The 203,793-nt window shown below is 43.3% G+C and overlaps 8 protein-coding genes and 1 long non-coding RNA gene across 15 annotated transcripts; 5 read left to right on the forward strand and 4 right to left on the reverse strand.

The window, feature by feature from the left end:
* Positions 1-5,949: 5,949 nt before the first annotated feature.
* On the forward strand, positions 5,950-20,042 carry chmp1a (charged multivesicular body protein 1A). The gene is made up of 7 exons (XM_034132674.1): positions 5,950-6,069; positions 6,974-6,993; positions 7,087-7,164; positions 9,407-9,553; positions 9,663-9,791; positions 9,987-10,180; positions 18,640-20,042. The coding sequence occupies exons 1-7, from the start codon at positions 6,063-6,065 to the stop codon at positions 18,659-18,661; spliced, it is 597 nt and encodes a 198-aa protein (XP_033988565.1). The 5' UTR covers positions 5,950-6,062; the 3' UTR covers positions 18,662-20,042.
* A 7,677-nt stretch (positions 20,043-27,719) lies between these two features.
* Positions 27,720-30,127, forward strand: slc10a3 (solute carrier family 10 member 3). The gene has a single exon (XM_034132676.1). The coding sequence runs from the start codon at positions 28,146-28,148 to the stop codon at positions 29,559-29,561; it is 1,416 nt and encodes a 471-aa protein (XP_033988567.1). The 5' UTR covers positions 27,720-28,145; the 3' UTR covers positions 29,562-30,127.
* A 5,088-nt stretch (positions 30,128-35,215) lies between these two features.
* On the forward strand, positions 35,216-107,288 carry LOC117484213 (Fanconi anemia group A protein). Its single transcript, XM_034132677.1, has 42 exons — positions 35,216-35,430; positions 36,441-36,553; positions 40,625-40,721; positions 41,106-41,260; positions 47,768-47,863; positions 48,561-48,634; positions 49,411-49,520; positions 54,402-54,506; positions 54,659-54,716; positions 55,728-55,840; positions 65,815-65,891; positions 66,539-66,680; positions 67,871-68,004; positions 68,696-68,806; positions 72,722-72,817; positions 73,259-73,321; positions 74,564-74,646; positions 74,777-74,837; positions 74,952-75,001; positions 75,221-75,291; positions 75,505-75,603; positions 76,864-76,997; positions 77,360-77,430; positions 88,221-88,320; positions 89,461-89,648; positions 89,752-89,848; positions 89,956-90,168; positions 98,015-98,088; positions 98,352-98,480; positions 100,879-100,957; positions 101,058-101,218; positions 101,477-101,582; positions 102,116-102,175; positions 102,287-102,391; positions 103,209-103,324; positions 103,951-104,101; positions 104,242-104,304; positions 104,820-104,913; positions 105,110-105,185; positions 106,215-106,353; positions 106,443-106,535; positions 107,155-107,288. The coding sequence occupies exons 1-42, from the start codon at positions 35,370-35,372 to the stop codon at positions 107,245-107,247; spliced, it is 4,311 nt and encodes a 1,436-aa protein (XP_033988568.1). The 5' UTR covers positions 35,216-35,369; the 3' UTR covers positions 107,248-107,288.
* A 180-nt stretch (positions 107,289-107,468) lies between these two features.
* Positions 107,469-120,368, reverse strand: znf276 (zinc finger protein 276). 3 transcript variants are annotated; one of them, XM_034132680.1, is made up of 12 exons: positions 120,244-120,368; positions 115,720-116,000; positions 114,475-114,778; positions 113,920-113,960; positions 113,430-113,825; positions 112,136-112,217; positions 111,781-111,855; positions 111,560-111,670; positions 110,825-110,900; positions 109,307-109,424; positions 108,847-108,946; positions 107,469-108,283 (listed from the first exon to the last, which is right to left on the reverse strand). In XM_034132680.1, exons 2-12 carry the CDS (start codon positions 115,943-115,945, stop codon positions 108,016-108,018), a joined length of 1,797 nt encoding a protein of 598 aa, XP_033988571.1. In that variant the 5' UTR covers positions 115,946-116,000; positions 120,244-120,368; the 3' UTR covers positions 107,469-108,015. The 3 variants fall into 3 exon arrangements, with proteins under 3 accessions (XP_033988571.1, XP_033988569.1, XP_033988570.1); XM_034132678.1 differs by having other exon boundaries at positions 111,781-111,858; XM_034132679.1 differs by lacking the exon at positions 120,244-120,368 and adding an exon at positions 117,986-118,017 and having other exon boundaries at positions 111,781-111,858.
* Positions 120,369-120,828: 460 nt separating this feature from the next.
* polr2c (polymerase (RNA) II (DNA directed) polypeptide C) lies at positions 120,829-128,747 on the reverse strand. The gene is made up of 9 exons (XM_034132685.1): positions 128,569-128,747; positions 128,183-128,232; positions 126,227-126,295; positions 126,055-126,107; positions 123,177-123,305; positions 123,041-123,092; positions 122,758-122,926; positions 122,585-122,659; positions 120,829-121,997 (listed from the first exon to the last, which is right to left on the reverse strand). The coding sequence occupies exons 1-9, from the start codon at positions 128,652-128,654 to the stop codon at positions 121,853-121,855; spliced, it is 828 nt and encodes a 275-aa protein (XP_033988576.1). The 5' UTR covers positions 128,655-128,747; the 3' UTR covers positions 120,829-121,852.
* Positions 128,748-145,376: 16,629 nt separating this feature from the next.
* coq9 (coenzyme Q9 homolog (S. cerevisiae)) lies at positions 145,377-160,293 on the reverse strand. Its single transcript, XM_034132670.1, has 9 exons — positions 160,178-160,293; positions 157,534-157,771; positions 155,903-156,038; positions 155,129-155,271; positions 154,954-155,038; positions 147,467-147,571; positions 146,598-146,753; positions 145,913-145,966; positions 145,377-145,716 (listed from the first exon to the last, which is right to left on the reverse strand). Exons 1-9 carry the CDS (start codon positions 160,233-160,235, stop codon positions 145,681-145,683), a joined length of 1,011 nt encoding a protein of 336 aa, XP_033988561.1. The 5' UTR covers positions 160,236-160,293; the 3' UTR covers positions 145,377-145,680.
* Positions 160,294-160,560: 267 nt separating this feature from the next.
* On the forward strand, positions 160,561-166,713 carry ciapin1 (cytokine induced apoptosis inhibitor 1). 3 transcript variants are annotated; one of them, XM_034132671.1, is made up of 9 exons: positions 160,561-160,605; positions 161,352-161,512; positions 163,484-163,627; positions 163,906-163,985; positions 164,282-164,441; positions 165,592-165,668; positions 165,785-165,900; positions 166,046-166,127; positions 166,251-166,713. In XM_034132671.1, the coding sequence occupies exons 2-9, from the start codon at positions 161,356-161,358 to the stop codon at positions 166,359-166,361; spliced, it is 927 nt and encodes a 308-aa protein (XP_033988562.1). In that variant the 5' UTR covers positions 160,561-160,605; positions 161,352-161,355; the 3' UTR covers positions 166,362-166,713. The 3 variants fall into 3 exon arrangements, with proteins under 3 accessions (XP_033988562.1, XP_033988564.1, XP_033988563.1); XM_034132673.1 differs by having other exon boundaries at positions 165,595-165,668; XM_034132672.1 differs by lacking the exon at positions 160,561-160,605 and adding an exon at positions 160,643-160,887.
* Positions 166,714-168,633: 1,920 nt separating this feature from the next.
* On the reverse strand, positions 168,634-183,262 carry prmt7 (protein arginine methyltransferase 7). Of its 3 annotated transcripts, XM_034132682.1 has the most exons (18): positions 183,031-183,262; positions 178,639-178,675; positions 178,368-178,517; positions 177,841-177,949; positions 177,566-177,678; positions 176,438-176,667; positions 176,168-176,348; positions 175,959-176,086; positions 175,130-175,268; positions 174,970-175,053; positions 174,817-174,864; positions 174,597-174,686; positions 171,941-172,102; positions 171,556-171,630; positions 170,951-171,111; positions 170,079-170,175; positions 169,240-169,439; positions 168,634-169,084 (listed from the first exon to the last, which is right to left on the reverse strand). In XM_034132682.1, the coding sequence occupies exons 1-17, from the start codon at positions 183,123-183,125 to the stop codon at positions 169,281-169,283; spliced, it is 2,058 nt and encodes a 685-aa protein (XP_033988573.1). In that variant the 5' UTR covers positions 183,126-183,262; the 3' UTR covers positions 168,634-169,084; positions 169,240-169,280. The 3 variants fall into 3 exon arrangements, with proteins under 3 accessions (XP_033988573.1, XP_033988572.1, XP_033988574.1); XM_034132681.1 differs by having other exon boundaries at positions 168,634-169,439; XM_034132683.1 differs by having other exon boundaries at positions 168,634-169,439; positions 178,368-178,539; positions 183,031-183,137.
* A 4,695-nt stretch (positions 183,263-187,957) lies between these two features.
* LOC117484205 lies at positions 187,958-189,544 on the forward strand. The gene is made up of 3 exons (XR_004556090.1): positions 187,958-188,088; positions 188,414-188,552; positions 189,482-189,544. It is a non-coding gene; the product is annotated as an uncharacterized LOC117484205 (long non-coding RNA).
* The last annotated feature ends 14,249 nt before the right edge of the window (positions 189,545-203,793 follow it).

Below are 203,793 nucleotides of genomic sequence, written 5' to 3' on the forward strand. Positions count from 1 at the left end.
CTGACAAAGTGTTTAATATATATATATATATATATATATATATATATATATATAATTATTTATTTATTTATATTCACATGATAAGAACTAATCATTTAAAAAAGAACAGAAGTATTATCAGCTACATTTACTGAAGTATGAAAAGTAAAAGTAGTCATTGTGCAGAATGCCTCTTGTATTAAAATGTTGTTCTCTTATAAAATAATATATTATTCTGTTTTTGTGATATATACATAAAATAGATTTGTAATGTTGTATTTCGTCAATTTGGAGCACATTTTGGAAGGTTTTGAGTACATTAGTAGATAATATATACCATTAAAAATGTATTTGTATAAAAAGTAAATCATTAAATAAAAATGAGTACAGCAAGGGTACAACATTTCCCTCTTTTCATTGTGAACTAGATAATGTAATATCTGAAATGTTGCAAACTGACACTCCAGTGACTGTGGCCGTTTCTCAATCGCGAGGACGCTGGCTTGGTAGCACAGCCGAGCCGAGCATCTTGCTTCAGAAGCAAGGCAAGAATACTTCCTGCTATTCGGAAAACGAAGAGTGGAACAGGCTAGCAAGTGTGCAGGTGTGCGTCATATGAGAGGCCCCGCCTTACATCTTCCGCCACAGATTTGGGGAAATTGGTCCATGCGCAAAGCATTGTGGGGATTTTAAGGACGCGAAGTCTACCCATGTGCAGCCTCGAAATTTCCCCCAAACCAAGGACGCGGCCTCGGTGGAATTCCAAGTTTGCTGGAGATTGGAACAGTCCTTCGGCGGCACTCGATGACGTAGCATCCTTGAAATATTGGCTTGGAAGCCAATATCCTCGCGATTGAGAAACGGCCAGTATGTGTCTTTTGACTCCCTATTGTTACGCCCCACCCTTAAAATGGCCCTATGGGGCTAACAAAATTCCACCACGGACCCAAATAGAACACAAAAGACACCTTTAAAATCATCAAATCCATAGGATTTATTCTTATCAACATTTCAAATGTTCAACTATGCATCCTAGGATGAGAGGCAGAAACCCAGCAGTCCCCACACCAGAGGCCTCCCTCTTCTGCTGCTGCAATGGAGCTTTTAAGCTCTTCTTTCTCCAGGTGCACCTCGTCTGAACCTCGTTGCAGCAATGCAGCACACCTGGGTAGAGGAACCAAAAGGAAAAAGAAACAGGGAATACATACAGCCGTAACACTATACAGAGGATAACCCTTGATCTGTGTAGGGACTCAGACTGTCCTCTAGCGCCACCCTCTGGACACACTGTTTCCTGCTTTATTGCATATGTTTGTGTGTGATGGAGGAGGAATGACATGAGTTGTGTGTGATTGAGGAGGAATGACATGTGTTGTGTGTGATTGAGGAGGGATGACATGTGTTGTGTGTGATTGAGGAGGGATGACATGTGTTGTGTGTGATTGAGGAGGGATGACATGTGTTGTGTGTGATGGAGGAGGGATGACATCTGTTGTGTGTGATTGAGGAGGGATGACATGTGTTGTGTGTGATGGAGGAGGGATGACATGTGTTGTGTGTGATGGAGGAGGGATGACATGTGTTGTGTGTGATGGAGGAGGGATGACATGTGTTGTGTGTGATGGAGGAGGGGTGACATGTGTTGTGTGTGATGGAGGAGGGGTGACATGTGTTGTGTGTGATTGAGGAGGGATGACATGTGTTGTGTGTGATGGAGGAGGGATGACATGTGTTGTGTGTGATGGAGGAGAGGTGACATGTGTTGTGTGTGATGGAGGAGGGATGACATGTGTTGTGTGTGATGGAGGAGGGGTGACATGTGTTGTGTGTGATGGAGGAGGGATGACATGTGTTGTGTGTGATGGAGGAGGAATGACATGTGTTGTGTGTGATGGAGGAGGAATGACATGTGGTGTTACAAATACTGCCAGTTGAAACATGTTCCTGGGGAAAACATTGTTTGGAAGTGGTTCAGCTTCAACACTTCACTGAGGGTAAAGTATGTCACAGAACACAGTGCTTTCATAATTTGTTCCCATCAAGTAGCCTGTTGTTTTCAGGTTGAAGATAAGGATAAAACATTTATATCACTAGATTGGTGCGCCTATATGTTTATGATGTACATATTGTGATTTGTCTCTAAGCTAGCAAACTGAACACTGCATGCAAAACATCTCCAGTTTAGTTATGTCTACAGATTCATATTGATATTAACTTTATCTCAGGCTGATAGCATAAACTTTATATGAGAGGTGAAACGTGACGGGGTTCACAAGATGGACGTAGAGGATTCCATGGTTGCTGTGGTTTTACGCAGGAGCAGCATTAATATGGGATCATCATTTAAACAGAAACAACCTGAGCACGGTCAAGAAAAGTATTTTGTCATCTTTCACTCTGCGATTCCTTCCAAATGATCGCTTCTACTCAAGTCATTTTACATCCTGACAAGAGCTAAAGAGTCCCAGAGAGTTATTAAAGCGAGAAAAGCGACTTAGGTCATGGAAAATGTAAGATTTCATGACTGTGAAAGGCCCTGTTGTTTCCAATGTAATGCACCGTGGACACTTTGAGAAACCTCATAGTTCACTGATGCTTACAGTATCAAATCATTCAGGCTCCTCTATCACCAGTCAACACTGTATGCATCAGATTAAGGTCAAGTTTGCTGCTGTAACGACTCAATAGATTAATCTAGGCATTAAAAAAATACCAAAAATACTCATGCATTGATTAAAACTACTGCTACTACGGCCACATGTGATAATATTAACAAATACTTGTTTTATATATCTAATGCAAATCATTTATATCCCTTGTAGGCTATTTCGCCTCGCTCCAAGCTGAAATACATTAATATTTTGAATTTGAATGTAGCTAATTAGAGACTTTGATTAACTTAGCGTTATTTCCAGAACATTTTATATTTTCATACAATAAACAGACATATGCAAAATGTATATAGTATATAGTAAATATGTGTCACTAAAGCACAATATTAACTGACATGAGGCGGGTCTGGCTTTGTTACCTAACCTGTCTCGTCTTGAGGAGGTTTCAGACTTTGATTACATGTTTCATATTCCTTCATTTATGTTTTTTATTTTATATTGTCAATACTAAATGTTTTGGGTCTATACAAGGTCACTCTACAGGACTAATGCACTGCTTACTTGAGTCACCTTTCAGTAACTTCTTATCAAGCTCCATCACATATTACTGATTTACTTTGCTTCACTCTGTGAATGTTTAATGTCCAGTCAAATGTAAATGGTCTTTCATTTTGACAAAGTGTTCCTCTGCAGTGCATCTGATGTAAATGTTTCCTCTTGTAAAATTATAAAGGTATGTTGTTAAGTAAGATGTTTCCTAGTCTGACATCCTCTCGTGTTTTTCTGACCTTCTCCACCTGCCCAATACAAAGCGCCGTCTCCCTGCTGCTTCTGCACACCTTCCCCAGAAAAGGAAGCAGACCTCCGTGGCTCGTCCTTCTAAAACTGCTGACCTGCCACCTGTCTCTAACGTGGCCCCCAGCCCCCAGACCTCCACTGCTCCCATGCACCTTGAGGATCCTCAAAGGATCCGCTCAGTAGAGGACTTCCAGCCCATCTACCATAGAGCTGTGGAGGCCATGCTGAGGTTCGTTATGGCACAAATTAGTCAGTTCATTTGCAGACTTTGCAATCTCTTAGAAATCTATCTCTCTATTTTCCTTCAACGTAAAGATGTATTTAGTGCTTCTTCGCTCCTCAAATGTTCCAGAACGGTCACCTGCTTCCATAAAGTTTGGTTCTAGGTCGTCCTATTAAGCAAAAGCTGTGGGAGCAACTGGACCGTCCGATGGACACAGAGACAGTTGATGAAGACGGTCTGTCTGTGTCCTGCGGGGCTGGAGTCCTCCGCTCTACAACATGGATGTTTCGGGTGAGCCAAAGCCCACATGCACCAGCAAAAAGAGCTAAGCACTAAGTCACGCTCTAATAAGCTACGCTTTAGGTTTGAGTGTTTTAAGTTTAATTTTAGGAGCTTTAAGTTTTAAGTATTGCAGTTAAATTTAAAGATCTCCTATCATGCTATTTTTAGGCATATATTATGGGTCTCAAAAATATATTAAAAAACATGTCTATGATGTGTTTTGCTCAAAATACCAAACAGATCATGCATTTTAGACATCCCTCATATCCCTCTGTTTCAGCCTGGTTAGAGAAGTGCTGATTCTGGGTCTGTAGCTGCTGGCCCCGCCCCCTTTTGAGCACGGCAAGGCAAGCAGTGAGGTCTCCTCTCTGCCTGCAGATTCCCAGCTAAATGCTGGCGTAATTAAACGTCATGTTCAAAACCACATCAAGGATTATTTCTGAAACAATAGGCGCGTTCACACAAAGTACTTTGCTGTATTTAGTGCCGGCACTTAGTGCCCCGGCACTTATTACCCCAGGGCATTTAGTACAGATCGCGTTCACACCGGAATAAATTCCCTCGTCTTCTTCTGCTTTGGGTTTACTGGCAGGCCGCAAACAACTTCACGGCGTATACTGCCACCCGGAGTCCCCGGCCGGAAGTCCCCGGAGTTGGGGACTGGCTTCAGTAGAAGCTGCTGGGACTCCCAGCAGCTTCTACTGAAGCCTTCCGAGTAAATCGCCAGAACGCCGACACCTCCTCATCTCCACCGCTCCCATGTTTTCTTTTGTGTTGCCATAAGTTAGTCTCTCTGCGTTTGTGCGCTGGGCGAATGCTAATGCTAATAATGCTAATGCGAGGATAATAAAATGGCGGCTCTACAAAACATTTCAGAGTTGTACGGGGCGTGGTTTGCAATTCGCCCAGCCAATCAGAACTGAGGCACTTTTTTCCCCCAGGAAAGTACCATCTCTCAGCAGGCACTAAAAATGGGGGTGAAAGTTCCCGAGATTAAGTGCTCTTTTTGGTGTGAACGCGACATAAGTGGTACTAACGGAACTAAACGCGAAAAGTACGGGGAAAAGTACTCCGGTGGGAATGCGGCTAATATGGAGCCCAAATGCTTTTTCTCTTGCGGGTTTACTACAAGGTTCTTTACACATACTCTCTCCAGTACAGGTTAGCTCTGAGTGTTAGCGATGCTTGCTAATGTAAACAAAGACCATATTACGTCCAAAACACGTTGCACATTGTTTCTGATAGGGCCGTTTCTGATAGGGCTGTGGGTGTAAAGCCATCCCACATTTCCGATATTACCTCATATCGGCAGCAAATCTGGATCAGCTCCGTTGTATCCCCGTTTTTAGAGATGTGGGATCAGAGGAAAAGAGAGAGGGTTTTATTTTCTGACACACTGTGAAACAAATATTTATGTTTAAAAGACATCAAAAAGTGCATTTTGCTTTTTTTAGGACACCTTTAAGAAGCTGGATCTGTGAAACCAAAAACTTCAAATACAATTTCTGTTAAACCACTCATGATTAGATTGACTTAAATATAATGTTGGATGGTTAAATCAATACGAATACTCATATTCTTTAAGTTTTTTCTAAGTATTGTGTGTCAAAATCAGAATTTATGAAGTAACTAGTTAACACATATGTAAAATAAATGATGTGGATTAAAAAGAACACAATTGGCTACCAAAATGTAGCAGAGTAGAAGTATAAAGTAGTGAAAGGGTTCAATTAAAATATTAAAATACTGGGGTTAAGTACAAGTACCTTAAATGTGAACTTGAGTGCAGTACTTTAGTAAAAGCACTTAGTAACTTTCCACCACTGATAGTAATAACCTTTATATATACAGTCTATGGTAACAACACGTTACTTTACATGTATTATATTCTCTGTATTACCTGTTCATTTGAACAAGTTAAACCTTTATTAACTAGCATATATTAATACAATAATATGAATTCACGTGACGATATACTCCAGTCCAGTATGTGGCAGTATGCACTTCATAACTAACGTTTGCAACCTGTAATTAAAAAAACAAGCGAAGAAGAATACCCGAACCAGGAAGTCCAGTATCAGATGTTTCAGATCCACCATCAAAACAAACCGAGACGAGACTGTTAAATATATTTTCCTGTGCTCAACTGGAATCAAATTCTTCTTGACATGGATGGTATGTCCTGATTTAACAGCCTAACGATCCGTCTTGATAGGTGTTTCCTGTTTTAAGCTATATATATAATCAACCTAATGTTGGCTTACATTAGCTGGTTAGCTTGGGTGGGTTGTTAGCTTTATTAGCTCAGCTGTCAGGCGTTTTGATTTCCAGTTGTTTCGTTTATCATATTATGTAACTATAGTTGCTACACTGACTATTCATTTATTTTTTCTGATTAATTTAACATCTTGTCTTAACGCTACCTTCGACAAACTATATAAGACACTAAGGTTTACAATTGCTCAAAACATGAGCACTTATGCGAAAGAAACACTAGCTTTTTACCAGAATGTCAAATAAAGTTGTTGTTTTTTCTTTAAGTTCTATTTATTGATTATATTATAGGGACATTTTAATTGAGCTAGGTTATAAAAAGTAAGATAACACATTTGATATAGTGAATCATGTTGTATTATTTCCTCATTACATGATAACTGAAACGCATTTATTTATTCTCTATATATTGTTTTTTGTTTATGTTTTGCTTTGAATTTGACAGCATTTTTGCCTTTTATGATTTTATGTTAGAATCATTTATATTGTCTCCAGTTGTGTATTTGTAGTTTTTTGACAATATTTGTAAAGTGTATTGGAAAAGAGGCACCAGAGGACCATACCAAATGTGAACCAAAATGATTATCAAGAAAAAGGTTTTCCTGATGCAAAGGGCGTCAGATGTTAAGAACTACTTCTGAAAACATTTAGAAGTAAAAGGTTCCTTTATATGTCTCCTTACTGTTTCTTTTTGAACAATTCTGTTAATTTTCTTAACAATTTATTATGATATAATTCGAAGTTAGTATATTGCTATATGTTACTGTTTATATAATACACACTCTGTCTCCCACTGTCTCCACAGAAACACTCTTCCAGCTAAAGGTATGTACCTGCAAAAAGGTTTCATCTATATTAGGTTGTTCTAACTTAAACATGTTTATTCATTTACTTTGAATGTTTCTCTGTGGATCACAGTTCACTTCCAAGCAGCTCGAAAGACTGGCCAAGAAGTCAGAGAAGGAGGCTGAGAAGGAGCAGGCCAAGGTCAAGAAGGTGAGCACACTGCCAGGCTGAAGCCGAGCCTCTGGGGCGGGGCTGAATGATGTCATCACAATGTGTCATCAGTTCCCTTTCCGTCTTAGTTGTTAGACTCCTTTCCCCCTCTGTAATTACTTTCTATCTTCATCTCTACTGTGAACACTACAAAAATATTTTTTTTTAAAAGGTCAAGCTTTGTGTTGGAGATATTCATTGTTAAGTATTATTTAATAGTTAAACATTTATTTTCTTTAGATTATTTTAACGTTTATTAAGTGTAATTATCATAGTTCATTTAAGTTGCTGTTTTTGCTCCTCTTTTTGGAGGGTGTTTAGGCACGAGGAAAGGTACATGTGTTTTACCAAATAGTTTGACCTCCTATTGTTCTTTGTTCTGTTTGATGGTGGACATCTCCGATTCTTGCACATTGGAATGGATCCTGCGTAAGATGTAACCCCTGGTACTTCAGCTGCACTTTGATTTAGAGTTTTTGATTTGTTTGTTTTTTGACAAATACACTTAGTTTGGTGATTAGTTTTCCGGTTGTATTCACTCACTAAGTGTGAATGGTGTTAATCATCCAGACGGATCCTATCTGCAGCCCAAAGTCTCTTTTCTTTCTTCTCTTTCCTTATATAAAGGTTGTAGAACGTGCTTTGTGGTCTTTCTATTTGGCAGCTGAAGGTGGTGACGGTGTTTGGGTGTGGCTGTCTTTGTGCCAGGAACTCTTGTCTCCAGATTTATGAAGTCATTTCTAAGTATAGCCTAGACAATGACAAATGACAATAAAGGCTTATTTGACGAGTCATAATTGAATATATTAGTCGATAATACAGTCAGTAATTAAGATGGAGTTTGAAACAAACGGGAAGCTTTTTTCTTTGCTTGACATCATCCTGTTTTATGTCTTTTCTCATATTTAAAATATTCTGAACTAAAACACTTTTGGTTTTCAAACTTTTTTACCATTAGCTAGATATTCGTTTTTTAACAACATTACAATTTATTCAATGTTCAATTGTATTTTCAAGATGTATAAAAAAAACATGAATTTAAGGCGTAATTATTGGAAATCTTTTTCTGTTATTGTTATATGCACTATAATTATTAATGTACATTATATAAATATGAATCCATACATTCATTTCAAATAGATATTCAGAAAATATAAATACATTTCACACATATATTCACAAAATGTAAATACTTTATTCCCAGATTAATAATAAATACAAATGGATTTCTCCTTGATCATTTGTAAATATGAATCAAATTCCACCAGATAATTGTTAAATCTAAATCAAGTTTGTTCAATTCATTTGTTAATAAAAACTCAATAGAATGACTAAATCCAACATGTTTTAACTGTAATATGTAATTATTATTATTATAGTTTTTATTTAAATAATGTATTCAGTAAATCCACGTGTATTGGTCCTACAGTATGACATCAGGAGTGTCACGCAGGGGGCAGTATATCTTTGGCATTGACTAGGAGGGCCCTTTGGTTGTTTGTTGTGTTAATATTCCTTTTGTAAAGTCATTGGACATCTCTGTTACTGTTTATATGCATGTTTGGGTATCAGATTACAGAGGAGATATCAACATGGTGATGGGGTCACAACATTTTTTACTGTTTAAAATGTGACTGTTAGTTTTTCTAATGTCAACTTGTCAGCTTCAAGGCAAGGCAAGGCAAGTTTATTTATATAGCACCTTTCAACACAAGGCAATTCAAAGTGCTTTACAAAAATGGAAGACATTAAGAAAATGGCATTTAAAATCAGTCATTGAAAAGAAAAGAAAATAAACATTAAAAGAAAAAATACATGGATAAAAGTTACAGTGCAGTTTAAGATGTGAATAGTTCAATTAAAAGCAGCGGCAAAAAGAAAAGTCTTCACCTTTCAATATGCAATTTAAACAAGGATATCCAGTGATATCTCATATACAATGAGAATACTAACAACAAATGTCATCTCTACAAACAAGAGGAGATGACATTTACAAACTTATTTTTATTTTGTATGTATCCTCCGTCCATCCTATGTTGTATTTCCTATATATCTTAGTAGAATATAGCACTTTGTTTTTAATGCTGTATAATGTGTGATTTTTTTAGGTCAAATGAAGTGTATTGCTGTGTGTTGGTCTTAACCGTTCAAACATGTGTACACATACATGGAAGATTAATTTAAATGAGGTACATTGCAGATGCATCTTCCAGTGTTAACAATATATTTGTCTCATCACCAGGCATTGCAGCAGAAAAATGTGGAATGTGCCAGAATTTATGCAGAGAACGCTATCCGAAAAAAAAACGAAGGCCTGAATTGGCTGCGCATGGCGTCTCGAGTGGACGCTGTGGCTTCTAAAGTCCAGACTGCTGTCACCATGAAGGGGGTGAGTAACTGTTTAACCTCTGTGGTGCTGTCTCCCGTACACTGTACACAGCTTAGAACCAGCTCATTTCATTTTCGGTATGCATTATAAAGGCTTTTATTACCATCAGGTTACCAAAAGCATGGGCCAGGTGACCAAAGCTCTGGACAAAGCTCTTGGCTCCATGGATCTCCAGAAGGTCTCCCTAGTCATGGATAAGTTTGAAACCCAAGTCCAGAACCTGGACGTCCACACCTCAGTGAGTGGTTCCACACTATGTTTATTTGTATTTTCTTTCCAGTGTTTTGAACAAAGCCTGCTTTGACAACTCAACATTTTTAGATAGTCCATATTCAGATAAAAAGGACATGTGTGACTTAAACTAATCCCAGTTGTTCACCTGTGGCTTTTTCTTTTGTCTTATTCTAAACCATACTACTCAATCCTACACCAGGTGATGGAGGACTCCATGAGCTCTGCGACGACGCTGACCACACCTCAGGACCAGGTGGATGACCTGATCCACCAGATAGCAGAGGAGAGCGGCCTGGAGGTGATGGACCAGCTCAGCCAGCTGCCTGCAGGGGCCACCTCGGTGGGCCCCGAGAGCTCGAGGAGCCAGGACAGGGAGGACCTGCTGTCCCGACGGTAAGGGCGTGTCATCATCGGAACCAGAAATCCCTTATATCATAAAGCTTTATTTATATATAGCACTTTTCATACAGCATGTGCAGCTCAAAGTGCTTTACAAAATGGCACACAGCAAGAAATTCCCCTCAGATCAGATGTTAAGACCTTTTCCTATAAATGCAGCATAGCAGCAAAATATAACATTTGAACAGGTTAAGAGACACATTTTGCTATAAGGTATGATAATAAGAATAAAATAAATAATGATTCCTCTCCGGGAAAAATAAGACACAAGACTAAGTGAATCGATGCAAAAATATAAAACCCTATAAAATAAATATTACAAGACTATAACATGACGAGTAAACAAATATTATATTTAACTATAGTGAGTGGGAGGAGGCGGAGCTGTGTACTGGTGCATTGATAGGGGGACAGACAGCAGAGTGGGGCAGTGATGATGTGTTTTCGTAGTCTGACCTGGAAGATCACAAGGACTCCCTCAACAAAAGCAATGGGATTTCCCTAATAGATTTTGGAATATTACAGAAAATAATTTTGTTGGCCAACACACATTTAGAATACTACATGTTCAGTTCAGCTGGATAATCTCCACATATTAACATCACTTTATGATTTTTGAAGCATAAATTCAATCTCCTGAACTGAGAAGCTAATGTTGCGCTATAAAGGAACTACATTAAGGTCACATGACTTCACGTCACCACCGCCAAGCTAAAGGCGGCTAATCCTCCGGCTGACACTTGTTAGCAACCAGCGTTTGTATGACACATAGAAGCTTTGGAAATTCACCAGTGGCCACTGACGTATTTAATGTCGTAGAACAAAACGTAAAAAACTCTTCAGCTTGTGTTAACCACATACCCTATTCAGGCTGCTAACCAAAAACACATTTAAAAAAACCATTGACTCCGAGATGAGGGAACCGGTAGTGGTAAAATGCTAACTCACTTCCAGGTTTTTAGGACTCGGTCCCGCACCACTCTAGGTTACAGAGTAAGTGGAGCACTCTCTGGGTTACAGATGAGCAGCAACATCTGTGTGTCTGGAAAGACTCTTCGCACTCTGTTCCCTTTCTGCCATCGGGATAACTAGATGCCCATGAGCAGGCAGGCCTGCAGTTAGAATAGAGCATGAGATCAGTCAAAAACAGATTTGATCAGTTAGATTTTTGACTGACATTTATTTTTGATTCCTAATCAGTTGGCCAACACAACAATTTCTCCAGCCTTTTAAATGTTAAGATTAGCTTCCGACTCTGTTTCATTTTAAATCTCATATGTAATAGTTTAAAGATGTCACTCTGGGCTCTGGGAAATTGTGATGGGATGTTTTTACTGTTTTCTTTTACATATATATTCAATTATTTACATTGAGGGTTCCATTTTTCATATTCTCTATAATTGAATGCCCCATTAGGTGCTTAAAATAGTTGTGTAAATGTGGATGTTCGTGAAGTGCTGCATTATATATCACAAGTCATTTGTATAAATCCTAATGAGGACACAGCTCTGGGATCAGCCTCTCAGTTCTCAGACTCATCAGCAGGTGTCCAGATATAGAAGGTTTCTAATTTCTCAAATTCCCCTCCTCGACTCCCCTCCTCGACTCCTATCCTCGTGTCTCAGTCCCGCCCACACGAGATGCGAGCGGAGGAGTCGAGGAGGGGAACCGAGGAGAAAGGAGGGGAAGCAGCAGACGGTTAGAGAAATGAGAAATCCTCTCCTCTGAGCGGTCATTTTAAAGAGACGTCCATTAATGATGACATATATACACACACACACACACACATATATTTATATAAATATATACAATTTCAGAATCAAGTATGAGAGCACTCTCATAATAACGTAACACTATCAGAGACTGGATATATCCCCCCCCCCCCCACCCCCCCCCCCCCCCCCTCTCTGGTCGCTACAATGAGGAAATGAAATTACGGGCCAAAAGTTTTATTTACAAGTATTAAAAGTAAGCATAGGACACCAAACCAACTGAGACCTGTCTGTCCGCCGCATCTACGCACACACGCACCTACACACTGTACAACACGCACCTACACACTGTACAACACGCACCTACACACTGTACCACACGCACCTACACACTGTACCACACGCACCTACACACTGTACCACACGCACCTACACACTGTACAACACGCACCTACACACTGTACAACACGCACCTACACACTGTACCACACGCACCTACACACTGTACAACACGCACCTACACACTGTACAACACGCACCTACACACTGTACCACACGCACCTACACACTGTACACACGCACCTACACACTGTACCACACGCACCTACACACTGTACCAACACGCACCTACACACTGTACCACACACGCACCTACACACTGTACCACACACGCACCTACACACTGTACCACACACGCACCTACACAGCTGTACCACACATGCACCTACACACTGTACCACACACGCACCTACACACTGTACCACACACGCACCTACACACTGTACCACACACACACCTACACACTGTACAACACGCACCTACACGCACCTACACACTGTACCACACGCACCTACACACTGTACCACACGCACCTACACACTGTACAACACGCACCTACACACTGTACAACACGCACCTACACACTGTACCACACACACACCTACACACTGTACCACACACACACCTACACACTGTACCACACACACACCTACACACTGTACCACACACACACCTACACACTGTACCACACACACACACCTACACACTGTACCACACGCACCTACACACTGTACAACACACACACACCTACACACTGTACCACACACGCACCTACACACTGTACCACACGCACCTACACACTGTACCACACGCACCTACACACTGTACCACACGCACCTACACACTGTACAACACGCACCTACACACTGTACAACACGCACCTACACACTGTACCACACGCACCTACACACTGTACCACACGCACCTACACACTGTACCACACCACCTACACACTGTACCACACGCACCTACACACTGTACAACACGCACCTACACACTGTACCACACGCACCTACACACTGTACCACACGCACCTACACACTGTACCACACGCACCTACACACTGTACCACACGCACCTACACACTGTACCACACGCACCTACACACTGTACAACACGCACCTACACACTGTACCACACACACACCTACACACTGTACCACACACACACCCTACACACTGTACCACACGCACCTACACACTGTACAACACGCACCTACACACTGCACCACACACACACCTAGACACTGTACCACACACACACACCTACACTGTACAACACACACCTACACACTGTACACACACATACCTACACACTGTACAACACACACCTACACACTGTACAACACGCACCTACACACTGTACCACACACACACCTACACACTGTACAACACACACCTACACACTGTACCGTACAACACACACCTACACACTGTACCACACACACACACCTACACACTGTACAACACGCACCTACACACTGTACCACACGCACCTACACACTGTACAACACACACCTACACACTGTACAACACACACACACCTAGACACTGTACAACACACACCTACACACTGTACAACACGCACCTACACACTGTACAACACACACATACCTAGACACTGTACAACACACACCTATACACTGTACAACACGCACCTACACACTGTACAACACACACATACCTACACACTGTACAACACGCACCTACACACTGTACAACACACACCTACACACTGTACCACACACACACCTACACACTGTACAACACGCACCTACACACTGTACCACACACACCTACACACTGTACAACACACACCTACACACTGTACACACACACACACCTAGACACTGTACAACACACACCTACACACTGTACAACACGCACCTACACACTGTACAACACACACATACCTAGACACTGTACAACACACACCTACACACTGTACAACACGCACCTACACACTGTACAACATGCACCTACACACTGTACAACACGCACCTACACACTGTACCACACACACATACCTACACACTGTACAACACACACATACCTAGACACTTACAACATACCCTACAACTGTACAACACGCACCTACACACTGTACAACACACACATACCTACACACTGTAACACACACCTACACACTACAACGCTAGACACACTGTACAACACACACATACCTAGACACTGTACAACACACTACCTACACACTGTACAACAGCACCATACACTAGACACTGTACAACACCACCTACACACTGTACAACACGCACCTACACACTGTACAACACACACCTACACACGCACCTACACACTGTACAACACACACCTACACACTGTACCACACACACCTACACACTGTACAACACACACCACCACACATACCTACACACTGTACCACACACACCTACACACACTGTACAACACACACCTACACACTGTACAACACACACACACCTAGACACTGTACAACACACACACCTACACACTGTACAACACGCACCTACACACTGTACAACACGCACCTACACACTGTACAACACGCACCTACACACTGTACAACACGCACCTACCACTGTACACCACGCACCTACCACTGTACCACACGCACCTACACACTGTACCACAACGCCCTACACACTGTACAACACGCACCTACACACTGTACACACCACACACCCCTACACACTGTACAACACGCACCTACACACTGTACAACACGCACCTACACACTGTACAACACGCACCTACACACTGTACAACACGCACCTACACACTGTACCACACGCACCTACACACTGTACAACACGCACCTACACACTGTACAACACGCACAACACGCACCTACACACTGTACAACATGCACCTACACACTGTACCACACACACACCTAGACACTGTACCACACACACACCTACACACTGTACAACACGCACCTACACACTGTACCACACACACACCTAGACACTGTACCACACACACACCTAGACACTGTACCACACACACCTACACACTGTACAACACGCACCTACACACTGCACCACACACACACCTAGACACTGTACCACACACACACACCTACACACTGTACCACACACACACACCTACACACTGTACACACACACACCTACACACTGTACACACACACACCTACACACTGTACAACACACACCTACACACTGTACAACACGCACCTACACACTGTACCACACACACACACCTACACACTGTACAACACACACCTACACACTGTACCGTACAACACACACCTACACACTGTACCACACACACACACCTACACACTGTACCACACGCACCTACACACTGTACAACACACACCTACACACTGTACAACACACACCTACACACTGTACAACACACACATACCTAGACACTGTACAACACACACCTACACACTGTACAACACACACATACCTAGACACTGTACAACACACACCTAAACACTGTACAACACACTCCTACACACTGTACAACACGCACCTACACACTGTACAACACACACATACCTAGACACTGTACAACACACACCTACACACTGTACAACACGCACCTACACACTGTACAACACACACATACCTAGACACTGTACAACACACACCTACACACTGTACAACACGCACCTACACACTGTACAACACACACACCTAGACACTGTACAACACGCACCTAGACACTGTACAACACGCACCTAGACACTGTACAACACACACCTACACACTGTACCACACACACACCTACACACTGTACAACACGCACCTACACACTATACCACACACACCTACACACTGTACAACACACACCTACACACTGTACAACACACACACACCTAGACACTGTACAACACACACCTACACACTGTACAACACGCACCTACACACTGTACAACACACACATACCTAGACACTGTACAACACACACCTACACACTGTACAACACGCACCTACACACTGTACAACACACACATACCTAGACACTGTACAACACACACCTACACACTGTACAACACGCACCTACACACTGTACAACACACACATACCTAGACACTGTACAACACACACCTACACACTGTACAACACGCACCTACACACTGTACAACACGCACCTACACACTGTACAACACGCACCTACACACTGTACAACACGCACCTACACACTGTACCACCACACCACACCTACACACTGTACAACACGCACCTACACACTGTACAACACGCACCTACACACTGTACAACACGCACCTACACACTGTACCACACACACACCTACACACTGTACAACACACACCTACACACTGTACAACACACACACACCTAGACACTGTACAACACACACCTACACACTGTACAACACGCACCTACACACTGTACAACACACACATACCTAGACACTGTACAACACACACCTACACACTGTACAACACGCACCTACACACTGTACAACACGCACCTACACACTGTACAACACGCACCTACACACTGTACAACACACACCTACACACTGTACAACACACACACCTACACACTGTACAACACGCACCTACACACTGTACAACACGCACCTACACACTGTACAACACACACACACCTACACACTGTACAACACACACCTACACACTGTACAACACGCACCTACACACTGTACAACACACACATACCTACACACTGTACAACACACACCTACACACTGTACAACACGCACCTACACACTGTACCACACACACACACCTACACACTGTACCACACGCACCTACACACTGTACCACACACACACACCTACACACTGTACCACACACACCTACACACTGAACCACACACACACACCTACACACTGTACCACACACACACCTACACACTGAACCACACACACACACCTACACACTGTACCACACACACACCTACACACTGAACCACACACACACACCTACACACTGTACAACACACACCTCGGTCCTCGATGTGCATTTAGAGAAATTAGATGTCCTTCAACATGGCGCGCTGAAATCCATTTCCGGGTCACTACCGGAGGACCGAGGAGTCGAGGAGGGGAAATGAGAAACCTCCATAGAGGTGTTGTTCCTCTCAGCACTGACAGCTCTCTGACAGGATGCTAGCTGCTGATCCTGCTTCAGGGTCAAGCTTTAGATTAATGCAAGTTAGTCAAGAATAGTTTGCTGTAGACTGTAATGGAAAGAACATTTCCTCAAGTATTTTACTTATGTACATTTTTAAGGTACTTGTACTATCCCGGAGTATTTACTTTTGATGCTACTTATACTTCTCTAAATCTCTGAAGGAAATATTGTACTTTGTACACCACAACATTTATTTAACAGCCTGAGTTACAGTTAACTTTTGAGATAAAGATTGAACAAAATGGATGATATTGCTATGTTTTGCTAACTGTACTTTTCATCCTTTTTGACTACCGACGTTTAACAAAAAGCAGTTCATTCAGGTACACATCTGTTGTCTCGAGTTTTTAAACTAAACTAAACTAAACTTTTGATATGATTACATCTCAATAATGATCAAATATATCACCAAATGTCAAAGATTAGAAAGAAAATGTCAGAGACTTTGATCTATTGATGTCTTATATACTGATACATCACTGACACAAGACTTTTCCTTGAATTTGAGTACTTTTACATTGCTGTATTTGTACTTTAACTTAAGTAAAGGTTCTGAATACTTCTTTCAATAGGAGCACTCATACTTTCAACATGTTGTTTCTTAATTAAATCTAATGATTATAATTTTCCCCTAAGATACAAAAAATGATACACATCCTTAAAGTTGTTTTAATGAATAATCGTGACGTAAATATTTGCTGACATTTAACCATTGCAAAAAAATGGTGTCAGCCACTCTAGTGGAGTATCTGATGGCACACTCTTTAAATAACTTATCAGTATATTATATTTTCAAAGTTAAGAAGGCCAGTGCTCATATTGTCAATAATATATTATAAAACATTTCATAGTGAACAACTTCATAAACTCTTTTCAGTCTGAAGTCTGCATCACAGCGCACCATACAAAGAATACAAATTGTATATGTATTTAGAATGTATTTAAATGTACATGCAAATCAATCACGAAATTGAATGTAAAGTTTCTTACAACATAAACAAATATCCACTCGCTAGCTTGTTCTGATCTAAGTTACTCACACACGACACACCTCATATTGATGAGAAGACAAATCCAATATGGCCATTCGTCTCTCCTGATGATGCATAGCTAGCTTAGCCCAGGAGGAGGAGTCACCCCCCCCCCCCCCACACACTGACGTTTGGAGGCTGTAATTGAGTGTACTGCACCTTTTCTACGTCTTGTATCTCATTTTGATTAACACTCCCCCCTTTTCACACGTTCCAGGTTGGCTGCTTTGAGAAACTGAGTGTCCTGCAGGAGTGAGACGGCTGCAGCGCTGTGCAGGCAGACGAGGAGCTGTGTGTGTTTCTATTGAACTGTTCCTACCAGGAGGGCTTAATGAGTCTATCGATTTCCATTGCCCTGCTCTATAAATACACACGCTGTCTATAAATACCACCTGAGAAGGCATGAGTCTCTGTGGTTCACCTTCCCGTTTCCATCCTTCTATATCTCCTCTGCTATTCTCCTTTGGATCTCAGTTTACCTTCAACATCTTCTTTTCTCCCTGCCCTTCCACATGCTCCTCCTGTGGCTACAGTCCCCTGCTCTCAAACCACACCATTTTGGTTTGCTTTGTACAAAAACACATTTTACAAACTGTATAATTGACAATGATGAAAAGGAAAAGGATTTGAATAAGCAGTTATAGTGATGATACGGGAGCTGGGCGACCCTGCAGGGTGGGTTAAAGATGTATATACACATTTAGTTATTTAGGGCTCTGTCAGTCAGAGAGGGGTTTGAATGGACCAGGGGACATTTCATAGGGAAGAAATGCCATTTTCTTGGTAACACTAACAATAATTGTCTCCCTCCGGATCCATCCAAGCAACAAACACTTCATTATAACACTGTATACAACCAAGACTGTCCTCCAACAGAGTCAAAATGATTTGTTTCCTTTTATTCTGATTTATTCTTTATTATTTCTCATGCCTGTCTTCAGATTTTTCGCTTTGAACGCCTTATTTGGAATGCAAGTGATTGCATGGGTGCTTCCCCGCCAGTGCCTGAAAGAATATAGTTTAAAAAGCAAAAAGAGAAACTTGACAGATGTCGGTCAGAGCGAGGGATATCCCTTCCTCTTCCTGTGTGTTTGTCCTGGTATGTGCTGACATCACCGTGATGCCATAGCTGTCATAGGGGACATTTATAATCTATTTAACTCTGTGAAGTTGTTGTAAAGCACACTGAAACCTCACTCTGATATTTTCGGAAGCGTCTCAAAATAAAGTAATATTCATCCGAGCCTGCCACGGTCCTATCCCAAACACGTTCAGGAGAACATCACATTTAGCAGGGATGAACATGCTGGATCTTTTTCTTTGACAATAATCAGTTGCTAATTTGTAAACGATGTAAAGAATGTCAACAGCTTGAGTTAACCTGTTCTTTTCTGCAGTTTTTTTATTTCAATTATAGCTCTTTATTGTTTTGTGTGCTCCTTCTCTGGGTGTTCAATGTAGATGTCAGTGAGGGGCGGGCAGATCAGAGCAGCTTCACCCTCTATACATGTATTCATCCATTTAACCGAGTGAGGGTCTATTTTTTTTCGAAGTTCAGAAAACTTTGCAGCACTTTTGTTTTCTATATTTATCTTGTGGAAATAAAGTCTTGCCCTCTGACGGAGTCCTTCATTTGACTCAGTGGGGTTGGTGGTACGAAATGGATGCGCTTTAGTTGTAGTGTCAGATCATATCCCAAGCAACAGTGTTGGAGATAAAATGCATGAGGCAGCATGTGTGAGAATCCTTGATATACACCGCTGCACTGTTTAACAATCAAATCAAAACTTTATTTATACAGCACTTTTCATACACAAAGACAAACAAAAAAACTATTAACCCCCCTTTCCTGGGTAATAAACAGTAACACATAACTATGTGAATAATAAGAACACTTAATACACACAGGACTGAATAAAGCAAGAACAAATAAATAAATGCAATTCCGTTAAAAGCTCAGGTCTTCTGGGAGGCTGGGCCGTAGTTATAAAAACCTGCCTCACAGCTGGTCTTTGTTTTCAGTTTAGCACTGACTTAAGGACAGTTAATAGCTAGGACATGACCAAATAGCTTTAAAAACTAGTAAATGTATTTTAAAATTAAACCATTTATATTGTTTTACTTGTGTGTGTGTGTGTGTGTGTGATCCATACGGGTTCGATCAGAATTTCTATTAAACACTCGGTCCGCCCAGCTGGACTTTGGTTGGATCCTGTGCTAAACTGTACAATTACACTGTTTTGGTTGGCCTATATTCCAATAGGTCAAAAAAAAAAATTATATGAAATTGTTAAATCAAACATAACTTAACACAATACCACCATTTTTATATTTGCCTCAGCGGTTTTCTTTACTGCCCTGAGTTGGTACATGAATGTTCACATGATGCAGTGATTTCACACGCAGACGCTGATGCTGCAGCTGGGTTCTCTAAACAGTTGCAGCAAATATTCCTGTGGATTCTCACTGAAGCCATCACTGGGGAAAGTGTCAAGTTGGGCTTTGGGAAATGTAACAAAGGGGATTTTTTTGCATTCCTCTTCATAAGTCATGAGGTAAATGATCATACCATGGGTAAATAATTAGAACGCCCTGGGAGGGGAGCAGCAAAATGCCAGGCAGGAAGTGTGCATGCCCGGCAGCCCCACAACTGGCTGTCGCTCCGTGAAATGTCAAAGAGGAGGCCAGAGAGATCACCACAGCAGGTTGTCTTGCTCTACGTCCTTCTTTTCTTTTTCTCGAAGCCTTGACTTAGCCGTGGTGACAGAAGGAGGGCGCACAACTCACGGCAACACAATAGACTGCACTATTCCACATCATCACTTTATTTTATAACTATTTTTCTTTTTGTATTGCTATTGTTATTATGTTATTATGTTGCATTGTTGGAGAAGCCTGTGACATAAGATTTTCAACTACATAATTACTCTGTAGCTATGTCAGATTGACAATAAAGAACCTTGAACCTTGAACCTTGAGATGAAGAACAAGCTGTCCCACGACTGGCTCCAACTCGCTGAGAGCTGACACGTTATATCCATGATAAGCCTAGAGGCCTGTACTACGAAGCTGGTTCAACTTAACCTGGATATGTTTGAGTTAGCCGGTTGGCCCAATCCAAAACATACGCGCTCTCGCTAAACTGTACTACGACGCTGGTTATCAAGTGGATCGCTCAAGCCAGCCGTGTCCTATCTAGTTAGGTGCGCGTTCACATGAAAGGGGTGGTATTTGGAGCATTCGACCAATCACAAACATGGACAAGCGTACTGACAGCGCAGCGTCATACTTCCTGAATGAAAAGTGAACTTTAATATTAGTCAAATATGAAGAAGTTAAACTTTAAACATCCATGACTTAAACACTTTATCCAGGATAAAAGCCACATAGCTGCACCTGCAAGGTGAATACAGCTGGTAAAAGAAAAAGCGTTTGAATGCGTACATTAACAGGTTTATGATATCACTGCCCCGTCCAAGACACGATCTGACTTTAATTGCATTTGACTCGAGTGTTTCGTCAACTTAATGTGTTGCTTAAAATAATACTTCTGCATACAGTATGTGACACTGTGAGTGTTGCACGGCCAGATACGGCTCAGCTGACTCAGATAAGGAAATATATGATACATTATGATGTGATATGATATGAATGATAATGGGACACATCGACGTCTGCACTCACAGTGCCGCGGACTGTACGTAATGTTACTCTGATCTGGTTACTTATGTTGTGGCAGATATTTAAGTAAGCTTTCTTAACGCTAATGTTATAATAGTCAGATTGCTCTGAAGATGGGAGGGGATATTCTATTAATTTTCACGTTCACACAGTCAGTTGATTTTGGCCGGCCGTCTTTCCTGCAACGGCAGTTTTTCTGTATTTCCTCTATCCTGTAATATGAATTGATCGCTTTAAACTCCGCACACGGAGCTCTGATTGGTCAGCAGGCGGTGCTTTCACTGAGTTGATCTCTTAGCCTGCCACCTAACCTGCTCCGGAGCAGGTTTGCCGCTCAGCATAAGTTACCATGGAAATCTAGCCCGCTAAAAAGAGAGCCAGCGTCGTAGGACCGGAAAGCCCGAGATTTCCCTGAAGTTAGCCGGCTAAGCGAAAATCCAGCTTCGTAGTACAGGCCTCAGGTGGTGCTCTCTCTGGAAAATACCGACCCAGTGACCTGGCTGACCCTGCAGGGAAGTGAAACTGGAGGTTATGAATTGAGAATGACTTTTAAATATGTGAGTGACTCCCAGCAGGAGCCAGTTTGTAAAAAAAAGGGATGCTCCCAGGGCCTTGCTGACAGAATGGAGGTCCCCTTTAAAGCCACTCTACAGGGCAGGGCAGGCGGTGTCAGGTTACCCAGTTGTGTCTGCTGTTTGTGTATGACAAATAAGCAATAGCTTATTGGCAGCAGGCCTGTAACTGGAAACTGCTCAGGGAGAGTGGCTGTTGATTTCCCACATGAGCATAATGGATCAGTTTCACAACATACTGCCTGAGAGGGAACAGGTATTCAGATCTTCATTTCAGAAGAAGATATACTAGTGCAAACATGTTAATAATAATATATAATAAGAATAAAACCTGGCCCCAGATCTGCTACGTGATATTTTGTCATTTGCGGACATAGTTCAGGTTGTATTGAATTGATAAAGCAGGACCTTTCTTGAAACCCTTATGTTAGTTGATGATAAACTGGAACAAACCAGTTTATACACAAGGACGTCAAGGGTCTCCAAGGGTCTCTCATTTATACAATATGAGTCTAGCGTAGGCCTAAATGGTTCATTTCTGATCATTTATCTTACTGTAATAAAATAGTCATACAAACTGCTGATTATAAGAAAAAGTGTTTCCTATTGGTTACATTTTACCGGACGGTGTGCCTGGAATGAAACATGTTTTTTTTGCTTAAATTACATTACACAAATTGACACTACTTACCAGGGTTAAATGTCAGGGAACAGAAACTGACAGTCAGGTCTTGATTAAGAGGAAAATAGAGAGGAGCAATATAAATACCATGTTTGTAAAAGACAATTAGAAAGACAATGCAATGTGAAAGAGAGGGGAGAGGTGGAGGCAGCTTCAATGACTACAGTCTATACTATTTACTTCAGGTAACAAAAAAACAGCATCGGTTGTTTTATATAATCCCCCCCTCTCATCATACATGGGCCCTTTCTCATTTCACTAATTACCCCTCCTCGACTCCTCGACTCCTCGGTCCTCCGGTGTGGGAGAAACTTCTGTGTAGCAATGCAGTGGGAGTCACCGAGAGCTGGAGCTTTGATGTCAAACACTGATGGTTTATTTCGAGCTTCGGCCGGAGAATTCACAAAACAAGTCCAAGAGTCAGAGGTTCTGACTTCACGGTAGAGTTGCCACGTCAATTCTGAAGAACTCTACCTCAGACCCATGTATTTAGCTAGTTCAGAGAGAATAATCAACATTGTGCATAACAAGATAGAATCATAACACCTCTATCAGCTGACGCCAACAGGCAGGAACAGGGAGACAAAACACTGAGAGCACAGCAGCCAAGGTTACAGGTGCGTGTGCTCAGTCAGGACAGTTTGAACTGATACACTGGGTCAAAGTTATGGACCTTGGAAAATATTTCCCCAACAGTTTAGTGACCCGGAAATGGATTTCAGCGCACCATGTTGAAGGACATCTCATTTCTCTAAATGCACTTCGAGGACCGAGGATCGAGCATCGAGGAGGCTCTCTGGAGGAGCTATAATCGAGGATACACTGATGGGTCCTCCGTGGATGTATTTCCGGCAACAGTGATGTTTAAAAGAGTCATACTGCTCTGCTTTCTGCACGGACCTCACAGCTGTTCTCACTGGAAACATCGCGTCGCCGTTCAAGCAGTTACTAAAATAATATCCAGGGGATGCATGCAGAGCTGTCATTGGCTGAGATAAGTGCGGCCGTGCGTCACGACTCTTTGAAACTTCACTGTTGCCGGAAATACATCCGCGGAGGATCCGCGGACTGGCGCGGAGGACCCATCAGTGTATCCTCGGTTATAGCTCCTCCAGAGAGCCTCCTCGATGCTTGATCCTCGGTCCTCGAAGTGCATTTAGAGAAATGAGATGTCCTTCAAAATGGCACGCTGAAATCCATTTCCGGGTCACTACCAGAGGACCGAGGATTCGAGGAGTCGAGGAGGGGAAATTAGTGAAATGAGAAAGGGCCCGGAAGTAGTGCCTCCTTTCCTTAAAAATAAACGTTTTGTTGCTCGGAAGTGAAGGTGATTTGTGTACCTATAGAGAGGCAAAGTCCCGCCCATCTACTTCCGACCCATGGGACCTTATTTCTGAAAAATAATGTATTGAAGTCAATGGGGAGAGAAAGATTATCTTTCGATCCCGTTTGAATTGTGCCACGAATTACACATATGATGTTTGTCAATCTTAAAAAATAATTTCCAGGTCAAAAAAGTCACAGTTTGTCGTAAAACTGTTGAAATATAAGACTATGAAAAATATGAAACTAGAAAGACTACAAATCCCAGAATCCCGGTCCCGCATGCTGGCTCTTACGGAACCGACTAACTCCCCTTATGTGTATGTACAGCTCTCAACATGCCCAGACTTGGAGTGATTTTCACCTCTTTTAATACTTTTCGCCTCATTCTGAAAGAAAGAAGTGAAATGTGCCAACGTGACGGCCGTCTTGGTGTGTGGTGCGAGACGGGAGATGTAGTTCATTGAGCGGTTTCACACACAAAAAAAGTGTTACTTCACAAAATTATTTTTTAAGATTGACAAACATCATATGTGTAATTCGTGGCACAATTCAAACGGGATCGAGAGATACGTTTTCTCTCTCCATTGACTTCAATACATACTTTTTCCGAAATAAGGTCCCATGGAGGTCCCCGGAAGGGGAGGGACTTCGCCTCTTAGGCTTAGAATATGAAAAACAATACTAGAGAACATAAATTATCCAAGTGTGGAAAATCGAGAGGAAAAAATTATAATATTAAAGGTGGGGTAGGTAATTTTGGAGAAACCGGCTCGAGATCGCCAGAATTAGAAAATACACAGCCGGAAAAAATCTGCCACTTCCTTACAGAGCCCCTCCTCCAACACACACGAACGCGGCACATGACCAATGAGGGCACGAGATAAATTTGTGCACAGATGGAAGGCTGACAGGCAGGTAGGCCATCCAGTCATTTTAGCCGGGCCGGCTAAAATGATTGGTCGTGCTTTTCACAGTACTACGGCTTCCACAGATTACATTTTTTAATGGATTTTTTGTCAAAGCACTTAAGATATTCATTGCTATCGGGATGTTAAGAGCATTCCATGGAATATAACAAAAAGGGTATCTCGAGCCGGTTTCTCAAACTTACCTACCCCACCTTTAATATAAAATATAAATATAGGGTTAGGTTAAAAAATAAAAATTCAAACACATTTTTTTAATCTGTCGTGAATCCAAAAGCAGTTTTTTTAAGTGAAAGAAGAAATTATTCAATTGAATATCACAAAAGTGTAAGAGGTGTGTGGCGCAGTGGTTTAGTGCGTTGGTGTTCGGATCAGGGGAGCACAGGTTCAAACCCCACTGCAGTCAGCATGTCGTTGTGTCCCTGAGACACTTCACCCCAAATTGCTCCTGTGTGGATTGTCCACAGTATAGAGTATGTAAGTCGCTTTGGATAAAAGCGTCTAACAAGTAACATGTAATGTAATGTAAGAATAACAGGCATAGGCCCATGCTTTAGCATCTGGCCCTGGGAAAAACAATGAATTCCTTGTTATTCTCCCCTGCTCACTTACTTTTAGAAAACGTTATTATGTATTAAGTAAACAGTAGGCTATATATAAATCACATTAATAAATCAGTTCCCTTACTCCTCTGTGTAATGTTACAATTTTTTAGCTAAAATAAAATCTGGCCCCAGATCTGCTATGTGGTACTTTGTCCTAGCAGACATAGATCAGGTTGTATAGAGTGGTGCAGTGAATCTATCGATCATAAATCTATCGATTAGATTTATGATTAGAAAATTAGAAAAGTAGGGTAGACATGTGGAGATTATCCGACTGAACAAAACGTGATCCGTCTCTTAAATGTGTGTCAACCACAGACCTTATTTCGAGCTATTTTCCAAAATCCTATGGAGAAATTGCATTGTTTTTTTGTCGAGGGAACCGGAAGAAGCTTACTTTTTTTTTAGGACGCGTGACTGCACCACTCTATTCAGTTAAACTGATAAAGCAGGACCCTCCTTAAAGGCCCTTATCATTTGATATTTGAGTATAACAAACCAGTTAATACACAATCGTTGAACTGGATATCCAGGATCTCCAAAGGGTTTCTCTGATTGATACAATATGAGTCTAGCGAAGGCCCAAATGGTTTATTTCTGCAAATGTATCTTTATAAAGTTGTCATACAAACTGCTGAAATTATAAGAAAGTGTTTCCTATTGTTCACATTTGACTGAAGGTTGTATATCCAAGGCTGGATTAACCTGCTACAGGGGCCTGGAGTTAATCATGTATTGGCTCATGGTGTGTGCTGTGCTCTGTGTACCTGTCAGTTTTTAAGTATATCGGACCTCACTGCCGTCTGTAACACCTATGCTGCCTCCAAATGTACATAATCTCCAGGGAAACCAGTGGGCCTATAATTCTAGGCTGTAATATCTCATAATTTGAGTTCATTGAGGGTATTTGATAGGCATTAAACAACATTGGATTTAGGAATGTTTAACCATGTGAGCACAATATAAAAACACACTCCAACATTTTGACTTGACACTCCCAGGTGGTAATTGCAAATGTATATATACATTTGCAATTAATTAAATTGCCAACGTATTTGACGTTCTCCCTTTATTCAGTTTAATATTCCACCAATGTTTTATTTTATTTTTCTTTCAACTTTATAGAATATTTCAGAAAAGGGCACATCACAACAGTGTTCATTAAATGAATTAAAACTGAGGGCATTATGAACAAACAACAGAAAGAAAAAATAAAATAAACAAAACACAAGTGGATGATAAGGAATTAAGGTGTGTAGAAATTGGTAAAATTGTTGGTAATTTTTACTTTTGCAGCATTTAATATTCTTTCACATTCAGAAAACCAATACATTTTAGAGAAATGTTGAGGTAGCAGCATTTGTGGATGATATATTTTGCTAAAATAGTCGAATTACTAATTCCAAATTCTGTACTTTTATATTCCACCAACGTTACTATGAGATAAAGCGGTTTAATTTGGCATGTCGTGACCGGAAGTTCCAATTTTACTCAGGCTAGCTTTAAATAAATCCGAGCAGCGGAGCTACGATGCTCTCAGCGTCCATCCAGCGGGGAGACAAACAGACCGACAGGAGAGGTTCTTGGCTTTATCCACAGAGACATCTTCACACCGAGTAGACAAAGAGAAGCCGTGAGAACCTGTGGGAGTGTGTTAGAGTGTTTCCTGTGTGCCGGGGGCTGCTGCTGTGGAGCTGGGCTCGAGCAGGACAGGGCGGGGTGATGTTTAGGTTCCGGTATAAAGGCAGCGAGAAAATGGGAACCAGACGAGATGTGGAGCTGGCTGCCGACGCGTTTGTTTTGTCCCGGAGACTAGAATGAGAAGTGTACCGTCCCGGTGTAACAGGGCGGCGGTGTAACCGTCTGGGGAGGCCGCTCGCGGGGAGAAGCGTGTCTCTGCGGCGCCCCTCCGCCCCCTGTCCGTCAGCAAGATGAGGACGCTATTTACATTCTGTTGTCTCTTCCTTATTACCGGCGGAGCAGACCGGGCGTGTGCCACCGGAAACCTGACTGTCGACAGCAGTAACGACACCGACCTCACGGCAGACGGCAGCAGCAGGTTTATCAGCATCGGGGACGGCTCGTCGCAGGAATTCGAGTTTCCTGAAAACACCAACGGCGTGATTGTAATCTGCAGCCAGTACCGGAGCGGGGCCGCGAGCGTTAAGGGCCGCCAGAGCTGGAAGCAGACGGTTACGGTCCGTTCCCTGGACCCGGAGGTCCTCTCCATACTGAATGTGACGGATAGCGGCCACCAAGGAAAAGCCAAGAGCTACATTATCAGCATCCGCTCCGGGTTCCCAGGCAAGGCTCAGCTGCAGATCCAGCTGCTGGAACTGGACCAGGATTCGGTGCCGGTTCTGATCGAGGAAAGGACGGATTACTCCATCAAAGTGGCGCCTGGGAATGATGACCCGGCCACCCGGCTCATCCAGTCGGGTGGCCTGTCCCATTTCTCTGAGAACCCGGTGCTGTTCGCCTTGCTGCCCCTCATCTTTGTCAACAAGTGTGCATTCGGGTGCAAGGTGGAGGTGGAGGTTCTGCGGGGGCTGCTGAAGAGCCCGGTACCTCTGCTCCTGGGGGTGCTTGGTCAGTTCCTGGTGATGCCATTGTATGCCTACTCTATATCCCGGCTGGCCAACCTGCCCAAAGCGCTGTCCCTGGGCCTGGTAATCACCTGCTCTGCCCCAGGAGGTGGGGGGGGTTACCTGTATAGCCTGCTGCTCGGGGGAGACGTGACCCTGGCCATCTCCATGACCCTGGTCTCCACGGTGGTGGCGGCAGCAGCCATGCCTCTGTCCTCAGCCCTGTATGGTCGGTTGCTGGGTGTGCACGCGGCCCTGCACGTGCCCTTTGTGAAGATCCTGGGCACCCTCCTCTTCATCGCCATCCCCATCTCGCTAGGCATGCTGGTCAAGCTGCGCCTGCCCGCCCTCACTCGCGTCCTGTTGGCACTCATACGACCCTTCAGCTTTGTGCTCATCGTCGGTGGCATTTTCATGGCCTACCAAATGGGAGCGTCCATCCTGGCCAATGTGCGGCCCCAGATCGTGGCAGTTGGGGTGACAGTGCCTTTGCTGGGGCTGGTGGTCGGGGCCATCCTGGCCAGGCTCGCGGGCCTGGCTCCCCCGCAGAAGAAGACGGTGAGCATCGAGGTGGGGGTGCAGAACAGCCTGCTGGCCCTGGCCGTCATGCAGCTGTCGTTCCGCCGGGCAGAGGCTGACTTCGCGTCCCAGGCGCCATTCATCGTGGCCCTCAGCAGCACCTCGGAGATGCTGCTCATAGTTTTGGGCTACTTTTTCCAGCGGAGATTGTGTGGGCCCGCCGTCCCCAGGAGTGACGCCTGATTGTAGCCACAGTTTTTTTGTTCTGAACTCTTTGAAACCTGTGGATATTTGGTGTCCCACATGATGGCTACAAGACGCACAACAATCACCAGTTCAGTCTTCACTGTTGTGGTACACAGGACAGTGAATGGACTTTTTGTGTTTTGTCATTGTTTTCGTATTTTTCATGAAAACCAAAGGCCTTTTACCCCTCTGAGACCTTTTTTGTGTTTATTTTACAGTATGTACTTTTTAAAATCAGATTATACTGTGAGGTACTTAATGTAAATATTCACAAGAAGAGACCTACCTATAAAAGAAAAGATATTTTTCTACCAGATTACTTTTTGTAATCAAAAAGCAAAGATTGATTTGCATCATGTTTACATGAGGTCCATGTGTCTTAGCCTGGGGGAGGATTTCAGGGGGGTTACGGGGAATTATTTGGAAATCAAACAGGAACATGATGATGATGATGGTATGAAAGTATTTGCTACTGATTGTGTCTCCTGGATCTGCGAATCCATGTACTTGAATATAAGTGAGGAGAAATTACGAAAAAGTTAATAAAACATTGTTAAAGCAGGCTTCAGTTTGTTATGAGTATTGTGTACCAGGAAGCACGTTCAATGGCTCCGTGAAGAGAGACAGTTTGTTGTTATGTAAAGAGTGTGTGTTTAAATAGGAAACTAACCTGATGGTGAAATGCTGGTCTGACGTTTTGCACATTTTAAGAGCAGCCTGATGGTATGTTTTAAGTTCCAAAGTAGATACTTTTGGATTATCACATTTCTGATATTATTCAATTAAAGTGATACCTGTCCTCATAAATAATGTATTTAAATCTCACAATTGTATGCCACAAAACGTCAGCCATTGGGATTCTTTGACTGTGGTCTAATCAGGGAGGTAAAACATTACCTACTGAACATTGTCAGCAGTTTTTCAGAGGCTTAGCAGTAAGTGGTATCAGTTTAGGGGTTAGAGGAGGTTATATGGGTTATTGAGAGTACTGATAACATTTCTGTTGCATTAACATTCTGTTATATTGCTGTACAGGATTCAAATCCAAAATGTCATAAATCTGAAATGCTGAGCAGGGTTTGTTTAAATAATATTAAAGGTCAGTGAGGAATGTGTGTACAGTGGTTTACATGAAGACAATGAATACAGGGATCCAGGCAAAAATAAAATAAATAAATAGAAGTGTGAGCAGAATAACAGTGATGCATGTCTTCACTTCAGTAACATATTGCATCAGAGGACATGGTCCAGTTTTGATCAGTTCTCTTGTTGAGGTGAACTATTGGCAGCAGGTTCAAAACTCAGTGTTCATTGTCAGAACCAACTTCCCCTTTCTGTCAAAGACACGTCTCACAGCTCCAGTGAATGAAGGGGAAGTTGTTTTATGTAAATACTTTTATTTGGTTTCGTTTACACACTCTTGGAGGCAGCTCTGTAATGGAAATCAAGAGGGTTCAGTCCTGCTGTTTTGCCCAGCAGATCTGACGGAGCTCTCAGGAATGTAGCACACATGTAAAGCCTCCCGGCTGAGCGGAGCGTTCTGGGTGTAAAACTCCCAGGAATGGTGTCTCAACTCCTGTGGCCGCCTCACAGAGGGGGGCACTCCGCTTTCTGTGCGCCGTCACAAGGGAGTGACAACTGTAGACAGAGATACATAATCTCTCTGGGTCAGAAACTCTTCCTCATACCTTACACACAAAGCTTTTTGTAGCATCTCTATTGATTTTGTCACAAGAGGCATGGATAAAAGATCTGACCTACATGAATGTAACTTGAACTAAATACATAAAGCAATCAGGGGAAGCTTAATATATTGTGCAGGCATAACACGGGGACATAATTGATTATTTTTTAATTTATTTTAACAAATGATTTCATTAAAGGGTTTAGAATCAGGCTTATTGCCAAGTAGGCTTTGCTTGTGTGTAATTAGTGCATACATTAACACAGTTAGAGGACTAAGTTGTAGAAAAGGTGCAACAAAAAACGTTTAAACTTTTAAAACAATCTAAATATGATTGGTCAATCTTTGAACTGCTGTTTTTCAAAAAAGTATTCACTTTTATAATAAAACATTATATTAACCTCTTATAATCTTGGGCCCCCCAACGTAATTTACAGTTTTTTACTATGTAAAATCTGAATTTTCTTTAAAATAAAAAACATCTATATTGATTCTGACTTTTCTACATCCAACTCACAGGTTTATCATTACTTTGAGAATAAAGATTATTATTTTAGAAGGGAAGATATGGTCATTTGTTCTGGGAATGTCATTTTCGAGCCTGAGACCTGAAAAACAGGCTCAGGGCTGTTAACACTGCCAACATTTTGTGAAAAGCACATTTGTTAAAGATATTGCACTGTATTTGCAGTACAATATGAGTTTTCAACTACGATTTACTCAATGTGTAATAATGTGTTTAGGTCATTGTTAACTTTGAGTCACAAAAATGTTCTAAAACAATGCTGAACAATGAATGAAATACTCTTTAATTGTTGTTCTTTTTTTACTTCAAAGGTGCAAGAAATCTGACATTTATTATAGCCCCACTGTACGAACTCATCTTTTGATAAATAGTTAACAGGTTGTGTGCGTGCGTGTGTGCGTGTGTGCGTGCGTGCGTGTGTATTCTAAGGTGTCACTGCGTGTTGTTCTCCATGCTGCTGACAGCGGATGAGGTTTGCAATCAGCACTCCTGTTTATATCACCACCCTGCACTTTAGTGGCACAATAGGAAGAGAGTCCTGTTAAAAATTCATGAGGACACATTGCATTAACTTTTCATGAGTTCCTTTCACCAACTCCCGTGAGACAGTTTTCCTGCTGCCCGCGCAATAGAGCTGGAATCTCCAGAAAACAAAGAGAAGCCGGCTGACGATGAGGAGTGATCGCCACTCCAACACACCAAGGGCAAGATGGAGCACGCTGCTGCACACTCATGGTCACACTGAGATTTGTATACGTGGCACTCACTATGGGAAATCTGAACTGAGTCACAATCCCATTTGTTCATAAAAATGTTAATCCTCAACAATTTCTTATTCTTGAACCTCCCAACTGTGAATTTGAGCAAGGAATTCGCCCACAATATAAATACACTTCCTCTTCAGGCCTTCAAACACAGGTCAGCTCTGTTATGAAGAGGGGGGGCACACTACAGCCACACCTGTCCTGACACGCCTCTCACTGTACCTGCTGTTTACACTGTAGGACTGTTTTAGGTACTAAAGCTTTTATGTGCGCTGCTCCTCTAGCTTGGAACACTATGCAAAAAACATTGAAACTGAGCATTTTGGTTCCCTTGCATCATTTTAAAGCACGGCTGGATGAAATGTTATTAGATACCTATCACTGTGAATAGGTTGCTAATTTATACCCCTGTAATTATGTTGTGATGTCCTTTTTGTTTTCTGTTGTTTTTATGTGTAACCAATGTACCGCAGGTCTCCCTTGAAAAAGAGATCGTTGATCTCAATGGGATTTTTCACCTGGTTAAATAAAGGCTACAAACAAACTGTGCACTAGTCTGTAGCCAGGGTTGGGAGGGTTACTTTAATATCCCAGCATATTTAGGATCAACAATGATTTTATTGATAGGAAAAGCTGCCTTTTATTCAGCATATTCAGGCAGCAGCCTATACACCAACACTGAAACACATGAGCACATGCTACAGTTTAAAAAAGCAGAAATAAAATCTGAGCTGACAGAAAATGCTCTGTTTTAGTTTAATACACACAGTTAAGCTCACATACATCATTTTACCTTCTGAATTAAAAACAGAACAAATGAAGCAAAGAAAGTGGAAACCATAAAGCAGATTCAGGCAGTAGGCGTATAGATTCACTCTTAAAGTATTAGCAGAACAGTACAGCTCTAAGAGAAGAGATAACATCTGATCCTTTAACAACAAACACTAGATGATCTTTTAGTTTTTAGTAATTTCGTAACTCTGCTATTAATTCCCAATTTTTTTAAATGTAACAGTAATCTGTTAACATCTTTTTTTATGTAACTGTAAGGGAATACAGTATCCTTTACCCTTATTACGCAATACATGTTATCTGTTACTCCCCAAGCCTGGTTATGTAAAACAAATTAATATTTGACATACAATCTGTTTCATCGTCTTATCAAATATGACGCATTATTTAATATTTACCAAGTGAACAGGAGTTACATCTGGTAACAAAATACATTAAATGCCAATAGTAATAATAATAATCCACTGACAGGACCCATCCTGTCTCGATAAGATTCAAGATTCAAGGCTTTATTGTCATGTGCACATTAAGTCACAGGCTCCTCCAACAGTGCCACATGAATATGTAAAACAAATGAAACAGATAAAACAAATAAAATAGTGCAAGAGAATGTAAAATAAAATAACAAAATAAAATAACAGTAATAACACTCATTAGAGGAAAACAAAATAACTAAATAACAAATTAAAGTAAGGAAGACAAAAATAATAATAATGAACACCGAATAGTTTTATTTATTTAAATACAGCAAACATGCTATTTTACAGCAACGCCCTGTTAACATTTACATTGAAGAAAAAATAATATCCTGACAGAAAGAGATGATACAAAGTGAAAAACAATTCAGAGATATGTGTTCAGCAAATGTACATGGAGCCCACTTTAATTATCAAAGCCATTACCTTCCAAAATAATTAATGAAACATCCCAAACTCTTGTAGGGACACACAAATTAAATGATTAACTATTGACTTCTAGCTTTAAATAAAACAAAGGAAATAGACAATTCTTGATTATGTGAGTTAAATTCAGTTTGTCATACTTGGACAAATTAGGCATATCACAAATGTAATCCCTTCCTGTTATCCAACACACAGAAGGAGACTGTTATACACTGTGGTGTGATCAATACTGTAGCAGCAGAGGCGAAGTCTCTCCCATTCCGGTTGAGCTCCATGGGACCTTATTTCGGAAAAGTTATGCATTGAAGTCAATGGAGAGAGAAAGATTATCTTTCGATCCCGTTTGAATTGTGCCACGAATTACACATATGATGTTTGTCAATTTAAAAGATAATTTTACAAGTCAAAAAAATACGAATGTGTCGTAAAACTGTGAAGTAACACTTTTTTTGTGTGAAACCGCTCAATGAACTACATCTCCCGTCTCGCACCACACACCAAGACGGCCGTCACGTTGGCACATTTCACTTCTTTCTTTCAGAATGAGGCGAAAAGTATTAAAAGAGGTGAAAATCACTACAAGTCTGGGCATGTTGAGAGCTGTACATACACAAAATGGGAGTTAGCCGGTTCCGTAAGAGCCAGCATGCAGGACCGGGATTCTGGGATTTGTAGTCTTTCTCGTTGCGTATTTTTCATAGTCTTATATTTCAACAGTTTTACGACAAACTGTGACTTTTTTGACATGGAAATGATTTTTTAAGATTGACAAACATCATATGTGTAATTCATGGCACAATTCAAACGGGATCGAAAGATAAGTTTTCTCTCCCCATTGACTTCAATGCATAACTTTTCCGGAATAAGGTCCCATACCCCGGAAGTAAGTGGGAGGAACTTCGCCACTCTATGTTCGCACCGCAGCCGAATGGTCTATCATGATTGGCTGTAGCTCGGACCAATGGGAGAGAAGAGCGCGAGGAGAAACATGGAGGAGTACGTGAACCGAAACAGTACCACAGCAGCATGAAGACTTTTACTCGGGAATAGTCCTCTAAAACTGTTGATGTACTGGTTACAAGGGACTTTAAAGTCGATTTTGCCTCGAAGAGTATATACACATTTTTTGTAGGTAAAATGTCACTGAGTGCCTCATGTGAATCGGTCTCTCAGAAGAGGACTCTGTCCAGCCTCCTCGGTGAGTTGACAGCTGAACTCAGTTATTATTCACGGTGCTCCATATTAAATAATACGTTTGTACAGACTTTAAAGATAATGGCCGCTCCACAGGACCCTTCAAGAGAACCACCCCTTTACATTACTAGTCAACAAGATTACCCTCTGAAGGTACAGGTTTGTGTATGTAAATATGATGTCATCTATTAACAAGTGGGCCAACAATCTGTGGTGTAAGAAGTACTCATATATTTTACTCAAGAAACATATTCAGATTCTTTACTTGTGTCAAAGTACTAATACCACACTGTAAAAATACTCAATTTCAAGTAAAAGTACTGCCTCCAGAATGGTACGTAAGTAAAAGTATTTAAGTACTATTAGGTAGATGTACTTAGACTAGTACTACTAGTATTAGGAGTAAAATATTAAAATATTTACACAAATATTTTAAGCAATAGCAGCAAATCTTCACATTTAAGAAGCTGGAACTGTGAAATTAAAAACTTAAAAATAGCTGCCAATTAGTTTTCTGTTTACCCACTCGTCGTTTTAGTCATTAAAATATAATGTTGGATGGTTTAATCTATACCGAATAATCCCATTTTAAAAGTTGTTCCTAAGTATTGTGTAAGTAACTAGTAAATACCTCTGTTAAATAATTGTTGTGAGTCAAAAGTACACAATCGGCTTCCAAAATGTAGTGGAGTAGAAGTATAAAGTAATGGTAAGTACCTCCAATGTGTAGTACCTCAGTACTTCAGTAACAATACTTAGTTACTTTTCACCACGGATTTTAAGTAAACATCCTGCATTTATAATCTTACTTATATAAAAGTACAAAATCCTACTTAAGTAAAACACTTGAGTAAACGTACTTCATTACACCGCTGCCAACATCTAACAACTTGCTTAGTTTTGCCATACTGTAACTTTAAACAATGTGGTAAACTGTTCTCAAATACTGAAACTGTGTCAATAAGAAGTTTTTTTACATTCTAAGTGTTGTTTCTTCTGCTGTTGAACTCCCAGCTGGTCGTGTGGTGAAGAGGCCGAGGCAGGCCGAGGCTGAGAGGCTGCAGGAGGAGACCCTGCAGCTGCTGGCGCAGCAGCAGAGCCTGGGCAGCCTGCTCAGGGAGGGGGGGGTGAGTGGACCTCAGAACCTGCTGGGCTGGATAGCCAATGAAGAACAATGAGCCATTAAAATAATAACTTTTAATACTAACCTCAGGAATGAGGAAGAAGTGTGTAACAATTGACATGTCCTTACAGTCAGGGATTCTGGGATTTGTAGTCTTTCTAGTTACGTATTTTTCATAGTCTTATATTTCAACAGTTTTACGACAAACTGACTTTTTTGACATGGACATTATTTGTTAAAGGGCCCATGTCATGCTTTTCCGGTTATTACCCGTCCCCTTGTGTGTTATGAAGGTTTTTATGCATGTAAACGGTGTGCAGAGTCACAAACCCTTAAAGTACACCCTGTAGCGAGTAAAACTCTAACACAGAAAATACCTCCCCTAAACGCCTCGTTGGAGATACGTCATTGTCCATTTGATTCTTCCATTTCGTTCCGGGTACGGCATGATGTCAAGCCGTACCCGGAACGAAATGGACCAATCCGTGGAGCCGTTACGTTACGTCCGCGGAGCCGTTACGTTAAGCCCCCGCTGATTGGTCCAAATTGACCAATCCACGGACTTCCTCACACACACATCTGTGTGCAGGGAGCAGGCAGCTCAGCTGATTTCTCCTCCCTGGCTGCAGGCTGATAACAGACAGTTATCTGCAGACCCATTCTCACAGCGTTTATCAACCTTTTTCTTACTCAATATCAAGCCACACTTATTGTTTTTACTTCGGCTGTGACTTTGTGTGTGCTCAGGATGAATTTGGCTGTGTTTCGCTGTGTATCCTAAACAAGGAAACAACACCTCCACGGAGCTCAGCGCGATTCACAACGTCCCGACCAATCAGAGCACACTGTGCTCACAGGGAGGGTGGGGGCTGGAGCTATTGGAGCTACAACGAGCCGTTAAAGGCAGAGAGTGAAATTCAGTGAATACACGTAGTTTACAGAGATGCTGTATGAGAAACCAATGTGAGTTTGGAAAAATGCACAATATAAATCTATTCTAGTAGACCTCAACAATGGAATTATGATCAGTGGAAATGGCCATGACATGGGCCCTTTAAGATTGACAAACATCATATGTGTAATTCGTGGCACAATTCAAATGGGATCGAAAGATCATCTTTCTCTCCCCATTGACTTCAATACATATTTTTTCCGAAATAATGTCCCATGGGTCGGAAGTAGATGGGCGGGACTTCGTCTCTCTATTCTTCCTGTTATGTTTGCCCGCGGGGCTAATGCTAATGCTAATAATGCTAATGCCAGCAAATACAATGGCGGCTTCACAAAACTTTTCCGAGTTTTACGGGGCGTGGTTTGCAATTCGCCCAGCCAATCAGAAAGTTACTTTGGTTTGAGAAGTGGGGGGACGACACAAAACAGGGGGTCGGTGGGCCCTCCGCAATGGAAATAGTTCTCGATTTGAATCCCTTTTCCTGCCTTTCTAACAAAAATATTTGTTAGGACTATGGTGCAATCCAAGAAAATGTGTAGTGTATAATGCCTGGCAAACGTATCTAGTATCCTATCCATGTGAACCTGCTTTATTTGTGAGTGGACCTCACATACTCTAGGGGGGTACAGGGGCATGCTCCCCCGGGAAGATTTGTTTTTTAAATATTGAAGTTAAATGCATCACTTGGTGCACTTTGAGCACAAGATGAAGACATTTATGGGTACAGCTCTCAACACTCATGAAACAGAACTGTATATATTTAAATAATCCAAACATCTTTAGAATATGATCACAACCAATAACAAATAATTTAAACTTGTTTATTTGATAAACTCCTCTCTCTTACCTAGTTAGCATTCTTTCTTTTTATTTATGCGTATTTGACTAATCACTCCCCTTTTAAACTGTATGTTTTTGTTTTTTTTACTGTCCTATAGTACACATTGGAATGCTTTATTACTTTATTTTTTACAACTATATTAAATAGATAAAGGTGTGCATTGGAAATATTTGTTTACATAGATGACCAAACAATTTGAGACTCACTGAGATGACTAAAGTTAACTATCCAATCACTCAGAGAGTCCTTTACCTCACCGGGGGCCTCATTTATAAAGTCTTGCGTAGGATTCACGTGGGAAGGTTGCTTACGTAGGACAAAGCAAATAAATACGCACAAACATTTTCCGATTCATAAAACACTGCGTACACTGGTTTCCCTTTATCAAATCAAATCAGGTTTTATTTATATAGCACATTTAAAAGCGATTTTTGGTCGAGCCAAAGTGCTGTACATGTAATAAAAACACATTACTACAATCACAATAAACGACAATAAATTACAACAGATATATATAAAAATAAAACACAAGGAAAAGTCAGGAGTCGTGCTCCGCTCTAACTAGAAAGCCAGAGAGAAGAAGTGTGTTTTTAGTGTAGATTTAAAAACCCCTAGGGTCTGGGCCGACCTCACATGGAGGGGCAGAGTGTTCCAGAGCCTGGGGCCAGCTGCTGCGAAGGCTCGGTGCCCTCGGGTTTTGAGCCTGGTCTTGGGCACTACCAGCAGCAGCTGGTCAGCAGACCTTAAAGCTCTGGCTGGGGTGTAGCGCTGGAGGAGTTCAGCTATATAGGCCGGTGATTTATAAATCACAATCAAATCGAAATGCGGCGCAGCTTTTGCGGGCTTCTCGTAACGCCCATATTTGCCTATAAATAGTCAAAGAAACGCCCATTCATTCATTTTCACTGACTGCATGAAGAAGATCGCAGGAAATGAGGACAGAACAGCTAAAAAAGACATCTCACACCGTGTCAGATTTAGGTTATTTTGGGGAGGTGGAGATAAATCATATTGTTTGGTGGATGCAGTTTGAACCAGAGTAGCAGCATGGAGGTCGGATCGTCACCAAAATAAATAAATAAGTGGTCCGAAAAAAGTTAATGACAAAATACACATAACCTTCCTCAGGCAGTGTGTCAGTGTGTTTGTGCCGGGGACAGGAGACCCCCCCCATGATGAGCAACTGTAAGAAAGTATCGGGGGATCCCTGCGGAGTGGAGACAATTAATGTTTATTTTTTTATTTGGTGGTTTGTGTTCCAGCTGTCAATCAGCTGTGCACAGTGTCTCCACTGCAGCAACTCTATATCCACCAGTTAAAGGAAATAAAACTAATGTGTTGAGTTGTATCAGCTGCCAAATCTACCAAATATCCAGTAGGGCGTGGCTCATTTCGTGGCATCTGCAGGCAGTGGCAAGTACTTCCGGCATCTGCCACAAACGCCTGTTTGAGACTCCTCAGTGCACACAAAAACCTAACTTGGAGAAATAAATAAATACGGATATGTTATTTAAAACCACCTCGAATATGTTGTGTTAATGTTATGACATGTATTCTCATAAATGATGCGGTAAGCAGGAGGACAGAATTACGTCTAAACTGAGGCCGTTTTGTATTTCTATAGGTTGTATAGATACGAGCATGGTTTTATATACTATCATGTTTAATCGTGTTTTATGCCGTTTGCTAAGACTTGATAAGTCGCTCATAAAACACAGGAGGTATGGAAACTAAGAACACCATATATTTGGAGAGAGAGCATGCGCATTTCGTGGCATCTGCAGGCAGTGGCATGTACTTCCGGCATCTGCCACAGATGCCACTACTTGCCGATGCATCTGCCGCTGCTGAACGGGAGTTGCCACAAGATGCCAGAGTAAGAGAAGGTTTACGGTAGCTGCCACTCGCCTTCCGTGGCAAATGCTGCTGTTTAAACCCGTATTTATGCAGGTTTTTGAAATGCAGGTTTTTGCAGCCTCCTAGAACCGTGCCTGGCTGCGTGCACTAGAAGTATAAAAGCCATTTGTGTGAGACTGTGATTCAGGCGCATGCACGTTAAAGAGCACCCACCTTTCAGGCCACCCTGCATGTTTAATACACTATAGAGTGGCCTTAAACATCAGGGGGAGCTGCTTTGTCCTTAAACTCCCTCAGGAAATGTACTTGTGCTAGGAACTAGTTAGACTGATGATGAAGTAATATGTTACATTTGAATACTTTCTGACCTTGCTGTAATATACTTTTAATGTTTCTTTACTGTTTTTTCGAACCCTTTTTTGTAGAATCCCGATCCGTGCAACATTTTCCACACACAGAATGGAGAACAGAAACAGACAGAGTCTAAGAGCGTCTCATCTGCCATGGCAGGGTCACTGCTGGGTGAGTGTGGGGACGAGCTCTGAGAAACAGCGTCTGTGGCGAAAGTTGAAACACTCAGAGGCCGGATGCACCTGCTGCTATACACAATAATTACAAAACTATGAAGAAAAGCGTAGTACAAGCAAGGGAGTCTGCACTTCTCAGTGTTTGTTGTGTGTACGGACTCTTCAATATCTAATTTTAAAAAGTCACTTACTGAATGGCCGGCATGACAGATTTTATATTACCTTCTCATGACGACCATCTTTGTTTATCTTCTGGGCAACTCAACTCATTTGGTTGCTTTCTACACCCCAAAGGAGATTATAGTGATGCTAACTGCTCAGTGCCACATGATGCCACAACTCTCTGAACTACAGGATGTGTTGTATTGTGTGTGAGCAGTGTTTGAGCTGAGGCGTCAGGCCGTACAGCTGGTGGTCCCGGTGCCGGTGCTGTCAGTGAAGATGGTTCTGGAGAGACTGATGGAGATCACTGGAGCTGAGGAAGTGAAGCAGGAGGAGGGCAAGAGGAGAGAGCTGCTCACTGCATCTCAGAGAGTGAGTATCTGACAGAACAGCGGAATATGTATCTGTGTCTTAACTCAACTTAAGGATTGCATTAGTACCTTCATATAAACATTAAAACAAAATTGAATGCTCAAATCTTTAAGGTTGTCCATCTGAACTTTCACTTGCCATCCCATCAACATGTTGTTGGTAGAGTAAGTTGGTGCAGGTGTCACTGACACTGTGTACTGTAGGTTGCTTGTCATTGCCAGAGTGTAGGAATACTCTGTTACAGTAAAAGTACTGCATTCAAAATGTTCCTCAAGTAAAAGTAGAAAAGTATTATCATCAAAATATAGTTAAAGTAGCGACAGTAAAAGTAGTCTTTGTGCAGATTGGTCCATTTCAGAATAATATATATGATATGTTTTATAATGATTGATCATGAAAGTGTTATCAAAGCTAGTAAAGGTGCAGCTAGTTTGAATGACTTTGTATACTGCAGGGTAGCTTGTGAATTTACTCCAGGTGGAACTAAAGTCTGATTTAACACTTGATTATATTTCACATCATTCATCCACATCTGAACGATTTGAGAGCAGCCAGGCTGGGGGTGCAGAGAAGGATCAGGAGCCCTGCCCTTTTGTTTTAAACAGGGCAGATGTGTGTAAATCCTTTAAAGGGGTTAACCCACACAAGGCTCCTGGACCTGATGGCACCTGGCCGTGTTCTCAGGGTGTGTGCAGTTCAGCTGGCAGAGGTGTTCACAGACATCTTCAACAGGTCACTGCTGCAGTCTGTAGTCCCCACATGTTTGAAACACTCCACCATCGTTCCTGTCCCCAAAAAGACAAAAATCACCTGCCTCAACGACTACCTCCCAGTAGCACTCACCTCCATCATCATGAAGTGCTTTGAGCGGTTAATCAAATCCTTCATCACCTCCTCCCTCCCTGACTCTCTGGACCCCCTGCAGTTTGCCTACAGAGCAAACAGGTCCACAGACGACGCCATAGCCCTCACCATCCACACTGCCCTCTCACACCTGGACCAGAGGAACACATATGTGAGAATGCTGTTCATTGACTACAGTTCAGCATTCAATACCATTGTGCCCTCCAAGCTGGCCATCAAGCTCAGAGAGCTCGGGCTCAACAGCGCCCTCTGTGACTGGATCCTGAACTTCTTGACGGGCAGACCCCAGGCAGTGCGGGTGGGAAACATCACATCCTCCACCCTGATCCTCAACACCGGTGCCCCTCAAGGCTGCATGCTCAGCCCTCTCCTCTACTCCCTGTTCACACACGACTGCGTGGCCACACACAGCTCCAACACCATCGTGAAGTTTGCTGACGACACGACCGTCATCGGCCAGATCACCAACGGCGAGGAGGAGGTCGAAAACCTGACATCTTGGTGCCAGGATAACAACCTCCATCTCAACGTCAGCAAAACCAAGGAGCTGATTGTGGACTACATGAAGCAGCAGAGAGAGGGACACGCACCCATCGCCATCAATGGGACTACGGTGGAGAGAGTCAGCAGCTTCAGGTTCCTCGGTGTCCACATCACTGAGGACCTGACATGGACTCATCACTGAGGACCTGACATGGACTCATCACTGAGGACCTGACATGGACTCATCACTGAGGACCTGACTCATCACTGAGGACCTGACATGGACTCATCACTGAGGACCTGACATGGACTCATCACTGAGGACCTGACATGGACTCATCACTGAGGACCTGACGTGGACTCATCACTGAGGACCTGACGTGGACTCATCACTGAGGACCTGACGTGGACTCATCACTGAGGACCTGACGTGGACTCATCACTGAGGACCTGACGTGAACTCATCACTGAGGACCTGACGTGGACTCATCACTGAGGACCTGACGTGGACTCATCACTGAGGACCTGACGTGGACTCTTCACTGAGGACCTGACATGGACTCTTCACACCACCACCATCACCAAAAAAGCTCGACAGCGGCTCTTCTTCCTCCGCAGGCTGAGGAGGTTCAACATGGACTCCAGGATACTCTGCAACTTCTACAGGTGCACCATAGAGAGGATCCTGACCTTCTACAGGTGCACCATAGAGAGGATCCTGACCTTCTACAGGTGCACCATAGAGAGGATCCTGACCTTCTACAGGTGCACCATAGAGAGGATCCTGACCTTCTACAGGTGCACCATAGAGAGGATCCTGACCTTCTACAGGTGCACCATAGAGAGGATCCTGACCTTCTACAGGTGCACCATAGAGAGGATCCTGACCTTCTACAGGTGCACCATAGAGAGGATCCTGACCTTCTTCAGGTGCACCATAGAGAGGCTGACCTTCTACAGGTGCACCATAGAGAGCGTCCTGACCTTCTACAGGTGCACCATAGAGAGGATCCTGACCTTCTACAGGTGCACCATAGAGAGGATCCTGACCTTCTACAGGTGCACCATAGAGAGCATCCTGACCTTCTACAGGTGCACCATAGAGAGGATCCTGACCTTCTACAGGTGCACCATAGAGAGCATCCTGACCTTCTACAGGTGCACCATAGAGAGGATCCTGACCTTCTACAGGTGCATCATAGAGAGCATCCTGACCTTCTACAGGTGCACCATAGAGAGGACCCTGACCTTCTACAGGTGCATCATAGAGAGCATCCTGACCTTCTACAGGTGCACCATAGAGAGGATCCTGACCTTCTACAGGTGCACCATAGAGAGTATCCTGACCTTCTACAGGTGCACCATAGAGGATCCTGACCTTCTACAGGTGCACCATAGAGAGGATCCTGACCTTCTACAGGTGCACCATAGAGAGCATCCTGACCTTCTACAGGGCACCATAGAGAGGATCCTGACCTTCTACAGGTGCACCATAGAGAGCATCCTGACCTTCTACAGGTGCACCATAGAGGATCCTGACCTTCTACAGGTGCACCATAGAGAGCATCCTGACCTTCTACAGGTGCACCATAGAGGATCCTGACCTTCTACAGGTGCACCATAGAGAGGATCCTGACCTTCTACAGGTGCTCCATAGAGAGGATCCTGACCTTCTACAGGTGCACCATAGAGAGGATCCTGACCTTCTACAGGTGCACCATAGAGAGGATCCTGACCTTCTACAGGTGCACCATAGAGAGCATCCTGACCTTCTACAGGTGCACCATAGAGAGCATCCTGACCTTCTACAGGTGCACCATAGAGAGCATCCTGACCTTCTACAGGTGCACCATAGAGAGCATCCTGACCTTCTACAGGTGCACCATAGAGGATCCTGACCTTCTACAGGTGCACCATAGAGAGCATCCTGACCTTCTACAGGGCACCATAGAGAGCATCCTGACCTTCTACAGGTGCACCATAGAGAGCATCCTGACCTTCTACAGGTGCACCATAGAGGATCCTGACCTTCTACAGGTGCACCATAGAGAGGATCCTGACCTTCTACAGGTGCTCCATAGAGAGGATCCTGACCTTCTACAGGTGCACCATAGAGAGGATCCTGACCTTCTACAGGTGCACCATAGAGAGGATCCTGACCTTCTACAGGTGCACCATAGAGAGCATCCTGACCTTCTACAGGTGCACCATAGAGAGCATCCTGACCTTCTACAGGTGCACCATAGAGAGCATCCTGACCTTCTACAGGTGCACCATAGAGAGCATCCTGACCTTCTACAGGTGCACCATAGAGAGGATCCTGACCTTCTACAGGTGCACCATAGAGAGCATCCTGACCTTCTACAGGGCACCATAGAGAGGATCCTGACCTTCTACAGGTGCACCATAGAGAGCATCCTGACCTTCTACAGGTGCACCATAGAGGATCCTGACCTTCTACAGGTGCACCATAGAGAGGATCCTGACCTTCTACAGGTGCACCATAGAGAGGATCCTGACCTTCTACAGGTGCACCATAGAGAGCATCCTGACCTTCTACAGGTGCACCATAGAGAGCATCCTGACCTTCTACAGGTGCACCATAGAGAGGATCCTGACCTTCTACAGGTGCACCATAGAGAGTATCCTGACCTTCTACAGGTGCACCATAGAGGATCCTGACCTTCTACAGGTGCACCATAGAGAGCATCCTGACCTTCTACAGGGCACCATAGAGAGCATCCTGACCTTCTACAGGTGCACCATAGAGAGCATCCTGACCTTCTACAGGTGCACCATAGAGAGGATCCTGACCTTCTACAGGTGCACCATAGAGAGCATCCTGACCTTCTACAGGGCACCATAGAGAGGATCCTGACCTTCTACAGGTGCACCATAGAGAGCATCCTGACCTTCTACAGGTGCACCATAGAGAGCATCCTGACCTTCTACAGGTGCACCATAGAGGATCCTGACCTTCTACAGGTGCACCATAGAGAGGATCCTGACCTTCTACAGGTGCACCATAGAGAGGATCCTGACCTTCTACAGGTGCACCATAGAGAGGATCCTGACCTTCTACAGGTGCACCATAGAGAGGATCCTGACCTTCTACAGGTGCACCATAGAGAGGATCCTGACCTTCTACAGGTGCACCATAGAGAGCATCCTGACCTTCTACAGGTGCTCCATAGAGAGGATCCTGACCTTCTACAGGTGCACCATAGAGAGGATCCTGACCTTCTACAGGTGCACCATAGAGAGTATCCTGACCTTCTACAGGTGCACCATAGAGAGGATCCTGACTGGCTGCATCACGGCCTGGTACGGCAGCTGCACCGCCCTCAACCGTAAGGCTTTACAGAGGCTGGTGAAAACTGCACAGAACATCACCAGGACGGAGCTGCCATCCATGGAGGATCTTTACTCCCAGCGGCTCAGGAAGAAATCCCTCCGGATTATAAAAGACCCCCATCACCCCAGCCACAAACTGTTCTGTCTGCTGCCGTCTGGCACGCGGTTCTGCAGCATCCGGACTAAAACCACCAGACTCAGGGACAGTTTCATCCCACAGGCCATAAGACTGTTAAACACCTGAACTTTGAAACAACATCCATAACATTCATCTGCTACTTAGTAATTATTTATCTATGTATCTAATATATCATTCCAATACCTTGCATATAGACTCTTATTTCACTATTTCACTTTTTTTAAACTATTTTTCTTTTTGTATTTACTTTTTAATATTTACTTGCACTATATTTTTCTGTTTTTCTGTATTATTGTGTTGCACTGTTGGAGAAGCCTGTGACCTAAGATTTTCATCGACATAACTACTCTGTAGCTATGTTCGTATGACAAATAAAGAACCTTGAACCTTGAACCTTGATCTGTAAAGTAACTAAAGGTATTAAATACACGTAGTGGAGTAAAAGTACACCATTTACCTCTGAATTACGGCCCGTCCACACAGCGGCGTGCGTTGAAAGCTTCACCATTCACTTTGAATGGGGTGACGTCACTTTTCGCCGAACTGCATTGTGGGAAGCGAAGCGGAGCTTTGCTGGCGTGGCTCGCTGCAAAAGTTGAGCAATGTTCAACTTTTGAAGCCTCGGCAGAAGCGTCAGCCAATCGAATCATATGCCAGTACAAGCTCTAGCCAATCAAACCGCTGCTTGTGTGTCAGGGGCGGGAGATTCTTGTGATTGGTTGTTGGTCGAGTTTCAGACACGCCCGCCGGCAAGCTTCAACGCACGCCGCTGTGTGGACAGGCCGTTATAGTGGGGTCGAAGTACAAAGTAGCATAACATGGAAATACTCAAGTTAAGTAGAAGTACCTCAAAATTGTACTTCAGTACAGTACTTGAGTAATTGTACTTAGTTACTTAACACCGTTGCATTGTGTTGGGTACTGATAAGTTTGATGACGTGTGACTTGAGGCACACTTTTGCACCAAAGTCTATAAAAATCAATTTATTATACTTTTTCTTATTTCCTGCTGGTGCACAGCAGAAGAAATCTACCCAAAGAAAAACATTTTATTTTTTGCTTTTAGCATCTTCAGTCTAATATCTATTTTAGCTTTATTGATCCCACATTAGCCGTTACTTTATTGGGTCAAATTGTATATCTATTTAATAGGCAGTTTCCCAATAAATGTGCATATGGTAGATGTCATGCCATATTTCTTAACTCAGTTGCAGATGGATTTGTATTTCAAAGTTCTGCTACACCTTTAGCATAGTGACTATGGTGTGATGTGTGTGTGCCTGTGTTGTTGTTAACTGTGTGTCATTGTGGTTGTATGCTGCACAGTGACTGTTGTTGTTAACTGTGTGTCATTGTGGTTGTATGCTGCACAGTGACTGTTGTTGTTAACTGTGTGTCATTGTGGTTGTATGCTGCACAGTGACTGTGTTTTCTGGTAATCTCTCCTGCTGTCTCATCACTTCTGCATATTTAAAATGGTTGTTGCTTCACATCTGACTGCAGGTTGTCACCTCTGTGGTTCAACATGTTTCAGCTTCAGTGGCAGCCACATAAGACTCCACTCTGTCTCTTCTTACTGCAGGGTTCTTGTTCAGAGTACAGGAAGCATGTCAAATATGACATATAATATGATAATATAATATTAGTCCCATCTGTGTCATGTGTAGGAGCAGCTGTGTGTCCTGCTGGGGTCCAGCAGAGAGCTGCTGTCACAGGGAGCCCTCTGCCCCAAGCTGCTGTGGCAGGAGTACAGAAGAGACCAGGTGTGTGTGTGTGTGTGTGTGTGTGTGTGTGTGTGTGTGTGTGTGTGCGTGTCCATGTTACAGTTCATACATGAGATCCAAAAAAGTTGTTACTTCTGATGAGGATTGTTCAGTTTGTATTCTAGAGCTAGTTGCCAGCATATAGAACCGGGAAATGTTGAAGGTTAATGATAGAAACGTATAGTACTTTCCCCAGCACATTCCAAATCAACCCAAAATTAATCAAAATGAGTCCATTGGGAGTCCAAATATGGACATTTTTTAGTTGAAACTGCCATTTTTTATCCTGAAAATGTCAGAAATTGATTCAATAACCTATGTAATGCAGCTTATGCTAATTATTACATTTGCCCAACATATGCAAATCAGCATCCGGCACTTTCTATGTGCTGAGGACCTGTACTATACATTTCTAACATAATACGTTGGGGTACTCAACATTTCTGGGGTCACAATAGGACTCAATTGAGCTGGCAAAAAAAAGGTTCCTTAAAAAGGTCTTTGTTGAGAGTTCTGTACAACTGAGTAGTAGCAAAAACGTGGGCGTGAAGTTAGAAATAGAAAATAAAAAAAGATCAGAAGTCTCCCTTTATGTGATCCCTTTATATTTGCTAAACTGCCACAATAGGAACACCCAGCGTGTCATTCTTATATAATGGATGAAGTGAATGAAATATGTATTGTGGTGTTTTTACAGAGGCTGCCCCAGCTGGAGGTGGTGTACCATCTTGACTTTTACAACATCGTCACTCTGAAGCACATCATAGAGCGGTATGAAATATCATTTTTCTTGTTATGTGAATCTTCTGGTTATTTCACAAATGGAATTTCAAACAACTTAATTTAATAAATGTGGCTTCAAATTATTAAAGAGGCCCTATTTTTCTTTTTAGGGTTTTCCCTTCCCTGTAGTGTGTTCTATAGGTTTTTGTGCATGTAAATGGTCTGCAAAGGCTAAAATCCCTGTGTTCCCTCCAGAGGGGGTTTCTCTCCCACACCCCCCCCCCCCCCGCCTGATAAGTCTCCATTGGACTCCTTTGTTTTATTCCATAAAGTAATGACATCATTATATAGCACTCATCCTTCAATTGGCTAGCACTTAAATTGTACGTTTTAGAGATGTCCTGCTAAGGGGTGGGACATCTCTAAGTGGTTGACCAATCACAACAGAGCCGGCCAGCTAACCATTCAGAGCAGATTGGGCACTGGTTTCAGACAGAGGGTGAAAAGAGGTGCACAGGTAGTATGAGAAAAATAAAGAGCTTTTTGAACATAAAAGCATAAAGACATCAGAACAAAAATATGAACCTCGAAATGAACATAATATGTCCTCTTTAACATAAAATACTACAACTAAACTCACAGCAGAATCAGGCTATCAGTGGTGTAACACCGCCCCCCTGTGGGTGTAGTAGGAGCCATCTTTAAACTGTAAACTGAGGTCAGGGAGTAGAAGGCCTCACATATAAGCTCTACACTACAAAGAGTTTGACTGGGTGAATGTTAACCAACTCAGTTCTGCCTCTTCCTGCGTTTCCTCCCATCAGTGATGAAGGAGTGAGGCTGTGGGTGGTGTCTCAGTTGAAGGGTCTGTGCGGTTGGACCCCTCCACCAGGAGAAGAGGAAACCAGACATGTTCAACAGAAAGTGTTGTCAGGTAAGGACACAGTTTGGTTTCAGTCGTCTCGTTTAGTTATGCTTCTTGTAAGACATGGGCTCATTTATACATTACGACAACTTAAAGCAGTTTGTCATCCAGAGCGACACAGAAACGGCTTCAGTTTTGGGAGAATTGATTCTGATCAGTTTGTCAGGGAACCATGAATTAAATCAACTTTTATCTTAAAGGGGACCTATCATGCAAAATGCACTTTTGTACGTCTTTAATACATGAATATGTGTCCCCGGTGTTCCAGGGAACTCACCAAGTGTCAGAAAACACAACCCTCTCTATTTTCCTCCATACCCAAATCTCTAAAAAAGGGGCTGCAACGGATCTGATAAAAACTGATCCAGATTTGAACACTGTCCTGACGTCAGGACAGTGGCGCTACGGCTATTGGGCCAACTCCACCAATCAGGAGGAGACAGCCACGGCCATTGCCGTTCGAAAGCGCTGGAGACGCTGTAGTACATATGCCAGGCCTGTAGGTGGTGCTGTTCTCACAGAATCAGCCCTTGCAAAAACAGAGCTAACATTTTTCAAATTGAGCAAAATGAGGCATGGCTAAAATGCATGATCTGTTTGGTATTTTGAAAAAAAAAAAGTATAAATATGTCTCATATAGGTATGGTCCTACACTATATTATTCAAATATAGCATGATAGGTCCACTTTAAAATAGTGAAAAAGTGATTAAAACAGCATTGTGTAGGATTTAGTATCTGGCTATAAGCGCCCCTACAGTTTAAGAGAGCATTTCCCTTAAACACTGCTATCAGAAATATGAAAGATCGGAATTTTACAAATGAGTTTGCTATGATTAAATTACAAAAACAGGCAAGTCCATAACCTTGCTAACACAGCCAACCAGCAACCAAGCCATAGAATCAGGTAATATATTATTATTTGTGTTATTTATTTAACTTTTATTTAACTAGGAGAAGTCTCCTTAATGTTTAAATCTATTTGACAAGAGTCCTGTCCAAGATAAGACAGAAACAGATTAAAAACAATCACAGAGAATACTTTATATACGATCCCAATCAGAAACATCATCATACAGAGCATTTACAGGCAGAGCTGCATCTCCTCGTCATTAAGAAGCACTTCAAATCCATTAGGAGAGACCAGCTCCCTGAGTTTCAGCTCATATTTCAGCTGGTTACAAGATGAGTTCCCGTATTTTCTGATAGGATATGAATGCGTAGACAAAGTATTAACCCTTTTAACCCAAACATAACAAAATCCTCCTTCCAGCATGTGTGTTACTATTTTTTACTTTTTAGTCTTCCCCATGAGGTTGAGTGACAACCAGCAAAGGCTACAGGAAGTATCTGTTCCTAGCAAAGAACGAGTTCAGCACATGACCAGCCTTATAACCACACATTTGAACACATTAGAACCTTCTTCATGTGAGTTAAACAAGTGCGACATAACTCATAACTCACTAGTGAGGGTCCTGTTTGGATGATTCTATTACTTATCATTACTTATTATCATTATTTGTTAACACCACAAACACGTGCAATTGGTAATTTCCGGCAATTATCAAATCAAATCCAAATGTATTATAGCCCCAAATCACAAGAAATGCCTCAAAGGGCTGTACAAAGCAAACAAAAGCAAAGACAAAAACAAAATACAAGCGTCATAGCATAACAATTATAAAAACATTATACAACATTATACCTCAACATAAGTATTGCCATGTGATAAAAGCTTGTGACTGAAGTGATGGTAATGATGAACGGAAACTAGGTGATGGAAATTTGTTTACAAGGAAGGCAGATGCGAAGAGATGGGTTTTGAGTTTGCTTTTAAAGGAGTCAACGGAAATAGCTTTGCGGATCTGAAATGGAAAGGAGAGGTGCTCAGAATGAAAAGGCTCTGCCACCTACGGAGGATTTTTTAATTCTGGGGATGGAAAGGAGACTTGCATTATGTGATCGTGGGAGCCTGGTAGATATTCGCGGGGTAATTAATGATGACAGATACAGAGGTGCTAGTCCATGTAAGATTTGAAAGGTTAATAGTCAAATCTTGATGTCAGATCTTATGTGAATCGGGAGCCAATTAAATGAGAACAGGGGTGATATGATCAAATCTTCTGGTTCTGGTTAATATTCTGGCAGCTGTGTTTTGAACCAGTTGTAGTTTGGCGGTTGTTGATTTTGGTAGCCCGGATAAAAGTGAATTGCAGTAGTCCAACCGAGATGAAACAAAAGCATGGACCAAAGTTTCAGCATCGGCTAGGGAAAGCATCGGACGAATCTTTGAAATGTTCCGAAGGTGGAAAAAATCTGATATTCGATCTGGATCGAATATCACTCCAATATTTTTGGTGAACGGACTTTGGTGGATGGTTGAACCAGCTATGTTTACGCTGAGGTCGCAGAATTTGTCCCTGATATGTTGTGGACCAAGAATTAACATTTCAGTTTTTTCTGTGTTTAATTGGAGGAAGTTTGATGAAAGTGGCGGCTGGTGGAAAATATTTTAGGTGGGGCTGTGGAAATGGTGATCAAACAATACTAGGGGGGTCCTGGGGGATGCACCCCCGGTAATTTTTTTTGAGAAAAGACCCCTTAAATTATGACTTCTGGTGATGTTAGAGGGGGGGAAGGACAATTTGAGGCTTAAAAATATGAGAAGACTGATCAATATCTCCATAACTTCAGTGTGGTTAGAGCTATGAATCTTCCAAAACTTCCAAACACCTTGTCCTGGACATAGTTTCTACAGCATAAACTGTGCAACAGTACAGTAGGCCCACACAAACTGCAGAACACCGGGGCTTTGGGAACACTGATTTAATTCCCATTTAACCTGTTAAGGGGCTTTTTTCCCCCCGTTTTTTTTCTCACGAAACTGTGTCTCAGGGCTTCTTAAAATGTAATAAACTATTCATGTGTCCTACTCAGAGGAAACGCATCTAACTGATGATATGAACTATGTTTACCGAAACAAAACACAAGTCTCACAAGAAGCGTCTAAATGAGCCCTGAGCGAAAAAATGATAACGCACTCTAGGTATAAATCAATCGATATACTTATCGGATATGCACAAACAAGCTTACAAGCTGAGATTCCACATATTCTAGAAATATAAGTATCATCACTGAGCGATCAGAACTCGCGACAGGGGAAGCAAATACAGACATCACACAACGTAGCTTTAGCAAAACATGGAGATATGCTCACCTTTTGCAGAATAACAATTCTGATCAAAAACGAGAAAAACGCAGCTGAAGGTTAATCCATAGGTTAATCCAATGTGTCTGTCACTTTGAAAAATGATTGATGATCCATAATTCCATTTTTATGTCAAAAACGGAGTTTTCATTAGCTGCTAATGGTAGCTTCCAGAGTGTATGACAGCTTCCTGTTTTGTCTCCTTGGATACGAGTCCAAACAACTCACAGACTGCACCGGGCGCTCACCTAGGAGCCCTGTGACCATCAGATTTGACGACGCTGATTGGCTGAAATTATGTTTCGGCGGCATAGTTTAAAGATAGCAACAGTTGGCTTCTGCTGCACTTGCTGCCCTCTCGTCTGGGCGCTGTGCATAGCGCCCAGACGAGAGAGGGTAATGATACACGGGCAAGGCCAGGCAGGAAACATGTGACTTATCAGTAACTTTAGACATCGTAACACAATTTTAAACGAGATTTTATTGTAGATTATACATTTTACTGATACCAATTATATAATATTTACCTTGTTTATTACAAATAAAAATAAAAATAAAAAATATATTTTTTAAATATATATTTTTTTCATTTTTTTATTTTTTTATTTTTAATGTGGGAAGAGGGGGGCGGCGCCCCTAGCGCCCCTATGGGCCGGCCGCCACTGATGACATCCATAGTTTGATTTATGTTATGCAATTTTCGAGTTGTGTCAGTTGTTGAGAGTTGTCCAGCTTAATAGAAATGTAGAGCTGAGTATCACATCCATTATCACATGGGTGTTGCGTAAGGTATTTAGTGCACCCGTTGTACCGGGCTTGCTCGGAAAGACGAAGAGGGTGAGCTAGGCTCAGATATTTTCTCTTGAACGTTTGGTCCTGTGCAAAGATGATTATTGATGTTTTTGCTTTATCAATCACCATGATCAATCACAACAGCACAGACTCTTCTTGCAGTGCGTCAAAGTGTTGAGCCAAGTTGTAGCCTCAAGTACTGTTGTCTCATCTGACTCTCTGTGAGAATGAAAGTGAACAAGAACTTGCCAAAGATGATTTGACGACAGCTTTAAACGATGTAACCTGCTCACAAAATTAAACTTTGTTTCCCTTTCTTACATATTGCAGGAACAGAGCGCAACAAAGAATACATTACAGAAACACTTTGATTCATTTTTTTAAAGAATATCTGATGTGTGAACTTGAACTAAATCTCTTATTCAGTACTTCTGCTCATGTTGAAGTGCGCTAAATTGGAATTAGCACGGCCTGTTATTTACGCCAGTAAAAGTTTATTGTTGGTGAACATGATTGGTAGAAGGTTGGAAGGGCCTATGATTACTATAGTGTTCTTATATTTTTTAAAACAATATCCTGATCATAGGAGAATAATGTTTTTCTTTTGACTATGCAAGTTCCCATGCTTTGAAGAAAATTACAGATCCTTTGAAGATAGAAATGTTGCTGAAGTGTCATATTCAAATGTAAGGTTAGCCTTAATGTTACTATGGCACAGTGATTAAAAATAACATTTAAAATGTCAATTTATATATATTAAGAGGTAGTTTTACCTGCAGCAAAGCAACAAAAAAAATGCCCTCTTGGTATCATGGACACTTGATAAAAATGCACCAATAGACTTACGCTGCTACTACAATGAGGATAATGCCAATGGGGGTCTCTGTTGCAGCTGTGGTTGGAGTGTTGGTGGGGGCTGGCTTCGAGCAGAGCCCGGAGGCAGCAGACAGGAGGGGGTCTCTGATGTGCTGCTCACTGCTGGATCTCATGCTCTTCTGTGAGTCCCACCCTCTCTGTCCTGTGTTCATGACATATTGAGTAAAGCACTTTGATTCACTCCTCTGGACCCTGAAAGCTATGTTCTACCTTTAACTGCTTTAATGTCGAACTATCATGTTTCTATTATTGTTTTGTGTTGGTCTTCTGAAGGGCTTCTGGACACCGTGGAGCAGAGTGAGACGCAGCAGTCTGCAGGAGCTGAGCGATGGTGCTTTTTTATTAAACTTTATGACAATTAGATAGTCTTGTTGAGATTGAAGTCTCCGTCTGAAGATGAATGTATCAGTGGCTGGTGACAAATACCCAAATACGGTATAGTCGTTTATATTTTCAGATTTTCTGAGTTGATAAGGATCCCCCGAGTGCATGTGATTTAACTTACAACCTGAAACTGATTATTGGATCCTTTTCCTGGAGGAAAGGATGTGTGTTAAAATGTGTAAGAATGCAGCCCCTACATGAGCCACAGTAATTCATCTATGATGCTCAGTTTTGGTCATAGTGTCACAACAGAAAAGTGCATTTTGTGGGTCACACTGATGTTCCTGCTTTTTTCAGCAGCCCAGTTTTAAGCTCATGACCACATTAGCTTCATCTGCTACTTTCATTTATCATGTTGTTGCCTGACTGATCATTTTTCTGTACTGCACGGTTCTCAGCTAAATTATTGCCACTTGTTTGAAGAGAGCACCTTGCTCCTATGATCGGAATGTGTTTGCCTAAACCAGTGTAACTGTAGCTGGGAGGCTATGGGTCAGTGGGTAGTGCGCTGAACTTCGAATCAGGGGGTAGCAAGTTCGAGTCCCACTGCAGTCAGCATGCCGTTGTGTCCCTGGGCAAGACACTTCACCCCAAATTGCTCCTGTGGGTATTGCCCACAGTACTGAATGTATGTAAGTCGCTTTGGATAAAAGCGTCTAACAAATGACATGTAATGTAATGTAATGTAGCTCCTGTGTCTGCATGCTTCACACACTGAGTCACATCTTCTGTCTGCAGCAGAACAGACAGCAGCCTCTAAAAGTGCAACACTTTGCATGTGTCTAAAACATTGACTACATAATTCCTGTCCTGTAATTAAACACAAGGCAGTGTGGCCAGTAGCAGGAGTTGTTTATTGTTTAACTCTAGACGATGTACCTACAGTAAACAGTATTAAGAACATGTATGCTGTCAGATGTTTTTGTTTCTCACTCCCCGGCTTTGTGCTTTTTTACAGGATTCAGATATTTGATGCTTCACTGTGTGGAGCTTCAGCCTCAGTGGATACCCTGCAGCGTTTCTTCACACACTCACTGACACAGACCCTCACATACAAGCCTCGACTAACAGGTACATACATGTTTTCAACAGCTTGCTGTTAACTACACTCATCTGGGAGATCATCAGACTGGGTCAGAAAATGAAGGTCTCTAGGACTTTAGAAGTCTTGTGAATGAATCTCCTGATGTACAATGCATGCTGATAACATACATAATTTGATTGAAAGCCTCAACTACGCAGCGCGGCAGGTTGGATGGGGGCCTAGCAGTATCCAATTTCAGATTATATTATTGGTCTTTCGCTCTCAGACCTCTGGTTACGTGGTTCGATCCTCAGGCGGCAGTCTCTCTTGGCGAGCGATAAAGGAGAGAATGGTGCACCCATGGTCTCTAACAGACGTGTTATTTGCTAACATTTCTCTTACGGAGCGTCCACACAGCAGCGTTAAAAAAATCTTGGAGGTGGGCGTATCTGAAGCTTGGGGATTTTTTGCGAGCAAGGCACCAACAACCAATCACATGAATCTCCCGCCCCCGACATACGAAGCAAAAAAGCCAGAAGTAAACTGGATATAAACTCCCCAAACAGGCGAAAACATACCACTGTCTCTGCCACCTCCCTCCATGCCTGGCTCCTCCGGTTTGTATCCCTGTAGGTAAATAGGGACTGGTCATAAAGCACCGGGTGATTCCCTACCGCTAATTTCTGTGGTATGTCTCTCCCAGCATACACGCGGTTTGATTGGCTAGCGCTTGAACTGTCAGATTTGCATACACGGGATTTGATTGGCTGACGCTTCCACCTCAGCTTCAAAAGTTGAACATTGCTCAACTTTGAATCCTGAAAATCCTGAAAATCTCCGCTCTGCTGCCCACAATGCAGTTCGGTGAAAAGTGAGGCAAAGTGACGTCACCCCATTCAAAGTGAATGGGCAGAAGCATTCCAAGATTTTTTAACGCTGCTGTGTGGACGGGCCGTTAGACAATGTCAATTACGATTTGGCCCGATCATATCTGAGCCTTGTCCTGTCCCACATCAAATCCATCACAGACCCCCTCCTGGACCCCCTGCAGTTCGCCTACAGAGCCAACAGGTCTGTAGATGATGCTGTTTACATGGCCCTTCACTTCCTCCTCCAGCACCTGGACACAGCAGGAACCTACGCCAGGATCCTGTTTGTGGACTTCAGCTCCGCCTTCAACACCATCATCCCGGCTCTGCTGCAGGACAAGCTCTCCCAGCTGCACGTGCCCGACTCCACCTACAGGTGGATCACAGACTTCCTGTCTGACAGGAAGCAGCACGTGATGCTGGGGAAACACGTCTCTGACCCCCGGACCGTCAGCACCGGTTCCCCTCAAGGCTGCGTTCTTTCCCCTCTGCTCTTCTCCCTGTACACTAACAGCTGCACCTCCAGTCACCAGTCTGTCAAGTTCCTGAAGTTCAGACGACACCACCCTCATCGGACTCATCTCTGGTGGGGACAAGTCTGCCTACAGGTGGGACCTGGTGCAGGGACAACCACCTGGAGCTCAACGCTCTCAAGACAGTGGAGATGGACTTCAGGAAGAACGCAGCCCCACCCGCCCCCATCACTCTGTGTGACTCCCCAGTAACTGCTGTGGAGTCTTTCCGCTTCCTGGGCACCATCATCGCCCAGGACCTCAAATGGGAGCACAACATCGGCTCCCTCATCAAAAAAGCCCAGCAGAGGATGTTCTTCCTGAGGCAGCTGAAGAAATTCAACCTGCCAAAGATGATGATGGTGAACTTCTACACCTCCATCATGGAGTCCATCCCCACCTCCTCCATCACCATCTGGTACGCTGCAGCTACAGCCAAGGATAAGGGCAGGCTGCAGCGTGTCATCCGCTCTGCAGAGAAGGTGATCGGCTGCAATCTGCCATCCCTCCACGACCTGCATGCCTCCAGGACCCTGAGGCGGGCAGGGAAGATAGTGGCCGACCCCTCCCACCCTGGACACAAACTGTTCACCCCCCTCCCCTCTGGCAGGAGGCTGCACTCCATCAGGACCAATACCTCTCGCCACCAGAACAGTTTCTTCCCCTCCGCTACCGGCCTCATAAACTAAAACTGCTAACTGTTCCTTCATACTTTCACTCAGAAACCTCATTCCAACTTTAATAATAATAATAATAATAATAATAATAATAATAATAATAAATGGAATTTATAAAGCGCCTTTCACGGGACCCAAGGTCGCTGTACATGGTGGACAGACAAAACAAAACGGTCAGTGAGGAGCGAACAAAACAAAATAAAATAAAGTAAAGGAAGCCAGGGGACCAGGAAAGGACTAGGGTCCAAAGGCCAGGGTGAACAGGTGTGTTTTCAGTGAGGATTTGAAGATGTCCAGTGAGGCAGCGTTCCGGATCTCGGCAGGAAGTGCATTCCAGAGGCTGAACGCCCTGTCACCCACAGTACGAAGGCGAGAGCGGGGGATGGAGAGCAGGCCCGTGTCTGAGGACCGCAGACTCCGAGAGGGGGTGTAGGGATGTAGGAGGTCTGTTAAGTACTGGGGGGCGAGGGTATGGAGGGACTTGTACGCGAGGAGGAGTGTTTTATAGTGAATCCGGGACTTGACCGGCAGCCAGTGGAGGTGGATGAGGGTGGGGGTGATATGTTGCCATGACTTAGTGCGGGTGAGAAGCCTGGCGGCAGAGTTCTGGACATATTGGAGCCTGTCCAAGGTTTTGCTGGGAACCCCGGACAGGACTCCATTGCAGTAGTCCAGACGGGATGTGATGAAGGCGTGTATGAGTGTTTCTGCCACAGAGTCAGAGAGTGAGGGGCGGAGTCTGGCAATGTTTTTGAGATGGTAGAAGGCGGATTTGGTCATGGATTTGATATGCGCCTGGAAAGAGAGGGTGGAGTCCAGGATGAATCCCAGGTTGCGGACTTCAGTGGATGGAGCAGCCGTCAATGGTGAGAAGCAGGTCACCAACCTTCTGGAGCTGCGCCTTGGGAGCCACAATGATGAGCTCAGTTTTGTTGCTGGTTATTTTTAGCAGCAACTTTAAAATGTTACACATCTTTCTGACATTATTCGTGTAACACAACTTTTAAATCTGATTCTTACTTTTAGAGATATTAAACATTGTTCAGACCTTGGTACAGAGGCCTTCTTCAGATTTTAACATTAACTAGAGTGCGTGATGTCACAGCTAGAGTGTAGGAAATCTTGAAATTTGCCTTCATATATTTTTTTTAAACTGCCATAATTCCCAAACCCTACATTCCTGAGACATCATTTTTCATGAGAAACGTAGGAAAAGATCTCGTAGCTTGAAAAATGACAAATAATTAAGCAAAATAATTCAACAAAATGCCTCTTGAGGGCATGAAGTGACAAAAACGTTCAACATGTCTCCATTAAAACCCATTGTAATTTCAGGCTGATATTTCCTCACAGCAGCAGCCGCACACCTTTTAGTTAAACTGCCAAAAAGGCCACATTATTGACCCGAAAGTACACAAAAAGCACACTTCAGATACTCAAGGTCCTTGAGATGCTTCACGCTTTGAAATTTCACCGATATCTGTTACGGTTCTTCAACAAAACGTTCACATGTAAGAGGTTTATCTCTCATTCAGAACAATGGAAACCTTTGATCTCTGTTAGCTCAAATATAAACACGATGATGTCATAACTCCAACTGACATGCTCAGAGCAGCATACTTCAGATAATGGTTAATGGTCCTGCCCTCAACAGTTCTACGTCAATTATGGGGTGTCATCATATGCCGTTTCCATGGAATCCCTCGCCATAAAAGACGATGTCGCTATACATTAACTCCTATGAAAATGTTCAAAAAGTGCTCAAACTTCACATGTGTGCTAACAGTCCAGCCGTGACGACATCTACGTGAGAGTTTTGAGATTTCTTCAAATGTCGTTGCCATGGTAACACAAGGCTCGCCATGAAACACGGTTTTCTCATAACTTCAGTGAAAATGCTCCAAACGGCCCAAAACTTCACAGGTTTGGTAACGATGCAGCCATCCACACATCTAAGCGTATTATGGGGTGTCATCATCACTCGCCATGAAACACGATGTCGCTGTAAGTCCAATGGACACGGTCCAATCGTCCCCCAATCTTCACTTGTATATCACCGGTCCATGCCTCAACAGCTTTACGCCAAATCTGAGATCTCACCATATGCCATTTCCATGGAAACGCATCCCTCGCCATTAAAAGACGATGTCGCTATAACTCCTATGAACATTTTCAAAAAGTGCTCAAACTTCACGTGCGCTAACAGTCCAGCCGTGAAGACATCTACGGGACAGTTTTGAGATTTCTTCAAATGCCGTTGCCATGGCAACACAATGCTCACCATGAAACATGGTTTTCTCATAACTTCAGTGAAAATGCTCCAAACGGCCCAAAAATTCACAGGTTTGGTAACGATGCAGCCATCAACGCATCTAAGCGTATTATGGGATGTCATCAAATGCCGTTGGCATGGCGACAGATCATTCGCCATCAAGTTAGTTCAAAAGTTTGCAGTTCAAATATTCTGCTGCTTTTCCAAGCCTTTTTACTTTCTTTTCTTCTCTCATCACACATTCAAGCCCCCAGTGTTCATGTATCATTTCAATCTAAATTCTTCACTTTCTTCTTACACATTACATTTCAGCATAGCAATTCAGCGTCAGCTTTTCAGCATAAAGCATTCCCACTAGCAATTTCTTCAGGAATTGCATTCTCTAGTTGTTAATTAACATGCATATTAGCAGTATATTGGCTCTTTATTATTCATTATTAAACACTTATTAATGCCTTATTCTACATGACCATATTCTACAAGTAATAAGCCATTAGTTTAGAGTTTTTCCTCAATAACCCTCTAATTAGTGCTTATTTATTGCAAGTAAGGAAGTTGTTGTACATGAGTTTTGGTCTTAATATGCGCTGCTCAATATGGGCCTAATAAGGCAGTAGTACCACAAGAATAGTAATTCTCCCATAATAACACTTAACAAATATGATCTATTCTTATGTAACAAGACATTAAACTATAAGTGTTAATTGTGTCTACATAACTCAAAATTAGGTATTTATATCTAAGAATATGTTTTAGCAAGGTGATATTGACCTGTATGTTTCATATTTGCACATTTATATTTTTGTGAAATTTGTACTGAATGTTAGACAGGAAACCGGGTACAGGAAGTAGGAGAAAGTGAACTGAATAGCATGGCAGTAGACTGCTACTAATTTTCCCCATATGCAACCTGAAGAGTAAAAGGGTCAAGTCTGTCAGAAAGCAATGACTGTAAGTGTAAGCCTTACACTTACACTGTAAGGATTAGTAACATGTATTGTGTTTATGTGATGACATTTGGAGATGTTTAAACACAATGAGAAAATGCGTTAGCATTCGCGCTAGCATACACGGTAGTGTTAGCATACATGCTAGCGTTAGCCATACTAGCCTGTATCAGTGGCGGTTCTAGAACATTTTACATGGGGTGGCGAAGGAGGGGCAAGAGGTCATGCCAGGGTGGCATGGGAGGGCGGACAGTACGTGGTATTTTATACTGTATATATAACCTATTTATTGTTAAATCATGCCCTAACACAAGTGTTCTTAATGCACAAGAGAAACAAGGTGTTCAGACAAACAAACTAAAATATAGTATAAAACAGCATAAAATACTCATGATACCCTTGAATTCTGCTTACTGTAAGTACAGTAAAAGTACTTAGTTATAATTAAGTACACAAATTACATCACCCATCTCTTAAAGGTGGGGTCGGTAATTTTGGAGAAACCAGCTCGAGTGCGCTAGAATTTGAAAATACACAACCGGAACAAATCTGCCACTTCCTTACAGAGCCCCTCCTCCAACACACACGAACGCGCACATGACCAATGAGGGCACGAGATAAGTTTGTGCACAGATGTAAGGCTGACAGGCAGGTCGGCCATCCAGTTATTTTAGCCGGCCCGGCTAAAATGATTGGTCGTGCTTTTTACAGTACTACGGCTTCCACAGATGACATTTTTTTAATGGATTTTTTGTCAAAGCACTTAAGATATTTATTGCTATCGGGATGTTAAGAGCATTCCATGGAATATAACAAAAAGTGTATCTCGAGCCGGTTTCTCAAACTTACCTACCCCACCTTTAAGAGAGCTAAAGGGGACCTGTGCAGCAATACATTTCAATAAATATGTGTCAATACTAAGAGCTGCTAGATTGTGCTGCTGTCATGGAATATGTATGCAAGGAGAATAAAAACATACGATGTGGTGGAGTTTCATCTGCCTCCTGCCTCTGTCCCTCTTTCTGACACTTCATCTTTATTCCTCACATACATTTCTTCTTCTTCACTAATGTCTTCATCTCCTCCTGGCTTTCTCCTGCTCTGACCCTCCTGGTCTCTTCAGTGAACTCTCTTTTCCTTTTCCTCTTTCTGTACGTCCTGATCACTTCTAAGATATGTATTTTTGTTGTTGTTGAATCACTCCAGCTACTCTGGCCTGCAAGAGTCTACTTGTGAAAAGCACTGGTACAAATGCTTGTTTAACTTTACACGTTGGAGTAGCATATAATAAATATAAAATCAGAAAGTATTTATCAAACGCACACAGGCAGCTGTGTTTAGATCCAGTTTGACGGTAAAGGATGTATGGTTTAATTTATCTGGCCTCATTGCTGTGATGTGTAATGTACGTGGATTTAATAGTACCGCATAGTTTAGCAAAGGGATCGATCTCCCAGCTAGCGCTGTCTGCGTAGTATTTTGTAACGTAACGTCCCAAACAGCGCCCGTCTGTTAAACGCTATCGATTCAAACGACAGCGTTTTATTAATATTTAGTTTCAAGCTCTCGTCCTTAGTAAAAACAAAACCAGTCGAAGGGGAAATGCACCCAGGGGAAGCTGATCTGCCTTCAGGTGCTGGGACAGCTCGCTCCCTCTCTGCAGCGGTGTGAGCCGCGGTCTGTGTGAACGCCGCTCCGCAGTTTAATGCAGGGCCGTAGCTACGTTTTTAACGGGCCTAAGATGATATTTAAAATGATTCACTTTCAATTAATGAACTGCTTGTTTCGTTGCTTGAGAAGACATAGTGTAGGTTTGTTTCTACAAGTACAGTTTTAGGGACACAAAAGTTAAGGGGGCAGCTGGGGGCGCACGGCTACACAGTATGATCACAAATACATAACATCTGTTAAAAATCTGTTTTTATTAAAAAGTACAGGCTGCATATGTGTTCTCAGCCTTCGAGAAACTTGACATGTTTCTCTTTAGTGGTTCATTAATAAAACAGATATTTCAACGTGAGCTTACTTTGTTCATGTACTGTTGTGGTCATGGGCGTAGGAAGCATCCTGAATGTGGGGGGGACATTTTTAACGGGGGTGTGGGGGCGAAAAAATATATAGATTTCCTGTATTCTGGTGCATTTTAACAGGTGGTTTGATACTTTTATGTGGCTATACTAGCATGAGGAAAATGATGGGTACATTTTGTAATTTCAGTAGTAAAGAAAGGAAACATATTTGATTATTAATTCAGAGCTGTCTTTGAATTAATAAAAAGCAGTTTAAATGCCCATTTTTTGTACATTTATATACAACAATAAATATTTGTGAGTGCATTGAGAGATATTGTTGTGGAGAGTCATTTATATATAAATCGCAAAATACATTTGTGAATCCTTCTGTGAGCATTTATTAATATTGAGACTGATCTGACTCCATACGGATGTTAAGTTCACCTAGGAATGGTATAATTGACTTAAATGTTCAAATAAATGTTGCTCTTCTGTCTATATTGGTCATATGATGCCCCTTGACTGAAATGTTTCCTGTTCAAGATCCCCACTGATTTCCTTAAAATCCTGGGATGAGAGTCCACATCACAATTTACTCTCAACTGTCATTTCCCTTTCATCACTCACCTCAGCAATGGACCTCTCTCCACTGTCCCTGTATTCTGCCTCTGACTCACTCTCAAGTGCCTAGATGTCAAGAGAGGTGGTGAAGTGATAATAAATACTGATAAATACTAGTAACCTGGCATTTCGATGCCTTTTCTCATCTAAACTATTCAGTATTTGTATCTCTCTCTATCATGACATAAAGACGAAACTCCTCTCCAGAAGTGAGACACCGCCATCACTGTTAACTGATTAACTGCTACCAGCTGATGACTTACTTTCCTCTTCTTTGAAAAAAATGTTCTTATGTCCATGTTGTCTGGGGGAGAAAACATATCAAACCAAGAGATCGTCAGCTTTGATTTTCGCTGTATTAACCATTTCCTGAACATTTGGTGTGTGTGCCTTACCTCCGCTACCGGCATCGCTTCATACAACAGATCTGAGCTGTCCAACTATGACATCACTCCTTGAACATGCGCGCGCTATGTGAGAATCTGCCTTGGTACAAAGTAGCAGTGAAAACATGGAACGGAGTTTCATTGATTTGGGCATTCTCTCAATAAGCAAGTGGAATGGATTTCATTTGATAGTGAAGCACTGACACAGCGCTCGACAAAGTGCAGCGAGTGGATAGACCGATTCACGGACTTTCCGCATAGTAAAAGTGGGGGGGTCTAAACTAATCATTTGAAAAAGTGGGGGGGACTTGTCCCACCCTCATATAATGGCTGCGACGCCCATGGTTGTGGTTAACTTCAGTAGGTGTGTGCTATAATGTATTTACAAAGTGTGAAGAGGAGGCAACTTTAGAATAGGGAACCTGTTCAGGTCGATTAGAGTCAAACTACTAGCTTATTGGTTATGAACAAGACTTCACTTTAAAATAGGGAACATGTTCTAAGATAAATACCTAATTTTGAGTTATTTAGACACAATTAACACTTATAGTTTCATGTATTGTTACATAAGAATAGATCATATCCAAGACATAAAGAACGAATGTACTCTTCCTTGCTCATCCTTCTTTTACCTTCAGCTTGGAGCGGCTATGAAAGCACATGGTGTACCATGGCAATACCCATTACCCATACATCCGCTCCATGAGTTATTCATCACTAAAAGAGGTCTAAGGGGCATGGTCTCCAGCCTGTATCAGTATATTATGGAGGCCTCCTACAAACCACTGTTTTTAGACAGAGTATGGAGGGGGGATTTCCCAGGACTAGTGCAAGATTTTGATTGGAGCTCAGTATGGACCAATATTATATTAGCTTCAAGGAATCCTGATCATCAACAGATTCATTTGAATGTTGTGCACAGGACTTACCTGACCCCTCGCAAACTGTATTTTATGAAGGTTATTGATGATGCGTCATGTTCCTTGTGCCTATTAATGGCCAACGGCACGTTTCTTCACATGTTCTGGGAATGCCCCCCTGTTTCAAGTTGAGTGTGTGGCTTGCAGCGGCTGAGTCATTGAAAAGTCGGCTCTGATTCCTTTTTCTCTCCCTTTTTTGTGTATGTAATTTGACGCTACTTGTTACCTGTTGCCACTTGATCCGGCCCACGGGGGTCCTGGGAGGGTGGGGTTCTTTATTTTATTTTAGTTTGTTTTGTAAGGTGTTTTTCTGTGTTTCTGTTTAAATAAATTAAAAAATGTGATCACAAAAAAAAAACATACATAATTTGTCTCTAATAGATATATAGATGGATATATAATTGATTCATCCCAAATTGGGGAACTGTTTTGTCACAGCAACATTGTCATTACACATGAGTTAAAAATATTTATAAAAATAGAATAAAATACAAATATCATAAATAAACAGCAAATATATGAATATACATATCCACAGAAGAGACATACTGTATATCAATAGAGTATCTAAAGAATACACAATATAAAATATAAAGAATAAATACAAAAACTTTATAATAAACAATTCTACTACAGAAACAGAATCACGCGGACAATTACATTACAAATTGTTCAGTGCATTTTTTATTAAAATGTATATCCTGTGAGGTAGTGCAAGCACAATATGTGCAATTTGTTCGGGATATGTGCAATGTGTTTGTGGATAATAATCTCAAAGTATAAAAACAAACTCATATCTCCGCAGTGTCAGATGCCATCAGTCTGCAGAATGAATGGACCTTTGCAAAGGCCAGCCGCTTGCTGACATCTCTTTTTCGTAAGGTAAAGGCTTCATGTAAACCTTCACAGATGAGTATGCATATAAGATGGTGGGTGTACAATAAACTGCTTTTTAGCTTCTCAAATAGTATTCTCTGCTCTCAGAGTATCACACCTGATTGGATTTCTGACCCACAGATTACTGTTCACTATAGTGACGCAAGTGGCAGACTATTATTGTCTGTGTTGTGCTATTTATTAGGATTGTATAGTTAAGTAAAATTGCACTGGTTTAATCAGAAACAAGCCTCACTTCAGCATCAGGTGTACATCTATTTAGAGTCTTGATGGGTCTATTATCATGTGCTTACAGTTTCTGTACATGGGAACTCTTTGCATTTGGTTTCAAAGAGCAAAACACTTCAAGTTATTTTGTGTCTTCAGATCTGTAGTTGTCTATTGTAATATAACTAACTGGTGTGTATTGTTGCTGTGTGTGTGTGTGTGTGTGTGTGTGTGTGTGTGTGTGTGTGTGTGTGTGTGTGTGTGTGTGTGTGGTGTGTGTGTGTGTGTGTGTGTGTGTGTGTGTGTGTGTGTGTGTGTGTGTGTGTGTGTGTGTGTGTGTGTGTGTGTGTGTGTGTGTGTGTGTGTGTGTGTGTGTGTGTGTGTGTGTGTGTGTGTGTGTGTGTGTGTGTGTGTGTGTGTGTCAGCTGGCAGTGATGTTCAGTGTGCAGCAGCTGCTGGCTCACCTGCAGCAGGTTCTGGAGACCAACGAGGTGAACTGGAAACACGTGCTGTGCTTCCTGTCCACCCTGCTGGTGTACAACCCCGGGGCCCAGGGCAGCCTGACAGGTGAACACGCTTACTGCTGCCTGCTACTTCAAATATCTTTATTGAGACAAAGAAGATAACGCTGACTGTGTGTTGTTTAGTTCATGCGCTTTTTAATTGATATTATACAAATTGTATCGGTTTGTATTTTGAAATTGAAACAATAGGAAAATAATCTAATTAAGATAAACTGACAAGGATGAAATGAATGTAAATATATCAAATAAAGGAGAAAGACTACATCTAATAATACAAAATAAATCAGAGATTTGTTACCTGGTATATATGATTAAAACGGACAAATACCAAGCTTTACCAAGTGAGCTGATACGTGTTCATACATTTGACCAATTGGATGAGGAAAATGCATCCCTGACTGTTATACTTCTGTTAACCATTGTAATGGCAATTTCCATGTTCCAATGTCCTATATATTTGCCATTACTTTCACAGGAGGTTTTTAGAGTGATCCTGACGCAGACACGAACAGATGGATTTCCGGTCTTTTGCTGCAGTTTAGAATGATGGTTTATTTAGCATTTACATACCAAGGGTTTATTACACTGTGTCAATGATTGTGGTATGAGCATCTGCTGGGCTGGTGCCGTTCTGCCGTTCTGTTCTTGCTGCGTCAGGATCACTCTAAAAACCTCCTGTGAAAGTAATGGCAAATATATATGACATTGGAACATGGAAATTGCCATTACATTAAGTGGAATCGGTATGCTCTTCCTCCTGTGTCCACGTCATTTCCTGTTACCTGTGACTGCTTTTATACACCCGGTGCAGCTAAACCCCGCCACCAAGTGTTCAAAATAGTATTGTAGTATAAATATAAATAAAGTAAACTGACAACAACACCCCTAAATGGCTCCTACAACCATTATAAACCTTGTGAGGCACCATTCACACATTTTCTTAAAACTCAAATCCAGCATAAGAGTGTTTAATAAATACACATTTCACATGTGTTTAATGACATTCAATTAACTTTGCTAAGCCGTTTCCAATAGGCTGAGTATCATATCATAATCTTACTAATGAGTATCATCTTATATTAAGTCATTAGTATTTTTTTATAAAAACTTACAGTAATTCCTTTCAACAGTCAACCTATATATCACTCTACTAAAGACACAAAGGGTAAAGAAAGTGGATAGGAATCAGATGTCAAAAGGATTCCAGTTGAAAAGGCTATCTGTCTCCTCCAGAGCTTCTGTCCAGACTGCTGAGTTCGGCGTTTGAAGGCTACGACCTGGAGAGCATGATCACAGCCTTCCTGCTGGCCCGACAGGGGGCGCTGGAGGGAGCGGCCATCTTCCCCTCTTACAGCAACTGGTTCAAGGTTTACAAAGGACTTTTCACCACTTGCCTTTAAATGTTCTCATTGCGGCAGCTACAGCGTGTATTTACCTCAGGATGAGTATGCCTCTAAAATATTGTCTAGATTCTAGATCACACAATTAGCCTGCGCTGAAAGTCAGGATAAAAAAAACAAATACTTCTCATAGTGTTCAACCAGTGTATAATGAATAATTATGGATTTGTAAAATAAACACTATGAATTCTATACATCAGAGTGGCAATAGCTGGCCATAGCTAACTTTTAAAGACAGTTTTGTAAGATTGGAATCAGTAGATGTATTTCAGATTTTAGTAGATCATTTTGGTAGATCATTCTTGTTTTAGATATTTGTGTCAGAGAGTGCTTTAATTGGTGCAGTGTTGGAGAGGGGGGGACTGAGGGGAGGACTTTGCCTAATAGTTCCGGAGTGGAACTGGCCTACTGGGCAGCAGAGCCACCTCTGACCGCTGGGCTATCCGCTGGCCCTGTTGGTAGATGATTCATGTTTTATCAAAGGTATACTGGTGTGGAATAATGGAGTGGTTGATCAGACTAATGTTGGATAAAGGTCATGGGAGTTTATTTTGCTCTAGTTTGTATCTGCTTAACATATAGTTCCAGATAGAGAGCTTAATATTATTCATTGCGCCTTTTTTTCTACTAACACTATTCTTTGCTGTTTTTTCTGCAGATGTCTTTCGGGGGAGGCAGTGGTTACCATGCGAGCAGCAAGAAATCTCTGGTGTTCCTGCTCAAGTTCCTGTCTGACTTGGTGCCCTTTGAACCCCCACAGTACCTCAAGGTGACTGTCTGTCTGACTCATAATTGATTTCAGTACACATGGTGTCTTCAATAATGAACCCTCAATGATCCCCAGGGGCAGACAGCTTACTCACACCACTGGGAGTGACAGGATTCTGTAGAAGACTTTTGAAAACTTAGATTAATGGAAACACAGTTTATACTGTGTGAGAGATATGTGTACACAGCAATATGACTTCATACAGGGTGCAGAAGTGGTGGAAAGAAAAAGTATATTAAAACTCTTCTTCAGCATATCTATCTTATGCTACTTTAGACTTTTACTTTTACTCGAAACTACACATTTATCCAACAGCTATAATTACTATTTTTTTCAGTTACGATTAACAAAATACAAGCCATTAATTTCACCTATTTTGCTTTATTTAACGAGGGGTTACGTATGGTAACCTTTGTTATATAAGCACAGGCGAAGCCCTCTACTGGACGCTATGGGTACTCCCCTTGATCATATCATGCAAGCATTCATCCACTGAGACTTCTATAGACAGTGCTAATCAGTCTGCAAACTGCCCGAAGCAAGGATGCCTGTCTGCTCTCTGACAGGGTGGCGCGTAGCCTGCCTGCATCGAGCACCACTCCCAAATACGCCTGTTGGTGAGGTATGGGGGTGCTCTTCTTCCAATTGATTGCAAAGCCCAACTTGGTTAGGTGCAGGATCAATTGGGCTGTGCAAAACATTGCCTGTTCCCTGGATCTGGCCATGACTATGAGGTCGTCCAGATAAAAGAAAACTCATGCCATGGGCGCGCAGAGGTTGGAGCGCTGTGGCCACACATTTGCTGAACGTGTGGGGATAGGGAGTAGCCGAACGGCAGTCTGTTGTACTCGTAGGCTATCCCCTGGAAGGCAAAACACAAATACTTTCTGTGTCTTGGAGCAATCTCGACATGAAAGTAAGCGTCCTTCAGGTCGATGGTTGTGAACCAATCGCATGGCTGCACCAGTTCCAGCAACGGTTTCACAGTTAACATCTGGAATTGTTTGCGTGCAATGTGGAGATTCAGGCATTGAAGATCCAGGATGGGCCTGAATTCTCCCGTCTTCTCGGGAACCAGGAAGTACAGGGAATAATGCCCTTCCTCTCTGTCTTGAGCGCGCACAGCAGACACTGCCTGTTTCTGTAACAGGGCCTGAACCTCTGCCGAGAGGAAACCTATCTCCCCTCGGGATGATAGATTCGCCTCTCTTATGCCTGTGAACGGAGGAGGGATGCTGCAAAACTGGAGTGAATAACCCAGTCTCAGCGTCCTGTCCATCCACTCCGTTAATACACAGTTGCGTTTCCATTCCCCATAACATTGCGTTAGGGGATGTGCAATCAGCTGCGGGGCCCCAGTGATAAAGCTGTGGTACTCTCTGGTGACCCGTCCTGCCGCAAAACTCCCCGCGAAGGGAGGCTCTGCCCATGGGGGGTCGATACTGAAAGGGCAGAGTTTCCACTACGGCCCTTGAACGCACCGCGGCGCGCTCTCGTGGGAGCGCGCCATGACACATTCACCCAGACGGTGAAATGCATTCGGCGGAGTTTTTACACTAGGCGTTGTGTGTCTCCTTACCCAAACACGCCGGCCAAAATGTCCCTGTGCCCGCATAGCGCGGTTTATCACTCTTACCTGCGCATGCCCACTAGCTGCTTCCTTTACTGGAGTTACAACTGGGGCAGCGAGTGGGGAATCTGTACAGTAAACATAATGTGGAAGTGTGGGTGTGTGGCGAGAAAAGACACTCAAACTGGGATACAGGCAATCATTTTTATTTTGCAAAAGAGATGAGCGTGTCGCCACAGATGGGTCATACAGGGAGGAGGCAGGATTTGCCCTCGCGTCCTGGGTGGAGAAGGTGACCCTCTCTGCCGGGAAGCTTCCTCCCGCCGCCAGTCAGCTCCTGGAGGACGGTGCACCCCACCCAGCACCGGGCGCTCTTTCCCTTGAGGAGGGGCCTGAGGGCGTGCCTGAGGGCGTGCCAGCGGCAGCATGCGGCTGAGCTGCGCCCTCTCTTCCTCCAAGCGACTGAAACGCTGGGTGACCGAGGAGATCGACCCGAAGAGCCCTTCCGTGGAAACGGGGGCCCCCAAGGAGATCATCTCGGTCCTTCTTGGTCAGTGCGGTCAAACCTAGCCACACGTGACGCAACGCCACCGTGGCCAGGGACATCACACGACCGGCTGCGACCGTGGACCAGATTATTCATCTGGCCCACGCAGCAGTCCGAGTAATCACTCCCGTCCGTAGGCGGGGAGGCGGGGAGGCGGGGAGGCGGGGATGTCCTGCTGAGGGGTGATCAGCGAGACTCCCAACACGCCAAGATTACTGGCCGCTGCCGCCATCTGCGGTCCGAGCCTGAACATCTTATCCAGATAAGATAAGATAGGATTTCACGGTCACGCAGCAGCGGGGACAGGGGCCTTCTCCCCTCTGCCCACCCGGCTGCCTGCGGAAGCAGATGGGCCGCCAGGCTTTCATCCAGGGGGGGCACACCGGGACACTCCGTGTCCGAGTGGCCCTGCACCCTGAGGATTCCAGCCCATGTTGCCACTGGAGCCTTCTTCCTAAGTGGCTGTCACCACGTCGCCTCCACACACCGCCAGATGTCTGACATAGGCGGCTCACCGGCCTCGGTGGTAGCGGTGGGGGGAGCGTTAAGCCTACGCGCTCCGCCGCCATAGTCATCACCGCCGGGAAGTCCTGCCGCGCAGACCTGTGCTGCGGGCCTTCCTGGCGGCCGCCGGAGGTATCAGACAACGAGGTGTCGTCGTCGTCGTCCCTCTCCCCGACGAGCGGTCCGCTGGCATGGCGAACACGAAGGGCACTCACTCATCGTGCTCCTCCATATCCACCACCTCGAGTTCTGGGTCCTCTGCCGGCGAGACATGACGAGACATGACATGACGAGACATGACATGACGCTGGCGGCGGCTGAGCCGAGGGTTCAGGCGGCAGGCGTTGCAGGCCGGTAGCGGGCCCAGGTTGGCCGCCGCGTGGTCAGACCCCAGGCACTTGATTCACCGACAGTGGAGGTCGGCGCCTGCAATTACACTCAGGCACGAGGGGCAGGGTCGCTGCTCCAACAATGGTGAGTCCATTCTTTTTCACTTTCTCTTTCCGTCTCTATTCACTCAGTTGTTCTCTTGCTCGCTGAAGAGAAAGGGATGACAGTCAGGAGGCGAGGCCTCCTTTTATGCGGTGAGATGCGCGCGCATTCAGGTAGGCCCGCCCCGGGGCCGGCTACCTCTATATAATGAACGTCTCAGTGGATGAATTCTTGCATGATATGATCAAGGGGAGTACCCATAGAGACCAGTAGAGGGCGGAGCCTGTGAGAGATATAACTTACAGTTTTCCGTAGCAGAATTGACTTTTTTCCCAGTGATGGAATGTACATAAATATTTTTACTCTCAAGCACTATTTAAAAATGTAGGTACTTTGCTTGAGTATTTTCACTGTATGCTACTTTATACTTTTACTGCACTACATTTTGTAGGCAAATGTTGAACCTTGACTCCAATACATTTATGTAACAGCTTACAGGTTATTCCTCTTTCCTACTTAATTAATTAAATACCTTACACAATAATATATATCTTACTCACCCTGTAACCTTGAACTCTTGAAGAAATGAGACTTGGATTATATTGCATGAGTAAAAAACTAAAAAGCTGAACAAAGCTTAAATAATTCATGGTCATGGCCCCCCATGATGAACATGTGATCATTTACATGAACTATTTCCCAATGTACTATGCAACCTTTTGTAGGGGGCCTGACCCCTGTGTTGGACACCTCTGAAGTACCTTAAAGTGTACATATATATAAGGTTACAGTTCCAGTGTAATCCACACTCACTAGAGCAATGAAGTGGCTCTTATTTTCTTCCCCTCCCTGTGAATGTCAGGTTCACGTCCTGCAGCCTCCGTTCGTCCCTGTGAAGCACCGCAGCCTCCTGATGGAGTACGTCTCTCTGGCCAAGACCAGGCTGGCCGACCTCAAGGTTAGCATTAAAAGAGAATGCTTATTACATCATTACTTGTTTTTTTTTACACATATTGAAATAACAGTAACAGGTAGCACCTAGTTTGTGTAAAATGTATTTAAAAATGATATATTGTATCATAGCTCATTATACAACATAATTACAGTCTGTTTACATCAGTAAAGTGGTTTAACAGTTTGTGGTTGCACACATTATGACATTTTACTATATTTACTACAATGTGATAATGATTACAAAATAATGTGTAAACCTTTCAGAAATGGTTTGTGAATCATTACATAGAAAGATGGACCAGAAACCAATTATTAACCATGTACAAAGTATTAACCAACCATCTAAATAATGTTTGAAGATGCTTCACAACATTTGTATAAATCATTTAACATGGTATTTTAATGATCAGTTGTAACTTTTGTTGTCTTGTGTGCCTGTATGCAGGAGTGTGTGGAGGACATGGGTCTGTATGAGGACGTTTCTGGTGCGGGTGGAGCCTCTCTGCAGGTAACAGTGAGAACAGCAGTGTGTTTGTTTAATGTAGAAAATGTATTGAAAATACATTCTAGTTTTAGAAATAAGTCAGCTCTATAATGATACATTATACTGTTTGTTGACCATAATGTATCAAATCTATTTAGGATTAACTGAACTGCACTACATGCTCTGGAAGCTCATTCAATGTTTCACAACACCAAGAGTGAAGACGTTCTTTCTATTTTCAGACAAACACTTCACCTTATCTGTATTATGACAAGTCCATTTAATTGGGTTTTCATTTCTTCTAAATTGTGTAAACTATCAACAACCCCGGCACCAGTTTAAGTCATTATTGATCATCCAACAATCCCTCTAACATTTTTCAACATTAAAAGTCTGGTTCTAATCCTGAGTTTTGGTCGCAATACCTAAACAATAAACACTGAAATGAATAAAAACCTTACAAGGTTTTTCTACAAGAGAAGCAAACATTCTTTAATGTTAGAGTTATCTAATTAGAGTTACGTGAACTTTGACTAACTAAGACCATATTGTGGACACAAACCTAATCCTAGTTGCAGCAATACAAACAAAACATGTTTTATTTATATGAAGCAATGTTTTTATTTGCATCAAAATGTATTCAAAGTTAGGTTTTTCTTATCTTAGCCAGGCTTGGGGAGTAACGGATTACATGTGACAGTATTACGTCATCAGGATACAAAACAACTAACTATTCCCTCAAAGTTACATACAAAAAAGAGATTACTGTTACATTTCAAAACATTGTGGATTACTAGCAGGATGACAATGTTAGTAAAACCTAAAAAGCATAGTGTTTGTTGTAAAAGGATCAGAAGTTATCTCTTACTTTTAAGTGTGAATCTATATGCTAACCGCCTGAATCTGCTTTATGGTTTTCACTTTCTTTGCTTCATTTGTTCGGTTTTTAATTCAGCAGGTGAACCTATATTTTCATAAAATAGTGTGTGATCTTAACTGTGAATTCAAACGTGTGTGTGTGTGTGTGTGTGTGTGTGTGTGTGTGTGTGTGTGTGTGTGTGTGTGTGTGTGTGTGTGTGTGTGTGTGTGTGTGTGTGTGTGTGTGTGTGTGTGTGTGTGTGTGTGTGTGTGTGTGTGTGTGTGTGTGTGTGTGTGTGTGTGTGTGTGTGTGTGTGTGTGTGTGTGTGTGTGTGTGTGTGTGTGTGTGTGTGTGTGTGTGTGTGTGTGTGTGTGTGTGTGTGTGTGTGTGTGTGTGTGTGTGTACAGGGCCAGGCTGTGCAGGATGTGGAGAAGGCGCTGTCTCTGTTTGACAGCACAGGAAGAATCTCTGCTACAGTCATGGAGGCCAGGTATCTACATCACATGACACCTGCAGCACATTCAGGACGCACAGAGGAGGGTGTGAAGGTTTCATGTGGGCTAGAGTGATGGGTGAGACGGAGACATAGACAGTTTGTTGTCCCCTCTGTCTCCTCTCAGTATTTTCCGGAGGCCATACTTCCTGACGCGATTCCTCCCTGCCCTGCTGACACAGAGGACGGTGAGCATCTATCATTCTCAGTCTTATCTTTAAATGCTCAGGTGTGAAGTTCTTTTTGTCATTTTGTCACTATTTTTCAAATCACATGCATCACTTCCTGTTTACCTGTTCCAGCTTCCTGTCAAAGCCGATGCTCGCATGAGTTTCATAGAAGCTCTGAAAAAGTGAGTTATTATCATAAGCTCATGAATAATGTACAATTTCTTTTTTCTCTACACTATGTTCTTATATTTAATATACTATATAATGATAATATACATGTCTAATATTTATGTATTTTTTGCCACCAAAATGTATTATTTTAACAAATTCAATGCAAGGAAATGTTTGATTGAATTATAACTTGTTATAATATAAGTGTATTTTCTTGCCTGTGTATTCAGGGCAGATAAGATCCCTGCTGCTCAGTACTCCTCCTATGTGGAGTCCTGCCAGAGACACAGGCAGCAGGAGGGTGGGTCATTCAGCATTTACTAAGATTACGATAACCATCATTTGTTTATTTTCTATGTACTTTATTTTTTTCTCATAGTAGTTTAGAAGGTGGACGATAGAGTATAAATCTCCTCACGCTGTCTCATGGTGTCTCTTTCCTTATCACAACAGAGTTATGTCGATGTAAACAAACCCGTTGCATCGCTGCATTTCCCCTGTGCTGTGTTTTCAGGAAGTGCGGTGTGTGTGGACACTAATGATGATCCTCTGGAGGTGCTGAAGGTTCAGCTGCAGGAGTTCACACAGCTGGTTGTTGAGGGGAATGACGGAGGTACAGTACACACACACACATGCACGCACACACAACAATACTAGCACAGACACAGGGTTGAGAAAAGACTTGCACTGAGAAATACCTTCAAACTGATCAGACATGAACGCAGACGGGCAATAGCCAATGATATAATTAGTTTATAAAGAGCAAAAAAAGGACGAGTTGAATGTAAAAAATGCTACTGCTTTTTTTCTTTTTCTGTGTCTATATAGCGACTTCAGGAACAAAGACAAGTGTCTGAGAGGCTGAGGTAGGGCCTGGTTTGTCATAAATTAAATACAAAATCTTAATGTAATGAAAATCATCAACTTATAACGTGCACAATATATATTTTCTGAATAATCCAGCTGTGTAAAGATAGTGGTCAACAATAAATACAGCACCCTCTCACCCTCTCCTCCACACACAGCTGATTATATTCACTCTGAGTGCTGCCCATAACCATGTGACCCAACTGATCCAACCCATCATCCAACCCTCATTGATCACAAAATAATAAGGAACATATTATTAACAAAGACCAATGACAAAATATAAACAATCTAAAACCTATTAAATGTACAACAGAAAGCACCACTTTCTGACTTTCATGGCTTCTAATGCTATGTTATAAAAAGAAATGTAGATTTGTTTTTTGTTTTATAGAAATATACTAGTCTAATTGTCAGCTGTGTGCTCTCCCTTATTGCAGCTAATATTAAAGTTTTGGCCCCTCGTATACAGCTAATGCTTAAACATCTTCAGGTAAGAGGGATGTCAAACATAGGTTACCTACGTCTGGTCCTTAGTGATGTGTGTTTTCATTTTCTGGGGGGTTGAAAAAACATCAGGAGGAGTTGAAGACAGACTGCTTAGCATAACGGGTTAACAGACAGAGGTAGTGACTAGCTGACTGGATCAAAAGTGATTTATTGGATTAAAGGACATTTTTATTAAATATCAACTGTCTTTAATTATTATAACTCATCAGTGAAGCAAGCAGGAGAGCATCTGTTTCATACCAGTGAAAAATGTGTTTTGGCTTAAATGGGAAAAAAATGTGGATTAAAGCAAAAATATTTTGTTAAATAAAAACTGAATTTGAGAATTTATATTCAGGGTGTTGACTTTTGAACTTCTGAACTACAACACTCTTGGAAATGTTTTGATCACTGGAGTCAGAAACTGTTCATGTGTCACTTGTTGAAGAAACTCCACAGTGTGCAGTCTCTTTGAATCGGTCACTTCCTGACGCTCGTGCTGCTCATCTCTCCTCAGAGGTGTGTGCCCAGCTGTCCAGGATCTCACACACTCTGAGTGTCATCTTCCCCGGCCGTCCTAGCGATCTGATTGGACAGACGGTCATCAAACTTCACACACACACGCCTCTGTCCCCTGAGCTCCATGTCAAAGTACTGATGAAATCTGTTGTCCTCTTTGTTTATAAAGTAAAGTAACTAAGTACATTTACTCAATGACTGTAGTTAAATACATGTTTGAGGTACTTGAACTTAACTTAAGTGTTTCCATGTTTTCCTCTTTTCGTTTTGGCACTTTGAGTATATTTCGATGCCAATACCTATGTATTACCTATGTAAATCAAAAGTTAAGTATAGTAAAACTATACTTAACTTTTGATTGCCAGACTTTTACTTGTAACAGTATTTCTACACTGTGATATTATTACATTAAGATCTGGGTACTTCTTCCACCACTGGTTGTTTATATGTCAGATTTCATATGTATTCTTTTATTCTCTCCCTCCTATCCTCAGGTCGTCAACATGATCCTCAGAAACTTCTGTCAGTGCATGTTAGACGCTTCCAGAGAAACCCCTCCTAATAAGTGAGTACAAAGACTTTTTGTGTGTGTGTGTCAGAGATGGAGTACTCGAGTCCTGGACTCGGACTCGAGATTCGAGTGCCGATTTTCGTGACTCGACTCGGACTCGCGCACTGATTGACGCGACTCGGACTTGGACTCGTGAATTCTCGCGCACGATGACTTGGACTCGGACTCGTGAATGTTTCCCCCCACGATGACTCGGACTCGACTTGTACATTGACGCTCCGACTTGGACTCGAGCAAGTTTTCTCTGGAGTCTGATGTCCTCTATCCTGGCGTGTGCACCTGCGAGGCGAGTTCACGTACTGGGCCCCGCTATTCCAGTCTAAAGATGTCTAGAGACACCCCCCGCATCGTGCTGTATGCTTTCACACATTCTGCTTCCACATTGGAAAAGAGCAGAGCAAAATGCTCGTTATGTGAAAAAAAGATTGAAGAGAAGGCTCCGTAACACATTACTCTAAGGATCGAGTTCAGACTCGGCTCGACACTCAGGCTGTCTTGAACACTATCATCAGAGTAACGTGATCTAATAAATAAATAAAGATTCAGCCGATAACACGAAAGCACATGGCTACTTAAAGGGGACCTATCATGCAAAATGCCCTTTTGTACGTCTTTTATACATGAATATGTGTCCCCGGTGTTCCAGGGAACTCACCAAGTGTCAGAAAACACAACCCTCTCTATTTTCCTCCATACCCAAATCTCTAAAAAAGGGGCTGCAACGGATCTGATAAAAACTGATCCAGATTTGAACACTGTCCTGACGTCAGGACGGTGGCGCTACGGCTATTGGGCCAACTCTCCACCTATCAGGGGAATGTGGGGTTGGGCCACGGGCGGCCATTGCCGCTCGAAAGCGCTGGAGACGCTGTAGTACATATGCCAGGCCTGTAAGTGGCGCTGTAGTCTGCCACAAAAGCAGTGAAGAAGACTTCCCGCGCATGGTTACCATGGTTACCCTTCTGTGTATTCTCCGCTGTGGCTTTTTTTCTCCCTCCCCGAGGCAAGCGTTTGCTCCCGCTGCTTTAATTCAATGCAATCCCTCCCCGTCGAGGCAAGCACTGTAACTCTCTCCGGTTAGTCCACCAGCAGATGACAAACACCCACCTCTCCGCCTCTTCCAAGGAACGAGGGGACCGTGCGGCAGAGTTTCAGTTTCAGTTACTTTCGCCGGTCAAGATGTCCGTTAAAGTTTAAATCTTCCGGACAAAATTAGAAAAGTGCCGGTCAAAGGTCTTCTTTGTTATTTATTGAGCTTTAAAACAAATAAATAACGACTCTATGTAATAAAACACGGAGGACGGAGATCTCTTTTTCTCCCCCTCTTCTGACAGCCCAGCAGCTGATCAGAGCACGTCTCCCCTCTCCTGCAGGGGGGCGTGGTCAGCAGAATCAGACCCGTAGACAGCAAACAGCACATATACCCCTTTCACACCAACGCAACTCCGGTTCAAGCTCCGTGCTAGAGCTTTTCAGGTTCGGAACCGGTACTTCGGTTTAGCTCCGGCTCTTTTCACACCGCTCAGAGACCGACTGGTGCTGCCGCTGCTGCGTCATGACGTCACAGTTTACGTCGCTGATTTTCTCCCCAACGGAGCTCACCTCACAACAACAACGGGCCGGGGACTGCGTTGCTTTTAATCATACGAAGCCAGATTAAATTAAATAACGACTTCTCCAACCTTATACTTTTCTCCAGAGTGCCGTGGTTCATTGTTTATTAATGTGTTTCAGCGGCATTTACCGACCGCTGCAGTGCTGACTGCTCTTCAACGGGAGTGTATTCTCCCGTTAGCTCCGGGTTAGCTCACACGGCTCTAAAGTATTCACTGTCTGACTGTCACACAAGCAGCTGTTACATATTCCCAGTTCCCCTTAAGTGAATGTGTGTCAGTCTGAATTGACGCTGTTTGGTGTCAGTCTGAATTGACGCTGTTTGGCATCACAACGCTGTTATGAAAGTGTCTCTGGTATAACATGGGTGATGTTAGCATAGCAACCGAAGCTAAACTGACTACTTGCTAAGCCGTTTTATACAGGCACTTTTTACCGGCGTATTTTTCATTATGATTCTACTTGTGATAGTCGGACATGACAACCTGTGCAGCCCATGTATTGATTCCATCCGATAGCTGCTATAATAACAAACAAAACGTCTGCCTGCTCTCCACAATGATCAATAACAGCGAACGGATGGTCAAAGTAAGGTACAAATAAACAGAATCACACGAAACCTGGTTAGTGTTGCCTGACTTTATAAAGCGTGTTTTTTTTTTACAAGTGTGTGGTTGCGTTCTAGTCACTTTGCTCAGCACTACTGCTGGTTACAACTTTTATTTGCCGTACTCGCCTTAACTGTTAGCTCAGGTTAATCTCGCCCCCCTCCGACGTAAGCGGTTCTTGCTTCTACACGGACAACTTTTTGGTGCTCGAAACGAACCGGATTCCGGAGCTTAGAGGCTGCTCCGCTGCGGTGTGAACAGGAAAACCCGGTGCTGGGGTAATGGAGCGAAATGAGGCATGGCTAAAATGCATGATCTGTTTGGTATTTTGAAAACAGAAACGTATAAATATACCTTATATAGGTATGGCCCTACAATATATCATTTAAATATAGCATGATAGGTCCACTTTAACATGCAGAATGTGGTCATTTTGCATGCTAAGTAGCCATGTGCTTTCTGGGGATTAATCTTTATTGATAGAATTTAAACATTCACTATAATAATTGTAGCGTCCCCAGCTGAATGATGGTCAGAATCTCTAACTGATGGCAGGGCCGTTTCTTCCTATAGGCGGACTATGCAGATGCATAGGGCCCCCGCGGCCACTAGGGGGCCCCCAAGCTGAAAGTAATTTTTTATAATTCATACACACAAAGATGAACAAAATTAGTAGAAGTGGGAGGGCTGAAGCATAGCTTATGGAAAGTAGCCCTCCCGTGCATCATCCGAATACAACATCGGCATTATTACGTCAAAAACGTATAGAAATTAAGGAGTACAAAGAAATAAAGAAAACAGGAGAAAAAATTAAATAAAAGTTAGGGCAGGAAAACAATAAATGCATATATATATATATATATATATATATATATATATATATATATTATATGTATATACGAAAACTAGATATAGGGTCATTTTCTGCACATGTCAATAGCAGTTTCAACTATCTTTTTTTGGAAATGAAAATACTATATATAAATATATACATATGTACACATGTACTTGGCAAATGAATAATAATAATAATAATAATAAATGCATAATTGCATATAAACATTGTGAACACTTATTTTCAAGTGACTTTTTTTACATTCATATGTTCACGCTGTGGTTTGGAACTGCTTTTGAATGTTATTAGGCATTTTGTTATGGAAAATGTTGTGCATAATCAGTACTGTTTTAAGCTGTACTATGTCAACACATTTTAATAGATTGAGTTTTTTTAAATATGGAAGTTGTGTGTTCATATTTACCAACACCACGGACTATTCGTAATACTTTTTTTTGGGATGTTATTATTTTTTGTAGATTTGTTGAGTACGTGTTTCCCCATATTTCGGAGCAGTAGTAAAGGTAAGGGAGAAATAGACTGTTATAAAGAGTATTTTTTCTTCAAGAATGTTCTTAGTATGATACAAAATACCTATTGTTTTTGACAGTTTAGTCTGTACATAATTTATATGGTGCTTCCAATTGAGTTTTTCGTCAACAAGCAGTCCTAAAAATGTACATGCACCAACTTTTTCTATCTCGGTATTGCAAATCCGTATAATGCAGTCATTTCTACTCTCAGACTTTGTATTGAATAACATGTAATTTGTTTTGGCCACATTAAGGGATAATTTATTAACTGCAAACTAGTTACATAGTATTTCTAATTCTGCATTCACAATGTTAACAAGATCGCCAAGATTATGATGGGAGCAGAGAATTCAAAGTTCAGGTTCAGCCTCAATATATTTGGGGAGAATTAAAATGAGCTGTCTTTATTTGTAGACAGCCAAGACTAGATTGGAATTTTTCCGATCATTTCCCTATGACGAATTAGCAAAAATGTGCTTAAAATGCATGAAAAACGCACATTTTTCCAAATGGCCGACTTTCTGGGGGGAAAAGCAATTTGAAATATGTGTGCAATCATAATAGCAATGTGTATACAGCGTTTCGTGAATATCGGAAAAACTATATGCGAGCAGTTTGGAGCAATTTGCGACATGTAAATCGTCAAAAATGGTGTATTCGCTGTTAGCTTACGACCTCCACGAGTGATTTTTCAAAAATGTGCTCCGCAATTAAGTATCATATTGGATAGGGGCTGAACTTGTCCGGGATTGGAATTTTTCCGATCATTCCCCTAGGAGGAGTTCGCAAGAATGTGCTTAAAATGCATGAAAAGCGCGCATTTTTCAAAATGGCCGACTTCCTGGGGGGCGGGGCTAATGGAAGGCAATTTGAAATATGTGTGCAATCATAATAGCAATGTGTATACAGCGTGGGGGCGGGGCTAATGGAAGCTATTTACAAATATGTCCGCAATTCCATGAGGAATGTCTGTGCCAAAATTCGTGAAGTTCTGAGAAACTATATGTGACTACCACGCAATAGGGGGCGCTAGTGAGCAGTTTTTTTGAAAAATTAGTTTGTTTTTTTTCATTCTCGAAAAGGTCGTGGGTTCTGACCATAGACTGTATATATAAATGGACGTAGGGTCCGTGACGTCACCCATAGGATTCTGCAGAGTTGCCGAGAAGCCCTTAGTAGGCGGAGTCGGCCACTAACGGCTCGACAGTGACGTCTGAGTCTAACTCCCGCCTGCTACATCCTGATCCAAATAAGGGCAAAGAGGCGGAGCCGTGGCGGAGACGGGGCGGGACAGGGCGGGACCTTCTGCCAACGGCCGTGAAGTTCCAGACCTAGCTCAGGCTAAGAAGCTAAGCTAACATGCTCACAGTATTAAGCTAACAACCCAGCTTCCGGTCACTGCTCCTCGTTCCCGGCGTTCTGAAGGTAAGATCCCCTGTAACTTTACAAAACTTGTCCTTTTGATTTAAATGTTCTTGAACCTACACTATACAATTGTTTTTTAAGTGCTTCACCGTTTTTCAAATATAAATGTCATTTGTAACAACTTTGTAAACTAGCAGAGATATGGCCAGTGTTGCGTGAATTAGCCTATGGAATTAGCCATAAACTGTGGCCTATACAGTATGTAAAGGAATTAGCGTATTGTGAATTAAACAAAGCTTTTCCCTATGATTTAACTGTTCTTGATATTACACTATACAAGTTTAAAAACGCTTGTCCATGATTCAAATATAAACAGTGTAATATGCATGGGCTAACAAATGCAAAATTTGCATATTTATACTTTTTGACCATCAATTGTATATACATTTAATCCAACGTTACTGTTTCAACAGCGCTGTGAGAGTATAAATTAAATATGACTGTAGAAAAAGAAAGGCGCTTTTATATTGATTAAACCATTTTTATTTCTTTCAGCATTAAGAAAAAAAGATGGCAACCTCCTCCACAACCTGTAAGTTGATGGTCCTGGCTTACTTTACATGACTTCAGATGGTTGACATTACACACAAACATACTATATATATATATACATATATATATATATATATATATATATATACGTCAGGTGTGATTTCATATGTTATGTTGTATGTTATTGTCAAAGGAACAAAATGAGCAACCCTTTATACTTAATTTGATATTCCTCATTATCTGAAGCATTTGTTACTCTCATTTATTTTCCTCCCATAGTGACTGTATGGATAATCGGACAGCTATGTCCGGCGTGGAGCCCAGAGAGCTACAGAGACCATCGGCAGCAACCTTGGCCTCGACCTTCGCGCCTGCTGGTTCGGTTGGGGTGGACTGCGCTGGAGAGGTCTCCTCCCCTTCTTTTCCAACTCCCTGCGAGGAAGAGCAGCCCCGGATGTCCTCCTCATCCACTGTGGCGGCAACGACTTGGGGGATGTGCCCAGTGTTCACTTGGTGAATCAGATGAAGGAGGACCTGCACCAGCTTCACCATCGGCACCCTGGCATGAAGATCATGCTCTCCCAGATCAACCAGAGGTGCCGATGGAGGGCTGGTGCAAATCCTGTCAAAATTGACAAGGCCCGGAAGTTTGTTAACAGTGTTATCGCTACTTTTGTTCATAGCCTAAATGGTGCCATTGTTGACCACTCCAACATTAGACATGACAGTCCTGGGCTTTTTTTGCGAGATAGAGTTCATTTCACCCCTAGGGGAAATGATATTTTTTTAAAGTCACTAGCCAATTGCCTGAAAGACCATCTCCAAAGACTGTGAACTGCTAAAATGTCAGTATCACTGTTTTTGGATTTGGCCTTTAGAGTATGTTTTCTAAGGCCCTTGCTAAGCCCAGACTGTCATGGCTAATGTTGAGTTAGATATTACATCTGTAGCCATAACACTGTTAACATGGCTGCTCTTCCTCTTCCCCACATCCCACCCCCCCCCTCTTCCCCCCAATGGACTCTGTAGCTCTCCAGGCCCATGCTGGGCATGGCTGTCTGTCAAACTTTTTTTTTTAATTTGTTATTATGTTTTTTGTTATTTTATTTGTTAAAATAATTCTGTAAATATTTAAAATAAATCACATTCATATTTTCACTTCTTTTGTCTACTGCTTACTGAAAATGTTAGCTATCACATCCAAATCTGACTATCAAATGAAAGGATAAGCTAACCATACAATACAGAAAACATTACACATTAAGGCTCAAATCTTTTCCCAAGCCGTAGCAGTCTGAAAAGAGTCCCAAGTTTAAAAACACAAAATCTTGACAGTGAATACTACCTTGTCATTTATCAGTGACAATGCAAACACCAAGAAGGTCTCCCCTAATCCCATGTATTTTGGCATCAAATATGTCATAAGCATACCATAGAATGTAATTATGAAATGCAATACCCACAATCCCTACAGGGTCGTAACATCACAGAAAATAATACCTTTTAGAGAGTTTCTAAATTGTTCAGTATGCAGATAATTATTTGTTTTACAATAGAAACATTTTTCTCAATAAATGTTCCCACATGTTGTGAGCATCAACTTTAAATATTTTGTCAACAAATAAAAAACATCTTAATTTCCTTTACGACAACATTTTGTTTATAACACCACTACATTAACAATAAGCATAGGAAAATTATAAATGTATAATTTAAGATTGTGCTTTTACTCTATATTTAATCCGATCTATTTCACATTGAAAATGTACGACTTAAGTACACTAGAAAATAAATTAAAGATGTGCAACAACTGTATCAGTAATTAAAATGATATAACTTATGTTCAGGGTTGGGAGGGCTACTTGCCAAAAACGCAACCAGTAACTTAATGTGAGTATCAAGATATAAAAACTAATGTACTGTAACCTGATAACTTTATTTTTCTTTTGGATTACCTCAATATCAAATGCAATGCAAATAAACACAGGAGAGAAGAAATATTAATATAATTTTTTTACTTAAATGTATAATATACATAAAGCTGACTCAGGCAGTAGGTGTATAGATTCACAATTAAAGTATTAGCCTACAGAACAGTACCGCTTCCAGAGAAGAGAGAACATCTGATCATTTTACAACAAACACTATATGCTCTTTTCAGGTTTTGAATAAGATTGTAATCCTGAGTTTCCCTATTATTAAAAAAAGTCAAACTAATCCGATTACATCTTTTCCTATGTAACTAAGGATTACACTTTCCTTTTTTTCTATACGATCTTGATTCGTGTTGGATGTAATCCATTACTACCTAAGCCAATAAAAGTCATAACTTTTGGAAAATTGTCTCAAGTTATAAATTATGCCTTCAATCTCTTTCACGTGGGGAAGACATCACATTGGCCGAGGCGTTGCAACTTCCCTCAAGCGTCCTACATGAAAGAAAGATCACATGTTAAAAATGTGTGCACAGACTATTCAGTATGACCCGTCTTAGTTTAAAGCCCACTCACCACGACAAGGTCAATCAGCAATTGTATATGTTCAAATGTCTACTGTGAAGGATATCATAAATCCTTAATGCAATCGAATGTAAAACAAAAAAGTTATGATTGATGAAAGTAGTAAATCGGTCAGATTTGACCCGAAGACAACAGGAGGGTTAATGCCATATTCACTTAATAACACATGAACAACTTTTACAAATATTTCTATATAGTCTGTGTTGGTAAATGTCATCTAGGTTGCACATTTCCTGCTGAAATACATGCATACCAAGTTACTGCGTGGCACTTTGGTTTTGATAAAACAGTGTAGTTCCACTATATAAACGTTACATTCATAATCAAACGAGACAATCTGCAAGATAATGAGCTATTTCTTGTTATGTTTAATGCTTGTCATTCACACGTTAATAAAATAAAATAAGTACCGATACATAGCAGAACAATTGTGGCGATGTTCAGCTTAATAAGCCTTGTTCAACATAATTTATTTAGCTAATACTACAGCGGGCTGCAGGCGAACCAAGTCTGCGTTTCGCTGCATTCCTTGATCTCCAGTTATAATGCCGGACTCCGCCGCCGGCCGAAGCTAACGGAGCCGCCGGGACGCGCGAGCGAGCTAGCCCCCTGCGGCTCCGTTAGCTTCGGCCGGCGTGGACTCCGGCGGCCACCACTGGGATAATTGGGTCCCCTTTTAACATTTGCTCCCGTTTAGCATTATGGGCGTCACAGCCATATACTATAAAAGGCTGAATCATAAACTAAACTGTATATATATATATATACACATGTATAAAGGGTTACGTCCTTAGCTGGCTAATAAGCTACATAATAAGCTACATAACAAGCTACATAACAAGCTAAACTAACAAGCACACAAACACCTGCTAACGGGATTAACATGTATAATATTATCATTTTACTCACCGAAAAAAGCTGAGAGTAGACTTCTTGGAAGGTCTGTTAGTACATTCAAGCGCACAGCACGACATTTTAATTGTCTGGTATTTGTAACAATATTCCCTAAAAGGCACAATCACCACGAACACGGCTAAAGGGTCAAGTACAGCTACTACAACTAACTAACGTTGTAGCCTAGCAGAGTGGACAAATTGCTGTTAGCTGACAGTGAGGCACGTACCTGTCCATCAAAGTGACCACGCCCTAATTTATGCAAAAACTTTAAGACCTAATATAAATAAAAGGGTCGCGTTAGAAAACAATTCACTCACAGATTCATAATCACGAAGGTGGAATCTAACTATATACATAATAAAATGTATTGGAGCCAGGGCTAGAAACGTTTTTATTCTGCTGTGAAATTGGGCATTTTAACATTGGGGTCTATGGAAATTGCTCCTTTCTGCAGTCATCGCCTATCGGCCAATATATGAACTGCAGTTTGTGGCACTTCCGTATTGGCGTCCCGGCTCTTCCCCAGAGTTTGCCGCTTGGTTCTGACGTGTGTCCCAAGTTTTGCGTCCGAAGCTCATTTTATGCTATCGCAATTAAAAAAAAAATGTATAGGCCACGCCCACATTCTGCATTTGTTGCCACACTTTAAATCTCAGTTTGTTGTCAGAGTATGTGTAAAAAAAATAAAAAATAATTCGTCCATCCACTCTTGAGTTATAAATTGGTGGTGTTTTTGGCGCCCCCTATAGTCCAAAATGAAAATGCTTTGGTGTGCCTATTCCCCAAGACAGACTGAACATATCCACCAAAATCTGTGATGTTCGGATACATTGTTGATGAGTTATGAGCATTTCTTTCTAAGCCCCGCCTTTTTGCGAGTACGTTTTGATTGACAGCGGCAATATTTATCGTCCTAACATGCTCATTTTCTACGGTAATGTGTCTGACCCTCTACCGATGCTGTATACGAAATTTGGTGTTGAAAAACTGAAAATTGAAATTTAAGTGAATATTTCACTGTTTTCAACATTATGCTAATTTAAATTAAAAAAAATGTAGGCGGAGCTTAGGGTTCCAAGAGGATTATTTGTAGAGCAGGTCCACCCGGATATGTGTGCAAAATGTCAGGTCATTGGGAGTTACGGTGCGACTTTGTAAATTTATTCCGAAATGGGATTTTGATAGATGGCGCTAGTGAGCAGGTTGGAATATTTAACCCATTGACTCCAGAATATTGTAGTTTTCACCAGTCCTGGCGTCCGTCCAAAATTATACAACTTTGTAAGCGTCCTAAAGGCCTCAAAAACACGAAACGCCAGCAGAAAAATAAGAATTCCTCCAATAACAATAGGTTCCTTGCACGCTCCGTGCTCGGGCCCTAATTAGTAATAAGCTTTATATTTGTATAGCACCTATTACAAGAATTGTAGCCAAACTCGCTTCACAGCAGTTCAATAGACAGATTAGTATAACATGACAGGATAAAAGCAATGTAGAGGAACAGCTACATTTCAACACATATATCCACGAAGATTAATACATGAAGACTTGTGACTCAGACTTGACTTGGACTCTTCTTGGGTGACTCGGACACAGGTAATGATGACTCGGACTCGACTCGGACACTCCTTGGGTGACTCGGACTTGGACTCGGACTCGGACTCAAACACAGGTAATAATGACTCGGACTCGACTCGGATACTCCTTGGGTGACTTGGACTCGGACTCGACTACGACTCTCCCTAGGTGACTCGAAGAGTTGACTTGACTACAACACGTGTGCCGTGCCGTTAAGTTAAGTTAAGTTAAGTTAAGTTAAGTTAAGTTAATTTAATGGATCGCCTCTCTCTCCTTCCTCCAGGCAGAGCCTGTGGGCCTCCAGGTTGGTCAGCGTTCTGCTCAGTAACACACAGCTGGTCTCCAGCCTCCTGCACAGACTCTGGGATCTGTTCCATAACCAGGTATTGAGATCCACATTCTGATGCATTTCTTTAAGTATAATATGTAAAATGTCAGCACTTAGAAGTCTAAAAAAAGACTAGACCTATGTTATATCTATCAGGATACTGGGGGTTTTATGTGCTCTAATGTGAATGCTATTTGCCTCTGAGCATGTGTCAGCGTGGTGGTTGTCTGCCAGAAGCTGTAGATTTTGGTTGTTTCTAACTTTACACTTTACCTAATATAGGATTTAATCTTAAGATATCTTGATCCTAAGTTTGAACTCAGAGAAACACGTTGAGCACATGTTAGCTGCAGCGGAAAAGTGTGAGACAAACACTGATTTTGAAAGTGAAACAGCTTTATTCACTGATTAACCATTTTATATTTTGTTTTGGGGAGAAAGTGAACCTCTGTTCTGTTCCCAGTGAAAACCACAGGCTGGGATTCCTAACTAGCAGGAGCTGACAAACCAACCTGATCCCACCCTACTTCATGTCGCTATCAAACTCTTGTTATTGTTTTTACTAGGGCTGTGCAATTAATCGTATTTTAACCGCAATTACGATTTTGGCCTGCGACAATTAAGAAAACAACATAATCGAAAAAAACGATTATTTTGCTTTGCTAGGTTGTGACAGTGCACTGCAACATATTTGATCTAATTAATTTTGGTCTCATTTATTTGTATTTATATATGTTTAGTAGCTTGGGGAAGTGCGCTCCAAAATATTTGTTGATCTTGTTTATTGGTATTTATTATTTTGATATTATTTATTTAAATGTATCATTTATTTTATTTATTTTTGTATTGGTTTTTCAGTTGAATTATACGTTCAGGGTAATCAACAGTTAAAAAGATACTGTTCAAATTATTATTTGTATTTGTTTTAAAGTTCAATAAATAGATTTTTTCAAAGTCAATGACTAATCGTATTTAATAATCGTGATATCAATTATTGACCCAAATAATCGTGATTATGATTTTTGCCATAATCGCACAGCCCTAGTTTTTACTGAGAGATCTTTAGTGGCAGAACATTTAATATTGTGTGTTCAACTCTAGTATTTAGTATTTGAATCACTTCATCTCTGTATTCCTCTGCACCACTCATTCAGAACATTTACTTGTGGACTTTAACTAACCTCTTCTGTTGAAGGGCTCTTCACTGAGCGCTGCACACTTACTGGGCCTGTCAGCCTTTGTGGTCCATCTGCACGCCTCCATGTCCCACAGTCCTCTGGTGCAGCTGATCCCGCCCCTTTTTCCTGAGCCAGTATCTGTTGGAGAAGCTCTCAGCGCAGCGCTGCTCTGCAGCACACACACTGACATGCTCTTCTGTGTCAGGTGAGGTCACCTGTGCAGTTTGATGCTTACAAACATTACCTTTCTCATTAATCAATTGAAAATGGCCGCCACCTTTACTTCCTGTCTTCTTGTTGCTGTGCAGGTTCTGTGTGGCGGCTGTGTGTTATGGGATGTGTAGAGGGGACTCACTGCCTCAGCAACAACAGCAGGACTACATCATCAGCGGCCTCTATAAGAAGGTGCCTCTTTCTCCTTGATAAAATGACATTAGGTTAGAATGTGTTACATATCACATTATAATACTGTTACTTATATCTAAAATGTCTGTAACTGTGTGTTTGTTCAGCTCCTGTACCTCATCCCAAGACTGTTTCCTGAAGCCAGAAGAGCTGCCATCACTGCTGGAGCTCCGATGGGTGAACATGAGGAGGAGGAGGAGGAGGAGGAGCTGTCTGGCCTGTGGAGCAGAGCCTCACACAGCCACAGCTGGAGGAACACTGCTCTGCAGCTGTGGAGACACCCAGCCGTCCAACAGCTGCAGCACACAGCACAGTATCAGGTGAGAGGCTTTCTCTGGCATTAATACAGCCTTGGTTTATTAAGCGTTGCATGGAGTTCTGCCAGCATCAGAGATCAGTAGCTTTGTTACTTTATAGTAAGATTGTTTTGGTATGAGTGTCAGAGATAGTGACTGTAGAGATGCCTGCCTTCTCCCCAATTAAACAAGGACCATGCATAAATACATTACTCTCAAAAAGAAAAGAGATGATTTATGCCAGATTTTGTTCATTTCCATCTGCAGTCTTTGGGCATGCACACATGTAACAATCTACAAACACTTAAAAACTGATGTACTATCACATTATCAATGTTCAGGCAGATCAAATAACTGATTCACTTACCAGCACATTTATCAGTACAACTTTAATGTTACAATTAATTTAGGCCCCGGCCCCATGAGGACGCATACGGTAAAACGCATACGCAAACGCAATCGCAATCGCAAAAAAGGCTTCCGTCCACACGCATTCGATTCATTTAACGTGTCCGTTCACATGAGACTGCTGGAAACGCTGGAAACGCTGTAGTACATATACCAGGCCTGTAAGTGGCGCTGCAGCCGCCACAAAATACACCAAAAGCAGCGAAGAAGACCCCGCCCCCGAAGCATTGTTGCCATGGTTGCCCTTCTGTTTATTCTCCGCGGTGGATGGCGTGTGGAGTCCACCGGTGTTTTTCATCTGCTTGCGGGGTCCGTTTCTATCGTTTTGTTACGGCCTCGTGTAAACGAAAGGGCTATACGCAAGAGAAACTATGCAGATACAACCCGGTTCGTCCTCGTGGGGCCAGCCCCTTAGTTTCTCTTGCGTATAGCCCTTTCGTTTACACGAGGCCGTAACAAAACGATAGAAACGGACCCCGCAAACGATAACGGGTCCCAAGGTGGATAGATCTGCAAACGGAACGCTCTTGGGGGTCAAACGGCTCCGTGTAATCGCCTCTATACGATCATTTTCTGATAACGATGAAATAGCCCCGCCTCCCTCTCCCCACGTCTCCCTCTCCCCACGTCTCCTGCTCAGAGAAAAATGTTAACGGAAACTGCCGCATGGTCCCCTCGTCCCTATGAAGAGGCGGAGAGGTGGGTGTTTTTCATCTGCTGGTGGACTAACCGGAGAGATTTGTTGTAAATCTCTCCGGTTAGTCCACCAGCAGATGAAAAACACCGGTGGACTCCACACGCCGTCCACCGCGGAGAATAAACAGAAGGGCAACCATGGCAACAATGCTCCGGGGGCGGGGTCTTCTTCGCTGCTTTTGGTGTATTTTGTGGCGGCAGCAGCGCCACTTACAGGCCTGGCATATGTACTACAGCGTTTCCAGCGTTTCCAGCAGTCTCGTGTGAACGGACACGTTAAATGAATCGAATGCCTGTGGACGGAAGACTTTTTTGCGTGTGCGTATGCGTTTTACCGTATGCGTCCTCGTGCGGCCGGGGCCTAAGTTTAGAGCAGATCTTGATGTTCTGCCCATTTAATCAGAGTAAAGCTGGAAAAAAGCTTCACAAAGTAATCAGGGTTGGAAGGGTTAATGTAAAAAATGTAATACGTTACAATTACAAGTGTATAAATGTATTCAGTAACCTAATCTGAGTATCAAAATATATAAGTAATTGTATTGTTTTTTTATAGGAAAACCTTTCTTTCATTAAGCATGATCCGGCAGCAGCCTATACACCAACAATGAGCACATACTACGGTTTACCAAAGCAGAAATCAAATCTGTTTTAGTGTAACACACACAGTTAAGCTCACACACTATTTTATGAACATATGTGATCTTTATTTTAAAAGGTATTGTAACATTGTAATCCTGCTAGTTATCCCCATTGTTTAGAAATGTAACAGTAAATCTGATTATGTCTTAACTCTATCGGAATACAGTTACCTTTTTGTATCTTGATAACTTAATGCTGTTACATGTAAGCTGTTACTCCCCCAAGTCAGACGTAATAAAATGAAAATAGAGAGCACTGGGCTTCTGGGGCTCAAAGCGCTAAACATTAAACATCAGTGTTTTCTAAAGAAATCATAACCCGGTTACTGAAGATAATCCACAGAACTTGTTGTGAGCATTTTGATGAAGTTCTATTTCGTCCCTACTGACCGCCAGAGGCCGTGCTTAGCACTGGATATCACCATTGTGCGCATGCGCAGCTCGAGTACCAACAACAAAGTCACCTGTGACCCACGTGACACCGGCTACATATGCCGGTGTCGTCAGAGGATCTGTTCCTTTCATCTTACAGCGTTCAATACCGCTCTGCATACAGCTGGCCGCGTGCAGCTTCGCGACTGGTCCAGTCGGAGCCACGGGTTATTAACGTGTCCTCCGGGCGCTGTGGCCGGCTGTGCACTGTGCAGAGCCTCCACGGACAGGTTTGTGTCAACTTGTGGTGATGGCTGTGTCCCCGCACCCTCTCCCAGCTAAGTTGTCCTGATTGCTGTCTTTTTTATTGTTTGGCTTAGACTTTCTGGTGACGACGGTGTTCCCGCTTCCTCTCCCATAAAGTTGCCCTTATTATGCTCTTTTGAAAGTTCTGCTTGTGGTGTTGTGCCCGAGCTATCATTAGCTTTTTTGAGTTCCCAGCTTTAGCTGCGTCTCTCGTTCAATTTAGTAGGGAAAGCCCAGGGTGCCATAATTGCCCGTTTTTTGCTTAGATGTAGAGAGTAAGGTAAGTACTGGCCATAGTTACTACTGTAACTACGGTCCTATGCCATGTAAGCACTGGCCATGGTGACTACTGTAACCATGGCCTATGGGTCTAGGCTCAGCCTAACTATATCGTTGTAGGCTATTTACTGCTCCTAGTACTAGACTCCTAGCACTAGGATGGGTAGATGCAGAGAACAATCTTCACTGTGTGTGCTGTGTGCTCTGCATGTGTGGCCATTAAAGAGGATTTCATCCCTCCCTATATTATATTATCTAGTGTGCAGCTGTTGGCTGACACTTTTAAACACCGCTAAGCCGTGTAAGTACTGGCCATAGTTACTACTGTAACTATGGTTCTATGACGTGTAAGCACTGGCCATGGTTACTACTGTAACTACGGCTCTGTGCTGTTCTTTTCTTTAGAAGCTAATTATCTGGTCTTAAACATTTGTGTTATTTGACTTGATTTCGCTTGATTGTTAGCAGCAGCCGCTTGGCTAAACATCTTGCATGTACCGTTAAGCTTCTTTATTTAATCCAGCTAGGTGAAGGCAGTGCTCTCGCTCCCGCTCCCTCTGCTGGTAACGTGGGTGTAGGTAATTTACATCTTCATGTTCGGCGAGTAGGAGCATTGCTCTACTCTTTCCGTTCAGCAGGTAGCTGGTGAAGGCTGTGCCCTCGCGCTCGCTCCCGGTTACGCTGCATCTGGCTTTCGTCATTAACTCAACCAGTGAAGGCAGTGTTCTCGCCCCCGCTCCTGGTAGACTTGTTGCGTGATTCTTAGCAGCAGCCGCCTGGCTAAGCTGCCCTGTTAAACTTCCTTATTTAATCCAGCTAGGTGAGGGCAGTGCTCTCGCTCCCGCTCCCTCTGCTGGTAACGTGGAAGAGGTTAAATTCCTCTTGTGTTCGGCGAGTAGGAGCGTTGCTCTACTCTTTCCGTTCAGCAGGTAGCTGGTGAAGGCTGTGCCCTCGCGCTCGCTCCCGGTTACGCTGCATCTGGCTTTCGGCAGAGCGCCTGCATGAGCTGTAGCTTCATGCCTCGGGCGCTCAGAGTGGCTAGAGTCGCAGAGGTGGCACCTCTCCTCGTCACAACTTCCTCCAGCTCAGTCTGGCCGTTCCCGGCGACTTGATGGAGTGATGGCTATGGGTTCACCCCCCAGGTAGAGGACTAGAAACAGGCTGTCCTCTAAGGTGGATCGGTTAGCTGACGTCATGGAGCAGACGAAGTCGCTCCTGTTGGCCCTTCAGCCCCGGTGTGGGGGCTACTAGCTTGCTACCTGGCCCTCCTTCGGTTGCCACACCTCTGCTTGAGGATGCCATGTCGCTAGCGGCTTTGGCTAAACCTCTTCTATGAAGGGGTGGAGAACGGGGCCCCGCTCACCCCAGAGGAAGCTTTCCACTCCTCTGCTCAGAGCTCTGCAGGGCATGGAGGATGCCTCCATGGCGGCCATTATTCGTGCGGCCCTGGCACGCTTGCAGCTTCAGATTCCGCAGGTCGACTCGGCTCAGGCTAGCGCCTTCTTCAGGCATAACCCTGCCCCTGTCACTCTCACTGTTCCTCCTTCAGAGGAGTACCTGAGGGAGCTCCATGCATGCTGGAGAGACACCAGGGCGAGCTGCTCTGTAGGGCCTACGACCAGTGGCGTTTTTATATGTACAAAAGTGGTGGGGCACAAAAAACTTAGATGTCTATATATAAGCTTCTGCAGTGACGTGCAGTGAGGTTCATGGCTGGTGAGGCACTGGCACTGACTCTTCAGGTTTACAAATATTATATTTTGACCTAAACCAAAATATAATATTATTTTCAAAAGCTTTTTTTGTCTGATGCTTCGATTAATTTTAAACAGACAGTTCAACAAAAGGATACCCAAAAAATGTAATTTGATCATTTAAATATTGAATTGTTCTCTCTAAGTAAGATCCCATTTTCAAAAAATTGCGGTCTTACCTTGACTTGAAGATGAAGTCCATTTGCCTATCCTTCTGGACAAAAAATTCTATAACTTTTTTGTAAAAGTCCTCCTTATCATCTTGTAGTTTCAAAAGTCTATCATAAATCTAATCGATAGATTTATGATCCGAAAATGATAAAAGTAGGGTAGACATGTGGATATTATCCGGCTGAACAAAACGTGCATTTATCTAACAGGTACGTTTCCCACAGATCTTATTTCAAGCTATTTTCTAAAATCCTATAGAGAAACCTCATTGCTTTTTTGCAGCTTACTTCCTGGTTTTAGGACGCGTCACTGCAGCTCTCGTCTCCTCTTATTATACATCCATGCTCTTCACACACCACACTTTTCGCGGCACACGTACTTACAGCCAATCAGCTCTGAATGATGTGAGATGACGTATGGTGGGGATGGCAGCTCTGTGCCCCTATGGTGTTTTTTTTTTTGCCACACATTACATTGAAAAATACTCTGAGCATGCGCAGTGTAGTTTTTACAGTCACCGTTCACTTTGACAGTGAAAGGGTGGGGCATGATCAGGTTTTGTCCCACATGGCTCAAAACGGCACTGTAGACACTAATTAGAAGAACACAGACTAAAACAGCAATGCACAGACGAATCAGATGATTAAACATGACCTTAAAATATATTTTATATATTTTTTTATTTCTTTTTTTGCATCTCTTTCCATTTTTTCTAATCATTATGTGTAATACTTTCTGCTGACACTAGGTGGGGCTGTGCCCCACCTGCCCCTAATGACCAGTCGCCACTGCCTACGACACAGGCACGCACGGGTCATAACGGGAACTCCCTGTCCCATCTGATGCTGGCTGTCTCTACCTCTCTGCAGCAGGCTCCGGCCGAGCCTTCTTTGCTGGGCCTCAGTGATGCATCACTGCAAGCCTTTGTCCTAATGTCTAGGGAATTGGGACGAGTTATGGCCTTATTGGTGCAGACTCGTCACCAGGTTTGGCCTGCTCAGTCACCACTGTCGGAGACATGTCCTCCGTAGTGTGCCAGGGGAGCTGTTTGGGGAGCGTGCTGCCCAAGCTAGGCGGACCAGGCAGCAGCTTTCGGGTCTTCATAGGCCTGTGCCCACTCCCAGCAGGCCCAGGGGCCCCTCTACCAGCCGCACTCAGCCACCAGCTTACAGTGGTGGTCTGCGCAGGTCCCAGCGGCCCACTCATCCGCCTCCCGGGGGCTTTCGTGCCCCCGGTTGCCGGCCTTCTAGGCGGCCTCGTGCCTCAGAGCCTTACCGGCGCCCCCCAGCCAGTCTGCGCGCCATCCCGGTCTCAAGTGGCCCAGGATACAACGCGCTTCTTATCTCACGTAGCCCGGTTGGGCCTAACAGTGAGCACCAGAAAGAGTTGTCCGGACCCTTCCCAACAGGTCACTTACCTGGGGATGGTCCTAGACTCGGTCGCCATGAGGGCCTACCTGACACCTCGTCGTGTGGACGACATTTCCCACCTTCTTCCCATCTTCAGGCCGGACAAGATGGTGCCTGATATTCAGTTCCTCCGGCCCTTGGGCAGACTGACGGCTGCCTCAGCCGTTGTGCCCTTAAGCCTGCTGTCGTTGCGCCCCATGCAGATGTGGCTGAACAGCCTTCACTTGGGCGCCAAGTGGCACAAGCACAGGGAAGTCAGGGTGTCGCAGCGTTGCCTCCACTCTATGTCACGCTGGAGGGGCAGGGCCTATCTCCTGATGGGCGTGCCCATGGGCGCCAGCCCATCCCGTCAGGAGACTTTCACCGTAGGTGCAGGTCTCTCAGGGTGGGGTGCAGTGCGGCAGGGCAGGACTGTTCAGGGTCAGTGTTCTGCCCAGGAGGGTGCACGCCATGTCAACGTGCTAGAGCTTCGGGCTATGCAGCTTGCACTCACACACTTTCTACCCCAACTGGGGGGCAAGCACGTGCTCGTTCCTTGGGACAACATGTACACTGTTGCCCAGACAGCAGTCCCTTCTCGATAGTGGACGTTCTCACTCCACTCTGAGAGTTTATGTGGCTGCTATTTCTGACCGACATGTTCCGGTCGACGGCGCCACGGTGGGGTGCCACAGGTCCGTGTCTCTCTTCCTGAGAGGGGCTTTACGGCAGCATCCCCCTAGCACCCCGAGGGCTCCGGCTTGGGACCTGCCCCTGCTGCCGGATGCCCTGTCATCTCCTCCCTTCGAGCCCCTGGCCCAGGTGGGGCCTAAGTGGCTGCCCACGAAGGCAGCATTTCTGCTTTCCATAGCCTCAGGGAAACGAGTTGGGGAGTTGCATGTCCTCTCCATAAGCGATACATGCCCGAGGTGGAACTCTCAGGTGTTGCCCTTTGGGCAAATGTGGCATTCCAGCCCAAGGTGCTTCCACAAACCCACTTCAATCCGCCTGCCCAGCTGGCGCGCTTTGACATTCAGGAGAACGGCACGTCGAAGTTGCTTTGCCCTGTGGGTGCCCTGAGGGCGTATATCGATGCTACTGCCTGTATACGGCAGTCGGAGCAGCTCTTCGTTTGCCATGGCGGCACTAAAAGTGGTTTGGCCCTCTAAACAGCGGCTGCCCCACTGGGTTGTCGATACCATCTCACATGCCTATGGGGCCAGTGGCCGCCCCCTGCCAGCAGGGCTGAGATGCCACTCTACAAGGAACATCTCAACACCCCTGGAGACCATCTGCGCCGTGGCATCGTGGGTGTCTTCTGGCACATTCTCCAGGTTTTATCGGGTTAATGTCGCCACTCCCCATCTTTGGGCGTGGTCCTTTTGCCGAGCTCCGCTGCTTCCAGTGGTGAGCAAGGGCTTGGATTCTTCATGACATGGTTGGTATAAGTCATCCAGTGCTAAGCACCTTCTCTGGCGGTCAGTAGGGACGAAATAGAACGATAGTTACGTCTGTAACTACGGTTCTATGAGTCCCGGATGACCGCCAGAGTATCTTGTCACTCAGAATTCTTGTGTGCTCGCGAGAAGATTATGGGAACAGATCCTCTGACGACACCGGCATATGTAGCCGGTGTCACGTGGGTCACAGGTGATTTTGTTGTTATTTGGTACTCGAGCTGCGCATGCGCGCGATGGACATATCCAGTGCTAAGCACCGCCTCTGGCGGTCATCCGGGACTCATAGAACCGTAGTTACAGACGTAACTATCGTTTTATATCTCTTTGGCGGGTGTAGAATTCTTTTGGATTGATGTTATTGACAAACGCAAAAATCTTGAACCCTTCTGTTTTCCAAGTTATCGGTCTCAGAATGGCTGGCTAATGAGCTCAGAGTACAGAGAAGTGAAGACGCCCTGTCAGACCCAGAACGGTAAGACACACACACACACACACACACACACACTCACACTCACACTCACACTCACACTCACACTCACACTTACACTCTCACATCCCCAGGCGCTGTACAATAGCTGCCCACTGCTCCTAGTACTAGACTCCTGGTATTAGGATGGGTTCAATGCAGAGAACAAATGTCACTGTGTGTCCTGTATGCTCTGCATGTGTGACCATTAAGTGCATGTGTGATCCAATTCTATCTATCTATTGCATGTGCTGTGTGTGTGTGTTTAGTCAGGAGTTCCAGCAGTGGGCCTGCTCAGAGCTCTTCCTCCCCCGTGAGGTGGAGCAGGGAGGCTGTGGAGGAGAGATGAAGCTCCTCTGCTCTCATCTGCTCACCGCCATCATGGGCCAGCAGTCAAGGTGAAGTATGAACCACAGCTGAAGTGTATGCAGGTTTCTGTAAAGTTACTACAAGTACTTTACAACTGGTTATACAAATCTAAATGTAACACTGATGTCTCTTTATGACCTACATAACCATACTAGACCATCAGCCATCAGAATCTGGCTATTCCTATAGGTATTCTGTTCCTAATAACTGTGCCAGGGACCAATCCCCTGCAAAATCAGGAGAAAGGATTTACAGTACACAGACCAGAAGAGCCAATGTTTAAAATGTTTACAGGCAAAGTATCGCAGTGAGCCGGTTAGAAGGAAACAGGTCTTGATCATTTGTCCCTAAAAGGGACAGTTGATAAAACAGTGGGGCATTCCTCTCAGACTGGTATATAATATGTATACTTTATTTATGGAATACACTGCAAGACGATAATTACAATAATTAATCTTATAGATGCATCGCCTCATCACTATGCATTGTGTAAACAGCTGTGTTTAATAATGAAACATTGTTTTAAATATAAGTTGCATGGCAAGTTTATTTATATAGCACCTTTCAACGCAAGGCAAGTGGTTTTCAAAAATGAAAGACATTAAGAGTATTAAAGGTCCCATGTCATGGCCATTTCTACTGATCATATTTCCATTGTTGAGTTCTACTAGAATAGATTTAAATTGTGCAATTTTCCAAAATCACATTGGTTTCTCATACAGCATCTCTGTATAGTATGTGTATTCACTCTCTGTCCTAAACGGCTTGTTGGAGCTCCTGCCCCCCCCCTCCCTGTGAGCCCAGTGTGCTCTGATTGGTCGGGACGTTGCGAGGCTCGTTGCGAGGCTCGTTGCGAGGCTCGTTGCGAGGCTCGTTGCGAGGCTCGTTGCGAGGCTCGTTGCGAGGCTCGTTGCTGCTCGCCGCTGCTGCGAGGAGCGGACAGGTTTCCGGGTCCGCGATACAGCGAGACACAACGAAACTCATCCTGAGCACACACACACTCACAGCCGAAGTAAAAACAATAAGTGTGGCTTGATATTGAGTAAGAAAAAGGTTGATAACGCTGTGAGAATGGGTCTGCAGAGAGCATTTCTCCGTGATCCCAACTCGTCTATTACCAGCGTTCAGGGAGCTCTATGCAAGTCAATGGGGACTCCCTGTTAGTTAGCCAAGGGATCCTGGTGTGTGAGGTGCTCCGCGGATTGGTCCATTTGGGCCAATCCGGTCATTTGTTGTTGATTTGGGTGTTCACACGTCACAGAACCCAGGAAGAAAACAATGGAAAATGAGAAATCTCCAACGAGGCGTTCTGGGGCAGCATAGACAGGTCTTTTCTGTGTTAGAGTTTTACTCTCTACAGGGTGTACTTTGAGGGTTTGTGACTCTGCAGACCGTTTACATGCATAACAACCTTCATAACACACAAGGGGACGGGTAATAACCGGAAAAGCATGACATGGGCCCTTTAAGAAATATGGCCCTTAAAAACAGACATTAAAAAGCATAGAGAAAAAATAAACATAATAAAAGTTACAGTGCAGTGTAATTAAAAGCAGCGGCAAAAAGAAAAGTCTTCAGCCTGGATTTAAAAGTAGTAAGAGTTGCAGCGGACCTGCAGGTTTCTGGTAGTTTGTTCCAGATATTTGGAGCATAATAACTGAACGCTGCTTCTCCATGTTTAGTTCTGACTCTGGGGACAGAAAGCAGACCAGTCCCAGAAGACCTGAGAGATCTGGATGGTTCATAATTTAGAAGTAGGTCAGAAATGTATTTTGGGCCTAAACCATTCAAAGCTTTATAAACCAGCAGCAGTATTTTTGAAATCTATTATTTGACAGACAGGAAGCCAGTGTAAGGACTTCAGAACAGGAGTGATGTGATCCACTTTCTTAGTGTTAGTGAGGACTCGAGCAGCGGCGTTCTAAATTAGCTGCAGCTTTCTAATAGATTTTTTAGTGAGACCTGTAAAGACACCATTACAGTAGTCCAGTCTACTGAAGATAAAAGCATGGACACGTTTTTCCAAATCCTGCTGTGACATAAGTCTTTTAATCCTAGATATATTCTTGCGGTGATAGTAGGCTGACTTAGTAATTGATTAAATGTGACTGTTGAAATTCAGGTCATTTATTCGTTCATCCTTGGTTACAAAAACAGTTGCATACATTTGCATCTTTCTTTCACCTAAAAGACGCGCTCAGATCAACACCGAGAGGCTTCACATGGAAAACATTACCACATTTGTTCACAGGGGGCGTGATTTTAATACAAAAAATATGAAGACAATTTGTTCACCTATTATAATTGTTATGCTATTTATATTATAGATCGCCTATATGTCATTCAGGAGCACCAATGAACAAAATGTGAATTGTTCAGCCTTTGGTAAAAACGTCACTATTACTATTATATATTTTATGTCTGCAGCCACCAGACTGTGGAAAAGCTGGATGAGAGAGTGTCAGAGAAAGGAAGCTGTCTGCCTGACATCCTGTCCAGGTTACAGGTGTGTACGCTGTAAACTGAAGCAAGAGAGAACTGTTGCTGTGGTCCTTAATACATCCAGTGTGTTTTGTTTTCATGTGTGTTTCTTTGTGTATGTGCAGGAACTTGTCTATGACATGGAAGTGACTGCCCTCTCTGGTTGCCATGGAAAATATGATATTTGTGACTTCCTCTTTGAACTGTTGTCTAAGAGGTGCTCCTTCACAGAAAAGAGCATCAGCACTGCGCTCTGCCTACAACACACACTCAACACATGGAACAGGTACACACACACACACGCACACACATGCACACATTTAATGTTCAGCCACTGAAATCTGTGTGTGTGTGTGTGTGTGTGTGTGTGTGTGTGTGTGTGTGTGTGTGTGTGTGTGTGTGTGTGTGTGTGTGTGTGTGTGTGTGTGTGTGTGTGTGTGTGTGTGTGTGTGTGTGTGTGTGTGTGTGTGTGTGTGTGTGTGTGTGTGTGTGTGTGTGTGTGTGTGTGTGTGTGTGTGTGTGTGTGTGTGTGTGTGTGTCACAGAGTACTGCTGGCTCTCCCGGCAGTGTTACTCCTTAAGCTGAAGTCTGAAGGAGGGAGGGCAGCTGTTGATTGTCACACGCTGATAGAACATATCAACCTGCATCAGGTGAGCTGCGACCTTTATATATACAGTCTATGGCTGCGACACATTTTCTGGTCACTTTGTCAAATGTTTCTCTCCCGAATCTGTTTTGCTGTTTGACAAAGTACTGTGATTGTGTGTTAATGTTACGCTAGAGGACTGTTGCTAAGGAGAGCAGACCGTTGTTAAGGAGGATCAAGAGACTACAGTATGTGCAGTCATATCTGGGCTCTGGCAGTGTTTAAAGACTGGTTATTAAGAAAATGTGAACAGACTTGGACAGTTACAGAAAACCTCCATCAGTGCTGCCGTCATATTAAGTTACGTTGTTAATGCTGCAGTTCCAGTTCTTGGTACGCATGGTACAGATTATTTTTTTCCTAGTGGAAGCAATACAATCATTTTAAATCAATATTGTGAGTCAAGTCGTTGGTTTGACTGCCTGGATCCGGATCACCCATTCAAGGTTCATTTTTCATTACTGACCGTCTCGCTGCATTACCCCTTACTTAGTGCTCACATCTTCCTCTGTCTGCCCTCCTCTCTTCTGTCCACAGAGGAACGTGTGTTCTCCAGTCGGCTTGCTGTCCTACCATCTAACATCACACTTCCTGAGAGTAAGAGTCACACTTACTTCAATCTCAGGACAATTCCAATAAACATTTCTGACTGTATTTCTATCAGCTCCTGCAAAAAAAACAAGTGTGCTGTGTGTGTGCTCTCTCCAGGGTGTGTTGTGTGCCAGTGTACGCTGTGGGCGCTCGAGGGAAGAAGTGAACAAAGCCTGGTCTCAGATCAGTGTGCACTGTCCTCTGCTCCTGCTCTCCACAGTGGTACAGTTTGTTCTCCACACAGTTATCACAACTTCATCACTTTTCCATGCAGACCTTTTATCCGACACATGTGACTTTAACCAGTAAGCTTATGAGGTGTGAGTCCTTATATGCTGGTCTTGAAGGCATTTTGCAAGGAAGACATTTAGAGTTTTAACACTAGAAAAAGTATGTGATTAAATTGAAATATGGCTAAATTCAATACAGCTGCTAATGTTCCAGTGTTATGGTATTTATTGTGCATTTTTTTCTAGTTTTACAAGTCAAAATTATGTTCCTAAGTGAACCAGTTTCTAAAGGAAAAATCCAACCTAAAACACCTTGACATGGTCACAAAAACATGTCTGTATTAATGATTAACTTTCCCTTTAATGAGGTCGATTAAAGAAATTAATTTTTTGGATTGGATTTAAATTCAGAAATAATTGGATTTTGAAATGTCTATTTCTGAATAAAATAGCTGGTTAAGACAAATGTAACAGGTGAAAATGAAAGGCCTTGCATTTAGTTCTTACCATCATCCCCACTGCTTTACTTGGACAAAAGCATGACATCATTATTATATTATATGAGTAGGACATTGAAGAAATTAGTACTTCTGCAGACTTCCTAACTGTGTGTGTGTGTGTGTGTGTGTGTGTGTGTGTGTGTGTGTGTGTGTGTGTGTGTGTGTGTGTGTGTGTGTGTGTGTGTGTGTGTGTGTGTGTGTGTGTGTGTGTGTGTGTGTGTGTGTGTGTGTGTGTGTGTGTGTGTGTGTGTGTGTGTGTGTGTGTGTGTGTGTGTGTGTGTGTGTGTGTGTGTGTGTGTGTGTGTGTAGCACTGGTGGCAGCGTCTCTCTCCCGCACTCTCCTCCCTGTGGCGGGGTCTCACTGATGGAGACCCTCTCCCGGAGCAGCTGCAGCTCCTCACTGTGTGTCAGAGCTGGGCCTGCAGGTAAGCCTCGTCCTCATGGAGCTCCTCCTCTGGACCTCTGATCCACCACACCACACCGTCAGTTAGAGGGTGTAACAGTTTGTCAGATTCGCCTTGGCTTCATTTAGCTCTGTTGAAGTCCCTTATACCTAGAAAGCCAAATCCTATGGCTTGAATGCAGTTAAAAAAAATAGTTTTGTTTCAGAGCTGCTGTTATGAATATTACATACATAATACAAATGTTTCCAATTATTTCAAAACCACTTAAATGCAGCACAATTGCCCTTGCAAAAGTGAAACATAACTTGTGTGAGTTTGATATATGTCCACTCCTAAATGTTTTTTTGGTTTTGGCCCATGCTTTACCCTTCTTCCGAGTTCATGAAAATAAATATAGAAAAATACAAAGAGGCAATCCAGAAAGTCCATCTGAGCCGCAAACACAAGCTCCTTGGAGGTAATAATAAACAGACAGAATAAGAAATATCTTAATACACAAAAGGAATACGAAAGATATATAATATTAATAATAAACATATATTTTAATAAAATAGTTGCCCAGGAGCCCCTCTCCCCATGATTAGTTTTATTTTCGGTGGTAAACTTGGCTTGTGTTAAGATGCCTTTGTATTCTATGTGGTGTTCAGTTTAGAGAAGGGGCCCTCCCCTCCGGGTCCTGCTGCTCTGCTGCTGGCTGCCAGCCTGCACGGGGCCTGGCAGGGCCGTGGGGGGGCCGACCAGGGCCTCAGTGCTGCCCTACGTGTCCTGCGAGAAGAGGGGGGCCCGCCGTGCCAACAGGTGAGAGGAAAGAACTTCATCATAACAGTGTCATTTTATCGGCCCTAAGTGGACCCCAGCCGGTATGTTGGAGTATTTGTTTTCATTAAAACACCAACATTTTGTATATTGACCTGCTGCTGTTTAATGTATTTGTCCAGGTTCTAGTTTTCCTGCTCTTCCTGTGTGTAAAGGATCATCTGTCATCACTCCTGTACCCTGAGGTAATGAATCCTGAATCCGGCTCTTGATCCTGCACTGTCCCTGACCCTGTGTCCACCTGCTGACTCAGTGTAGGGGGTCAGACTTAGGAACGCTGCTGGATTGATATGCACTTAGAGAGCTCAGGTTGATAAACCCTAACAAGCAACATGCTCTGCCCCACACCACATCTGAGAGGAAACATTCATGAATTCATATTTGATCTGGAACCTCATCATTATTACACATAAACTCTAAAGAACCACTCCTAAAAAGACCACGTAGTCCAGAAAGAAATGAAGTGATTGGAGCATACTTTACTGCTGCACTCCAATGACTCTGATAATAGGACTGTCCGGGCAAGCAATGGTTTATTGTTCAAGGAATAGTAATAGTGACATTTGGGAAAATAGGCTTATTGGCCAAGAGTTGGATGACTATCAGCTGACATGTTCTCCAGTATGGAGGTCACCTGTTTGTGCTGCTCCCACAGCAGGAGGGAGTCTCTGTAATGTTGTGTCTCTAATGATCCCTTCAGGAGAAGAGGAGTCGGAAAGCAGCAGACCTCTGCACAGAGCTGCTGCGTGTGTTAGTGGACTCTGCTGACTGGCTGCTGCTCTTTCAATCAGACGGTACAGTGTCCATCTCACTACACTCCACATGCTCTTCACTCACTGGGAGCAAACAATGTTATTGACAGTTTAGCCGTGTGTTTATTATTTGAAAGATTAAATGTAATGTTTGCTCTGACATTAAATGATTGTGTCTTCTTGTGTGAATTAATGCATTGTTAAATAAGTGGGCTAAATGTTGTTTTCCCAACTTTAGATCACGGTGTTTACCAGTCCATCACCATGGTAACATCAGATGAGTTTACCCGACTGATGCCTTGGGCCTTTTACAGGTCAGTTTTTAAAGTTTATTTTTGTTTTGAGAGTGACTGTGGATGCAAACCTGGGGCTCCCTCAGAAGGCCTCACTAGGGACACATACGGCTCATAATATTTTTACAATTTTGTAATGCATATGACATACATAATAAGCTTTGGCAAAGGTGTGATTTTAATAACTGCATTTTGTAAGTTCAACTCTTCCAAAAACTTTCCATTATACAATGTTTAAGTTATTAGTACAGACACTCAGAACCACCGGAAGATTTTTCTCCACATTGAAACCACAATCTTTAACCCATGAAAGCACTGGACAAGTCATTCTAATGTACCATGCTTTTGATATAAGCCCAGCTTTAAATTAGTAGTTTTCTTACTTTTATCAGATGAGGTTCTCCCTTTCCTGTTTTTGTGCATGTTAATGTTAATTCAGCAAAGGCTCAAATCCCTGTGTTCCCTCCAGAGGGAGTTTCCCAGACAGAGGTGCTGCAGCACAGGCAGTATGAGACACATACAGAGCTTGTTCACAGCAGAGACACTACCAACCTATGAACCTGAAGATGAGCATCCATTTGAGGCCATTTCTCATGTTTGCCTTGAGGTTCAAAGGTCCTGTTCCTGGTTCCCACTAGCAGATTGATGCTCTCATTTGGATCGCTACAGTGTTTCACGCAATGCATTAAAGTCAATGTTGTTGCTAATCATTGACATATCCCATACTGACAAAAATTATAATTTAGTATAGAGAAAATACATTTTGTGTTTTATAAAAAATATAAGAGTATAATGTATACAAAGTGTTTGAATCCTGAAGAGGAATGAATGGCAATTGTTCTCTACCTAAATAATCACATTATATGAACTTAACAAAATGTGTATTGTTTAATTGTGTGTGTGTGTGTGTGTGTGTGTGTGTGTGTGTGTGTGTGTGTGTGTGTGTGTGTGTGTGTGTGTGTGTGTGTGTGTGTGTGTGTGTGTGTGTGTGTGTGTGTGTGTGTGTGTGTGTGTGTGTGTGTGTGTGTGTGTGTGTGTGTGTGTGTTCAGCCTGCTGCTCCAGCAGACTGCTGAGCTGCTGCACAGAGCTGTGTGTGGCCCTCACTTCCTGCACACTGCTGTCCTCTGCTACATCCATCTGCTGCAGCTCTTCCTGGAAGGACACACCCTCCCCCCCGCTGACCATCAGGTGACTCTCAGATGATGCTTTGTATCATCCTGTCAGTCAAACCTGTCACTTCTCTGCTCTGAAGTTCAACGTGTGCATGTCACTGTCAGCCTTTTCAGATTGTGAGCCACAGCAAGCAGCTTCTCCTGAGAGCCATCGCACAGACACCCCCGACAGCTCTGTCCACCAGCCAACTCAGAGAGGTACACACACACACACACACACACACACACACACACACACACACACACACACACACACACACACACACACACACACACACACACACACACACTCTGTCAGGGTTGGGAGGGTTACTATAAAACAAGTATTCCGTTACAATTACCGGTTACTTGTAAAAGAAAATCTAGTTTCTAAGTGAATGTAACCTGATTACTCTGTTACCTTTAGATTACCTCAATTTCAAATGCAATGCAAATAAATGAGAGAAAAACTCTCAATAAGATGTATTTTACTCAAGTGTATTATGTGCACAACAGAACAATGTGACCTTAGAAAATACGAAAATAAGATATTTAGGATCATAAATGATTTTATTGATAGGAAAAGCTGCCTTTTATTCAGCATATTCCAACACTGAAACACATGAGCACATACTACAGTTTAAAAAAGCAGAAATAAGCAGCGTAGCATAGTTACTGCTCTAGTTGTCAAAAAAATATTGTTAGAATATGTATATTTGTATATACTGTATGTATGTATTATTTGCGGGGGGCGCTTAATGCAGTAAAAACCACCAACTTTTCTAACAAAGACACGTCCCTGCCCCCCCTCTCCCCCTCTCCTTCCTGTCTGGTGCAGCTGGAGTCCCAGGTGTCGGTGTTGGACCCCGAGGTGTCAGCAGCTCTCTCTCTGCAGCTGGACCCCGACAGCCCAGAGATGGAGTTCCTCTGAAGCTGCTCGCTGACGTCAGGCAGAGTAACCCTCCCTCCCTTCCCCCCCCTCCTCCCCTCCCCCCCTCCTCCCCTCCTCCCCTCCTCCCCTCCCCCCCTCCTCCCCTCCTCCCCTCCTCCCCTCCCTCCCCTCCTCCCCCCCTTCCTCCCTCCTTTACAGGAACATGTTCCTCTCGTAGGATGTTTACTTCACTGTTCAGATTTGACCAGTTAACGCTCATGTGTAAAAAAAAAATCACCATTTTTATTAATGTTTGTATACATAATAAATGCACAAAGGACGTATTATACACATGAACACCTGAAGCCCTTTTACTGTTTTCAATACAGATTCAAGCATTGTAATAACTTAATTTAAAACAGTGACAAAATAAAACAGTTATTTGACTGTCGGTCAAACAGTCGTGTATATGCGACTTTGTGTTTCTGCTATCAGATAAACTGTGTGTACAGATGCATATATTCCAGTCATCAGAACTGTAACAGGCACCAGGAGTGCCTGCTTATTCCCCAAAGAAAGCTACAAATCCTAAACATGTGGTCGGAAGACAGCTGACAATGGAATAACAGCTTAAGTTTGGAATGAAAAGGATAATTACACACTCTAAAGCTTTCCATAATATAGTAAATATCCTATATCTTCTAAAATGAAACTTAATGTTTCAGACAACAGCTTGGCTCTTAACCTAGATGATCATTTGTATATTGGAAGAGAAGAGAGATAAACATCAGTGGGGAGGGGTTATGTCCCGGTGCGGCACGCCTGCTGTCATCTGTCCTGCTCCTGCTGCCCCCCCTCCCCGCTCAGAGCCAGTGCGTGCAGCTCAGAGTAGGGCGGCTGCTCGCTGCCCCCTCTCTGGACCTTGGCCTGGATCAGCGGGTGCACCATGGACATGTGGACGTTCAGGTTGTGGGCCTTCTCGAAGCGCTTCCCGCACATCAGGCACGCAAAGTCCAGGTCCGCCTCCGCCTTGTGTTTGGTCATGTGGTATTTAAGCGATGCTCGCTGGCGACACTGGAAACCACACACCTCACATCTGAAGGGAAAACATGTAAACCATAATAACATGTAAAGCCTCCTTTCACCATTCAAATGTATTATTTCTAAATGATTCACCAAATGCAGTCAGGGTCAGTAGTGGTCCAGGAATTAGTCTTAAAGCCCCAAAATGTGTATGCATTTGAAGTGTTTTTGGTTAGCGGTCTGAAATAAGGTCTGTGGTTAACACAGTCTGAAAAGATCTAAAAATGTTGTTCTACGACATAAAATACATCAGTATATACCCAACTCATGAATGTCATAAGCTTCTATATATCAGAAAAACAGCTAACGTCATCACGATAAACATTAGCAGCATTTAGCTTAGTAGTGGTGATGTGAGGTCATGTGACCGTGCCGTAGTTCCTTTATACCCCAACGTTAGCTTTATACTTCTGAAGATTGTATATACCCTTAAAAAGTGGTGTTAAGTATCATCAACATGTGACGCATATATTATATTCCGAACTGCCCCAATCGATTATGTTTCTTTTTGTATAAAATACTTTAAATAATTGTTCATGAGCTACACAAGTGGCATACTACATCAGGAGCACTCACTGCAGTGGCTTGGCCCCGGAGTGTCTCATCTGGTGAACTGAGAGGTGTTTCCTCTGTTTGAAGGTCTGGCCGCACTGGTCACAGATGTAGTTCCTCTCCTCTGGAAACACAAAGTAGGCAGTGCAAGCCAAACACAGGTTAACACCAACAACTTAAAAGATATATTTTGCTCAATTTCAGGTTCATATCAGTATGTAGTGTCTCTACTGGGACATGTCTCCATGCTTTAATGTTTAAAAAGCTCTTTATTTTCCTCATACTGCCTGTGCTGCAGCACCTCTTTTTACCCTCTGTCTGAAACCAGAGCCCAGTCTGCTGTGATTGGTCAACACCTTAAAGATATCCCGCCCCTTAGCCTATCACATACAATGTGTTGGAGTGCTAGCCAATAGAATCAGTGTTACATGTTATGTAAGTAAACCAAGGAGCCGTTGAAAACAGACCCCAGTGATCCCCTCACCGGTGTGGATGAGCTTGACGTGGCGCTGCAGGTAGCGGTCGATCATGAACACCTTGTTGCAGCCGGGGTGAGGGCAGGGCCGCTCCTTCATCTCCTCGTGATGCTCCTTGATGTGCTTCTAAACCCCCCCAATAGGAAATTCAGTCCATTAACAGTCAAAGCAAAGCACATTGAAACTTTATACAGAATATGGAGTAGTATGGAGAAGAACTAAAGGACTGAAATACTAAGTCCTGAAGCATTTCTGGAGTGATATACACCATTATTGATCCAATTACTGAATGTGTATCCCTTTAATACAGTGTTTCTCAAAGTGTGGGGCGCGCCCCCCCTGGAGGGCGCAGAGGTATGACAGGGGGGGCGCGAGAGACCAGGAGGAAAAATGGTTATTAAAAAAAAAAAGATAAAAAAAAATCATAATTTGAAAGATTATTGACTCGAAAATAATATGATACAGTACAGTACTATTACGTCTGGGTCTCTGTGTTTCATTAAAGCTCGGCTCTGTGTGTGTGTGGAACGAGCCATTTTGTGTGCGCGAGCGAGAGAGAGAGAGAGAGAGCGCACCGGTACCGGAGATCGTTGTTGTTAGCTTCTGGTGCTAGCGAGCTACGCTAACGGATATAAGGAGCTTTTTCAACAACAAGGTGGAGGAGAGTCCTCTCCTGTCAGACTGAGAGACTCAGTGAGCTGAAGGACTCTCTGAGTGTTTAGATAGTTCACTTTAGTCGAAGTTATCTCAGTGGGTCTCAAACGGTTTGGTCACGATTAATGTAAACAATTATTTCCGAGGCACACGTTTATATGATCATTATAGTTATTAAAAAATAAGAGAATAAATGAAAAACAGGTTTGAAATACTATAGGACAGTAAAACAAGAATACAGTTTAAAAGGGGAGTGATTTGTAAAATATCCATAAAGAAAAAGTAAATCTGTTTACAGTTCTGTTTCATATGGGTGTTGAGAGATGTTTCCATAGATCTCTTCATGTTGCTCTCAAAGTTTAACTTCAATATTTAAAAAAAGATCTTCCCCACAGCAGCCCCAAAAGAAATCTCTGGCGCCGTCACTGAGCCTGCAACCCCGTTTTGAAGAAATGTGCAGTGCCAAACAGGCTCATTGCAGCCACTGATGCTGATAAGACACACTTTGCCAAATATCAGCATTTTCTTTCTTTTCATTTGTTTGCACAGATTGCAAAGTGGCAAAGTATTATAACTTATTGTTCTATAGCAAAGGGATTGCACAATTGTATTATGTATTTATTTTTTGGAGCACACAGAATTATGGAGCATTGTTTTATTATCACTGTTCTAGCAAAGTGATTTTTGTATTTTATTTAGAGGAATGCTCACGTTCATATTGATGTATTTTAATAAATGTTAATTTGGCCCATTACGTGACTATTTGTGTTGGGGGGGCCCGACTTTTTTTGTCTCCAAAGACAGACAGAAAAAGTTTGAGAACCACTGCTTTAATAACAAGTGAAATGATGTCATGGTTTTTGAAATGTGACCTTCAAACCATCAGGAGCTCTGTAGACGGCGGTGCAGCCCTGATACGGACACTTGTAGATGTTAGGCAGCTCCTCTCTGAAAATAAAAACACGAAGGTAGTGTGATCGATGCATGCTGAACAACCTTGTTAAAGTTGACTGAGATGAACTGTAACGAAACAGGAATAAGACTTCTTCAAAACGATACAAACCTACAGCTTCACGACAAAGCATTAGGGCCAAATAGGTAAACAAATTATAATGATTCATAAACCAGAATAGATTTCAATTCAGAATTTCCAAGATCTAAATGGGAAATTGCCAAGATTGATTGAGTTGGTTCATACATTTTTTTTTTAAATATTCCCTGAAATTAAAGTAGTACATTAAAAAGTGCATATTCTCAAAGTTTATGAAGTCAATCATTTGCAAGACGCTGCCGTCTGAATTGAGTTGTGCCTAAAGCAGTGTCATAATGGTTAGGGTTACCTGCAGTGAGACAAAGGTCCATAAAGATACATCTACATGTTGTATCTGTTATTTTCATTTTCTCTTACAAATGTATTTCTTTTTTTTCAATCTCTAAGGAATATTCAAGGTTTTTTCTTGTAATATAACCTCTTGCATTGAATGGCCTCTAACATACAATGGCCCTGAAACACCATGGTACATTGGTACGACTTCCCATAAACGATACATTAAATAAACTGATGCTGAATGGAGGTTGTGTATAAAGAAATATAGACGTGTACGTACGCTTTAGGTTTCAACTTGTTCTTCCAGCCGGGTTTGGGTCCAGGTTTTTTTCTAACTTTGGGCTCCTCCTGGGCCTTCGGGCTCCTTCTTCTCTTGTTGGGGACGCTCACCCTGGGGGGGGGGAGGAAAGCTTCACTAAACACTGTAACCTGCTCCTGTCTGAAGTCACCTGCAGTTTGTCTCTGCTGTTTGAGAAGAAACTGAAGAATATCTGCACCCACCTTTTGTCTGGTTCAAACTCATCGTCAGATAACCGCCCTCTCCTACTCTCTTCAAAGTCATCCTCGGAGATCACCCTTCTCTCACGCGCACGCGCACACGCACACGCACACGCACACGCACACGCACACGCACACGCACACGCACACGCACACACACACACACACACACACACACACACACACACACACACACACACACACACACACACACACACACACACACACACACACACACACACACACACACACACACACACACAGTAGAGGTTAACACCTTCCATCATTGCAACGTATCACTTAAGAGGCAGAGAAGTGCAGATATTGAGGTTTGGGAAAGGAACCCAGAGGGACTCACCTGTCAGACAGATCACTGTCGGGGGCCCTGTCCTCCAGCGGGGCCACAGCAGGGGACAACGCCTCGTCATGACCTGTGAAGTCTGATAGAGGAAAACACAACAGGACAAACCAGCGGGACATTTAGAGAATGCTCAGTGATGAGATGGTATATTACATATTAGATGGTAACAAATTACATCTGCGGTCACTACGCCAGAGTTTCACAAACCTTTCATATCCTGCAACTCATTTACGTGAATAAACCAAGATATACATAAAACAATGAATAAGTAGTTTTAAGAATGGGATTCACGATCTACATCCCATAAATGTGAGATAATCAGTAATCCAATCGTCATTGGCAATGGGAAGCAGGTTATTATTGGTATGGTATCTCTAAAGAATGATTTGAAACTGACTGGGTAAACACTACATAAAACACATTACAGTTCAACATCCCAGGAAATAAATCAAGTAATGTACAGCTACAAAAAATGTGAGAGTACTGAGGGGATCACTGGGGTCTGTTTTCACCGGCTCCTTTGTTTACTTACATAACATAACATGTAACACTGATTCTATTGGCTAGCACTCCAACACATTGTATGTGATAGGCTAAGGGGCGGGATATCTTTACTTATAATAGTGAAATATTAAAAACACAGAATGATTGATGCCCAGCATTAATATGTATTCTTTCTGCTGTGGAAAAGGCTGTTTTATTTCATTCTATTTGCATTGGTCATAAACCAAAGGGCTGGACATGTCACTCATAACTGGAGGTGATCTTCTCATGTGTGGGTGATTAGCATCATATTGATAACATCCTCAGAATATCACCAACCCCATCCTGCTCCCTCCTCTCTGACTCCTCTGGGGACTGTATTGTATAGGATATGAATGCATTTCTTATATCTTGTATTGAGTGTTTTTTAGTAAACATGTCTATCCTCTCATGCAGACTTCACTTCAGCACGTACACTGTTGTCTACTTTGAAACCACTGCTGGATTTCTAAGACATACACAAATGTGGGGACATCAGAACATGATGACCCTGCTGCAGCAAGCTAAAAAGTATGACTACAAAACCTAAATAAATTAGAAGACATACTACCCAAAGAACAGATTTAGAGTCAATAAGTGAATGATGAAGGGTTGTGTAATATCTGTGACTATATGAAGAGATTGTATCAGAAGACTGAGGATTTCTTGCAATTAACCACTTATAATCTCAAGCTCCAGGCTTTCTCTTGAGCTATCCAGGAATGATTATTGTTATTGGACACACCAGTAACAGCTGGAGCAGTCTCACCTTCAGGGTTGCCGGTCCAGTCCGCCGGGCTCTGAGAGAGGACTGCAGCCGGACTGTGCTGAGCTAAAGTGCTCACACTCCCCAATGCTGTCCTCACATTCCCGCTGCGCCCCTCCTCTTCCTCCTCCTGTTCCTCCTCCCAAGACACCCCTCCCTCTCCATTGTCCCTCCCACTGCATGAGTTCATAGAGAATGGTTGTGCAGCTGGGGTGCACTGAGTGTCCATGATGTATCTGTGACCATCAACACACCCCCAGGCGGCCTGAAAAGAGCCCCAGCCCCGGCCCTCCAGCACCTCCTTCAGGTCGGGACAGGAGCGGCAGGCCCCCCCGTGATGGTGGGCCCAGGACACGAGGCTGTGGAGGCACTGAGGGTCTGAGGTGAAGGAGTGAGGAGCTGAAGGGGAACAGCAACAGATAAAGGAGATCAGTCCACCTGCGTTTTATCTCATTTCTGTAAGAACAACCAAAGAAGAAATGCTTTTACTTACTTATCGGGACATGGTTTACTGAGGCTTCTGGACACTTCTTCCTGAAAAAGAAACCAGGCAGTTGCTCATATTTGTAGATGTTTATGTTCGAACAACAGAGATTCTTATAATATAGTCACACTTGGCCAGACTGTTTGTTAGAGCCAGTCCTTTGTTTTGTAAACATGATACAGAAATATAGTCATGTAATTGTGACCTCTGTAGTCAAGAGACTAGAAAAGACTACATTTCCCACCAGCCTTTTAAGAGACACAGAGTGTGTGAAGATGCCATCAAGATACAGTTTTAAACCGTTCATTTATATTACACAACGTAGAAGACAGAAAGGTGATCTTAGTTGTTTATTATTTTATTTGAGTTTTGCCTCTTTTGTTTTGATTTGTTTGACTGTTGTCCTGTTTTCTTTGTTTAACGTGTGGTATGAATTTGACGAATGTTATGAGTCGCACAACATCACCACATGATCTGAAAGCAGACAAGTCGTCACAACTGTAAGAATAACAAACGCACTGAAAGGTAATGCGTCTGTTAGAAGCGTCCTCTTCTCAGACTCACCAGCTCTTCAGGTTCTCTTTCCCGACCGGTGGGAGGTTGACTCTCTGCAGGAACCGGACCAGGATGCTGTGGCACTTGTAGAACTTGGAGTGGCATTTCTTGCAAATGAACTCTGATAATCGGGGGTCGCGATCCAACTGGACCCCCACCAGTCGCTGGAAGTCTGTGTGGAATAAGAGGGGGGACGTCGGCTCATCGTCAGTAATATCCGCGGCCCCCCGGGGCCTCCTGTTGAAGGCGTGCCGCAGGCTGCGCAGAGAGAACTTCCCGTGGCAGAGCCGGCAGAGGGCGGTGGACAGGCGACCTGATGGAGAACACACAGCAGAGGTTCTTATTAAACTGTCCCTCATGATGCAAAATCTGGACGCTTGATTGGAGGGTTACTTTAAAAATGTATTCTGAAACAATTACTAATAACCTGTACACAAATGTAGTCAGTTGCCAAACTAATTATCACAATATAAATGTAATGAAACCTGATTACTTTCTTTTTCTTCCTTTCATGCAGCATATTCAGGCAGTAGCCTATACAGCACATGAGCACATACCGCAGTTTAAAAAGCAGAATTAAAATCTGAGTTGACAGAAAATGCTCCATTTTAGAAGATTACGATAAAAAATGTTACTGTAATGGAATAGATTGTATACTAATTACATGATCTTTTTGCATGTAATCCATTACTCCCCAAGCCTATCTAAAGGAAATATATCCAAGTAGGGACCTTGAATATAATTAAGTCACTTATAGCTAAATGCAGAGGACACCATTAAATAAACTGCAAATCAAACCGGGCTTTGTTTTTGTCAGACATGTTTACATAGCTTAGAACCTAGAAGACAGTCATATCAGCATAGATCTGATCCAATAAGCAGGAGAATAAAATCGACTTCCACTTTGTGACGACCAACAGATTTTATGGACAGCAGACCTATCCAAGAATATGTTTTCTGACAAGCAAAGCACCTAATTGCATTTTTATTAAATATATTATTTTGGTGACTTCTACGTGACCAAACCCAATTACATCTATATGTTTCTGTTTCTGTAGTAGATTGGTCTTTTATGCAGTATTCAAATGTATATTGCATATTTTATATCGTGTATTCTTAAGATACAATTTCTTATGTATTCTTTTTTTATTTTATTCTATTATTTTGTTATGACTTTTAGCAATGCTGTTGTGACAAAACAATTTCCCAACTTTGGATGAATAAAGCATCCCTCCATTCTCCCGGGACACTGACCTGCGGCTCTGGTCTTGCCCTCTGGAGGTTTCTGTGTGTCGACAGCTGCGTTCACACTGCAGTCTAAGTCAGCCATGTTGTCTTTTGCTGCGTCGTCATGGTAAAGGTTGTCAGTGGTAACAGGGACGGTCTTCTTAGGTCGGCCTCTGTTTCCAGACGGCTTCTTCTCCTCAGTGACGCTCGTCTGCGTCCCGCTGCTCTGCGATGGCCGTCTGCTTTTCTTCATAGTTTATCGATTCTTGGAATCTCAGCAGCAGATTCTGATGATGGAGCCCTGCAGCCTATGACACATATATGTGATCAAATGAAGATATAATAAGTTAAACTTGGTCATATCTATTTTTGTGTAATATATCCTAAAATGACTGTTCATGTTGTTTGAATTATAATGTGCAAAATATGACATCTGTCCTATAGAAAGCTCCTTTTTTACCCAGCCTTCTGTGCACCAACATATGCAGTGGTGGAATGTAACCAGGTACATTTACACAAGTACTGTACTAAGTATCAATTTGAGGTACTTGTACTTTACTTGAGTACTTCCATTTCTGCCCATTTAGACTTTTTCTCCACCACATCTCAAAGGGAAATATTGTACTTTTGACTCCACCTCATTTATTTGTCATTTGGAGTTACTAGTTACTTTTTACATAAGTAACATAATATGTTTACTTGTAATGGAGTATATTAGGACTTTAGCTTCAGTAAAGGATCTGAGAAGGATGTTTTTCCATACCAAGCATTCATGCAACTGAGTTACCAATGTATTATTTTGTAATAACCAGTAGAATTCAATCATATAAAATCTGAATCATTTAGTGGGAATGCTGATGCAGCATTCTTCTACGCACAAATTCTTTATTCTTATTCGGGTTATTTTGCGCCTCTTCTGCTCCCACATCGCAGAAACTCCGTTCAAACATCAAAACGTTCAGCTCGATCGGGAATCGATGGCTATTACTTTTCTCATTCATAACTTTCATAATTCCAGGGATACATCCCATAATTCATCACATTTTTAACATGGAAGTAAATGGAAAAACTTGAAAAATCTTTCTGACATTATTCGTGTTACACAACTTTTAAATCAGATTGATACTTGTAGAGATATTAAACATTGTTCAGACCTTGGTAAAGAGGCCTTCTTCAGATTTGAACATTAGTGTGTATTGCGCAGCTCGTTAAGGCTAGAGTGCGTGATGTCACAGCTAGAGTGGGGGACAGCTTGAAATTCGTCTTCATATTTTTTTTTAAACCTGCCATAATTCCCAAACCCTATACTCCTGAGACATCATTTTTCATGAAAAACTTAGGAAAACCTCTCCTAGATTGGAAAATAAATGTTTAAGCAAAATAATTAAATAAAATGTCTCTTGACCTAACCCTAACCATTAAGGCCCATTGTAAATTCAGCCTGATCTTTCCTCACAGCAGCAGCCGCACACCTTTAGTTAATCTGCCAAAAAGGCCACATTATTAACCCGAAAGTACACAAAAAGCACACTTCAGATACTCAAGGTCCTTGACATGCTTCACGCGTTGAAATTTCACCGATATCTGTTACGGTTCTTCAACAAAACGTTCACATGTAAGAGGTTTATCTCTCATTCAGAACAATGGAAAGGCTCTCCTCTCACTGATTACTGCACATCACCATGGAAACCTTTGATCTCTGGGCTCAAGCACAGGTGTTTCATAACGTTGTTACCTCAAACATAAACACCTGTGTGTTGGAGATACCGACATGCTCAGAACGCCACCAAACATAACATGATGGTTAACACTGTGGCCCTGAACAGCTCTACGTCAAATCTGATGTTACATAATGTGGTGTTACCATGGCAACGCATGCCTCGCCATAAAACACGATATCGCTGTAACTCCAATGGACACGGTCCGATCGTCCCCCAATGTTCACTTGTATATCACCGGTCCATGCCTCAACAGCTCTTCGCCAAATCTGACATCTCACCCTCTGCGTTTCCATGGAAACGCATCCCTTGTCAAAAAACACGATGTTGTCGTAACTCCTATGAAAATGGTCAAAACAGCACCAGACTTCAGATGATGGTTAATGGTCTGGCCCTCAACAGCTCAATGTCAATTATGGGGTGTCATCATATGCCGTTTCCATGGAAAAGCATCCATCGCCATAAAACACGATGTCGCTGTAACTCCAATGGACACGGTCCGATCGTCCCCCAAACTTCACTTGTATATCACCGGTCCATGCCTCAACAGCTCTACGCCAAATCTGAGATCTCACCATAGGCTGTTTCCATGGAAACGTATCCCTCGCCAAAAAACACGATGTCGCTGTAACTCCAATAGACACGGTCCGATCGTCCCCCAATCTTCATCTGCCATTTCCATGGAAATCCCTCGCCAAAAAACACTATGTTGTCGTAACGCCTATGAAAAGGGTCAAAACAGCACCAGACTTCAGATAATGGTTAATAGTCCAGCCCTCAACATGTCTATGTGCCAATAGTGAGTTTTCCTCAAAAGCTGTTGCCATGGCAACACATCCCTCGCAATAAAACACGATATTGCTATAACTCCTATGAAAATGGTCAAAAAGTGCTCAAACTTCACGTGTGCTAACAGTCCAGCCGTGAAGACATCTACGGGACAGTTTTGAGATTTCTTCAAATGCCGTTGCCATGGCAACACAATGCTTGCCATGAAACACGGTTTTCTCATAACTTCAGTGAAAATGCTCCAAACGGCCCAAAAATTCACAGGTTTGGTAACGATGCAGCCATCAACGCATCTAAGCGTATTATGGGATGTCATCAAATGCCGTTGGCATGGCGACAGATCATTCGCCATCAAGTTAGTTCAAAAGTTTGCAGTTCAAATATTCTGCTGCTTTTCCAAGCCTTTTTACTTTCTTTTCTTCTCTCATCACACATTCAAGCCCCCAGTGTTCATGTATCATTTCAATCTAAATTCTTCACTTTCTTCTTACACATTACATTTCAGCATAGCAATTCAGCGTCAGCTTTTCAGCATAAAGCATTCCCACTAGCAATTTCTTTAGGAATTGCATTCTCTAGCTTTCTTTGCTGCCCCACTATTTTCTGCTGATCATATTTAGCATAATATCCATTAGTTTCATTAATATATAATAAAACACAATAAGTGGTTGGAGCTACATTCAAGAACAGTGTTGCAAATAAGCTAAATATATTATGATCAAATAAAAATAAAATGTCCATCATGTATCTTAACCCATAAGGACCCACCGTGACACGGGTGTCACATGAACTTTAAATGTTCTGGAAAGTTCCTTATACAGCTTTAGCCTTTATTTTATCTCATGATGTCCCTAAGTGACACACACTGTCTGGTGGGTCCTGGTCCAGGACATTTGATTTTGTGTTCCCATAACAACATGTCCAAGTGCCAGACTAACACATGTGACATAACGAGCTACATTTCAAAAGCTTTTTTGTTTGTTGCTAAAGGTCAAATTCAAGCCATTTAAGAATTAAAATGCTTAAATAACATGTCCTTTATTACATTTAACCTGTTGTGGAAACATTTATTGATCAAATTGATATGAAACAAATGAGATAAATATCGCTGTGACATTGGTGTCACATCGGGACTTTAACCCTAAACTTTCACAGTAAACCCAAAGTGACATAAATGCACAATTAGAAATATTATTATGATCTGCTCAGTTAAAGGTGGGGTAGGTACGTTTTAGAAACCGGCTCGAGATACACTTTTTGTTATATTCCATGGAATGCTCTTAACATCCCGATAGCAATGAATATCTTAAGTGCTTTGACAAAAAATCCATAAAAAAATGTAATCTGTGGAAGCCGTAATACTGTAAAAAGCACGACCAATCATTTGAGCCGGCCCGCCTAAAATAACTGGATGGCCTACCTGCCTGTCAGCCTTCCATCTGTGCACAAACTTATCTCGTGCCCTCATTGGTCATGTGCGCGTTCGTGTGTGTTGGAGGAGGGGCTCTGTAAGGAAGTGGGAGATTTTTTCCGGCTGTGTATTTTCAAATTCTAGCACACTCGAGCTGGTTTCTCCAAAATTACCTACCCCACCTTTAATTGAGCTGATTCAATTATATTGAGTTAATATGTTCTTATTCTTCAATTCAAAGAATGTTCAAACTAATTTAAACCAAAAAATCTTCCTCATTAATTAAGTTAAAAATAAGAGTTATTTTACCATTAAAGCCCAATGTGACATATGTCACATTTCAGATATTTGACACTAGGGGGGGTTTCTTGTCAGAAATGTGTTCTAAGTGGTCTATTTAGTCTAAATTATGTTCCCCTTAATTTTCCCAAAAGTAGAAATGGGTCCGGGTTCTTATGGACAGAACGTCCAGAATATTCTCACTCTGACAACACGACACATCTCTATTGACTGTTACTGTCAACAAGCTAGTGCTAGCTGTTAGCCTGAGCATCCTGAATGAGCATGCTACGTGTTAGCTCGTGTTCAGATGTTACATCGTTATGACTACTGTAGTGATGCGTTAAAGCCTACCGTCACACTCTGTAAATCCTAGCACTTCCAGAACATGTTGTTGGAACATAGATATGATTTTCATGAGCCAGGAACACAGCTCTGTGATCCCAACGCTGCTGCCAGTTGTAAACATTAGAACCCGGAAGTGCTACTGGAACAAAATACAAGCGAAATGATGACACAGCGCCACCCGGCGTCCATGGAAAGGTAAGCGACGACTGAAATGAAATACAAATGAATAAACTGTTGTCTTACCTATAAAGTCGGTTACATGACAAAAAAATATTCAAATAAAGTTATATTCATGCAATTGCAATTGCCACAGAAAAAATAAGTATAATGAATTTTTTTTTAAATATGACTCATGTTATATATGCTGTTAAATGTACCAACATTTTCCTAAAACATTAATAAGATATAAGATAAATCTGGTTATTAAGTCTGGTAAGAAAATGCAGTACTACTACAGCTAATGACAGCGTTGTTTTCCTCCAAAAGTGGGCGGAACCGTCATTTTTGCCCGGAAGTACGCATGTGTTACGCTCATCTTTAGTACAGTTAAAAGTTCACACAAAGCATAATGGAAATAAAAAAATATGCAGGTTAACATTTATTTCTAAAATGTGTCTTTATTTATTTACCTTCTGTCTGTGGTGGTGTGGGGTTTGGTACATGCAGTGTTACGGCATAAATGTGTGCTTAAGGTGCTCTTCGAGTGCACTCAACCTAAATGACATAATGCTGTAACTTTAAATAAAACCAGCAATTTATCAAATCCCATTGGGTCTATGTGAAGGGCTAATGTACTCTTTCCCAACATAACAAAACATCTACAGCTAATAATGGCGCCTATGTTAACATTTATCTCTTCATGGCATTTCTTTAAGCTTACTTCACAACTCAACATAAATTGGTTCTATAGCTTATCCCTCCTTCACTATTACTCTTGCCATAGTTGCCATTTGACAAAAATTAGAAGAGATTTATATACCTTGGAAGTTACCAACAAAGTGCAGTCCCAGCTTCCATGAACCCAAAAGTCACTATACAGCTTTGATAGGATGGTAATAAGCATAAAGACATAATTTTTATGGCTGGCTATTTTTCTTTTGTTTAGATCCTCAATCGACCAGACTATACAGCACAATAACATTTGAAAATACAATTAATGTCCAAAGAATAAATGTAATTTTTTCTTTTGCAAACGGTTTAACATTAAACGTATCGTTTTTCTCTTGTTAAGAAGCTTATAGGATTGTTTTTCGATTATCCAGGTGTTTGAACATTTGCATTTGTGAAAAACAAAAAAAACGTACAATAAAGCAACAATTAGTACACCATAACATAACATTTATCAAAATCATAATCGGACAGTGTAACACTGTCAACAACAAAATCACATTTGTATCATTGTGACACAAACTCCCTGACAGACACGGACCATGCATCGGATGCTTTGACAGAAGAAGCTCCAATCTCTGCTTTCAGGAATACATGTCCTCATATTCCTTGATAACATACAGATCCAAGAACATGTGACCTGAACAGCACTGAATCCGCCCTCCGTTTATTATATAGCTGTGTGAATGCAGGTCTTCTCTGTGAGGGAGGGGCCCTCAGGGGGCCCTCAGTTGATGGTGAGCACGTCACTCTGGATCTCGTGGCTCAGCTGAGTCTGCAGATCGCTCAGCTTCTTCTTCAGGACAGCCAGCGCCGACATGACGATGGTCTCCGGCCGCAGAGAGCCGCACGACTCCACGTTGTAGAAGAATCTGAGGGGGAATATCCCGAGAGCACTTTAGACATACGCAATATATATTTTTTATTTTAACAGATCATACACTAATTCAAAGCAGATAAATATTTGTGTAACAAAATATATTTTGACAAAAACATATTATTTGGTATCAGATAGAGTGGTGCAGGGGAGTCCTAAAAACCTGAAACTGAGTTAGCATTTTACCACTTCGGTTCCCTTGTGTCCAAGTCAGTGTTTATTGAATGTGTTTTGAGTTAGAAGCCTGAAATAAGGTCTGTAGTAAACAAAAGCTAAAGAGATATTCATGCTTTGTTTTCTGACATAAAAATAACATAATAATAATATATAAATAATATTCATCCAACGGAAAAATCATGTATTTTTTTTTTCTGATGAAGGAGCACTTGGGATGCTAACTTTCAAATCAAGCTACAAAACTAAGTCATCACTGCACCACTCCATTATAACAGCATTTATTGAAATAGAGCAATGAATTTCAAAGTGCTATCTTGTTTTTTTTATTCATAGAGCTGCATGCATTTCCCATTGGCCAACATATCTACAAATCACACATACATGTGTGAAACATTCTTTCCTCACCTCTCTGGCTTCCCATTGGGGTCATAGGGAGCCTGCACCTCATCCTCCTCAATCTCTGAGTATTCACTCTTTGGCCTGAGAATCAGAGTGATACATGCGTCAATTCATCATCCAGTCATTGTTTAAGTTGATACATTTAACTTGAACTTGACTAAATTTACTAAATCTCATACCACTCCTCAGGCCGGGGGAACACTGTGTGCCTCAGTGAGTTGTCGGGGTCGTACTCGAAGGACACCCCCGCTGTGGGGTTCCACTTGGCGTGCTCCTTACCGAAGCCTTTCTTTGCGTACGCCCTGAGCCGCACCTCCTGACCTTTACGGAGCTTCACCAGTATAATGTCTATATTGTGTCAGATAGAAGGGCAGAGTCAGGAATTCTTTTTAAATGTCGGATAAAATGATGGTAAAACAGACGTCTGACAATAACATGCCTATAGACAAGATCCTCTCTTACCATCTTGTTCCACATAGTCATTGGGATCATTGTCTCGACTCCTGGAAGTCACCTGGAAAGCCCAATAAAATTACAGTCAGATTCTCTTCCGATTCCCTTTCCTCTAATGACTTCAATAACCGTAGAAAGAACTCACCGGGATCACTCTGGGATTATTGGACAAAAGGTCTCGTGAGGTGACATGACGCGTCTGGTCTTCAGTGCATCGGACATCCATTGTCAACTCCACAGAGCACTCGGGACAGAAATCATCACAGGTGCAGTCCTGCAGGAGGACCAGAGAGGAAATCATGTCTGTCCTCCAGGAAACAACGTAACAAACACTACCAGGACAATAAATGTGTTACTCTACTACCCTACTTATCATGTTTTTGCCTTTTGTCTGCACTTTCTCTTTACTAAATACTAGGGCTGCTCGATTATGGCAAAAATGATAATCTCGATTATTTGGGTCAATAATTGATATCACGATTATTAAAAACGATTATCCATTTACTTTGAAAACATCCATTTATTGAAAAAACAAAACAATTTGAACAGTATGTTTTTAACAGTTGATTTAACTTTAAGTATAATTCAACTGAAAAACCAATACAAAATACAAATAAATAAATAAAAAAATAGTTTTATTCCGATTATGTTGTTTTCATAATCGTTGCAAGCCAAAATCGTAATTGCGATTAAAATACGATTAATTTAATAGCCCTACTAAATACTACTAAATACTGAACTTGGATAAGTTTTCAGGGCTCTTTTGAATAAAGATGTTTATCAAACTATAAAATGGAAGTGGTAAAATAGGAAACATTCAGAAGTGAAACTATAGACAGACAACAAGATGTTAAAAGCCAGTGTGTGTACTAACACTGAGAATTTATTAGCTCAGTGGTTCCCAACCTTTTTCAGTCAGGCCCCCCTTGGGTGATTGGAAATATTTTCGAGCCCCCCCAACCCGGTTCCCACTGAGATTGGTAGAATTAATTGTATATAGTTGTACAAACATTACATTTTCTCTGCTAATAATAACAAGAGAAGATCCAAATAGAATTTTATATTTTATTATGGATTGAACAACAAAACAAAAGTGCTTGTATTGCCAGATGATCCTGTGCCACTGTGAAATAATGAGGCCTAATTGAAACAATCAATCTGGTCCTTTAACATTATTTTTATAGGTTCTTTTTGTTATTTTTTAAGGGAAAAACTAAACAAATTGGAAACAGAATTAACATTGATTTATTTTATGTATAGTGTGGATTATGGGCTGCTAGCACACATGACATACCTGCAGTGGTGGTAGTAACTAAGTAGATTTACTCAAGTACTGTACTTATTTTGAGGTATTTCCACTTATTCTTCTTTGTAATTCTGCTCCACTACAGTTCAGAGGTGAATGGTGTACTTTTACTCCACTACATGTATTTAATACCTCTAGTTACTTTACAGATGTGGATGAATGATGTGAAATATAATCAAGTCTTAAATCAGACATTAGTTCCACCTGGAGTAAATTCACAAGCTACCCTGCAGTATACTACTTTTACTTAAAGGTGGGGTAGGTCATTTTGGAGAAACCAGCTCGAGATCGCTAGAATTTGAAAATACACAACCGGAGAAAATCTGCCACTTCCTTACAGAGCCCCTCCTCCAACACACACGACCGCGCACATGACCAATGAGGGCACGAGATAAGTTTGTGCACAGATGGAAGGCTGACAGGCAGGTAGGCCATCCAGTTATTTTAGCCGGGCCGGCTCAGATGATTGGTCGTGCTTTTTACAGTATTACAGCTTCCACAGATGACATTTTTTTATGGATTTTTTGTCAAAGCACTTCAGATATTCATTGCTATCGGGATGTTAAGAGCATTCCATGGAATATAACAAAAAGTATATCTCGAGCCGGTTTCTCAAACTTACCTACCCCACCTTTAAGTACTTGTTCTGAGTATTTCTCCCACCTCACACGTAATTGCGGCAACAGAACTCCGAGTTAAGGAAGTCGAAAACGGTGCATTTCTCCGTATTAATATGATGCCTTTTGGCCAGCTGATGGACAGATTGCTCGTGTTTCCGTGTTTATGCGAAAATACTTATGGCAAACGAGCAGACCACATCGAGCACTGTAGAGTGTCACTTTTGAAAGCTCTGTTCTCCACCGGCAGCTCTCTGTGTGCACGGCGCTGCAGCGAGTCTCTCTCTGTGTGTGAGTGTGAGAGAGAGAGAGAGAGAGAGAGAGAGAGAGAGAGAGAGAGAGAGAGAGAGAGAGAGAGAGAGGAGAGAGGACGATGAGAGAGAGAGACGAGAGATGGAGAGAGAGAGACGAGAGAGAGAGAGAGAGAGAGAGAGAGAGAGAGAGAGAGAGAGAGAGAGAGAGAGAGAGCTCCCCACCGACCACGTTAGATGTCAAGCAAGATGTATGCCTCATCATACTTTGTTGATTTGGGCATTATAGCTGAAAGGCTTCTCGTGGGCTCGTCCACTTTTCTTTTAACTGCCGGTTGTGTTAAAAACGTGTCAATTTTATAGATTTTACGAGCAAACAATGTTTGTTTACAACTTCTTCCCAAGCATCACGTTGCAATAGCGCTGCGCCCCGCCCTAGGTTGGGAACCCCCCTAGGTTGGGAACCACTGTATTAGCTGAACATTAGAAGGAGCTGAGGATGATCGGTCCTCAGCCCTGAACACTTCCTGCTAAATATGAGTTGAGTTTAGAGCGTGGAACAATTGATTGTAATAATGGTTTTACATTTAAGGGTGACGGGACCCCCCTCATTGATACAGCAGTACACTGAAAAAACTGAAACTTTGACTTTAATTAAATGTATTATGTCAACAGATTTCACATAACTGTATCAGTTTAGTTGAAAGAAATTATATTAAGTTTAAATAAAAAAATATTAGATTCAACTTCATACTGTTTTCAACTAACCTAATACAGTTAAGTGAAATGTGTTGAAATAATACACTTAATTAAAGTCAGCGTTTCAGTTATAGTATTCAGTATACTTACCCTGGAATACTGCATTTTCTCAACGATGTCATCACTTGTGAGAGGAATCAGACCTGAGAGCAGAGGAAACATTCATGTTGAACAGCAGGCTTTTCACGCTCTGGTCGCACTACAACAACACATCTTATTACAAGTAGCATTAGAGGAGAATACTGCACACTGTGACACATACCCACTCTGTGTGCGATGAACTCGTCGTGCAGTACTGATGAATTAGCATCAATCTGGATCCAGTCAATCGCTGCAAAAAAAGGGATACAAGTTTAAGTTAATTAGACATTTATCTGAGGCATATCACATGTGGATATTACATTTTCCAATGATGCAGTCACACCAATAACTATTCCTTCTCATAAATGTCCCTTTTTTCTATGGCACTTCAGATAATCTGCTTCAGGGCATAAGCAGAATACTGTATGGTTCATGTAGGTGATGACCTCAGGGTACTGGTGTAAAGTAACTAAGTACATTTACTCAAGTACTGTATTTAAGTACAATTTTGAGGTACTTGTACTCTACTTGAGTAATTACATGTTTTGCTACGTTGTTCTACTCCACTACAGTTCAGAGGTAAATGGTGTACTTTTACTCCACTACATATATTTAATACCTTTAGTTACTTCACAGATGTGGATGAATGATGTGAAATATAATCAAGTGTTAAATCAGACTTTAGTTCCACCTGGAGTAAATCCACAAGCTACCCTGCAGTATACAAAGTCATTCAAACTAGCTGCACCTTTACCAGCTTTGAGAACACTTTAATGATCAATCATTATAAAACATATCATATATATTATTCTGAAATGGACCAATCTGCACAATGACTACTTTTACTTTTGGTACTTTAAGTAGATTTCGATGATAATACTTTTGTACTTTTACTTGAGTAACATTTTAATTGCAGGACTTTTACTGTAACAGAGTATTCCTACACTCTGGTACTTCTACTTTTACTGAAGTACATGATCTAAGTACTTCTCCCACCTCTGCTCAGGTGCTGCACAGGTATAAGAATATATGACAGGAGGCTGGGCAGAGCCCCCCTTTACGTGCGTTTCCACAGAAAAATACATATACATGTCACAGTAGAAAAATAACATTGGGTTAGTTCCAGTAAGTGCCAAAGTAAGCCATGCCAGTGATGTGTTTTTGAGGACTTTTCGGCCACACTGCTACAGAGCATCTCCCAGACGTGCACACTTTTTCATTTGTGTGTGGGCCCACTACAAAGGGTACGGTGTGTATTATGAGTACGCTAGTTAAAGTAAGTAGTAGGTTAAAGATTAATTAGAGATGTTACCCAATAACTCTGAGGAAGTGGTGTCTTTAAATAATATTTTGATTTTTGTAAATGATATTGTGCAGTTTGTCTTCATTAATGAATCTGCTATTTTTAGTAGCAGTCATTTTGTGTATTATTTTTGATGTACATTTTCCATATTTCAAAGGGATATATATATTAATATATTCTATGCTTTTATTAACTTAAAAACAGTAAATATTATTTGAGAATTGGCAAAACAGTCAATAAACTATTATTCTTAAATTCAAAATACATGTCTGGGTCAATTATTTAAAAAGATCATATGGTATAGATCTGGGGTTTTGTTTGCTAGCTTCTCTATTTAGTAGCAGGGTATCATTATTCACCCTTAACAGGACAAACCCTCATTTTCAAATGATCAAAGGATTTATTGCCATATGTACAAAAGCTACAGCGTAGGTGTTTGCAATGAAAATCTGAAGTCCCAGGCTCCTTCAGCATTGTGAAATACAGTATACTTAAGACATTTATATAAATAAAATCATAAATAGTGCAAGAAGAATACAATACAAACCAAAAGTGTCTGTGTTTATATTAAGGTAGTTGCCTAGAAAAAAAGGAATCAAGCCCCCCCAGCATTCCAGTCCAAAGTGAGTTAACATCTAACATTAACTTAAGCATAATAAAGTACTGAGTGCTGAGGGGCTACAGGTACTAATAACATCTGTGCTTTCCTGAATGGGGCTGTTGGATATTTACATCCGGGTATCCCCAAATCACAGTGAGTTAATGATGAGTGTCATGTAAACGTGCATGGCGCCAGTTACACGATGAAAACAACAATTCCAGAGTACACTTTACCTATCGTAGCAACCTCGGACATGAAGACACGGCGGATAGAGTTTGCGACCCTGAAAAGTAGAACAACGGAGGTTATAATAGGTAACAGAAATGACACTTAACTCCTCATTAATGCTGCCCTTTTCTCAACCCTAATGTATCCAAATTAAAAGACAACTTGCTTTTCCCTTTAATGGGACATTGTGTTAATTAACGGAACAGACCTGTTTGATAGTTATTATAAAACACTTTTACTTCTAACATCTAAACTCACATTATTTTGTAACATTTTAACTTAGAGAAGTTATTTAACATGTAAGGTAATGTCTCCTAACATCAGTTTGGATGAGAGGAATAATGGCTGCCACACACGCTCTCCTTGAATGGACAAAGAAGTGAATACTCACGCCAAATCTGTGTTTTCAATGACAAATTTGACATTTTCGTCTGTCAGTTCTGTGATTTTCACCGTCGGCTGGTTAGCATACGGCATTATTGAAGTTAAAAGCCTTAAACATACGTTATTAAATCGTACACTACAAAATACCGCTGGTTCTACGGCCGGAAATATTTACTAACTGCTGATTGGCCAGGAGATGTAAATACGATCACTGATTCGTCAGGACGAAGAATTGAGGCGGGTCCTTATTTAATATCCGGGTCACACTATGGCCCGTTCTCATTTCATCAAATGTCCCTCCTCGACTCCTCGGTCCTCCGGTAGTGACCCGGAAATGAATTTTAGCGCGCCATGTTGAAGGACATCTCATTTCTAGAAATGCACATCGAGGACCGAGCATCGAGCGTCGAGGAGGCTCTCTGGAGGAGCTATAACCGAGGATACACTGATGGGTCCTCCACGGCTCCTTCGTGGATGCATTTCCGGCAACAGTGATGTTTAAAAGAGTCGTGATGCACGGCCGGACTGATCTCAGCCAATGACAGCTCTGCATGCATCCCCTGGATATTATTTTATTAACTGCTTTCATCGCGACGCGATGTTTACAGTGAGAACAGCTGTGAGATCCGTGCAGAAAGCAGAGCAGTGTGTATAATATATATCACTCAGTATAACAGGCCTACTTTCTTTATTTGCTTTAGTTTAGTAGATATCTTCAAACAAAGAGTCCATATTTTTCGAAAACCATTTAGTGCTTCACATAATAAAATACACAACGGCTGTAGCCTGATTATGCTTTAGGAGCTGTAGGTGTGTGTGGTACAGTGTGTGCGTAGATGCAGCGGACAGACAGGTCTCAGTTGGTTTGGTGTCCTCTGCTTACTTTTAATACTTGTAAATAAAACTTTTGGCCTGTAATTTATTTTCCTCATTGTAGCGACCAGAGAGGGGAGGGGGGGGTATATCCAGTCTCTGATAGTGTTACGTTATTATGAGAGTGCTCTGTTTGATTCTGAAATTGTATATATTTATATAAATATATAAATGTGTGTGTGTGTGTCCCCGCATCTGTAGCCTGTTATTGTCTCATTATACCGCACTGTGAATGAATTCAAAGTAAATATATAAGTGGTCATGAACACATCTGTCCATCAGACAGAGGGCTGCTGTGCCTCCTGTCATCATTAATGGACGTCTCTTTAAAATGACCGCTCAGAGGAGAGGAGTTCTCATTTCTCTCAACACCTGCTGCTTCCCCTCCTCTCTCCTCGGTTCCCCTCCGCTCGCATCTCCTGTGGGCGGGACAAAGACACGAGGATAGGAGTCGAGGAGGGGAATTTGATGAAATGAGAACGGCCCAAAGAGTGGAACAGGCTAGCAAGTGTGCAGGTGTGCGTCATATGAGAGGCCCCGCCTTACATTTTGACTGACGTTATATTAACCTCCGCTACACAGTGTCTTTTGCTTTAATAAAGAATGTTGATCACAAAAAAAAGGGTTATTTTGCGATTTGGCAAATCTGAGTCTGCTGTTGACTCGTGCATGACGACGAGTCTGCTGGATCTCTGGATCTGCTGCTATATGGCTACGGCTCTGAGTCCGCACGAGTCTGCTGTGTTTTGCACAGTGAGTCAGGATTTGCGAATCTGAGGGTGTTTCTCAATCGCGAGTACGCTTGCTTGGTAGCACATGTCTGCCGAGCATCTTGCTTCAGAAGCGAGGCAAGAATACTTCCTGGCATTTGGAAAACAAAGAGTGGAACAGGCTAGCAAGTGTGCAGGTGTGCGTCATATGAGAGGCCCCGCCTTACATTTTCCGTCACAGATTTGGGGAAATTGGTCCGTGCGCAAAGCATTGTGGGGATTTTAAGACCGCGGAGTCTACTCATGTGCAGCCTCGATATTTCTCCAAACGGAGTACGCCGGGCTCGGTAGATTTCCAAGTATGCTGGAGATTGGAACAGTACTTCGGCGGCACTCGATGACGTAGTATGCTTGAAATAGTGGCTCTGAAGCAGCTTTACTCGCGATTGAGAAACACCCACTCAGAAGGATTCTCCTCTAATTTCCCCTCCTGGGCTTCTTCTTCTTCTCTTCGTTTTTGGCGGATTGCAAACAACTTAAAAGGTGCATACCGCCACCTACTGTACATGAGTATGAATCATCATATCATACCAACTCTTTAACCTATGATCTAATCAAAATAAATAAATAAAAATAAATAAATAAACCAACAAAAAAACATGAAATAAATAAAACAAAAATAAAAATCTATATTCTTTCCTGACCTACTGTAATGTTAAATGATTTTTCCTACCCCAGTTTCACTCAAGAATGTAAACAGTGCCTTTCTGGTAGCTCTTACTCCCTCTCCTTTTGTTCCCAAAACACCAACTCCATTCCCTCTCTGCCTCTAAAACTTTAGCCTTTAGTTTTTCTCTTTCCGCTTTATAGATGTCACAATGTAACAAGATATGTTCTACATCTTCTTTAACTCCACAGTTCCCACACTTGTCACTGTCACTTTTCCCCATGATAGAGTATCATTCATACTTTGTGATAGTCTTTGCCTTTCTGGTCTTTCTCCCACCTTTTCTGCCAGATCTCCATCCCTTTCTTCTTAATCACTGCATTTCCTTCTCCTTCTCCAAGTTGAACTGGTAATGTGATTTCCTTTTGTAGTGCACTTTTTGCTATCTATCAGCACACTCGTTCCCTTTCACCCCCTCATGTGCAGGCACCCAGCAGAACTGCAGATCTATGCCGCCTCTGTGCAGTCTTAACAGGCTATGATTCAGTTCTATGAGAATGTCTTCTCTGGCAGTTGTTGTTGACTGTATGCTTTGTAATATGGACAATGAATCAGTGCACATCACCACCCTATCTGGTCTGACCTCTTCAACCCACTGTAATCCTATTATTACAGCAAGCATTTCTGCTGTGTACGCTGATAATTGATCAGACGCTCTTTTTGAAATAGATATTTTAAATTCTGGGATGTATATACCAACTCCAACACACTCTTCCTTGTTCTTAGAACCATCTGTGTACATTTGTAGGTAATTGTAGTACTTTTCATTCAGATACATACTTGTTTTAATTCCCACTTCATTTATTTGCCTCTCTTTTTTCCTTTCTACAATACTCATATCTATTTTAGCTTCTGGGGAAAGCCATGGAGGAACACTACTAAATGGGGTTGCTTTGGCAAACGTGATATTCTCCACTCCATATGCCCTCGTTCTCTCCTTACTTGTCCAGCCAAACCCACGTCCCTGGAATTTTGCATATTCCCAGCAATCCTGTAATATTCTGTTTGAAATATCTTCTTCTCCACTTCCTTGTAACCTGACCCAGTATGACAGAGCAAGTGTCTCTCTTCTGATCTCCAGAGGTGTCTCTCCTGCTTCTATCAGAACTGCATTGATAGGGGATGACTTTATCGCTCCAATACACAACCGCAATGCTTTATATTGTATTCTATCCATTTTTAAAAGCGATGTTTTTGCTGCTGCTCCATACACTATACAACCATAATCTATTGTGGACCTCATAATTGATCTGTAAATGTCTATTAATGCTTGTTTGTCTGCGCCCCAGTTGCATCCAGCTACAGCTCGCAATACATTTAATACTTTTTTGCATTTTGTTTCCACTTGATTAATATGCATTTTTCATGTATATTTGCTATCAAACCACAGTCCTAGGTATTTGAACTCATTCACCTGTCATTGGACGATCATATAGTGTTAGCTGTTGGCCATCAATCTTGCGTTTGTTTGTGACTACCATGTAGCATGACTTGCTTTCTGACATTTTGAATCCCCAGTTATATGACCACCTCTCCACTTGTTTAATCGCTCTAGCTATATTCTCCATTACATATGGGGCATTTCTTCCCCTCATCCAAATAGCCCCATCATCTGCGTATAGAGCCGATTGGATGCATGTGTCTAAGCATGGCAATATATCATTAATCATGATGTTAAATAATATTGGACTGACTGCACTCCCTTGGGGAATACCATTTTCTATTTCTAAATAATTGGAAATATCTGCTCCAACCTTTACTCTAAATGTCCTGTCTGTTAAAAAGGCCCTTACCCAATTGTACATTCTCCCTCCAATACCCATTCTACTCAATTTGATCAGTAACCCATCCCTCCACATACAGTCATACACCTTTTCAATGTCAAAGTACACTATTGCCATTATCTCTTTCATTTTCAATGTTTTTTCCACATCATTACTCACTCTTACTAAAGCATCTATTGTGGACCGCCCTTTACGAAATCCGCTCTGAAAACTACTCAGCAGCCCTTTCTGCTCCAGTACATGTGAGAGCCTACGGACAATGATCTTTTCCATCCATTTAAAAAGATGGATAAGCTCTTACATCACACCTATGTGTGATGTAAGAGCTATTGGTCTGTAGTTAGGGTTAGCTGTATCTTTCCCTGGCTTATTGAATGGTAGCACGACTGCTGTTTTCCACAAACTTGGCATATCTCCTTCTCTCCAGATTGTATTGAAAGACTCAGCACCATTGTCATAGTTTCCATAGGTAACTGTCTAAACATAGCATAACATAGCTGGTCTTGTCCTGGGGCTGTATATCCTGTACCTTGTAAGGCTATTTTGAGTTCTGACATTGTAAATTCCACATCAAGAGCTGACCTATATTATCCTGTCTCTTCTCCTTCACGTTTTCATTCTCTGCTAGTAACTGCTGTTTTTGCTGCCTATGAATATCACTGAGATGTTCCCCGCTATGTACTGCTGCAAGTGTCCTTCCTAACATATCTGCCTTCTCTTTATCTGTCACTGCCAGCCTCTCCCCATCAACCAAAGCTGGAATTGTAATGGATTTCCTTTTCCCACTCATCCGCTTAAACATGGACCAGACATCACCTAATTTTACTCCTCTGCCAATGGTAGAACAAAATTCTCTCCATGTTCTTTTTTTTGTATATTTTATTGTCCTTCGAGCAGCTGCCCTTTTCCTTTGAAACTCTATAACATTATTTTGTGTCATGTTTTTTTTTAATTCTCTAAATGTATTGTTTCGCTCTTTAATAGCCCTGCTGCATTCCTCATTCCACCATGGCACCACTTTCTTCCTACCCTTGGTTGTTGTTTTGGGTATACTGTTCTCTGCTGCATTTAGAATATGTTGCGTTATGTGGCTTGTAATGACCTCTATGCTTCCCTCTGATGTTAGCAGGTGTACCGACTCCTCACACCATATCCTACATTTCCCCCAATCAGCTTTAGCAAAGCACCACCTGGTTATTACACCTCCTTCCTGCATATATACATTAGTATTCATTTTAGTAAGCACTGGATAATGGTCACTTCCTACTGTGGAGTTATTCAAAACAAACCATTCGCATGTATGAACCAAACAGTTTGACACTAATGTCAGATCCAGGCATGAGACTTTCCCCCTGTGTACATCTACTCTTGTGCCATGTCCATCATTAAGGCATACTAGTGTTCTTTCCTCCAGCATTTCTTCCACTATATTTCCGTTACTGTCTGTATGGTTGCTGCCCCATAGACTGTTGTGTGCATTGAAATCACCACACCAAACTTCCTTCCTATGTTTATTGCCTGCTATTTCTTTAAATATATCAGTGGTTAGATTTTTACATGGGTTGTATAAATTGATTATCCTAATGTTATCTTGTTTCCTAGGGTTACAGATTTCCACTATAATACACTCTATATCATCAGGAGATTGCACCTCCCTATATGCCACACCATCTTTGAGAAACGTGGCACACCCTCCACCATATTACCTCAGGGACTACCTCTAGATCATATATATATTTCTTGAATTCTTGACCATTAGCTATGAGGCTTCTTGCGTTCCACTGTAGTATGTGCAGCACCATGATTAAGGATCTAACCCTCATCCTGATTTTCATTTTCCCCAGCTCCATTTATAGTTAGCATTGCATGTATCTGATCTGCTTTCATATCTTTCATGTCAAGGAATGTTCCAGCTGCCTCCACAATGGCTTTGATTCTATCACTTTTCTTTTTTAACTGTAATGCAACATTTACAGTATGGCATATAAATACCACAAAATTCACCTTTTTCACTCCTAGAACATCATCATCCTCTTTACTCTTGGTGGCGCTGTGGGGTTGGATTTGAAGATTACTTTTTGGTGTGTTCCTGCCATTTTGTATTGTAATGCTCTGCTCCATTCCACTAGGGGTCTTATTGATTGTTACTGTTCCCCTTACTTTCTTTATTGCTTCTGCGTATGAAACTTTGTTTGTAATCTTAACTCTCTGCACCTCTCTGGCCTCTCTCTGCACTTCACATCCTCCAAACGCAGCACTGTGATCTCCTCCACAGTTACAACATTTAACCTTTGCATCCTTTTCACATACTCATGTTGTCCTCCGCATCTCGCACACCTTAGCTGTCCTTTACACTGCTGCGCTGTGTGCCCCATTCGTTGACATGCGTAGCACCTGAGAGGTTTGGGGATGTACTCCCTAATCGAGTTGTTTATTTGTATGTGCAGCAAGTATTTCTTCAGCACATCGGGGTGTCCAGGTGGATGGCAGCTCTGTCCTGATGATCCGCTGGGGTTCTATTTCGTATATGGCTTCGCCCTCTAAGGCTATCGCTATTGGGTAATCCCCCTGCGCACCCGTGCAGCACTGAAACACTTGTAGTCCACGCCCGCCCGCAAGGTGGGCCCCACCCTCAGGCTCCCTTCCGGTATAAATAGGAAGGAGGCCCGACAATCTGCTCCCTCTTTTCTTCAGCACCCCGTTACTGAAGCACAAGAGACACTTCAAATTGCAGAGTAAACATGGGTGACAATTGTGTGAGAGATTGTCCCTCATGTGGCTCTGGGTTCATAATGAGTTATGACTAGCACACAGTGTGTGAGTCCTGCCTGGATTCACATGCTCGGCCGGGGGGAGACGGGCACAGTGGGTGCATGCACCCGCTGTGCCCGTCTCCCCTCGGGCGACAGGAAGCGGAGAGCGGACGCTCTCGCTGCTGCGGCCGAGGAGGACGATTGGCCCATCCGGGCTTACGAGCCCGCGGACGGGGGCCTCGTGTCCCTGGAGCCGAGTGCCGGGCAGGAGTCGGACGACTTCTGCCCCGCCTCCCTCCACGGTTCACCGTTCAGTTCTGCCGAGGCAACCGCCTCGGCGTCAGGCTCGCCCTTCGGCGGTTGCGGGGGCTCCGTAAAGCCCATAGACAGGGTCTCCCGGCGGCGAGTCAAAGGGGAGTGAGGCTCCCCCACTCCTGGTCTGCTCAACGAGAGCCTCCGAGGAAGCAGAGCCGGTTCTGACGTTCTGGGGGGTGCTGCCTATAACCTATCGGTTAGTAGCCAGCAGGGCTCGTTACAAAAGCAGAGTTCGCTAATTACGCCGGCTGCCACTGATCTGTTGATTAGTAGACAGCAGGGCTCGCTGCAGGAGCCTGTCGGTTTTAACCTATCGGTTAATAAACTGCAGAGCTCGCGGCATTCCTCTGTCCGAGATACGCCTCTTACACATGGTCATAATAAACCCATGAGCGCCGTTGTAACGCCTCATGTGAACAGCACTGCACACCTCCACTCATCCCCTGAGCGTGTACGCCTCATGATGAGAGCCGGAGTGAAACGCAGCGTGTGGAGGCTCCCTCACAGCCCTTTCGCTCCAGGCCCACCTTGGGTTGCCTCACGGGCAGCGGCGGCGAGGGCTTTGACGTGGCTCGTCGCCATGACGACCACAACACATCTTGAGCATGTGCGCCCGCTCTCAGAGTGTTTCTCAGAGTGGCAGCGCGTGTGTCTGATGGACAGATGGACGAGCAGGCTGGCTGATCAGCAGAGGGTGCACCCTGCAGTTCGCCTCTCCCCCCCACAGTTCAATGGGATACAGGAAACACTCCCGTCATCCCAGGAACAGTGTCTTACGCTCTAGTCAGAGCTGCAGGAACTCCTGTTGAAAGAGGCTATTTCCAGGGTTCCTCAAGGGGAAGAAAATCAGGGGCTCGCTGCAGAAGCCTGCTGGTTTTAACCTATCGGTTAATAAACCGCAGAGCTCGCGGCATTCCTCTGTCCGAGATACGTCTCCTACACACGGTCATAATAAGCCCATGAGCGCCGTTATAACGCCTCATGTGAACAGCACTGCACACCTCCACTCATCCCCTGAGCGTGTACGCCTCATGATGAGAGCCGGTGTGAAACGCAGCGTGTGGAGGCTCCCTCACAGCCCTTTCGCTCCAGGCCCACCTCGGTTGCCTCAGCGGGCAGCGGTGGCGAGTCTCCCCCACAGGAGGAGACTCCAAGGTTCAAGGTTCAAGGTTCAAGGTTCTTTATTGTCAATCTGACATAGCTACAGAGTAATTATGCAGTTGAAAATCTTATGTCACAGGCTTCTCCAACAATGCAACATAATAACATAACATAATAACAATAAGAGCAAGAGCAATACAAAAATAATAATAGTTATAAAAATGAAATAAAGTTATGATGTGGAATAGTGCAGTATGAGTCTATATACAAGTTATTGGAATGATATATATATATTAGGTATTAGATACATACTACTGAGTAGCAGTTGAATGTTTGAAGTTGTTTCAACAGTTCAATTTTTTAACAGTCTCACTGCCCGCGGGAAGAAACTGTCTCCGAATCTTCTTGTCCTTGCCAGGATGCTGCGGTAACGTCTGCCAGACGGCAACAGAAAGAACAGTTTGTGGCTGGGGTGATGGGGGTCTTTGATAATCCGTAGTGATTTCTTCCTGAGCCGCTGGGAGTAAAGGTCCTCCATGGATGGCAGCTCCGTCCTGGTGATGTGCTGTGCAGTTTTCACCACCCTCTGTAAAGCCTTACGATCGAGGTCGGTGCAGCTGCCGTACCAGGCCGTCATGCTGCCAGTGAGGATACTCTCTATCGTGCACCTGTAGAAGTTGCAGAGTATCCTGGAATCCATTTTGAACCTCCTCAACCTGCGGAGGAAGAAGAGCCGCTGTCGAGCTTTCTTAGTGATGGTGGTGGTGTGAAGAGACCATGTCAGGTCCTCAGTGATGTGGACCCCAAGGAACCTGAAGCTTTTGACTCTCTCCACCGTAGTCCCATTGATGGCGATGGGGGCGTGTCCCTCTCCCTGCTGCTTCCTGTAGTCCACAATCAGCTCCTTTGTTTTGCTGATGTTGAGATGGAGGTTGTTCTCCTGGCACCAAGATGTCAGGTTTTCGACCTCCTCTCTGTATGCCGTCTCGTCATCGTCTGTGATCTGGCCGATGACGGTCGTGTCATCAGCAAACTTCACGATGGTGTTGGAGCTGTGTGTGGCCACGCAGTCGTGGGTGAACAGGGAGTAGAGGAGAGGGCTGAGCACGCAGCCTTGAGGGGCACCGGTGTTGAGAATCAGGGTGGAGGATGTGATGTTTCCCACCCGCACTGCCTGGGGTCTGCCCGTCAGGAAGTTCAGGATCCAGTCGCAGAGGGCGCTGTTGAGTCCAAGGTCTCTGAGCTTGATGGCCAGCTTGGAGGGCACAATGGTGTTGAATGCTGAACTGTAGTCAATGAACAGCATTCTCACATATGTGTTCCTCTTCTTCGGGTCCAGGTGTGAGAGGGCAGTGTGGAGGGTGAGGGCTATGGCGTCGTCTGTGGACCTGTTTGCTCTGTAGGCAAACTGCAGGGGGTCCAGAGATTCAGGGAGGGAGGAGGTGATGAATAATTTGACTAACCGCTCAAAGCACTTCATTATGATGGAGGTGAGTGCTACTGGGCGGTAGTCGTTGGGGCAGGTGATGATTGTCTTTTTGGGGACAGGAATGATGGTGGAGTGTTTAAGACATGTGGGGACTACAGACTGCAGCAGGGACCTGTTGAAGATGTCTGTGAACACCTCTGCCAGCTGAACTGCACACACCCTGAGAACACGGCCAGGGATGCCATCAGGTCCAGGAGCCTTGTGTGGGTTAACCCTTTTAAAGGATTTACACACATCTGCCCTATTTAAAACAAAAGGGCAGTGTAGCTCCTGGTCCCTCTGTACCTCCACAGCCTGGCTGCTCTCAAAGCGTGCAAAAAAACTGTTTAGCTCATCTGGGAGAGATGCGCACGCAGACACTCCCGCAGCACCCCCCGCTGCTCCTTTGTAGTCAGTCATTGTCCTTAGTCCCGCCCACATATTCCTAGTGTTACAGCCTTTGAAGTCAGATTCCACCTTCTCTTTGTACTGTCTCTTTGCATTTTTTATTGCTCTCCGGAGATCATACCTAGACTTCCTGTACTCCTCCAAATCTCCCGCTGTGTGCGCGAGAGTGCGCGCTTTCAGTTTGCCGCGCACCTCACCGTTTACCCAGGGCTTTTGATTTGGGAATGTCCGTACAGAAACCTTCGGTACCACGTCATCGATGCATTTCCCAATGTAGCAGATGACAGTGTCCGTGTGTGTGTTGATGTTATTGTCCTCAAACACACTCCAATCCGTGGATGCAAAGCAATCCTGCAGTGCTGAATCTGACTCCTCGCTCCATCGTTGTACTGTCCTTGTTATCGGTCTGTCCCTTTTAAGTTTCTGCTTGTAAGCAGGCAACAACAGTAGTGAGATATGGTCTGATTTGCCGAAGGGAGGGCGAGGGAGAGCCTTATATCCATTCCGGAAAGGGGAATAAACATGGTCCAGTATGTTTCCCCCGCGCGTCGGGAAGTTGATGTGTTGGTAATATTTTGGCAAAACCTTCTTCATGTTGGCGGTGTTGAAATCTCCGGCCACAACGAACGCCGCATCTGGCCGTGAAGTCTCGGTTTTATCAATAAACCCAAACAGCTGATCGAGTGCCGTGTTGTTGTCGGCGAGTGGCTGCGGCGGGATATACACTGCTGTTATCACAACAGATGTGAATTCCCTCGGCAGATGGAAGGCCCGACATGAGATCATGAGGTGCTCTAGCTGTGCGGAACAGTCCGATGAAAGTGGTGGGTCATTCGCTGCTGAAGCCTGCTGTTTTAACCTATTGGTTTATAAACTGCATAGCTCGTGGCATTCCTCAGGAGGGATGAGAGTGCTGTTTTACCTGGACGACCTGCTATTGCTGGCTCGCTCCAGAGAGGAAGTTGCTTTACAGACGGTACAGCTCGTATCACATCTGCCAAAGCTGGGTTTCGTAGTAAACTGGAAGAAGAGCTGTCCTCTTCCCTCCCAGAGTATTATATACCTGGGTGTGGAATTGAACTCAGCCCGCATGAGAGCGCGACTCTCACAGCAGAGAGTGGAGGCACTGACAGCTCTTCTCCGACGCGTCACACCTCGCAGCGTGGTGACAGCCCTCTCCGTGATGCAGCTGCTTGGCATGATGGCAGCTGGTCACGTGGTGATTCCCCTGGGTCTCCTTCACATGAGGAGACTCCAGAGGTGGTTTATTCGCCTGCGCATCGACCCCGTGCGACAGAAGAGGCGCATGGTGGCCATCCCTCCTTCCGTGGGTTCAGACTTAACCTATTGGAAAAGTCCCCACGTCCTGTCAGCGGGTGTGCCCCTGGGCAGAGTTACGTCACACATCTCGGTGTTCACAGACGCATCTCTCTCAGGGTGGGGAGGAACGTGTATGTCGCAGGCAGTGGGGGGACAGTGGCCGGCTCACATGTCCCTCCACATAAACGTGCTGGAATTGCTCTCCGTACGGAGAGTAATCCAGTATTTTGCCCCGTTGCTGCGGAATCAGCATGTGTTGATTCGCACAGACAACAAAGCCGCGGCAGCCTACATCAATCGCCAGGGCGGAGTACGCTCAGCGCAGCTTCTGAACACAGCCTGATCTGGGCGCGCGCACACTTGCTCTCCATCAGAGCAATGTATGTTCCCGGCGAACTGAACAAAGGGGCATACCTCATGTCCAGAGGAGGTCCTCGCCAGGGGGACTGGAGCCTCCATCCCGAGCTGGTCTCCCAGGTATGGAGCCGGTTCGGGAGAGCAGAGGTGGATCTGTTCGCCACACGCGGGAACGCGCAATGCGCCCTCTGGTTCTCCCTGAAAGCGCAGGACCACCCCCCCCTGGGGGTGGACGCGTTCGCACATCGACCGTGGCCCAGGGGACTGTTGTACGCTTTCCCACCAGTCCCGCTGATCCCTCGGTTCCTGGACCGAGTGCAGGAGGAGCGACTGTCAGTGATCCTAATTGCCCCGGAGCGCACGGGCGCTTCCTGGTTTCCATGCCTACAGCGTACGCTGTCAGGCAGACCGTGGGAAATTCCGTGGCGCGGGGACGCTCTCTCGCAGGTGGAGGGAGCGATCAACAGTCACCCTGTGATAGGCCAGCACTTATGGGCATGGCCCCTGAACGGGAACACTTAGAGGGACTGGGCCTCTCTCAAGATGTTGTACGGACCATTCAGGGAGCCAGGGCCGCGTCTACCAGAGCGTCCTACACAGCCAAGTGGACAGCTTTCCAGCGTTGGTGTGTAGAAAAAAGCCTGGACCCCATTACGTGCCCCCTGCCTCACATGCTGTCATTCCTCCAGCTGTTGTTGGACAGGAATTTGGCTTTCAACACAATCAAGGTGTATGCTGCTGCCATATCATCTTGTCATGTGGGTTTCGGGGTCGGGACGGTGTTGTGTCACCCCCTGACGAAACGTTTTCTGCGAGGAGTACGGAGACTCAGACCTGTGTCACGCGCACTAGCGCCTCAGTGGGATTTGGCTTTGGTGTTACGCGCACTAAGCAAAGCCCCATTTGAACCTTCAGATCAGGTTCCCCTTAAGATGTTATCAGCCAAACTAGTACTACTTTTGGCTCTAACATCAGCAAAGAGGGTGAGTGATTTGTCTGCTCTCTCTGTGGCTCCGTCATGCCTCCGGATCCAAGGAGATGGCAGTTCAGTTGTTTTACGCCCTAACCCGGCTTTTATGCCAAAGGTCATCACAAGCTCTTTTAGGTCAAGAGTGATCACCCTGGCTGGCTTCTTTCCCCCTCCTCACAGGTCGGAGGAAGAAGCCACGTCTCATCTCAGCTGTCCTGCTATGTGGCGCGCACGGCTGCCTTGCGCCGTTCTCAGCGCCTGTTTGTGCATTATAGAGAGCGCTCGATAGGGCAGTCTATCTGCACAACGGCTGTCACACTGGCTGTGTGAGGCTGTGTCACAGGCATATGTCTCCTCTGGGGTGGATCCCCCGGAGAACATCAATGCGCACTCCACCAGAGGAATTTCCTCCTCCACGACTTTGCACGGAGGAATGTCAGTGGAAGACATTTGCACTGCTGCATCTTGGTCTTCTCCCTGTTCGTTTATTCAATTGTATTTGAGGGATGTCTCCCTTTCCTCTCTGACACACCCTGTGCTGAGTGTCCTGTCAGAGTGAGTGACGTCAGGGACCCAGCTGTGCGCCTCTCTCCTGCCTCGGCACACGGAGAGTGGCCTGTATTTCCCTCTTATGAGAGGGACGTCCCCCTTTTCCCCTGACACATTTCGTACGGAATGTCTTGTCAGAGTGAGTGATGTTGGGGACCCAGCTGTGCGCTCTCCTGCCTGTCTAACTACACGCAGAGAGCTGCTATTCCCCCTCCTTTCTGTCACTGGGCAAAGTGTGACCTTCGTCTCTACTTTTTCACAGCGGCAGGTATGTATTATTCCCAGCCTCGTCCCCTCATGGTAAATATTCATGTTATGATATATTCCAGGGACTGCGATGCGCCATTCGCATGGCGCAATAGGCATGGGTTATTATCTGAGCAGGTGTGTCTGTGCTTCTAGTACCGGGCGGACCCAGTGGAGCGCAGACTACATCTTGCTTCGCCCTTAACCCAATAGCGATAGCCTTAGAGGGCGAAGCCATATACGAAATAGAACTGAAGTTACCTACTGTAACTCCAGCTTCTATGAGTATTGGCGTAGCCCTCTAAGTTCTGGGCCCCACTGGCTCCACGAATAGCTGAAGAAAAGTTGTTTTGTGTGGGAGCAGATTGTCGGGCCTCCTTCCTATTTATACCGGAAGGGAGCCCGAGGGTGGGGCCCACCTTGCGGGCGGGCGTGGACTACAAGTGTTTCAGTGCTGCGCGGGTGCGCAGGGGGATTACCCAATAGCGATAGCCTTAGAGGGCTACGCCAATACTCATAGAAGCTGGAGTTACAGTAGGTAACTTCAGTTAGGGGTCCTTCTCCAGCACCACGGGGTGTCCAGGTGGATGGCAGCTCTGTCCTGATGATCCGCTGTGCACTTTTCAGATTAGGGGTCCTTCTCCAGCAGATCCATTTCTCCAGAATTGTCCTAATTACAGAGAAAAACAAGAGAAAAAGAAAAAAGTGAATTAATCATATTAAACACAGGGTTGCAAAAGTATTATTGCAAAATGTAACTAAGGTTTCAGACAAACAATCCTTAAAGGATCATTTAAAATTATGTTCTGTTTTGGTTTTTAAAAAACTAAAGAGATGAAATGACAGTCACACTTGCATCCCTTTGACAGCACTGCAAAAACAAAAATCAAGCAAAAGGCTGCTGTCTATTTTTGACTGTCAGATTTACTCACGACTGTTTCCACTCTGACTTAAAGGACTTCAGCCGACGGCCAAGAAGCACGTACGAACTGCGCATGCGTGAGTGGCAATAACTCTCCTTACCAGCAGGCGGCGGTAGTGTGTATTCGTCATTCAAAAGAGGCAACAATCGGAAGACAGACTGCGTGATAACCGAGAGAAGAAGAACAGACTGCGTTATATAAACAAACAACAAATAGCGTGTGCGTTCCATTTTCACTCTACAACGAGAAGCTCATGGGGCTTTCCTGAACCTGTGTCGAGAGCTGGAGTTAAATGAAATCTCAGATTTATCCAGTGCGACACATGGCCAAAACGCAGAGACGCGAGGCGACGCAAGAGTCGGGGTCCGTCTGTGTCAGTTCTTTGTTGTCAGATTGGTGTGTCCGGGCCTTAGCTACACCATACACGGCGGCGTGCGTTGAAGCTTGCCGGTAGGCGTGTCTAAAACTCGACCAACAACCAATCACATGAATCTCCCGCCCCGGACACACAAGCACGCGGTTTGATTGGCTAGAGCTTGCCTTGTACTGGCATATGATTTGATTGGCTTCACAAGTGTAACGGAGCTTACACACAGCGGCGTGCGCTGAAGCTTGCCGGCGGGCATGTCTGACGCTCGACCAACAACCAATCACATGAATCTCCCGCCCCGGACACACAAGCAGCAGTTTGATTGGCTAGAGCTTGTACTGGCATATGATTCGATTGGCTGACGCTTCCGTCGAAGCTTCAAAAGTAGAACGGTCCCTACACACGAGCGGCGTGCGTTGAAGCTTCAACGCTTCTGCCCATTCACTTTGAATGGGGTGACGTCACGCTTCGCCGAACTGCATTGTGGGAGCAAAGCGTAGCTTTGCTCGCGTCAGCCAATCGAATCATATGCCAGTACAAGCTCTAGCCAATCAAACCGCTGCTTGTGTGTCTGGGGCGGGAGATTCATGTGATTGGTTGTTGGTCGAGTGTCAGACATGCCCGCCGGCAAGCTTCAACGCACGCCGCCGTGTGTAGGGGCCAGAACATTGCTCTACTTTGCTCCCACAATGCAGTTCGGCGAAGCGTGACGTCACCCCATTCAAAGTGAATGGGCAGAAGCGTTGAAGCTTACGCTTAAGCTCTACTTTTCTCAACTTTTGAAGCGAGCAAAGCGAGGCGACGGAACCACAATGCAGTTTGGCAAAGCCCCATTCAAAGTGAATGGGAAGAACGCACGCCGCCGTGTGGACATATCCACTAGCAACCCCCCCCCCCCCCGCGCGCGGTGGTTTTGAAATGCTCCCGATTTCTGAGGTCTCAAGGTTGGCAAGTATGCCGGCACCGCCCTTACATTTTTATGTTTTTAAAATCAAGTTGCGCTGACAGGCGACAGAGGTCCACCGTTTCCCCGCAGCGAGGCTCCCCCACGTTGACAGTTCACTAGCAGCACCCCCGCAGGATTACTAAAAAAATACACAGTAAAAGTACTTCAATGTATTGTTAGTAGTAGGCTTACTAATACAAAGTCAAACAGTATCAATATCATTAAGAACTAATGGTAAGATTGTATTTTTATCATTCATCAAAGATAGCAGAAAACATGCATTATGTACTATGGAGGGGACTTTGACAGAGGATTACTCACAAAGTACACTGTAAAAGTACTTCATTTTATTTCTGTTAGCAGTTAGCTAGTACTGAGTTAAACAGTATCAGTTTTATTAAGAACTTATGGTAACAAATATTTGTGTCTATCATCAAATATAGCAGGAAAAAAAATGAAGAGCAGCTGATTTGAAAAAACAAACTCGAGACAGCCGAGTTGACCGCAGTGCAGAATCGCTGTATAGTTTAAATCTCCTAACAATGTTGTCCATTCGTTTTCTGGGCTCAATATGTGTCTTGGCTGTTTTTGTTGTGATCGCTAAATTCCCCTTGTTTATAATATCACCATTCCTTCAACAGGATACTGTAGTGCTTCAAAGTGTATTTTAGCATAGGAGTGCTTTTGTTTTGGAATCACTTATGCAAGTTTCGCCCCGCCCCTCGCTCCACTGACCATTAGACCATTTAGTAAGGTAAAAAGCAAAAAGGCCTCTCAGACGCTCTTCCGTTTACTTGTTTAATAAAGAAAAACAAATGGTCCGTAGATACACGGATTAACAATGCTGAAGTTTCTCTTTTTTGTCAATATATTTTCTAATAGTGAGTCTAAAATAAAAGTGTCTTTAAACTGCAAAACTCTACTGCCAGGGCTCAACCTTTATAATAAATGACTGTTTTCAAAATAAACAGAAAGATAAAACACAAACCATAACGTTAAATATACAATATAGAACTGCTTTATTGAAGTCTCCATCCAAAAAAATGACAGATCATTGTGTCCAAAGGGAAAAAATAATCTGAGCAGGAGGGTAATATTGGACAGGGGGAGCAAAACAAGGCAAGCCAGGGTCTTACAGTAAAACAGCAATAGGCCGTTCTATACCGCCTGTGACAAATTAAAGCCATAATTCAATACTTTCAGACTTTACAGTTATTCAGATATAAGAGCAAAAAGAGAGTTGATCTTCAGCTTGTGATGAGAGCCCGGCAGGTCGTGTGAGTGAGAGATGTTTTCACATCATCGCCTCTGGTTCAGTCCAGTGAGGTTCTTCAGCTGTAAAAACAAGACCCAAATCAGCCTAATTTCTATCAATACTTTCTCTCAATATTCAAATAAGTAAAAATACATTGAATAAAAAAAATCTAATACTAATTAAGAGTTTAGACTAGACTGTGTGTACAGGTGGACGAGGGGAAGAATGACTGCTAATGTAACTACTTTAAAATAGTGAATGATAAACAAGACTTACTGTAACAGCAGCTCCCATGAGCCCCTGCACCACTGTTTCACCAGTCGCCTGCACCTAAAGAATACAGAGGAACACACAACCATTTATTTAGAAATTGGGTAAAATTACATTTGAACACAGGTTAGACTCCCTGGTTCTCTTGCTTCATTTTGAACTCATTGTCCTGAATTTGTATGAATCAAATCATTTTTATCTTTCAGTTTTCTTTGGCAAAATTAAGACCAATATGAGATTTTCAATTAGTAAAGAAATCATGCCTGTGAACATGTCAGTGAATATTTCAACTAATCTGACAAATAGGGCAAACCCAGGTCAAATGTCATTTGTAGGAAAATTAATATAAAGAATGACATCCTCAAGGTACGCAAAAAACGCTGTATATGTGTGGCCCTAAATGTGAACAGCAAATAGTGCCGTTCCCACAGTCTCGTTGCTTGTGGCACCGACAAGAGCAGCTAGTGATGACTCATCTAATCTTATCATTCATACATTTCAAATTGTGCTTAGGGGAATTATTTTCACCAGATATTATGACCAGAGAGATTTAAATTTGCCGTACGATGAGAGATTTTTTTTGTCAACACACACAGAGCTGGGTATTCCTATTTAAAGTATCAAAAGGAGTCTTAAACAGCTCCTCTCAATGACCCCTCTGTAGCTCCTCAGTGTTATATAGGCTCTCTACCTGTTTGGCAGTGGTTGCCATGTTGACCACATCCTGAATGCGGTTGTCAAGGAAGTCCCAGGTGTCCTGGAAGTCAGGAGAGGAGTCCTGCAGCATCACCAGCTCGGTGGTGTTGTATATGCCCGTCAGTGCCGCACGTTTGGTGTACCAGTTCATCTGCAGGAGAGAGGGGGGGGCAGAAAGTATGTAAGATAAGGATAAGATGTACTTTATTGATCCGATTTGGGATTTTTTTTCATCACAGCAGCATGTAAACAAGGCATTCTACTGTAAGGGGTATGGGATATAGATGAATACTAAATTCTGATTGGTCAATTCGGACATTTCAGAGGTTATTAATACTTGATAACACACCGCTGCTAAGCAAATAATGACCGTTGCTGAGGAGGATCAAGGGAGAGAAGGCAAGAGGTTAAAAGACAGAGTGTTGGACGTCAGAGAAATCAACAGAAGAAGACAGACATGAAGTAAACACTAACAGGAACACAGTAGGGGCTCTGGCATTGTTTAAGGCCTTGTTACAAACAGGACAACCGATAATATTCAGTCTGTCCATCAAACGTCAACAGGTCAATTTGCTGAGTTGAGAGTATTGTTTATCACCTACTTAGTTTCAAATCATCACTTTTTTCGCTCTGGTTTATACAGCCTAATTTAAGCGGAGTATTGATTCAATGTTTGTATCTGCCAGATAATCAGTACCAAGTCATATCTGTGACATTAATGTAAACTGATGAATTAGAGACAGGTGTAGTGGGGGGAGTAACCTGGGTGGTGGCAGGCCTGATATTGTGGGGGTGGTGGTGGAGGGGGGAGAGGAAAGTATGAGCAGACGAGGGAGGGGATCGAGGGTGATGGGATCCACTCACGTCTGTGGATCGGTCTCCGGCGTAGTACCACATGTCGTCCACCAGGGTGGAGAGGTGCTTCAGGCTGTCAGGGATGTTGTGAGGGAGGAGCAGGATGCTCATCGCCTGAGGACACACACACACAGTCCAGCATCAGTCCTGAAGGGTACACTAGGAAAGGTGTATTGTTTGACAGAGTCAGGGTTTTGTTGACTGAGCTGGCTCGAAAAAAACTAAAACCTCTAATCAGACATAGCAGGTACCACAAAGGTGGTTATTAAATGTCTTTAGTTCTAATCCAGACTTTCTTCCTCAGGCTCTGTGCACCTTCTAATGAAATGAGGCGGGTTAGTGCGTCATTTCACTCTTCTACCATGGGAAATGATTATATAATCAAGATTATAAAAAAATACACGTTCTGCGGCTCTTAAACTTTAAACTCGATGCGGCAGATTTAAACGTTGTCCATAAGAACTGCATTTAGGTCTGACACTGTCCCATAATGAAGTATGCGTTAAATATCACTGGTTATTGGTTGAATCAAAGTAAAATGAATGTCAAATGTATTGATTGAATAGTAACTGTGATATATACCCATAGACTAATACATTTTTGCCATATAACTGCAATATACCAGCAGTGTAAAACAGAGATCAGCAAATCCAAAGAGGTGGAAGAAGTAGTCAAATATTGTACTTCTTCTTCGAGTCCGTAGCAATCTCAGATGTCGTTCTGCCAGTATCGGGCACAGGCCACAGCTGATGGGGTAGGTTCTGCCAGGTCTTCTGGACTGCACCGGGGGGCATCGGCACATTCCAGTAGGTGGGACATTGTCTGCACTGATCCACAGCGGCACGTGTCTTCTGTGGTGTAGTTCCACACTTTCATCAGTGCTTTGCACCTCCCCTGTTCCACATGCAGTCTATTAAGTGACTTCCAGGTTGTCCAGCCAAGGTCGTGGCCACTAGCAAGGCTTTCCGTTGGTGTGATTCCTCTGTCCAGCCATTCAAGAGCTCGTATGTCATGTCTTTGCCATTCATCTTCCCAGATGTTGGTCCTTGCTGCTTGTTTAGTTGTCTGGAGGGGCAGGACTGTCTGCACAAAACTGGCTCTGGATCGGAGCCTGCGTGGGGGTGCTACGTGGCCATGCTACGTGGGTGTCTGATGTCTGTCTCCTGTGTTCTCCGTTCATCTTGAGCGATACCTAGTCGTCTGATGTGTGGGGGAGAGATGCCGGCTAGCGCATAGAGGCACGGGACAGGTGTTGTCTTAACGCATCCCGTGATGATGCGGCAGGTGTCATTCAAGGCTGTGTCGACCAGTTTGGTGTGACGTGATCGGCTCCAGCTTGAGCAGGCATACTCTGCTGTAGAGAAACACAGGGCCATGGCAGTTGCACGGATTGTTGGTGGATCTGCGCCTCACTTGGAGTTCACTAGTTTGCGCAGGATGTTGTTGCGGGTGTTGACCTTGGCTTTGGTGTTCTCCAGGTGTTTCTTGAAGGAGCCTGCACCTGGAGACCATCCCGGTGCTGTGGAAGACGTCCTGCGTTGTTCCGGTCCCTAAAAAGACGACTCCTTCTGGGCTCAATGACTATCGCCCTGTAGCACTCACATCTCATGTGATGAAGGTGCTTGAGAGACTGGTCTTGGCCCATCTCAGACCGCAGGTGAGATCATTCCTTGACCCTCTGCAATTTGCCTACCAGCCTCACCTGGGGGTGGACGATGCCATTATTTACCTGCTGCAGCGTGCTCACTCATACCTGAATGGATCGGGTTGCACTGTGAGAATCACCTTTTTTGATTTCTCCAGTGCATTCAACGTGATCCAGCCTCGGCTACTGAGTGACAAGCTGCAGGCTATGAGGGTAAACTCGTCCACCATCTCCTGGATTACCAACTACCTCACGGACAGACCACAGTACGTCCGGATGGGCAGTGTGCTGTCTGATGTGGTGGTTGGTAGTATAGGAGCCCCACAGGGGACTGTGCTGTCTCCTTTCCTGTTCACCTTATACACCTCTGACTTTCAATACAACTCAGAGTCATGCCACCTGCAGAAGTTTTCGGATGACTCTGCTGTGGTAGGGTGTATAAGGGATGGACGGGAGGAGGAGTACAGAGCGCTGGTGGGTGATTTTGTTGAGTGGACTGGTGGAAATCATCTGCTTTTGAATGTGGCCAAGACCAGAGAGATGGTCATTGATTTCAGGAGGAAGAGGACATCTCCTCCTCTGCCCCTGTGCATTCTGGGAGAGGATGTGGCAGTTGTGGAGGTCTACAAGTACCTGGGAGTGCACTTAGACAATGGGCTGAACTGGAGGATCAACACTGACGCTGTGTACAAGAAGGGGATGAGCCGACTCTATTTTCTGAGGAAGCTGAGATCCTTCCACGTATGCAGCAAGATGCTGGAGATCTTCTATCAGTCTGTGGTGGCTAGTGCACTCTTCTTTGCTGCGGTCTGCTGGGGGGGCAGCATAAGAGACGGTGACACCAGCAGGATCAATAAACTGATCAGGAAAGCTGGGTCAGTCATCGACATCAAGCTGGACCCCTTTGAAGCTGTGGTGGAGAGGAGGACACTGAACAGGCTGTTGTCCATCATGGATAACCCCCCCCCCCCCTCTCCACCTGCAGCTGGACAGTCAACGGAGCTCCTTCTCCAACAGACTGCTGCAGCTCCCTCTCCAACAGACTGCTGCAGCTCCTTCTCCAACAGACTGCTGCAGCTCCTTCTCCAACAGACTGCTGCAGCTCCCCTGTCACAAGGACAGATACTGGAAAACATTCCTGCCCACTGCAATAACACTGTACAACAAATCACCTCTGGCTGGAAGAGAACTCTCTGCTCCATAGGTTCTCTAGAAATAAAACCACGTTGTACATTTTACTCATACATAATCTGTTCAATATTTAATACTCCATATTCCATATTCCATATGTCATATATTTGAATATATATATATATATATATATATATATATATATATATATATATATATATATATATATATATATATATATATTAGGGCTGTCAAGTTAACGCGTTAATAACGCGTTAACGCAAAAAAAAATTAACGCCACTAATTATTTTTAACGCGATTAACGCATGTGTATTTTTTGTCCTCGGCCGCCGTAGTTTCAGAGCGCATCGAGTTTAAAATACCATCTACAAGCTGATGCTGACAGCCCCGCTCCTGCTGCCCGCTTGTGGCAGACCACACTTCCACGCTCACCGGCAGGCCCGGACTGGCCATCGGGAGGACCGGGAGGGTGTGTGTATGTGTGGCGCGAGCGAAGCACACCTTACGTGTTGTTGTTAGCATCTGGTGCTAGCTAGCTGAGCTAACGGATATAAGGAGCTGTTTCAATGAAAACAGAGGAGCGACATTTCGCCGACAACTGCGCCGAGCACTTGACTTTATGCAGGTAGCCAGACAGCACACTCAGCACGGATAGTGCGCGCAACACAGCTCATACACACAGGCATATATGCCTTGAGCTGCACATAGCTCCAACACACACACACACACACACACACACACACACACACACACACACACACACACACACACACACACACACACACACACACACACACCACACACACACACACACACACACACACACACACACACACACACACACACACACACACACACACACACACACACACACACACACACACACACACACACACACACACACACACACACACACACACACACACACACACACACACACACACACACACACACACACACACACACACACACACACACACACACACACACACACACACACACACACACACACACACACACACACACACACACACACACACACACACACACACACACACACACAGTATTATTGTATGAGAGAGGTTCCAGGTTGAATTGAGGCGAATATTTGTAATGTTCAGGTTGTTGTGTTTAATATTCATGAGAATATTTGTCATTATTCAAATGATAATAAACAAACATATAAAGCATAGTTGTCCACTCATATGTTGATAAGAGTATTCAAAACTTGAAAAATATCCCTCTAAGGTACATTTAGAACAGATAAAAAATGTGCGATTAATTTGCGATTAATCGCGATTAACTATGGACAATCATGCGATTAATCGCGATTAAATATTTTAATCGACTGACAGCCCTAATATATATATATATATATATATATATATATATTTGTATATTTGTATATATAATATCTGCATGTATATTTTCTATTTCAACATGTATATCTTCTATTTTATTTTTCTTTCTATTCTTGTTTATTTTGTAGTTTTTGTTTTATTGTAAAATGGCTTTTATGCTGTAACAAAAACAATTTCCCAAATTGGGATCAATAAAGTACTATCTTATCTTATCTTATCTAATGGCTGGTCGTTTGTGTATATGTTGAACAGGACAGTACGCTACCTTGTGGGAGGCCGTTCTTTTGGGCTTTCCAGTTGCTCCTCTGGTCATTTAACTGAACGTAGAAGCGCCTGTTGTTGAGGAGGCTTTTGATGACTTGACACAGATTCAGGTCACCAGTCATGTCCAGTAGTTTCCTGACCATTGCACGGTGTTGGACAGTGCCATAGGCAGCAGAGAGATCTATGAATGCTGCTCCAGTTATTTGTTTTCCTTCAAACCCATCCTCAATGTGTTGGGTGAGGTTGAGTAGCTATCCAGCAAAGGATCGGCCAGGACGGAAACCAGCTTGGTCTTTAGTCAGCTTGGTGTCTATGAGTGGCATGAGGCGTTGGAGTAGCAGCCTCTCGTAGAGCTTGTAAGTGATGCAGAGGAGGGAAATGGGTCGGTAGCTCTTTGGGGATGATGGGTCTTTGCCGGGTTTGGGGATTGCAACCACTTTGGCCTTTCTCCAGACAGGAGGGATGGTTTTTTGTGCCATACATGTGTTCAGCATCTCCAGGAGCCAGGTCTTTGCGTTAGGTCCCAGGTACTGTATCATTTCTGCCAGTATGTCATCAATCCCTGCTGCTTTTCCGGGTTTCAGTTTACCCATTGCAGTTTCGAGTTCTTCTATTACATTACATTACATTACATTACATTACATGTTACTTGTTAGACGCTTTTATCCAAAGCGACTTACATACTCAATACTGTGGACAATCCCCACTGGAGCACTTTGGGGTGAAGTGTCTCAGGGACACAACGACATGCTGACTGCAGTGGGGTTTGAACCTGTGACTCCCTGATCCCAACACCAAGGCTCTATCGACTGCGCCACACGCCTTCTATGTCGAAGGGTTTGGTGAGAGGGCTGGCTGGTTGTGGTTGGTCTGATACCACTGTGCGATAGTGTTCTCCTGTGGGTTGGTGGCGGTGTTGGTTACGGCCGTTGGCCACCAGCTGTGATGCAACCGCGTTTGCTGTGACCGTTGTGATTATGGGTGGGGTGGTGTGGTCTCGCCAAGACGGCGGATTGTAGCCCATGCCTTCCTGCTGTTATTTGTCATATTGGTGTTCTCTATCATTTCCTTCCAGACTTTCCTTCGTTCTTCCACAACTTCACTGATCAGGGTCTCTCCAAGTTCCATGGTGGTAGAGGAGAAAGGGTCCTTATTATATTCCTCATAGTAGGCCTTCAGCAGGTCGCTGGATGTTTCTGATAGCCCAGGAATATACTGTGTCTGGCATCCCCTGGGTATGTGACGTCTGGCTGACCTTTTTACCAAGTCTGTGAAGTTGGAGTAGTTATTGGGAAATGGTGGTATGTTAGATATGGAATGCTCTATCTCCTGTTGGAATGACAACCAGTCGGCTTTCCGTAGGTTGAACCTCCTGCGGAATGGGACGGTGGTTGCTTGGAGAGCGGATCTAACGGTGATGGCAATTGGCCGGTGCTGGGTATGGGGGATAGGGTCCAGGACTTCCTTCTCAGTTCTGGATGCGATGTCACTGCTTACGCATGCGAGGTCTGGGTTGTATCCTCGTTTCCATCTGGCGCTGTGGAAGGATTTGGGTAGTTTAGCGTTATGGATTAGGGTCAGGTGCTTGGACTCAAGCCAGGTCTCAACTTCATCTCCATCTTGGTTGTTGTTCTCATAGCCCCATGATGTACTGTGGGCATTGAAGTCGCCGATGCTGATATGGAATCTCCTCTTGCATCTTTCTGGTAGTTCTGTGTACAGAAAAGGGGTTGCAGGTGGTTTGTAGACTGATGTGACAGAGACATTTGGGAGGGCAACTGTGATGGTTTCCATGTTTCCTTCCGTAGTGTGGGTCCAGACTTCCTCAATCTTGAGGTTTGGTCTGCTGAAAACAGCTGATCCATACTGTCTGTGTCGGGTCTCAGCGACCAGTTTCATTCCAGGGATGGTAGGTCGGTGTTGTGCAGGGCCGTTGTGGGTTTCCTGCATGCAGAGTACGTCAAAACGATTGGCCATCTTTGCCAGTATCTCTGCCTTGCATCCGGAGAAACCTTCGATGTTGATTGAGACGATTGACAGTGCGGGTCCAGAGAGGGGCAGGTATCTGTGACGCTGTCGAGATCCGGCAGGCATCTTCATCAATTTGATTGCGTAGGTAAGTATACAGAGATTGGCCTACTGGCAGTATCAGATTATATCCTCTTGGATGTATATCTCATTCAACCAGCGTTTCCCAGGCTGCACCACGGGGAGGTTTCTGTAAGTTGCAGAAACCTCCCCCCGTATTAGTAAATATTGTACTAAGGTAAGCAGAAATAATACAGTGTACAAATACTCTGTTACAAGTAAAAGTCTTGCATTCAAAATGTTTCTTTAGTAAAAGTACAAATGTGTCAGCATAAAAATATACTTAAAGTACCAACAGTAAAAGTACTTATTGTGCGTAATGTCCCTTTATAGAATCATATATATTCAATTACTGGATTATTATTGATGCATTAATGTAATCATCACAGCTGGTGTATAGGTGGAGCTTATTTAATTGCTTTATATACTGCTGCTTAACATGTTAACCGATAATTATGTATCATTAAAATCACAAAACTAAATTGGAGGGAAGTAATAAAGCAATACTATCGTACTATGTAGCTTACCTAAGAACCTAACCTTTCTGCAGCACTGAGACAAGGTTGCTGCAACAACAATAAGAAAAAAACGCTACGATGCACACAGTGTGATGACACCTGTAACTGTACAGCTTCTATCTGTGACATTCATTTAACGTTGGACCTCAGCATGTTGACATGTATTTAAAGTATCCCCAGCCCAGACCAAGTATTTCATAGATTGATTATACTGAAAAGTGATGCTGCTATTAGAGATAGTTAATGAACAGTGTTTTTAAATCTGAATTTCTGTACATAACCTGGAGGGCAGCAGGTAATGTCTGCAGAATACGCTTCCATTGTGATCTAGCCAGGTAAAAAGAGCCTTGGAAACTCTCAACATACCTCATTATAAACACATTAATCACGCTTTTAGGTACCACTCTGATCTCTGCTAGTAATGAAAATACAAAAATGAAAGAAGACACAGAGGTTGTAACAGTGTACCTGTGGCCAGGTTTCAATGTAAGGGATGTACATCCTGAGTCTGGTCTCCACAGCATCTCTCAGAAACTCTGCAGTCTTCTTAGGTCTGCAACACAGTTTCAAAGACAAAAGCTAAAATAAGTTTATTTACAGCTTATGAAAACATGTAGATGTACAAATGTGTGTGTTAACGTACTCGGCCTGGCCCAGCTGGACCTGGTTGTGTTGTTCAGCTAGGATATCTGTCAGCTGGGAGTTACACTGAGAGACGAAGTGCAGCACCAGGTCTCCAGCTCCGTTATAGAACATCCCAGTGGAAGCAGAGGACAGGCCCAGCATCTGGTACCAACACAACACACACATAATGCATCATACAGCAGGAAAATAACCATGTGTGTGTATAAAAACAAAAAGCAGGTCAAGAAGAGACACAACATTGACTACCAAAAGGGAGCCAATGCCAAACGTGGGCTCTGCCTGTTAGATTAGATTCTACTTTATTGTCATTGCACAGAGTACAGGTACTAGGACAACGAAATGTAGTTAGCATCCAACCAGAAGTGTTAAACAACTAGTGTAGTGTTATTTGCAGTATAATTTAAATATACACATCTGACAGTATTGACACTATGAACACTACAAGGAGGTATAAACATTATAAACAGCAGTGTAGAAATTGAATTTACTATAGATATAAAAAGGTCTATATAGATCAGGTATAAAAATAAACAGTATAATACAGCAAATATAAACAGAATAAAAATGAATATACTATAGACCGTTATTTCGATTTTAAAATAATAGGAATAAATATGAGTATGCTAAAGAAAATGTTACCTTTGGACAGTTGTATAAATTAGAGCTGAGCTCACTTACTCACTCATCAAAGTCAGTCATTGAATATGTAGGGAGGGGGCAGAGTGTGTGTGTGTGTGCGCATGCGCGTTAGCAGTGCAGCTGCTCCACTCACCTCAGCCCCAGCTGCGATGGCCTCCACTGTCCAGCCGTGCAGAGGGATGAACTCCAGGGCAGCGGTCAGGATGCGAGCCTGAAGCTGCTCCTCTGTCTCATACTCCTCGCCCTGCTCTCCACTCTGATCCTGGTAGCTGTCCACACACACAGAAAGAGGCACGTGTCAGTAGGAATGAAGAACAGAGGGGGAGGTTTTCTGAGGTCATGACTAGTAGATATTTGGATTTTTTGGGATTCTAAGATGCATGCGATGGGGCAATTCTGCTTTGATGCTGTGACCGAACAATATCAGGATAAGAAATTCATACACATCATATAACAATTATTTAGTGTGTCGATTGTCTCTTTTGATCTCTGTTTCACCAAACACAGAGCTCTGCAGAGACGGCATTCACTGACTTGTTGCTCTCACTAAACATAAGAGCTGCTCTGATTCAACCATCTGGGCTGAAAAACGAGATTGCTTAGGGCTTGGCGATATGGAGCGTGTATTTTTAATAGGGATCGACCGATATGGCTTTTTCAAGGCCGATACCGATTATTAGTAATCAAGGAGACCGATAACCGATATTTGGAACCTATATACATTTGCAGTAAAATCAGAAAATCAACTTCTTTGAAATTATGTTTAATGAACTTTTCAACATCTTAAAACTGGTTTCCTCTCTGTGACCCTGAGTAAAGTAAATGAAGTAAAAATAAAATAAAACTTGTTCTGAACTTCTGATATTTGAGTCTCACTCATTTAGTAGTCCCAATTCAGCAGCACCAGATTGTGGTGCAGAAAGCAGAGTTGCTGCGAGGCTCCACTAGCAGCCGTCACAGTCCCAGTCGTCCCAGCACGTCCCAGTTTCTCCGCTGCGAGACGCTACCCGCCCCCCCCCCCCCCCCCCCCCCCCGGTCCCTTTGTAACTGGGAAACTGATAGAATTGGATCATAAGATCATGGTGTTTTTGCAACTTCAGCATAGGGGATTGGGATGTTTATTGAACTTCGGCTTTCAACTGATTTACCTTGGAAACACCGCTCACTGCTGCTGCTTGCCTCTGTCTGTGTCTGCGTTCTTCGCACCTGCCTGTAATCTGAGAAGGTCCCGCCTCTCTGGCTGGCTGCAGCCCGGAAAATCTTCAGTGTTGATTGACACTTCAGTAATAGCCTATCAGATAGCGCTGTGGGCGGGACATTGCTCGTGAACAGTGGTTACTGCAGCCAGAGAAACGGCCGCATCAGAGCCAAAGTTGTATCGGCAATTTGATTAAAGCCAGGCCGATAATCGGTCGACCCCTAATTTTTAATTACTGTTTTGTGTCTTCGCCCTCATTCTAACAAAGGTTTTTTCCCTATCAAATCTTTGTACTCTATTAGCATTGCAGGCCAGTGATGTGTTGTGTACCGTGTACTGTGGGTGTCTCAAAATGCCTCAATATCTTTGATTGCCTTCTGATTCTTTGAAATACAAATTGATTTTTATATCGTATTTTTTTTGCCCAGACTGCAAACCTCTGGAATGAGAAAATGAATGAATACATCCAAATGCATGCACCAAAATATTGTTTTAACCAACACAAACATTATAACCTTTAATTATAAAGGTTGCCTCAAGATTGAGAGCGTTCTGTACAGACTGACCTGGTGTTCGGCCTGGAGGCCTCCTTAGCTGCTGGCTCAGATGCTGAGTGTTCCTGGGGGGCTCCTGCTGCTTCCTGTTCAGCAGAGTGAGCCCGGTAGTGCTCATGGTAGGTGGTTGAGCTGGGTGAGGAGGAGGGGGGTTTGTCAGCTTTGGATTCATCCTGAAGCCTCAGTGCTGCCCGGTGGAAGCCTCGAGTCAGGCTGCTGCACGGGGGCTGTGCTGCTGGGGCAGACACCACTGCAGGGGGAAAATACTCATTAGCTTCTCAAGGCTTTAATGGGAGAACATGTGACAGAAACTCAAAAGTAACATGTCAGATTTAATTTCAAACTCAAGATCAACAAAACACGAACATCTATGGCCAAACATGGGATGTTGTACTTTACTCACATATGACTCTTCCATGGTTTAATCTAAAATGCATTGAAACGTAACCAACATAATGCTACGTTGAACTAAACATAACATTAGCTTCAGAACTGAAGTCATCACATGTGCTTTGGTTCATATGATATCCGTTTGATTGGATTTAGACTAATGTCTGGCTAATCCAGGAGTCCAATTGTTGGGACTTAAATTAAAAGGAGTGATTGTCCTGCTCAGAAAATCTCAAAATGCTAAACGAAATGTTGTTATGCCTTTAACTGAATCTAGCCAGTGCCAAATGTTAAATATCTGCCTGTTTGATGGTGTTTTTATTTTTTTGAAAACAGAAATCATGTTTATATTACCAACACTTTGAGTGTACTACGTGAAGGTGGCACTGGTCTAACTGTTGAGCCTCCAGGAGCTTCCCCCACCACTTATACAATCCTTTGCTCTAATCTTTCATCAACTTCTCTCTTGCTGCAGAATGCCTCAAATTCTTGGTGACTTTGAGAAAACTAAATAAAAATATATTAAGGTTTTGGAAAGACTTGTTGCAATTTTTCGAGAAGGTTTATATTCTTTGGATATAACCGAGCATTTACAGAAACAAAAAGGCACAAATCCCCATTGTCGTTGTGCCATTTCTGCAACGTCGTATTTGCATACACATCCTACTTACATAGAGGTGGAATGCTAATCTATACATGAAATTAGTTTTGTGGGGCAGGCAGCTGTCAAACATGCAGGTGCTTTGTGTTACAGACAGATACTTTATTTTATAATCAAAACTCAAAGAGTTGTTACATTTACACAGCGGTGTAAAGTAACTAAATACTCAAGTACTGTACTTCAGTACATTTTGGGGTACTTGTACTTTACTTCAGTATTTCAATTTTATACTACTTTGTACTTCTACCCCACTTCAAGTCAGAGGTAAATGGTGTACTTTTCCTCCACTACATGTATTTAATCCCTTTAGTTACTTCACAGATGTGGATGAATGATGTGAAATATAATCAAGTGTTAAATCAGACTTTAGTTCCACCTGGAGTAAATCCACAAGCTACCCTGCAGTATACAAAGTCATTCAAACTAGCTGCACCTTTACCAGCTTTGAGGACACTTTAATGATCAATAATTATAAAACATATCATATATATTATTCTGAAATGGAACAATCTGCACAATGACTACTTTTACTTTTGGTACTTTAACTATATTTTGATGCTGATCATTTTGAATGCAGGACTTTTATTTGCAACAGAGTATTCATTTTATACACTCTGGTACTTCTACTTTCACTGAATTACAAGATCTGAATACTTCTTCCACCTCTGCATTTACAGAAATCCACCTATTCTATACAATCCGAGATCAATTTGAAGGAGCAAATTCTGTGTATCTTATTCTATGTACATGTACATAGAATCGTGCATTTACTTGGTCACTTTCAAAATTATCTGCATCATTTAGCTTATTGTATTATTTATATTTCTGACCTGTATATAGTTAACTTCATATGCATTAATTGTATACTGGTCTTGCAACATAAACTGAACTATTTTATTCTAATCTATCCTACTCCGTTTCATTTTGCACTATTTTTAGTTTTAGTTTTTTATTTGTCTTATGTCAATATGTTGCACTGTTGGAGGAGCTTGGGACTTAAGATTTGAATTGCCATAACTACACTGTAGCTACTGTGCATATGACAATAAAACCCTTGAATCTGTGAAAAGAGTCGGTATGAACGTCTCTGTAGTGAAAGAGTTACGGTGAAGACTATTCACTGAAGAGGTGTGATCCGAGTCAGTAAAAAGACTCGTTCTTTTGTATCTATTTCATGACACACACAATACTAAATACCAACGCTACACTTGATGAACGTTCAAACAAGAACATCTAAGCTATATTTAACTTCAGACACGTTAGGAGACACAGACCTTGACAGTTTGCATAATCTGACAGAGACGCCCTCAGGTTGTTGTAACGTTAACGAGTTTTTAATGCGTGTTTAAATGTTGAGGTCTAATAAAAAGTAGCACCATGTCAACCAACAGTTATTCCCCGAATAAACTAGTATCAATCGCCACAGCCAACATAATGTTGCCCTTCACCACCTGTGCCAAGTGACTTTGGCACGAAGGCGACATGTTAACACTGGCTCGTTTCCACTTCATGCAACAAGTCAGCAAAATAATGGAACTAGCTAAATGAATTATTTGCCAAGCAGTCCATAACATGAGAGGAAGCATGACAGTGGTCGTGTCTCACCGCTGCCCAGTCCCCGGAGTGCACTTCCAACGCGCAGAGCTCTAAGCAGCGCCGCCATATTCCGCTGCGCTGAGAGGGTTGTTAATGTTTATTTTAAATAACAACTGCGTCATCTTTGCGCGACTTTTGTGATATAAACACGAATCAAGCTGGCAACCATGTGAAAAAACAAGAATGCTGTCTTCAGTCTAAAACGCATTAAACATACATTTATACATGAATGGAAATGTAACAATATAAAATGCAGTTCACAATTTATTTGGTGTCTGAATAACTTAATTTCACTCTTAAAATCATTCCCACTGCAGTTTTCCCGTAGACTCTCTCTCAATGGCCAACCGATAACGATTTATTATTTTGAAAAGTCAAACCGGAAACGCACTCTTATTGTGTAACTTGACATTGCAACTTCTATCAAGAGACGAACGGTAAGTAACATGATACTCGAGTGTAATGCTCAGTTATTTAATAACCACATTATTTTCAGAACAATGATATTATTATATTGGTATATGTTGTTCATGGGCAGCCGTATACTGTGCTCTCCATGCTAAGGACGTGCTCCTGGACTTAATGAGCACCGGCGTTTTCTGCGTCACGCTGTTTCTCGATGTTTGCTAACGTGCTATTACCTGAATCCACCTCAACACACAGGCTGACCTGCTAGCTAACAGTTAGCCGGCTGGCCTTTTGACATTTTAATTCAAGAGGTGGAGAAAACAACCATTAATTCAATAATGTAAAAACGACATAGAGGAAACACTTTGGCTAGAGAGAACCTGCCAGACAATTTCACCGTTTGTGAATGATTTAATTTAACACTATTGCTTTTGAAAATAATGTAACACTATTTATTATAACAATTGACTATCAATACCTGACTGTCTGCTCTGGTATTATGATAAAACAATTATCTCAAGGTCATACGTATTTCTTATTTTGTTGGGAATTATTCTTTCTCTTTATAACTTGTTGAGGTGTGGTAAAAGCTATTACATGTATGGGTGTATTTAGATTATTCCTATTATTATACTTATAAAACTACCTGTTGGTCTGGCTGTACTATCTCTGCAGTGACACACAGACACGTGTCTTCACTGTTAGATTATCCACAACTAGACAGAGAAGCCAGTGTTTTTGTGTTGTAATCACTTAAATGAGTGCTTCTCTCCAGACAGATGATGGCAGACCTGGGCATGAGAGCAGGAGACAGGGTGATGCTGGTGTGGGCTCAGCCCTCAGACCCAACCGCCCTGAAACAGCAGGCGGAGGAGCTGGGGGCCATCGTAGGTGCAGACAAAGTGTCAGTGGAGAACATGGAGAGATTACTGATGTGTGAGTAACACTACATATGATTTTACATTACACGAGGCAAGGTTGTTAAAAAAAACTACTTCATCATGATGGCACTGCAGATGCCTCTGATTCACGGTTTACTTTCCTGTACTAAATTGTAATTTGTAAGACATTATTGTAATAATGTAATTAATTTAGTTCAGTTTCCAGATCACATATTCAGATTATTAGCTAAAACAAAAATATAAATCAACTTATACTATATATATATATATATATATATATACAAACATTGATATAATTATTGGTTAAGATATACAGCAGCTCTATACAAAACAATTCAAAGTAACTCCAGATGTACCAGCTGTGATGATAACATGAATGCATCACCAACCATATACTTTTTGGTTTGTTTTTAAAATATTTTTTGTATGCGCTGTGTGAAAAATAATAAAAATCAACAATCGTAATCAAGTAATTACATTTATATTAATCTAAATTGGGCCATGATGCATATTTAATAATTCAACGTTTGTTACTGAAGTATATTTTGATGCCAACATTTTTGTACTTTAAAGGTCCCATGTCATGGCCATTTCTACTGATAATATTTCCATTGTTGAGGTCTACTAGAATAGATTTAAATTGTGCAATTTTCCAAAATCACATTGGTTTCTCATACAGCATCTCTGTATAGTATGTGTATTCACTCTCTGTCCTAAACGGCTTGTTGGAGCTCCTGCCCCCCCCCTCCCTGTGAGCCCAGTGTGCTCTGATTGGTCGGGACGTTGCGAGGCTCGTTGCCTGCTGCGAGGAGCAGACAGGTTTCCGGGTCGGCGATACAGCGAGACAGCGCGAAACTCATCCTGAGCACACACACACTCACAGCCGAAGTAAAAACAATAAGTGAGGCTTGATATTGAGTAAGAAAAAGGTTGATAACGCTGTGAGAATGGGTCTGCGGAGAGCATTTCTCCGTGATCCCAACTCGTCTATTACCAGCGTTCAGGGAGCTCTATGCAAGTCAATGGGGACTCCCTGTTAGTTAGCCAAGGGATCCTGGTGTGTGAGGTGCTCCGCGGATTGGTCCATTTGGATTGCAAACCACGCCCCGTAAAACTCCCAAAAGGTTTTGTGAAGCCGCCATTTTATTATCCTCGCATTAGCATTATTAGCATTAGCCCAGCGCACAAACGCAGAGAGATTAACTTATGGCAACACAAAAGAAAACATGGGAGCGGTGGAGATGAGGAGGTGTCAGTCCCCAACTCCGGGGACTTCCGGCCGGGGACTTCGGGTGGCAGTATACGTCGTGAAGTTGTTTGCGGCCTGCCAGTAAACCCAAAGCAGAAGAAGAAGAAGTGACGTCAGCGGCTTCATTTGCCTAATCCTCCCCCAGGGACTTATTCCGGTGTGAACGCAATCTGTACTTAGTTCATGAGAAATAAAGAGTTCTCATGAACTAAGTTCTGATGAACCTTTGTGGGTGTGAAGTACTGCGGTGTGAAAGCGCCTAATGCTAATGCGAGGATAATAAAATGGCGGCTTCACAAAACCTTTTGGGAGTTTTACGGGGCGTGGTTTGCAATCCGCCCAGCCAATCAGAAATAGGAACCTTTTTCTCCCACGAAAGTCCCTGCTCTCTAGCAGGGACGGAAAAGGGGGTAAAAAGGTTCTCATTAACTAATTTTAGTTCCAGATTTTTTTGGTGTGAACGCAACATTTCAGAACTATATCGGAACTAAAGTGGGAAAAGTACTGCGGTGTAAACGCGCCTAAGGGGACAGGTAATAACCGGAAAAGCATGACATGGGCCCTTTAACTAAAGTTAAATGCAGGACTTTCACATTGTATCATTGCTATTTATTATGGCTATGTATTGTTTGTACTATGTATTATTGATATTTTCGATCCGTGTTTCATCCATCTCTGTTGATTCAGCCTGTGAGCATGAACACAGTTCTGTCAGAAGTGAGTAAATGGGTGTAAAATGCTCCTCTCCTCTCTCAGCCTCCCACTCAGCGTCCTCCTTTGACTGGGTGCTCTCTGGCCTCGTGGCAGACAGCTCCTCCATCCACAGCTCAGAGACTCTGGCAGAAATTGCCAAAGTGCTAAAACCAGGAGGGAAGCTCATCCTTGAGGAAGCAGTAACAGGTGAACGGTTGTTCTTACTTCTTTTCTAGATGTTAGACGGCTGAAAAGTATGAAAAATGTAGTGATATGCATCTTGATGCCTGTAAAATGGCAAAGTACACTAATAATGAGTCACAGCATTATGTTTAACACTGATAAAATATTTACATTTTACTTAGTATTGTTTATTCATGAATGTTGTCTCTTTCATGTGTCATATGTCTTTATCCACAAGGGCACTGTGAGGCTTTGGCTCTGATTGTGCGACAGTGTGTGTGACTCGTTTCTCTGTGTTCCAGGAGCTGAGGCTCAGAGTGTGAGGACAGCTGACAGACTCATGTCCGCCCTGAAGCTGTCGGGCTTCATGTCGGTTACACAGGTGCGTGATGTGCATGAGTATGTGGTTGTGGCAACACCTCTGAAATGTGATCAGGAGAAAGATGGATGGTTAAAGCCATCAAACAAAGCAGAGCTGTTTTCATTTTTGTTCCAGAAGATCCTGTTTTGCATGTTAGTATTCTGGGCCTATGTGTATGTAATATGTAAAAGAATATATAAATGGTACATTGAATTTTCTCTGAGTGGTCTTTTAACTTTGGTTTCTTCTTTCTTTTGGGTAATCATCCACACCAGTGTTTCCTCTCTGACCTGTTCCCCTTCTTCCTCTCCCTCCAGGTGAGTGAAGCAAATCTGAGTCCTGAGGCGCTGACCTCTCTCAGGACGGCCACTGGTTACCAAGGAAACACTCTGTCTAAAGTCAGAGTTTCTGCCTCTAAACCTAACTTTGAGGTTGGATCCTCCAGCCAGCTTAAACTGTCCTTCGGCAAAAAGCCAGGTGGGTTTAAAGTAGGGATCGACTGATATGGCTTTTTCAAGGCCGATACCGATTATTAGTAATCAAGGAGACCGATAACCGATATTTGGAACCGATATACATTTGCAGTAAATCAGAAAATCTTGGTGTCAAAATGTAGAATAACACAACTTCTTTGAAATGCCTTTTTATGTTTAATGAACTTTTCAACATCTTGAACTTCTGATATTTGAGTCTCACTCATTTAGTAGTCCCAATTCAGCAGCACCAGATTGTGGTGCAGAAAGCAGAGTTGCTGCGAGGCTCCACTAGCAGCCGTCACAGTCCCAGTCGTCCCAGCACGTCCCAGTTTCTCCGCTGCGAGACGCTACCCGCCCCCCCCCCCCCCGGTCCCTTTGTAACTGGGAAACTGATAGAATTGGATCATAAGATCGTGGTGTTTTTGCAACTTCAGCATAGGGGATTGGGATGTTTATTGAACTTCGGCTTCCAACTGATTTACCTTGGAAACACCGCTCACTGCTGCTGCTTGCCTCTGTCTGTGTCTGCGTTCTTCGCACCTGCCTGTAATCTGAGAAGGTCCCGCCTCTCTGGCTGGCTGCAGCCCGGAAAATCTTCAGTGTTGATTGACACTTCAGTAATAGCCTATCAGATAGCGCTGTGGGCGGGACATTGCTCGTGAACAGTGGTTACTGCAGCCAGAGAAACGGCCGCATCAGAGCCAAAGTTGTAAAAAGGCCGATACCGATAATCTGTCAAATGCGGAATATCGGCCTCGATAATCGGTCGACCCCTAGTTTAAAGCGCAGTGTTCATGTATTTCCATAGCACATTTCTTTCTACAACTGTTAATTTAATTTAAGGACTCTTTCTGTTGAGATGTTTGTTCTTCTGTCATATGGGACACCTTTATAAAGGGTATGATAAAACAACAAAAACAACAAAATATGTCTCGACATTTGAACATTCAATCTGCATTTAAGGGTTTTCAAAGTACCAAAATATAATTTTAGAGATTATTTACAGAACATTTGTGAACAAATATCAAGGTTTCTTATTTATTTAGTTTTGAACATCAGTATGTCTGAATGTATTTCATATGGTATTATGTAAAGTCCTATAGTCGCATGTTTACTGATGTAACTCATGGGCACAAATGTCTGTGATTCAGCAGAGAAACCTGCTCTGGATCCCAACACCGTCAAAATGTGGACCCTCTCAGCCAATGACATGGACGATGACGATGTGGTGGGTTATAGATTTTATATCATTCTGTGTCCTGATGTGACACAAGTATTATTTTAATAGCCACAAAAGTATATTTCTCCTTCAGTCCTTTCACGTCTCCTTTGTTCCTCTTCTAGGATCTGGTGGACTCGGATGCTCTGCTGGATGAAGATGACATGAAGAAGCCAGACCCAGCTTCTCTTAAAGCATCCAGCTGTGGAGGAGAGGCCAAGAAGAAAGCCTGCAAGAACTGGTGAGGCCATCACACAAATGTTTCTGACTGTTAAAAATCCAATAAAGTGTATTTGTCAGAGCTAGGTTTTTTTTCTTACAAATGTGTTATTTGAAAAGCATTTAAGCATTACATGACACACAATCGGTTGTATTTTGTTGGGTAGCACATGTGGTCTTGCAGAGGAGTTGGATCAGGAGAGTAAAGGAAAACAGACGACCAACCTCCCAAAATCTGCCTGTGGAAGTGTGAGTGTCTTCTGATTTTATATCACCAAATTCTCACCATGTTTACTCATATTTATTCTCCTATTACCTGTTAACAGTGTAAACAATAATAGTGACAATGATCTTTATTCTTACTCGTGGCAGTGTTACCTTGGTGATGCGTTCCGATGTGCCAGCTGTCCGTACGTGGGGATGCCAGCGTTCAAACCAGGAGAAAAGATCGTGCTGGACAACAAGACGCTGACCGATGCTTAAACCCCCCCCCCCCCCATCTCACACGTCCTACTGCTCATGCCTCAAAATATTACATTCCTTACTTTTCTCTTCCAGCCCGAGACCCGATTCCCTCCCCCCAGAGTTCAGAGCTTTTTCGGTCCTTGCAGATGTGATGTGATTTTGCCCGTCTGTCTGCTTAGTGAGATGGCTTCTGTTTGGTGCGTTCAGAGTCAACAACTAAAACATCATCCTTTTTTCTTCAGTGACTCACCATCAGACTGTGCTGCCCTCAAGTATAAATTATTTCAAGCCACGTCCACTGAGTTTCTTAATTTGAGAGTATTGCCATGAAGGATGAGCTTTAAAATAAATGAAAATAATGCACTGTCAAGTACTGTTGTTAATTATGCAAATGATGGTGAGGTAGGCTGGTTCTAGTATGTAAAAGCACTGAATACATTTATTTTCCCTTGAAGTTCTTTAAAGGGCCCATGTCATGCTTTTCCGGTTATTACCCGTCCCCTTGTGTGTTATGAAGGTTTTTATGCATGTAAACGGTCTGCAGAGTCAAGAACCCTCAAAGTACACCCTGTAGCGAGTAAAACTCTAACACAGAAAAGACCTGTCTATGCTGCCCCAGAACGCCTCGTTGGACATTTCTCATTTTCCATTGTTTTCTTCCTGGGTTCTCTGACGTGTGAACACCCAAATCAACAACAAATGACCGGATTGGCCCAAATGGACCAATCCGCGGAGCACCTCACACACCAGGATCCCTTGGCTAACTAACAGGGAGTCCCCATTGACTTGCATAGAGCTCCCTGAACGCTGGTAATAGACGAGTTGGGATCGCGGAGAAATGCTCTCTGCAGACCCATTCTCACAGCGTTATCAACCTTTTTCTTACTCAATATCAAGCCACACTTATTGTTTTTACTTCGGCTGTGAGTGTTTGTGTGTGTGCTCAGGATGAGTTTCGTTGTGTCTCGCTGTATCGCCGACCCGGAAACCTGTCCGCTCCTCGCAGCAACGAGCCTCGCAACGTCCCGACCAATCAGAGCACACTGGGCTCACAGGGAGGGGGGGGCAGGAGCTCCAACAAGCCGTTTAGGACAGAGAGTGAATACACATACTTTACAGAGATGCTGTATGAGAAACCAATGTGATTTTGGAAAATTGCACAATTTAAATCTATTCTAGTAGAACTCAACAATGGAAATATGATCAGTAGAAATGGCCATGACATGGGACCTTTAAAAAAAAAATCTTGACCAATGACATATTTACAGTATAAGATGAAAGCTGCATTATGTTCACCAGTTTATAATGAATAATACAAAAATAACTGTTGAATTTAATGGCGCGTTTCCACTACACGGCCTCGCTCGGCCCCGCTCGGTATGGCTGGGCCTCGTTAGGACTGGCTCACTTTATGGCGCATTTCCATTACAGTTTAGGAACTGGGGCAGTATCTATAGTAACGCAGTGTAGGCGGAGCCGTGACGTGATCTTCAGAGAACCCCAGAAAAACAACACAGCCGTTAGCTGTTAGCACTCAGAGCTCACAGCTCCTCATATATGTTCAGAAACTAGACAAAAGTTAAACAAGTACAAACCACAGACTGCCTGTGTCATGGTGAATACAGTCGCTGCTTTATTTATGTCTGTATAGGCCGTTGTTGTGAGTGTGGACGGTCGGAGCATATACTGCGTTAGCTTAGCCAATCTCCATTTAGAACACACGCATTTTAAAAGGTTTTTCGCCTGCCGTCTGTCTGCAGACTTGACAAAGCATTAATTCATGGTTTTTACTAACCGGTATCAGTATGTTGTTACTTCGGCATCATTTTGAAACGTGTATTACAATTAAATCACGGTCAAATATGTCCATCTTGTTGTAGTTGTAGCCCCCTTGCCAGCGATGCTCTCTCTAGTTTAGCATACTCAGCCCGACTCAGCCTCGTTGTCTCTGGCCCTAGACCCGCGATTTTATGAGGCCAGAAAAACTGTGAATTAGGACCCGCCGGCCGGTACTAGGCCAAGTGGAAACGCAACCAAAGACGGGCCGCTGACGTCACAGCCCTCTTAAACCGTGCTCCGCGCTGTAGTGGAAACGCGCCATTATGGCGCGTTTTAAATTGCACAATTTAAATCTATTCTAGTAGACCTCAACAATGGAAATATGATCAGTAGAAATGGCCATGACATGGGACCTTTAAAAAAAAAAATCTTGACCAATGACATATTTACAGTATAAGATGAAAGCTGCATTATGTTCACCAGTTTATAATGAATAATACAAAAATAACTGTTGAATTTAAGATTATTTATGTATGTAAGGGGAAACAGTTTGCCATCACATGTTGCCTTTATTTGTTTCATTTAAGTACAATAAACTTTGTATGGACATCCCATTTATTTCCGTGCCAATAATCACTTAAAGTTCAACTCTCATATTAGCACCACAACTCGTGTTTATTGGTGAACACATGCAGGATCCAACATTAAAGAGGCCCTTTTATGCTTTTGGGGGTTTTCCCTTCCCTGCAGTGTGTTCTCGAGCTAAATGCTCTGCAGTCTGTTTTTCAGAACAGGTAAACATCCTTCTTGGAAATTATAACACTCCAACACTGAACAAACAATATAAAACTTTATGAAACATTACAATAACAGTGGGATTGTGAGACAGGTGAGATCACAAAAGCTGCAGGATGTCTCCGGTATACAAGCTTGAGTTCCTTGGCTCTTTTGCTGTAGTAAACCTAAAAGTTAGACTCGGTGAGACTCATCTTTGATGTAATGGATTTCAATGTACTATTATTGTATTCTACTGCGAAAAAGGAAACAGTTTTTCTAAATTCTTCAATAGCTGCAAATGAAATGAATGACTGTAAATATTCAGGGTTGCATTACACACCATAATGGCTGAACCTCAGATATTGTTCCCCAGTCTCCATATCACTGAGCCTCGATGCTGAAGTCCATCTTAATATCTCCTAAACTGGGTTTGAAGGTGAAGCTGTAAGACACAGAGGCTCTGCCATCACCTGAGCTCTCCCCCGGTGACCTGAAGAAATACACTCCCTGTTTCCTGTGGCGACTCCACTCACACTCACCCTGCAAGAAGGCACAGGAAACGTGTCAGAAAAGAACTGAAGATTGCTTTTTCATTTGACATTAAACACTGGAGTGAATTTACAGTCAAAGCCAGAGACGTTGAGGAAATATAGGCAGCTGAGCTATTTTCAACTAGGTTTTTTGTTTATTCTATTTCCTGAACTTTTCTTAAATTAAACCTCTAACCAAAATAAAAGATGTTGAAAAACGATAACGAAAATGTTAAGTTGTGAATTAAAAAAAGCAGGTCATGCTCTTTTGAATGAACATACCTTTGATATACCTTGCTTCAAGTACTCTCTTCTTGGCGAAGTTAAATAAACGAAATATTATAAATCTACCATCTATATTATCTATCTATCATTTACCATCTACAAAAGTCTATATATGTGAATAGAACAGCAGGCAGTAGCTCTATTTCCTCAACAACTATGGTCAAAGGGGCTTGCTACCTTTACATTTTTTGGTTACATTTTAGTTTGTGCAGTAAACAACTAGCAGATTCTTTTTTTTTTTTTTAAAGGATAGTTAGCTGTAGCTTCAATTTCCCTATTAGAGAGATGAAAATGATTGCAAAAGATAAGAAAATACAGCAAGAAAAACAAACTCAAGGTAAAGATGACCAATATGATGTGATACCTGCTCACTGACTGGTCCAATCAGACCTGCACTGACAGTGATGTCATCAGTTAGGTGATATTCCATCCACAGTGCAACACCATGGCAACGACCAATCCTGAAACAGACATTGAACAGCCTTAAAATCTGCAATGACAAAGTGTTGAGAGCAGTACACCGGACCTTTGTGTTGGACCTCAGAAAATGGAAGGTAGCTAGCTCCAGCTGCTAGCTCCAGCTGCTAGCTTCTAGCTGCTAGCTTCTAGCTGCTAGCTTCTCCTTCAAGTCTTATCTCTAGAGAGACTCTAGCCACTGCTTTTTAGTCTCTATCAATCTTTTCCCAATGGAGGAGAGTTGTTGAGATTCATAAAACAATTAGTCACATAAGCAACCAGTGAACAGAGTGAACAACTGAATGTTAATTACTGTGATTAATAAAGAGGCTTCTTCTCTAAGTAGGGAAACACCTCCAAATTCTCAAGTTTGGCTTCAAAGCAGTTCCACAGGAAAGGGAAGCTACTACTTTCTTTACACCCCATAATACCAAAAGAAGAAGTCACGTGAAATGTCAAGTAATATGGACATATTGCAAGCTTATTGAATAAGGCTTCAGTTTGTATTAAGGAGAATCGTATCGAGTCTGATCAGGATTTAGACAGGAGAAATAATACTGCTGTTTGTCCTTATCCCAAATTCAGTGAGCTTTAGAAGGGACACGTATGATAACAGTCAATATATGAATTATAATATCTATGGATCAGTTTACCCTAAATAAATGTTTGGTCACGGTAAACTCACAATCTACTTACAGGCAGGTATCATTTATATGTACTGTATACCCTAACACTTTGGGATATTGTCCTTGCTCTCAGTGATAGAAGAAAACTCAGTACCTTGTGAAGGGCAGTGATCCCTGACTGCTGATTGGCTGTTGAGGGACACACTGTGTGAAGTCAAAGGTCATGACGGCTGTGGGCGGGGTCAGAGCACGGCATGGATACTCCCACAGAGGGTGGGGCTCCGCCTCACGGGACTCACGAAAATCCAGAGATCGCTACAAGGACAGATGTGATTAAGTATATAAAAAAAACGAAAAAACACAGGGCAGTAACCTCAGACTCATTACAGGGCCCCTTCATTTCAGCTGAAGGTCCTGGACATATACATTTTCCTCACCAGTAATGAAAAAAATCATCATCAACGCAAACTGTATGTAGTAGGGCAGTGGTGGAATAAGTATTGGGATGCATACTCAAATCTTACTACAATATCCAATCCCATATTTATAGTGCTCATTCTCTACACCTTATCCTATAACACGCAGACATCTTGTGCAGGTGTCTACGAACAAACAGTAAATGAATGTAGTATCCATCTTCCCTCATGATTCTGTCTTCTGATTTAGACATTTCTTTCCCATTATGAAAACTTACACTTGATGGGAGATAACAATGGATGTAAAGACTGCTCACTAACAGAAATGAAATTATAATTTTACCTGCACCATTTCATCCATGGGTGTGACATCAAAGCCCTCACATGTTCCACACGGAGCTCGTATCCTCCACAAATCCTAAAAAACATAGAAAATACAAAACTAATTTAGCCTTTGTATAATTATATCATATTATATAATTTAGCCATTTAGCACTTTGTATTAAAGATCTTAAAAAATGATATTTCTTTCCATACGTCATTCAAATGAAAACAAAAAGGGGACCCTACATGTTAACTGCTGATAAAAAAGACAGCAAGATATGTATTTGACCAACACAAAACCTTAAGCCTTTTATATACAAAAACTACATTTACTTTTTTTATGCTTTGTTTTCGAATGTTACTGGTTGACAAGAACAGTTTGACAATATCTGGATCTGTGTCACCTGGAACTCTACAGCGGCCATGTGCAGAGTGGCGGAGCGGGGCAGGATGGCGGCGTCGGGGCGGAGCAGACCGGCCAGCGCTGTGCGACAGTACCAAAAGAACAGGGAGTGCCAGGGCAGGAGGCTGGTGCTGAAGTACGGCTCCCCCATCAGCACTGAGATCTGCAGGAGAGACGCGTCACACTCACTGCTCTGAGGGACACACTCCTGGCATGTGGTGAGATAGATAAAGGCACTTCCTTGCCCGAAAAATATCTTAATACATTCCTTTAATAAGATTTGTTTAGCTAAGTCCCATCTATTAATCTATACAAACAGCTCTTGGAAAAATGAAGAGACCAATTTTTCCGGAGCTGCTCAATAATATATTCGAACATTAGACTTTATTAAAAAAAAATATATTAGAAGTCATATCATTTTTTGAAGTGCAGACACGATTTTACTAGATTAGATATGTCCTAAGAGTCAGTAAAAAGTGCAGAGCTGGGAGAGTTGAGCAGAACTGTGAACACTCCTCCGGGACACATATTCATGTATAAAAGACGTACAAAAGTGCATTTAGCATGATAGGTCCCCTTTAAATGAAGTAAAGGAATCAAAGATCTGCTTTAAAAAGGTGATATTCATTTGTCAATTTGCAGATTTAGTTTGAACCAATAACAATTTATACAGATTTTAGTCTACTGTAAGTAAGATGGTTTAACCTGTTAAGCACCAAGCCTGTTTTTCATGTTTCAGGCTCGAAAATGACATGCCCAAAACAAATGACTACAACTTAACTTCTAAAAGGGTTATATGAATAATTTATTTTATCAAAGCAAGGTTACATCTGTGAGTTGGATGTAGAAGTGTCAGAATCAATATAGATGTTTTTTATTTTAAAGAAAATTCAGATTTTACATCGTAAAAAACTGTAAATTATAGTGTCTGTCCAAAAGTTCTTTTTTACAGATAGTGAAAACTACCCTTGGATGATGGTAAGGTAGACTAAAAGCTTTAGGAATCCAAAGTACAACATATAATAAGTACCCTGTATCAAGATTGATGCAAAACAAGTGACATTTGACCTTTTTAGAGAGGTTTAGCCAAAACCACCCCACCTCTGAGGTGATTTGGGTGAAAATGTTTTTTTTTCCATATCTCTGGCTTCCCTTGGTCGATTTTGATGGTTGACACCTCTTTCTGACCGTTAGAGCCAATAGAATCGAATGGGGAGTCCCCCACACACACACGTTGTGAAGAGAAGAGGTGGGGGCTTCGCGCATGTAATTTAGCATCAGAGTGGACCGATCTCTCGCTCTGACATTTGGAAACGAAAAAGCAGTTTTATTGCTTATGGATTATCAGAAATCATTTCAAAGAGGACACAGACACATTGGATTAACCTATGGATTAACTGCAGCATCGTTTTTTTATCGTTTTAATGCCATTGAAGACCAGTTTTGACCAAGCCATGTTAGCGTTTCTAGCTACCTAGCTCCACATGTTATGATGTACGCTTTCGTTTATAGCGTCGCAAATGTTTATCACTGAGTGTTGAGGTGGGCACCCCCAGATTCTGTGTCTCCAGTAGATGCAAAACGAGGGGTTGGCTGTGCATATAGGATAAGTAATAAGGGAGTTATGAGTGAGTTTAGGTGCAGTGATGGGTTACATTTTTTCGCTCGTGGCTAATTCAGAGGCTGAGTGTTAGCATTGTGGGGTTTTTTTGGAGAAAAAAAATTAAAAAGATCAGTTAGCTGAGTTTCTTCCCGTTACATGGATATAAAACATTCATAGTTTATTAAATATTAAGATTCCTTAGACGTTGTTTCCTGCAAATGACGCGTTTATCCGCCCGGTACCGGGGGGGGCGGTGCGTAACAGGTTAAAGGGGACCTATCATGCAAAATGCACTTTTGTACGTCTTTTATACATGAATATGTGTCCCCGGTGTTCCAGGGAACTCACCAAGTGTCAGAAAACACAACCCTCTCTCTTTTCCTCCATACCCAAATCTCTAAAAACGGGGCTGCAACGGATCTGATACAGACTGATACAGATTTGAAAATTCTCTGACGTCAGGAACGAGGAGCTCCGCCTATATGGCCAACTCTCCACCTATCAGAGGAATGAGAGGTTGCCGCTCATGCAAAGACAGGGCTGGAGGAGAGCAAAATAGAGCAAAATGAGGCATGGCAAAAATGCATGATCTGTTTGGTATTTTGAAAAAAAGACTTCACAGACATGTTTTATATAGGTATGGCCCTACAATATATTATTCAAATATAGCATGATAGGTCCACTTTAAATTATCACAAATGAATGTAATGTAATAAATCCCTAATAGGTGTGCGATCTCCTGTCTGCCATCAGGAGTTACATATGGTGAGGAGAAATGCCAAGCAATATTAGATTTTAAGCACAGTTTAAAGTATATTTATTAAGTTTATCGAGCCTATATGGAAATGCCTTCTCGTAAGATATGCGTCCAGAAGCCTCTGTATGTCCCAGTATTATTGCATCACAGTTATCAGATGGTTAAAGCATCATTTTGATTGATTATCACAGCCTGTGACTTGAATATAACGCTGTGTTTTACACTATGAATTATAAAAACATTATTTAATAATGAATAAAGAAAGAAATGGACATTACTAAAGGCTAGTTCCTGTACCTGTTCCCCTCCTAGATCCTTGCTGCTCAGCTGCTCAGGTCTGATCTCCAGCAGCTCCACAGCTCCTTTCATCGAGTTGGCCTCCAACACCTGTATGTAGCATCAACACTCCTGAAACTGAGGATCCTGAACACAAAGCTCCAGAGGCAAAGTGTAAAAACATCAAGGCTCATCTGTGTGTTCTCATAGAGAGAGCACTGGAGTAAAGTTTCTTATTTACCTGCTCAATGACCTGTTCGGACATTCTGGAGTTTTCCAAACCGTAGACCTAAGAAAAAGAGGCAGGGATTAAAAAGACAGTTCACTACCAGTCTGAGTATGGCATTTGGATTGTGAAGGTGTAGTATGTGCCCACATGTTCAAAGAGGAGTACCTTCTTGGCTCCCAGCACGTGAGCAAACACTGGCAGCAGACTTCCATCGCTGACGCCGAGACACACGCTGTCCTCCCTCAGAACCTGCAGGGAACACAGCAGCTCCTCAGACAATGCATTCACTCATGCACAGTTGACTTTCATGTGGGGCGTCACTTACGCTGCGCAGAGCGCTGACGTAGCTCTCTGTGCGCCGTCTGTCATTGAGTTCACCGAAACGCGCTCTGTTCCAAACCAGGTGAGCCTGACAGGTGCAGCAGGGCCGAGAGGGGGCAGCCTCGCTCTGTGAGCCCTGCTGGCTGAGGACACCAACACACACCATTAGTTACTCCTTTCCATGGGAGATAGTGGGAAATAATTTCTTGACATCATGACATCATATATACGTGAATGATTAGGTTAAATAATTGCTGACAACTTTATATAGTAAAATATTTACTTTTATTATACTGTATACTGTACATTCTGTGTAAGACTGGGAATGTACAAGCAGAGAACAGATGGTTTAACCATCAAGTGGAATGCAGTTAATGGCTTTGGTAGAAGCTAAGCTAGATTGAAATTAGTATGTATCCTGTGTGTCTCTGTGAGCTTATTAGTAACTTCAAAATGTCCTGAAGCCAAAAGAAAAATAGTGAGAGGAGCCCTAGCAGACATCATGACAGATGGAGTGAGAATTAGTGTTTATAAAAGGATTTTTTGTCTTTTACTTCAGCTACTCAGATGATCAATCTCATTTTTGAGTTAAATCTGTTTCATTGTATGTGTCGGTTATGAATATGAAACCATCTTGCCCAGTTGAATATTTATTTATTTAATAAGGTAATCAGGGAACAGTTGTCCTCGAGATGAGTGGTTGTGACGACGAGCGCTTGTCACTGGGTGTGCATAAAAAGTGTTGCAGTTTATGTTGCACTATTCAGACCTGCAGGAGACGGTCAAACAGTATTTCTAAACAAACAAACAATATGTTGTCTGTGAGCTGTTACCTGGGAGACTGTAAGCTGTACCACAGACTGTAGTCGTCATGGCAGACGGTCAGGCGCAGCTCCTCTCCGTCTGACACGCTGCTCTCGACAGGCAGGAAGTACACACTCTGCATCCAGTGGTCCCTCCACTGAAACACCACACAGAGATCAGCAGGGGGGGGGTCAGGAGAAAGCATGACTCAGAGCAACATAACATGTCCTAAACTCACCGGAGCCGTCTTTGGTTGTTTGTATGTCCAGCTGGGGGCCATGGTGCACACAATGCTTCCACTGGGATCCATGTCCAGGTCCCACCAGGACAGGACCACCTGGGCCCGCCCCCCAGCCTGAGCCACAAACTGAGAGCTGTGGGACTGGTAGGCGCTGCTGACTGGTTTACTGAAGTCCACACTGAGAGAGGGGCAGAGGGGAGAGGAGCAGGGTGTGAAACACTGATTTTAAGAGAACTAAATTGCAGAACAATTTTCTTACTTTCATACCTGAACATGGTGCAGAGAGGACCGAGCGGGGTGAAGCTGTGGGGGGGCACCTGGCTCAGTTGGATGTCGCATACTGCATGAGCTCCAGCACAGGGGCCCCCAGTAGGCAGCGGGACCAGGCGGGTCCCCTCCACCTCCACCGGCTGCAGCTGAGCCCAGCTCCATAGCAGCTCGGACTCCACTAGCTGGGCGTAGACGGTGGCCCGGTGCGGGACCGCCTCACAACCCTCCTGCAGGGGGTGGGGGGCACATGATGACACACAACTGACCACCAGCCAGATCACACATTTCACACATGGTCTGCACCTTGTTTTTGACTACATTTAACAGACTTTTTTTGGTATTAACCAAATTCATAAAGTTCTGACTGATGTTCAACCAACAGATTCATGTCACATCATGCAAATGTATTCACTTATTGAAAATAGTAATTCAGCCAGGATCGTTTCCCTGTCCCCTCACAAAGAACACAGAGTTGAACTCACTCTATTTTCCCTCCCGGCTCCCTCAAAGTCATGTTGGCGACAAATACCACAAAAACGATGTATTAATCTTGTATTGTGCTTAATTTTATCATAATACATGGAATTGTCAGCTATTTTGTAAATGTTTTTAGATTATTTTTAGGGCCACCAGTGCCTATTCGAAAGACAGAGTTGAAAGAGGTAAACAGGGGGATGACACATGTAAAAGGTCCCATGGCCGGATTCGACCCTGGGTCCTCATAGTGGGGAAAGAACCCCAGTATATCAGCTGCTATCGCTATCAGGTGAGCTATACGGAGGCCCAAATTGCCAGTTTTTAAACCAAGCCAAAGGAAAAAGGTTGGTTGCAAACAGTAAGGTTTGTTTTTAGCCAAGCCAGTAGAAGGAAAATGCATTTTGCAACCGAATGAGTTATTGATCCCCTGCAGACACTACCAACTGCTTCACAGGAGTCAGTAGTCAGCACTCGATGACAATATAAAACAGTGAGTGAGATGTGTTTTTCATAACATTTGAATCAAGTCGACCTCGGAGGGACCTTAAGCATACAGTCCAGTAAAATGCTGCATAAGCTGGGGACAGACAGACAGACACAGATACAAACATGCCAGGCTGAGATAATAAATGAAACACATACACACACCTGGACCAGATTTTGGTGAGCATGGGCGTAGCTGGGCAGCGCTCCTTCACCGATCAGCTCTGTATCAAACAGTTCTGTGATCAGAACATTGGCCTTCATTTGCATATCTCCATCTGTAATAAATGACAACACGTCATCAACACAGACAAAGCAAAAAACATCTCTTCACCTCTCTTCCCAGAGAATCAGATTTTGTATCGTATAAATGACAGATGCATGTAACTCCCAGCAGTCAAAGGGACATCAGTATTCATGCAGCTGTGTGTGTGTCTGACCTGGCCCCACAGTGACGTCAGTGGAGTGTTTGTTAATGATCTTGATCTTTTCAGAGAAGCCGTTCTTCTTCACGATGCTCTGTGCTGCCTCTGCCATCGGTTTGAAAACCTGCAGATACAGAGGAAACAGAAGATGAGACAGAGACATGACAACTGTAGCAGTGTGTCTAATTATATTATAAGGTAAAACTGCAAGTGAATTAATTGTGTCTGCTAAAACTTCTAAAACCATGATTGAGTTACTGATTGAGTTACTGAATATGTAACAGTAACAAGATGTGAACTGTTTCTTAGTATACATTAAAAACCAACTTTACACAACATAAGAATCTTGGTTTTGCTGTTTTACAGATGACCTCAAGACCCCATGACATCACTGTTGGGATAGCGTTTAGCCTGGTTTTAAGTTACTTAAAACATGTACTTTTACATATTCCCTTTTCATCATTTACACATTTTTTTGTAGAGACAACACATGGGGAGAAATGGGGGGATACAAATTGCCCCTGGTCATGTACTATCTCTACCTCCACAGCAAAGCAGAAGTCAGCTCCTGCAGTGAGAGCCATCATGGACAGCAGGCCTGTTCCTGTCCCGATGTCCAGGACGATGACCTTCTCACCCCGCGCCTTCACTCTGCCTACAGCCGCCCGGATGCCCTGGTAGTACTTCAGATTCTGAAGGAACAAAGTACATCAGCTGCCTTGTCAGTGTCACACTGAAGAAGAGCAGGTGCTCTGAAGACCAATTCAACAGAGCAAGTGTGGTGAATACATTGAAATGAAGGTTAACACTCACCCTGTCATGGTCATGAAGCATATCAGCGTAACAGGACCTGAAAATAAAACATCACAAGTTGATCCAGATGGAAACAGATTCAGATGGACCAGGGTTGCATTTATTGGTGCTACTGTTTCAGTAACTTGAAGAAAATCTCATCAAGCAATACTTTACTGTAGATGAAACATTTTTAAAAAGGGTCAACGTCTGATAACTCCTGATTTGTGCTTGTGTTCTTTGGGAAAGTTCAGTTTGTGATGTTTTGATTTGGAAAAACATCCTACATATTGTGATATATTGCTCTTTAATAACTTGTCAGTGATATGTTACTATCCATGTGTACATCAGCCATGACCAACAAAAAATGTCAGCTAAAAAAAAAAAGTGTTATTTTAGAGCTGTAAATGAATGCAATTAATTCTGCTCACAATGTTTTTTCATGTAAATATCTAAATAAAAACACCACTATCATTGATCATTAGAATGATCAAATTGTGTACTCATTTGTCATCGTTGATGCTAATGATGCTACAGTGCAGATATCAACGTAATTACATGAAAACACACATGATCTACACAGACAGACAGGTATGTATGTATACGAGTAGTATTGAGTTATAGACTATGAGGACGCAGCATTTCAAAATAAAGTAGGAATGCTTGTTTCTTGCAATTCGTACACTTTACCTGCACCATTATGTCACTTGCACTATTGTACAACACTCTTTTGCTTCCGAATTTAACTTGTGTTAAGTATATTGTATGTTGAGGAGCCTGTGATTTAATATGTTTCTTGCCATTAACTACTAGGCTATCCCTCATATTATGTGCAGGGTTTCCCACACATACACTTTACTTGGGCGGGCCGCCCAGGTATATTAACGACCACCCAAGTATATTTCGCGACCCTTTTTTTTTTTCTTTTCGTCCGCGACCACTGTCATACAGATCATAAATCAAAGCCCTTGATTGGTCTCTGTGTGTCATTCAAGCTCGGGATAACCTCAGCTCAGGTGAGGTAAAGGACTCTCTGAGTGTTTAGATCAGGGGTGGGGAACCTCCGGCCTCCGGGCCGTATACGGAACGCGAGACCATTTGGTACGGCCCTCGAGGTAATTTATAAACACACACAAAAAAGAAAAAAATGTAAGAAATCTAGACCGCAAAATAATTAAACAAGCGAGTGCCTGTTTTTCCTGGCCAAGGTCAGGGTCCTTGAACACAACACGAGCCTAACGTGTCATCACATGGTATATGTCTCGTCAGACAAGGGTGTAGTTCTGCCGGAGAGCACCAGAACGCCGCTCCGGGCCGGTGTTGTGTCAAATTATGCACCCCCGTCGTGAAATGCACCCCCTGGCCTGCCGTAAAAAGCACCCCCCACAAAAAGATGCTTCTATTAATCCCACCCTCATGCACTTTGGAGGGTATAGTTGTTGGACTAGTACCAATAAATGGAGCAAGTTTCATGTATGTGACACGTTTATTGTCAGAGAGAGCAAGGGGTGCATATCGTGGCAACCAGGCTGTTCATAAAAAGCACCCCCCAAAATAAAATGTTTCTATTAATCCCACCCTCAAGCACTTGATGTAAAAATAAACAATACATTGTAAAGCACAAGTATACAGACAGGACGTCACAATTAAATAAAAACATATATTAAATAAAAAAATAACTGAAAAATAAGTGACGAATTAATGCAAAATCCAGGATTCGACAACCCAACCATCAAAAAAAGACAACATAGAATAGCGGACTATACGTTCAAATGCGCGTTCCCATGTCAAGGGGTGCATTTCACGAAGGGGGTGCATAATTTGACACAACACCGGGACTTCACAAATTGCAGTGCCCATAAGGAGCCGCAGTTTCTGCGTGGCTGTGTCTTTAGTTGAAAGCCCAGTGGCGATCTGTTCATCCGTCATACTGATCATACAGTCAATAACTTTGTTGTTATTAGCATCTGGTTAGCTAGCTATGCTAACGAATATAAGAAGCTTTTTCTACAACCAGTGAGGTTAAGGCACATCTTTATATGATCATTATAGTTATAAAAAAAGAAGAGAATAAAGGAAAAACTGGTATAAAATACTATATGACAGTAAAAAAAAAGTAAACACCAGTATGATTTTGGTGACGTTGTGACTATCCTGGACAAAGCAATCGCGGGGGTTCCAAATCCGGCAGCCACAACTCCTTCTCTGCCGGATATGGAAGCCCCTCTTTAGTTTTTTACCTGCTGGGCCCAGAGTAAAATGCTTTTGTGAGCACAAACTAGAGGGGAACAGCAAACACCAGTGTGATTTTGGTGACTGTCCTGGACAAAGTTGTAAGGGGGGTGCCATATCTGGCAGGAGAAATACCTGCTCTGCTGAACATGTTATGTAGAGAACAGTGCAGATCTTCCCTATTGACACCAGGATTAACCTAGTCTAAAATAAGGAACATTAATAGTGTGATATAGGCACAGATATAAGATCAATAATACACTTTATTTTAGGGCACCTTTCAAAACATTCAATGTCACCTTAAAATAAAATACAAAATAAAATATGAGTGGCATTACAATACAAACATGTGTTGAGTAGGAAACCACAGAGGAAAATTACACTCAAAGGAGCAATTAAAGCGAGTGAAGCCAGTTTGAACAAATTATCTTTTAGGCTTGATTGAAAATAACACAGTGTCTGACATTATCATTATGTTATATCATCAGTGGCGACTGGTCATTAGGGGCAGGTGGGGCACAGCCCCACCTAGTGTCAGCAGAAAGTATTACAAATAATGATTACAAAAATGCAAAAAAATAAATAAAAAAATATATAAAATATATTTTAAGATCATGTTTAATCATCTGATTCGTCTGTACATTGCTGTTTTAGTCTGTGTTCTTCTAATTAGTGTGTCTACAGTCACAGTGTGTGCCTATTGAGCTGTTTAGAGCCATGTGGGACAAAACCTGATTATGCCCCTTCCTCTCGCTGTGAAGTGAACGTGACTGTAAAAACTTCACTGCGCATGCTCAGAGTATTTTGTAATGAAATGTGTGTGGCAAAAAAATAATGACCAGAGGGGCATGGAGCTACCATCCCCACCATACGTCATCTCAAATCATTCAGAGCTGATTGGCTGTAAGTACGTGTGCCGCGAAAAGTGTGGTGTGTGAAGAGGAGACGAGAGAGCTGCAGTGACGCGTCCTAAAACCAGGAAGTAAGCACAAAAAAGCAATGAGATTTCTCCAGAGGATTTTAGAAAATAGCTCGAAATAAGATCTGTGGGAAACGTACCTGTTAGATAAATGCACGTTTTGATTAGCCGGATAACATCCACATGTCTACCCTACTTATATAATTTTTTTATCATAAATCTATGGATTAGATTTATGATAGACTTTTGAAACTACAAGAACATAAGGAGGACTTTTACAAAAAAGTAATAGAAATGTTTGTCCAGAAGGATAGGCAAATGGACTTCATCTTCAAGTCAAGGTAAGACCGCCATTTTATTGAAAATGGGATCTTACTAAGAGAGAACAATTCAATATTTAAATGATAAAATGACATTTTTTGGGTATCCTTTTGTTGAACTGTCTGTTTAAAATTAATCGAAGCATCAGACAAAAAAAGCTTTTGAAAATAATATTATATTTTGGTTTAGGTCAAAATATAATATTTGTAAACCTGAAGAGTCAGTGCCAGTGCCTCACCAGCCATGAACCTCACTGCACGTCACTGCAGAAGCTTATATATAGACATCTAAGTTTTTTGTGCCCCACCACTTTTGTACATATAAAAACGCCACTGTATATCATTATGTTATATCATTATTGTTATATCATTGCTTACTATTCATGGTTATCAAGTATCAGACACTTAAACAACAGAGAAGGTTTTAAGAAATAGGACTATAACCTACTGACAAATGACATCTTATCATTTCATTGTCTGTTCTGTAGGAAGGAGGAACATAACAGAGTGGGACTTCACTTAAAAACGGAAGTTTGTTCCAATACGAAGATTGTGTCCTTAAAACGAGCCACCTCGCAATTGTATGCACATTATTTATTCAGCCGTTTGCTGTTTAATCTGATGGGAAATATATCATTCAAAAGAGAGAAAAAGCTTAGAAAACTAGGCAAACGCTCAATACAGGAGATGACGTCACCTTTGCGCGTCCCCGCGAACAGGGCTTCAATCTACGGCAAGCCTTCAACCTACGGCACAACACCGGTGTTGAATGTACAGAATCAATACTGTTTTCTCCTCAGCACACCATAAAACACATTTAACTGCTCCCATGATTTGAAGTGTTTGCAGAGCTCCTAAATAATTCCAAGTACTATATTACATACTTGTATTATCTCTGAGCTGTGCAGCATCTCTCTCTGTGTTATGCTAACTCGTAGCTACCTGGCTATCTCCTGGTGGTAGTCGTACTCCTCGCTCTCCTCCACCCAGTCTAGGGCTCCGGTGGTGGGGTTGGCTCTGCCACAGAAGGTCTTCATCTCTGCCTCAACTGCTATAACACTCGGGTGAAATGTACGCCTGAATAAAACCTGTTTTACAACACTACTCTACACAAATCTAAAAAGTAAACTGATTTACAGAAACAGCGTTGCCCCCATGGAGGCGGCCATCTTTCTCAGCGACGTCACACTCTTGCGGTCACGTGACTGGCCTCTTTTTTTGGCTTTATTAACAGGAAATAAAGTAAATACTGAGAGTAGCATGTTCTTATTATACATCCATGGTAGCATGTTCCTGCAATTCCGGAGGCTGCAGCTGGGTGTTATTGGCAGCTTTTTTGATTCTCGTGTTGCTAATAAAGCCTGTATGGATCAACTCTCCTCTATTTTCTTCCCCAGACCCTCGGTTCTTCCACACTGGCGCCTGGTTACGGGTCACTGTGCGACTCAAGCTGGGTGAGTACCATGAATTGATGCCTCGGATATGAGTGTCGGCCTGATTCTTCGGGGCACTCTACAGCTCAATGCTGATATGGATTGGAGTCGGAGCCCCCCTTCTCCCGGTAAATTGAATTTACCCAGTGGTGTTGAACGCAGAAGGAGCCTCCCATCCCAAAAAAAAGCGTACCTTTCAATAGATTTGAATCGATTTCAATCTGCTTGTGTCTCCACAGGCTTGACTGATTGACGTCCATTTCAAGATGCTGACCGAATGCCCGCTGTGTCGCATGCAATACCGCGCTCTCCAGAGGCACTTGGTGGTCAGGCACCTAGTCCTCAATAAAGATGAACGCAACATTCTCCTACGCATGTCCAATGGAAGAATTAACATTCGCTTGGAGCCCTGCTCTGTTGTTGGTTGTTCATACCATGGCACCAGGCTGGACCGGCATATCGATTGTGCTCACCCGGAGCTCAGCCAAAAAGAAGCAGACTTGGTACTGCAAGAACTGAAACGCAAGACGGGGCTTAAAATGCTGAAGGAGCTCCGGGAGATAGACCCCCCAGTACAAATGATAATGACACTGGATGTCGAAGATGGTGCTCATGATGAACACCCAGACTCCTTTTCCGGGGAAGTTGGCCTCGAAGCCGATGAACACAGACTGTTAAGGCTGGGAAACGTCGCACTGGTGGCTCAAACTGACGCCCTCAATAAAGAGGTGTTTTTTCTAAGAAACAAGCTGAAGCAGTGGAAGGCTTCCAGTGCCAAGAGGGACCTCCGTAGCTCGTTAGAGAGTCCACCAGCTGAACGCATTACATTCCAGCAGCCAGAAAGGCCAGCTTCCTCCGGCAGAAGAGCCTCAGTCGCCACAGGCAGACACACCCCCTTGGTTGAATTCGGCAGGCCTCAATCGAAAGACGCTGATGATGAAGAGTCTAGGGGCGAAGGATTACGGAGACCGATGTCAGCCCCCCCCAGTGTAAACCAAATAGACTTCTCTGAAGCGTCTCGGCGGCGAGCAACCATGCCGAGTTCCTCGGGGGTGAAGTGCACATCCAAGCAGAAACACACATCATAGGAGCATGGTGCCGTCTCTAAGAGGGCCCGTGATGAGGGTCAGGGTGTTGTGGGAACCAGGCGGAGATCAGCGACACCAAGTCTAACAGGCAGAAGCAATCCAGTCGCAACAGGCAGATATACCCCTGTATTGCTCGAAGCTATGGAGGACACCGCTGTGAACGCCATAGGGGCCAAAGTGGCACCTAGTGATGAGCGGCAGGGGGACCAGGAGGACTTGGAGGACCGGGAGGACTCGGAGGACCGGGAGGATCGGGCCATGGCTGACATGGATGAGCCGGAGATGGCAATGGAAGTCACGGAGCTCCTCATGGGTATGATGGGTGTTGGAGCCAATTTGCTTTGGGTTGTGCACGGGGTTTGTCTATGTGTGTGTGAACGCGTCCTCATCCAATCTGCGCACCTGGGAGCATGGGAGGTAATTAACCTATATATGTGGGCACGGTTGATCAGCTGGGATGAGAGGTTAGAGAGGAAGCCACACGTTTTTTAACCGTGTTGACCGTGATTGTTTGTGTCTGAGCGTGTGCGTGATCGCTATGTTTTAACCAAGATTTTAGATAGGCCTACGTGAGTCGTAAAAGAACATTTTAACCTTGGAGAAAGAAATAAAAGCATTACAAATTACGTCATGGTGGACCTCATCCTTCACCACAACACGCGTTGGGAACTCTGACTGCTAACCTCCATGAGTGGCCTTTTTTGATGTGCGATCGCCGCTACACTTGTTGAAAAACACGCTCCAATGAATGAATCAAAGGATCTCGGACACGGAAGAAGGAGCTGCTGCAGCTCCAGATGATTGCTGACATGTGAATGCTGTGAAAGCCACGCGGAACCACGGTAGGATCGTTCAGAATTGTTACAAGCTGTGAATGAGATTGACCTTCTCATATCAGGATAAAGGTAAATCCTGCGACAATTCTAAAATAAAACCTCCCGCAGCTGCTGCGTTACTGTCAAAATGAGCCAAGAAGGGAGTCGGCCTAAAGCGCCTGCCAATCAAAGTGATACAGAGAGTGGGCTCGGTAAAAGACAGCCTAAACTCACTGTTAAAGCATTGAAATCAAAAATAGCATCAATTCAAAATGAAAGGAATTCAAGGATAAAGAAACTGCATAAATTAACAAAGGATGTTGAACAATTGATACTTTCAAGCCAAAATGTGTCTGAGGTGGAATCCATGTGTGAAATGTTTGTGAAAACAATGATCGAATTAAATGAGTTGCATGAGTCACTGAAACCATTAATACCAGAGGATGAAGTTATAAAACAAAATGAATGGTTTGAAACACGAATGCACAGCAATCGAGAAATGATGAATACAATGAAAAGGTGGTTGCAAACTACAAAGGAGCAATTTACACATGCAATTGATGATGATGTGGTAAATGTCAATGCTGCAACCAAAACTAATGTGGTAATTGATGATATCTGTCCAAATGACAGCGTTTCTAATATAACCGGAAGAACATGCACATCAGCTGGCCGCTCCAGCCACAGGTCCAAAATGTCATCCATCTCGTCTGGATGTATCAAGGCGGAGGCTGAAGCGGCTGCTCTCAGTGCTATGGCGGCTATCCTCAAAGAAAAACATGCACTGGAGTGTGAAGAGCATAGCCTCGCAGCAGCCAGAAAGTGTGAAGAGGAGCAGATCAGACAACGCAAGGAGTGGCTTGAATTGCAAAGTGGAATTGCTGCCTATACAGCAAAGGCCAATGTGCTCAGGTACAGAGGATCTGAGGTTCAAAGCTCAAGGGCTGATTCAAATGGAATGAATTCATATCGAGACAGAGCCAAAAGGAAAATCTCTCTTAGACCCTCTGCTACAGAATTCATCCCACAAGGTTCAGAAGGTCAGTTCAACCCCTCACCAAAAGGGGGCGGCAGAGCTGTAGTGTCAGTGGAGACTCTGCACAAGGATGCAAACTTGCAGTACCATAATCCTACAGAACAGGATAAGAACTTTGCTCTGTCAATGGGTGCGCGCCCCAAAGATTCAAACCAGCAGTTGCATCATCCATCAGTAGGTGGCAGTAACACTCTATTGCCAATGGAGGCATTCACAGCCACGACAATACCAGAAGGAAATGGATCTAAAGCCTATGAACTCAATCCCACGTCATCTCAAATATGTCAGCAGACATTCTCTGCCACACAAGTCACTCATGATCTTGACACACATTTGGTGCAGGAAACCAACCAACATACAGGTTCAGTGCAAAGTAACGTGAATCAAGGCAACATTATCAACATCATGCAAAGACAAAATGATATCACAGCTCTGTTGGTGCAGCAACAGTCAACATTGTCACTGCCACCAAGAGAAGTACCAACCTTTGATGGAGACCCTTTGGAGTATAGTGCATTCATACGAGCATTTGAACATGGAGTGGAAGCAAAGACTGCTAACAATGTTGATTGCCTATACTTTTTGGAACAATACACCAAGGGACAACCCAAAGAATTGGTTAAAAGCTGTCAACACATGCCACCCGACAGGGGATACCAAAGAGCAAAGACACTTTTGAGAGAACGCTTTGGAAATCAACAAATAATAGCCACTGCATACATGGAGCAAGCGCTTGGATGGACAGTGAAAGCAGAGGATGTTAAAGCTTTGCAAGCTTTTTCTTTGTTTCTCCGTGTTTGCTGCAATGCCATGGAGGACATAAGCACTTGTGTTTTAATACTTGCACTTTCACTTTTAAATGTATTTTATGCATGGTTTTAACTAACAGAACTGGAATCACTTTTAAATTAACCATTTTAGATCCCCTTCTCATTTAAGGTCTTTTACTGATTCCATTGGGACGAGCTCCATACACGCACACAACACCTGCACACGCATGCACACACGTATACACACACACACACACGCCCCCCTCCAGAGACCCTGGGTTGGGGAGATCTGCTTTTTAACATACTCTGCCGCCGTTCCGTGGTCCAGCCCCGTCCTGCACTTTCTAACCAGTCTTTTAAAACGGTCTTACAGTGCTTTTATAATGCTTTTTAAAAAGGGTTTTTATAAGGTCTTAATAGGGCTATGTTTATGGAGTTTTTTTAAACTTCGCTCTCCCACGTGTGTGTGTGTGTGTGTGTGTGTGTGTGTGTGTGTGTGTGTGTGTGTGTGTGTGTGTGTGTGTGTGTGTGTGTGTGTGTGTGTGTGTGTGTGTGTGTGTGTGTGTGTGTGTGTGTGTGTGTGTGTGTGTGTGTGTGTGTGTGTGTGTGTGTGTGTTGGAGCTATGTGCAGCTCAAGGCATATATGCCTGTGTGTATGAGCTGTGTTGCACGCACTATCCGTGCTGAGTGTGCTGTCTGGCTACCTGCATAGCGTGTGTGTGTGTGTGTGTGTATGTGTGTGTGTGTGTGTGTGTCATTTAAACTCAAGAACATGAATGGAGGCTGTTATATCCGTGCAAACGACCTGAAGTACAACCACACCGACCTCACCTGGCAGAACCTGGAGCAGACCTGCAGGTACACCTGAGAGACTGTGTGTGTTGCAATACTCTGACACGCATACAAAAGTCCTGCATTTAAAATGATGAAGTCTCTCATAAGCATTGCCCCATACCCCTTACCCCAAACAATTACCCTAAACATAGCCTTAGGTCTGAGGTGTTTGAGCACGGTCTCGTTTGAACCGGCTCAGAGTATGTCGTTTGACCCCTCTGTTCTACCTAATGTCAAAGGTCAAGCATTAAAACAGGAAATGTGATATTCCAAAAGTGCTATTTCTGCATCTCTATCACTTTCTGAACATAAAAGTCAAAGTGTGTGTGTGTGTGTGTGTCTCTCTCAGGTGTGTGTGGTCATCGCTTCGTTAAACTCTACAGAGCATTTAAACTCAAGAACATGAGTGGACGCTGGTATATCCGTGCAAACGACCTGAAGTACAACCACACCGACCTCACCTGGCAGAACCTGGAGCAGACCTGCAGGTACACCTGAGAGACTGTGTGTGTGTGTGTGTGTGTGTGGCAATACTCTGACACACATACAAAAGTCCTGCATTTAAAATGAAGAGGTCTCTCACGCCCAAACTCTTTAAACCCAAGCATAACCCCAAGAGACTACATACGAATCTCCCGGCGCATAGGAAGGTCTGAGATATTTGAGCACTGTCTCGTTTGAACCGGCTCAGAGAGTAAATGTCGTTTGACCCCTCTGTTCTACCTAATATCAAAGGTCACAGCTTAAAACAGGACAAAACCTTCCGTTAAGGTTTTTATCTCAACACGCCCATTGCCCTGCATGCTAGGCAGTCGAGACTATGCTTTTTAGCCTCGGCTCGATTTGTAGATATGATTTGAAATGTCGTTTGTACCCTAAAGCCACTCCAAAGTGGATATATTTGCTCTGCTGCATCCCCTGTAAACACACACACTGTGCTCAATTTGGGGGAAAGATTTGGCACCCTCCTGTGGGAAACAGAGTATTTCTTCCACTTCCACTTAATGACCCCATGATGTGATTATTTATATCTTAAAACCTTTAACAACTATATTTAGATGTTCATTTGTTTAAGTTATGTTAAGCCTTACATGTATGCATACATTAGGGCATGGTCACATTGAGTGACAGGTCTGTCCAGTGACTGCAACTGTAAGCTTCCTGTCTCTCTGCTAGCAGCTCTGTGATGCTACAGGGACTCTGCCTGCTCAGCTCATACGGGGGACATAACTTGAACTCGGCCGTGTTTGTTGTGCTGGTATCGGACCATTGTACTGATATGTGTGTAAATGTTTGGCCTTTTATAATAAGACCTCAGAGTTTCATTATTCTGCTACATTTTCATGATGACTGAGTGATTCTGATGAGGAAACCAAAGTTGCTTTATAGTGATATTGACTTTACATTTTTATTTCAGTCAAGCACGGTCCTAATTGAGCGCTCCACCCCACCATCGTCTCCATCCTCTGTGGAAGAGGTATTTACAAACACCTTCAATGTTGTCGATTGCAACTGCTAAAGTCAGCACGATAATAGCTGTTTTATTTTAATAGGAGGAGGAGGAGGAGGAGGAGGAGGAGGAGGAGGAGGAGGAGGAGGAGGAGGAGGAGGAGGAGGAGGAGGAGGAGGAAATTGTTGTAAATAAAGTCTAGATCACACCATGTAATTGTCTTCTGCCTCTTCACTGTTTGCCCAAATGTCACACACACACATATAGGCCAGGCCCGGGGCCCAAGCTATCACCCAGAGCATGTCTCGTATCCATGCCCACCTCATAGCGGGGTTTAATAAAAGAAGGGAGGAAAATGTAATTTCTCGGATGAGAATAGGGCATACAAGTCTCAATCATACATTAAGTATAATAGCAAAGCATCCAACCGGAAAGTGTATACACTGTAGCCAGCCAGAAACTGTTGAACATGTTTTACTGCATTGCAGGAAATATAGTACTCAAATGTGCTTTTCCAGACACTGAAGAAAGCAAAATACAATGACTTTTCGCTATCAGGGCTGTTAGGGAAAACATCAGACAATATGTATTGTGAGATTATTACGTTTCTAAGAGAAATTGATACATTTAAAATAATCTAAAGTTGTGGTTCTTTTTTTTGTTTTTATTTATTGTTATCTGCATAGTCTCTTGTCCACACTCCAGTCCAGTTGGTGGCGGTAATGCACCTACAAATTGGTTTGCCAACCGCCAATAAACACCAAAGAAGAAGACGAAGCTTCGTGATGTTAAAGGCGCACTCGGGGAACCCAACTTGAACGTGTTCTTCATGCTTATCGGACTATCGTGACTCGCTCTGCGGTTAAAACAGACGGTGCAATAATGTGGTTTTGCGGTAAGTGAAATTCTAGTACTTTATTTATGTGTTTTTGATCAGTGACGTAATGAATCGTAAGGCTTGGGTTAGCGTGAGGTAGTCGTCGCTAGCTACATCCGTGCTAACGATGCTAATCGTAGCCTCCAAGTTGAATCGAAATAGAGAAGTGTTAAGTGGGATAATACTGTAAAACAAACGGCTTCTGTTTGAGGTTGGTAAAATAAGGTCATCCTTGTAAGTTAGAGAGATATTTGATTATGTAGGTAACTGCATGCATCGCTAAGGTTAATTTAAATTCGCTATGCTCGAGTATGTAGGCAAGCTGTCACGATCTGTCTGTGTTGTGTTTTGTCTTGTCTTTTTCTGTCTCTGGTTCCTGTTTTGTTTTGAAATGTTTTCCTCCTTGTGTCTTCTCTGTTCCTTCTTCCTGTGTTTGCCTTCCTGTCTTAGTTTCCCTGGTGTGTCTGATTGTTTGATTGTGTTCACCTGTTGCCCTTGTGTTTCTGCCTCCCTTACCCCAGCTGTGTCTCGTCTTGTGATTACCCCTCTCTGTATTTAGTCTTGTCTTCCCCTGTGTGCCTTGTCGGTTCATTGTTGGTTTTTCCTGTCTTCCTCCATGTCAGTCATGTTTGTTTCTCCTGTCTCCCACCATGTTGGTCACGGTCAGTTTTCTGTAGAACCTATGTGTTTCATGCCATGCAATTGTTAAGCTTTGAGAATAAAGCTTGTTTTTGTTTCGAGACCGTTTACCTTTTCTGATAGTCTGCATTTGGGTCCTACCCTTCCACGCATTCCTTACAGAATGAACCGACCAATTATGGACCCAGCGGATTATGTTTTTGATTTTGATGCTGAATTGCTTTCTCTGGATTACTCCCTTCGATGTCTTTATACTGTGTGGAGTGGAACCTCGACTAGCAGGGAGAAAGAGGCTGTCCTGAAAAGAGCACAAATGGAGGTGGATAATGTGCCATGGCTGAGGAGTTCGTTGCCTGAATTTCTCAGAGTTTTTTCGCGTAGCCCTGAGTGCCAGTCTCCATTCTCTGATCCTTTTTTGGGATCCCGCCTGGCGTTTGGAGGTCCACGGAGCCTCCAAAAGACCTCAAAGAGACGCAAGGCCAGGATTCAAGCCGTGGCCCCAGCAGCCATGGTTCCATGCCCAGCAGCCAGGGTGCCTGCTCCAGTACCGGCCCACACAGTCATGGTTCCGTGCACCAGTACCGCCCCACACAGTCATGGTACCGTGCTCCAGTACCATCCCACACAGCCATGGTTCCGTGTTCCGGTTCCGTGCCCAGCAGCCAGGGTGCCTGCTCCAGAACCGGCCCATACAGCCATGGTTCCAGCCCCAGTTCTGGCCCCAGCAGCCATGGTTCCGGCCTCTGTTCCGGTCCAGCACGCCATTTCCCATCAGGGAAATCTTCTGGGCCAACATGAGCAGACGATGCGAGCCTTAGTTGAAAGCCAGCAGTCCTTGGCTCGTCTCCTGTTGGCTCTACGGCCGACGCCTACCCTATGTCCTGTGCCGTTGGAGGTCCCGCCGACTACTCTCCTGCCGGGGGTCTTGCCAACTCCATGTCCTGTCCCATTGGGGGTCCCGCCGACTACTCTTCTGCCGGGGGTCCTGCCAACCCTATGTCCAGTGCTGTTGGAGGTACCGCCGACTACTCTTCTGCCGGGGGTCCTGCCAACCCTATGTCCAGTGCTGTTGGAGGTCCCGCCGACTACTCTTCTGCCGGGGGTCCTGCCAACCCTATGTCCAGTGCTGTTGGAGGTCCCGCCGACTACTCTCCTGCCGGGGGTCTTGCCAACCCGATGTCCTGTGCCGTTGGAGGTCCCGCCGACTACTCTTCTGCCGGGGGTCCTGCCAGCCCTATGTCCGGTGCTGTTGGAGGTCCCGCCGACTACTCTCCTGCCGAGGGCCCTGCCAACTCCACGTCCAGTATCGTTGGAGGTCCTGCCGACACCTGTTCCGCTGTGGGTCCTGCCAACCCCATGTCCTGTCCCGTTGGGGGTCCCGCCGACAACTGCTCCGCCAGGTTTCCTGCCAACACCAGATCCTGTTCTGTTGGGGGTCCCGCCGACACCTGTCCCGCCGGGGGTCCTGCCAACTCTGTGTCCTGTTCCGTTGGGGGTCCAGTCGACACCAGCCCTTGCTACATCCGGGGTCCCATTGACACCAGCCCATGTCTTGTTTGGGGTCCCGTCTGCGCCTGTCCGGTCGGCTCCGGTTCCTGTCCGGCCGATACTGGTTCCTGCTCGTCCTCCGGAGCTGTCCCGTCGGCGCCTTCCTGCCCGGCCTCCGGAGCTGTCCCGTCGGCGCCTTCCTGCCCGGCCTCCGGAGCTGTCCCGTCGGCGCCTTCCTGCCCGGCCTCCGGAGCTGTCCCGTCGGCGCCTTCCTGCCCGGCCTCCGGAGCTGTCCCGTCGGCGTCTTCCTGCCCGTCCTCCGGAGCTGTCCCGTCGGCGCCTTCCTGCCCGTCCTCCGGAGCTGTCCCGTCGGCGCCTTCCTGCCCGTCCTCAGGAGCTGTCCCGTCGGCGCCTTCCTGCCCGGCCTCCGGAGCTGTCCCGTCGGCGCCTTCCTGCCCGGCCTCCGGAGCTGTCCCGTCGGCGCCTTCCTGCCCGGCCTCCGGAGCTGTCCCGTCGGCGTCTTCCTGCCCGTCCTCCGGAGCTGTCTCGTCGCCGCCTTCTGGTTCGCCCTCGAGCCCGGCCCCCTGAGTGCCGCAGTCTTCGCCCTCGAGCCCGGCCTCCTGAGTTCTCCAGCCGCGGTCTTCGCCCTCGGGCTCGGCCTCCTGATTCTTCCAGCCGCTGCCTTCGCCCTCGAGCCCGGTCCCCTGAGAGCCGCTGCCTTTGCTCTCATGCCCGGCCCCCTGAGTTTGCCCGCTCTGGCCGTCGCCCCTTTTTGGACTCTGCCTTGCCCCCGGGCCGTCCGCCCGGGACCCCTTTCGGGCCCGTCCTCCGGACCCCCTCCACCCACCCTTTTGGAAGTATTAGACTATGTTTTTTGGGACGTCTGGGATCCGTCCCTTGAGGGGGGGGTTATGTCACGATCTGTCTGTGTTGTGTTTTGTCTTGTCTTTTTCTGTCTCTGGTTCCTGTTTTGTTTTGAAATGTTTTCCTCCTTGTGTCTTCTCTGTTCCTTCTTCCTGTGTTTGCCTTCCTGTCTTAGTTTCCCTGGTGTGTCTGATTGTTTGATTGTGTTCACCTGTTGCCCTTGTGTTTCTGCCTCCCTTACCCCAGCTGTGTCTCGTCTTGTGATTACCCCTCTCTGTATTTAGTCTTGTCTTCCCCTGTGTGCCTTGTCGGTTCATTGTTGGTTTTTCCTGTCTTCCTCCATGTCAGTCATGTTTGTTTCTCCTGTCTCCCACCATGTTGGTCACGGTCAGTTTTCTGTAGAACCTATGTGTTTCATGCCATGCAATTGTTAAGCTTTGAGAATAAAGCTTGTTTTTGTTTCGAGACCGTTTACCTTTTCTGATAGTCTGCATTTGGGTCCTACCCTTCCACGCATTCCTTACACAAGCTAATGTCAAATAGTGTTAAATAGCAGCTTAGTGTATGTGAAATCAACCTCACAATAAGATGTGTGTGTATATTACAATTATTAATGTCATATTTCAAGATGATTACTATATTACAATATGGTTTGTTGAGCTGGAGTTCATTATTGAGCTTACACGTTAACGTCAAATCTGAAGAACGAACCCAAACCTTGTTTTTATTAATTGTATTACCAAATTGGTATCAAATAAATAGTAAGTATTGTAATACCAATGCTTACTATTTATTTGATTTTCATTACACTTGTGAAACCGACTAATTTGTGGCTGTAGACCGTAATGCCTGCATTTAAGGACGATGAATAGCCTAGTCAATGCTTTTAGGGATGATTTGTTACAAATATTAGATCAGATGTTATGTGTGCTTCAGTTAAAATTAAGCTTATTCATTGCATTTCATTTGTTCTTCCAAAGTTACAGTAAAATAAAAAGGACCCTGACTCGGACAATACACAATGCAACATGTTCAACAGAAGACAATCAGTTATATTTTTTGTACACATGGTAATTTACATATATATCTGTTCGTTTAACGTTTCCAGGTGATCCAGACAGCCTTGACCAGAGAGTGAGAGACAGAACTGGACTCCTCACAGCAGTGAACTTCAGCACAGGTACAAATACTCTTTTTTCATACTGTGCAAAGAATCAAGAAAGATATTGGTTTAAATAAATTAAGTATTTACTCCACTCAAATTGCGCAAAACTCGTGTTCCATGGACAGACGTGTAATACACTCAAATTACAATAGATGGAGCTCTAGACTAATTTATAAAATTTGCAAAAATATTGTTAACACTCTGAGATGAGTGAACCAAAACGTAAAGCCTCCGGAATTAAAACAGTTTAATCGAGTTTGAGCACTAATATACCCATGTTTTGAACACTTTAGCGGGGTAAACATGTTATCTTTTCACTCTGGGTGTGTGCTAGAAGTCAAACCACACTTAAAACCTCCTGAATTAAAACATTTCCCACGACTTTAAACACTATTGTGCCCATGATTCAGACACTTATTCCTGGGTACATGTGTTATCTGTTCCCCCCTGGGTGTGTGCTAGAAGTGAAACCACACTTAACCCGTTAAGCACCAAGCCTGTTTTTCATGTTTCAGGCTCGAAAATGACATGCCCAAAACAAATGACTACAAGTTAACTTCTAAAAGGATTATATGAATAATTTATTTTATCAAAGCAAGGTTACATCTGTGAGTTGGATGTAGAAGTGTCAGAATCAATATAGATGTTTTTTATTTTAAAGAAAATTCAGATTTTACATAGTAAAAAACTGTAAATTATAGTGTCCGTCCAAAAATTATTTTTTACAGATAGTGAAAACTACCCTTGGATGATGGGTTAGTAGACTAAAAGCTTCAGGAATCCAAAGTACAACATATAATAAGTACCCTGTATCAAGATTGATGCAAAACAAGTGACATTTGACCTTTTTAGAGAGGTTTAGCCAAAACCACCCCACCTCTGAGGTGATTTGGGTGAAAATTGTTTTTTTTCCATATCTCTGGCCCCCCTTGGTCGATTTTGATGGTTGACACCTCTTTCTGACCGTTAGAGCCAATAGAATCGAAGGGGGAGGCCCCCACACACACACGTTGTGAAGAGAAAAGGTGGGGGCTGTGCGCATGTAAATGTGCAGCAGAGTGGACCTATCTCTAGCTCTGGCATTTGGAAACGAAAAAGCAGTTTTATTGCTTATGGATTATCAGAAATCATTTCAAAGAGGACACCGACACATTGGATTAACCTATGGATTAACTGTAGTATCGTTTTTTTATCGTTTTAATGCCATTGAAGACCAGTTTTGACCAAGGTAAGCCATGTTAGCGTTTCTAGCTCCACATGTTATGATGTACGCTTTCGTTTATAGCGTCGCAAATGTTTATCACTGAGTGTTGAGGTGGGCACCAAACGATTCTGTGTCTCCAGGAGACCCAAAACGAGTGGTTGGCTGTGCATATAGGATAAGTAATAAGGGAGTTATTGTGAGTTTAAGTGCCGTTTTAGGTTACATTTTTTCACTCGTGGCTAATTCAGAGGCTGAGTGCTAGCATTGTGGGGTTTTTTTGGGAAAAAAAATTAAAAAGATCAGTTAGCTGAGTTTCTTCCCGTTACATGGATATAAAATATTCATAGTTTATTAAATATTAAGATTCCTTAGACGTTGTTTCCTGCAAATGACGCGTTTATCCGCCCGGTACCGGGGGGGCTGTGCGTAACAGGTTAAAACCTCCTGAATTAAAACATTTCCCACGACTTTAAACACTAATGTACCAATATTTTGCCCACTTATTCCTGGGTTAATATATTATATTTTCCCCCTGGGTGTGTGTGGCACCATCTGGTGGAACATTTGTGAATTACACTAAAATCCAAAACTTTAATGTTTTTATCTTAGCGAAATAATGGTTTAATGACCCCAATGTAATGATCATTTATGATTCTGCAGACGTTGTCTACACGTGTATCACAACGGCATATTTTTAGAATGATTTGGAAAACTCGGTTAGCGAGGTTTTTTTTTGTCAATATGAGATGCACTGTTTTCATGTCCCATGTACATGTCTGTACATATGGCCTCACGCACTACTAACACAGAGCAAGGCACCGGACATCCCCCGTCCCCCCTCACTCCCATTGCTCCCCGGGCGCTGTACAATAGCTGCCCACTGCTCCTAGTACTAGGCTCCTGGTACTAGGATGGGTTAAAAGCAGAGAACACATTTCACTGTGTGTGCTGTGTGCTCTGCATGTGTGACCATTAAAGAGGGTTTCATCCCTCCCTATTCTATTCTATGTCGTTGGTTGGCATAATACATTGGACTTGAAGCAAACTAACAACGTGTCTGTTTTCTTGTCTGATATTTTCCCCATATGTGGGGCATAACAGATGCAATCAGGTAATTAGGACAGAGCCTCTGTTTTTAGATGGGGTTTGTGACCATGCTGTAGGCCTGACGTTTAAAATAAATGATCAAATCTTATCTGTTAAGATGAATGTTTTATTTAAAAGGTTTTTATTTATTTGTTTAAGGAGGGACCCCAGAGCCAAGGGCAGGCCGAGCAGGCCGCCTTCTCCCGCCGCAGGCAGGATCAAACTCTCGGTCCGGCAGCTTCCCCGGTGATGGGCTCCGTGCAACAAGTCCCCTCAGTCTGTGCGGGGAGCGGCGCCGTGCCCAGGTACTCCCCGTTCTGAACCACGGTGATGCTGCTGTCATCGCTCGTCTCCTCCGGCGGACAAAATCTGGACAAATCTCTGCCTACATTCACTCAGTATGTGAAATGCCCCACCAGGGGAAATAATACTCTGGATCTTCTATATGCAAATACCAAGAATGCATATTGTGCCACTGCCCTCCCCCCCCTGGGCAGATCTGACCACAACCTCGTCTTTTTGGCTCCTAAATATGTCCCACTGGTGCAGAGGCAGCCTGTATCCACCAGGACTGTGAGGAAATGGACTCCAGGGGCTAATGAGGCTCTACAGGACTGCTTCGAGACCACTGACTGGGACGTGCTTTGTGTGCCACATGGAGAGGACATCAATAATATGACTGACTGCATCACAGAATACATCAACTTCTGTGAACAAACAATATTACCGGCTAAAACTGTCAACTGTTTCCCCAATAATAAACCCTGGATTACTAGTGACCTGAAAACTCTTTTAAATAAGAAAAAGGAAGCTTATAAGTCTGGGGACAAATCAATGCTGAAGAGTGTCCAGCATCAACTGAGAGACAATTTGAGGAGGGGCAGAGATTCGTACAGGAAGAAGCTGGAGACTAAGCTCCAGCTGAACAATAGCAGGGATGTCTGGGCTGGGATGAAGGCTATCACTGGCTTCAAAGGGAGAGACAGACTGACTGTGGGCACCCTGGAGAGGGCCAACGAGCTGAACACCTTCTTCAATAGGTTTAGCTCTCCGCCCGCTGCTGTCTCCTCCACTTCCTCTTCTCACCTCACCTCCTCCTCTCAGCCTGGCGTCAACATCCCCCCTCTGCTCACCACCTACACTTCACACCTCTCCTCCACCACCCAGCCTGGCTTCTGCACCCCCCCTCTGCTCACATTGCCGCTGACCCCCCCCCCCCCTCTGCTCATCTTGCCTCAGACCCCCCCCCCTCTATCCCCCCTTCCATCTAGCCCCCCCCCCCCGCTTCACTGTGAGCACAGGACAGGTCCAGAGTCAGATGGAAAAAACTCCACCAAGGCAAGGCTGCTGGCCCTGATGGTATCAGCCCCAGGGTCCTGAGGACCTGTGCACGCCAGCTGGCTCCTGTTCTCCAGTATATATTCAACCTGAGCCTGCACTTGGAGACCATCCCGGTGCTGTGGAAGACATCATGCGTTGTTCCGGTCCCTAAAAAGACAACTCCTTCTGGGCTCAATGACTATCGCCCTGTAGCACTCACATCTCATGTGATGAAGGTGCTTGAGAGGACTGGTCTTGGCCCATCTCAGACCGCAGGTGAGATCATTCCTTGACCCTCTGCAATTTGCCTACCAGCCTCACCTGGGGGTGGACGATGCCATTATTTACCTGCTGCAGCGTGCTCACTCATACCTGAATGGATCGGGTTGCACTGTGAGAATCACCTTTTTTGATTTCTCCAGTGCATTCAACACGATCCAGCCTCGGCTACTGAGTGACAAGCTGCAGGCTATGAGGGTAAACTCGTCCACCATCTCCTGGATTACCAACTACCTCACGGACAGACCACAGTACGTCCGGCTGGGCAGTGTGCTGTCTGATGTGGTGGTTGGTAGTATTGGAGCCCCACAGGGGACTGTGCTGTCTCCTTTCCTGTTCACCTTATACACCTCTGACTTTCTATACAACTCAGAGTCATGCCACCTGCAGAAGTTTTCGGATGACTCTGCAGTGGTAGGGTGTATAAGGGATGGACGGGAGGAGGAGTACAGAGCGCTGGTGGGTGATTTTGTTGAGTGGACTGGAAGAAATCATCTGCTTTTGAATGTGGCCAAGACCAGAGAGATGGTCATTGATTTCAGGAGGAAGAGGACATCTCCTCCTCTGCCCCTGTGCATTCTGGGAGAGGATGTGGCAGTTGTGGAGGTCTACAAGTACCTGGGAGTGCACTTAGACAATGGGCTGAACTGGAGGATCAACACTGACGCTGTGTACAAGAAGGGGATGAGCCGACTCTATTTTCTGAGGAAGCTGAGATCCTTCAACGTATGCAGTAAGATGCTGGAGATCTTCTATCAGTCTGTTGTGGCTAGTGCACTCTTCTTTGCTGCGGTCTGCTGGGGGGGCAGCATCAGAGCCGGTGACACCTGCAGGATCAATAAACTGATCAGGAAAGCTGGGTCAGTCATCGGCATCAAGCTGGAACCCTTTGAAGCTGTGGTGGAGAGGAGGACACTGAAACAGGCTGTTGTCCATCATGGATAACCCCACCCATCCTCTCCACCTACAGCTGGACAGTCAACGGAGCTCCTTCTCCAACAGACTGCTGCAGCTCCCCTGTCTCAAGGACAGATACTGGAAAACATTCCTGCCCACTGCAATAACACTGTACAACAAATCACCTCTGGCTGGAAGAGAACTCTCTGCTCCATAGTTTCTCTAGAAATAAAACCACCTTGTACATTTACTCACACATAATCTGTTTCATATTTAATACTCCATAATTCCATATATTTTGAATATATATATTTGTATATTTGTATATATATATATATATATATATAATATCTGTATGTATATTTTCTATTTTGTATTTTGACATGTATATTTTATATTTTATTTTATATTTTATTTTATTTTATTTCTATTCTTGTATATTTTGTTTTATTGTAAAATGCCTTTTATGCTGCTGTAACAAAAACAATTTCCCAATTTGGGATCAATAAAGTACGATCTATCTATCTATCTATCTAAATTCACAAATTAGTATGAACAGGATCTTGAGCCATGAAGCCTGTTTTTAAAGTACAGAAACATTCAGAATGCATGACGATTCCTTCAAAGGTTTTGTAATAGACGCCTAGTACTCTTAATTTATAAAGTAATAATACATGTGAATTATTGAGCTCATTACTGGCCTGACTTTAACAACTATATTTAGATGTTCATAAATATCTACATTTATGTATAAATACATGTGTAGCAGTTAGACAAACATAATGAATAGATGATCTCATTATTACCTATTTTATATGTACTAAAAAATTAAGTTTACTAAGCCCCCTTTTTGTTTTAATTTATTAGACAAAATCATTTGTGCTTAAAGTCATACTGTTGTGTCTCAAACGGATAGACTGCTAGATTATTAATTAATTTGCCTAATAGTTGCTTAAAATGCTACAATAATAATACACCTCGTAGCGCCAGCTATTCACATTAAACTACACTACGAGAGCCCCTAACCCTTTACCCCAACCACCAACCTTAACCCAGGGGTTGTTCAGAATGTGCTATTGTATGCAACCATAGCGGAATCTGAACGACGCCGGACATCAAAGTCAAAGAATATTCATATAAAATCAAGTATACCATTGACGCATTTGATATTCACAGCACATCTTCCCTGGCACACCGAGTACACTGGTGTAACGTTAAAAGTGAAATTGCAGTAACAAGGAAGACCACCGCCGTGCCCAAATTTCACACACATGTAGGCAGGGGCCCAATCTATCACCCAGACCAGGTCCCATATAGATGCCCAAATCGTAGCCCCAGATATGCACATTATAAACTACAATAGCTGTGGTAACTGGACCCTTATCCCTCTTAGGTGCCTTACAAACAATGGACGTCCGCTCTCGGGAGCGTCGGAGTGGTGCGGTCACCCTAAGTGACAGACCTAAAGTATCCGGGATTCAGGCATCTTCCCTGGCTTGTACATTTTTGGTGATGCGCCCTGGAGGTATCAGACTATTTTAAACAACTTTTCCCCGCCTTTCAAACACTTATTCCGGGGTTTTAGCCAGTCATTTTGCACGAAATCATTTAACATTGACGGTCTCCTGAAAAAAGCACATATTCTGTGCATTTTCAGGAGAGCGTCTATGTTAAATGATTTCGTGCAAAATGACTGTCTAAAACTCTCTTCCAGACATTTAAAAATACTTTCCCCGACCATTTAAACATTATTTCTGGCTTGTAAAGTGCAGTTATGCGCCCTGGAGATATTGCACTATTTACAAAATGTAGCACTCTGTTTATTTCACACCTCCAGGAGAGACCAGGGGGAAATCACCTCTCTCTGCCCGCACACAGAGCCCCGAAGGACGGACTAGAGACCTCCAGCACCAGTCCCTAACAGTGGGACTCTGTTTATTTCACACCTCCAGGGCGGAGACCGGGAAAATCACCTCTCATTGCCCGCTCACAGAGCCCCGAAGGACGGACTAATTACCTCCAGCATGGGCCCCTAACAGTGGGACTCTGCACCTCCAGCAGAGACCAGGGGGAAATCACCTCTCTCTGCCCGCTCACAGAGCCCCAAGGACGGACTAATTACCTCCAGCATGGGCCCCTAACAGTGGGACTCTGCACCTCCAGCAGAGACCAGGGGGAAATCACCTCTCTCTGCCCCCTCACAGAGCCCCAAGGACGGACTAATTACCTCCAGCATGTCCCCATAAACAGTGGGACTCTGTTTCTTTCACAGCTCCAGCAGAGACCAGGGGAAAATCACCTCTCTCTGCCCGCTCACAGAGCCCCAAGGACGGACTAATTACCTCCAGCATGTCCCCATAACAGTGGGACTCTGTTTCTTTCACAGCTCCAGCAGAGACCAGGGGAAAATCACCTCTCTCTGCCCGCTCACAGAGCCCCAAGGACGGACTAATTACCTCCAGCATGGGCCCCTAAACAGTGGGACTCTGCACCTCCAGCAGAGACCAGGGGGAAATCACCTCTCTCTGCCCCCTCACAGAGCCCCAAGGACGGACTAATTACCTCCAGCATGTCCCCATAACAGTGGGACTCTGTTTCTTTCACAGCTCCAGCAGAGACCAGGGGAAAATCACCTCTCTCTGCCCGCTCACAGAGCCCCAAGGACGGACTAATTACCTCCAGCATGGGCCCCTAACAGTGGGACTCTGCACCTCCAGCAGAGACCAGGGGGAAATCACCTCTCTCTGCCCCCTCACAGAGCCCCAAGGACGGACTAATTACCTCCAGCATGTCCCCATAACAGTGGGACTCTGTTTCTTTCACAGCTCCAGCAGAGACCAGGGGAAAATCACCTCTCTCTGCCCGCTCACAGAGCACCGAAGGACGGACTCGAGACCTCCAGCATGTCCCCATAACAGTGGGACTCTGTTTCTTTCACAGCTCCAGCAGAGACCAGGGGAAAATCACCTCTCTCTGCCCGCTCACAGAACCCCAAGGACGGACTAATTACCTCCAGCATGGGCCCCTAACAGTGGGACTCTGTTTCTTTCACAGCTCCAGCAGAGACCAGGGGAAAATCACCTCTCTCTGCCCGCTCACAGAGCACCGAAGGACGGACTAGAGACCTCCAGCACCAGTCCCTAACAGGGGGGACTCTGTTTATTTCACACCTCCAGGGCGGAGACCGGGAAAATCACCTCTCATTGCCCGCTCACAGAGCCCCGAAGGACGGACTAATTACCTCCAGCATGGGCCCCTAACAGTGGGACTCTGCACCTCCAGCAGAGACCAGGGGGAAATCACCTCTTTTTGCCCGCTCACAGAGCCCCAAGGACGGACTAATTACCTCCAGCATGGGCCCCTAACAGTGGGACCTCCATAACCTTGCACACCCTGAGTCCCCGGGCCCCCACAGTTAAGCACTCCCCCACGGACTAAACACAGGTATTCACACCCACCAGAACCTCGTGCCCCTGGTGACCTTACAAGGGGGTGGTTTTATGGTGCTTCTGTGTCCGCCCATCAGCATCCATATTCGGCCTTCTTCACGGCATCACCCCCCCTTCTGTGGAGGGTATTCTCGTGCCCCTGGTGACCTTACAAGGGGGTGGTTTTATGGTGCTTCTGTGTCCGCCCATCAGCATCCATATTCGGCCTTCTTCACGGCATCACCCCCCCTTCTGGGCTGGAGGGTATTCTCGTGCCCCTGGTGACCTTACAAGGGGGTGGTTTTATGGTGCTTCTGTGTCCGCCCATCAGCATCCATATTCGGCCTTCTTCACGGCATCACCCCCCCTTCTGTGGAGGGTATTCTCGTGCCCCTGGTGGTCTTACAAGGGGGTGGTTTTATGGGTGCTTCTGTGTCCGCCCATCAGCCTCCATATTCGGGCCTTCTTCACGGCATCACCCCCCCTTCTGTGGAGGGTATTCTCGTGCCCCTGGTGGTCTTACAAGGGGGTGGTTTTATGGTGCTTCTGTGTCCGCCCATCAGCATCCATATTCGGCCTTCTTCACGGCATCACCCCCCCTTCTGGGCTGGAGGTTCAAACACTTTAACTTTTGTTCACCCTCCTCTGGCTTACAACTCCTCCGCCAACACTTGAGCGCTCATCACAGGGTTCAGCACCAAGGAGAGTGCCTCCCCGGTGCTGATGGAAAGTGGCACTTTTTCTGCCCCTGGTAACCATCAAGGTTATTGTTTTTTTTTTATTTTTTTTTTATTTAACAAAAAACACAGTACACAGAGGCTAAAAACATAAACTATTTACACGTACTACTGCTACTATAACAGTACTACTAAATTTCTTAACCTACGTTTTTAAAGTGCAGTTATGCGCCCTGGAGGTGTTGCACTATTAACAAAATGTATGCCCAGGATTCTGGCACCTTTCCTGGCTTGTAAAGTGCAGTTATGCGCCCTGGAGATATTGTACTATTTACAAAATGTATACACAGGATTA

Source organism: Trematomus bernacchii, unplaced genomic scaffold (genome assembly GCF_902827165.1).
Source record: "Trematomus bernacchii unplaced genomic scaffold, fTreBer1.1, whole genome shotgun sequence".
NCBI lineage: Eukaryota > Metazoa > Chordata > Actinopteri > Perciformes > Nototheniidae > Trematomus > Trematomus bernacchii.

What these genes read in the sequence shown, in the direction of transcription:
- chmp1a (XM_034132674.1), top strand. An exon ending in AGCAGGCCAAGGTCAAGAAG is followed by an intron (nt 7,165 to 9,406) that starts GTGAGCACACTG and finishes TCTCATCACCAG; the next exon opens with GCATTGCAGCAGAAAAATGT. An exon ending in CTGCTGTCACCATGAAGGGG is followed by an intron (nt 9,554 to 9,662) that starts GTGAGTAACTGT and finishes TATTACCATCAG; the next exon opens with GTTACCAAAAGCATGGGCCA.
- slc10a3 (XM_034132676.1), top strand. Translation starts at nt 28,146, where the DNA reads ATGAGGACGCTATTTACATTCTGTTGTCTCTTCCTTATTACCGGCGGA.
- LOC117484213 (XM_034132677.1), top strand. Translation starts at nt 35,370, where the DNA reads ATGTCACTGAGTGCCTCATGTGAATCGGTCTCTCAGAAGAGGACTCTG. An exon ending in CTGAAGCACATCATAGAGCG is followed by an intron (nt 48,635 to 49,410) that starts GTATGAAATATC and finishes TCCTCCCATCAG; the next exon opens with TGATGAAGGAGTGAGGCTGT. An exon ending in AGAGAAACCCCTCCTAATAA is followed by an intron (nt 77,431 to 88,220) that starts GTGAGTACAAAG and finishes TCCTTCCTCCAG; the next exon opens with GCAGAGCCTGTGGGCCTCCA.
- znf276 (XM_034132678.1), bottom strand. Translation starts at nt 115,945, where the DNA reads ATGAAGAAAAGCAGACGGCCATCGCAGAGCAGCGGGACGCAGACGAGC. An exon ending in CTGGACCGGCAACCCTGAAG is followed by an intron (nt 112,218 to 113,429) that starts GTGAGACTGCTC and finishes TTCCTCTATCAG; the next exon opens with ACTTCACAGGTCATGACGAG. An exon ending in GAGCTCCTGATGGTTTGAAG is followed by an intron (nt 109,425 to 110,824) that starts GTCACATTTCAA and finishes GGGGGGGTTTAG; the next exon opens with AAGCACATCAAGGAGCATCA.
- polr2c (XM_034132685.1), bottom strand. Translation starts at nt 128,654, where the DNA reads ATGCCGTATGCTAACCAGCCGACGGTGAAAATCACAGAACTGACAGAC. An exon ending in ATAATCCCAGAGTGATCCCG is followed by an intron (nt 123,093 to 123,176) that starts GTGAGTTCTTTC and finishes TGGGCTTTCCAG; the next exon opens with GTGACTTCCAGGAGTCGAGA. An exon ending in TGACTATGTGGAACAAGATG is followed by an intron (nt 122,927 to 123,040) that starts GTAAGAGAGGAT and finishes GACACAATATAG; the next exon opens with ACATTATACTGGTGAAGCTC.
- coq9 (XM_034132670.1), bottom strand. Translation starts at nt 160,235, where the DNA reads ATGGCGGCGCTGCTTAGAGCTCTGCGCGTTGGAAGTGCACTCCGGGGA. An exon ending in CCATCGCAGCTGGGGCTGAG is followed by an intron (nt 155,272 to 155,902) that starts GTGAGTGGAGCA and finishes TGTTGGTACCAG; the next exon opens with ATGCTGGGCCTGTCCTCTGC. An exon ending in GTCCAGCTGGGCCAGGCCGA is followed by an intron (nt 155,039 to 155,128) that starts GTACGTTAACAC and finishes ACTGTGTTGCAG; the next exon opens with ACCTAAGAAGACTGCAGAGT.
- ciapin1 (XM_034132671.1), top strand. Translation starts at nt 161,356, where the DNA reads ATGATGGCAGACCTGGGCATGAGAGCAGGAGACAGGGTGATGCTGGTG. An exon ending in CATGGAGAGATTACTGATGT is followed by an intron (nt 161,513 to 163,483) that starts GTGAGTAACACT and finishes CTCCTCTCTCAG; the next exon opens with CCTCCCACTCAGCGTCCTCC. An exon ending in CCTTGAGGAAGCAGTAACAG is followed by an intron (nt 163,628 to 163,905) that starts GTGAACGGTTGT and finishes TCTGTGTTCCAG; the next exon opens with GAGCTGAGGCTCAGAGTGTG.
- prmt7 (XM_034132682.1), bottom strand. Translation starts at nt 183,125, where the DNA reads ATGAAGACCTTCTGTGGCAGAGCCAACCCCACCACCGGAGCCCTAGAC. An exon ending in ACTTCTGCTTTGCTGTGGAG is followed by an intron (nt 177,950 to 178,367) that starts GTAGAGATAGTA and finishes CTGTATCTGCAG; the next exon opens with GTTTTCAAACCGATGGCAGA. An exon ending in CCTCTCTGCACCATGTTCAG is followed by an intron (nt 176,349 to 176,437) that starts GTATGAAAGTAA and finishes CCCCTCTCTCAG; the next exon opens with TGTGGACTTCAGTAAACCAG.